The sequence below is a fragment of the Suncus etruscus genome, chromosome 4 (genome assembly GCF_024139225.1).
Source record: "Suncus etruscus isolate mSunEtr1 chromosome 4, mSunEtr1.pri.cur, whole genome shotgun sequence".
NCBI lineage: Eukaryota > Metazoa > Chordata > Mammalia > Eulipotyphla > Soricidae > Suncus > Suncus etruscus.
This window is the reverse complement of record NC_064851.1, coordinates 151,472,504-151,726,189: the sequence shown is the minus strand read 5'-3', so window position 1 is coordinate 151,726,189 and position 253,686 is coordinate 151,472,504. Positions and strand designations below refer to the sequence as shown.

The window sequence follows — 253,686 nt, the reverse complement described above, 5'->3', positions numbered from 1 at the left end:
ATATTGCTACTCTAAAGTCCTTATCTGAGAGGTTGATTAGTTGGTTGGTCATTAACTGGTCATCAGAATTGTCATCTTCATTCTCTATGTCTGATGCTGGCCTGCGTTGTTTCCCCATTGTCACACTTGTATTGTGGGTTTTTCTACGTGTTGTGGTGGGAATGCCGTCTAGTTCAACCTTTATGGAAAGCAATATGGAGATTCCTCCAAAAACTGGAAATCGAGCTCCCATACGATCCAGCTATATCACTCCTAGGAATATACCCTAAGAACACAAAAATACAATACAAAAATCCCTTCCTTACACCTATATTCATTGCAGCACTATTTACCATAGCAAGACTCTGGAAACAACCAAGATGCCCTTCAACAGACGAATGGCTAAAGAAACTGTGGTACATATACACAATGGAATATTATGCAGCTGTCAGGAGAGATGAAGTCATGAAATTTTTGTATACATGGTTGTACACAGAATCTATTATGCTGAGTGAAATAAGTCAGAGAGAGAGAGAAAAACGCAGAATGGTCTCACTCATCTATGAGTTTTAAGAAAAATGAAAGACATTCTTGCAATAATAAATTTCAGACACAAAAGAGAAAAGAGCTGGAAGTTCCAGCTCACCTCAGGAAGCTCACCACAAAGAGTGATGAGTTTAGTTAGAGAAATAACTACATTTTGAACTGTCCTGCATGCTCGAAGAGTACCAACCAAAAGAGACCCCAGAAAAACCACCCCAAGACACATCCTAGTCACAATGACAAATCCCACAGATAGAGACAGAATTCTGAAAACAGCAAGATCAAAAGGGGAAATTACAGTCAAGCAAGCATCCTTGAGATTTACAGCAGACCTGTCACCAGAAACACTCAATGCCAGAAAGCAGTGGTGGGATATTGTGACAAGACTGAATGAAATAAATGCTTCACCTAGAATACTGTACCGAGCACAAATCTTTCAATTCATAACTATGGAATCCTGTTGGAAACCACATAAATCCCCTCCCTTTGGAAATAATTTATTTTGTTGTGCCTGGGACTCATGGCAGCTTTTTTGGGGGGATGGGGGACATCCAGTGATGCTCAGGGGTTACTCCTGGCAATGGGCTCAGAAATCGCTCCTGGCTTGGGGACAATATGGGACAATGGGGATAGAACCCAGATCCCTCCTGGGTCAGCTGCATGTAAGGCAAATGTCCTACAGCTGTACTATCGCTCAGGCCCCTCGTGGTAGCTTTCTTGTGAATTAATGAAAAAAAAAACAATCATAACCTAGGATATAGGTTACCAAAAAAAAAAAAAAAAGACAACAGACTAGAAACTGAGAGAAAAAAAGAGAGAAAAGAGACAGAGAGGAAAAGCAGAGTTATAAAACCAGAATAAAATAGGAATAAGGACTTTGTCTATTCTCAGGACTGACATTGCCCCGAGATGGATAGAAATACAGCAAAGAGAATTAATTAACATTTAGGGTACAAAAGCCAAAATGAACAGTTTGTAAGAACAAAGATAATTAAATTGCACACAGGAAAGGGAAGCTAATAAGCACATACTGGCAGACTGCTTTGTAGGGCTGGTGAACTTCATGACTTTAAAGCCACAAGTTCTCATAGATTCATCAAACCTAGACTCTTCACATGACTAAACCTCTGTTTCCCATAGTCAGGGTGATGGCTGCTTTGGCCACTGACTGAGGCAGTGGTGGCATTTTATACTACCAAACTAACCAATTAGTTTTGCAAGAGAGACTAGATTTATCTTAAAGTTTTACAATTTCATTTATTGTGACCCCCTAATTTATAACTTCATTTAAATAAAAATCAGAATTTAGTTGGAAAATAGCATATTGGGAGGCATCACTCCCTTAGAGAAGACAAAAATTATAAAACTCGGGGCCGGAGAGATAGCATGGAGGTAAGGTGTTTGCCCTTCATACAGGAGGTCATAGGTTCGAATCCCGGCACCCCATATGGTCCCCTGTGCCTGCCAGGAGCAATTTCTGAGTCTGGAGCCAGGAATAACCCCTGAGCACTGCCGAGTGTGACCCAAAAACCACAAAAAAAAATTATAAAACTCTATTTAAAACTTCATTCATAACTTCATAAATTTAGAGTAGTTATAGTCTTTAAACCAAAACTATCCATGAGATAAGATCAAGGATAATGACTATTATTAAATTTATGTACACCCTTTTTTAAAAAAAAGTTGTCTTTATAATATTTTGACTCAAGCTTTTTTTTTGAAATAACATAATTTTTATTGAAACTTATTTAGAAAGATATAAGGGGAGAGAAAGAGAAGTAAATGTTTGAGAGAGCACTGGCTTATTTAAAGTGGAAATAAGCAAGCAAAGAAACTTAAAAGTAAAGCAAACAAGTATATGAGCAAGGGAAAACACAGGCTAGAAGAGTAAGCCTGGCCGGAGAGATAGCATAGAGAAAAAGCGTTTGCTTTTCATGCAGAAGAACGGTGGTTCTAATTCCGGCATCTCATATGGTCCCCTGTGCCTGCCAGGGGCGATTTCTGAGCATAGAGTAACCCCTGAGCGCTGCTGGTTGTGACCCAAAAACAAAACAAAAACAAAAACAAAAACAAAAAAAGAAGAGTAAGCCTGACCTCAGATATTTCTTTATACAAAAATATAAACAAGTTGCTGTATAGGAAAAAAGAAGCCTGTGAATATTAATACACTGTTTTTTATTTTGTTTTATAGTGGTAATTTGGGATTATGTAGTACTGGGATGTGTTCTACCACATGAGCTATAGTCCCAGCTCCAGATGAATTTTGATCTTTAGTAAATGTGTTCTTTTGTTCTTATGTAGCCATAGCTCATGTCTATTGACAATTTATGCACTGCTTTATTCAGTGTCTATCATTATATGTCTGCTATACATATATATGTCCTTGTCTTCTAAGTCACCATCTCTATTTTTTGCTTGTTTGACTATTATAAGATTTGTCCATGTCCTATTGGATAGTCATAATCTTCTTACCAATTTTCAACTGATATTTGCCAGATATTTGATAGTGCAAAAATATTTTCTTGAATCTTCTGGCTGTAAACATAGTATCCTCCATTGAAGAGAAATACCCAATTTTGATTCATGCAGTTGAAAACAATTTTCACTTGATGAATGCTTTCTTCATATTCTAGTTCTCTTTCTTCAGTATTGTTCTACCATCTTTAAAATGTGTCTTTGCCTCTTCTGGAATCCTGGGGAGTTTATTCATGATTTCTTTTTAAAAATTTTCTTTATGAAATTTACATTGCCTCTTTTGAGATTCTAGAGATTTTATTCATAATTCTGTTTTTTTTTTAATTGTCCTTTTATTTCTTTGGTTTTGGGGACACACCCCATGGCCCTCACGGGTTACTGCTGGCTTTGTACTCAGACGTCGCTCCTGGCAGGCACAGGGGACTATATGGGATGCTGGTATTCAAACCACCATCTGTTCAAATCAGCTGCATGCAAGGCAAATGCCCTACTGCTGTGCTAGCTCTCCAGCCCTAAATTGTCCTCTTTTAAATTTGTCATTGCTTCCTCTGGGATCCTGGGAATTTTATTCATAATTTCCTTTTAAAATGTTTCTTTTTTTTTTAATTTTTTTCTCTTTATTTAAAATGTTTCTTAATGATTCCTACTTAGGCCCTGAATGGTCAGTCTGCCTAGCACTCAGAAACCTGGAGCTCTGCTATGCACTGCATCCTGCCTTAGACCAGGGGGTCACACACCTGACATCAGTTATAACCCTTAATGCCCAGAATCAGGCACCTTTTATATTGAAGCAGGTAAGATACAACAGTCTTAATTCATAAACAATATACATTCATAAATATTAACTAAACATAGTAACTAGTTGACTATCACATTGTCATACTCTAATAGCACTACCTGGTAAGGAAAATAAACTGAACAACGTCGGTAAATATATAGCCTGGTATAAACAACTGAACAGGTAGTTATTAAGTAATGAGGAATATAAACCTCTGCCATTAATACCCATAAAACTCTAATAACAATGGGGAAACAAAGTAACTTAGCTGCTATGTCAGAGACAGAATCCAAGTCTTCAAGCCCATCAAAAGTTTATAGCCTGCTAGATGAGGATCTGAAATCAACACTCATTGCATTGGCAATAGAAATTAAGTAAGCACTGGCCAGTGAAACTAAATGATCACTGGACAAGAAATTTAACCAACTCAAAGAACTAATTCAAAGATAACAGATTCCATTCAAATTAAATTGAATGCGCTAAAAAATTCAGTATCAAGCCATAGTATCAAAACTGCACGAGTGAAAAACCATTAGCAAAACAAAAAATAGGCCAGCATTGATAAAGAAGTAGCAAAAAAAAAAAAAAAAAGACACAAAAGAATAAAAGATACTGAATGGATAACAGTAAGTGGAATAATCTCCAAATAATAGGAAATACCGGAAGGAGAAGAACAAGTGTGAGAAAGATAATAGTTGATAAGGATAGCACAGTTTCAAGAGACCCAAAGAAAAACAATAAAATTAGATTCAAACATAGTCATCAAAATTATAAAAGTGAAAGAGCAAAAAGACTCTAGAGAATAAAACCTTAAATACAAGAGAAATAACAAAAGAAGCACAAAAGATCTCTCAGATGAAACTACAGGGGAAAAAAGAGTAGAATGATATATTCAAATTACTGAAAAAAAGTTCAACCTCAAGTCCACTACCCTATAAAGCCCTTGGTTAGTTGGGAGAAAGAGAGAAAAACATTCTTAAACAAACAAGAACTGACAGCATTTGTTATAAGTAAACCCAGCCCTGGTTGAAATACTGGAAAACTACTTACACAAACCAAATAAGCAATTGTAGAAACAACCCCACTAAGTAAAATAGCATTTATATCAATATTCCTAAATAAAGTATTCAAGGACATATTCCCACATATATGATCAGTTAATTTTTGGCAAAGGAGTTGGGAGCTTAAAAGGAAGTAAAGCAGCCTCTTCAAAAAACCCAGTTTAAGCTGGATCCATATATCACACCTTACACAACGTAATTTAAAATGGATCAGAGGCCTTGAGTTAGACCAGAATCTATAAAGAACATTGAGGAAAAAAAGGCAGAACTCTCCAAGATCTAGACTTGATGTGATGCCACTGGCAAAAGCAACAAAATAAAAAATAAACAAGATTACATCAAATTCAAGAGTTTTTGTGTGGAAAAAGAAACAGGCTAAAATTAAAAGACAGCTAGCTAAATGGGGAAAAATGTTCATTCAATGCATCAGATAAAGGGTTAATATCCAGGATATATAAAGTGGTAATGAAGATCAACAGCAACAAAAAAAAATTTCTCTGAAACCCACCAAAAAAATGGGGAATGGAAATGAACAGGGATTTCTGTGAGGAAGATCAACAGATGGCCAACAACAGACACATGAAAAATACTCATCATCATTTGTAATTAGAGGAATTCAAAACAAGACAACAATGAGATATCTTATATTAGTGAAAATGACACATATCAAAAATACTGGGAATAATCTGTGTTGGCGGTATTGCGTGAAAAAAGAAACTCTCATCTACTTCTTCTGGTTCAACCCTGACAGGAAGAGTTCTCATTTAATTACATAACAAGTTACAGCATGAAGAATTCTCAGAATTGAGCTTCCATATGACCCAGCATTTATGTTAGCTTCCATATGATTCATATTGTATGGAGAGTTCTTTGAACTGAGCATCCATATGGCCCAGCAATTCTACCTCTGGGCATCTACCCATGGGACTCAAAAACTTTCATTCAAAAAGAGATATGCACATCATGACTTATTACAACACTTAGTAAAATAGATATCAAATCAATCTAGTTGCCCAACAGTTGCCGGGCCGGAGAGATAGCACAGCGGTAAGGTGTTTGTCTTGCATGCAGAAAGACGGTGGTTCGAATCCCGGCATCCCATATAGTCCCCCGAGCCTGCTAGGAGCGATTTCTGAGCATAGAGCCAGGAGTAACCCCTGAGTGCTGCCGGGTTGTGACCCAAAACAACAACAACAACAACAACAAAACAGTTGCCCATTATAGAAGTAGATAATGAATATGTTGTATATATATATATGTGTGTGTGTATATATAATATATATAACATATATAATATATAACATATATATAATATATATAACATATATATAATATATATATAAAACATATATATATATATATATATATATATATGTCCTTGCCAAGGTGGAAGACTGAAAATAGAGTTTGGGGGGTGAGATAGGAAGGAACCCTGTAGAGGGAAAATGACACTAGTCATTGGATTGGTGCTTAAACCAAGTATGGCTAAGGCTCAACTATAAATAACTTTGTAAATTATTGTGCTTTCATAAAAAAATTAAGGTCATTTCTTTAAAATTAGCCTTAGAGAATTTCCTTAGACATTCTGCATTGTTTTCTGAAGTCTGATCTCCAGGCCTGGAATTGACTTATTTATTCTTGAAGCCCGGCACTTCAGTTTATTCTTAAAATTTTACTCATGGTAATGGCTCAGTGTAGATGGATGAATCTGTGACCCCTTTTAGTGGGAATATTAATGCTCTGCTGAATTCTATCTAGAAATTATTTTTTCTTAACCATAGCAGAAATACTTCAATTTCCCTGATTCTCTTTCCTACAATTAATTGTAATTGGAACTCAGCCATACTGAGTTATTCAGCATCAGATGAAGACACCAGGAGTTTCAAAAGTACAAGCAGCTATTCAAGGAGGGAAATGTATGAAGGCTGATGATCAAGGATTAGAAATGCTCTTCAGAGAGAAGAGAACAAGAACTTATAGAGACAAAAGGAAAAACTAGTTTTCCATTTTTTTATTTTTGGTTTTTGTGTCACACTCGGCAGCGCTCAGGGGTTACTCCTAGCTCTGGGCTCAGAAATCGCTCCTGGCAGGCTCAGGTGACAATATGGGATATTGGAATTCAAACTACTGACCTTCTGCATGCAAGGCAAATGCCTTATCTCCATGCAATCTCTCCAGCCTCTAGTTTTCCTTTTCTTGACAGACTTTTCTGCTTCTAATCCCTCATAAGGACTTTAGTGTCATAAAATGTTCTCTATCCAGAATGAGGAGTAAGCCCTGAACACAGCCAGGTGAGTATATGCTTTACATGCTGGAGGTCTAAGTTCCATCCCCAGGACTTCACAGAACTGTGAGTAACCCTCAAACACAAATAGGTCTGTCCCAACAATCTCTAAGAAAATCTACCTCACTAAATCAGTCCTCTATGATTTCACCTTTGTAATACAGTAACTGAGTTGTGAAGTTTTTAAGCAAAAAAATTGAAACATTAAGAAACAAGCACCAAAAATTACACAAAACAATATGAAATTTAATAATGCTAATAAACTCATGTTAATTATAATCCAAGTCAATAAATCAAGCTTTTGCACTCATCTCAGAAATCATTCCTCCTGCTCATCAGACTTGCATTCCCCCCTTAAAGTTAATTTTTAGTTATATAAGTTCTGAATGGATTCAATAAGCAAAAGCATTTAAATTTATTTCATAATCCTATTGGCAGTAAAGATATACTAGAATAATCACCATTACCTTATGGTATGCTCTCTGTACATAGATGATGCAAAAATGTATTATAATACTAGAAAAATCACCACCAAATCATTTATTGAATGCTCTCATGGGTAGATGATAGACATAAATAGATAATATATAAAGTCTCAATATAGTTTTCCAGATAAAAGGCATGTCTAACCTGTCTTCAGATTGTGGTGTTGAAATATTCATGTGAGAGATTCTACTAATAACAGTCTATAAACTATGGTGCCCCAAAATTTAAAGACATGTCTATAGTTTTACTATATTATTTTCACTATTCCCCAGTTAATTGAACAGATGAGGGAGTAGAAATATATTCAAAGAGTGAAGATATAGGATTGAAATAAAATAGCTCTAATAACTATTCTTGATATATCCTATTATAATTCTAAGTAGTTCTCATTCTTTCCTTGCTTGTTCATGGTCTGACAGATAGTATAAGAGTTAATGTACATCACTTGCATGAGACCAATTCTGGTTTGACCCCTGGTATTACATGGTACTCTAAGCATAACTGAAATTAGTCCAATTGACTGAGAATCTTTAGATTTGGTCACTGGATCTTTTGCATACACTGAGGGGTGTAAAAATCAAACAAAAATCAAGTTAATGAGGCTGGGATATGGCTTAATGGTGGATCGCATGTTTTTCAAGTGTGGGATTTTAGGTTATATTGTCATCAATGCAAACAATAATAAAAAAAATAATAATATTTAGTTTGGGGCTACACTTGGTGGGCTCATAATTTACTCCTGGCTTTGTGTTCAATGAACTCCTGTTCATTGTGTTCAAGGGTAACTCCTTATTAAGCTCAGATGACTGACTATATGAGTCCCTTTCACGTACTTGTCCTAACCACTGTGCTATTTCTACAGTTCATACTAATACATTTAAAGTTAATGTTTTTATCTATGCAAGAAGTTAATTTATCCTATATAATCGAAAGAAACTTTAAGTTGCTAACTTCTAGTTACAAAATAAGTCCTTGGAGGTATTGTGTACATAATGGTAGCTATAGTTAATAATATTACATGCCATTTGAAAGTTGCTAAGAGATATCTTCAAAGTTCTCATACAAAAAATGTAACTGTGTATGGTACTGGATGTTCTCTAGATTTTTGTGCAAATTTATTATGATGTATACCTGAAATTTATGTGTGAATTATGTCTCAACGGGTTTTTTCTTTTTGGTTTTTGGGCCACATCTAGTAGCGCTCAGGAGTTACTTCTGCATTCAGAAATTTCTCCTAGTAGACTAAGGGGACCAAATACTGGGATTTGAACTCGCAACAGTCCTGGGTCAGCCACATCCAAGGCAAATGCCCTACTGCTGTGCTATATCGCTCCGGCCTCATGTCTAAACAGTTTATTCCCCCCTCCCTGTTTTTTGTTTGTTTGTTTTCCCATACCATGGATTAAACTCAGAGTGGCACGCATCAGGGCAAGTAAATACTCAATGGCTGAGTCACTTTCCTCATCCTATGCCACAATTTTTATTCTATTTTAAATTTATTTTATTTTATTTTTAAAAATCCTGGAGATACTGAGATTTGTAATGCTATTACAGATGGTTTCTCAAACACCTAGTTCCAATAGCACACCAATCACTAGTGTAGTTGTTACCAACCCTGAGGGACCCAAGATCCTTCTCTCTCAAGCTCCCACAATCCAATTGTGTGGATCAGCTTTCCCATTATGCTGCCTTTTGACCTTTGTTGCTACCTTACTGTATATTTCTAGGTTCAACATATAAGAGAGATCATTCTGTCCCTATTCCTTTGCTTCTGACTCACCATGATATTCTCTAATTCTTATCTATGTTGCTCAAAATTGAGTGATTTGTTCTTTCTTACAGCAGAATAAAATTTTGTTATATACATATCACAACTTCCTCATACATTTGTCTGTACTTGGCATTTGGTTTGTTTCTACATCTAGGCTCTTGTACTAAGTCTAATGATAGACATAAATGTACATATTTCCTTTAAAATTAATGTGCTTTTAGTTGTGGGGATAGATGCTAAGAAGTGTTATCACTGGATCTCATGGTAACTATATTCCTTTTTTTTTTAGCTAGATCTCCATATTGCTTCCCATAAAGACCGGCCATACGACATCCCCACCAACAGTGGATGAGGGTTCCTTTATCTCCACCACCACAACAACACAGGATGTTTTAGACTTTTTGATATGTGCTATTATTACTAGCATGAACAAATATCTCATTATTTTGTATTTGAATTTCCCTAATCATGAGTGACAATGAATACTTTTTTTAAAAAATGGTGCAAGTGGTAAGGCATCTTCCTTGCACGTGCTAGCCTAGGATGGACCATGGTTCAATTTCCCTGCGTTCCATATGGTTTCCCAAGCCAGGAGCATTTTCTGAGCAAATAGCCAGGAGTAGCCCCTGAGCATCACTGGGTGTGGCCAAAAAATAACACACAACAATATATATAAAAATATATAATATATATAAATATATATATATTTGTTAGCCATATGTACTTTTTTAGGAAAATATCTGTTCATCCCCTCACATAATTGATTTTTTGGGGGGTTGAGTTTTGTGAGCTTTATAAATCTTGTATATAAACCTTTTAACTGATATATTCTGTGCAAATATTTTCCTCCCATTCAATAAGATATGTTTTTTAATTAAACCTTGGATTTTCAATGTGTAAAAGCATTTCAATTTGTTGTTGTTGTTGTTGTCTTTGCCAATAAGACGATCTCATTAAAAATTCCTCTATGGGGGCCCGGAGAGATAGCACAGCAGTGTTTGCCTTGCAAGCAGCCGATCCAGGACCAAAGGTGGTTGGTTCGAATCCTGGTGTCCCATATGGTCCCCTGTGCCTGCCAGGAGCTATTTCTGAGCAGACAGCCAGGAGTCACCCCTGAGCACCGCCGGGTGTGGCCCAAAAACAAACAAAAAAAAATTCCTCTATGATCAATTTCCTGGAAAGTTTTGCTGATATTTTTTTTGATGTATTTTATATATTCTGAAATTGTACAAACTACCTTCTCAGACCATGATGCACTGAAATTAGAAGTGAATAAAAAGCAGACACTGAGAAAATACTTTAACACATGGAAATTAAACAGTCATCACTTAACGATCAGAGAGGAAATCAAAAGATTTCTGAAAACAAATACGATGAAGATGCAAATTACCAGAATCTGTGGGACACAGCAAAAGCTGTACTAACAGGAAAATGTATAGCTTTTCAAGCACATATCAGGAAGGAAGAACAGGCCTACATATCAATTGATATGACCATGTGTTTGTGTTTGTGTGTGTGTGTGTGTGTATGTGTGTGTGTGTGTGTGTGTGTGTGTGTGTGGATATGGTATATTGCATTAATCGATTTGCTATACTGAACCATTCTTGCATTCCTGGGATGAACCCCACTTGTTCATGCTGTATCATCTTTTTGATATATTGCCAGATTCTGTTCAATAAGATTTTGTTGAGTTTTGTTTTGCTTTGTTTTTGGTTTTGGTTTTTTTTTTTTTTTTTTTTTTTTTTTGGTTTATAGGCCACACCTGATGATGGTCAGGGGTTGCTCCTGGCTATGCACTCAGAAATGGCTTGAAGGACCATTGGAACACTAATGGATAGAACCGAGGTCCATCCTAGGCAAGGCAAATACCCTACCACTGCACCACTGCTCTGGCCCTTTTTGAGAACTTTAACATTAATGCTCATCAGGAATATTGGTATGTAATTGTTTTAGTATTGTGTCTGTTTTAGAAATAATATTAATATTAATATAGAATAAGCTGTTAGGAAGAATATCTGTTTCCTTAATATTCTGAAAGATCTTGAAGAATATATAAGCACTAAATCTTTGAAGATTTTGAGGAACTCCCTAGTGAATTAATATAGACCTGGGCTTCTATTCTTGGAGGTTTACTGTTTCAATTTCTTTACTTAAGGTTCTATTCAGGTTTTATGCTTCTTCTTGGTTTAATCTTGGAAGCTCATATGATTCTAAGAATTCATTTCTGTTAGGTTCTAGAGCTTAGTGGCATATCATAATAATATATTGTTATTTCTTGTATCTGGAGGTTTCTGTTGTGATTTATCCTCTGTAATTTCTGATTCTATTTATTTGGGTTTTCTCTCTTCTTAGTGAGTTCAGCTAAAGGTTTGTAAATCTTTCAAGGAACCAAACTCATGATTTATTTGGCTCTGTATTATTTATTGTTTTTATGTATCATTGGTTTCTACTCTAGTTTTATTTTTGTTGTCTTTTGCTTTGGGATTCTATTTTTTCTAGTTTTTCTTGCTGACAGGTTAGATCATTGATGTGAAACCTGTATTTCTGGTTGTACTTGAGAAGCTCTAAATTTTCTCCCATACTGTTTTTGCTATGTTGCATAGATTTTGGTAGCTTGTATCTTCATTCTCATTTATTTGTGTAATCTTTATATTATTTTAAAATTTCTTCTTTGAGCCAATTATTGGCAGTGTGTTGTATAGCTTCATGTATTTAGTTTTTTGTTTTTTTTGTTTTGTTTTGTTTTGTTTTGGTTTGGTTTTTTGCCATTTTCTATGGTTAACTTCTACTTTTGTGGCTTTGTGATATTATTTATATTTTTGTAATTTTATGCATGTTAGAGTTGTGTCTCAGCATATGATTTTTCTTGAAGACTATACCATATATCATGAAAAAGAACCTACATTCATGGTTATTGGGGGTGGAAGGTCTATTAGATTCAATTCTTCCAGTTCATTACTTTAGGTTATTTCTTCTTTATTATGTTTAATCAGCTTGATCTGTCTAATAAGAGTGTAATATTGAAGTTTCCCAGATCTATTGTGTTGCTATCATGTTGCATTTCCTCACATCTCTTAGTAGTTATTCTATAAACTTTGCTTCTCATTCATTTGGCACATATATGTTGATGACACTTAAGTCCTCATGATCTATTGATCCCTTAATCATTATATATAATGTCCTTCCCTATTATTTATTATTTTCTCTAGTTTAAATATTTTTTGGTCTGAAGCCAGTATGGTTTTCCCTATTTTATTCTACATGCCACTCACCTTGTATAACTATCTTCCAACCATATGAGCCTAATAAACACTTTTACTCTGTTTATCATGAGTGTTTAAATGTGTGCTTAAAAGCCACAAAAGATTGGGTTTTATTTACTGGTCCATCCTGCTATTCTGTGTCATTTTATGGGGAAATTTAGTCCAATGAAATTTAGGGAAATTATTAACAAGAAAGGAGTTGTTGCCATATTTATATGTTTGTGGTATGTAATATTACCAATTTATATTTGACTTTTCAGTGTCCCTGTCAGGGCTGGTTTAGATTCCAAATATGTTCTCAACTGTTGTGAAGTTGAATTTTTTTGCCATACCCAGTGGTGCTCAGGGGTTACTCCTGCTCTGTCCTCAGAAATTGCTCCGGCAAGCTATGGGATGCTGGGGATTGAACCTGGGTCAATGACATACAAGGCAAATGCCCTATCCACTGGACTATCATTCCGGCCCCAATTTGAGAAAATTTTTTTATATCTTTTTCTATTCTAAGTAACAGTATTGCTAGTATAGGATTCTTGGCTGGAAGCTCTTTTCATTCAATATTTATATATGTTGTTCTATTTGTTTTTGCTTGTAGAGTTTTCCTAGAAAAACCTATGATGAATATTATGTGCTGTCTCTTGTATGTCTTGTATTTCTGTAAGGAGTATGCCAATGGTTCTTGCCATTTTTACTACAAAATATATTGGTGTAATTTTATTTGGGTTTAGTTTGATTAGTATTCCTTAATCCTATTGTATCTGTGCTTTTATCTAGTTCTATGGTTGAGTAAATTCTCCCCATTATCTCTTCCACTAGTCTTTCTTCTCCTTTTACTTTCTTTTCCATTTGAAATTCCAGTGATTCTGACACTGTTTCTCTTGATTTTGTCGTGCAGTTCTATTATGGAGGTAGGAGCGATAGTACAGTGTGTGTTTGCCTTGTATGTGGCCAGCCAGAGTTCAATCCCTGGCATTCCATATGGTCCCCCAAGCCTATTAAAAGTAATTTCTGAGTGCAAAGCCAGAAGTGATTTGTTGGAGACAGTGTCCTGTCAGAGATCAATTTTTCTGTCTTCTGTCTTTATGCAGCTTTTTTCATCTAAAAGCTGCCTATGTGCAGTTTCTGCTGTGCGTCCTTGAGCTAACAGGAAAGGTATTTTGCAGCTGAAGGATATTCTCTTTGAAGCCAGAGAGAAAGTAAACACCCCGATACCATCCCCAGATTTAGGTGACTCCCTTTAGCTTCTTTCCGGAGTTAATGGCTATGCTACAAAAACTTGCCCCATCACAAACTGCTGTTAGTTCCGGATAAGTGAGCTGCAGACCCCACTTTAGGGTCATAGGGCAATCCTTTGAAAGCTGCTGACTTGGGAATGATTGTAAAATTGTCACCCCTTCTCCCTCCCCTCTGGAATGATTTACTGCCTTTGTTCCATGGCCTTCGCACCAAAAAGTATGATTGACATGTCTTTTTACCTGCCCATTTCTCCTCCTCTATATAAGAGATGCTGGACCCCAATAAAGGTCACCTTAGACCGGTTATATCGCCTGAGGTCATTATTACTAACCTCTCTCAGATTTGTTACAGGTGTGGTTATTCTTCTGACCCAGCCAAATAAAGGTGCGGACGTCCGAGAGCCTCCCAGCCGCTTCCCGCTGGTCGGGCCCCTCCGGGGGGCTTATAGGACCCCGCAGTGATTCCTGACTGACACCAGGTGTGGCTCCCAAAAAAAAATATTTTCATTATGTTCCCCACCCTTTTCTATTTTCTCTTCCTCTTTTTTTGGGGTGGTGTATTTGTTGATGGTATCTTCAGCCTACTTACTTTTTGGCTTCACCCATTCCACTTCAAGGCTTCCTGTTGCATTTTTAATCTCCATTGTTTCTATTTAGATGAAACATTTCGTTTTTTCCCCAACAAACTCTCAATTCTGTCAATTCTTTGTTTGAACATTATTATCAGATCATTAAGTATTGTTATGACTGTTGTCCTGAAGACTTAAGCAAGCAAATTGCAGAGGTCTGATGAGCTGGTGATTCACCTGAGCTTACTTTTTCTTCAGTTAGTATCTTGGGATTTTTATGTTTTCCCACTGTCTTACATGTTATGTTTAAGCTTGATAAGGGTTAGACTAGATTGGTGTTGTATAATGATGTTTGTGACCTGAGGGTATTTCTTGGTTTGAAGCTGGAAATATGTAGATGTACATAACTCTGGTACCTCTACTCCCTAAGCAAGTGTGCTTAGATCTTTTAATAGTGTTGTGGTGCAGTTTCCATAATTTTCTTTTCTAGAGGGAGATAGGACACACTCAGTGGTGCTCAGAAGTTATCCAGCTCTGACTCTGACGTAAATGATGAAACCAAATTTAGCCTTGCTCAAGGTAAATGCCCTATTGCTCTAGTCCCATAGTTTCCAAAATTTTTGAGATGGATACATGGAAGAGGAGGTATTGAAGAGCTGCCATATTATGATGAAGATACATTTAAAAATTATCGACTCTTATAGTAGGTTGTCTGTTAAAAGGATCACTTTTAACAGACTATTTTTCATTTAGTATGACAACTTACATAAACCTATCTATCACAGTAAAAGAATGTCTTTTGTTTTTAAAGTCATAACTTAAAATGACAACCAAAAATGTTAAGTGACTTTTATACTCACTAACAGTCTTAGCATGCCCAGACTTGTCTGATACTAAGTGTATTAAACAGACTGTGATTATAAACTATCAAATAATCAAGTAACAGAATAAAAAGAATAATTCTCTACAGTTGAGGAGTTGGGAGTATACTTTTAAAATATTTTAAGGAAAATTTACTTGCTACCATTTGCTTGACTTTTATTTCAAAGGGACTCAGTAAGGCTGATAAGTTTGGCATGCTACATTTTCCCCTACCAAAAATATCTGCATTATTTTCTACCAGGAGCAATGCTCAAAACTGTTGGGACCTGAATTCTAAACGAGGAGGAACGCCATTTTGTAAAAACCACATGGCAGGCTTCTTCTTAGGTTCTGAGCAGGGAGAAACACCATTTTGTGAGGACCACATGGTGTAAGCCACATGCTGGGGCTTCACAGGCCTGTTTTCATAGACCCCGCCTCAGTCTACCTGGCCATACCAGATAGCCTATCAGGGAAGTTCAAGTATCAAGGAAGTATCAGAAAGCTGGAATCTTCCTAAATCCCTTTCCTATATAATCCTCATCATGGCCTTGGGTGGGGCTCATCTCCTTGGGGGATGGCCCCTGGATGGCCAGACTAGGGAATCTTGTTGGCAGATGGATTAAAGTGTTAAACTTCATTCCAGTTGTGTGCTCTCGTCCTTCTACTCTGGAACCCTACAAAAACTACTCTGTTAAGTGCTCCAGATGCATAATATGTTAGTACACATTACTTTGAAAATCACTCTGTCTAAATAAGTATCTTATTACAGAAGGAGAGGATTAAAAAAAAAAAAACCCTGATTTTTTGCATTGTGCCTCTTCTCTATTTCCTTTGTGTCAAAACTTATATTATCATCTATCAATACTTGAGGAAGAATGATTTAAAGAATACATGTCTTCCTAATCATCTTTTAGGTAATTAGGTTAATGCCAAGTTATAAAATTTTATTATTTTTTTACTTTTAGACACTGTGATCTATATACACTGTGATTTTTAGGCACTGGGATTTATCATACTGTGAATGATAGGGTTTCATGCATAAAATATTTCAACATTCTATTTTTCCCAGCACATCTGTTCCCCCTACATTGTCCCAGATTGTATTATGTATATATTATATATATAGTATTATATATATACCAGAAAACTGAATAATTATATCTTTGTTATGTCAAGTAGCTTTCCATTGTGGTGTGTCTGTGAGTGTATAAAGATGTAATCATGTAATTTACTGCTGCATAGATGGATCTGGGGCATATCTTGATGAGTGACGTTATTACTCCTCAGAAGGAGCAAGAAAAAAAAAGTCTTAAAATGTTGTCAAAGAGAAAGGGAAGTACTTCATAGTACTGGAGTCACAGAGTACTTGGAGGTGCTACATTGAATTCCCAACTCCATATGATTCTCATATGAAGACAACCGAATATCAAATTGTCAGGTACCCATAGCCTTAGTAGGATAATGAGTAATCAGCTTCATGAGCAATCAGTCCAAAAAATGGGCTTCTGAGAAGCCCATCTTACTGAGTCCTCCTTCTGTCCTCCTCTGCTTCCCAATATACATTCAAAGAAAATGTAATTAAAGTGAGTGATTCACCCAGCTATGTACACACAAATTTTTGATAACTTGATAAGTGTGCTTTGCAAGTTTTCATTAGCTAGGACTAGCTGTTTCCTCTGGGACTGCAAACTGAAAAATACATATTCTGGACCAGCATTCTTTAACCTTTTTATACCTGTGGCCAGGAAGAAAATAGGAGAAATATTTCACCAACCAGCTGGCAACTAAGACAATAAAAATCAATGTAGGTAGTATTTTATTTATTAAATCCAATGTTATAAAATTACAAAGGCAGACAGAGGAAATAATAAAAAAGGGCTGAATTTAATGAACTGGACACCCAAAAAAAAAAACAATCCAAAAGATTAATGACAGCAACTGTTGGTACTTTGAGAGAATAAACAAGATCAATAAACCATTAGTAAGGCTCACAAAAAAGAGAGAAAACTGTATTAAGACAAATCAGAAATGAAAGGGGGATGTACAAAACAAATACTATAGAAATTCAAAGGGTAATCAGGAATTACTTAGGGAATATTTATGCTTCAAAATAAAAAAATCCCAGAAGAAATACCAGTAGATAAATTCTTAGACTCCTATAGCCTCCCAATGTTGAAATAAAGTAGTTAAAATAACCAAACATTCCTATCAATTTTGAGAAAATTAAATAGTAATCAAAAGTGTTCCAAAAAACAAAAATCCAGGCCCAGATATTTTCACTAATACGTTCTTTCAAACCTTTAAAGAGGATATCTTGTCCATTCTTTTTAGGCTCTTCCAGGAAACTGAAGAAAGAGAAATACTCCCAAACAATTTCTATGAAGTTAACATCACCCTGATAGCACAGGCAGAGACACCACCAGAAAAGAGAATCACATGTTTATAATTTTTTTTTTTGTGGTTTTTGGGTCACACCCGGCAGTGCTCAGGGGTTTTTCCTGGCTCCGTGCTCAGAAATTGCTCCTGGCATGCACGGGGGACCATATGGGATGCCGGGATTCGAACCGATGACCTTCTGCATGAAAGGTAAATGCCTTTACCTCCATGCTATCTCTCCGGCCCCACATGTTTATAATTTTGATTAACAAAGTTTTAAAGAACCTTAACAAAATCCTAGCAAAAAGAATCAGAAAAATCAAGGTCATCCACTGGGCCAGAGTGGTGGCGCAAAGGTAGGTCATTTGCCTTGCATGTGTCTATCCTAGGATGAACCTGTTTGATCCCCTGGCATCCCATATGGCCCCCCAAGCCAAGGGCCACTTTTAAGCGCATAACCAGGAGTAATCCCTGAGCATCACTGGATGTGGCCCAAAAGCCAAATAAAAAGGAAGGTCATACACCATGAGAAAGTAAAATTCATCCTAGAGAACCAAAATGGTTTAATATACACAAGTCAATATACATAATACAACATATCAACAGGAAAAATAAAAATCATGTGATTATAGCAATAGTTTTAGAGAAAGCAAGGCCCGGCAGCTATTCATGATAAAAACTTTTTATTTTGTGTGTGTGGTTTTTGGTTCACACCTGGCAGTGCTCAGGGGTTACTCCTGGCTCCATGCTCAGAAATTGCTCCTGGCAGGCACGGGGGACCATATGGGACACTGGGATTTGAACAGATGACCTTCTGCATGAAAGGCAAACACCTTATCTCCATGCTATCTCTCTGGCCCCATGATAAAAACTCTTAACAAGATGAGAATTGAAAGAAATTTCCTCAGTATACTGAAAGCTATTTACCCCAAGCCCATGAAAAAGATTATACTCTATGGAGAAAAAACTAAAAGCCTCTCCTCTGAGATCTGGCACAAGACAGGGTTACCCACTCTTGCCACAATATATTATTATTGGAGGTACTTGCCATAACAATTAGGTAAGAAAAAGATATGAGAATTCAAATAGGAAAGGAAGTCCAAATCTCATCCTTTTTGCAAATGACATTATACTATATTTATACAATCCTAAAGTCTCCACAAAATAACTTCTAGAAACAACAGATTTGTATATTAAAGTGGCAGACTACAAAATTAATACACAAAAATCAATGACTTTTCTATATACAAATACTGAGATATATTAAAAGAGGGCCCTGGGGCCAGAGAGCTGGCATGGAGTTTAGGCATTTGCCTTGCATGAGGAAGGCCGGTGGTGTTCAAATCCCGGCAACCCATATGGTCCCCTGAGCCTGCCAGGAGTAATTTCTGAGCATAGAGCCAGGAGTAACCCCTGAGCACTGCTGGATGTGCCGGGTGTGACCCAAAAACCAAAAGCAAAAAAACAAAAACAAAAAAGAGGGTCCCATTCACAATTTGCCCCCCAAAATCAAGTACCTTGGAGTCATCTTAACTAAAAAGGTAAAAGACCTATACAAAAAAAAAAAATACAACACAGCTTCAAGAAATAAAAGAGCCAAGGAAATAGAAACTCACGCCCTGCTTGGAAGGATTAACATAATTAACATGGCAATAGTTTCCAATGCATTGTACATATTTAATGTGATCCCTATAATACCCATTCCATTTTCCAAAAAAAAAAAAATAGTTCAAACACTCCTAACATTCATATAGAACAAACTTTTGTGACTATATTATTAAAGCAATCCTTGGGAAAGTAGGTGAGAGTCATCACTTTCCCCAACTCGAAACTGCACTATAAAGCAGCATTTATTTATTTATTTATTTATTTATTGGTTTTTGGGCCACACCTGGCGATGCTCAGGGGTTACTCCTGGCTGTCTGCTCAGAAATAGCTCCTGGCAGGCACGGGGGACCATATGGGACACTAGGATTAGAACCAGCCACCTTTGGTCCTGGATTAGCTGCTTGCAAGGCAAACGCCCCGCTGTGCTATCTCTCCTGGGCTCTAAAGCAGTATTCATTAAAAAAAGAATGGTATTGAAATAAAGACAAACCCTCAACTCAATGAAATAGATTATCCTGATACTGATCCTCAAGTATATGATCAAATTAATTTTTGATAAAAGGGCAAGAAATAAGAAGTAGGAAAAAAAAAAGCCAATTCAACAAGTAGTTTGGGAAAGTTGGTCAATAGCATGCAAAAAAGTGAACTCAGACCTTTCTTTTTGCCATGCAAAAAGGTTAAATAAAAATGGATTAAAGACCTTAATATCAGACCTGAAAACAAAGTACATAAAGGAAAATGTAGGCAGAACACTCCATGACACTGAAGCTAAAGAAAACTTTAGCTTAAATTGTTAGTTTGGAATGATTTTTAATTTTCAATAGAGGTATAAAGAGAATAGAGGGAGTTCCCAGTGTCAACATTGGCATATTCAGATTTTACTCAGATTTCTGGTTTTCTCACAAATGTCCTCTGATCTGTGCTCTGATTCACTCTGGCTATCACATAACATTTAGAGATAGTGAGCTAGCCAGAGTGAGGCTCCCAAATACCAAGAGACCAAGTTCCCTGGGCAGGTTCAGAAACTCCCTCAGAATATCCTATCTGGCCTAACCAGTCCTGTCCCACCAAGATATTGATCCTCTCTCTATAGTGGGCCTCGTCCTCTCATCCAGGAGGAGAACCCCACCTCCTCAGCCCCTCTAGAATCACCAGGACAATGTCCTCGTGACTTGAGTCTAGGCAGAGCAAGATGCAATGCTAAGAGAGAAACAGTAAGCAAGACTTTTTTTTCTTTTCTTTCACATCTTCAAATCATTTCTGAGAGATGGAAATGACACAAAATTCCTGCAGTTTCTCTAGGAGGTACACCCTGAGGTACACTCCTGAAATCGGGCAAGTCTTATCATTTGTTCTGGGCAGAATTTTGCAATGTGATACGTATTACTTTGGGAGCTGGGATGTAAAAAGCTTTAAAGGAGCCAAAGACATAATACAGTGAGTAGGGAGCTTATGGGCCCGGAGAGATAGCACAGGGCTTTTGCCTTGCAAGCAGCCGATCCAGGACCAAAGGTGGTTGGTTCGAATCCCGGTGTCCCATATGGTTCCCCGTGCCTGCCAGGAGCTATTTCTGAGCAGACAGCCAGGAGTAACCCCTGAGCACCGCCGGGTGTGGCCCAAAAACCAAAAGAAAAAAAAAGCACCTCATGCAAGGGAATGAAGCAGTGTCGGTTTATCCCATATGTTCCCCAGGCCCGTCCAGGAGCAATCTCTGAGCACAGAGCCAGGAATAAGTAAGCCCTGATACCCAAAATAAAATAAAAAAATAAGTAAAAAGGCTTTGAGTGGGCTGGAGATAGTTCAGCAGGTAGGGTGCTTACCTTGTATGTGACTAACCCAGGTTCTATCCCTGGCATCCCATGTGGTCCCCTGAACCCCACCTGGAGTAATTTTTAGCACAAAGCCAGGAGTAAGCCCTGAGCATGGCCCCCAAAACAAATTAAAAGCCTTCCAGAGTCTGCTCTTTCTCCTGGAACCCTGAGGCCAGGCTAGAAGTTTTTCTTCTGGAAATCACTTAGACTAGAAGCAAGTCACTCTGCTAACAGCTAGACAAGTGACTAAAGCTAACCTAGACTTAGCCCCATCAGACATTGATTTCTAATGGTAAGTAGTCCTAGGAGAGATCCTCAGTGAGATTATCAAAACTGTTGGAAAGAGGACAGTCCAACTACCAATTCACAAAGTTATAAGCAAAAAAAACCCATTTCTTAATTACATTTTTAAAATTATTTGCATGGGGCCAGCCATGGCAATACTCTACCCTTTCCAATGGTTCAGTACTCAAACTTTGGCAGTGCTTAGAGGTTTATGTGGTATGGGGGAATCAAACATAGGGCAACATACATGTAGCATTAGCTCTTCAGCTTTCTTCCCAGCCCAAGCGCCTTGTTTTAAGATAAGTGTGGGGATGGTTTGTTACATGGCAAAAGCTAACTGACAAAATTCCTCAATTCCTCTTTGTTCTTTTCAGTAATGAGATTTCAATTTTATTTCAGGAAGGCATAGACCAGCCCCCCCCCCAAATAGGATATGATTATTGTACTCAAGTGTGACAATTCTTAGCTTGCTTTGCTGCTTGGGATGGCATTGGATGAAGAAGGAAGAGTCAAACACCACTAGCCTAGCAAGTGGAAGCAAAGATAAACTGAACTATTTTAAACTAGAGTCTTCTGTACCTCAAAAGAAATGGTGACTAGTATACAAAAGTTACCCACAAAATGGGAGAAACTGTTCACCCCATACCCATCTAGTATGGGGTTAATATCCAAGATATATAAGGCATGGTAGAACTTAATGAGGAAAACATATAACGCCAACTAAAAATGGGAAGAGATTGTGTACTGCTAAGAAATGTTATAATGTACTACAATCTGTGGATTTGTGGACAAAGTAATTGTACATGGGTTCTGCCTTATTTTTCTTAATGTTCTTTGACTGTAAGTTCAATATTTAGGCACCATCAAGGGGATTTCTTCTGAGAACTCTGTTTATGGGCGATTGTCCTTCCACTGTAACTTTTACCTTGTCCTCTTTGCATCATTGTTTTCATAATAAAAATTAAAAATTAAAAAAAATGGAAAGAGATAAAAGACATTTTCTTAAAGAAGCAATAAAGATGAGCAAAAGGTGCATGGAAAAATGCTCCACTATAGAATAACACTCTACATCACTAATCATCAGGGAAATGTAAATCAAAACAATTAGATATCATCTCACCTCAGAGACTGGCACACATCCAAAAGAACAAGAATAACCAGTGCTGGCACAGATGTGAGGGGAGAAAAGAACTTTCATTCACTGCTGGTAGGAAAGTCAACCTTTTGGGAAAACAATATAGATATTCCTCAAAAAACTAAAATTAATTTCCATATGACTCAGCAATACCACTACTAGGAACATACCCTAAGAGCTCAAACACACAATGTAGCAAAGCTCTCTTCATTCCTATGTTCATTAAAGCACTACTCATAATAGCTAGAATCTGGAAACAACTCAAGTGCCCAAGAACAGATAAGTGGATCAAAAATCTGTAGTATATCTACACAATATCACTATGTGGTTGTTAGGAAAAATGAAGTCATGAAATTTGCTTATACATGGATGGAAATGGAGAGTATGGTGAAAAAATGAGTCAGAAGAGATGGATAGACATAAAATGATTGCACTCATTTGTGGGACAGAAGAAAAAAGATAGTATGGTAATAATATCCAAAGACAAGAAAGATGAGTGCAGGACAGCCAGTCCATGGTAAAAAAAACTTGCTACAAAGTGCAGGGGAGTGCAGCTTGGGTAGAATAGCGACCACTATCGAAATGTTGAACTGATCGCTCTGGACAAGAAATTGGGTACTGAAAGGAGATAAAGTGATATATGATATCCCTTCATTAACAATATTGCACACCAGTGTCTAAAAGGGGGGGGGCGGAGAATGAGTGAGTGAGTAAGAGAGTAGAAAAATGTCTGCTCCTGAGGCAGGTAGGGAGGCAGCAGGGGGAAGGTCTGGAGAAAAACTAGGTCATTGGTGGCAGGAAATGTGCATTGGTGAAGGGTGTTGCACATTGTATGACTGAAACTCAGTATGAGCAACTTTGCAACTGTGGGGAAAAAAAACAACCGTGTAAACCATATCATTTAAAGTAATTTTTGTTTGTTTGTTTGTTTGTTTTTTGGTTTTTGGGTCACACCCAGCAGTGCTCAGGGGTCACTCCTGGCTGTCTGCTCAGAAATAGCTCCTGGCAGGCACGGGGGACCATATGGGACACCAGGATTCGAACCAACCACCTTTGGTCCTGGATCGGCTGCTTGCAAGGCAAATGCCGCTGTGCTATCTCTCCAGGCCCAAGTAATTTTTAAAAATCTAGAAAAATATACAGCCATCAAGAACATTAAATATCATTAAGTAACATAATTTGAGTAATTAAATTTCCAACCACTTTTATTCATTTACAATTTGTACGTAAATGAAAATCTGTCCTTGATATTGGAAGATCTGAAATCCAATCTCTTGTCCTTTGCAGAAAAATAATCACTAAATTTTAAGATGAAAAGAGAAAGCTAACTTTGATGATCAAAAGACTTAAGGAAGAAAGGAGCAACTTCTTTTCCAGAAAGAATTGCTAATAAAAGATAAGACAACCCAAATAATTGCATGAAGTCTGTCTGCAAATAATCAGGCCAGAACCCCTCCCTTTTCTTAAGTATTAGTAACTTACTCAGTTGTATCCAATTGATACTATTTTCTTAATTAAATATATATTTTATACATATCCTTTTTTTGGGTGGCTATACCCATCAATATTCAGGAGTTACTCCTGGCTCTGCACTCAGGAATTATTCCTGGAAGTATATAAGATGCAAATGTCAAACCAGGGTGGGCCACATGCAAGGCAAACACTTTGATATTTTGGTGATTTAACAGATATGTTAAATTTTTCTTAAGAATTATAAATAGTAGGGGCCGGGCTGTGGCGCTAAAGGTAAGGTGCCTGCCTTGCCTGCGCTAGCCTTGGACGGACCGCGGTTCGATCCCCCGGTGTCCCATATGGTCCCCCGAGCCAGGAGCAACTTCTGAGCACATAGCCAGGAGTAACCCCTGAGCGTTACCGGGTGTGGCCCAAAAACCAAAAAAAAAAAAAAAAAAGAATTATAAATAGTAAAAGCTAGTGATACAAGTAAATAGGGTGATTTATGGTAATGTGCTAAATATGAATTCAGCAAAAGAAATTTTTAAAAGCATGTGCACCCATTTACTCTTTTTAAAAACTCAAGAAATTTATTCAACAATGTCTGAAAACAAGGCTCTGGGAGATAGTGCACAAATTACTATCAGTTACTATAGAACTGACCCCAGTTTATTCCCCAGCACTTATACTGTCCCTGGAGATGTCGCACCAGGAGTTTTCCATAGTCACAAAGCTAGAAGTAAGCCATGAACATTTTGTGATATAGCCCAAATAGCTGACATAAAAGAAGAAAAAAAGAATTTAAAAACTAATAAGCAAATTTGTAAATTACCTGAAACTCTTTCATAGTCCTAAACCAGCTTTCTTCATTTGGGAATTCAAGTAGAGTTGGGTTTAGTAGCTATTATCATTAGGTACAATTTTAAGAGATATCAAGCCAATGAAAATACTGGTATAACAAAACTGATTTGGGAAAGCATTAAATTCATAACCAAAATAATTTTTGTTTGCTTTTGGACCATGCTTAGCAGTGCTCAGGACATATTCCTAGCTCTATGCTCAGGGATCACTCCAGACAGGAACTAGGGAACTATTATGTGGTGTGGGGGATTAAACAGGGGTCAATGCTCAAAAGGCATCTTACCCTCTGCTCTATTGCTGTTTAAATGTTTAAATTTCATTATTATTTTAATTTTTTTCATACAACCACTGTCATTGGAATAATGAATTGAGATCTAATTGTTTTAGATATGGGAAAGGGGAATAATTATACTAAGAAAATATAGGGCTGAAGAGATAGTACAGCAAGCCAAGAGATAGTACAGCACGTAGCCAACCAGGTTAGATTCCTGGCTGCCTATATAGTTCCCCAGGTCACCAGGAGTGATTCTTGAGTGCAGTCAGGAAAGACCACTGAGTACTACCAGGTGTGCCCCCTAAAAAAGGCAAGAAAATATATATTATACTATAGTTCTGAAATTATTTTTGGAAAAAATTATCCTCCACTTTTTGCTTCTTAGAAGATATGTTTCTCACAGTGTAGGCTGCATATATTAACATATATAATATAATATTACTTATGATATATTAATGTGATACAGCTCATTTTGTGGGAAATAGCTCTCTTAACTTGTGGGAGTGCTGTTTTGGAAGCCCTGTTTACAATATTGTGGATTGCTGCTTTGGAATCACTGTATCCATTTGTGAGATAAAAAAGTTTTTGTGAAGCCTCCCCCTAATATGGAATATGATGGCCCATGTCTTTTTCAGGAAAGCATGGGTTAAAGGGGATATGTGGATCCTGGGAACAGGGGGAGTTGATTTTTTGAGGCTTCCAAAAAAGAAAAATAACAGGGTCCAAGAGATAATACAGTGGGTAGAGCATTTGTCTTGCACGCTGCTGAATGGGGTTCAATACACAAGGTACTGACAGAACTTAATAAGAAAAAAACATATAGCCCCATTAAAATATCGGGAGAAGAAATGAACAGACACATCCTCAAAGAAGAAATACAAATGGCCAAAAGGCACATGAAAAAAAGTTTCACATCACTAATCACCAGGGAGATGCAAATCAAAATAACAATAAGGTATCATCTCACACCACAGAGACTGGCACACATCACAAAGACAAGAAAATCAGTGCTGGCGGGAATGTGGAGAGAAAGGAACTCATTTGCTCCTGGTAGGAATGCTGTCTAGTCCAGCCTTAATGGAAAACAATATGGACATTCCTCAAAAAATTGGAAATTGGGCTCCCATATGATCCAGCTATACCACTCCTATGGATGTACCCTAGGAACACAAAAACACAAGACACAAATCCCTTCTTCACACCTATATTCATTGCAGTGCTATTTACAATAGCCAGACTCTGGAAACAACCAAGATGCCCTTCAACAGATGAATGGCTAAGGAAACTGTGGTACATATACACAATAGAATATTATGCAGCTGTCAGGAGAGATGAAGTCATGAAATTTTCCTATACGTGAATGTACACGGAATCTATTATGTTGAGTGAAATAAGTCAGAGGGAGAGTGATCAACACAGAATAATCTCACTCATCTAATGGTTTTAAGAAAAGTTAAAGACATTATTGTAATAAGGTCCAGAGATAATAGAGTCAAGGGCTGGAAGGGCCAGAAGGACGAACTCACAATTTGAAATTCACCACAAAGAGTGGATGGTTTTAAGAAAAGTTAAAGACATTATTGTAATAAGGTCCAGAGATAATAGAGTCAAGGGCTGGAAGGGCCAGAAGGATGAACGCACAATTTGAAATTCACCACAAAGAGTGGTGAATGCTGTTAGGGAAATAACTATACTAACAACTAGCATGACAATGTTAAAGAATGAGGGAAGTAGAATGCCAATCTCGAATATGGGGGGGGGACATTGATGTGGGAATGTTGCACTGGTGAAGGGGAGTATTCTATGACAAACCAACTACAAACATGCTTGTAATCATGGTGCTTAAATATTTTATTTAAAATAAAAAGGAAAAAAAGAAATCTTTCCAGTTATAAGAATTTTACTAGCCAGGGCCAATCATGTGACCACTGCACATACTTTCCCCACTGGAGACTAAATTTGAATCCTGGCACACGGGACCTTGAGCACAGGCCAGAGTAGCCTCTGAGTCTATCAGGCATAGCCCAAAAATCAAAAAAGAAGAAAAAAAATTATTAAGGGAATAAATCTCCCAATTAGAATTATTCTGGTTTTTTTTTTCTTTCTTTCTTTCTTTTTTTGAGGGGGGATCACATCCAGCAGTGCTCAGGGATTACTCCTGTGTCTGCGCTCAGAAATCACATCTGGCAGGCACAGGGGACCATATGGGATGCCGGGATTTGAACCATGGAAGGCAGCTGCCCTATCTCCATGCTATTTCTCTTGCCCCTAATTTTTGTTCTTTCTTTTTTGTTTGGTTTTTGGACCACACCCTGGGGTTATTCCTGGCTATGCGCTCAGAAATTGCTCCTGGCTTGGGGGAGCATAGGGGACGCCAAGGAATCAAACCGTGGTCCATCCTAGGTTAGCCATGTACAAGGCAAACGCCCTACCGCTGCGCCACAGCTTCAGCCCCAGAATTAATCTAATTTTCAAGCCTCAAAATATTATTTACATGTCTACAATTTCTTTGCACAGAATCATATTATACATTTACTTGTTCTGTCTAAATACTTTGTGGTATATTATTTTCATGATATTCTGACTTAAGTCTAAAAGTATTTTCAGTTAACTTAAGCATTGGTTTCAGTAAAAAGAATTCTCAACTTCAGTTAGTTTGAAATTTGTCAAAATGCTTTTTATAAAAATATCTGTGGGTTGGGGGACTGGAGACATAGTAGTGTGGGTAGGGTACATGCTCGCATTCTGAGAACTCAGGTTTGATACATGGGACCACATACAGTCAATCAAGCCCTGCCAAGAATGAAGCCTGATTAGAGTCAGGAGTAAGCCCTAAGCATTGACGTATTTATGTGTTCCAACCCCAAACCCCCTCCCCCGCAAATAAAGAAAAGAAAAATATATCTCTGGATTGGAGTCACTCTTTCATAACAGTTGACTATTTGGAAAAGAACAGAGTCTGGAATTAGAAACACCAAAAATAAAAGTGAGCAATGCTTATGTATGAAATTTGGGTCTAGCAAAGTCTGGACTGCAAGCTTTTTGACCTCTGGCTTATTTTACCTTTTCATTTAGAATACAGGATACTCTTACATTATGGTTTTCGTGGGGTTTGCTTGTTTTTGCTATAGCATAAATGTAAGCTATACATCAGTACAGATTCCTCTGCTAAAAGTACCTCACTTATTTTGGGTGAGCAGAAAAGAGCAAAAAATGAGCAGCTGCTGTTTCCATGTGAGCTACAGTGAGTTAAGAGGGTTTCCCACCTTAGTTCTCAGTTTAATTCCTTGTCCTTTGAACTCATTCAAGATCCATCTTGCCCAGGTAGACTGAAGAGACAAAAAGGTGAACACTTCTTGTTTTATAGTGATGTTAAGTAGTTTTATTAGAAGTTCAAATGGATTAAGAGGGAGCTCACGCATTTGATCCTCACACATTAGCTGCAGGCAAGTCAGGGTCCTTATTTTAATTTTGTTTTCTGTATCTATTTCTTGCCTATTTGAATAGAAAACAGATCTAGAGGAGTAATTTCAGCAATTAAATAATGTTTAATGCTTAATTACTTGGCTTTGTACAAAATTCTTTGTTTTTTAAATTATATACATGCAACTATTATTACATTATTTTCTTATTTCTATTCCACGTCTATTTATATATTTATAAACTGCATTTTACTTTTTTGATTACTCATATAAATATCTCCACTAGGGGGCCTGAGTGATAGCATAGTGGTAGGGCATTTGCCTTGCACATGGCCGACTCTGAATGGACCTGGGTTCAATCCCTGGCATCCCATATGGTTTCCCGAGCCTGCCAGGAATAATCCGAGTGTCACCAGGTGTAGCCCCAAAACCAAAATAAATAAAATAGTAAATAAAATATCTCCACCTGAAGGAGTGTGAGACAACTTCTTACTGAGTACAACTGGCAGCCATCAGCTTAGCATCCAATTATTTAACACACTCAAGCTGTGCAACCAGAGAGGTTTACTAGTGTACTGCTACATATCTTATAAATTAGAGAAAAAAAGGGAAAAGAAAAAGGAGTCCACAGTGTTAGTTACCAGTTTATTAATCATTCCACTTCCTTCCAAAGAAAATAGTTCCATTGACTCCTTGGTGGATTTGGGGGCAAAAGTAGGACATCAGCAGTGTTACTTTGAAGTGTGGCTGTGGGCCGCCATTCATTCCCAGCTCTGCTGGCAAAGCAAAAAAACTTCAAAGCTGGCTTGGTGTTTTTCCTGTTGGGTGTGTGAGCCCCATCAGCTAGTGTTAGAGGGGGAAAAAACCAGAAGTAATTCATTTTCTCACTTGTCAAGGTTAGATGCTCACTGAAAAATCAGCCAATCACTTCTGAACTATGTGAATGCAAATTTAAATGAATTCAATTTCATTGAAGATTATCTTACTTATGCACATAGTGCTATACTTATGTACAACAGTATTAGCAAATAAACCACTTCCACTTCTGATTAAATTATTTTTCTTATGAAAATATGCTTCTCCTTAGAGCAAAGTTTAGATCATTTTCTTGCCACTTCACTACCTGCAGCCCTAATTATAACTTCACAATCTTTCAGTTTTGCTATATCTATGTAGGCAGTAATTTCCAAATTTTATTTTATTATTATTTTTTAATTTATTTTTTTCCTTTTTATTTTGACCAAAATGAATTACAAATCTTTCACAGTAATATTTTAGGTACATAGTGACATTGAATCAGGGGATTCCCACCACCCATGTTGTCCTCCCTCCACCCTGTTCCCAGCATGCATCCCATATAACCCCTCTGTGTCTAGCATGTTGTAAATTGGGTATAGATTCTGTTGCTGTTGGCTTTGGATTTGGTGTTTAGGTCTGATCACTTTTTTATTTCTACTTAATGTTCATAAGACTGTTTAGTCTTGGTATCCTCCATTATTCCCCCTCTATTTGTGAGGCAGAACAAGATGGTTCAAGTTATGTGGTTTTGTTTGAAGGAAAGAAAAGAAAATAAAATGGGGCAAAAATAAAACAAGCAAAAAATGGGAGGAGTCTTTCTAGAGGCTATAACTATCAATTTAAGAGAAGGGAAAAAGAAGAAAAACAAAACAATACAAAAAATAAATATAGACAACAACTACACAATAACCATGGTCCTGAAATAAAAACAAAACAAAGCACAATAAACAACAATAACAAAACTAAAAAAAAATTTAATTTGGGGCCCGGAGAGATAGCACAGCGGCGTTTGCCTTGCAAGCAGCCCATCCAGAACCAAAGGTGGTTGGTTCAAATCCCAGTGTCCCATATGGTCCCCCGTGCCTGCCAGGAGCTATTTCTGAGCAGACAGCCAGGAGTAACCCCTGAGCACCGCCGGGTGTGGCCCAAAAACCAAAAAAAAAAAAAAAATTTAATTTGAGCTTCTCTTTTTTTTTCTTGCATAGTCACAGTAAATATTGGGGAGATTAGAAAGGGAATTCTCTTGGCCTAAGAGATACAGGGTTTCTCTGCCCTTGAAGTATACCATCATGGGAATAACTACAGGCTCCATATATATTCTTTTACTCTCCCCTAGGTCCTTTTGTGGTGTCTGGAAACTTTCCGCTCTGTCGTGGATGATAAAATCATGCTTCTGTAGCTAGAGATCTTGGCATTTGCACAGGTCAAAGAATGGAACCTAGGATGGAGTCTTTTATGTTTCTAGGAGTTGTGTTCCATCACTGTTGTTTTAATCAGTCTTCTGTAATTGGTGGTCTTGGTTTTTGCCCCAATCCTAGGACGAAGCCTAGGATAGAGTCTTTCATTGTTTCCAGAAGATCTGATCGGTTGCAGTTGTCTTAGACCTCTGGAATTAGAGATTTGGTTGATGTACAGACCATAGGCCAAGGCCTAGACTAGGGTCTTTTATTGGTTCCAAGGTAAGTTCTGCCAAGTCATGATTATTGCAGTCAGTCTTCCGTAGATAGCGAATTTGGCTTTTGTACAAATCAAAGAATGACACGTCTTCTGATTTCATCTTATCATTAGGAGGTGAGGTAAGACAACCTGCTCTTAGACCAATTTGTTGCCATTTCCTCACTGTCAGGATGTCATATCAAAATCAGCACATGTTGGTGTCAGAGCAGTATTAAGAATGTCCCAGAGGGAGATTGGTTCCTAGAGCTGTTGCAGAGAACTGTGTCGGTTCTGTCTGGGATCTAAGGTTCAGGACTGTACATTTGCTGTCTAATCTAAACTGGGTCCACATGACATATGTTCAAGGTGGGAGGTACCCCTGTATTGTAAAGTGTATGAGTTCTTATCCCTAGTATCAAACTAATTTTTAAAAATTCCATCTGGTTAACAACTCACTTTGTAAAATATATACTTTTAAAAATTTTTTTTTATTGAAACCATTGTGAATTACAAATCCTTCAGTTGTATTTCAGGCATATAGTGAGGGTGAATTAGGGCCATTCCCACCACCAGTGTTGACCTCCCTCCACCATAGTTCCCAGCATGCATCCCTTAGCGCCCTGATCTACCAGTATTAACAGGTCCACATTGTGTTTAGATTGTTACAGTTTGGGTCTCTTGATTCTATTGTTGTTGACTTTGGCTTGGGTATTTATTTCTGACCATTATTTTTCTACCCAATGCACCTGAGGCCACTTGACTCCTGGGTCCCATCCACATTTTTTTTTCTTCTCTCAATTTGTAGAAAGACTTTGAAAAAAAAAAATTCCTGGATATAACTCAATGTAATAAGTGCAATTTCCTAAAATTACTGTTTAAAATTTTCCATTTAAAATTTATACTATTGGGACCAGGGATGTGGCTCAGTGGTAAAGTATATGTAATGTTTACATGTATGAATCCTGCATTTGATCCCAGGTACCATACTCGCCCACCCCCACTTCACAATTAGAAGGGAAAAAAGAAAAAATGCTTGAAATATTAGTTTTAGGTCTGAAAATTAATAGCTAAGGCTAAACAAATTTTTTGAGTTAAACAAATAGTCCAACTATTTTTTACTGAAATAAAAATAAAAAATTTGATTAAAGTATTTTATTGTACAATACATGATAGAAGATATAAGAAGTCTACAGTGAAACTTCTCACACTCACACTAAAAAACCCACAAATCAACAGTTATATTAATCATTGATGATTAACAACTGAAGTCAGTTGCTTTCAATAATTTGGAATACAACAACAACAACAAAAAAAAAGCCCAGTTATTCAGCAGCATGACTCTTCTATGCTCAAAACAAAACAAAACAAAACAAACAAAAAAATAACCCACTTCTGATAGAAAAAGAGCTGTGGGATTGAAAAAGTTACAACCAAATAACAATTTTATGGCGCTAAAATTAAGAAGAAATTGTTTCAGTTTGGGAATGTTTCTAAAATAAGTAAATGGGTTCATGATCCCAAGATAGTCAACTGTATTAGTTCTAAAGCAGTTACAACAGTTAATGCAATAAAACAGTGGTGATGACCACAAGAAGAACATAAACTAGTCCATTATCCACATTACTTTTCTTACATAAAAATAATCTAAAAGTTGTGACTGGAGAGTACTGTAGCAGATAAGTTGCTTGCCTTGCATGAAGAAATCCAGATTAAATTTCCGGCATCAAATATGTTCCACTGAGGAGTGATCATACCACAAGAAGGGATCTCTGAGCACATAGTCAGGTGAAAGTTTTGAAGGCTGCTGGGTACAGGTCCCAAACAAACAAAAAAAAGAAAAGAAATGTATTCCAATGACTAGAATTCATCTTCTAATTTATTAAAGATATTCACATCACTATCTACACATTTTCTCTTCCAAAGATGTGATTTATGACTCCTTGTTGATCTTATCCTGAAGAAGTCAAAGGGCTTCACAAGATAAAAGTTACTGATAATCTGAATAGTCTCTGGTTATTGTATCTTCTGAGGTACACAAAGGCTGTACTTAATGACCCTTTTTAAAAATATAGTCCATAGTTGGGCCAGAGTGATAGCACAGCAGTAGGGTATTTGCCTTGCACACAGCCAACCCAGGATGGAGCCGGGTTCAATCCCCGGCATTCCAGGAGTGATTTCTGAGTGCAGAGCCAGGAGCAACCCCTGTGCACCGCCAGGTATGGCCCCCAAAACAAAAAAATATATATATTACATAGTTTAGTGGGGAGAATTAAAAACTTGCTACTGGATTATATTTTACAACAATTAACTAAATTTGAACAGTTCATTCCAATGAGAGCTGTACACTGTCAGCTTGGTTTTGTGGCTGCTGATAGTCATGCTTTCTTGCTATTCAAAGAAAAGAAAGAGATAAAATGAACAAAACAGCAAAATAATTATCAGTTAATATCATTAAATCACATTCAATCCATTATTCTCAAGAATTCATTTTGTATTATCTTTTTTCCTCTAGAGGAAATGCATGTCATCCTCCTCTTATTTTTAACATTACTAATAATCCTTTTTTGTCAATATTATCTAGGTATTAAAATATAGAGTTAGAATTAAGATTTTTATAATTTTTTTTAATTCCTCATTTTTAGCATGTTAGTAATCATGCTTTTGTTCACAGGATAAGAAATTTGACTAGTTCAGAGAAATAACAGCAGGTAAAGTGCTTGCCTTGCTCATAGCTGACCTAAGTTTGATTCTCACACCTCATATATGTTCCTCCAAGCTCCAAAAAAGTGATCCCTGAGCACAAAGCCAGGAGTAAGCTGAATAAATGCCCCCCAAAAGAAAAAAAAAAGAAATTTGACTGTTATATTTGTTTTGCTTTAGGCCACTAGTTTTGTGGCAAAACTACAGCAACAAAAGAAAACAAATGCACTTTAAAAGCACAGGTATTCTGCTAAATATTTTTTGTTTTGTTTTTTTGTTTGTTTGTTTGTTTGCTTGTTTTTGGGCCACACCCGGCCAATGCTCAGGAGTTACTCCTGGCTGTCTGCTCAGAAATAGCTCCTGGCAGGCACAGGGGACCATATGGGACACCGGGATTCGAACCAACCACCTTTGGTCCTGGATTGGCTGCTTGCAAGGCAAACGCCACTGTGCTATCTTTCCGGGCCCTCTGCTAAATATTTTATTATATATATAAACTACATAACAAGGTTTAAATTATATAGGCTATATTGTTTATTATGTTAGTGAGGAGATAACTTCTCAGTTTTAACTAGACTTCAATGAAAAGTTTTATTTTCTATTTAGGCCTCTTGATGTATTTTCCTCTTTAATACTTAATTTTGATGAGATTTATTTTTTAATTGGATACTTAAACCCTATCATCTGGGGCCAAAGCGACAGCACAGCAGGTTGGGAGTTTGCCTTACATGCGGCTGACCTGAGTTTGATTCCCAACATCCCCAAGAGAATTCCAGGAGTAGTTTCTGAATGCAGAGCCAGGAGTAATGCCTAAGCACCATTGGGTATGGCCCCCAAAACCAAAAAAAAAAAAAAAAAAAAACCAAACTTGTCATCTTAAAATTTTTTGAATGTGGGGCCGGAGAGATAGCATGGAGGTAAGGCGTTTGCCTTTCATGCAGGAGGTCATCGGTTCGAATCCCGGCGCCCCATATGGTCCCCTGTGCCTGCCAGGAGCAATTTCTGAGCCTGGAGCCAGGAATAACCCCTGAGCACTGCCAGGTGTGACCCAAAAACCAAAAAAAAAAAAAAAAAAAATTTTTTTGAATGTATTTAATTGGTATCAGGTGTACTCAAATTATTGTACAACAACCATTAACTCCTCCAACTCCTATGTGCAAAAGAACACATCCAAAACTGAACTTTCACCATTAATCATTTATACCCTATTCTTTCCACCCTTAGATTTGGCAACCACAATTTTACTTTCTGTCTCTATGAATTTGTTTCATACAAGTTAATGTTCTAACATTTGTTCCTTTGTGATTGCTTTATTTAAGTATATGCTAAGAATGATTATAAATTACAATGTCTTCAAGGTCCATCCATGTTTTTCACTTAAGTGTCAAATTCCCTTCCTCTTAAAATCTAAAAAAAAATTTTTTTTTTGGCGGGTGGAGGGTCATACCTGGCAGTAATCAAGGGTTACTCTTAGCTCTATGCTCAGAAATTACTCCTGACAGACTCGTAAGACCATATGGATACTGAGAATCGAACCTGGGTTGACAACATGCAAGGTAAACACCCTATCTTCTGTGCTATTGCTCTGGCCCCTAAAAAAATTCTACTGCCTTTATCTACCACATTTTGTATATCCCTTTGTCAAGGATACTTAAAAATTATTATCTTATATGAACACGTTACTATGTTAATTGTACTTCTTATTTCAAATTAGTAATCTATTAGGTGCTATAAAACACAAAAGGAAGGGGCCCGGAGAGATAGCACAGCGGTGTTTGCCTTGCAAGCAGCTGATCCAGGACCTAAGGTGGTTGGTTCGAATCCCGGTGTCCCATATGGTCCCCCGTGCCTGCCAGGAGCTATTTCTGAGCCAGACAGCCAGGAGTAACCCCTGAGCACCGCCGGGTGTGGCCCAAAAACCAAAAACAAACAAATAAACAAAAACAAACAAAAAAGAATACTTTAAAAAAAAAAAACACAAAAGGAAGAAAAAAGGGAATCATGAAAAGCTTATCTTCCTCCTACATTATCAGTGCCAGTTCTTACACAGTTCCTTTTCCAAAAGGAAATGCTGTTAACTAGATGTAGGATAAAACTGATACTAAAGAGGGCCTGGAGCAATGGCTCAGGGTGTAAGGTGTATGCCTTGTGCTGGACAAACCGGGGTTCAATCCCCCGGTGTCCCATATGGTCCTCCAAGCTAGGAGCGATTTCTGAGCATACCGGGTGTGGCCAAAAAAAATCCTTTAAAAAAAAACTGATACTAACAAATGTTTCAGGGACACTACTTATATAAAATATGTATGTGTTTATGCATGTATGTATGTATATTCTCAGTCAGCTGAGCCAGAGATTCAAAGCAAGGCTCCAACAATGTGTGCTAAAATTTAATATACCTATCATATATACATCAAAAGAGTTGCATTCATTCTAGTAAGTACACTATTAGATCTTTCCTGTTTCTCTTCATGCATCATGGAAGCCATACATCATTCTTCAGAAAACTATATATAATTTATATATACAATGTATAGTAGTACTGTACATTTTAAGCTTTGGTTCTTCTCTACTACCTACAGATAGCACTTCATGCTGTAGGACATATTAATAAAGATATATGTATGACTTCTACAGGTTATCACAGAATATACTTACAAATAGAATACATTTCTAGTTGCTGTCTTAAACGAATTTTACTTAAAGTATCATAAAAGTTGGGCTCTGACAAGGTTTCTGCTGTAGATGGCACACTGAATATCCTCATAATTCTCCTTTTGTTCCTAGAATATAAAAATAATACAGGAGAGAAATTTGTATTACTCTGTAATATCTTCATGTCCATACTTATCAAAAGCTACACTAAGAGCTCTCAAATGACAATGAATCAATTTCCTTTCTGGCTCTGTTAGATGCTCCTTGGTTCAAGTTTTCTTTCTTGAACATTTCCTCAAGTATGCAGCTAGAAGGGCTGGAGAGGTAGCCACTTGGTAGAACACATGGGAGGGGAGTCCATGGGTTCAATTCTAGGCACCACATAGTTCTCCAAGCACTGAAAGGTGTGATTCAGATTGCCATTGAGCACCTCCAAGAATGACCTTGGATCATTCAAAACCAAAGTTGTGGTCCTCTTTTTTTAAAAAAAAAAAAAAGTATAAATATCTATCTACAACCACTTAATATAATGTGATGCATTTCTAATTCTTCTATGAGCTGCTTTATCCTCTATTACAAATGGCCAAATAGCATATAGAAAAATGTATTTGCTATTTTTCCTTCACCATGTCATCCAAACGGTGCTAACTTACCAGGTTTCAGAATGTGAACACATCTTATTTTTGGAAAAGGACATATAAGTGTTTTTTTTTTTTAAATAAAAAGTATGACCTCAGTGAGGTCATGTATTTAATATTACCATCAGAGGACCTCTAATTTCAAACAATGCAGAGCCAAGAAGGTGGCTATTGGGAGAGGAAAGCTGTGAGTGAGCCAGTACTTCTCACCTACCTGCTAGAATATAGACAGCTACTATTCACTTGCTTCTGGGGTCATGTGTCAGGGAAGGTAAACTTGTATACCTGAGGGCAAATCTGGGCCAGGAACTATTTCTCAGGCCAAACACCAGTTCTTTCAAATTCCTAATTACTATTCTGACCGTTTTACTCCCCTGGAAGAAGATACCTAGAAGCATGTGGTACATGCAGAAGCTGACAACTAAGTCTAATGCTGTTTTTCTTCTTTAAAGTATTTCTTTCTCATTAAAAAAAAAAAAGTATCTCCTTGTATATGATCAGTTATTTCAACTGTGTGATGCATTTGCTTTAAATAAAAACTATTTTTTAAAAGGTGCTCAGGGAATGATGAGGTAACGGGGAATAAAATCAGGGGCTAACATGTATACAAAGTATGTATGCCATCCCTTTGAACTATTCAAACTCCCCTGCCCTATCTTCCCCTTTAAAACTCTATTTGAGGTATAGGAACCAAGGAATGGGGAAGAGAACAGCTCACTTTACTACACCTACAATAAGATTTATTGATGATTTACCCTATGTCTTGGCACATCAGGGACACAAAGGTTAAAGTTAAGGTCCACGTAGTCAAGAGTTTTTGTAAAATGAAATATAAATAGTCAGGTAACACCAATATTATTCATTAAGTCAGTGTTCTGACAGAATCACGCACAAGAAATAAAAGGAAAAGTTTAAACTCTGCGAAGAGAATTGCTGAACACACAGGAAGTATTGTCTCTACATTTCAAGAATATTTGCCAAAATGATGCTTATCCAAGAACAACAGTGACTCGAGGCTGGATGACGAAGTTGAACTCAGTTAGTAATAGGAGGATGGGAGTTTCTAGAAGTTGGTCCAGGTGGTGTCCAGACCTGCACTTAAATCTTCATCCCTAAAGCAATTGTATTTTCAAGGCTGCTGAAATGGTTCAAAGAGCTAGAGAGCACACCATTCAGAAGACCTCAATTCAAGCAGCAGCACCACGTTTCCTAGTACTGACAAGTACTGTCCTCTGGGACTTGTACCAAAACAAAACAAATAAGCAAAATCAATGGCGTTTTCAAAGTCCAACCTTACTTGCCAGAACTAGAAAGTCTAGTAGCAAAATGCTACTAGAACAAAAATGCTAATGAAATTACTTTTGTGCATTTAATACAGTAACAATACAAAACAAAATCAGCATGGTTTTTAAATGCTCAATTTTTTATCTACCTTGAGACAATAATAACAAAATCTTTCATTTTACCTCTTGGCATACATAAATAGAGCAAAGCTAACAAGGATCACCACCAAATAAACATTTGTAGCTTCATTCCAGGCCTCATGAACACTGTAATCCATAGAGTCATCGTCTCCCACCATCATGCCGTAAACTCCAGGCAAGGGCTATAAGAAAAAGCAAGGAATTTTCTTACATTAAGAAAGACTGGCTAAATTCAGTCTGCCAAGAACATTCTTACATTTCAAAATGGATACATTTTAAATGATTGTAAATACCTACTAAATATTCTTGATTTTTCATAGTCCTCAAGTGCTTACAATCTGCCGCTTTATTTACAGCATATCCCTTTCAGTTTGCTAACTCCTGTTCTAGGCAATAACTAAGGCAGGCAGTTTATTTCTCCTTATTGTGAGAAGTTTAAAACACTTATAATTCCTTACATAAAGGTGAAAACATGGAATAAAAAAATAACAGCAAAAGGATTGTCATTGCCCAATTTTGAGATTATAACCATCACCCAGACTGAAAGTAACTGGAAATTTAAAAGCACAGTCCTAAACAATGGCTTTGATGTTAAGAGAATAAAAACAGACTGTGAGAGTAGACTAGGAAAGATGGGAAGCCATGACTACATGCTTCCCCATGAAACTGAAAACGTTTAGAACTTTATCTAGTTCTGACCAGCTGGCCAAATTTGGTTGAAAAAAGTTATGGGATAAATTACATTTTGCTATTTACACAGCTGTGACTTCTATCAAGGAAATGCATTCCTTGGACATTCCCACAGAAAAGAAGAGTGGTAAGAGTAAATGTATCAAATAGCAAGGAAAAGAGTAATTAATGGTGTCTAACAGTTTTGAATTTAAAAAGATTATATTTAAGAGAAAATTCCTCTTTTGTGTCGGTCAGAAGGTAAATTCTAAGTAAGAGAATGTAAAATGTGAAAGAAACACAGGAATGAAATTTCAGAATTCTATAAAAAGGTGAAAATGGATGAATGATAGGTGATAACTATACTATAGTTTGTAAGACAGGTTTTAATTAAGCATAATGATGATATCCAAGAAAACTACTTTCCAGTTTCTTCTACATATCACACAACATTGAAGGGATTGCAGAAACTTTCCACCAAAATATTCTGCGAACCTCCAAAATATTCTTGCACGCATATTTTTGGCTTATCAAGTTTGAAATGTTTAAAGGACAATCTTCTCTCTTTAGCTTTCTTAACATAAAGTGAAAATACACTCGGGGTCTCGGGATCTGCTCATGTACCTGGTGGCAAGTTTTCCTGTTTCTGGCATCTACTGTTATATAGGGGACAACAATCATTTCCCTATAGCATCTATTGGCTTTTGATGAACATAAAGACTGGAACGATAAACTATTAGCCATGAGCTAAAAACGTAACTTTTAAATTATAGTTAGGGACCAGAGAGATAGTACAACCACAGGGTGCTTGCCTTGCACGAACTGGACCCAAGTTTCATCTCCAGCATCCAACAGTCCCCTGCCACCCACTCCCCATTCCCCCAGCATAACAGGAGTAATTCCTGAGTGCAGAGCCCGAAGAAAACTCTAAGCATCACCCCCCCCAATTATAAGCATTTATAAATGCAGGATTTAAATACTATTTCAACATCAAACCATACCCAATTCCTAGATGTTAAAAATAGGTCATGGATTTGGGGGAGCTCCAAGTGGTGCTGAGGGGACCTGGGGCCCCTCCAGATGATTCTTAGCTAACTAGTCTGTAGAGCAATGTGAGGAATCAGTGCTGCTCAGGCCCTGCCTCGTTGTGGTGCTTAGAGAACCTCCAGAGAGAGCCACACCCGAAATTAGGTGAACCTAATGGTTCTAGTGATTAACCTGGGTTAATATCTAACCCTTGGACTGTCTCTTTAGTGCCTGGATAGTTTTTGGAGAGTAGGGAGCAAAGACGATTTGCCATTATTCATTTTCTATTTCTTTCTTTCTTTTTTTTTTAGTTTTTGGGTCACACCCGGTGACGCTCAGGGGTTACTCCTGGCTATGCGCTATGATATTGCTCCTGGCTTTGGGGACCAAATGGGATGGCAGGGGATCGAACCACAGTCAGTCCGTCCTAGTCTAGCGAGGACAGGGTAGAAGCCTTATCGCTTGTGCTACAGCTCCATTTCTATTTCTTAAAACTGCACCCAGAGTTTCTTTGGATGTATATAAGATGTAATAAGTAATTTACCTACTTTAGAAATGGAAAAGTTAGAACATCATTGTCCTTATAATTTTTGGTCTTAGAATCTTATTGGAAAATTTAAATTTTCTAATAAAAAGCAAAGAAAAAGGGAACAGCATTGTGAACATTACATAGGAGTGTTTATGTCAAATTATATGTCTACTTGTTTACTAACTCCTTAGTGGATTTGAGCCACATGAATTTGCTTCAATTTTTCACAAAATCCTGGATATGCCATGCCAAGTGGTACAATCCTCTAATTGTTTCCCTCTTGCTACAAATATGTGGGTCTTTAATTATATTTAGAAAGGAATTCTGAATTCCAGTTGACTGAGTAAAATTTTATTGTGTATTATATATTAGAACACTACTGTTGTACTATTCCAGGGACATGCATTATTTTAATAGACTATGTTATGAACACGGGTGCAGAAGGGGGTGTGTGTTCTTTATGACTGAAATACAATTACAATCATGCCTGTAATCAAAGTGCTATGCTCTGAGTTTGGACCTTTCTGCCCAGTTCTCTATCTTGAGAAAGACATGCCTTGGCATGACTGCGAGAAATAAGGCATGATCTTGTCTTCTAAACAAGACCAGCATGTGGCCTAAGATTACTGTCCTCTCCTAGTATGCTAGTCTAACCATCACTGAACTTACAAACACTTCAGTCCCTTCCTAAAGCTAACTACCCAAGGGCATTTCAATGGTTCATTGCTGGCACAAGTTAATGTTTCAGCCATCAAGTGGCTATTCACAGGGTGTCAAACTAGTATTTCCTCAAACGCTTTTTACCCCCAGCAAAATAATGCTTGACTATTCCAGTAAAAAAAAATGCTTGCATTAGCAATAGTTGGTTAAGTCAACCTAAGTTATCCAGGAATAAGTTGTCAAAATATAGGGGCCGGAGAAGTAGTATGGAGGTAGGGTGTTTTTGCCTTGCATGCAGGACAGTGGTTCGAATCCCAGCATCCCATATGGTCCCCTAACCCCTGGGTTTTGGTGTGACCCCAAATCCAATATGTATATGTAGGCTGAAAACTGGAAATAGACAAACGACTCTATCTTAAATTTTACATGGAGCTTCCTGCTTTGGGGGTGTAACTGGTCCTCAAATTCCTCTCACTGATCACTGAGCCTTGAAGGGTATCACTTGTGTGATAAATTAGGCATTTTTGGAGGCAAATTCGGAAAAAAATTTTGAGACAAATTCGGAATTCCTGTCAGCACAATCGTCTTGGCATAAGTCAAGAAGCTTTTGAACTCTTTGGTAGCTGAGCGTGCAAGTTCACTCAAAGGCCTTCAGGCCCGAGATCGGTTCAACCTTCCAGGAGGGCAGCCTAGCGGACTGCGGGAGAAACTAAACCTCTCCCCGGAAGTGGCCGCCTCAGGAGCAGCCTGTGGAAGAAGCGCACGGTGCGCCCTCCGCTCCCTGAGGCGACCTCGCCGGACTGACTCGAGCAGCGGGAGGGGGGCGGGGCCAGCCTCTTAGCCCCGCCCACTCAAGGACCTCCGAGATCCCTCCGCCCGCCCGGGCGGCGGTAGAAAGCGCCCCAGGGCGGCCCACGCGTGGGGGTGAGCCGCCGGAAGACTCCGCCCACCTCCGGAGCCCTCCGCGGCAGGCAGGGCGAGAAGGGGCGGGGCGGAGCGCGCCAGGGGGCGTGGCCAATGACGCGCCCTCACACGGGGTCCGCGAGGCGCGGGGCCACGGGAGCACTCACGCAGCGGCCTCTGAGGGGACGCGCGGCTGGCTGGCTCGCTCGGAAGCTCTTTTCCCCTTCGGTCAGGCCCGGGCGCGCGACGGCCGAAAGGACCCGGACGGCCTTTTGCGTCACTTCCGGCCGGCCCTCCGCGGCTGACGGAAGTCGCCAGGAGCCAGGTCCTTCTTCCTTCCCGCCCCCTCCCCTCCCCACCCCTGCCCTCCCCCCTGTAATTGAGCTTTTGCAGCGGAGCGACGCCGCGACGGCCCCGGTGCCGCCCCCGGGCGCGTGAGTGCAGCCGCGTTCCTGCCCCCTCCCCTGCGGCGTGGCCCCGCCCCCGCGGAAGGAAGGCAGGCAGGCCGGAGGGAGGGGGAAGGGTCTGGGCCGGGCGGGCGGGCCCGGGGGTCGTGGCGCGCCCCCACGCGGAAGGGGGCTGGAGCTGGCGTGAAGCGCCGCTTCCGGGCGGGAAGTAGCGCGCGAGGCCTTCGCCCTGCACGCGGCGCCTGCGCGCCCCGGGCGTGACTCCGGCGTGGGCGGCGGGAAGCTGCTTGGTCTGAAGCTGGGAAACGAACCCCGGGGCCCTGCTCTGGCGGGACGCGCTCTTGGGATCTGACCATCTTGCGCCTTGCAGAGGCGAGCTTTCGTTTTTTGCAAAGCCCAGGGCTTTCAGTGACTTGGACGTTTCATTGCTAATTGGGGGGAATCGAAAAAAATAAAACACGGTTTTTTTTAGTAGCAGGAAACAGGCAATGAATGCATGGACGTGATGCATGCATCCACATCATCTTGCTTTTTGCAGCCTTGCAAAGGAAACAAGCCCCTTGACTTGTTCGTCCTCGTTCCTGGGGTCATAATTCATTCATTCTGATTTTTGTTTTTTTGTTTTTTTTTTTTGCTCTCCCGAGCTAGTAACTGCTCCTGCAAGTTCTTAGTGGAGCTTAAGAGGAGGAGTTCTGAAAACCATAAGAGCTAACTGTGGCCCTGCTTCGAGTTGACTGCTTCGTGGTGGATTTATTTATTTATTTACTGGATAGAGAGAGAGAGACACTAGGCATATATTCGCCTTCTTTTGTCATCTCTATGATTCTTTAATCATGTGGACGATAGTTAGGAAATTCAGGATGGTTCTAAAGGGAATTTTCCAGTGGTGATGGTTTCCCAGGCCCGTGCCTAATGGTAGAACAAGCTTGATCTCGTTTTCTCTTCACGCATCACTTTTTGTGTGAGCATAGGTTGCTCACAGTATTGGACTACATGGACGTCCTTTGATTATGCACCACGTAAAATGTATACGTTACATACTTGTTTCCTTTTTTATAGAATACAGGTGTATTAGCTCATGAAATTATTAGTAAATGTCTTCAGATATGGAAAATAGCTATTAAAATGCATAGAATTATCATTAGTCGAGTATTTGATTGTTTCCCAAGCCCTTGGTTTCTAATTTAACCAAACAAGCATTACATAATATTGTCACCCAGTTCACAGGCTATACCAAAACACTGGAAAAAAGCAAATGTTGGAAAAGCCTTAGTGGTAGCCCCTTCTGAAAGGCCTTTTGGTTTCTAAGTGACATTCTTAGCTTAAGGTTAACAACCCAGTGAAACAGGAAAACTAATTTTCCATTGCCAAATCAAGGAGATAAACGCAGTGGACTGGCTAGTACTTGGTTGCTGAGTCTAACATTCATGGGCTTACCGCTACTGAGATCATTTGAATAGGCACACAGAGGTAGTCTACCTAAATATGTGTTGTTTGGTACTTTGTAGAAGTTTTTAGTTGAATTTTCATTTGCTTTTGACTTTTCTTAATTAGTAAGTTTGTTTTGTTTCCAGAGAAACAACTTAGTACTTTCCTTTGACATCATGATGAGTTAGGCTGTGTATCTCGTGATCCTTGAACGGACTGGAGATGAGGGAAATTTATGAGTATATGGCTTATTTGTGAATGAAGCAGATTGAACTAACCTGTCTTCTGATTCTAGTGGGATCTTTGGAGAGGAAAAGACTGAGAATAATTTGCAAGTCAGTGGTGTATGAAGGGGTATTTTATCTAAATTTGAAGAGGAGATGAGTGAGTTGTCATCAGAGAAGGATGTGAGAAGCAAGGGAGATATGTTTTTTTTGGGGGGAATAAGTACTATCATCCATGGTTATTTTCACATGTATCTTCCCCACTTTTTTGTTTGTTTGTTTTGGGGCAACACCAGTGGTGTTCTGGGATTGCTCGTGGCTCTGCACTCTGGAATTACTCCTGGCCATATTCAGGGGACTATATGGGATGTCGTGGATCAATCCCGGGTTGGCTCGAACCAGAGTAGGCCACGTGCAGGACAACACCCTACCTGCTGCGCTATAGTTCCAGCCCATCTTCAGGTACTTCGATAGAAGATACCTGTTACTGAAGGGCAGTAGATGAAGAGGAGGGTAGAGGTGGCACTTAAGTATGAAGTAAAGCATTAATTGGCTTTCATTTGAGTGAATTTGAGGGTGTGGGGTGTGGGTCCTCACAAGTCTCCATTATGAAAATTGTTACAATAAAATGGCCTGTGCAGGTATATCCAGAAATACAGAGAATATCCTTTTAGTGTGCTTTATAAACAGTGAAACATTTTTAGAATGGCAAATGAAAAGTTACTGAATTTTTTTGTAACTGTCACTTTTATTGTTTGTCACTATGGAAAGTGGCCATAATGTATTGCCCTTTCCTGAGGCATTTAAGTGATTGTTTCACTAAGAAGAAGCCTTTCTTGTTCTTACTTGAACACTTGGCTCTGCCTTGGAGAACACTTTAAGCTTCTGGAGTACAGGGACCTTTTTTGTTTCACTTATCTTAATGTCTCCCAAGCCTTGAACAAAGCCTAGCATAGGGGAGGTGTTAAGTAAATATTTGTGGAAGGAATAAGACTACATTGGAATCCTCTTATTGCCTTTTTCACTAGGGACAATTCCACTTAAATGTTTCCTGTGTTTTTGTTCCCCAACCAAAATATAGGCAGGGAATATATGATTTATACAGTACAATTTTTGAGAACTTCTTTGCTCATCTATTAGAATAAATGCAAAATAGTTTGATGCTTAATTACTCCTTCGGGTACTGTACTGGAGCATCACAGGTGTTCAAAATATGGTTTCATTCTCAAGTAGACAGTTATTTTACTCTGTCATGCATTATTTGTGCATGAACCAATTGGAGGATTTGGAGCTAAATAAAATAAGTAAAAATAGCAAACTTATTTCCAGTGTCAGATGTGTTAATTTATTTGAATTTTACAACAGTCCTTTGAAGTACAATTATAATTCCACTTTTCAAATGAGGAAACTGAGGCACAGCAAGGCAATTAATTTATTTACTCAAAATCACAGTTCAAGATATAAGTAGGATGAAAACAGGAAGTCTGCCCCAGGTTAGTTTCTCAAGGGAAGGCAGGATGTAGCTCAGTACTAGTATTATTATTATTATTATTATTATTATTATTATTACAGTCCTTTAAAATCTGAAACATAACAGATTGAATGACTCTGAAATGGATTTTTCAGATAGAAGAGGTTAATAATGAAATAGTTTAGGGTACACTATGTATTTACTTTTTTGGAGGTTTGGGGCCATATTCAGTGATTCTCAGGTACTAGTCTGTGTGTGTATTCAAGAGAACTCTGTGGTTCTGGTTGTATGGATTTTCTGCAAATTATACACTAGCTTTTTATCTCCAAGGACACAATTTTTAAATGACAAAAAGCAAAGGGAGAGGAAACTGAACCTGAAATTTCAAAGCTAGGTGAGGATTTTTGTTAAGTATCGAATTTTTTGACAGTGATTTACCAGAACATGGATAATTACTCTTTCAAGTTGCTAATTCAGTGTAAAAATGTTTTCTTCCCCTCAAAAAATACTATTACGTATTTTGAATGCATTAGAATAATGCATGACTCGTACTGTTTTCTTCTTTAATCAATATATTTAAGCCCCTTATAGCTGTACTTTACCAGAATGTTAGTATTGCTAAAGATTTCTGGTATACTGCTATTCATTTGTTTTGTCCTTAAGTGGAATCTGGACCATCTTTTCAGCTTGTCTTGAGCTATAGAGAGACTTCTTCAATGCAAATAATATTTTTTTGTAAAAGGGTGCTTTTGATTTGTTGACATACATGGAATGATGAACTCTTCTTGAAGCTGTGTGGAATTAGATGGGGGCCTACAAACTCAAGTGAATGAAGAAAAATGGAAAGCCCAGTTAACTGACAGTATTGTTTGGGGGTCCTTGGGCAGCCACAGCATTGCTGAATCAGAATAACTTCGCAGATAGGGGAATGTGTACATCACCACTCCACTGTTTGAGAATACGAAGCGGAGATGCCCATGACTGACACTTGGCACAAACCTGGTTAGCGGCGGGAAGGACATACCTCAGCAGGTATAGTATTCTGGCTACTCCGTGTTTCTGCTTGGTCAGAGATTTTGGCATTTTTCTGGTGTTGGGGGGAGTGGGACCGACACTTATGAAAACATATCTACCACTAATCCACTACTATAGTGTCTTTCCAGCAATGACCCGAAATGCTCTTCCTCTCTCCACTGTGCTTTCTTCACAAAATCTTTTTTCTTTCTTTTTTTAACTTATTTGTTATAGTTTGGCTCACATGTGTACACACTTGATAACCCAGATATCTTTTATATACAGAGTTGATTTTTACCTCTGTAGCATAAAATATCAAAGACTCCTGATCAAAAATACTTTTTTTTTTTAGTTTTGTTTTTGGGCTATGATGATGCTCGGGCCATACTCCTGGCTCTGCACTCAAGATTTACTCCTGGCGGTGCTAGGGTGGGGACGTATAGAGGATGCTAAGGGTCAAACCCGAGCAGCCTGTGCAGATAGGCCCGCTCCCTAACTGCTGTAATCTCTCCAAATCTCAAAATGTCCTTATTTTATGTCAGGCCACCTTCTCATTCCTCTTCTCCCATTCCTCCTTTTGAGCATGCTCATTTCTATAGTGTGGTTCTTTCAGATACAGTATATTTTAAAATGAACAAGGGCTTATGATAATATCACATAACATAGATACTACAAATAATTTTTTTTGTGGGGTAAGAAACAAATGCTGAAGACCCTGTACCATTACCAATGTTAGCTGAAGGCTCATGTGGTACCAGATGTCAAACTCTGGACCTTGCACATCCAATACATGTACTCTACTTGAGCCACATTACTGGCCCCTTGTTTATAAAAAAGAAACAAAAACAGAAACAAGGTGTTTTACCCTAATTGAGAGATTGACTTAGATCGAAGTATCTATTTTACTTTAATTATTTTTATTTATTTATTTTGGTTTTAGGGCCACACCTGTCTGTACTCAGGGGTTACTTCTGTCTCTGCGCTCAGAAGTCACTCCTGCCCAGGAATCCAACCCAGGTTTGTCCTGGGTTGGCCACATGCAAGGCAAACGCCACACTGTTGTGCTGTCTGGCCCATTTTTTTTTAATTTTTGATATATTTATTTAGCTCCCATGATTATAAGCATGTTTGTAGTTGAGTTTTAGTCATAAGAAGTATATACATACCCTTCACCACTGCAATCTTCCCGCCACCCTCCTCCCCCAATGCCTGCCTTTCTTCAAGACAGGCATTCTATTTTTCTCACTTCCTACCATTTTCATGATAATTGTTGGTGTAGTTATTTCTCTTAACTGCACTCCCCATACTTTGTGGTAAGCTTCATATCATGAGCTGGTCCTTCTAAACCTCATCTCTATTTTCTTTGGGTATTATTACAATACTGTCTTTAATTTTTTCTTAAATTCCACAGATGAGTGAGACTGTTGTGTCTGTCTCTCTCCCTCTGACTCATTTCACTCAGAATAATAGTTTCCATATCCATCCATTTATAGGAAAATAGGTGCATAGTATTCCATTGTGTATATGTACCATAGTTTCTTTAGCCATTCATCTGTTGTCAGGCATCTAGGTTGTTTCCAAATTCTGGCTATTGTAAGTATTGTTTTTGTGTTCCTAGAACATTTCTCTAGGAATGGTATTGCTGGATCATATGGGAGCTCATTTTCCAGTTTTTTTGAGGAATCACCATATTGCTTTCCAGAAAGGCTGGACTAGATAGCATCCCCACCAGCAGAGTGAATAAGATTTCCTTTCTCCCCACATCCCAGCCAGCACTGATTGTTCTTGGCCTTTGTGGTGTGTGCCAGTCTCTATAATGTGAGATGGTATCTCATTGTTGTTTTGATTTGCATCTCCCTGATAATTAGTGATGTGGAGCATTTATTTCATGAGCCTTTTGGCCATCTATATTTCTTCTTTGAAAAGTGTCTGTTCACTTCTCCCCATTTTTTGATGGAGTTGGAAGTCTTTTTCTTGTTAAGTTGTCAGTACCTTGTATATCTTAGATATTAACCCCTTATCTGATGGGTATAGGGTGAATAATTTCTCCCATTCCGTGGGTGACCTTTATATCCTATTCACTGTTTTCCTTTGGGGTGCAGAAGCTTCTGAATTGAATATAGTTCCATTTGTTTATCTCTGCTTCCACTGTTTTGAAGCATTTATTTGTTGAGTTTTGTCACTATATTCCACTACTGCCTTCTAGCCTTGAGGGTTTCTTGTAAGAGGTCTGCTATAAAGCTTCAGAATGCTTTTTTGAATGTAATTTCCCATTTTTATCTTGCTGCTTTTAGTATTTTATTCCTGTCTGTGGGATTTGTCATTGTGACTAGGGTGTGTCTTGGCATGCCTTCTTCAGATCTTTTTTTAGTTAGTACTCTTCTGGCATGCAGGATTTGGTTGCATGCAGTCTTTAGCTCTGAGAGTTTCTCTGCAATGATGTCCTTGACTGTTGATTCTTCCTGGGGATTTTCTTCATGGATCTCTGGAACTCCAATGATTCTTGTATTGTTTCTGTTGAGTTTATCAAAGACTTCTATTTTCTTTTCTTTTCTTTTTTTTTTTTTTTTTTTGGTTTTTGGGCCACACCCTGTGACACTCAGGGGTTACTCCTGGCTATGCGCTCAGAAGTTGCTCCTGGCTTCTTGGGGGACCATATGGGACGCCGGGGGATCGAACCGCGGTCCGTCCTAGGCTAGCGCAGGCAAGGCAGGCACCTTACCTCCAGCGCCACCGCCCGGCCCCCAAAGACTTCTATTTTCATCTGTTCACATTCTTTGAGTAATTTTTTTTTATTGTCTGATCGTTTGTTTTAAGGCTCTTTTTCAGTCTCTTCTGTTGTATGGAGTTATTATGTATCTCATCTTCCAGCTCACTGATTCTGTCCTCAGCTGCTGTTACTCTATTAAGAGGCTTTCCAGTGAGGTTTTCATTTTGCCTACCAAGTTTTTCATATTGCTTCTCTAAACTCTTAAGTATCTGTTTTAAATCATTGTAATCCTGTGCTCTCCATACCCATAAGAACTAGCTCAGTATTTTGTAGATTAGAAAGAAAATAGGTACAAAAATAAAATTTTTATAGGTGGTTTAGTGAAATCTAGGTTTTACTACCAGATAATACATAACTTTTAGAATTTTATGACAGGAAGAAATTTTCTAATTAAATTTAGGAGCTCATTATGTAACAATACATTTTACCATTTTCAAGTAAGGCTTAGATGTAGAAAATTGTGTTTTCTCAACTCAGTTCTGCATATAATGAAGATTGAACCATTAAGCCCAAGAATTTCCTTGCAATTTCAAGTGGTTTTTTTTTTGTTTGTGTGTGTGTGTGTGGTTTTTGGGTCACACCCGGCAGTGCTCAGGGGTTATTCCTGGCTCCATGCTCAGAAATTGCTCCTGGCAAGCACAGGGGACCATATGGGATGCCGGGATTCGAACTGATGACCTTCTGCATGAAAGGCAAACGCCTTACCTCCATGCTATCTCTCTGGCCCCTTAAGTGGTATTTTTAATTAATTTCAGGAGTTAGCACATTTTTAGTGATTTGTTATATATTTTTATGATACCCTGCAATTTTGTAACAGTATAGTATATTTAAAGTTCAAGTTTAAATATTTAATTTTAATTGCTTTTATTTATTTTGGGTACTAGGGATTAAATCCAGAGACCTTTTGTAAAGCATGTGCTACTTTTAATCTTTAATTTATTTAAACTACTTACTTTTCAATTGTTTGTTTCAAAGTACTGCTGTATTTTTTTAATTCCAGAACTACTAGAATATTTTAACTGTTTTATTAGAGGTTTGGTGTATTTTTTTTTTTTTAAATCTTGTTGATTTTAACTTTTTTTTTTTTTATTTTAAGGGCTCTTACCTTGGAAAAAGCACATCCTGACACCTAAGCCATCTTCGCATATGAGAGTGAATGCTCTTTCTTCATGTCCTCAGAAAAGACCAAAGAACCAGGTTTGTTCCTTCAAGAACTCTAAAGCCTGTGGAACAGCACAATTTCCAGAAGTAGTCTTGTGTCAGATGCCTCTGAATGGACTGAATTACCAAGTGACTCTAAGATACTCATGAAGAATAATAAACAGAAGAAAAGATAAATTTCAAGAAGTAACCCATAACTATTTGTGATATTTGAGCAGCAGAAAGAAGATAGTTCTGAAAGTCTGAGTGGCAAGAGGAGCATATTTCTTTACATGTTTTTTAGATTATATTAATCTATCTGCTTTTCTGTAAAGTACTTGAGTTGTTCTCCTCTTCACAGCTGGTAAACTATGACTTGAGTTTTATTCTATATGGATTGAGAAATCCTAGTGATAGTGGGTGAAACTGAAACAATGTTGGCTCTGAAAATCGGTATTCTCGGGAGAATTACTAAAGGTTACAGGTATTGATGTATCGCTTCTTCATTGGAACATGCTGCTGCTTGTTTCACATGTTTGGGACTTTCGTTTCATCTTCCTTTCTCTACTCCCAGTCATTGTATATTTCTATATTTTTTTCTTGCATAATTATTTTGGCACCGAAGATAAAATGAGAAGACATCCTAACTAGGTGAAGCACATGCTAGATTAGCAAGGTATTCAGACAGAAATAACTCTGTTCTTTCCTTTTTTTAAGGATTCATAAATAGATATTTTATGTCTGCTTTCCTACTGGAGATATTTTTTTCAGGCAATAAGAATAGGATAATTCTTTTTCAGAGTTGCTCTTCTTTGTTTCTAAGTTTTGTTCAGTGGTTTGTTTTTCTCTGCTGTTTCTAGATAGAAATGATTGATGTCCTCTTTGCTCTGTTATCATTTAGCTAGGTGACCAGAATAACATAGGTGGTTGTAATTGTTATTTTAAATCTCAACCAGTTTCTTTGTAGCAGCATTGATGAATACATTATCTTCTGACTCTGCCCTTTCCTTTTTGAGGGAGGCAGTAGTAATAAGAAGGGATTTTTCTTCCAAATGCTGATGAGCACAGAGAAACAGACACACAGAAAAAGCTTTCCTAATTAACAAATGACACAATTGGTCATTAAGGTTATAAATGTGCCTTCATGACCTTATCTGTCCGCATTAAATGAGTTGCAAATATGAGCAAAGAGAATTTACTGACATACGTAAGTAAATTTTCAATTCTTTCATGTATGACTAAGTCATACATAGCATAATAATTTTTCCCCTGAATTGATAAATCCAGATTTTTTTTTTTTTTTTTTTTTTTTGGTTTTTGGGTCACACCCGGCATTGCTCAGGGGTTACTCCTGGCTGTCTGCTCAGAAATAGCTCCTGGCAGGCACGGGGGACCATATGGGACACCGGGATTCGAACCAACCACCTTTGGTCCTGGATCTGCCATTTGCAAGGCAAACGCCGCTGTGCTATCTCTCCGGGCCCGATAAATCCAGATTTTTATGAATCAAATTTACCCTATAGAATGTAGGCACCAAAAACCAAATAGCAACAGATTTTTTTTTTTTTTTTTTGCTTTGTGTTTTTGGTCCACAGCCAGCAGTATTTGAGGGGCTATATGGGATGCTAGAATCAAACCCAAATCATCTGGGTCCAAATCAAGCACTCTTCCTATTGTAATATCTCTCCAGCACCCCCCCCCCCACTATATTTTTAAGTAACATTTTAGAAGTCATTTGTTTGTTAATATTTTCCTCCTCAGTTGTCCTGCTTTATTTCATTCTTTTCCTCCTGTTTGCTTTTTCTTTTTTCTTTTTCAGGGGTTAGGGGACTGCTGCATCCAGCAGTACTCAGGACTTACTCCTAGCTCTGTATTCATGGATCACTCCTGATGGGATTCAGGAGACTGTATTTGGTGCTTGGGATCAAATCTTGGTGGACCCAATTTCCTCAATTTCTACTGTCACTGCTTACCTGTTCTCATTTTTAGATTTTTTTTTTTAATCTCAGAATTTCTTAGCTAGTGTCTTTGTGTTTTGCCACTACCTGCCTTTTCAGTGATTCAGCTTTGCATCTTAAATGCTTTCTGTTGTTTTTTCTGCCCTGCATTTCCGTGGGTGTGCTTTCTATCAGATTAGTGTCTGTCACCTCAAGGTTTTCTTTTTTCTTATAAATTCAACTCCATCTCTCTGCTTTTGCCTGTTTTACCGCTGGCCTCTACCTAACTCCATTTTTTTTCTACTGGCACCTAACTCAACTTGTCAGTGGTCTTTCTACCATGTTGGACTACTCTGACTGGAGAACTCTCTCATTTATCCATCCTGGGTTTCACTAACTTCAGTTCCTTCTTGTCTCAGGTTACTTTCTTCCTGTGCTTTAACTCACTGGATATTTGCTCCTTGAACTTTTCCTTTATTTTTTTGTCACTGGGTGGTAGGTATAAGATTTGCGCTTGTTCTCTCTCTCTCTCTCTCTCTCTCTCTCTCTCTCTCTCTCTCTCTCTCTCTCTCTCTCTCTCTCTCTCTCTCTCTCTCTCTCTCTCTCTCTCTCTCTCTCTCTCTCTCTCTCTCTCTCTCTCTCTCTCTCTCTCTCTCTCTCTCTCTCTCTCTCTCTCTCTCTCTCTCTCTCTCTCTCCCCCCTCTCAGTACATAGATTCATGCCATGTATTTCCTATTAGCCAGGAGAATTATTTAATGATAACTCTTGGTGCGTTGAATTTTTTTTATCAGATTGATATTCTTAAAAGATGAATATTGCTTTAGAGTCAGGATAGTCATATAAGTGATGCTGCCTTTTAATTATTTGTTGTCAAAACCCTATGATACTGTCATTTTAATTTATTTAAATGTTGGTAGTGTAGGAAAGGAAAAGTAAATACTTCTAGAAAAGCACTATTTATAGAAATGGAAAGAATCCATATGCGTCAATGTTTATTAGATAAAAGTATCAACCAAGAGAATAATTTTTATGGGACCAGAGTGACATAACACTTAGGTTGTTTGCCTTGCATGCAGCCAACCCGGGTTCAATCCCCAACCTCCCATATGTCCCCTGAGCACCATCAGAAGTAATTATTGAGTGCAGAGTCAGGAGTAATCCCTGAGCATTACTGGATATGTTCCCCCACTTCCCCAAAAAGAAACCCACCAAGAATTTTTATTATTATCAGTAACTCTGTAAATCAACTTTAATACAAGGTCATCTTTGTTTTGACATTTTCCTTTAACTTTTTATATTTATCATAGTAGAAACTTGATTTTGTAAATATTTTATTTTTGCAGACTTTTTGTCTTCTTAATATTAAGCTGTGTCATCATAGTAATACTCTCAAAATGCAATTATCAGTTGATACTGTTAGCTTTTTGTATAGTAATGCATATATACTGAATGATTTTCTTTGGATTTTGTAGTCCTGTTTTAATGAAAAGCTAACTTCTGGGGAAAATTCAGTTTGATGTTATTGATCATTTACATATTCTAATTTTTTCTTTTATTTTAATCTGTACTGTGTATTGATACAGTATGCTGTGTATCTTAGTTTTCTGCAGCACATGTCAACTATGGGAAGACTAACTGATATGAATGTATAGGCAGCTTTATTAAACTTAAAAAGGGAAGTTCATGTATATCAAGTTGTATTGTATGTCAGTAAGACTTAAGAATAACCCTACAGGGGCTGGAGAGATAGCATGGAGGTAAGGCGTTTACCTTTCATGCAGAAGGTCATTGGTTCGAATCCCGGCGTCCCATATGGTCCCCCGTGCCTGCCAGGAGCAATTTTTGAGCACAGAGCCAGGAAAAACCCCTGAGCACTGCCGGGTGTGACCCAAAAACCACACACACACAAAAATAAATAAATAAATAAATAGTAATTATTTAAAAAAAAAAAAAAAAGAATAACCCTACAAATGGAAGTTGATCACATTGAATTTTCTTTCTCCTTGAGCATTCCTTAATGTCTATGACATATAGTTATCAGGTTGGGCAGTCTTATTCACTTGACACAAATGGACCCTTCTGCTGTGGTATTACTGGATCTATATAAAAGTTCTGTAATTTGTAACTTGAACTTAGCCTTTTATATTATTAGACTTGTTTATTGTGATCTTATGATTTTAAGATTGTAGTTGGGATAATTGAAAAAGAATAGCATTGAGATAGAACTATGAGCTCAGAATTTTGATAGAGATAAAAAAATACAGTTCTTATCTTGGTGATTTTTTTTTCTTATCTTATTAACTGGGTGCATTTTTTTTTCTTTTTCTCTTTCTTTTTTTGGTAGTTGCTACCAAATTTTTTCTTCCTTTTTTTTTTTTTTCTTATCCTTTTTATCTCAAACGACAACAGAATAGATAATCTACAACAAGCTGTAAAGTGGAGACCAGTTACACTAGTACTCTTGGGGGAAAAAGGAAAGAGATATGAGATGCATGCTAGGAACGGGGGTGGAGGGAGGACAACACTGGTGGTGGGAATGCCCCTCATTCATTGTTACTGTGTACCATAAATAATTCTGTGAAGAAAAAAATAAAATAAAAAAAAGAAAGAAAAAGAATAGCATTGAGATAGGACTATGAGCTCAGAATGTTCTTATCTAAAGCCCCCAATTTTTATTGGTTTGTTGTGGGGCCACACGTGGCAGTGCTAAGGGATTACTCTTGTTCTACATGCACATCACTTCTGGCTGGCCCGATGACCATATGGTGTACTGGAGATTAAATCCAGTTTACCACCTTCAGGTCAAAAGCCCTACTTGCGGTATGCTCTTAGCTCTCTTATCACTTTTTGAATTGGTCTTGAGTATTCTTATTAATCCTATGCTTATATAATGTCCCCAAATAAATAACCTTTGTTTTTGATTATAGAAGTAAACAGCTCCGGGGCCGGAGAGATAGCATGGAGGTAAAGTGTTTGCCTTTCATGCAGGAGGTCATCGGTTCAAATCCCGCGCCCCATATGGTCCCCTGTGCCTGCCAGGAGCAATTTCTGAGCCTGGAGCCAGGAATAACCCCTGAGCACTGCTGGGTGTGACCCAAAAACCAAAAAAAAAAAAAAAGAAGTAAACAGCTCCATGTTAAAAATAATGCTTTAAGTGGGGCATAGAGATAGCACAGCAGATAAGGCATTTGCTTTGCACACGACCAACCCGTGTTTGATCCCTGGCAAACCAGATGGTCCCCCGAGTCTGCTAGGAGTGATTTCTGAGCATAGAGCCATAGAGTAACCCCTGATCTCTGCTGGCCAAAAAACAAAACAACAACAACAATAATAATAATTTTTTATAAAAATAGAAAAGTAAAAAGAAGGTAGTGAGGGGCTGGTGAGGTGGCGCTAGAGGTAAGGTGTCTGCCTTGCAAGCAATAGCCAAGGAAAAACCACGGTTCGATCCCCTGGCGTTCCATATGGTCCCCCCAAGTCAGGGGCAATTTCTGAACACTTAGCCAGGAGTAACCCCTGAGCATCAAACGGGTGTGGCTCCAAAAACAAAAAAAAATAAAGAAGATAGTGAAAATCATCAGTAATTCCTACCACCAAAGGTACGTCATCAAGTTTACATTATCCTAAATTGATGATATTTTTTTTAAATATAGTAGAACCATTTTGGATGTACAGAAACACTACAAAGATAGAATAGATTTTTCTATTTTCTAATTTACCATTAATAAATTGGTGTGGTATGTTTGTTATAATTAATGCACTTCTATTGGTATGTTCTTAAGAAAAGCCCGATTTTATTCAGTCCTTTTTATATCTTTACTTCATGTTTTTTCTGTTCCTGGATCCTGTCCAATGCATTTAGTTTTGGTATCTCCTTAGGTTCTTTTTGACTAAAAGTTTCTCATATCTTCCTTGTTTTATGACCTTGAGAATTTTGAGAAGTACTGGTCAAGGCATTTGCCTTGATATTTTAGCATGCCCTCACTTGGAATTGTCTGCTTTTTTTTTTTCTTTTTGGTTAGAGTCTCATGGTTTATGCTTTGGGGTAGAAACCACAGTGATAAAAGTTTTACTTACCACATTGTTTCTAGGCTATATGCTACTTGTACACACTTTTGACGTTGACTTTGATTTTAATATTAGCCTTATTATCAACATTGACCTTGATAAATTTTAGTCAGGTTTCTCTACTGTAGTTATTTCCTTCCCATTTTGTGTTCTTTGGAAGGAAGACAGTTCACACTGAGGTTAGCTGGGAGTTAACCTTTAGTGTTTTGAGGAAGAAGTAAAGATTCTGCACAAGTGTTTTAGCCTTCCTCATTTATTAAGTTAATGATTTATGTCACTGTAGACGAATATTTTTCATTTGAGACATAATTCGATGCAACTTTATTGATCTATTTACTCATTGTCCATTTGGCCATTGTCCTTTTGCCATACACCTCTCATTACCCTATTCCTTTATTTACTCTATTATTTACCCTAGCATCTTACTTCAGAAAATATCTGTCAAAAAATACTTTGTCGGGCCGGAAAGATAGCATGGAGGTAGGGTGCATGCCTTGCATGCAGAAGGATATTGGTTCGAATCCCAGCATCCCATATTGTCCCCTGGGCCTGCCAGGAGCGATTTCTGAGCATAGAGCCAGGAGCAGCCCCTGAGCGCTGTTGGGTGAGACCCCCCCCCAAAAAAATACTTTTGTCTATAAATATTTCAATATATTCAAGAAGAAAAATATTTTTTAAAAAGCAACTATAGTTCCATTAGCATCTCTATTTAAAATCTAGTTCACCCAAATTTAGAGTGGTGAGATAGTTGATGTGCCTAACATGTTCAATGCCCTGAGTCCAATTCTCTATATCACATTTTTCCTCAGACTTCTGAAAACCTTTATTTTCAAGTGATTATAGATATTCCAAAATCTCATGTGCCTTCACCTAACTTCCCTTTATGATAACTATCAAAGCTAGAAAACTGATATTGAGACAGCCTTAGAAGTGAGTAGTCTACTTTCTCATGCTTTTGATTGTATGTGTGTAGTATGTATTTTTCTATGTAGTTTGCTTGCTCATGTCTAGTTTTGTGTAACCACAGCAATCAATACAGAACTGATGTTTCAATTCAAGACTTATTTGTGGCTTCTGCACCAACTTCTGTAACAACTATAATCTGTTTTCCAGCTTTTTAACTTTGTAATTTGGGGACAGTCATAAATGAAATGTAGCGCTTGAGAGATTGGCCTTTTTTTTTTAATGCCCATGAGAACTAATTAAGTCATTGCATCTATCAATAGTTCTTACTCCTTTTGTGCTCAGTAGTTTCAGTAGTTTTCCATGGAATGAAGTGACTAGTTTAATTATTTGTAGGATATCTGATCATACAGTTTAGGCTAGAACAAATAAAACTGCCATGAACCCAGTTGTGCTCAGATATTTTTTGTGTGGATCTGAGATTTAATTTCTTTTTTGCACTGCAAAGTATTGATCTTTGCAAATTGGAGGTGTTGTGCTACACTGCTGAGCGTGATCCTATTTTCATTTCTTTAGGAATACAATTCCTGTATTAGAGTTTTTAAATGGGCCATTTGAAGTTTTTTTTTGAAAATACATTCTAATGCCTGCCCATACTGGTAGTTATATAAAGATGATTTTTATTTATTTATTTTGGTTTTTGGGTCACACCCGGCAGCGCTCAGGAGCTACTCCTGGATCTCCAGATCTCCACTCAGAAATTGCCCCCCGGCAGGCTCAGGGGACCATATGGGATGCTGGGATTCAAACCACTGTCCTTCTGCATGCAAGGCAAACTCCTTAACCTTTATGCTATCTCTCCGACCCCTAAAGATGATTTCTTAAGCCACCTGTTATAAATAATATGCATTGTTCTTTGTTTACTATACCATTCTGTTTAATTTGCATCAAGCCCAAAGTATAGAAACCTCTTTTATCTTACTGTATACTTTTGTCTATTTCATACATAATATTTTTCTAAGTACTTCATTTTGCTAATGAGCCCACTTATTTTTATTAACATTTTTTTCTTTTCTCAAATACTAAATTTCAGTTGGAAGAGATGATCCATACAATAATTTTTTACTTTTACTTTTTTTTTGCTTTTGCTTTTATGGGTCACACCAGTGATGCTCAGAAATCACTCCTGGTTTGGGGGGGCCATATGGGACACCAGGGGATCGAACCCCAGTCTGTCCTGGGTTAGTGCAAGCAAGGCAAATGCTCTACTGCTTGTGCCTCCACTCAGGCCTCAATGATTTTTACTTTTTATCAATTCTTATGGTATGGTTGATATTGAAGAGGTCTGATGATTGATATTCACAAGAGTTGTTGTTGGCGATTTTTTATTCAGCATAAAATTTGGGGTCTAAAAGTGTTTTGTTTCAAAGTTAATAATAAATAGTTATTGAAGTGAAGATATAGCTGCTTGTGATGTGATGTATTCCTAATTTAGCAGCCACAGGTTTAAATATGTTCTTTTTGGGTATCAAAAGTCAGTGTAAGAACAACATAATAACAGATGGCAAAACGGGGATTTACTAGGGTTTTGACTCTTAATAGACACGCTAATCTGAAAATAATGGATAAGGAAATGCTCTTTGTAAAAAGCTGGAAGAAAGGTAGGATAAGGACAAAATGTTAAAACTTCTTCAGTGTTACATATTAAAGGTTCTTAAAACTGACCACTAATAACTTAGGTCGCTTTTAAAATGAAATGAGCACCCAAGTCTAGAACAGTTAATTTGACTCTCTGGAAGTGGTACTGAGACACTGATCATTGTTATTATCTAATTCTTTAAATTTTATTTTATTTTATTTGGCTTGGGGACCACATCCAATAATGCTCAGGGGTTATTCCTGACCACATTCAGGTATTATTACGGGTGATGCTGAGGGGATAACCTGGAATGTGGGGATTGAACCTGGGTCAGTCACAGCCACATACAGGGCAAGTGCCCTTCTGGATATACTATCTCTCCAGTCTTTATCGTTTATTTGTTTTAGTTTTTTTTTAATCACTGTGAATTACAGTGTTGAATGTGATTGAGTTTCAGGTGTATAATATTCCTGCACCAATCCTTTTACTACCTATTTATATTTGGGGGAATGGGCTACCCAGAGATGCTCAGGTTTACCCCTGGGGGGCTCTGCATATGGGGATCACTCATGGCAGGGTCAGGATGCCTGGGATCAAATCCAGGTCAGTCCTATACAAGGCAAGTGCCTTACCCATTGTACTTTCTCTCTGGCACTAGTATTTTAAAAGTATACCATCCAGAGGAACTGTAGTAATAGTAGAGCTGGGAGGATGCTTGCCTTGCACATGGCCAACCCCAGTTCCATCCCTGACAACCCATATGGTCCCCAGAGTCCTGCTAGGAGTGATCCCTGAGTGCAAAGCTTGTAGGAAACCTTGAGCACAACTGGGCATGTCCTACAATCAAGCAAAATAAAACAAAATAACCCTCCAGGTTTTTTTTTTTTATGTACAGCCAAGATTAAGAATCATTGGGGCTGGAGTCCTAGCATAGCGGGTAGGGCGTTTGCCTTGCATGTGACTGACCTAAGTTTAGTCCCTAGTATCCTGTATGGTTCCCCAAGCCTGCCAGAAGTCATTTCTGAAACCAGAGCCAGGAGTTAACCCGGAACACTGCTGAGTGTGGCCCAAGTGCCTTAAAAAAAAAAAAAAAAAAGAAGAAGAATCAGGAGCCGGAAAGATGGCATGGCATGGAGGTAAGGCGTTTGCCTTGCATGCAGAAGGTCAGTGGTTCGAATCCCGGCATCCCATATGGTCCCCTGAGCTGCCAGGAGCAATTTTTTTTTTGTTTTTTTTTGGTTTTTGGGCCACACCCGGCAGTGCTCAGGGGTTACTCCTGGCTGTCTGCTCAGAAATAGCTTCTGGCAGGCACGGGGTATCATATGGGACACTGGGATTCGAACCAACCACCTTAGATCCTGGATCAGCTGCTTGCAAGGCAAACACCGCTGTGCTATCTCTCCAGGCCCCAGGAGCGATTTCTGAGCGTAGAGCCAGAGTAACCCCTGAGCACTGCCTGGTGTGACCCCCCCCCCAAAAAAAAAGAATCATTACATATGTAATGTTAGTGTGCTCATATTTTTTACCTGGGGATTTTTTTAGTGTCTTCTATGTATTAACCTAATGTGGGTTTCAAAACCTTTTCTTAGTCTCTGCTGAATCTAAATTTTCCTAAATGCACTGGAAGTTGAGTGATGATCATACTTGTGAATTCTAGGTACATTTAAACCAGGGGTCCTCAAACTTTTTAAACAGAGGGCCAGTTCACTGTCCTTCAGACTGTTGGAGGGCCAGATTATAGTAAAAACAAAAATTATGAACAAATTTCTATGCACACTGCATATATCTTATTTAGAAGTGAAGAAATAAAATGGGAATAAATACAATATGTGGCCCGCAGGCCGTAGTTTGAAGACCCCTGATTTAAACTGTGAAGCACACCTTTAATATGCTTAAGGCGTACCTTTGAAGTGAAATTAACCTTAATTCAATCCTTGTACATATTCTGATTTGAATTATTCTATATATTTTCTGTCTCATTGAAGTATATTTTATGACAGGTATGTTTTATGACAAAAGGATCATACCATATATATTCTTTGGAACTTTGCTTTTCTTCATATATTTTTTATATGTCTGGATAATAGTGGTTTAAATTTTATTTTTAAAACAGGAACAACATTTTTATTTTAAGATGCCATAAATTATTATGTATTCAAAAATTTCTTATGAATTCAGGATATTTCCTCCTTTCTCCTTACTCACTACCAAGAAGTATATTACCCATATCTTTATATGGGTACATTAGATTCTTTTTTTTGTTTGTTTGTTTTTGGTTTTTAGGCCATACCTGACTCTGTGCTCAAAAATCAAAAATGCTCCTGGCAGGCTTGGGGGACCATATGGAATTCTGGGGATCAAGCCTGGGTCCATCCCAGGTCAGCCATGTGCAAGGCAAACACCCTACTGTGCTGTCACTCTGGGCCCATTAGATTCTAAAGTAATCTTATCATCCATCATTAGTCAGATTTTGTAACAGAGAGCATTCGTTCTTCTCTGTTACTCATTATTAGTGTTGATTGCTTTTATTTCATCAAATATTCTAGTATTTAAAAGGTGTTAATAGGGGGATCAGTTGTTTTAGCAATAGATATTAAAGCATTCTGGTGACAAGAAATGTTTGTTAAAGGTCCTGGAATACTTACAGTAGAGTGCCATATCAAAAGGCAGGTATATGTGCTTTGTGAAAGTCTATGAACCATGAAATAGTGGCACAATTGTCTGTAAATTGTTTTATGACTTGCATGAGATTTTCATAGGAAAAATTGTTGCCCAATATGCATTAGAGCAGGGGTCTCAAACTCAATTTACCTGGGGACCGCAGGAGGCAAAGTCGAGGTGATCCTTGAGTGGAAAGTCAGTAGTAAGCCTTGAACATTGGGGGGTGTGACCCAAACAACTAAAACAAAACAAAACAACAAAAGATTTCTCTAGGGCAGGGCCACAAAATGTATGAAGGGCCGGCCGCGAGTTTGAGACCCCTGTATATGTTTTTAGTCAAAATTTCCACTTTTTTTTTGAAGATCTGGATCAAGCTAGGTTTATCTAATTTTTAGATAATATAGACAGTTTAAGTAATAGAGTAAATAGCAGACTGCATTCAAAATTATCTAAATCAGTTTAATAAGGTACTAAAATCTGCAAGATGAAATTGCCACGGATTAACCATCTGCTGGAGATAAGGTGTTTGGAAAGTGGAAGATGATCCCAGGTCACTTGATCTTATAACATAAGTTGATATGAACTTTCTGTCATATGACAGCCTGAACTATGAGCCAGTTAGACTGCATTGATGGATTATGTTTCTGACAGCCACATTTTCGATGGGACATTAGTAAAGGGAGAGAGATAAAGATAAGTGAAATTAAATGAGGAATTACTGGAAAAGTATTTGATTTTTGTTACTGTAAAATAGAACCACATTGTTTAACTGTTAAATCTGAAAAATAGGATGTAGAACCAGATTCAGGGAACCAGACCTGAAGATAGTGCGTAGAATTTCACACTGTATCTCATGTGTTTGTTCAGTAAATGAATAAACGACAACTTCAAAGCAAAAGGATTTTACTTGATCTAAACTCTGGTAAGAGTTCTTTAGTAGGTGTGGGCTTCTGTACAAAATAAGGGTTTTTAAGCAATTGAATCTTTTATTCGCGGTATAGGGTGATTGGACAGGGTCTGTAAGAGGAATTCCTATATTAAGTGAGAAGTTGTGCAAAGGAATTTTAAAACACTTTTCATTAGATTTTCATATTTTTTCTGTTGTGTACATTTTATTATATTTTGTTGGGGATGGGGTGTGTTACACCGATGGTGTGCAGGACTTAGGGGTCTGTAGTCAGGGGTCACTCATGATGGGGCCCAGGGGATCATAGTGGGTACTTTGTTGACTGCACAAGGCAACTGTTGTACCCACTATCTCTCTGGCCTATGTGAGATATTTTAATTCTAAAATGAGAAAATTCTAGAGTGATAATATAGGTTTTTTAAAAGTATTTTTACAGAAGAAAAATGCTTTTAACTCAAAGACTACAGGTATTTCAGAGGTAGTGAAACTTTGCAATCTTATCAGGTTTTTACCTGAACTGTAGTGCGTAATTTTATGCTCTTAAACCTGATGTAGTTATAGCTAGTGTAGACTTGTAGAGTATGATTGAAGGCATTATTTTTGTTGCTCTAGAGAGAAAAATCACATTCTTTTTAAGCCACAAAAGAATAAAAAGGAAATTTCATCACTTCCTAGCCTCTATGTGGCCTCGGGAAATTCAGTCATACTATCTCTATTAGATTAATTATTCTACGTTTTGACTCAATAATTTTGAATGGAATTTGCCATGCTAATTATTACATAGGTTTGCACCCAATTTGTGTACTGATCTATGAAAACTTGATAATTTAGTACATTGAAACAAAGATAATATACTTAAGACAATATAAAATTCCACTAGGTTATGGAAATGGTAAATATTGTAAAAATATGTATATATAAAGTTTTAAGAGGAAAATAATCCCTGTATCACATTTGTAACCATATGGAAATTTAGGGACCACTAATACTTCCAAAACATGATTTGTATGCTTTTTTTTTTCCCTCTAGTGTACTGGGGAATCAAATCCAGTATGTAACTCATGCAACATAGCACAGAGCTACATACTCTGCTGCCCTCACACTTCTTATCCTAGGGCCAGAGAAATTTGGGTCGTGGATTCTTAATTAGACTCCTGATCTCTTCATGTGCTTCCCAGTATAAAGGAAGGGAAAGCCAGTGAGAAAGCACACATATAACAACACAAGGGAGAAGTTGGTGTATATTTTATTACTAGGCTTTCTCCTGTCTCAAGCATCTTTTTTTTTTCCTTCTGATTGACAGATATTGTCATGTGTGTGTCACATTGAGCACATTGTATACAAAACTGACCTTCTTTTATGTTTTCCACCCCACCTCTTTTTCATCCTAAATCCACTCCTGTTTGAGCTTCCTATATTACCAGAAGGTAGGGTAGGCAAAAGTTATCAATAGAAACTTTGGAGTCATAGTATCTGGGATTAAATACCTGCTCTACTACGTGACCTTGCAAGATCCTAATGTCTCTAAAGTTCAGTCCTTCAATTATGAAATAGGTATCATAACAATCTGTTCCATAGATTTGGGGCATTCAATGAGATAAGTACTTAAGTGCTTATTATGTTTGCTTACATGTAAGTAAATGTCAATCATTTATACCTCTAAGGCTAGAAATGGAACTTAATGTCATCCTTAATGTCTCATCTTTCCCCCTCACCTAAGAGTGAGCCATCAGTGCTGCTAATTAATTCTCCACTTCCTTATCCCCACCTTTTAATTAGAATATGATATGTACATTTTTGTAATTTATGTATTTTACCTAAAGGCCACATATAAAGTAAAAGGCCTTTAGCTTTTATCATTACTTTCATACAAGTAAGTGACAAAAAAGAGGTTAATATCTACTAATAACTGGCTTATCTCTTGTTTGTATTCAGCAGCCTATATATGGACATTATTTTCTATGCTTCTAATCTACTGCTCTCACTGTCTAGTTAATTTATGTTTTGAGTTTTTACTTTGCCACCTGTGACTTCCTATTACCCTACAACAGTGCTTTTTGCCGCAACTACATGTGAGAATTGCATGGAAGCCATTTTTAAAATGCTGGTACCCAGCTCCATCCTAGATCAATAAATTGACATAAATACTAGACATCAGTATTAATTTGAAAGCTTTCTAAGAGACACACTTGACTCAGAGCTACTGGATTGCCATGACATAGAAGGACCTCAGTAACCTAGTGCCTGTTAACATTTTCTTTTTTGTTGTTTTTAGTCCACACCTGGTCTTTCTCAGGGGTTACTCCTGGCAGTGCTCAGGGGACTATATGGGATACAAGGGATCGAATCCAGGTAGGCCTCATCTAAACCAAATACCCTACCTGCTGCACTATCACCTCAGTGCCCCAGTCTGCTTTTTCTTTTTTTTCTTTATCCTCTGAACACATACTTTTGATAATCGCATAGTGTTCTGTATGTTTCCTACCTCTAGGATTTTGCCTGGACTGATTCCTCTGCCTAAAATGTCTTACATCCTTTCTTTACCTAATCATTGCCCTCCTAAAATCCCTCCAATACTCAGAAGGAGTCATAGCCTAACTTGTGTTAAAACTTATAGTAAAGGGATGACACTATATTGTAATAATTTGGATGTTTGTCTTCCACATTGTACCTACCGAACTCCTAGAAAAAGTTATCCATATTTCACCAATTTCACCAGTGCATGACACCTGGTTAAAAATTTCTTGAAATCTGATGAATTAATAATGAGGATGAACATACAACAACCTGCTTGAAGGAATCAACAAATCTGCCCAGCTTGGAGAATGAATATAAGATACTAGATGTGGTTAGAAATATGTGGCAGAGGGCCCGGAGAGATAGCACAGCGGTGTTTGCCTTGCAAGCAGCCGATCCAGGACCAAAGGTGGTTGGTTCGAATCCCGGTGTCCCATATGGTCCCCCATGCCTGCCAGGAGCTATTTCTGAGCAGACAGCCAGGAGTAACCCCTGAGCACTGCCGGGTGTGGCCCAAAAACCAAAAAAAAAGAAAGAAAAGAAAAAGAAATGTGTGGCAGAAATTTGTGCTCCTTTTCAACTTTTACAAAAAGAAAAAACCAGAATTATATAAGGGTTCTCATTTGCCAGTAGGCATTCTAGGCTAGCTCGAAACACTGTTAAACATTATTGAACATAATAGCATAAAGTCATATCATCTTTCTTTGACTTCAGAGATGTCTGAGGAAGAAATGGAGAAACAGCCATTACAATGGTGACAGCTATTTATTTTGTTCAGTGAATTCTCCTAAATTAGTTACTGACTTACAGATACCCTTATATGGACTGTTCTCCAGATATTATATGTTTCTAATTTTGATCTCACCCCTGGCCTTTGTGTTTTAGCTGCTGCCTAGTCCCCGCAGCTATTTTTAATACTCCCCCCCTAGTATGTTTCAAAACTGCCCAGCACTTTCTAAAGAACCATAACTTAAGTATGATTTATTCTTCCTGTTTCCTCGGTATCCGAGTTTAATTTAAGTTAAAGATGATTTTGATGGAGATTAATCAATGACTTCAGATTCTTTAAATGTTGTTTGGGAGGTGTATTTATTTATTTGCTCTTTTTTAAAAATTATTTTTCCCACTACCATATTATTCTTTAAAAAGATGAGTTTTTCGGAGGAGTTAAAAAAATGAGTTTTTCAACATACAGAAAACAGTAAGTGCTAATCTGATATTCTAGTTTAAGTGTACATGGTTCTGTTATGCTCTGTGTAAGCAACTAGAATACCTTTTGTTTATTTTCCTGTAGTCGTATGTTTATAATCTTTATAATGGACAAGAGTTTTTTTAAAGTTCAAAATCATAATGTTAGTTGGAATTTATTATACCACACTTAAACTGACATCTTTTATTTAAAAAAAAACACCTTGATTTGAATTTTTATCAAGAATTCCTCCAGTTTTTAAATAAAAATGTTATTTAAAAAGATGATTAAGAGGCCGGAGAGATAGTACAGTGGTAGGGCGTTTGCCTTGTATGCAGCTGAATCAGGATGGACAGTGGTTTAAATCCCAGCACCCCATATGGTTCCCCCAAGCCAGCCAGGAGTGATTTCTGAGCGCAGAGCCAGGTGTGACCCCCTCCCTAAAAAAAGATGATTAAAAAAGAAAAAACCCATCAAAGACCTGGAGAGTGCACCCTCTCCTGGTAATTGGAGAGACAGAATAGAATATGAAGAAAAATAAATCCACTCTTTTTTTTTTTTTTGGTTTTTGGGCCACACCCAGTGAAACGAATCAATCTCATCTCTGTAGTGAGTCACAGATATCCTGGATTATTATCTATACATAGACAATAGACAAGAGAGCTAGGACCTTTGAAATAAGAAGTCTCTGGTATTTCTGTGAATGGCCTCCAAGATTATTGTAACTATTGAGTTTTTATAGTTAGAGCTAAGTTGTTAATCTTTGGTTTTTGACTTATTGCTGCTACTTTGAAAAATGAACACTCTTTGAGCAACTTTGTAAGTGAAATATTATGAACTTTTATCCTAAAAAGACTGGACTATACCTTTGGTGAAATTAGCTACCCACTGAATTCATAGAGATAAATTTGATTCTGTTTTTAATGTTACATCTCTTAATTTGATTTTGAATGATTTGCCTGAAGATGAAACACTTTTCAGTTCATATGCTATTCACAGAAAACCTATTAAAGTTAGAAAATAAATGATTGAATTCTCAAGTCTCTTGGTGAATTAGAACAAAGGATTGTGTCCTACCCCAGAATGGGTTGTATACCTTTCAAACAAATTGAACAAATGCTAGGAAACTTGAAGGGAGAACAGGAATCATTAGAACTTACTGGAAACGTAATAGTAAAACTGGTGACTTCAGCCTTTCAAGCTCTAATTATTCTACTGTCATTTTAGTTTTATCTTGCAAATTCCCTCTCTACCTGAAATAAATTCTAGAAAAATCTTAAACTCTAGAACCCCAATGTAGATTTTTGTTTGTTTCTTTTGGGGGGGGCACACCCATCTGATGCTCAGGAGTTACTCCTGGCTACGCGCTCAGAAATTGCCCCTGGCTTGGGGGACCATATGGGACGCTGGGGAATCTAACTGCAGTCCTTGGCTAGCACTTGCAAGGCAGACACCTTACCTCTAGCACCACCTCGCCGGCACCACCAATGTAGATTTTTAACACGTAGGTTTATGTAACACTTGGGTGGTTGTACTTCAACTAAAAATTAATTGTTCTTTCTGGGCCAGAGAGATAGCACAGCAATAGGGTGTTTGCCTTGCACACAGCTGATCCAAGATAGATGGTGGTTCAAATCCTGGCATCCCATATGGTCATCCCCCGTGTCTGCCAGGAGCAATTTCTTTTTGTTTTTTGTTTTGGTTTTGGGGTCACACCTGGCAGTGCTCAGGGGTTACTCCTGGCTCTACGCTCAGAAATCGTTTCTGGCAGGCTTGGGGACCATATGGGATGCCGGGATTCAAACCACCGTCCTTCTGCATGCAAGGAAAATGCCCTACCTCCATGCTATTTCTCTGGCCCTCAGGATCGATTTCTAAGTGTGGTGCCAGGAGTAACTCTTGAGTGCCACCAGGTCTGACCCGAAAACAAAAAAAAAAATTGTTCTTTGATTGTTACTTTATATAACTAAAATATATACTTCAAAAATGACATGCCCAGTACTATTGTGTATGGGATTTGGCATGTATATTAATTCATTTTGTAGTTATCCTAGGAAGTGACTTCTTGTCCTCATTTATAGAGATGGTCAAAGAATCCTATAAAGTAATCTGCCTAAGCTTGCAAAGCTAGAAAGCAGTAGAGGTAGGATTTAAATGAGCCCAGTAGTATAACTCTGATCAGACTACATTTTTACATCCTCTTCCCTTAGGAAGCCTTCAGTTTCACATTAGAAAGTAGTATAGCTTAAAAAAAAAAGGGGGGGGGGTAGTATAGCCATAAGCTAAAAAAATTTAATGTGCTCTTATTTGTGAAGTAATTGGGAACTAAAAAAAATAATATTTCATGCTAGTATACCAACTATTTCTGAGTTGTCTTGGGTTTTTTTTTTTTTTGGGGGGGGTGGGCATATTTGTCAGCTCTCCAGAGTTATTCCTGGCTCTGTGCTCAAAAATTATGCCTGACAGGCTTGGGATCATATAAGATGCTGGGGAATCAAACTCAGGTCAGCTGTGTGAAAGGCAAATGACTTTCCTGATGTGCTATCGCTCTGGCCTCTGATTCTTGGTTTTATTAATAATTTTAAGTTTTTTGGTGGAAGAAGGTATGTGGGAGGGAAGTTGGAAACAGTAGTAGTGGGAAATGTGCACTGGCAAAAGGGAAGTATAAATACTTTTTTTCTCTTTTTTTTTAAAATATATTTAAGGAAAATGCATTACATAGTGGACAGTTGATCATAATACATTTATTTCAGATAAGTGAAAGCTAAGCTAAGTTATTGAAAAAAATGGAAAGAAAAATTAAATGGAAGAGAAAAGAAAAATATGAAAGTAAAAAGAAGTACAGTAGCAACCTCATAAATGTGAAAATCATTGTATTATCAATGAAGTCATTAATACAATGGCAGAAGTGTTAGTAAGCTCTTATTACTATGTATCCAGTGTTAAATTGGGGTTTACCTTTAGGGATGACTGCATCAAACAAATGAAGTTGTCCTGAAATTCAAAACTACAATATTATGATTTTTAGGGGCTTATACTTGGCTGCAGGGTCTTCTGGAAGAAGGCCTGGTACAAACATAGTGACTACATTATGGATATGCGTATAGCTTCAGGCTTTCCCGGAGGAAGGAAAATATGGGAGAATGTGCCCACACTCACTCCAGAAAAAGTTCTGGTGATATTAGCCCAACAACTGGCATACCATAAGAGTGGTCAGATCAGCGTCCCCACAGAAATCATAGTCTGTATTGAGGCAGGCCACGGGGGATATAGTGATTCTAGTGATAGGGCAGCAAGTGTGACTTGGGCAGGGTAGGGCCCTCGCCTACCCTCTGCTCCCGTGATGGCCAGCGTTGTGCTTTGTGCTGCATGGGCCAGTGTAGCTATACTCTTTCACAGATTGGTTTACATGTCGTTCAAGAAAAGAATGAGTCCAGGAACCTGGCCCAGCTTGAACACGGTGACTGCATTTGTGGGCATAGTTACCAAGGGTGGTGTACATTCTATGATGAAACTTAATCATGAACAATTTTGTAACCACAGTGCTTAAATAAAGTACTTATATAAAATGTTTAAATAAATAATTGTACATTTTTTATTAACTCATTTACAGAGTTGTGATAGTTGTGTTTGATATTATATAGACTTATAATATTTCAACACCAACCTCACCACTAGTGTCAACTTCCCTCCATCAGTTTCCATACTCTATCCCCTCCACCTTATCCACTGCCGGCCTCCTTGACAGGTACATTTTAAAATTCCATGATTGCAGCTTAAATCTCATGTTTTCAGTGTTGTGATTCTTAATCGTTTTACTGTAATTGGATGAAGCACACAGGCTGTCAGCACAACTAGTTACTTCAGATTATAACCATCAACAGAATTGTCAGTAAAGTTTGCTTTGTGATGAGAAAAATTACCTTTGCATTATCTGTGGAAGAGGTTTCTGATCAAACAAGCAACAGGTCCTTAAAAAAAACCCAGCAGGTCCTTGTTTTGCTATAACATTGATGAGAAGCATTGACTGAAAAGGACTTGTATATCCTTGTTCTTTGATGTTAAGTGAAGAGCTACTGCATAAGATAATATTATATTCAACATAACAAAATATTTAATATTAACAATATTTTAAAAGTATTTTAAGTATTTTAATAGGGGGAACAAATTATTAATAGAGTACTGTAATAAAACTGCACATAAAAGTATATAACCACTTGGAGCTGAGCATCACAGCAGGTAGGGTTGCATGTGGCCAGCATGGGTTCAATCCAAGCATCCCATGTGGTTCCCCAAGCAGTCCAGGAGTGATCCCTAAGTTCAGAACTAGGAGTTAGCCCTGAGCACCACTGGGTGTGGCACAAAAAAATTTACGACCTCTTCAAGCCAAATTAGACTGAAACTAGTAATACTTTGTCATTCTGTTGTGGCTTTAAATTTAATGTTTGTTTTTTTTTTTCGGGGCAGGAGAGATAGCACAGCGGTAGCGCATTTGCCTTGCACACAGCCGATCCAGGATGGATGGTGGTTTGAATCCCAGCATCCCATATGGTCCCCTATGCCTGCCAGGAGTGATTTCTGAGTATAAAGCCAGGAGTAACCCCTGAGCGCTGCTGGGTATGACCCAAAAACTACTAACTAACTAACTAACTAACTAAATAAATAAATAAATAAACAAATTTAAAGTTTTTCTTTCTAAAAAAAATCTTGAATTAATGTGTTTAAACTATTTCTTAGTGTGAATACTAATAAATAATACTGATCTTTATGTAATGAGGATCCATATAATAATAGTGCCCCATATGTATTGTAGTGATGTAATAAGCCTGTTACATCAGATATTAGAACTTTTTTTGACTCTGCCAGCCAGGACTTACCTGTCTGGCATTTTCAAGTCTAACACCATGAAGCAGCAAGTGTAGAGTTGTTGCATCCATGAAAAAAGAAGGATATTCCTAGTTTCATAGTGAAGGGAAACATTTTGTTGTTAGTGAAGGCTAGTGTTGGATTGCGTGAAAACATCTGACCCTTGGTAGTCTTTCTTTTGATTTTTGGTTTTTGGGCCACACCTAGCAGCACTCATGGGTTACTCCTGGCTATCTGCTCAGAAATAGCTCCTGGCAGGCACGGGGGGGGAGGGGGGGGGCATATGGGACACTGGGATTCAAACCAACCACATTAGGTCCTGGGTCGGCTGCTTGCAAGGCAAATGCCTCTGTGCTATCTCTCCAGCCCCCCCCCCCCCCCCCCCCCCGACCCTGGTAGTCTTAACAGTGTTTTGGTTTGTTTGCTTTTTGGTTTGTTTGTTTTTGGACTACACCTAGTTATGCTCAGGGGTTAATCCTCACTCTGTTACAATAAATTACTCTTGACAGGCTCAGGGAAATATATTGGGTGCTGGAAATTAAACTCAGCAATGTGCTGCAATGTGAGCAGTGTGTGAAACAAGCACCCTATCTGCTTCACTCTCCATTCCCTCTGTTACAATATTTTTTAATATAAAAAATGACGGGCCCGGAGAGATAGCACAGCGGTGTATGCCTTGCAAGCAGCCGATCCAGGACCAAAGGTGGTTGGTTCGAATCCCGGTGTCCCATATGGTCCCCTGTGCCTGCCAGGAGCTATTTCTGAGCAGACAGCCAGGAGTAACCCCTGAGCACTGCTGGGTGTGGCCCAAAAACAAAAACAAAAAATGACAATAGTTGGAGAAAGAGTACAGGTACTAAGAAGCTTACCTTATATACAGCCAATCCTAGTTTTATCCCTTGGACAGCATTCTGGAGCAGAGCCAGGTGTGGCCCAAACCTATCCCATACCAAGAAAGGAACTACAAAGGCATACAGAAAAAAAAACTTTAACAATTGGAAATTAAACAGCCTGCTACTGAACAACCAGTGGGTCTGAGATGAAATCAAAGAGGAAATCAAAACTTTCCTGGAAACAAATGATAATGAAGACACAAACTGCCAGAATTTATGGGACACAGCAAAAGTGGTCCTGAGAGGAAAATTTATAGCTTTACAAGCACACATCAGGAAGGAAGAAGGGGCATACCTGAATAACTTAATGAGGCAGCTCATAAAATTAGAAAATGTCCAACAAAAAGAACCAAAAATAGGGAGACAGAAGGAAAAAAAAACTGAAAGCAGAAATCAATGAAGTGGAAAACCAAAAAACAATCCGAAAGATCAACAACAGCAGAAGTTGGTTCTTTGAAAAAATAAACAAGATTGATAGACCGTTGGCAAAACTCACAAAGAGAGAGAGAGAAGCCTGATAATCCGTATTAGAAATGAAAAGGGGGAGATCACGACAGATATTGCAGAGATCCAAAGGGTAATCAGAGACTACTTTGACAAACTTTATGCTACTAAACATGAGAACCTAGAAGAAATTGACAAATTCTTGGACACTTATAACCTCCCACAGTTAAGTAAGGAGGATGTAGCATATCTAAATACTCACATCACTATTGAGGAAATTGAAATTGTAATCAAACATCTGCCCAAAAAGAGAAGCCCAGACCCAGATGGATTTACTAATGAATTCTTTCAAACCTTTCAAGAGGAGATACTACCAATCCTAGCCAGGCTCTTTCATGAAATTGAAAAACGAGAACACTCTCAAACAGCTTTTATGAAGCCAACATCACCTTGATACCAAAATCAGACAGAGACCAATATCCCTTATGAATGCAGATGCAAAGATCTTCAACAAAATCCTGGCCAATGGGATTCAATGCATCATCAAGAAGGTCATACACTACGACCAAGTAGGTTTCATCCCAGGAATGCAAGGATGGTTTAACATCCGTAAATCTATCAACATCATACACAACATCAACAACAAGAAAAATAAAAATCACATGATCATATCAATAGATGTAGAGAAAGCATTTGATAAGGTCCAACACCCATTCTTGATCAAAACTCTCAGCAAGATGGGAATGAAAGGAACCTTTCTCAATCTAGTTAAAGCCATCTACGACAAGCCAATGACAAATATTATCCTCAATGGAGAAAAATTAAAAGCCTTCCCTCTAAATTCTGGTACAAGACAAGGCTGTCCACTCTCACCACTCTTCAACATAGTACTGGAAGTGCTTGCTATAGCGATTAGGCAAGAAAAATATATCAAGGGAATCCAGATAGAAAAGGAAGAAGTCAAGCTCTCACTGTTTGCAGATGACATGATACTCTACTTAGAAAACCCTAAAAACTCTACCAAAAAGCTTCTAGAAACAATAGACTCATATAGCAAGGTGGCAGGCTACAAAATTAACACACAGAAATCAGAGGCCTTTTTATACACCAATAATGATAGGGAAGAGATGGACGTCAAGAAGGCAGTCACATTCACATTAGTGCCACACACTCAAATACCTTGGAGTCAACTTGACCAAAGACGTGAAGGACCTATACCAGGGGTCTCAAACTCAATTTACCTGGGGGCCGCACGAGGCAAAGTTGGTCCTAAGCCTTGAACATTGGGGGGTGTGACCCAAACAACTAAAACAAAACAAAAAAAGATTCCTCTAGGCCACGAGTTTGAAATCCATGATCTATACAAAAAAAACCTATAAAGCCCTGCTCCAAGAAATAAGAGAGAACACAGGGAAATGGAAACACATACCCTGCTCATGGATTGGCAGGATTAACATCATTAAAATGGCAATACTCCCCAAAGCATTGTACAGATTTAATGTGATCCCTCTAAAGATACCCATGACATTCTTCAAAGAAGTGGTTCAAACACTTATGAAGTTCATCTGGAACAATAAACACCCTCGAATAGCTAAAGCACTCCTAGGGAAAAGGAAAATGGGAGACATTACTTTCCCCAACTTTAAACTACTACAAAGCAATAGTTATCAAAACAGCATGGTATTGGAATAAAGACAGACCCTCAGATCAGTGGAATAGGCTTGAGTTCTCAAACAATGTTCCCCAGACATACAATCACCTAATTTTTGACAAAGGAACAAGAAATCCTAAGTGGAGCAGGGAAAACCTCTTCAACAAGTGGTGCTGGCAGAACTGGTTAGCCACTTGCAGAAAAAGCGAACCTAGACCCCCAGTTAACATCATGTATGAAGGTAAAATCCAAATGGATTAAAGACCTTGATATCAGACCTGATTCCATAAAGTATATAGAATAACACGTAGATAAAACACTCCATGACATTAAAACTAAAAGCATCTTCAAGGAGGAAACTGCACTTTCCAAACAAGTGGAAGCAGAGATCAACAGATGGGAATACATTAAACTGAGAAGCTTCTGCACCTCAAACGAAATAGTGCTCAGGATACAAGAGCCACCCACTGTGTAGGAGTAACTATTCACCCAATACACATCAGATAAGGGACTAATATCCAAAATATACAAGATACTGACAGAACTTTACAAGAAAAAAAATCTAATCCCATCAGAAAATGGGAGCAGAAATGAACACTTCGTTAAAAAAAGAAATACAAATGGCCAAAGGCACATAAAAAAATGCTCCTCATCGCTAATCATCAGGGAGATGCAAATCAAAACAATGATGAGATACCATCTCACACCACAGAGACTGGCACACATCACAAAGAATGAGAACAATCAGTATTGGAGGGGATGTGGAGAGAAAGGAACTCTTATCCACTGCTGGTGGGAATGCCGTCTAGTCCAACCTCTATGGAAGGCGATATGAGATTCCTCCAAGAACTGGAAATTGAGCTCCCATTCGACCCAGCTATTCCACTCCTAGGGATATACCCTAGGAATACAAGAATACAATACAAAAATCCCTTCCTCGCACCTATATTTATTGCAGCACTATTTACAATAGCCAGACTCTGGAAACAACCAAGATGCCCTTCACCGGACGAATAGCTAAAGAAACTGTGGTACATATACACAATGGAATATTATGCAGCCGTCAGGAGAGATGAAGTCATGAAATTTTCCTATACATGGATGTACATGGAATCTATCATGCTGAGTGAAATAAGTCAGAGGAAGAGACGCAGAATAGTCTCACTCATCTATGGGTTTTAAGAAAAATAAAAGTCAGTTTTGCAACAATCCTCAGAGAGAATGAGAGGAAGGCTGGAAATTCCAGCTCACTCCATGAATCTCACCACAAAGAGTGGTGAGTGCAGTTACAGAAATAACTACACTGAGAATACCATAATCATGTGAATTAATGAGAGAACTGGAAAGCCTGTCTGGAGTACAGGTGGGGGTGGGGTGGGTTGGAGGGAGATTTGGGACATTGGTGGTGGGAATGTTGCACTGGTGAAGGGGGGTTTTCTTTACATGACTGAAACCTAATCACAATCATATTTGTAATCAAGATGTTTAAATAAAGAAAAATAGTTTAAAAATAATATATATATATATACATATATATTTTACACCAGCTACAAACAGCACTGGTGTAGCCTACCTATATTTATTTCCATCAGTTTTTTGGGTTTTTTTTTTTTTTTTTGGTTTTTGGTTTTTGGTTTTTGGGCCACACCCAGTAGCACTCAGGGGTTACTCCTGGCTGCTCAGAAATAGCTCCTGGCAGGCACAGGGGACCATATGGGACACTGGGATTCGAACCAAGCACCTTAGGTCCTGGATCGGCTTTCTGCAAGGCAAACACCACTGTGCTATCTCTCCGGGCCCTATTTCCATCAGTTTTATCTACCTAACAGATTGCATACATTTATCTGTTGTGTGCATAGACATGTGTTTAACAAAAATGTTTATAGATTAAGCACCAGGCACTGTTGTATACAGTTTGCAAATATAATGTTACATAAACTTCATGATCATCCTGTGAAATATGTGTATCACCATATCCACTTTAAGATGATGGAGTGGGATCAGAATTACAGTATAGTGGGTGGGCTGTTGGGTAGGGAAGTAGTAGTCGTGGCTAGGGAAGGTGGTAAACTTGAAAATGCCAGAGAGGTAAAACCTGGCTGCCAGAGTCAAGCCCTTATATGCAGTCAGCATGGGTTTGACCCCCCCCCCAACCTCCAGTACCCCATGTAGTCCCCTGAGTATGGAGCCAGGAATAACTCCTGAGCACTGCTGGGTGTGGCTGCAAAACAGAAACAACAAATAAAAATATATGATGCAGCATTATTATGTTTCATTATGATGAGCTATCTGGGGAAATAGCCCAAAAAGCTGAAACCCATATTGGTTCTGCAAATTATCTCCTGAGCACTAAGCTGGGGTAGACCTTCCACATTTCCTGATGTGTTAACTTACTCTTAAGCCCAGAAATTTAGTTAAAATACCTATAGTTCTTTTTTGGGGGGGAAGGGGTTGTCACGCCGGCAGCGCTCAGTGGATGCTCCTGGCTCTACACTCAGAAATCGCTCCTGGCAGGCTCGGGGGATCATATGAGATGCTGGGATTTGAACCATTGACCTGCATGCAAGGCAAAAGCCCTACCTCATGCTATCTCTCCAGCCCCTAAAATACCTATAGTTGTTTAAGCACAAACAGAGCCAGGAATGAGTCTGGTGTGGCCCAAATAACTATAGCTAATTGTGTAATTTTTTTCACTCCTGCTAATAAAAACTTGCGAGCATGCAGGGATTTCATTCAAATGTCAATTTCTGGGGTAGGGGGATAGAAGTGTAATGGTCAGGAGGACTATGTAGTGCCAAGGGTCCAAAGCCTTTTGGATCTAGCACATGCACTCAGTCCTTTGAGCAAGCACTCCAGCTTTTCCCAGAGGTACATTTTTAATGAACCCAGCTGGAAGATGCTGCTTTTCTTGATACATATTGGGATTGACTTTTACCCTTTGAGATGCTTACAGATTGCTTTGATGTTGCATAAAGATCATACACACAACTCTTCAATCAGATTATAAGCCTCTTGTTGGCAGAAATTTCATTTAAACTATTTTCTGCCAGTCATAGCTATTCTGCCATTTATAGAAATCTTGCAAATGTTGAATTTTAGTGACAGGAAATTCTGTATAAAAATGTTTGTTAGGTGGAATGCTCTTAGGCAATGGTAAAAATCTGTAATACTTTCATAAATCACTAGGTTAAAATAAAATTCAAATATAAGGAGCAACAATATTCTTTTTTGCTTACAAAATATTTGGATGCTAAAGGCAGAAGTGATTACTTTTTTGAGTTAGATTTTTCTGTTCATAAGCGCTCATCTTTCTGAAATAGGAGTAACTATGATCTGTGCCATCTATATTTGCTTTAGGTTCTAGGATGAAGTTAATAGAGCACTTAACATTTTAGTAGTTTTAATAATCAGATGGTATTACTTTCATTTTTTAGTTTACTAGTGTAATAGTTGATATAATCAAATAGTAAGGATTATGAATATTCTAAGATTAAGCTAGACATTGATTTATTTTAAAGAGTTTTGTTTAAGGTCAGGAGTGGTTTGGACACAAGTCTAACTTGCACCTGACTTAGTTTGATCCTGAGCAATACATGACCTCCGAAGTATTGCTGGGTGTGGCCCCAATGGTCTCTTGCACCACATAGCTTGTACAGAACAGCATTTTGGGGCCCTATCACAACCACTGGTCTAGTTTGCTGAGGATCTTTGGGATGGGCTCCGAATTTCCTGAGCACGACATAGCCTGCCAGAAGCTCAGCAGCAGATGATGCAGCTTTGCTCCTGAGGGTTTCCCATTACCAGCATGTTAGCCTGGACACTTCTGTTGGGTTGGGTGGGGGTGGGATGGGAATAAAATGCAACGAGAGAAGACAACCCCAAGAACCCATAACTTTTCAAATCTCTAGGTTTGAAAGATAATTATTTATCTTTGTTTTGTTTTGTTCTGTTTTTTTTTTTTTTGGGGGGGGGGGTCACATCCAGCAGTGCTCAGGGGTTACTCCTAACTCTGCGCTCAGAAGTCACTTCTGTCAGGCATGGGGAACCATACGGGATGCTGGGATTCGAACCAACATCCATCCTGGGTTGGCTGCATGCAAGACAAACACCCTACCGCTATGCTATCTCTCCGGTCCCAATTTCTTTATCTTTTATTATCCTCTTAGCTAGAGCCAGCTTTATTGTAGGAAGAGGTGTGGGTGGTTGCAAGTTAAGAGCCCCTGGGAAGCAGAAAACAACAGAGGAATTTACCACACAAACAAAATAGATAATTTGTTACTATTTAGTCAGTCACCCTAGTTCTAGTTCATCCATAAACAAAATGCAGGAGAGAAAAATATACTGTGCTAGATCCCCTTCTTTCCTGAATGCCTCATGGACAGGCAACCAAGGTTTTTCAGGGCCATAATGCCTGTGAGTACAGGTTATTCTTTTTTCAAGCATCTTTTCTTACAGGTAGTACTTTTCAAACTTCCTCTCTGCAAGTACAGACTGCTTTGAAAAAGTTCCTGTAATAGCAGACTGCTTTTTAAAAACCCTCCCTTAGGCATTTAGGGCCTTTTTTTTTAACATGGTGCCTTCCTAGATCTCAGGGTTTGTTAACATGGGGGATGTAGCAGAGTGGGTTGTCAAAGCTAAAGAACTTTTCAAAGAATTTATTTTTTGTGAGTTTTCCTGAAATAGTTAATCATTTGTATCCCTTTCTAGCTTTTAGTTTTTTTTATAAGCTTTGAATTTTAATTCCCCTTGCCCTGGAGCAAAAATTGCACTGATCTGAGAAGTGTACCACACAAGAATCTATTCTGCCTGGGAGTCCTCCCTGTAGGCTTTACTCCTTGCTGTTCTCGTGAGAAAACCTCACCTAGACTTCCTAAAGCAGGGGTCTCAAACTCGCAGCCCGCAGGCTGCAAACGGCCCTCTGTACAACATTTTGTGGCCCTGCCCTAGAGGAATCTTTTTTTTGTTTTGTTTTGTTTTAGTTGTTTTGGTCACATCCCCCAATGTTCAAGGCTTACTACTGATTTTGCACTCAAGGATTACCCCGACTTTGCCTCCTGCGGCCCCCAGGTAAATTGAGTTTGAGACCCCTGTAAAGTATCTCAAGCCTTCTGGTTGCCTCCTTTTTTTTGGGGGGGGGGGGCAGGGGGTTTGGGCAGCGTTCAAAGATTCCTTCTGGCTCTACGCTCAGAAATCGCTCCTGGCAGGCTCAGGGTGCCATATGGGATGCTGGGATTCGAACCAGCGTCCTTCTGCATGCAAGGCAAATGCCCTACCTCCATGCTATCTCTCCAGCCCCCTCTGGCTGCTTCTGGGTACTGTCAGCCCAAACCTATTTGACTCAAAGCTACCATCCAAAGAAGATTCTCCCTTGGTGGGTGGATGATGTTATTTTCAGCAGGAAGCATTTGATTGTCCACATTACACTGGAAATACGGTAACCATGGAGAGACATGAATATTTCCCCCCTTTTCATTCATCTCCTACTGTATCACCATCCCTATTTGGGTCAAATAACAGCTATACTCATTTGAATGTGAAAAGTTGAATGAAACAGAACATGTACTGCTGGTCTAGATGTGATTTTCAAATAATTTAGAAAAAAAACAATATTCTGACTCTTGAGGTTCTAAAATAAAAAAGTTCTGAGATAATTCAAAGCATGCTTTAAAAATACTACTAGAAAATCATTTGCTGGGATCAGAGTGACAGCACAGCAGTAAGGCGTTTGCCTTGCACTCAGCCAACACAGGACAGACCCCGGTTCGAATCTTGGCATCCCATATGGTCCCCTGTGCCTGCCAGGAGTGACTTCTGAGTGCAGAGCCAGGAGTAATTCTTGAGCGCCAAAAACCCAAAAAACAATTGAGAAAATAATTATTTGTAGGCTGGAGTGGCAAAATAGTAGGGACAGTACTTTTCTTTTACCTTGCACCACCCATGATCTCCAATGCACCACCAGTAGTGACCTCTGAACACTGCCAGGTGTTAGCCCTGTAGCACTCAGGATGAATTTACCTGCTTCTTCACACTTTCAATTGCCTGGGTGCCTCTGTGATTGTTAACATGTGAGCTCCTAGAACAGATCTAGATCAGATCTCCTTTGGTGTCACCAGAACTTGGCCTCAGAATGCACCAGTATTTTCACATGATTTTTTAACTGAAATTTTTGCCACAGTAGGACTGACTTATTTTTATCATTATTTGTCTTTCTTGTGGTCCTTATTCTTTTTAATAATATATTTAAGCACCATGATTACACGCATGATTGTAGTTGGGTTCTAGTCATAAACAGAACACATTCCCACCACCAATACCTCCAGTTTCCTTCCTCCCCCATTCCTTCCTGTATTAGAGACAGGCATTCTGCTTCTCTGGCTCATTAACATTGTCATCATAGCTGTTAGTAGAGTTATTTCTCTAACTACACTCATCACTCTTTATTTCGTGAGCCAGTTCTTCCAGCCCCTCATCCCTATTGTCTCTGGGCATTATCACAGTAATGTCTTATTTTTCTTAAAACCCATAGATGAGTGTCTCTATGTCTCTGTGTCTCTCTCCCTCTGACTTATTTCACTCAGCATAATAGTTTCCATGTGTATCCAATGTGTAGGAAAATTTTATGACTTCATTTCTCCTGATGGCTGCATAATATTCCATTGTGTACATGTACCACAGTTTCTTTAGCCATTCATCTGTTGAAGGACATTTGGGTTGTTTCCAGATTCTGGCTATTGTATCTTATGGTCCTTCCTAATTTTGCTGGGGAAGTACACACTCCGTGATTTTCAAAGATTACTTCTGGCTCTGAATTCTGGGATTTCTCCTGGTGGTGCTTGGGGGACTGTAGTGATGCCAGGGATCAAACCTGGGTTGACTGCATGCCCTACCTGCTGTAATATCTCTCTAGCACCATTTCTCTCTCCTATCTAACAGATGAATCTTTCTCTAATTTTAGCTTACCTCTTTTAGTTCAGCTTTCCTCTTTCATTTAAAATGATATTATCTTGGATTATTGAATTAAATAATATTACTGAAACTAATTTTACCCGGTTAATATCAATTTCTTTTTTTTGTTTGTTTGTTTGTTTTTGGATCACACCGGCAGTGCTCAGGGGTTACTCCTGGCTCTACACTCAGAAATTGCCCCTGGTAGGCATGGGGGACCATATGGGATGCCGGGATTCAAACCACCAAAATTCTAAACACCTTTTACCTCCATGCTATCTCTCTGGCCCCTAATATCAATTTTTTTTAATTTTTATTTTTAATTATGAGAACAAGGGTGCAAAGAAAGAGGACAAGGTAAAGTTACAGTGGAAGGACAATCACCCATAACATAATTCTCAGAAGTCCCCTTGCTGATATCTTAACTTTGAAATTTCAGCCAAAGAACATTAAGATAAATAAGACAGAATCCATGTACAATTACTTTGTCCCTCAAGTCCCCAGATTGTAACACATTATAATATTTCTTAACAGTACACAAGGCAATCTAAAGCCATAAAACTTACGTAACTCCTTAAACATTACAGGCATAGTATTTTCTTACATTTCCATATACATGCATATTAGCTTAAGTTAACCTCAAATTTTAAGTGAGTTCTTTTTAAGGATTAGAGTCAAAGGAGCACAGTAAGAATGGTGTTAGAGTGGCAATTGTTGTTTGCATAGGCCCACCAAAATATGAGGGACATGGAAAGAAATAACCTTGGCCTAAGTACAAAGAGACCAGACCCCTGAAGTTTCCTGGCACAAGACCAAGTCTAGGCTCCAGGCAAGCTAGATCGTCCAATCCAATACATTGTCTGTAGTGCCAACACACTTTTATTTTTCACACAGTCTCTGTTGTTGGTATCATGTTTCTGTATTAAAGATCCTGGAATCTGCATATCTTACATTGAAGTCAGGACGTGGAGCATCCTCTCCTTTCACCTCACAATCAAAGGGCAATGCAGCGGGCCCTGTCCTGTAAGCAGGTCGTTGTTGTTGTTAAGTCTTCTCAGTGTTAAGGGAAGTCTCTTTTGAGCAGGTCGAAGTCTGAGCAGTGTAGGTCTTCCGTGGTAGAGGATTGCTTCCAGGTGATGTTATAGACCAGCCTGGATGTTTCATGGATGGCTTTCCTGGTTCAGGGGAGAATGGAATATGCCCTTTCTTCTGAGGTCTGTGCCATGTCGTTATGTCAATGTTCAGGGTGTAAGGTCCCTTTGCACTACAAGATTTGTGTGTTCCAATCTCTATTAGATAGGATCTTATTTGTATTTATACTATTTCCCCATTTTAATGTGCCTATGCAAATAAGAAGCAATGCCACATGGTGTTATTGGCGCATATGGGGGCCATAAGAACAATTACAATGATTCCCATGACATGGTTCAATCATAAGCATTAAACTGGGGGACTCTTCCACCAAAATTCCTTGTTAAACAGCTCAAAAAGAGAAGATAAGAAGTGGTTAGAATCATCACTGTATAAGACAACATTTAGTAAGAATTATAGCTGTCAGAGAAAAAACACAAAATATTCTAAAGAAATACGTGTCCATTTTATGTATCTTGAAATAGTTTGGGGTTGTCACACACAATGCACAGCTTTGGACTGTGATTACGATTGTACACTACTGAAGTTAAAAAGAGTAAACTAGGTTAGTGATGTTTGAGAGGGGGTTAGAGAGTTAAGGAGTAAAAAAGAGCTTTGTAGGGGTGTGGGAAAGGGGAGAATACAAAATAAACATTCAGTATACGGAAAACATAACATAAGAGTAAGGAATATTCTGAATACATGAAGTACATGAAGCACGCCCCCGCGCGGTTCTGTAGTTTTTGGATGCCTAGGGAGGAATTTCTCACCCCCTCCCCCCAGGGCCCGATTAACCAGGCGTGGCCCTGAAGACCCGCCTGGTGTGGGGGGAATCATGCTCGCCTGGACTAAGTGGTCAGCCCAGGGGTCCTATGGCTAGCTGTCCTGCCCAGAGCCCCCATCATACCAGTCAAAAGCCCACGAAATCCTGGCATGTGGAGTGTTCTGGGCCCAGTCGAGCCTCTGTAGTTTTTGGTTGCCTAGGGAGGAATTTCTCACCCCCTCCCCCCAGGGCCCGATTAACCAGGCGTGGCCCTGAAGGCCCGCCTGGTGTGGGGGGAATCATGCTCGCCTGGACTAAGTGGTCAGCCCAGGGGTCCTATGGCTAGCTGTCCTTCCCAGAGCCCCCATCATACCAGTCAAAAGCCCACGAAATCCTGGCATGCGGAGTGTTCTGGGCCCAGCCGAGCCTCTGTAGTTTTGGATGCCTAGGGAGGAATTTCTCACCCCCTCCCCCCAGGGCCCGATTAACCAGGCGTGGCCCTGAAGACCCGCCTGGTGTGGGGGGAATCATGCTCGCCTGGACTAAGTGGTCAGCCCAGGGGTCCTATGGCTAGCTGTCCTTCCCAGAGCCCCCATCATACCAGTCAAAAGCCCATGAAATCCTGGCATGTGGAGTGTTCTGGGCCCAGCCGAGCCTCTGTAGTTGATATCAATTTTTTAATGTTACTACTGGAAAGTTAAAATGTATATATGTAGTTGCTCCATAGAACTAATGAACCTTTATTTGCCAAGGGCCATTTGGGTATTTATACAACATTTATGTATAATGCAAAATTATCAACTTAAAATTATGATTTATTGGGTCCAGATATAGCACTGGGTTTAAAGTTGACCTTGCACATGGCCAATCCTGATTCAGTCCTCAACATGTATTATCTCCCAAGTACAGACGATGCCTGACTACTGCCTTGTGTGGTCCAAAATTCATAACAGCAAACAAAATTATAATTCACTTAATATAAACTTACGTTGCTGTGAAAAATTCCTAAAAATGTACTAAGTCTTCTAGGCATTTCATCCACCTGCTCAAAATCCAGGTTAATTATGAAATTTAATGCAAGTACATAAGAAGTAGTTTTTTTTTATTTTTTACCTCTTAGATAAAGAGACAATATTTCATACTATTTACATAGTGGGATGACCCTTCCTCCAAACCATCACCCTGTCCCACAAAAATTTTTATTTTTTTTGGCTTTTGGATCACACCCAGCAGTGCGCAGGGGTTACTCCGTAGGCTCTACGCTCAGAAATCATTCCTGGCAGGCTTGGGGGACCATATGGGATGCCAGAATTAGAACCACCATCCTTCTCATGCAAGGCGAATGCCCCATTCTATCTCTCTGACCCCCTATAAAAATTCTTAAGAATAGTTGAAAAGAAGTTACTTTGCTTTTAAGATATACATAAATTTTTCTCTCCTGTCATAGGTCTACCTGGAACAAAACTACAGTTGGCTCAAATTATTTTTACTAATTGAAACAGGAAATTGCATAGTGACTAATGTACATTGGAGGATACACTGTTTTCTTTGGAAGATTCTTGCATTTTGGAGTAGGTGTAGTTACCACTGAGAGTCAAGTTATGATAAACATATTTGGTATGAGAAATTAGAAAATTGCTTCATCTCCTTCTTGTATCATGGATATAGGATCCAGCATATTGTTTCTTTCCAGTATAGCATCTTTTATTATTTATTATTATTTTATTATTAACCTCAGTGTATTTGCCTTTCATGTAGAAACCCCTCTACTGAACTATAATACAACAGGGTAAGGATAATTGTGTACAAATAGCCTCACAATGTTCTTTTTTCTATATTAGGAATTTTAGAGTAGAGGCCAAGAGATAGTATAGCTGGTAAGGTACTTGTCTTGTACAAAGTCAGCCCTACTTTTGGTCCCTGGTTTTAAATATGGTCCCCAAGCACCATTAGGAGTAAGCTCAGAGCACCACCCAAATAGCAAAAAGTAAGTTTACTGAGAATTGTTGAGACTTATAATAATTAGAAATCAGCCACTTTTTGTTTGTTTGTTTTGGGGTCACCCCTGCTGACACTCAGGGGTTACCCCTGGCTATGCACTCAGAAATCACTCCTGGCTCGGGGGACCATGTGGGACAGTGGGGAATGGAACCGCGGTCCATCCCAGTTCAGCTGTGTGCAAGGCAAATGCCCTACCGCTGTGTCACCGCTCCAGCCTCAAATCAACCACTTTTAAGAAGTGTCATTGCTTTTAGCACAAGTGGTACGTGCCTACCTCTGGTGACTTGGGGATGGGGTGGTATAAGTGCATAACAGTTACCATCTTCTAGGGATAGAGCCAGTGTATGCTACACCTATCAGAGTTTGCTTGGATATTGGAGGTGGATTCCCAACCAGCAGCTAAATATTTGGGTAGACAATCAGGAAGAGGATATTATTCTGACTGCACTAAAAAGCCACCTGTTTGCCTTTGGTCATATATGACAGAGGTGTACTCTCTTCCCTAAGACATGGGGTATGTATTCAGGATCCATATTATAAGATACCTGCCTTTGGTACTTCAGACCTGAGTACTGGGAATTGAATAAAACCAATCTCTTGAAGTCTATATGGACATTATGACTTTTGTTGTTGTTGTTGTTGTTTTGGCCACATCCTGTGATGCTCAAGGATTATTCCTGTCTATGTGCTCAGAAATTGCTCCTGACTTGGGATCTGCAGGGGATGCCAGGGGATTGAACCGCAGTCTGTCCAAGGCTAGCATCATTTATCCCGACGCCTTACCGCTCCGTGCCACTGCTTTGGCCCCGACATGACTTTTTAATTGGCAAAACAAATGGCACTGAAAAGGTCTAGGATGATAGCTAAATGGTTCATATGAAAGTCATGTCATAGAAATAGAATGCAGTGAATGATAATACAGTGGTTTTGTTTGGTTTTCAGAGAGAAGCCTTTGACAAGAAAGTAAATTTCTGTTTATCCTTTGTTTTTGGGCCACACCCTGCAGTGCTCAGTGCTCCTGGCTCTGCTTTTAGAAATTACTCCTGGCAGGGTTGGGGAACTATATGAGAGTCCAGGATCAAGACCAAATTGAGGGCATGCAAGGCAGGCGACCTATTCACTGTGCTATATATAGCTCCAGACTCTGTTTACCCATTAAAAAAAATTAGTAAATTACATCTGACAGATGTTTGGAGATTTGATTGATGCTTGTAATATTCTTCAGTATCTTTCATAAAATGAAATATTCAGTAACAAGCCAGATATGTCATCAGAATTTAAGTGTCTAAAACAAGTAATCTTGGGACCAGAGTAGTAGTATAGTGGTAGGTTACTTGCTTTGCATGCTTCTATCAGGATTAGATTCCTGACATCCCGTATGGCCCCGAATTTGCCTGGAGTGATTTTTAAGTGCAGAGCCAGGAATCAGTCCTGATCACTGCCAGGTATGGCTTCAAAACATGCTATCCCAAAATGAATAAAAATTAGTCTGAACCATATACTAAGTAGTTTGTCTTTAAGTTGTACATGCTAAGGGAGTTTATATTCAAGAAAGTTTCATGTTGTAAATTTCCTGTAAGTTAGTTGTATACTTGGAATCTCTAACTTGAAATTTAACAAGCTTAATAGGTTTCTAGGTCAGTCACCTGTAGAGGACAATTTAGCAGTTCTAGCTAGTCAGACAGTTGAATGTACTTCAAAATGATGTTTGCCAAGAATGATTGTTATGCAAATATTTGAGATATTTGTTCACAGTTGTAATTTATTAGTGAACCTGTGTCCTCATAGTAGCTCCTTGGGGAGTGCAGATGAAGTTCAAAAATACAAGTAAATAAAATTAGTTCATTATCAAGAAAGAAAGGAAAAAACAAACTTTTCCTTTAAAAGTACTTGTTGATAGACTTGCTGGTTTGTGTATTTAATGCTGATTTCATGTCAATAGTCCCATTTCTAATATCCTATTAAAATCATCTGTGAATATGCCTTTTTTACTTTGCTTTCCTTTGAAAAGTGTACAGTACTGCCACCTGTTGCCAAATTTTTTGGTCGGATTTGAATGTGTTTAAAAATCAAGGGAATGACTGTTATAAAAAAGAGCTTACTCTGTCTTTGTCAGGACTTGGGAAAACAACTTAAAAGAAGTTAGTATTATTGGCCTGGATTCAATAATTAGCATAATCATGATGCTGTGTATTGTTCACCAGAGCACGCCCCTTGGCCACATTTCCCATTAAGAGGACACCAATGTTGTCCTAGTGAATAAATCCCAGCACATATGATGCAAATCAGCGAGTTCCTGCCTGCTGCTCGGGCGCAGTTAATTTTAGCCGGGGTTTGTTCTATGAGTTGTAAAACTGTTTACCCAAGTAGAAGTTAGTAAGCTGAAATGTGTCTTCTCAGCCTGGTGTGATAGGATATCTATTTTAGACTGCAGATTGTATTCATGATCGGGAGAGCAGTCTCCAGAAGAATTGCAGTTCAGAATCTGTTTTGAAAGTATTTGTAAGTACTGTGTGTCATTAAGATTAAGATTTCTTTGTTCTTTTTTCCTTAAATCTTTCTAATGTTGCTATGACAGTAGCTTTTTACCTGTTGAGAAAACTGGAAACTTTAGCCGGGTGGATTCTCAGAATTGGTGGGAAAAGATTTTTTTATTAATTATATCTGATCTACTGCAAGAATCTGCCTTATTTAATTTTCCCAACAGATAGAACCTAATGATTAATTTTGTCTAATCAGAATTAATTTGTAAATAGTTATTTTATCTGTTAAAATGTTAGATGGGGAAATGGTTATATCATTGAGCTTTATTTTCTTTGGAAACCTCTAGGGGGAAAAATGTTTTAACTACTTTAATCTTCTTTAGTAGATTCCTGTTTTATTTACTCTGAGCTACAAGTTTATGCTGCAGAAATAATTTAATTTGTAAAATGCATAGATGAATATATCTTATTTCTTAAAGAGGATTTTGTGCCAAAAATAACCAATATATTGCTAAAAAGAAGTACTTTAAAAATAAATTTAAGAGGAAGGCTGCAGAAAATAATTGAAAGCATCTCCTGGAAGTTAATTAAAGGTCATGGCACTCTAATCTTAATTACTATAAGTTAAGAGAATCATTGTCCACATACATTTGGAGAAATACCTTGATAGAGAATTTTTTAATTAAATTTGAATCACCTCCCTTTATTTGAAGCACATTTTAATTCAGAGTTTTATGATTTTATGCCAGACAGCTTGCATATACCTCAGACCAGGCAAGAATTTCTTTATAAGTTAACAGGTAAATTATATTACCTCTAAAAATGTTTATTTTAATGAAGCAGTTTAATAGTCGATATAGAAGCTGCTTACCAGGCAACTGTCCATGTCTCTGGCATCTCTGTACAGAAGGGAGGCATGCTTAAAATGCCTTTATTTTTGAAAGACTTTATTTAAGATCTTTATTATTATGTATTGTCTGTTTAAAACCCAAATAATTTAAAGTATCAACAATGAAAGAAAACGTTTCAGTGGTACATATTTGTTGGATAAGAATATAAGGCAGAAAAATAGACATGAATTCCTGTAGTATTATAAAAAGAACTTTTTAAAACTTAAAGTTTTGCATAGATCTTTGCAGATCAGATGAATTGTAATTAGAGCAATTTTTATGTCATTTTCAGTAGTGCAAGGAAATTTGTTTTTCTATTGCTTCTCAATAATACTTTCATCCAAAAGAAATATTGACTTATTCTTGCTAAGAAACTATCAGAATTTTTTAAGGGTTATTAAACAATTTTCAGGATATTGTTTGTTCAATTAATTGCAATTTATTTCTGAAAAAAATTAAAGCTACTTAATTTGAGAGGAGTTTCCATAGGTTTTTTATTACTAGGAAGCATTTTTTTTTTTACAGGAGGAGTTGCTAAGATGCTTATAAACTCAAGGTGTTTTGATTTATGTGCTGTAAGAGCATGGTAGAGGTGAATGGAAGATGAGATGGTTGAAGTTATCAAGTGTCTATGGGAATTTCTGGTGTTTGCTGTGCTGTGCCATTCTCTTCAGTTTTCCTGTGAGCCTGCAGATTATGGTTATCGTTCCTTCTTGGTAAAGGCTCTGTTGGTGCGTTATAACCTTTATTGTAACAAATCACTGTGAGCTCAGCTCAAAGTATGGAGATGATGAGAGGACAGGTCGCCTTCTAGCCTGTGGAAATATTCAAGGCTGGTGGTTTATCAAAGGCCTCTGCAGTGACTTGTGCATGTCTGAATTCTAGTCCTCTTTGATCTCTTTTCTCTAGCAATGTACCAGCTAGTCTTGGTCCCTTTTTTATTTTAAAACTGTTCCATGCATGGGCCTCTGATGAAGCAGCTCCTGGTTCAGTAGAATTTTTTTTTTCGCTTGTACTTTCTTTATAGATAACACCCTTGTGCACTGAAGCCATGACCCATACTCAGGAATGCAGAGATTTCTCTGGGTTCCTTTTTTTAGTAGGCCAGTCATCTGCAGGGTTGTCTTTCAATTTGGAGCCAAATGAAGGTGCTCAGTGATCACATCTCTAGGATATTCTCTTTCAGAAGAATGTTTTGTCATAATAGACTTAGACTGAGTTTGAACTGTTTAGTCTAAAATGACATGAGCAATGAGCAGAGGAAAGATTTGGCTTTGCCTGTCTTGCACACAAATATATGGAGATGAAATATATGGATCCAACCCCTGGCAGAAAGGCTGATTTCTCTTGGAAATACTGGGCCTACTGTTATTATTTAGCTTATTTTATACCCACAGAATGCATATTATGCACAAAGAAAGCATAGTTCCTACTCTCAAAGTACTTAAATGCTAAAATTACCCAGAGACCAGAACCCCATCTGCACATTAAGTCAACTGGCTGATAAAAGGAAAACAAGATGTAATGGGTGGATAGTAGGTACCTCTTTGGTTAGCATTCTGTACCTTGGAGCTTCTGCCAAGTAGAATTAGGACAGATTCAGTGGCCCTTAGGGAAGTGGTGAGGCTGAGAAACTAGTCCTGGCGCCTCTTCCACCTCTCTAGTTCCATCATAATCCCCTCACAAAGGAAGAGCCTGTTATACCATCCCTAAAACAGTTTTTGCTAGATGAAGGAGATACAATTATATAAGTCTTATAAAAAATGTAAGTTACATCTTTCTCCATATTTGAAAAGATTTTAACTGGGGTACCAGACTTTGGCTCTCATCCTTAAGTGTTTTTGCTGTTGAACGAATTTTGGTTGTTGACTCAACGGTTAAATTAGAGAAGTAGTTTGAGCTACTCAGAAGACAGGTATATGATGCATCACTACAGCTCATAAAGAAGAATGTGAATCAGAAATGAGCTAATAATGCAAGCTCAGGTATTAGTGATGAATAAAGAAGAGTATACTGCATGAATTTGTGAGTCATTTTTCTCTGTATCTCCAACTTTAGCCTGTTTCTGACTAAGGTTCTGGATCTAATTCATGACTCTCCAACTAAAAGGGCTCAACATAGAAACTCAAAAGATGATAAAGGGTTGAAAAATGATACTTATAATAAAACATTAAAAAACTTCTGTTATTTTCCTGGGGGCTTGGGATGACCAAAGAACTGAATTGTTATTCAAGTATATATATGCTTTGGTTCCAAAAAATGATGACCAACTATTAATTATTAACTATTTCCATTGTGAATTTAAGGATTATATTTCAGCTATGTTCGATGCAGTCTCCAAACCCCTCGTATTAGTATTAACCATCCATAATATATTGGCTCAGAAACTGAGGTGTACCAGTAATCTGTTTGTTGATTGGTTGGTTGGTTCATTACTTGGTTTAGAGTTTGGAGCCACACCTATACTTGGCAATGCTCTTGGCTCTACACTCTGGAATCACTCCTGGCGGTGCTCAGGAGACCATAGGGGATGCAGGTGATTGAATCCTGATCAACTGTGTGCAAGGAAAGCAGCTTACCTTATAAAAAATGTAATTTTTACTCCCATGGCTCTGATGCACACTAAAGTTTGAGAGCCATTTGGTAAGATAAAAACTGATCGGTGTTATAAAATGGGGGATTTGGATACTAAGAAATGTAAACTTATTTTCCTAATGTCACCTAAAATTTAGTTTCTTACTATTTTCTCTGAAGTCAGGAGATAAATGACCTCTCAAAGTCCCTTTGAGAGTTTGAGCGTTTGCTCTGGTTTTCTTTTTTGTCACTGGGAGATTAATTATTAGCCATGTAGATTTTGCAATCACTTTTCTGAACTCAATGGTAGAGACAATGCACATATCAAGTTAGGATCAAATGAAATTTGATAGTGATACTGTGTTATCAAATTATCTTCAAATTAGTTTTGCCATGGATTACTAAAGAGACTTTAGTCTTTTCTGAAGTGAAAGTTAGACTGAGGTCAAAATGAGAACCCCCGACGTTTGCCCATGATTCTTACATGTCAACAGGCTGTTGACCAGATTGATTGGTAGGAACATCTGACTAGATAATCTCTTCAGGGAGTCCTTTACAAAAGATTCGGTGGTTGCAAGGAAAGTGTGACTCTGTCTACTTCCCAACTCTGTTACTTCTACTAGAGGAGCAGTAGAGAATGGTCTGTGAATGCTCACTTACCCCTGCCCTGAGAGACTTAGCCACCTGGGAGTTGGGGACAAAATGGGAGTACTTACAGAGAATACAGCACATTATAGTGCTTGCACCTTGTTGGGCCTCTACTGCAGGTAGTAGATAGAGATCAAGCAGTACTCAGGGTTTACTTTTATCTTTGCCTTCAGGGATCACTCCTGGTGGGACTGTGGGATCATATGGGTACAAGGGATTGAATGTGGGTCGACCGGTGTACTCTCTCTCCGCTCTAAGAGGGATCAATTTCATCAGACTGCAGCAGATTGTGGGCACTTAATACAAAGCAGTAACAATGAAATCAGATTTAATTCAACTTTTCTTAGTTAATTTCAAATCAACATTTCATAATCCAACATTTTCTTTGAAATGGTCAAGGACTCTGCTGCTCCGCCCTTTCCCATGTCATTAGTCATTTGGAGTTAGGAATTGGTGATTCTCATCCTTCCTCTGAGTCCCTCCACCCCTTCCTCCACCCTTTTACACATAATGTAAATGAGTTATGTTATTGACCTTTTTATATATGTTTCCTTTGTACTTTTGCATGACAGAATTTGTCTTAGATCGAAAACAAAAGCTGCTAAAAGTGTGTCCATTTGTTGTACTTTGTATAGCATTTAGTACAATGACAGCTTTTTGTCATTCTAAGAAGGAAAGGGTTGTCTGAGGACATGCTTGACCGAGCTGCTGAGCTGAGTCAAACCTGTAGTATCTCTATCTTGGCCCGGGTACTGTGGCTGATAGTCTAGCAGTTAAAAATGGGATAGAAAGAATGTTTGATTTTTATGGCTGTAGTTAATTATACATTTACAGGGTATTAAAAGTTCTTTGAAGTGAGGAAAGACAAGTGAGTTCAGTCTGACTTAAATGGTAATGGGAGATAAAGGTGGTAAGTATGTGTACTGGTATTGTTACACAGTCTTAGGAACCCATCTTGTTGAAGGGAAGTGTGACTTTCTGTGGCTATGTATTTCAGAGTGTATGAGGCCCAGTGATATGGTGGCTGCCTGCTTTAAAAATGTCTTGCCAATTCAAAGTAGTTTCTGATATCAAATATTTTCATTAAAAGGCATGAACTCTCAAGAGCCATACATCAAATAGGAAAGTTCCTAATGGATTTTGTTCTTGAAAACATCAAGCAAGGGGGCCGGAGAGATAGCATGGAGGTAAGGCATTTGCCTTGCATGCAGAAGGATGGTGGTTTGAATCCCGGCATCCCATATGGTCCCCTGAGCCTGCCAGGAGCGATTTCTGAGCGTAGAGCCAGGAGTAACCCCTGAGCACTGCCGGGTGTGACCTAAAAATCAGAAAAAAAGACATCAAGCAAAAGGCTATTTTTCATGTCTATATAAAAAAATTAAAGATAGTCATTCTTGGCTTTTTTTCTTGTTTATACTGTCACTCATTTCATCCACATGTGTCATTAAAAATTAAAGCAGTTTATACTTTTGGATAAAAGTTGATTTCTTCAAAATAAAAAATTAAAAAAAAAAGTTAATTTCTTATAGCTGTTCAGCAAAAAAGAGTAGCAAGGAGGCAGGGGAAACCCCTTTGTTAATTATTAGACTTTGTAAGAATTACTAATCTAATATCCCCATAAATGACCTAATATGGTGCTGGTTAAAAGAGCCTAGGGCATGGATAGAGCCCATGTGTTGTATATGTAAATGAGGCCTTGGTTTCAAAACCCGACACACACACACACACACACACACACACACACACACACACACACACACACACAAGAAATTTATGGTGGAGCCAGACACACACACACACACACACACACACACACACACACACACACACACACACACACACACATGAAATTTATGGTGGAGCCAGACATTTCAACACTATGCATTGAAAGCCTATCCAATGAAAATGGTGGTAGATCATAAAGCTATCAATTTACAAAATACTACTGAAGGATCCTATTGGGGAAACACCTCCCCTAAAGCAGTCCTTGAGGTTAGGGGGCCTTTACAAAAATTCTAGGTCTACTGGGCCTAATGGTTTAATGCTTGAACCCAATAGTATTAGGGTCTCCTGGGTCTTACCCAATGTGGTTGTGCACCCTAATCTCTGAGCTCTCTCCCCTCTTAAGTTTCTATGGCCCATTTTTGGGGGGTGGATTTTGGTTTGTTGGTTTGATTTTGGGGCCATACCTGGAGATGCTCAGGGGTTACTCCTGGCTCTGCACTCAGAAATTGCTCTTGACTTGGTGGACCATATGGGATGCGGGGGGATCAAACCCAGGTCTGTCCTGGGTCAGTCATATGCAAGACAAAGGCCCTACCACTGTGCTATTGCTCCGGCAGCACAGTGGCCCACTAAGATAGAATACAATAAAAAAAAAAAAGTTAGCATGGAACCATCTGGCCAGGTCAAGTATCCTTGGAGTGGCCCCAGGCACCCTAAGCATTGTTTGGGATATCCATAATAAATAGATACTTGAAAAATAAAGGGAAAAAAGAATACAATAGCTTGATGACTTTGCATTTATCATTTCTGCAATGGCCACATTCATTGATGCTAAAGAGGGGAGGTGGGCATATGATGCCAGCACCTTACACATACAAAGCATATTCTCTAAAAAGTAAGTCACATCCAGTTTCTTTATATGTACTTGAAACAAAACTATTCTTTGCCAGATGTAAGCATTGGCTATCTCTGGGACAGTTCATGACAACTGTGATCAATCCTCCCTTATTTTTGATTATCCAATTTTTTCCTGAAATAAGTATTTCTTTTGTAATAATTTAAATAATTTGTTTATAATAACATTTTCTGTTTTGTTTTTGGGTCACACCCGGCCGTGCTCAGGGTTTACTCCTGACTTTGCTCAGGAATTGCTCCTGGCAGGCATGGGGGACCATATGGGATGCCGGGATTCGGACCACTGTTAGTCTAAATCGGCTGTGGGCAAGTCAAATTCCCTTCCACTGTGCTGTCTCTGGCCCCCCAAATTTTTATAATAACTTTTAAAAGAATTTCTTTTTTTTATTTTAGGAGATAATGCAGTGAGTAGGGTGCTTGCCTGTACAAAGCTGATCCAGTTCAATCACTGGCATCTCATAAGGTCCTCTGAGTGCAGAGCCAGGAGTTACCTCTGAGTATCACTAGATGTGGCCCAAAAATAAATCTGTCATTTTTTGGGACTGGAGACATAGTACAGGGGTTAAGGTACTTGACTTGAAGCCAATCCTGGTTAAATTACCAGCATTGCATTTGATCTCTTGCATATTGTCAGTATGGCCCAAATACGCAATCCATTTCATTTAGTAAATACATTTATTTTCGTTTTAATATTTCAACAGTGGCTCTCAATACTATTAACTCATAATATTAGTACACAAAAATAATGTTTTACACAACAGTGGTCTTTAGTTTTTTTTTCTACTTACCTATATTTACCAAATTTTTATGAGTATATGATTATAATGGAAATTATTGGTATTTTCTGATTTATGAAAATGTATGTAACATTTTGTGTTTTAGAGAGTTAATGTGACAAAGAAAATATATCTAAGAAAACAAAACAAGACTGGAGTGATAGCACAGTGGTAGGGCATTTGCCTTGCACGCAGCTGACACAGGATGACCTGGGTTTGATACCCAGCATCCCATATAGTCCCCTGAGCCTGCCAGGAGTGATTTTCTGAGCACAGAGCTGGTAGTAACTTCTGAGTGCCACCAGGTGTGGCCCAAAATCTTTTATACACACACACACACACACACACACACACACACACATGTTTATATATTGTATGTAAGGTACTAATGCATCTAAATACCTGTACAATTATTATTTTATTAATAATAAGATCAGATTAGGTGAAAATTTGGATTTAAGGTGCCAATTCAAGCTTTTCTTTTGAGACAAATTTTTTTTTTTTTTTTTTTTTGGTTTTTGGGCCACACCCGGTGACGCTCAGGGGTTACTGCTGGCTATGCGCTCAGAAGTCGCTCCTGGCTTGGGGGACCATATGGGACGCCGGGGGATCGAACCGCGGTCCGTCTCCTAGGCTAGCGCAGGTAAGGCAGGCACCTTACCTCCAGCGCCACCGCCCGGCCCCCTTTTGAGACAAATTTTATTTGAGGTTTCTTTTCATATTCAAGACTATTGAAAATTTTTTATTTAGTTAAAAAAACATGATTGTGGGGCCGGAGAGATAGCATGGAGGTAAGGCATTTACCTTTCATGCAGAAGGTCATCGGTTCGAATCCCGGCATCCCATATGGTCCCCCGCGCATGCCAGGAGCAATTTCTGAGCCTGGAGCCAGGAAAAACCCCTGAGCACTGCCGGGTGTGACCCAAAAACCACAAAAAAAAAAAAAAAAAAAAAAAACATGATTGCAAAGTTATTGATAGTTGAGTTTTAGGCAGTGGGCTTTGAGACAGCCTTGAGACCTTGTTTCTTAGGAAGAGGCCCACACAAACTCATTTCTGGTGGTTGTTATTTACTAATTCTATGATAGGGACCTTTTCAGCAAGTGTCTGCTTCTACTGTTGGTCTGGATGTTACATTAATTCCAGTCTGACCTCAAATTAACCAGGGTCCTAGATACAGTGATTTAGAAAACAAAAGAAAAGGGGGGAGAAATCCAGCCTATTTTAAATCATTAAGATAGTATTTTGGGTATTATTATTTATTTATGTTTTGAGAGAGACCATCATTAGAGATCTTAAATTCATGATCATAAAGAGAACCATATGTTAGAGACCTCCAGTAATATCTTGAATGACAGTGAGGAGGGATGATAGAAAGTACAAGTGAGCTGGTGATTATTTCCAGAGCACTTATCTTTGTAGTATCAGTTTGCCTCACTAGTTTTTCTAAAGGTGACAGCACTTTAAGAGCATATTGCTCCCTCAATTATTACTGCCAAATGGTGCTAGAATGTCCTGTGGCCTTAATCAGAAGGTTATTTTGGGTAACTGTTTTGGCGTTGGTGGCAGTTAATTTATAAAAATCCTGAGTAAGAACAGTAGGTCTCCTCCTTTCCTGCCTACTTTGTATGGTGATCCAGAAAGACAACTACTTTTGATGGTTATCTCAAAGGTCTGACTTTGAAGTATGTTCTTAAGCCTGACCTAAAGTGAGTAGGATCTGTCATGAGATTTACTTGGGAAATAGAGTTTTACATTAAGACTGAATTTAAATTAAGTGTTAACAGAAATGGTGCATTAAACTCAATTTAAAACCAGAAAGAATCTAGCCAGTCTCAGGTAGTAAGGTACTTTGGCCTTGTCTGTTTAGATCCATTGTGTCTAACAGAAGATGCTTTGGGGAATACTTGAGACTGGTTTTTCAAGTTTTTGTTATAATTTTACTTTTATTCTAAAAGCCAGGTTCTTCTTTTTATTTCCTTTCTTTACCACTTTGTCCCTTTCTCTGTGTTGATGTGATAGGAATTACCAGGTCATTTATCTCTGCTCTCTTGCACTATTGCACACAATGTGAGCACTGATGTATGAAATATCGCAAAGCAGAAAATAAAATAGATCTTAATGGAAAGATTTGGAACAGCTTTATTTTCTTTTTCACTTAGTTCACTTGTTTGCATTTATACTAAAGACTAAAAACAAAAATATATATATTCAACATATGCAATGTTTGGGAGTTGAAATCAGTTTATTTATATAGTATAATAAATTTTTTTCATGATGATTGCTTTAGATTTGTCGTGGAATTGGGGTTGTGACTAGAACAGGAGTGTTCTATCACTCATCTGTCATGTCTTGTTTTTGCTTTCTTTACTTTTGTTTACATTTATTTGGATTTTTTCTAATCTTTATGTCACGGTGTGCTCAGGCTTCTTTGAGACTTGTCAGCGATAGATCAATCCAGAACTGCTTCTCCCATTTGAAGAAAAATTACTTGAAGTTTAATTTAGAAGAAACTTCTTTTGATCAAGTATAGAGATCAACATGATCCTAATGTTATATATTAAAATGATATAAATGTATTAAAATGATAGTACAGTAGTTAGAGCCTTGAATGTGTCCAGTCTCGGTACAATCCACATCATCTCATATGGTCTCCCAAACCAGGAATTAGGAGTAATCCCTGAGCACCACAGGGTGTGGCCCAAAATCTAAATTAATAATAATATTTATAAAGTCTTGATTTTTAGGAATACTGAAAGCTCTTTTCTTTGTGTTCTCCCATTAAATATTAGGTGGTCAATTTCAATAGAATCCTCACGTATAGGAGCAGTACAGATATACAGGTAACTTCTGTTTGTTTGTTTGTTTGTTTTTGGGCCACATCTGGTGAAGCTCAGGGGGTTACTCCTGACTATGTGCTCAGAAATTGTTCCTGGCTTGGGGGACTATATGGGACACCGGGGATCAAAACCAGGTCTGTCTGGGTCGGCCCCGTGCAAGGTTTGCCCTACCACTGAGCCCCAGATATACAGGTAACATCTAAGGAAAATTTGAATCACTTAAAAAAATAGATAGTAGTGCTCGCTTCGGCAGCACATATACTAAAATTGGAACGATACAGAGAAGATTAGCATGGCCCCTGCGCAAGGATGACACGCAAATTCGTGAAGCGTTCCATATTCTTTGATTAAATAAAATATATATATTAAAAAAACAGATAGTAATATTCATTCTCTCTAGTTATATGTCTTGTTCTGTGATATTTTATACATACACAGGATTTCATGACCACGAACAGAGACAGGACATATTCTAGCTCCCTTGAAAACTACCCCTTTGTGTTCACACCTTTCCTCTATCCATGAAATATGCAAGTGATTTCTAAGCCACATACATTTTTATGATAAAGAGTAAAATTCTTACTAACTACAGAAGCTTAAGTACAATTTTTGGCCCAATCGCTTGTAGCAGCCTAACTAAGTATACAAAGTAAAAGGAAAATCTGCATAGGGATAGCAGTTGTCCCTTACAGGGGAAAAAACTTAACAGAATCAGTTCAGCCAAGTAAATGTAACAAGTCACTAAGTAATTATGTCAGAAACCAGAGTTGTTATAATATTCTCTAAAATGCCTAGGTTTCAACAAATACCCATGAGATAATGTGAGAAAACTAGAAAGGGGGAAGGAGTGACACAGGAGAAATAAAGCAAACAAGAGTCTACTTTAGAGACATGCACTTCCTATATATTGAATTTAGCAGGCAAAGAATTAAGAGCAGCTATTATAAATGTGTCCAAAGACTAAAAGGCATGTTCTTAAAGAAACCAAGGAAGGGGCTGGAACATTAACACAGCAGGTAGAGCATTTGCAGTAGTACAGAGGGTTGAGTGTTTGCCATATGCACTGCCAACCTGGATTTGATCTCTGGCACCCCATTTGGTCTCTGAGCATCATCGTAAGTAATTCCTTTGTGCAGTCAGGAATAAACCCTGAATATCTCCAAGTGTGCATCCCTACAAAGCGGGGGGGGGGGGAGGGGGAAAACTATCTCTCAAGAGATGTAAATGATAATAAAAATAAAATACTAGACACAAAAATACTAGATAAAAAGAGTAAACAATAAAACTGGCTAGATTGGACTACATCAAAATTAAAAGCTTCTTTGCATCAAATAACACAATTTAGTGAAAAAGAAAATATAAGTCATATATCTGGTATCCAAAATAGGCCTATACTTCAGCAAAAATAACATGATCTATAACGGACAGCAAAGGCTTTAAATATACATTTCTTCAAAGAAAATTTGGAGACAACCAGCAAACATAGGGAAAAATCCTAACATCATTAGTCATTATGGAAGTGCAAATAAAATCCACTGATGACCTCACACCTATTATAATTGCTACTATTAAAAGAAAACCAGGAAATCATAATGTTGGAAAAGATGTGGAGAAATTGGAAATCAGCATTGTTAGTGGAAATAAAGATTCAGTTTCTGTGCAAAACAGTGGTGTTTCCTCAAAATATTAAAAAGGACTGGCTCAGAAATCCACTTTCTGTATATGTATGCAAAAAAACTGAAAGTAGGATTCCAGAAGGTATACCCATTTTAATTGTGTACTCATTTTAATTTATGGTAGATGAAAGATGTAATTAACTATTTAAAAAGGGGATAGAACAAAATGTGGTATAGAAACAAAAAGGAGGAAATCTTTATACAACATATATGATCTTTTAAGACATTTTCTAATTAGTTTGTCAGAGACAAATACTGATTTTTTTTCTCCTATAATATACTCAAAGTAGTCAAGGTCATGGGATGAATTGTCAAAGGTTGGCAAGGAAAAACTGGAAGTTACTGTTCAATAAGTAAAGTTTTTTGTTTTTGGTTTTGGTTTTTGAGCCACACCCATTTGACGCTCAGGGGTTACTCCTGGCTATGCGCACAGAAATCGCTCCTGGCTTGGGGGGGACCATATGGGACGTGGGGGGATCGAACCGAGGTTCGTCCTACACTAGCGCTTGCAAGGCAGACACCTTACCTCTAGCGCCACCTTCACGGCCCCTCAATAAGTAAAGTTTAAGTTATACAAAATGAAAAGTAGTCTATAAGTGGGTTATGGTGATGTTTGCATCATAGCAAATATTCTTGATGCCTCTGAGCTGTTACACAAAAATAATTAAATAAAATTGTGTTATGTTTATTTTACACAATTAAAAACTAATTTAAAAGAATGTAAATTGTAAAGTAGAAAAATATAACCAAAATAAAAATCTCACTTAAGGACTGCAACAATAAATTTGAAAGAATCTATTGTTGAATTTATAAGTCGAACGAATCAGTGAGCCTGAGACAGAACAAGTGATTATGCAGTCTGGAAAACAAAAAGTAAAAAGAATCAAGAAAAATGAACAGAAAACCAGAAAAATAAAGAATACCAGTGATGTTCCCATGAAAATACTATAAGTAGGAGAGAGAAATGGGCAGAAAAATAAGTGGTGAATGATAGTTCCCCAAAAATGTGGGGTTTTTAAACCTTCATTTATAAGATGCTTAACAAAATCCATTAACAATAAGCACAGAGATCAACATCCAGGTACATTCTGCCAAAATTTTGTAAGACAGAAAGTCTGGTCAGTAGCAAGAGAAACAATTTATGAACTGATGACTTTTTAATAGCAACAATGAAGGACTGAAGACAGTAAGATGCACATTAAAGTGCTAGAAGCGTCCAATATTTTGTGAACTAGCTTTCTAAAGTGGTGCCGAATTAATATATTTCTTATTTAAAAAATTACTGATAATTCATAATTAACAGACCTGCCTCATCAGAAATACCTAAAAAAGCTCATTGAGGAAGAGACACTGGACAAGTAATTTTAATGTCTGTGTATGTGGACACTTATAAGAGCTAAAGTAAAGGTAATGACGAGTGATCGTAATGATTTTTCTTGTCTTTACTGACTTCAGTCTCTACAAAAGAATATTCTGTATCTGATTGGTTTCTAGTTTATTGTAAGCAAGCTCTATATGTTCTCATTAAAGCTTTCTCCCTGACCACAAGTTTCTGAAAGGAAAAACTGAGGTAGATGAATTTGCTCAAGAACAGTTATGCCATCATACATATGAAACGAAGTGCCAAGAGTACTCTCAGAATTTAGAGATAATTTTTAGTAAATCTTATAAATGAATCTTTCTTAGATTTTTAACTACTTTTTTTTTCTTTTTTTTATTTTAATGCCATGGTTACATGGTTTTAGGGTCATACTACAGGGGTTTTTTTCCCCACTGATAAGGTTGTTCATGATTGAATTACAGTCATACAATGTATGACAACCACCTTCACCAGTGCACATTTCCTGACACCAATGTCAACAGTTTCCCTCTCACCCTCCCTGTTGCCCTCTTCTTCTCACCCACTCTCTAATTTTTAACTTTTTGTTTCTATGGTTTTTGAAGTTGGTATCAAGCAAATGCTAATGATTTCTTAATAAAAATATTTCCATTTCAGTGGGAGTTAAGAAGAAGTGTGAAATTTTACCTGACTTGCCAATTGGATGGATAATTTTGTGAATTTATTGTCTGATTTAGACTGGATACACTCCTAACTTAGCAAGTTAATGATAAAATTGAATCATGTTTGCATACTGGATTAAGCACTTCAAAGGCTTGAATAGATTTGTCTACTTGCAAATTGGTTTAATAATGATTTTTCCTTCCCAGTTCTTTCCTGCCTAAAAATGTTAGCTTAGTAAAATTTGGAATGACAGCAAGAACTTTGGGCTGTAAATTAGGTATGAAAAAGAATTAAGGTCATAATAATCCTTATCTGTCAAATCCCTTATTTATATTTACATTCTATTAATAGAATATGTAAAAATGATCAATTTGTTTATGAGTATCATTCATCTTTTTATTTAGCTTTGACTATAATCAGAACAAAATGAGAAAATAAGTATGTGAGAACCAAGATATCTATTTACATGCATGGTTCCATTTTAGATGGTGACTGAAAGGAAAGTATTTCCCTAATATAGCTCTTGGAGCTCAGCCAAACAATCCAACAGTTCAGGCCACAGGATTGGAACAAGTGCTCCTAGGTCTACTACTTGATAAAAGTAATTTGTTAAGTGATTTGTCCATGAAAATGGATCTTTTGTTTTGTCATGAGTTTTATTAAGAACACATAGACTGTCTAGGTGGTGTTGTGTCTAGAAGACAAAATGTTGGGGCCGGAGTGATAGCGCAGCAGTATGGCATTTGCCTTGCTCGTGGCTGACCCAGGAAGACCTGGGTTCGATCCCTGGTATCCCATATGGACCCCCAAGCCAGGAGCGATTTCTGAGTGCATAGCCAGGAGTAACCCCTGAGCGTCACTAGGTGTGGCCCAAAAACCAAAAAATAAATAAATAAATAAATAAATAAATAAATAAATAAACAGAAGGGAGGGAGGGAGGGAGGGGGGAAGAAGGAAGCTTGGAAGCCATCCCTGTCTCTGAAAGGGGATAAATGTAGGAATCTTAACTATTCTTATACCTTGCTTTTTTTTTTTTAAGAGGAATTGCTTTATTTTTTTTAATGTTTTAAAGTCTTCCTTTATTCTTTTTTTTTTTAATTTTTATTGTGACCAAAGTGCATTACAAATCTTTCACTGCATCATTTATGGTACATAGTGACAATGAATGAGGGACACTCCCACCAGGAGTGCTGTCCTTTCTCCACCCCTGTTCCCAGCATGTATCCCATATCTCCCTCCATTACCCCCCAGAATGCTAGTGCAACTGGTCTCCACTTTACAGCTTGTTGTAGATTGAGCATTCCTTGCTTTTAAAGCACACTAGACCTAAAGCTTTCCAGCAAGCTGGTAAAACAAACAAACAAAAAACAAAAAACACCCTACTTTTTAAAGTCTTTCAGGTAATTTCACGTTTCCGACGGGGCTTCTTTCACCAGTTTGAACTCTTGCAGTTTTTTTCTCCTAAGTGTGATCATCCTTGTAACAATGAAAGACAGTTGACTGAATCTGCAAATTAGATAAAGAATAGCTGACATATTTCTCTTTATGATGACTTTATCATGGAATTGCAAATTTTAAGAAGAAATAATAAATACAAACTCTCTTCCCATGACCCATCAGATTAGTCTTTTAGACTCCATTTGAGCTTTTCCAAGTATTTACACTTTCTGAGATATTATTTTATTTTTAAAAACTACTTTTCTTGTAAATCATGTAGGATCTTCTAACTCTTTCTTCAATTCAAATTATCCTAATTTAATTTACTTATCTCTTATTCTTGCTTTTTATTTCCTTACTTTAAAATATGTTTATTTAATGGATTGGAATTATGCTGTTCCAGAGAACAAGAAACTTTGTAGTAAAACATCTAACACAAATATTTTAAGATTCAGAGAGAATAAATTTAAATGTCAGAATGACAAAAATGCAGGAGGGCAAGTGACTATTGCAGGAACAGCCTGAAGAAGAAAAAGGGTACAGAAGGCCTGAGGCTACCTTGTATGCTGTGGAAACTTTAGATGGAATATCAAAATAAGTTGTCTATATTCCATAAACTCACCAAGACTTGATTGACCCAGTCAAGAAAAGGTCAGAAATTTCCACCCACTCCTCCAACATCACAATATTGTCATTAGCTTGGAAAAGCTAAATTGATTCTCTTCATGGCTACTTGAATTCTGCTTGATGTAGAATGAGGGTTGGAAAGGATTTGAATGATTTTCCAAGGATGCAAACTTTGTAGCATTGCTAGTTATCAACTCTTTTTATTCACCTTTCTGCTTTTTCTAGTATTTTTCCATCTTCATAGCAGCTAAGGCCAAGCCACTAAGGAGTCACAATTCCCCAAATTGGAGATATTTTCATTAGGCCTAATGAGACCTATAGGGCTAATGTGCATATGACCAATTCTGATGTGATCTCTCACTACATGTGGTCAAAACCAAAAAGAAGGTCTAATGAATGTTATCTAATAGGTTTACTTCCTAGTGTCTTTAATATTGTTTACATCTGAGTATCTCCTTCCATGATATTGGCTAATTATAAATAGATAATTTATGGAATCACTACTAGCTCATACTATTTCTGCTTCTGACAGATGTCTTCAGAAGGACCTAAATTGGTCTGAAAGATCCCCTAACATCCCTTAAAACTCCCATTCTCTCACTCTTAGTTCTGTGAACCAAAATGGGGAGAAAGGAGTAACCATGGGTTGCATCTTGTAAGCATTAACCTCAACTAGTGCTCCAGCTTAAAAAAAAAAAAATTTGAAGGCCTAAATCTCTGGGTAAAGTTCTGCTTTAATGAGCAATTCTCAAGTGAAGCCATAGAAAAATAAAGGAAGAATTGTAGATAAGGGTCAGGAAAGATATTACAGTGGGTAATACACTTGCCAGATTTAATCACTGCAACCCATATAGTCATCCAAGGTCCTCCAGGAGTGACCCCACCCCCAAAAAGAAAAAAAAAATACAGAGAGAAGGATCAAGAATGAATGAGGATGGGTGGAGTTGTTTGTTTGTTTGGTTTTTGGGGCCACACTCGTTTGATGCTCAAGGGTCACTCCTGGCTAAGTGCTCAGAAATCGCCCCTGGCTTGGGGGGACCATATGGGACGCTGGGGGATCGAACCGTGGTCCTTCCTTGGCTAGCGCTTGCAAGGCAGACACCTTACCTCTAGCGCCACCTCTCTGGCCCCGGATGGATGGACTTTTAAACTGCAAATGGTATCTTAGCAAGTGTTCAGATACTAGAAGAAATATTCTTGAAAGTGAAAAAAAAAAAGATTAAAAATGAGAACAGAAGATGTCTTTTACATTTTATATTGTAAGTAATTTTGAAGAAGGAATTGTCAGAGTGATCAAGGAGGAAAATAGTGTTAGGGAATTAATTTTATTTGTTAGCAAAATGAGGTATATTTTGGCATTACATTTCTTTTTGTTGTTGTTTTTTGTTTGTTTGTTTTGGTTGGTTTTGGGGGGGCCACACCCATTTGATGCTAAGGGGTTACTCCTGGCTAAGTGCTCAGAAATTGCCCCTGGCTTGGGGGGACCATATGGGACGCCGGGGGATCGAACTGCGGTCCTTCCTTGGCTAGCGCTTGCAAGGCAGACACCTTACCTCTAGCGCCACCTCGCCGGCCCCGGCATTACATTTCTTAATTTAAAAACAAAAATACTTTGTAGTGTTTTGGAGGGTTTCCTCAGGATAAAAGTAGCAATTTTTTTTTTTTTTGGATTTTGGGCCACACCCAGTAACGCTCAGGGGTTACTCCTGGCTTGGGGGACCATATGGGACACCGGGGGATCGAACCGCAGTCCGTCCAAGGATAGCGCAGGCAAGGCAGGCACCTTACCTTTAGCGCCACCGCCCGGCCCCAAAAGTAGCAATTTTTATGGTAGAAATTATTGGATTATATTCGGTTTAAAAAAGACCCTCGTTGGGGCCGGAATGATGGGTGTTAGCCTTGCATGTGGCAGACCCAGGATCGACCAAAGTTCTATCCTCCAGCCTCCCATATGGCCCCCCAAGCCAGGAGCAATTTCTGAGTGCATAGCCAGGAGTAACCCCTGAGTGTCACCAGGTGTGCCCCCCCCCAAAAAAAAATGGACCCATATTGGGACCAGAGTGATAGGACAGCAGTAGGATCTTTGCCTTGCACGCAGACGACCCAGGATGGATCCTGTTTGATCTCTGGCATCCCATATGGTCCCCATACCTGCCAAGAATTATTTTTGAGTTCAGAGCCAGGAGTAACTCCTGAGCACGGTGTGGTCCAGAAAACAATAAAACAAAACAAATAACCCATGTTTTTCCCCTAAAATCCCTTAAAATTCATGTTCTATGATTCTTTTTCTATGAATCAAAATGGGGGAAATGAATAACCTTGGATTGTATCTTGTAAGCATTAGCCTCAAATAGTACTCCAGCTTAAAAAAGATTTTTTTGAAGGCCTGCAAACTTTTTGAGACTAAGTCTCTAGGTAAAGTTCTGTTTTGATGAGCTCTCAAGTGAACCCATTTTAGGGAGACCCATACTTACTTGGTGTACATTTTCTTAGTCTCATTGTTAGTGCATTTGTAAACATAGTAGAGACCATATGGCACATGCCACTGTTTATAGATTTTTTATTTAGTTTTAATTATGTCATGAAGAACTGTCCAGTCACATTTCTATACTATATGTCTTTAGAAGTTACCAGTATTTTCTCAGTCACCCTCCTGAAGAAAGTTTTTTCTTTATCATAACCATAATAAATGCCTCAAATTATTTTATTCTTTTTTAAGGCCAATGCAATAGTACAGCAGGTAGGGCGCTTGACTTGCATATGGTTGACATGAATTCAATTCCTGGCACTGGTTATGGTACCCAGAGCCCACCAGGAGTGATTTAATGTTTAGTAATCTAAGTGCAGAACCAGGTGAAAACCCTGTGCCCAAAAACAAATAATATTTGCTTATTTTTGTGAACTTTGAGATTAATATCCTAAAGAATGTCCATACCTACCTGAGTGCTCCTTGTTCAGAATGAAGTACTAACTGGGATTTCCAGGCTTCTAACCCAACCTGGAAGGTATTCAAGCTCCGTTTCCCATAAGAAAATCAGTGCTTTGAGTTCTATGTATTATTTTCTTGTTCATACAAGTAGAAACAATGTGAGTTTTATTACTGCTGACACCTATTTAACTCCCTCCTTGATGTCAAATTTTATATGACCTAGAGAATATGAAATGGTATAATTATCTTCCACCTGTAGCTTTTTATAGGAGTAAAGTCCAACTGAAATGTTTCTGTTTGCCCTAACCTTGAATGCTAATGGATTTTAGTTTATCCTATGGCCAGTGTGGCCATTCTTTATTCTGTGGAAGTACCTGCCTCAGCCCTGATTGAAATACAGATGACCAGCTATAGAACTGTAATCTCTGGCTCAGGGAGTTATTTCTGGTCCATTTCTGTGAAACTATTTGTAGTCCTAAATCAGCCATCAACTTTTACTGATCTCATTTGCTCTTTGCATCTTGGGGTTCTATACAACGTATGGTAATCTGTCCCTTGAGCCCTTGCTCAGATTGTTGCTCTGGCCAGTTTTGAGGTCCTTGTATAGAACATTCCTCCTTCCATTTAGTAATTCTTATTTCTTTAATTTATAAAATAACTTAACCTAGAGAACTTGGGGAAGGGGACAATAAAGGAAAGAAACAAATACCAAAAAATTTAGTATTAGCTTTCATAACAAAGGTTTTTTCTTTTTAGCTTAATAGATTTCATTGACAAATGAAATCATAAGATATTTGAAATGTGCATCATGGTGGTCTATGTATATAATGTCATAGGATTACTGGCATCTGTTTTATGTTTTAATTCAGATGTTCATGACCTCATATATGCCAGTGTTGTTTTCAAACAAATTTTTTCAAATATATATTCACAGTAATGCGCACTAATTACAGGTATATCATTTAACTGCACATTACTCAAAGTACTGAGTTAAAGTTTCTGTAACAAGTTTCTTTTTTTTTTTTTTTTGGTTTTTGGTTTTTGGGCCACACCTGGCATTGCTCAGGGGTTATTCCTGGCTGTCTGCTCAGAAACAGCTCCTGGCAGGCACGGGGGACCATATGGGACACCGGGATTCAAACCAACCACCTTTGGTCCTGGATCGGCTGCTTGCAAGGCAAACGCCGCTGTGCTATCTCTCCGGGCCCTGTAACAAGTTTCTATAGATCCTTCTGGAATTACTGACATGGTGGAGATTTTGCTTAACCATACTAGAAACTTCAATATTTTTTCCAAAGTGGCTTTACTACTTTGTGTGATTTTTTTTCTCATATAACCTTTTAGAATTTCTCTTTTCTACTTATTCCTCTCACCCTTCAAAGTTTCCATGCCTTACAATAGATAATCAATCTTTAACCATGGACAAAGCCAGAATTTGTACTGAGAAGACTAGCAGGACTAGAGGAAGGGGTACTGAATATTTTTGCATGGCTGCTAGAAGAGGTAGGGAGCATCAGAGAGAGAAAGATCCTTCTAGAAGGATCTTGGAACTTTGGTGTATCTTCCTGGAACTGTAGTGGTACCAGTGCCTTAATTTGCTTGAGGCTAAACACAATATACAGGATCATTTTATTTGCAGTAGGTTTTACCTTAATAGTAATTCTGCACAACATATATGTTGTTACTATTGGCATTGTATATATTTCTTTTTTGAAGTGGGGGCTATTGGGAGCATATCTGAAGCAGTGCTCAGAGGACTTGGACTCCTATGGTACCAGGGATTATCACATAGTTAGTATTCAAGAGCCTCCAGGGCCACTTCTGACAGTGCTTATTGCAGGGGTGGCGAACAGGTTCGACACAAAGAGCCAAAATTTTAAAATGTGAGAGTCAGAGAGCCACACCACACAGTGACCTGCCAAAACACACAAACACTCACACAAAAGCATGTAATTTTAACAATAATATATTAAACACATATTGCATTTTGCCATTTTGAATGAGAGTAAAAATCCTGTTCGCCACCCCTGGCTTAGTGAAACCAAGTGGTTTCAGGGATTGAATCAGGGTTGGCCACATGTACTACGTGTACCTTAACCCCTGTGCTATCTTTCTGACTGCTATTATGCATGTGTTGGAACAGTTTCGACAGTGAAACACTGACTTCTCCATTGTTATACAACATGTTAGCACAGGTATTAAACTGCTAGTTAACAACAAGGCTAGGATTATGCCTCATGTCTCCTTGGCATTGCCCCAGGACTTAATCTGCTAATAATAACTGTTGGCTTTATTTGATTCCTGGCACTGAACACAGTCACCATGTTGTGTCCCATTAGTCCCATGTTTTTAGATGAGAGTGAAAATTCTTCATTTTAATTTGGTTCCCCTGGAATAGTTCAGCCAGTCACTAGCTGGCTTAGAATAGACTAGGACCTCTAAGGAAAGATCTTGTCTCCTTTCACCTTCTGCATTCAGGACAAAAGTTCCTTTTTTTGGGCTGGAGCAATAGCATAGTGGTAGGGCATTTGCCTGGCATATGGCCAATTTGGGGCAGACCCGGATTTGATTCCTGGTATCCCTTATGGTCCCCCAAACTTGCCAGGAGCAATTTCTGAGCACAGAGCCAGGAGTAATCCCTGAGTGCCATGGGTATAACCCAAAGCCAAGAAGGAAGGGAGGGACATGTACATGGACTGAGCTACCTCCACAGTCCTACACTAGATTTCAAGCTGGAATTTGGATGTTTTGTATCTTTATTTTTTTTTATCAGGTTGTTCATTCTTCCCCAACAAATAGATCAAATTTTTAGTGTTTATATTCCCTTCATCTTTTTCTCTCTATGCTCCAAGCTGAAACTGACACTGAGACTATTACCTTGTTTTCTGACATCATTTTCTTCCCATTCTGGTCATCATCTTCATCCCTCTCATCCTTCATTGCTTCTTCCTCAGTCACAAAACACAGCTGTTTTTCTTTCCTATTATGTATTTATAAATATGTTGCATAAGGTATTGTAATCAAGATTCATAGCTATTCTAGCATTGTTTAAACATTTATCCTTAGTGTGGAAATATGAAATGCAATAGTTTCTGTTATGACTGTACTATTTCTACTGGAATAAAATTTTCATTTTAATTTTGATGATAAAATATTTTTATGAATGAATAAATGATTATTCATTCAACACCTGTAGATAGTCCAGTTCACTTTTATGCCCATACATATTTATAAGTTTTATCCTAGTTCTGAAATTTTTAAAGATCTATTCTACACTTTGCATCATGAGTCTGAGAGTTCATCCTCAACACCATACAATCCCCTGAGCATTGCAAGGAGTGGCCCCCAAACCAAATTAAAAAAAGCTAATAAAAATGAATTATATTGCTAATAAGAATTCCTTGTGGGGCCCGGAGAGATAGCACAGCGAGGCGTTTGCCTTGCAAGCAGCCAATCCAGGACCAAAGGTGGCTGGTTCGAATCCCAGTGTCCCATATGGTCCCCCGTGCCTGCCAGGAGCTATTTCTGAGCAGACAGCCTGGAGTAACCCTTAGCAATGCCGGGTGTGGCCCAAAAACCAAAAAAAAAAAAAAAAAAAAAAAAAAGAATTCCTTGTGACAAGATCTATATAATGAATGATACTCCAAAAATGTGATATAAGGATCAGTGTCTTCATATTTCTATTTAAGTGTCAGAGTTTAAGATTCAGTCAGAGCTTCCAATAAAGTAGTTTATACATTTTCAGAGACTGAATGTGGCTGTAGGGAAAGGTTTGGAAACTTACTTCAGAATACTGGGGTCCTCCAAGTTCTCTGATTTGGGAAAGAACAGACCATGAAATCTCATGGGACAGCTGCTCATAGCCCAGAACATACAACAGAAAAGAGGTTGACATAGATCAGGTGCCCTGAAAGAGTCAGAACTTCAGATTGAACTATAACCTGGCTGTACAGAGAGCTCAATAAATAGAACCAATAGAGGAGGTGACAGGATGTGAGAAAGTGTTTTGGGGCAAGCTGGGCCAGACCAAGCTGATTGTGTGCCCAGGAGGTCAAGGGTCATCTTGGATGTGACCCTGACAACATTCTAGAGCAGGGACTTTCTACCCATACTAATTTTTTGCATAAATGTCTGTTAACTGCTACCACTTGAGAATATCCCTGTATTTAAACAGTGTACAAATTTGCCTGAAAATATTCTGAAAATATTTTTTGTTTGTTTTGGTTTTGGGGTTTTTTTTTTTGGGGGGGGGGTCATACCAGGCAGCACTCGGGTTGCTCCTGGTTCTACACTCAGAAATCACTCCTGGCAGGCTCAGGGGACCATAAGGGATGCCAGGATTCGAACCACTGTCCTTCTGCATGCAAGGCAAAGGCCTTACCTGCATGTTATTACTCCAGCCCCTGAAAATATTTTCAATTATTTTTTGTTTGTTTTGTTTTGGGGGCCCACACCTGATGGCACCCAGGGGTTACTCCTGGTTCTGCATTCAGAATTACTTGACTCTATGGGTGCTGGGAATCAAACCTGGTTGGCTGTGTGCAAAGCAAATGCCCTACCTTCTGTGGTTCTAATTTTTAATTGTTTCCTAAGTGGTCAGATTTCTAGTATGGATAAAAAAAATTATTAGGTAAACTTGAAGCAAAAACTTATAGAAGAAAGTAGAGAAAGAGAATCCATAGAAACTTTACTCAAGAGTCCTGTTTGCATACCTTCTAGGTAAATGCTAAATGTAGGAGAGCTGGTTAAGGGATCTGGGAACAAAAGTAGTAGCGGTTGGACTGAACACCTAGAAGCTTGTTCACGAAGCATTGCAAGTAAAAAAGAAAGGAAATGAGATCTTGTTAGCATGTAACTGAAATTATTTCCTCCATCTTACATTAATTCAAAACACTCTTTGATCTCTCTTCCTCAAATTCAAAAGTTTGGTGACTTTGAAAATTGAAGGGGCCAGAGAGATAGCACAGTGGTAGGGAATTTTCTTTGCATGTGGCCAACCCTGGAGGGACCCAGTTCAATTCCTGGCATCCCATATGGTCCCCCAGCCGGCCAGGGGCGATTTCTGAGTGCAGAGCTAAGAGTAACTCCTGAGAGCCACTGGGTATTGCCAAAAACCAATCAATCAATAAATAAAAGAAAATTGAAGAGGGGCCAGAGAGATAGCATGGAGGGAAGGTGTTTACCTTTCATGCAGAAGGTCATTGGTTCGAATCCCAGCATCCCATATGGTCCACCGTGCCTGCCAGGAGTGATTTCTGAGCATGGAGCCAGGAGTGACCTCTGAGCGCTGCCGGGTATGACCCAAAAACCAAAAAAAAAAGAAAAAGAAAATTGAAGAATATCATATAGCCATCAATCTTTGAAGTCCAGCCATATAAGAGACTTATGGGGAAGGAGAACAAGCAAAGTTTGTTCTAATCTTTCTTCAAAATTTTCATTGCTTTTTAAGTTCAACTATTTAGTATAGTTAAGGTCAGGTGTTGACATTTATGTCCTTGGTGTACACAGTTACCTCACTCCACCACCCCCAAAATTCACAAGACTCTCTTCCCCATGACACTGTGTCTCATTCCCTACATTACCCCTTCCCTGTGAAAGTCTTAAAGGAGACTGAGAAACAAGGCATGCTCTGGAAAATCTACATAACACTCTCCCTTGCTGAGAATAATTCCTGAGGAAAGAGAACAGGCATTTTCATTGATGCTTCTTGTCAGACCTCTGTCTCCCAGCTACATGATTTCTGTTAACTCAGATGTGTCAGTTCCTTTTCATTAATGGTCTTTAATGTCATATTATAGCTTCCCTATTCCAATAGCAAATTTTTGCCTATGTATTTTCTTGTTGTCTTTAGGTTTCAATTTGTATATTCATTTGTCATTCCATTTGGATGTGAGATAGAGATCTAATCTTTTTCTTTTTGGCGGGGGGGGGGGGTTGTCAAGGATGGAATCCAAGGTCTCACACTTGAAGCAAGTGTAACATTCCCTTGCCCTGAATCTAATCCTTCTCAGGTAGTTAGCATTTAGAATAAATGTACAATTTACTCAGTGACTTAATCACCACTATCAAAAACCAACCCTCAAACAACCAGTACTCCAATATGGTATATGTGGTCAGATATCACTTACTCTGAACTTACACTTTCTGTATTCTTAATAAATTAGTATATTGGCCTTATGCACTGTGATCTTCTACCCTGTCAGTGGCTTGGTATCAGCAGCACTAGATTTGTTTTCCATGTAATAGATTGTCTAGTTATTTACATGCTTTGTTTTACTTTTCTTGTACTTAATAAAAAATTAATGGGTAAAGAGAAATAGGAAGTTATTTGTAAAAAACAGAAATCAATAGTATATTGATATATTCCAAGTTCAGTGTCATTTAGTGTCAAAGAGACACTTCTTTCTGTTTAACCTACTGCTTAATTGGGCTTAAGTTACCTGAGAATATGAATGGAAAGTAGAAGAGGAATGTAAACATGATTGTGAAAGTAGTTATCTTGTATTATATATGTGGGAGTGTTATGCTTGGTCTGAAATGGGACCAAAGCTTTTAGACCATGAAATCCTCTTCCAAAAAAACTGGAGGAGGGACATACTTGCATTAGTATTTTTTTCTGTGCTCCTTCAACTATTCTCTGTGTATGATGTAGGCTGTCCTACCACCTAAAAAAAAAAAGAACATGGGGGCCGGAGAGATAGCACAGCGGTGTTTGCCTTGCAAGCAGCCAATCCAGGACCTAAGGTGGTTGGTTCGAATCCCGGTGTCCCATATGGTCCCCCGTGCCTGCCAGGAGCTATTTCTGAGCAGATAGCCAGAAGTAACCCCTGAGCACCGCCGGGTGTGACCCAAAAACCAAAAAAAAAAAAAAAAAAGAACAGACACAAACTGAAAATAGGAAGGGTGGGGGGAACCCATCAGCTGTCTACCCTCAGCTTCCACATAACATCCTTCCCAAGTTTTAGTAATTTTAGCCACTGAAACACCTCATTCAGTCACTTCCTTGCTTCAGCAGCAATTCTTCTGGTCAGGACACCTCATTTGATACCACAAACACTCTGAGATATCGAAATTACACTACACTAATTTCTCTACACTAATTTTTCCTTCTACCCATTTCATGGCTGCCAGAGCCATCTCTTTATGAGTAATATGGTTCTATCAAGATTCCTGATTAAAATCCTTCTGAGTTTCCCCTTTGTTGGTCCAGTGGTTACTAAGTTCTTAAACTCCTCTAACCTCCAAAAACTGAATGAAGATATGGAATACCTGAACAGATCTTTAACTTTCAAAGAAATTGGAATGATAATCAATGGCTTCCCAAAACCAAACGCTAGGCCCAGATGGATCACTAGTGAGTTCTTTCAAACCTATTCAGAAGACTTGCTGCTGGTCATTTTTAGGCTCTTCCAGGAAATAAACAGAAACACTCCTGAGCATCATTTATGAAGCAAACCTCACTGAGATATAAATAGAAAAGATACCACCAAAATAATGACAATTGTAGTTCAGTATTCCTGATAAACAAACTAGCAAATAGGATCTAACACATCAAAAAGATCACACATCATGACCAAATGGGATTCATCCCAGACATGCAAGCATGGTATAACATTTGTAAATCAATCAGTCAACATAATATACATATCAGTAACAGAAAAATAGAAATCATATCATATCAATAAGAAAACATTTGATAAGATCCAAAACCCATTCATGATAAAAGCTCACAACAAAATGGAAATTGAAGGAACTTTCCTCTACACTGTCAAAGCCATTTACCACAAACCCACAGCAAGCATTACACTCAATGGGGAAAAAAAGCCTTCTCTCTAAGATCAGGCAGGAGACAAGGTGGTCCACTCTTGAGACTCCTGTGCAAAATCATATTGGAAGTATTTACCTAAGCAATTAGACAAGAAAAATATATTAAAGTCATCTAGACAGAAAATGAAGAAGTCAAGCTCTCATTTTTGCAGATGTCATGCTACTATATTTAGAAAATCCTAAAAATTCTACCAAAAATGTTCTAAAAACAATACATTTTACAGTAAAGTGGCAAGAACCTAATTAATATGAAAAATAATATGGTTTTCCTAAATACAAATAGTGAAAGAGAAGAGATATTAAAAAATTCCATTCACAATTGTGCCTCAGAAAATCAAGTACCTCAAAAGCAATTTAAATAAAGAGGTTTAAAGACTGATACCAAAAAAACTACAAAACAGTACTTCAAGAAATAAAAGAAGACGTGAGGAAATAGAAACATCCCTTGCTCATGAATTGGAAGGATTAAATATAATCAAAATGACAACATTCTCCAAAGTGTTGTATAGATTCAGTGCAGTCCTTATAGGGATACCCATGGTATTTTTCTTTTTGGTTTTTGGGTCACACCCGGCAACGCTCAGGGGTTATTCTTGGCTCCATGCTCAGAAATCACCCCTGGCAGACACAGGGGACCATATGGGATGCCGGAATTCGAACCATCGTCCTGCATAAAAGGCAAATGCCTTACCTCCATGCTATCTCTCCGGCCCCACCCATGGTATTTTTCAAAGAAATAGATGAAATGCTCTTGAAATCCATATGGAACTATAACTCCCTCCTCCAAATAGCTAAAGCAGTCCTTGTGAAATATAAGATAAATCACTTCCCAAACTTCAAACTGTACTATAAAACCATTAAAACAACATGGTACTAGAAAAAAAGACAGACCCTCAGATCAGTGGAATAGGGCTTAATATCTTAAAACAAACCAATGTGGGGCCGGAGAGATAGCATGGAGGTAAGGCCTTTCATGTAGAAGGTCATCCGTTCAAATCCCAGCATCCCATACCCCCCCCCCCCCCCCGTGCCTGCCAGGAGCAATTTCTGAGCATGGAGCCAGGAGTAACTCCTGAGCACTGCTGGGTGTGATCCAAAAACAAAAACAAAAAACAAAACAAAACAAAACAAAAAAAACTAATGTATATGACCAGTTAATCTTCAACAAAGAAGCAAAACATAGGAAGTAGAGCAAGGGAAGCTTTTTCAACAAGTGGTGTTTGGAAAAACTGGTCAGCTACATGCAGAAAAAATGATCTTATACCTCTTTCTACCGCCAAGCACAAAAAGTCAAATCAAAGTGTGTGTGTGTAACAACGCCTTTTACATAAGGCCATGGAAGGTCCTGACATTTGAGCATAGACTTAAATAGAGTGAAGAGAGAGTTGTACAGCTGACAGGGAGATTTTTCCTGGCAGATGGCTCCACCGTTAGAAAGGTTCTGAGTTGATTGTTGTTTTCAAAGAATTGTAGGAAGCCTGGAGGAAAAGAGAGGACCTTAAGTCTTGTTTTTATGAGACTTCAAGCCTTCCTTCTGAGTGAGATGTGAAGTTGTAGAATTCGAAGATGATCTGATACTAAGATGCCCTACTTCCAGCCTCCTCCAGTTCTTCAGTGATGCCCTCAGTGCCCATCTTTTTTACCGTCTGGTTGAGTCACTTTCTTTTTAGTTTGTTTGTTATTTTTGGGTCACATCCAGTAGGTACCCAGGACTTACTTCTGGCTCTGTACTCACCAGGGGTCATTCCTGTTGAGCTTGAGGGACCATACGCTGAAGATCAAGCCCAGGTTGACCACTGTACTATTGCTTTGGCCCCTCGATGGATCACTTTCCTTTTTTTTTTTTAATTTTTAAAAATCACTTTATTTAAACACTTTGGTTTACATGGTTGTTCATAATACAGTTGGTTTTTGTCACAGTTGCAAAGTTGTTCATGATTGAGTTTCAGTCATACAATGTACAACACACTTCACCAGTGGACCTTTCATGCTACAAATGTCCCCAGTTTCCCACTCACCCTCTCCCCTGCCTCCTCTGTAGCAGACATTTTTCTTCTCTCTCATCTCTTTCTCTCTCTTCGTCCTTTTTTTCTTTTAGACACTGTGGTTTGCAATATTGTCACTGAAGGGTTATCATGCATATCACTTTATCTCTTTTCAGCATCCAATTCTTGTCCAGAGTAATAATTTCCATCTATCATTGTCGTAGTGGCTTCTTCTCTGCCCTTACTGTAGTCCCCCACTTTCTTTGGCAGTCTTCCTACCATAGACTAGTCCTCCTGGCCCTTGTTTCTATTATCTCTGGATATTATTACCACTGCTATCTTTTTTTATATTCCACAAATAAGCGCAGTTATTCTGTCTTCCCTTTTTCTCTGACTCATTTTGTTCAGCATGAAACTCTCCCTATCCATCCAGGTATAAGCAAATTTCTTAACTTCATTTTTCCTAACAACTGCATAGTATTTTGTAGCTGTACCACTGTCTCCTTACCCACTCATCTGCTTGAGTACTTGGGCTGTTTTCAGATTCTGGCGATTGTGAATAATGCTGTGATGACACAGGAATGAAAAGGACCTTTCTACAGTGTGTTTTTGGGCACCTGGGGTATATATCCAGGAGTGGAATTTCTGGGTCATATGGAAGATCAAGTTCTAGTTTCTTGAGGAATATCCATATTGTTTTCCAAAAAGGTTGGACCAATCGGCATTCCCACCAGCATTCATTCCAACACAGTTCTTGTTTATTAAATTGTCGTTATTATTTGCTTGCTTGCTTTGGTTTTGGGTAGCACACCCAGCAGCACTTAGGAGTTATTCCTGGCTCTGTGCTCAGAAATTATACCTGGCAGGATTGGGGATCATGTGAGATACTGGGCATCAAACCTGTGTCAGTCTCCTGCAAGGTAAACACCCTACCTGCTGTGCTATCATTCCAGTCTTTGTTCTTGTTCTTTTTGAGGTTTGCCAGTCTGGATGAGTCACTTTCTATCCAAACTTAGAATCTGCTTTCAGATACATATATAATATCCTCCTATGCTCTGTAGGTAGAGGAGTAGACATTGCTCGTGCCTCACATTTGATAAACAATACTCCTATAAGTGAACTTATTACTTTATCTTTTGCTCTTCTGAGGGGTATTTTTTTATTCTTTCTGAAAATAACAACCACTTACATTTTCTCAAATTACTGAAAAACATATCCTATGAAAGCTTTCTACTAGTAAGTATAAGACTGTTTCAGTTGCTGAGATTCCAGAAATCAGCTTCGGGGTAGGGTTATGTTAGCCAAATTACATAAGTCCTTGAGTTGCTTTATGCCACATGCCAAAATTAGATTTCATTTGTAAGCTTAAAACATATATTTATTTTAATTTTTTATTTAAACCATTGTGACTTAAAAAGTTATTCATAAAAAAAATTATTCATAGTTGGATTTTAGACATACATTTTTTCAGGGCAAATCCTACCACTAGTGTCAACCTCCCTCCACCAATGTTCCCAGAGTGCATACTATGGCCCCCATCAGCTGCCATCATAATAAGCATGTTTTTAATTTCGGTTGTTAAAGCTTGGGTTTCATGATTTCTTTATTGTTGATTCTGGGTTTGGATATTTAGTTCTGTGCTTTCTTATCACCACCAATGTACCTGAGACCACTTGGCCCCTGTCCTCTGATATTTCATATTTGTCTTTTCCTCCTCTGTTCAAATTCTTTCCATCTCCTCACTATACTCTGGGGCCTAGAGTGTTCTCAGACAACCTTCATTTAAGACTTTGCATTTCTTCATGCAATTAATCTAAATAACACATATAAGTGATGTTCTGTATTTATACTTCTTCTGGTTTACTTCATTTAGCATATTATCTTCCAGTTCCATCCATGTTGCAGCAAATTACATAATTGCATCACTTATTACAGCTATGTAGTATTCTACTGTGTTGTATTCCACTATATAAAGATGTATCACATTTTCATGATCCACTCATATAATATTGGACATCTAGGTTGATTTCAATTCCTGGCTGTTTACTGAGTACTGAGATGAATATCGGTGTGCATATATCCTTTTGGATTAAATGTAAAAAAAAAAAAAGTTACTTAGGGTAATTGATTTCTTTTGTTTTCTTTCTGTTACAGGAGGAGACAGCACAGCTTTTCCAGATTGGGAGGAAAAATATGGAATGTGATTCACCACTGACTGAACACAGCCAAATGAACTGTATAGACAGTAGTTTAAAAACCAGCATTTAGCAGTTTGTTCAGGCTCTAACATTGTCCAGCACTTTCCAGATCAAATTTACTGTTTACAAGAACTCTCCGCCTTACGACGTTTAGAACCTCAAGCTTTGTTTATTTAAAATATTTCTACAAAAGAAGAATTCCTGGAGCCCACTTTCCAAAACACCATGGATAATTATTTGTGGATGGTCATTTTGGGCTTTATCATAGCTTTTATCTTGGCATTTTCTGTGGGAGCAAATGATGTTGCAAATTCATTTGGTACTGCTGTGGGCTCTGGTGTGGTGACTTTGAGACAAGCATGCATTTTGGCTTCAATATTTGAAACCACTGGCTCTGTGTTATTGGGAGCCAAAGTAGGAGAAACCATTCGAAAAGGTATCATTGATGTGAACCTATACAACGACACTGTAGAAACACTAATGGCTGGGGAAGTTAGTGCAATGGTTGGTAAGTTGCATTGTCTTTTATGTGCATTGTTTTTTATGTTCTCTGGCTTACTTTCTATATTTTTTGTCATAGTTATGAATGTAAAATTTCCTTGAGCTTTTTAAAAACTATTGTTTTACAGTTAAATGGATTTGTTAGGATTATATCTTGATTTTACTTGTGCATATTAATTGGTTTATGATATATTTTTTGGTGTTTATAATCAAACATTTGGGGCCAGAGAGATAAGCAAGTAGGACACTTGTTTAGATCCCAGCTCCTGTGAACCCTGCTAGGAATAGCTCCTGAGCACAGAGTAGCCCCTGAGTACAACTGGATGTGGTCAGAAGAAAAAAAACAAACCCTAAACTAAAAACAATTTAAATATTTATAGTCTCAAATTTTAGCAAATTTAATTGTTATTATAGATTTGGGCTAAGTGAGGACTTTCTATAAAGTTCTTTGTTATTTCAAAATTATTGAGGAAATAATATGTCTAAGTAAAAAATGTATTTAAAAAGTTTATGATATTTTCTTAGAGGTTTACTTATACTTTTTATCAGTTAAAATATAGTGTTTAGAACACTTAGATGCCAAGAGGCAAAATTTATTTATTAAGCTTTTTGTATTCTCCCCTTAAAGCAGTTAAAATGCCTCTTGAGTGCTTGTGTTTCAAGAAATTCTAGACCTCTATGTTATTTGTAAGCTTTTCTTTTGATTTTTTGATTCTACCTCTAGGAGCTCTATTTGGAATGTTTGTTTTGTTTTCCAGCCAACAGATCATTTGTGTGTCATCTATTTACACTATGACCTTTCATTGGTAGTCTCCAGTTGTCCAGATGAAAGAGAATTGTTGAGGACCATGAACTATGTTAATATGCCAAAGCATTGGTGGAAGAACAGGATTCCTCTCCTGCCCCAGTGGGCCATAGACTAAAGAACTATGGGGCATACTTCACTCAATACCCCTACTACATCTGAACAGGAAGTTTGAGGCAGAAATGCCTTCGGTGTGGCTGACCGGACTCTTCTTGCCTCTAGGGAGAGAGATCAGCAGATAGCTGATCTATATGGGTATTTAGTTAGAAAGAAGAGGGTTAGAGTGGAGTCTACCACCTTATTATCTCAACAGGACATCTTTTGTAGGGAGTCTTGCAGTATGAGGTTAATATGCTAGTAACCAAGAATACAGGTCTCTATTTTTGTCATTTATGTTTCTTGGTTTGTTTTTGTTTGGGGGTCAGGGGTTACTCTGGTCCCTCATTTGTCTTTCTTAAATACCCAGAATGTGGAGATTATTGGACAAATTTTAAATATACCATCTTTTTTCTGTTGCAAGAAGTTTAAGGGACCGAGAGATAGTATGGAGGTAAGGCCTTTACCTTGCATGCAGAAGGACAGTGGTTTAAATCCCAGCATCCCATATGGTGCCCTGAACCTGCCAAGAGCAATTTCTTAGCGTAGAGCCAGGAGTAACCCCTGAGCACTGCTGGGTACGACCGCCCCTCCCCAAAAAAAGTATTTTTAGAAGCTGTTGAGGAATCTGATCAACAGCAGATGATATATCATAGAATCAAATATAACTACACAATATATACTCAGGAATTGTCACATAGTATTTTGTGTTTAAGAGATGGGGCTGGAGAGATAGCATGGAGGTAAGGTGTTTGCGTTGCATGCAGAAGATTGGTAGTTCGAGTCTCAGCATCCATATGGTCCCCCGAGCCTGCTAGGAGCAATTTCTGAGCATAGAGCTAGGAGTAATCCCTGAGCGCTGCCGGGTGTGACCCAAAAACAAAACAAAACAAAACAAAAAAAAGATGAAAGACTTTTACTTTTTCTCATTGGAAATGTATTTCTCATCATAGACATAGCTGAAATTTTCTTTAGAAAATTAGTTACTTTTCAGATTTCCCTTTGGTAAACTTATATAAATGATGACCACATTAAGGTGAAATTCAGAATTTTTTTCCCCCAGACAGGATATGTGTAAACTAGGGAAGAAAAGAATAATAGTACTAATAAAATTTAATTTTAACAGGAGTTTCTTCTTCCACTCGATAAGAATTTTTAGACACACTTATAAAAAAGATATGAGCCAGCACTGGGGTCTTCAGTAGACACCTGGTCATCACCAATTCTTCGTACAGATTGTACCTTGTCCGGTTTTTAAATTTTCCCATCCCTGGCCTTTGGCATTTAACTGAAGAATGATGAATACTTATCTTAACTAGAATTTAGATTAACCCAGTGCTTCTCAATTATTTTCTGTCATGTCCCCCTAGGAAGAAGAAAACATTTTTGCGCCCCCCCACGCAACTGTAAAACGACTGTAAATAGTATCTTTATTTAAAAAAAAACTTTAAATTGCAAAACAAAAATATATAAAATAATTTGAGCCGATTTTTTAATCAGAGGTGATGTCTGGGTTAATGGCTACAATGAGCACGTTTTGCAATGCCTAGCTTTTCGAAGTGGGGTTTGAAGCAGGACACAGCAACTCTCAGCTCCAGAGACATACAGAGACATAAACACGGGGCTTAGCTTGTTATGACAGTGTTTGCAAGGTCAAACACGCCCCCCTTTACGGAGCCTCGAGCCCCCCCCCCCCCCCCGGGTCGCGCCCCACTATTTGAGAAGCACTGGATTAACCAAGGCAATTTGAGTTTTGCTTGAATAACTTGAGTTAGTTTACTTTGTTGTTTTTTTTTTCTTTTTAGTGTATACCTAGATGAACCTCAAAGCCTGTTTTGTTGAAAATTTATGTGAGTTACCTAGATTTTTAAAACTGGTAACTTGCAACCTATGAGCTCTGTAAATGTAAGAAGTTAGGGTAATTATTATTGGCAGAAATCAAAGCTGATTCTGTTCAGATGCCAGGACTCTCCCAGTTCTCTTCTTCTAAACTCTGTATCCGTTTCTTCTCTCTCCCTGCCCCCATCCTTTTATCCTGTCTTCCGCTTTTCTTTAGAAAATTCTCCCCAAGCTCATGGGCCTCTGTGCTTTCTGATAGAATGTGGTAACAACTGACACTGACTCTGTTTGTGTATAAAAGATTGTTGGTGCCAGTTAAACTTACTGAAACTTATTTTGGGGGACTCTAGCTCAGTCCTATAGCATTAGTTACTGTACTTAATATGAAACTAATGGTTAAAAAAATCTGAGAATTTGAAATTTAGCATTTTCTCATGGATAGACCCTCAGTAGTTGAAATAAGCCACCTTCTTGAACTTCAACACTCAGAAATGCACAGACCCCTCTGCTCCCTGGATGCCATACTGTGGCCTGTTTTTACTTACATGCCAGCTGCCTCCTGGCCATTCAACACCTTCCTAAAAACCTGTTACTTCAGAGACACCATCTTTCCCCCCAATTTACCTAGGTTTGTCTTACAGCCTTATCCTATGCTTACTTCGTTTTCTCTTTATAGGGTGCCATTACCTCAGGTGAAAGATATTTTATCTCTACAGTTATCTTCATATTAATGTACTCCTGTTTGTTCCCAGAGATTTCTGAGGGGCCTTTCACCTGTCAGTGGTGAAGTAAACAGGTGTTTCATTTCCCCCTCCTTGCTTTTTTATCCCTCCTCACTGGCCTGCTTTCTTCCTTACCTCAGGCAGACTTCCCACCTTTCATTATAAACCCTCCTGCTCTAGGACATGTGCTATAAAGCCCAGGGAAAGGATAGCAGCTTTCAGGAAGGATAATCTCTTGGTCTGAATGCACTTGGGTGAGTTTATGCCATCCTTGGAGCATCATACAATTATTTTTTTTTCACTTTGGCAAGAATAGAAATCATCACATTTGTTTTTCTTAGCCATGAAATCTGCTCTAAACTCTGCCTTTATTTTTAAAACAACATATTCCCTGAGGAGCTCAGGACATAGTTGTGAAGGCGTCAGGAATTGTCCCTGGGGGAGCCCAGGTGCTGCCATGGAGCTTGACACTGATTTGGCAGCACAAGACTGGCCTTTTCTTCTGCCAACACACATCACAGGGATTGACACATGGTCACAGCCCAAAGGTCAGCTTGTGCAGGGCACGGGGAGCACCTGTCAGCATGATTCCACACATTGGGGGCCTCTGAGGCCTTCAGTGACCTCCTCTGTAACTCATAGTCTTCAGGAAAATTCCAGAAGTCTAGTTTAAGGGTTTTGCATTGCCAGGCAACCAGATTCCAAGAATTAACATTTGAGATTAATAATGTACACCTGCTTCTCAGTCAAACCCTTCGTTCCCTTACAGTTCTATGTGAGCATTTTAACAATTTCTGGAAGTGATCTCTCCTAGCTGATGCGTTAATGCTGCAAAATTTGATCTGCTTATGAAAATGTCTGCAGTAAGGTGTAGCCTAGAAAAAACGTTAATCCTGGAAAAGAATGGAAAAGTTGACTGAAAAGGACTTAAGGCCAAAACTAAGGGATTCTTATTGCACTATGAATTAGAAGGCTTGAGGGAACAAAGAAAGACTCAGCTTCTGAAGAGGGGCTGAGTACTGATGCCCAACTTGGAGTTAAAGATCACTTCACACATGAAAGAGAAACCAGAAAGCAACATGACTTCACACTCTCTTGTTCAGACTGATATCACATGACCAGTGTCCTGGCCTTATCATTTTGTGAATACAAAGCATAGCTAATCTTTTCTAATATGTATCCTTTCTTGTTTCTTTGGGTTCATCAGTCTTTGATCTCTTGGTCTAAGCTACAATAAGAACATTATCTTCAGCACACCTCCCTAAGGCCATTAAAAAAAAAAAACAGGCATCAGGTCTTTCTCCTGAATAAATACTTTTCTTTAAATAAATCATCACCACTCCTGTGTAGAAGTGAACTGATTTTTTTTAATTGGGACTTTAGCTCTTGATAAAGAAACAGTTCATGGAATAATAAACTCAGTCCAATGTTGTTATGAGATCAGTACTTTGTATTTCTTCCTTAGGTGGCTACTTGAGATACTCTGTATCTGAGGGTTTTTTTTTTTTTCCCTCTTTCAACCTTTAGGTTCGGCTGTTTGGCAGCTGATTGCATCCTTTCTGAGACTTCCAATCTCAGGAACTCACTGCATTGTTGGTTCCACTATTGGATTCTCACTTGTTGCTATCGGTACCAAAGGTGTGCAGTGGATGGAACTTGTCAAGATTGGTAATTGCTATTTTATTTTACCTATAAAAAGGAAAATTTACATTTCCTACAGCAAATTTTATTTACAACTACTATTACAGTATCCTTCCTTCGTAGATCAAGGTTTAAAAGATGTATATGAGTAATGCATTCTCCCATAAGAGCCTGTTAATAAAGATCATATACTATTATGTCTTTATTCATAGTCTATATTTATTACTATGTGAATTTCTTAATTTTCATTTAATTTTATTGAAATCATTGTGATTTACAAAGACCTTCATGGTTGGGTTTCAGTTATACAATGAATCAGGGCCTCCCACCACTAGTTTCAACCTCCTTTCATCATGTTCCCAGAGTGTCTCCCAATAACCACCTTTTGCCCTCAGTCTGCCAATGTAATAGGCCCATTTAAAGTTTAGATTGTCAGAGCTTGAGTCTCTTAATTCTGTTGTTATTGACTTTAGCTTAGATATTTAGTTCTGCCTCTTTTTTTATCTCCACCTAACTCCAGGAACTCCTTTCAAAATGTCATCTAACTTTTAATATAAATAACTATTTGTTGTCCCCAAGTGGAAAAGAAATTATCTGACTGAAATTAGTCTGTAGATCAAAGAAAAATTAGACCCAGTAAGGAAAATTCCTTCAGTTATTTCAGTTTCAGTTGATAATTATGGAAAGGACTGATACCTTTCTGCCTGGTGCTATTTTTTTTATAAAGAGGAATCTATTTTAGGGCTAGAACAGGTAGGGCATTTGCCTTGCATATGGCTTTCATCCTCAGCACCCTAGATGGTCTCTAGAGCCTGCCAAAAGTAACTGCTGAGCATCGCTGGGTATGGCCCCCTGAAAAGGAAATCCAGTTAGCCCACCCAATGTGGAAAAGACTCAACCCCAGGATTTGGGTGACTCCTCAAGTCCAGTGATCTCAGAAGCTCTGTATAAATGGACTCTTAATTTTCCAAGCAGAGACATAGGTAACCAGGAAATTGGCTTTTAAGCTCAGTCTTCTAAAGCAGTCATTCTCAACTCAAGGACTCTAGTCCAAAACTTTGCTATCAGGATTCTAGGCACCAGAGCATAGCTAGTTTTGAAAATTTTAGAATGGTTTGAGTGAACAGCCAGAGTTGGGAACTGCTAGACTAGGCGATTTTTTAAAAAGTAGCAGGGTAAGAGAAAGAGGTAGTTCAAGTGGTGAAGCACATGTCTAGCATATGGAGGACCTGAATTGGAATCCCTGACACAACATGAAACCTAGCCCCAGCACCAGTGAGCTGCTGAATAAGCACAAGACTTGGCCCCCCTTTTTTTTTGGGGGGGGGAACAAATGTCAAGGACTAGAAAGATAATGCAAAGGCCAGAGCACATATCTAGTATGTGGGAGGCCCTGAGTTCCATCTTTGACACTGCATGGCCCAACAGTCATTGCACAGTGTAACCTCCATATACCACCAGGTCCAAACATTGAACCTTCCACTACTCATAGCCAGACCAAATATTGCCAATAATGACCCCTGGGCAACCAGAGCTCTGCTTGGTAGACCCCATATCAAAAAAGAAACAAAAATCTAACTTTTTTCTCCCAGATTTTTCAAAAGTACTAAGCTAGATCTGGCTAAAAAAAAAAAAAAAAACAACAACAACAACAAAGAAACTAGTCAACAACAAAACCTGAAAACCAGAAAGTGCACCATCTTTTCAACAATACTTAATGCTCAGACAAGACTTAAGATTTTATGGAAATTGATAAGAGCAAATAGAAGGGGCTTGGTGGGGTTCATAGAATGCATGTTCAAACTGTGCTGGAGTGCTGGCCTGTATGTATGCAGGAAGTGTGCTGGGGACATGACTATAATTTGTGTCTGAAGAGAGCTGTATCTGATAAAGGTCAGCTCTGCCAGGTAGGAGGATTAGTTAGATTCTAGGCTAAAGTAATAATGTCAGGATGTTTATACAGTTTGTACTGTATTTTAGTGTTGCATTATATAAGCATGGCCTTAATAATCTAGGATTTAATATTCATTCGATTTTGTTTTGAATCACTCAGTGGCTTCTTGGTTTATATCTCCACTGTTGTCTGGTTTTATGTCTGGCGTGCTGTTTGTACTGATCAGGATTTTCATCTTAAAAAAGGTAAGTGGGACTTTTGAAAAATTAAGTTTTAGAACTAATTTTTATTCTACTCTATTGAAATATATAGTGAAAGGAGTGAGTGGTATAATGGCAGTTTTATATTGTAAGAGTCTAGAAACTGAGACTTAGAACCAGACTTGATTATAGAAGTAGACAGAGAGTCCAGGTAACATACCTAGGGCTTCCCCAAAAATCAGAATTATCACTAATGTATCTTATGCACCTCTCAAGTTTATTAATCATCAGTCCTTAGCATTGCACTTAAACCTCAAAAAGCAATAATAATTATTTCCTTAATGTCAACAGAGTAGAATGAGAAGGTATTATTTTAAAATGTTGATTTTATAGCAAGACGAATTTCCTTACTCAAATATTTTGTTGTTTTATGTTTTTATTTTTTATTTTTTTCTGTTGTTTTATTTTTTAATGAGAAAACAAGCCTAAATTATTTAAGAGAAGGATTTAAAAGATGAAAATATGTTTTATTTGGGATGTATTTTATAAGAAATTAAGTTAAAATAAAAACTTACTCAAACCAGGGATCAAGCAATAGCACAGCTGTAGGGCATTTGCTTTGCACGTAGCCAACACAGGATGGACCCTGGTTGGATTCCCGGCATCCCATATTGTCCCCCATGCCTTCCAGGAACAATTTCAGAGCAGAGCCAGGAGGAACCCCTGAGCACCACTGGGTGTGACCACCCCCCCAAAAAAAAACCTTAACTGAAACCAGTAGGGGGAAATATTGTAAGTCTTATTTTTACTGTTGAGGTTGTTGCAGTATTGAATAAGCCATAAAACATGCCTTTAATTTTTTTGTTTGTTTTTTGAGTCACACCTAGCGCACTCGGGTTACTCCTGGCTCTGCGCTCAGAAATCACTCCTGCAGGCTCAGGAGACCATATGGGATGCCGAGAATCGAACCGGGTCTGTCCTAGGTTAGGGCGTCAAGGCAGACATCCTACCGTTTGTGCCACCAATACGGCCCCCAATTCAACTCTTAAAGATACAGCAGCAGGTCTCAAGAGAAGTCTCAGAAGATTGAACATATAGTTGCCTGCAGAAGGCCTGAGTTTAATCTCAAGCTCCACATGGACGCCTGAGAACTTCTGGGGCGCAGACCCTGAGCATTAAGTCAGAGTGGCCCTTGAATACCAGAAGGCATGAGCTCCAAGTGAAAACAAGAAGTGACTGTGTTTTCTCAGCAGTGCCTAGCAATTTCTCGAATGGCTTTCTCTTACACAGATACAAACTCACCATTTTCATCTTTTACTGCTTACCATTACCACTCTTCCCAGGCCCCATCCACACTAGTATTTGTTTATGTCTTAGTTTGTCTCCCCTTGCATGCTTGCTGGCCTCCATTTTCCTTTGCATTTCCTGTGCATAAAGCCTATTTGGTAAACTCCTGCTCTTGCTCAGTGTCTAGATGTCACTTTCTAGGAAACATTTCCTCTCCTATCCAACGTTCCTCTCTCTTTACATACCCACAACTTCTCAGCATTGAACCTATTGCCCATATAGACTTTTTATTTTAATCAGATGTTTGTCTATAAGATTGCTGAGATCAGCAACCATAAAGGATACTTGGATGGTTGACAGTTGGCAGTGAAAGGAGGGAAGAAGGAAATAAGACAGGATTCATCAAGATGGCTATCCTTTTAAGAATTGTTTATTTGGGGCCGGGTAGGTGGCGCTGGAGGTAAGGTGTCTGCCTTGCAAGCACTAGCCAAGGAAGGACCGCGGTTCGATCCCCGGCGTCCCATATGGTTCCCCCAAGCCAGGGGCGATTTCTGAGCACATAGCCAGGAGTAACCCCTGAGCATCAAACGGGTGTGGCCCAAAAACCAAAAAAAAAAAAAAAAAAAAAAAAGAATTGTTTATTTGAGGGCCCGGAGCGATAGCACAGTGGCGTTTGCCTTGCAGGCAGCCGATCCAGGACCAAAGGTGGTTGGTTCGAATCCCGGTGTCCCATATGGTCCCCAGTGCCTGCCAGGAGCTATTTCTGAGCACACAGCCAGGAGTAACCCCTGAGCACCGCCGGGTGTGACCCAAAAACTAAAAAAAAAAAAAAAAAAAAGATTGTTTATTTGAGGGGCCAAGAGGTAGTATAGGAATTAAGGTACATTTCTTTTTTTTTTTTTTTTTTTTTTTTGGTTTTTGGGCCACACCCGGCGGTGCTCAGGGGTTACTCCTGGCTGTCTGCTCAGAAATAGCTCCTGGCAGGCCCGGGGGACCATATGGGACACCGGGATTCGAACCAACCACCTTTGGTCCTTGGATCGGCTGCTTACAAGGTAAACGCCGCTGTGCTATCTCTCCGGGCCCTAGGGTACATTTCTTACATGCTCCCCCAATATTGCTAGGCTTAGCTCTGGTAGTCTCGGGCACCACGCGGCCCTAGCAGCAATTGCCTTCTTGGGCCCTTGCATTGAACTGCAGGGGCCCTAGGCCCTCTGAGTAAGGCTTGGGAGGTTCACTGGGAATGTTTTATGAAGTGCTGTCATCAAGAAAAAACTTTGGGGATCAGCAGCAATAGGCATCTGCACATCCCAGTGTCTCAACCTGATGTCTTTCCCATGGCACATGACACATTAGAAGCCTGCTGTGCCTCCCCACCCTGATTCGTGACACCCTAGCATGAATCACATCCTCTTGCTCTGGATTTTATGCCTTCCCACCGTCAACTCCAATCTCTTCAAGGGTAAATGGGTTTTGATGTATCTGTGCCATCCATTTTCTTTTTTTTTTTTTTTGGTTTTTGGTTTTTGGGCCACACCCGTTTGACGCTCAGGGGTTACTCCTGGCTATGTGCTCAGAAATCGCCCCTGGCTTGGGGGGACCATATGGGACACCGGGGGATCGAACCGCGGTCCTTCCTTGGCTAGCGCTTGCAAGGCAGACACCTTACCTCCAGCGCCACCTACCCGGCCCCGTGCCATCCATTTTCACACATGGTTTCCAAATACCTGCATGTGAAAGTAGATCTCTGAAATGAACTTTACTTATCCTTGCTTCTTTGTGCTCTGTTTTTAACCTAATTTTCTGTCTTACATGGTTATTAGGAAACAGTCCTTTTTTTTTTTTTTTTTTTTTCATTATTGCAGCAACATCTATGTGCTGGTGCTACATTGAAGAATTCCTAGTTCATTTTATTTTGGCCTCAAAATTCTTTGGTATTTGCTTAAAACTCCAATTTTCTCATTTTCTTGTATTATTTAGCCTAATGCATGTGTACATACTTAGAAATATTAAGCTTGTTGCAAACATCTAAAACTGTTGTAGCTTAATATTTTTATTAGACAAAGACTACACAGTTCTTTTTAACTTTTAGTCATTTTAGGTTCAGTACTAAACTATATAAAAAGTTCTAGAAATCATGGCACGTTGGAGATATTTCCTCTGTTTGTTTGTTTGTTTGTTTGTTTTGGCTTTTGGGCCACACCTGGCGATGCTCAGAGGTTACTCCTGGCTGTCTGCTCAGAAATAGCTCCTGGCAGGCACGGGGGACCATATGGGACACCGGGATTCGAACCAACCACCTTTGGTCCTGGATCGGCTGCTTGCAAGGCAAACGCCGCTGTTCTATCTCTCCGGGCCCTCCTCTGTTTATTTTAATAAAGCTAAAGCATATTTAGAATGGTATCAGATCCAGTGTATAATTGGCATTTAAGTCATTTCATATTTGAAATGCTCTGAGAGTTCAGTCTCAAAATATTTGATGAAAGCATATTTTTAGTGCCAGACCTGGACTTTGCTAGTGTAGTGCATGTTGCTGATTTTAAAGTAGATTCCAAGCTCTGGGCTTCCATCCTCAGGAGCTGCCCTAACGTAACAGTTCTTCTCTGTTTCCAATCTGACATCAGTTCATGTGACTCTTGAGCTTTGACTTGTCTTCAGGCCACAACAGCAGCTCTTTGAATTAGTGTCTGTGTGGGTGTAACAACCAAGCCAGTCCTGCCTCTGCAGATCAGCCACAGACAGCACAAAGGGACACAGAGACCATGTTGACCACACTAGGGTTTGGGAAGATTATGTTGTTCTGTTTCAGCTGCAAAGTTCCTTGACCCCTGGCCTTATGCTTTATCCCACTCTCCTATAGGAGGACCCTGTTCCAAATGGTCTCCGGGCACTTCCAGTATTCTATGCTGCTACAATAGCAATAAATGTCTTTTCCATAATGTACACTGGAGCTCCAGGTAAGCATTCCAGAAAGCATAATCTGCAGACAAGGTGTATTCGGTCTAATGGAATTGATTTATATGGTGATGGCACTGGCTGGCTAGTAGTAAGAAGCATTACTCATGGAGTAAGAAAAAGATAAATAAATGCATTCCTTTGTTTTAAATACCCAAGAGATGGGGCCAGAGAGATAACACATAGGAAGGAAGGAAGGAAGGAAGGAAGGAAGGAAGGAAGGAAGGAAGGAAGGAAGGAAGGAAGGAAGGAAGGAAGGAAGGAAGGAAGGAAGGGAGAGAGGTAGGGAGGGAGGGGAGAAGGAAGGAAGGAAAAAGGAGGGAGGGAGGGAGGGAAGAAGGAAGGAAGGAAGGAAGGAAGGAAGGAAGGAAGGAAGGAAGGAAGGAAGGAAGGAAGGAAGGAAGGAAGGAGGAGGAGGGAGGGAGGGAGGGAGGGAGGGAGGGAGGAAGGAAGGAAGGAAGGAAGGAAGGAAGGAAGGAAGGAAGGAAGGAACTTTCTTCCATTCCAGAAGAAGGAAGAAAGGAATCACGTATAGATGAAAAAGAATAAAGCAGCAGAAATCAAAAGCATAATTGTAGCCAAAAGATAGTTGCTCGGGGGTGAAGTTTAAGAGGTAGAGCAAGTATCTGGCATGTGGGGTGTCCTGATGATATGATGTATTTGTAATATTATTTATAACAATATAAATATATAATAAATATAAATAATATAAATAAAAATTACTTTAAGGATAAAAGACAGTATGGTAATAATTCCCAGAGACAATAGAGCTGAGAGCTAGGAAGACCAGTCCATTGTTGGAAGCTTGCCACAAAGAGCAGGTTAGGGTAGAGAATGACAACGCTAATTGGAACTGATATCTCTGGACAAGAACTGGGTGCTGAAAGGAGATAAAGAGATATGCATGGTACCCTTCAGTAACCATAGTGTAAACCAGTGTCAAAATGGTTAAGACATGCGGCATTGAAAGTGTGGTAATACTGAAGTCTATATAGTATGTATTTTCCATTACATGCATACCTGTGTTAAAATTTAATTTATAAACTAGGCACAGTGAGAAATTAATAATCAAAGGGAATAGCTATATGCTATACTATGAGATTGAATATATATTATGCAGCTGTCAGGAGAGATGAAGTCATGAAATTTTCCTATACATGGATGTACATGGAATCTATTATGCTGAGTGAAATAAGTCAGAGAGAGAGAGAGAGAGAGAGAGAGAGAGAGACGTAGAATGGTCTCACTCATCTATGGGTTTTAAGAAAAATGAAAGACATTCTTGCAATAATAACTTTTAGACACAAAAGAGAAAAGAGCTGGAAGTTACAGCTCACCTCATGAAGCTCACCACAAACAGGGATGAGTTTAGTTAGAGAAATAACTACATTTTGAACTATTCTAATAATAAGAATGTATGAGGGAAATAGAAAGCCTGTCTAGAGTACAGGCAAGTGTTGGATGGGGAGGAGGGAGATTTGGGACATGGAAATGTTGCACTGGTGATGGGTGGTGTTCTTTACATGACTGAAACCCAAACACAATCATGTATGTAATAAAGTTGTTTAAATAAAAAAAAAAAGATTGAATATAGGCCCTCTCTCGCAGAATCTCTTCTTGTGTCATCTTTTCAGAGTACAGTTGTCTACAGGTAATTGATTTTTTTTTTTAATTGAGCTATACCAGCCAGCTCCAGGCTTATTCCTGACTCTACACTTAGGAATCACTCCTGGTGATGCTCAGAGTACCTTATGGGATGTCAAGGGTTGAATCTGGGCCTTACCTTTTGTTCCAGCCCTGTGCCCATGGGTAACTGAAGAACCATGGAAAACAATGACTAAGGGACTAATTGCCACATTGTAATTCCTAACTGACCTCTAGACTACCAGCAGCAACATCCTGTGGTAATTTATTATAATGCAAATTCTCAGGCCCCTCCATGATCTGCTAAATCAGCCATTTAGCGGATCAGTGGTATGTGTTTTACCAGGGAGGATTCTAATGATTGTGCAGAGTAGCCTTTGCCCACACACCTCCCACAGAACTTCACTCTAACTGCTGCTTTCTTACTATAGTTCTAGTGCAGGGAGTCCTCTGAAAAGTTCTGCCTTTCTCCTCTTCTCTCTTCTCTTCCTCTTTCAATTCCTCCTCTGATGAGCAGGGCTATAGTAGAAAACTAATATGGACTAAAGGCTATATTGGTTTTATATACTCTAAGAAATAATTGTTATGTGTGAACAAGAGCTATAACAAACTAATGATTTCTGAAAGACTAAAACATTCTATTCCCTTCTTTTCCAAGTCACTTGAGTAGTCTGATCTTTTAAGGATTTGGAATCAGTGAAGAAGCTTGAGGTTTGAACTAAATCACTATTTCTCATATATTTGCTGGCCAAATAAAATGACAGAAGCTTAAGAAGCAAGGCTACTGAGGGAAGGGCTGGAGGAATGGGATCCAACCCCCAGCTTTAGTTCCTGGCAATCTCTTTTGGCCAAGAGAAGTAGAGCAATTTAAGCCATGTCCTACTTTCCCTATCCACAAAGTGAGGAATGGCACTGTGCCTTAACTGCTCTCCTGGGCAGTAACTTCTAACAACAACCCGATATTTTCACAGGAAGACAATTAAATACAAAGTACTTTTGTTGAAATTTTTTTTTTTGTGGTTTTTGGGTCACACCCGGCAGTGCTCAGGGGTTTTTCCTGGCTCCATGCTCAGAAATTGCTCCTGGCAGGCACAGGGGACCATATGGGGCGCCAGGATTCGAACCGATGACCTCCTGCTTGAAAGGCAAACGCCTTACCTCCATGCTATCTCTCCGGCCCCTTGTTGAAATTTTTGTTGCCTATGAGTCGACCTTATATTTTCAGAAGGAAAATATCTGTCCTTAAATTTACACTGAGTCCAGTGCTTTTATATGGGAAATTTTGTACTAAGTCATTGATGAGACTTGATTTTAAATATTTGTACAAGTTAGGGGCCGGAGAGATAGCATGGAGTTTAGGCGTTTGCCTTACATATGGAAGGTCGGTGGTTTGAATCCCGGCATCCCATATGGTCCCCTGAGCCTGCCAGGAACAATTTCTGAGCATAAAGCCAGGCTGCCAGGGGTGATATATATATATATATATATATATATATATATATATATATATATATATATATATATATGTACAAGTTAGATATAACATTAATAACAAGCATTTTTTGCCTGTATACTGACTTTAAGAGTAAATTCTTATATTTTAGATGCTCTGTTACATTCCCAGATTGCCAGAATAATTTGGTATTATTCCAAATCTGTCCTAGCTCATTCTTCTCTCTTTCTTTCTGTCAATGACTACTCCTCTATTTCCCTGCTTTATTTCATTCCTTTTTTTCCCTTGATTTTTTTCACAATTTTTCCCTTTTTTTAAAATTTATTTAAAGGAACTATATCACATAGTTGACACAATTGATTTGATTTTTCCTTTGATTTTTTTTTCTTTTTTTGGTTTTTGGGCCACACCCGGCGGTGCTCAGGGGTTACTCCTGGCTGTCTGCTCAGAAATAGCTCCTGGCAGGCCCGGGGGACCATATGGGACACCGGGATTCGAACCAACCACCTTAGGTCCTGGATCGGCTGCTTGCAAGGCAAACACCGCTGTGCTATCTCTCCGGGCCCATTCCTTTGATTTTTTTAAAAAATATTACTCCTGCTCCATTTCCTCTGAGTTCTATTGATAAGTTCAAACTATAACTTCTTTGTCTGAATAAAAGACCAGAAATTTTTTGTTTGTTGGTTCGGTGATTTTGGTAACACCATCGTGATCAAGGCTTACTCATGGCTCTGTGCTCAGGAATCATTTCTGGCAGTGCTCAGGAGACCATCTGGGGGGATTGAACCAGGTAGACTACATGCAAGGCAAACACCCTCCCCACTCGTACTTTCTAATGAGGTTAGGAAGCTGCAAAGAGATCTATGTCTTCTGGAGTGCCACATGGGTAATGTGGATTTGGAGCACATAAAGTCATCTTTCTTGTAGGCTTTTCCCAGTATGAACAAAAGAAATAGGATGTGAGAGCAAAGGTGTCTCTCATTTAAAAACAGAAAAAGAAGAAAGAAAACAACCTCCCAAAATGTTAGTCTCCTAGCAGGATCCAAAAACCTGCCTTAGATCGAGTTAATAATAAAATAAAGCCAGAAGCAGCACTCAGCAAATGCTTGTAGGTGCGAACAGTGGTCGTTGATGCTAGTTGCTCAGTTTGATGTTGATAAGTAGCAGTTACTAGTCAGTTTGGCAAGAAACAGCTTTGGAATTATCTTTCCTGACATGTATTGGGAGCTGGCACAGAGATATAATGCAGAAGTCAGAAAGCCAGGACCCACAGCTACTGCATAGCAAGGTCAGCCTGGGTCACTTTATGAGCAGCTCCAAGATTCCACTGCCAGGCAGAGAGCAGTTGGAATGGGCACCAGCTTGCATGATATAGCCTCCACTTCTGCTTCACTCGTTCTGTTTGTTTTGTTTTGTTTTGTTTTATGTGTGTGTGATTGCATTTCCCCCCACAGTTTCTAAGTTGCAAACTTAGAACTAAATCGAGTTTCAGTAATATAATGTACAACATGCTTAACCAGTGGACATTTCCCACCAACAATTTTACCCCCACTCCCTCCTGCCCTCTCCCCTGCCTGCATCTCTATGACAGACTCTTTCTCTTTCCCTCCCTCACTTTCTCTCCCTCCCTCTTTTTCTTTCTTTTACTCTCTCTCTTTTTCTCTCTCTCTCCCTTCCTTTTTTTTTCCTTTTAGACATTATGGTTTGAGATATACAATATTGGGGCCGGTGAGGTTGCGCTAGAGGTAAGGTGTCAGCCTTGCAAGCGCTAGCCAAGGAAGGACCTCGGTTCAATCCCCTAGCGTCCCAAGCCCAAGCCAGGGGCAATTTCTGAGTTTCTGAGCACTTAGCCAGGAATAAACCCTGAGCATCAAACTGGTGTGGCCCGAAAAACTAACAACAACAAAAAAGAAATATATAATATTGTGCTCTACAGTCCTGTGTCTCTTTCCCTGTTTTCCTTCTTTATTCATTTTGGTTTTTTGACCACACCAGAAGTACTCAGAACTTATTTCTGCCTCTGTAGTCAGAATCACTCATGGCGGCAGAAGTCAGGGAACTATATGGAGTGTCAGGGAACCAATCCAAGTTGACCTCATGCCAAGCAAGTGCCTTAGTACTGTACTCTCATCCTTTTGGCTCCCATCTTTTTTAAATACAAATTAGATCTTGGGACCCTTTCCTTATGCACACATAGATCTACTGTATTTTTATGGTTTGTACAATAGTTACTTAACACTTCCAACCAAAACAATGCATGCATATTATTGTGTAAGTTTTTACTATTACAAAGAATGTTGTGGTACTCTTTTACATATCTTTGTATACCCTTACAAACCTGTTTAAATTGTATACATGTTAATGAGTGAAATGTGCCTATTGCCACCAAAGATGCATGAAATTCAGTCATATGCTCTGAACACATTCAGTGGTAGGAAATTATAAAGCTATTAAATCATGTACACCTATGTTAACTAATTGTGACTTTCTGTGCATACTGGATCTTAACAAGAAGTTCTTTATGCCATAATTCCATGAATTGACATTTTAAAAAAGAATTTAGTTTAGGATCAATATCCTTTATAAAAAAACTTTAATTTTCAAGATAATTTTACAAATGGCATGTGTATGTGGTCAGTGGCATGTACATTAATGCTGGGGTAATGACTCCTGATAACCAAAAGAGGCAACGTTTAGCAGCACCAGGTTTTGGAACAGCTTTCTATTCCCTGAAGGAAAGGGATGGCTGCTCAGACACTGAATGAAGAAATCTTTTCCCAAGTTACTTCGACCTCTCAGGAATTTAGGGAATTATATGTAAATGCTTATCTTTCCAATTTTGTATCTTACTGATGCCTAATAAGTAAAAGGTTTTAAAATTTACATAAAGAAAATACATCATGTAGTTGGCATAGTTGATCATAATACCTTTGTTTCCAGATAAGTAAAAGCTAAGTTATTGGGAAAAAATAGAAAGAAAAAAATAAAAAGGAAGAGAAGAAAGCGAGAAAAAAAGAGAAAAGTACAGCAGCAAGCACTGCTTGCTTAATGTATCTCCAGTGTAGTCATTTATACAATAGCAAAAGGTTTAGTAAGCTCTTGTTACTAGCTGTCCATTCTGTTACATTGGTGGGTTCCTATAGGGATGACAGCATTAAACAGATGAAGTTGTCCAGAGATTCAAAGCACTATTACTATTACTACAAGTTTTAGGGGTGTATACTTAGCTGCCAGGCCTCCTGGAAGAAGGAAGAAAAAAATACAAAAAGTCCTGATATTGGGGCCAGGTGGTGGTATAAGCGGTAGGGCATTTGCCTTGCACACACTAACCTAGGATGAACTGTGATTCAATCCCCCAGCATCCCATATGGCCCCCCAACCCAGGAGCGATTTTTGAGTGCATAGCCAGGAGTAACCCTTGAGCATCACCGGGTGTGGCTCCCCCCAAAAATGAAGGAAAAAAAAGCCCTGGTATTATCAGCCCCAAAACCAATATATTTAAAGTTTGGTCAGATTGATGTCCTCAGAAGGACTCATAGAGGGTCAGTGATGAGGTAGGGCCATCAGGAAAATGGTGTTTCTGGGTGATGGAGGCAGCAGATGTGGCTTGGGCAGGGCAGGGGCTTGGTCTACCCTCTCCTTCTGAGATGGCCAGCTTTCTGTTGCATGAGCTGGTATATCCATGATCTTTCACAGCTCAGTTTACATCTCCTTAAAGAAAAGAGTGAGTTCATGGAACTGGTTAGTTCAAACATGGCAATTGCATTTGTGGGCATGGTTAAAGCTGCCAGGCTTCCTGGAAAAAGGAAGATAGTAGGAGAGGGTACCAGCACTTGCTCCAAAAAGCTCTGTTGGTATAAGCCCCAAAAAACCAGCATACCTAAAATTTGGTCAGATTGGTGTCCCCAGAGGGAATTGTAGAAGGCCAGTGATGAAGGAGCTCCTTCTGGATGATGGAGGCTGCCCAAGCGAGTAAAAGTTTAATAATTACCTTCCTCATCAGTTCCACTATATATTTAAAAGGTATAGTGAATGTAATACACATGGCTTTCTCTCCCAATATATAGAAACCATCTTGAGGGTTAACAGTCTTTTCTTAAGCTTTATTGATTGATTGATTGATTGATTAACACCCATCAGCACTCAGGGGTTACTCCTGGATCTTTGCTCAGAAATCACTTCCCGCCAGGCTGGGGGACCATATAGGATGCAGGGAATTGAACCGGGTCCCTCCTGGGATGGCCGCATGCAAGGCAAACAACCTATTGCCATGCTATCTCTCCAGCCCTGAGGGTTAACTGTCTTATTAAATATAAAATCCCATTGATTAGTTTTAGGTTTGGAGAATGGGGATTATGTTGCTCTGAGCTTATGCAAAGGATAATACTGCTGCCATTTTTGTTCACAGTACTGGGCCTGGTTCTTCCTGTGTGGGCAATAGCTCTCATCTCCTTCGGAGTGGCACTACTATTTGCCATTTTTGTGTGGCTTTTTGTATGTCCATGGATGCGGAGAAAAATAACAGGTAAGGATGGATATTTTGCCTTCTAATTCACAAATATACTCCTGGTTCCTGAGGCTTCATCTATCACTCATAATTATCATTACCTCTAATGGAGCAGAGATACTTATACACTTTACACTGATATGCAACCAGACATTATTTTTAATTGGGCCACACCCAAAAGTGCTCAGGGGTTACTCCTAGGACTGAGCTCGGGGTCATTCCTAGCAGTGCTCAAGGGATCATATGGGATGCTGGGGATCGAACCCAGGTCTGGCATATGCAAACACTGTACTGCTGTACCCTGCACCCAGTTCTTGTCTCTAGCTTTTCTACTATTCAACTTCAAAAAAATTTTTTAAATTGTGACCTGCTGAACAGTGGGATAACTAGAAGTTAATTATGCAGTTAAGCTCCACCTGAAAAAACATTGGTCTTGGAGAAATGAAAATTGATACTACAACAAGAAAACACTTAATACTTGACATAGTGATTTAAAGTAAACATATTCCCTCCCCCAAAAAAGTATTTGCATTTCCAAATGTTGACTAAAAATTGTCCATTCTTGGTAAAATATACAGTGATACAACCACTTTGGAAATTAATATAGTAGTTTCCAATAAAGTATACATTTACTATAAAGGCAGATAATTCCATTCTGAGATATTTATCTAAAAGAAATGGAAATATATATTCATTAAAATAGTTGTGTGTAAAATTATTTCTTCTTCCTTTTTTTTTTTTTTTTTTGGTTTTTGGGATACACCCGTCGGCCCTCAGGGGTTACTTCTGGCTATGCGCTCAGAAATCGCTCCTGGCAGGCACAAGGGAACCATATGGGATGCCGAGATTCGAACCACTGTTAATACTGGGTCGGCTGTTTGTAAGACTAACGCCCTATCACTATGCTATCTCTTCAATCCCAAATTATTTCTTCTTAATAGCCCAAAACTGCAAGCCAACTCTTTATTAACAGATGAGTGAATAATTAAATTGTAGTTTATAATACAACAGAAAATACTTAGCAATAAGGAAATTGAACTAAGTGCAAAAACTATCAACATCGTAGTACATTCATTGACATGTTGAATAAAATAAATCAGATGCGAAAGACTACATACTTCCCAAATAAAGAAAATTTATAGTGATAGAAATCAGTGATTGCTAGGACTGGTAGAGAGTAGTGAAAGATTAAGAGCAGTCAAGCAAGATGGAATTTTTTTAGGGAGGTAGAAGTGTATTCTGTTAAAATTAGAGAGTGATTAAAGGGTAAACCAACTTGTATGGGTCATCTACATACACATTTAAAAATTTCTCAGGTTTGGGGACAGAGAGATAACTGAAAGAACCAAGTGCATGTTTTGCTTTCAAGATGGCAAGGTCACCTGAGCACAGTCAGAGAGACCCCCAGGCACAGATCCAGGAATATACCCTAGACTCTAAGAACTCCCAGATGTGGCCCCAAACTAAGTAATAAACAAAAAACTAAAAATAAATATATTTTTTATCATGTGTTAACTGCACAAAGTGAATGTGATTGAAAAAGTTGCTGGACCTATTTTCTGATCAATAGCAACACAATTGAATTTCAAACTTTGAGGTCACGTGCTATTAGAGAACTCTCAAAAGAAAAATAAAATTTTCTTTTGACCTGTGACTATACCTTACAGTCATATTTTATACAGTCATAGCTGAATTTCAAATGCCTTATTTTAAAGAAGATAAAAATAAATGAGGAAACATATGCTTACACATTGGAATGCTCAATATAAGCAGTCAGTTCTTCTCAAGTTATCTGTAGCTTTACCTCAGCAGAATATTTTTGTAGACTAGATAAGCTCTTTCTAATTTTTCTGTGGAAAGTCATAGGAATTAGGATAGCCAAAGCAATTTTGAAAAACAAAGTTGGAGGATTAATAATGCTGGACTTTAAGAGTTACTAGAAACTGTTGTAATATTGTAGTTTGTGAAAGGATAAATATATCTGTAAATAGTTAATAGAACAGAATGGCATCCAGAAATCCATACAAATATGGCAAATTGATTTTCATCAGACCAAGGTGGCAATTTAGTAAAGAAAGAATAATCTTTATAGCAAATACCTTCCAAACAACGCCCCCTCCACACACACATATTTGCAGTAAAGGGACATTGACCAGCAATGTGGCTATTGGTAGAACACCCCTCATAGGCAGAAAGACCATGAGTTTGATCCCTAGGGTCACCCCATGTTACTCCAGCATAGGAACAATAACAACAACATCAAAAGTAAGGAGAGGGGAAATAAAGTAAAAGAAATAAATATTTGTGGACCTGGAGAGATAACACAGCGGCATTTGCCTTGCAAGCAGCCGATCCAGGACCAAAGGTGGTTGGTTCGAATCCCGGTGTCCCATATGGTCCCCCGTGCCTGCCAGGAGCTATTTCTGAGCACACAGCCAGGAGTAACCCCTGAGCACCACTGGGTATGGCCCAAAAACCAAAATTAAATAAATAAATAAATAAATGAAATAAATATTTGTTAACACATATATATATAAATATAAAAAGTATTATGTGAATAAAAGAAACCAAAGTCGAAAATGACACATTTTATAGTTCCATTGATGACATTCTCAGATAGATAAACTATAGAGACAGAGGACAGATAGAGATTAAGGGTTAGGGCTGAGAAGAGTGTCAGACTTCAAAGGGAGTACTGACAAGTGATGAAACCCTGTGTGTCTGACTGTGCTGGCATTATAGACTTATGTGGGAATAAAGGTTGCATAAGCATAGATTCTATTTACTATATGTAAATTTTAAAACTATTTTAAATATATACACTTTTACAAATTTATGTCATAAAGATCTTAAATCTATCAATTAGCACACATGAGAAAAATTTACATTAAGCAATTTAAAACCGAGTAATGATTTTAAATCTATATTAAACCATGAATAATGTTTAAGCTCACATTAATCATCATGAGGGGCACTTCATGGTTCTCAGAGGCTTCTGGCAACCGGGGCTACATTCCATTCCTTTCGAGAATCCTTCAAACCTACTGCTTGTCTTAACTTAATCCCATCACAATTGTATACTATACTTTGATTTGTATACTATACTTTGAATTGTATACTATGCTTTGATTTGACAAGTCTTTTCCTAATAGCTGAATCCTAATGTCAGATGAACCTAAAAACTTTCCTTTCTGTCTTATCATATACTATAATGTCATATCAAAATCCTACTGAACATTCTGGCTTTTCTGGAGATGTTTTTGTCTATGCCATGTGTTTTTAAATTTCAATAATTGTTTTGTTCTGTTATGTAAAGTATAGACTAGTGATCAGGACATGAATAGTAGAATTAAATAACTCACCTTACCAACTTTGTGATCCTAGGCAAATTATTTAATCTCTTGTACCTCTGTTTACTTATTAATAGAACAGAAAATAATACTTGTCTTATCTGAATATTAACAATTTTGAGGGACTTGGGGGCTGTACCTGGCAATACTCAGGGTTTACTCTCAGCTTCTGCTTAGGGATCACTTCTGACAGGGTTTGAGGGATCATGTGGGGTATTGGGAGTCAAACCCAAGTATGGTAAATCAAATATACTGTTTCTCGGGCACCAGTATTAACATTTTTTAATTATTATTTTTATAATACTTTTGTAGTATTTTTGCATCAGTAACTTGACATCAGATATGCATATAATTATTGCTTCCTGTACTATGTAACAGAAATTCAGTTATAATATATGCCTGAATATCTTCCTGTCTAGGGATATAGAGAGAAATGATAGAGATAATGTATATATTTGAATCAAGCAAAAGATTTGAGAATGTATTTATTTTAGTTTTGTAGGTAAGAGCTTAAAACTTTCCTCAGGAAAATTTACAAGCAACAAAATCACTAAATCTGCAATACCACCGATAGTACTTGATTTAAAAGAATGCTATGAGTTTTGGATGAAAGAGATATTACAAGGGCCAGAGAGATAGTACAACAGGTAAGGTGCTTGCCTTGCACATGGCTAACCAAGATTTGATTTCATTTGGTCCCCTGGCATAACCCCTGAACACAGCCAGGTGTGTCCCAAAACAAATTAAAAAACAAACAAACAAACAAAAAAAAAACGAAAACAGCCTTTTCTCTCTGTCCAACGAGAGATTCATACAACGTTGTTCTAGTTCCTGTCATAACTTAAAGGAAAATTTCACAATGTCTGGACCCCACGATGTCCTCAAATTCCTTGCCGCAACACCCACTTAGGTGGCACTAACTTGAACTTCCAGATGGAACAACCTACAAAAGAAAAAGTGATGACATCTACATCATAAATTTGAAGAGAACTGGAGAAGCTTCTGCTGGCAGCAATTTGCCACATTGAAAACTCATCTAATTGGCGTGGATGCAGGGAGAAAAGAACTCTGGTTCACTGCTGGTAAAAATGCCATCTAGTCCATCCTTTCTGGCAAACAAAATATGGAGATTCCTCAAAAAGCTGGAAATTGGAATTCCCATAGCATTCAGCAATACCTTCTAGGGATATACCCTAAGAACATAAAAATCACAATACAAAAATGCCCTATGCACACTTATGTTCATTGCAGCATTATTTACAATAGCCAGAATCTGGAAACAACCCAGGTACCCAACAACAGATGAGTGACTAAAGAAACTATGGCATATTTACAAATAGAAGACTATGCAGCTGTTAGGAAAAATGAAGTCATAAAATTTGCCTATACATGAATGGACATGCAGACTCTTATGCTGAGTGAAATGAGCCAGAGGAAAAGGGATAGAGATAGAATAGTCTCACTCATCTTTGAGATGTAAGAAAAATAAAAGACAGTATGGCAATAATATCCAGAGACAATAGAGATGAACGCCAGAAGGACCGGCTCATGACATGAAGCTTCTGCAAAGAGCTGTAAGTGCAGTTAGAGCACTAACCACAATGACAACTAGCATGACAATGATAGTAAGGCAGAGAGGCAGAATGCCTAAAAGAAAGGCAGGGGTTGGAGTGGGTGAGGGAAATGGGGGACATTGGTGAAGGGTGTTGTACATTCTATGACTGAAAACCCAAGTATAAACATTTTTGTAACCACAATGTTAAAAGAAAGAAAGAAAAAAGAAAGCCCAACTGATGTCAGTGTTATTTCATCCAGGAATACTAGCTAGAGAGCTGTGCTGAAGTTTGCTGCTGCCACTGGTGCCACTTCTGTTGCTGGCCACTTTACTCCTGTATTTTCACTAACCAGATGCCGAAACTTTGGGTGGTTACTGATCCCAGGGGCATCTTACGTTAACTTTCCGTGTAACACGGACTCTGCTCTGTGGACATTGCCATCCCTTGCGACAAAGGATGACCCACTCCATATGTCTCGTGGTGGATGCTGGCCTGGGAAGTTCTGCGATTGCAAGGCACCATCTCTCGTGAACACTCATGGGAGGTCATACCTTATGTCTACTTCTACAGAAATCCTGAGGAAATTGAAAAGGAAGAGCTGAAAAGGCTGTGACCAAGGAGGAATTCCAGGGTGAACAGACTGCTGATTCACTGAATTCACTGCTACTCGTCCTGAAGTTGCAGACTGGCCTGAAGTGGTGCAGGTGCCCTCTGTGCCGATTCAGCACAAATCCCTACTGGGCATCCAAGCCCACACAATCTCAGACCACAGATACTGATTTGATTATGAGCCTTTGACCAACTTGTACTTACTCAGATCACAGCCCTGGCTCTCAAATAGCACTAGAAATAATGAAGAACTTGAGAGATTTACTCCTGTTTTTAGATGAAGACAAAAACTTAAGACGATTTCTTAATATATCAGAACTTTCTAAGCTTCCTGAGGAAGATTTCCAAACAACAATCCTGTTAATATTCTATCAACATAAAGAAATCCTATCAAAAATCTATCACTATAAAGAAATAAGTAGAAGAAGCCATCAATAAGCTCAGAGAAAGTATGAAATAAAGTCTAAACTGAGTAGTTGAATGAGCTACAAACTACAATAGCTGAGCTGAAAAATAGCAGGACTCGATAGTAGAATGGAAGAAACTAAAAATCAAATCAGTGACCTTCAAATAAATGAAGTCAGAATAGAAGAGGAAATGACTTTTAAATGAAGAAAATCTAAACTATTTAAGGGTTACAATAAGAAGAGAGAATAAGAATTTTGGCTAAATAAATAATATCCAAAAATTTCCCCTAAAAAAGGAAATCCTATACCCTCATTCTGGAAGCCCAAAACGTCCCAAAATAAAACCAGAGAAGAACTCCAAAAACATTATAATTAAATGGTAAAAAAAAAAATTTTTTTAATGGACTCTAAAAGCAGCAAGAGCTTCACATATAAAGAATGTATATATTGGGGCCGAAGAGTTAGCACAGCCGTGCTTGCCTTGCAAGCAGCCCATCCAGGACCAAAGGTGGTTGAATCCCGGCATCCCATATGGTTCCCCCGTGCCTGCCAGGAGCTATTTCTGAGCAGATAGCCAGGAGTAACCCCTGAGCACTGCCGTGTGGCCCAAAAAAAAAAAAAAAGAATGTATACAGGGGCCAGAGTTATAGCGGTAGGGCGTTTGCCTTACATGCGGCTGATCTAGGATGGACCTTGCTTCTATCCCCTGGTGTCCCTGAGCTGGGAGCAATTTCTGAGTGCATAGCCAGGAGTAACCCCTGAGGGTCACAGGGTGTGGCTCAATAAGAAAAAAAAAAGTATATATTCACATATAATACAATTCAAAGAGTCATATATAACAGAATCTCCATAAAACTCACATTACATTTCCAAAATTAAATTCTATAGGCCAAAAATGAAATGATATTTATAACCAGAATCTTAAATGAAAAAACCTTTAATCAAGAATCCTCTAATGAGGGGCCGAAATGGTGGCACAAGTGGTAGGTCATTTGCCTTGCACACGGCTAACCTAGGATGGACCGCAGTTCATTCCCCTGGCATCCCATATGTTCCCCCAAGCCAGGAGTGAATTCTGAGCACATAGCCAGGAGTAACCCCTGAGCGTCACCGGTGTGGCCCAAAAAGCAAAAAAAAAAAAAAAAAAAAAAAAAGGAATCCTCTAACCCACCAGGTCATTATTTATAACTGAAGGAATGATGAAAACTTTTCAGAAAATAATAGCTAAAGATATTCTGGCTTCTAAATCATCACTGTAAAAAATATTAGTGGTGGGGCCGGAGAGATAGCATGGAGGTAAGCGTTTGCCTTTCATGCAGAAGGTCATTGGTTCAAATCCCCACGTCCCATATGGTCCCCCGTGCCTATCAGGAGCAATTTCTGAGCATGGAGCCAGGAGTAACCCCTGAGCACTGCTGGGTGTGACCCAAAAACCGCACACACACAAAAAAAATGAGCTTTATATATAAACTACATAGGGCATAAAATAAAAATAATTTGAAGAGGGCTGGAACAATGGGACAGCAGGAACAACATATGTCTTGCACAGAGCCAAGGCAGATTTGATCCCTGGTATCCTGTATGGTTCCCTGAGCATTATAGAGAGTAATTCCTGAGCACAGACCCAGGGGCAACAACTGAACAACATGGGACAACCAGAGACATGAAAGGAAAACTTAAGTAATAAAGAAGACAGACTTTAAATATTACCCAAAGCCCTTGGCAAATTTTAAACTCTTTTTAAGACAAAGATAGCCATACTTATATCAGCCCAAATAGGGATCAAACTAAAGAAAGATGTAAGAGATAAGGATAAACATTTGTACTAAGGATTCAATACATCAAGAGGACTTTCATCTTATCAATAATAGGTACCAAATGGAGAGGTAGCAAGGTCCTTAAAACTAAAGTAGATCTAAGAAGATACAATGATGACAATACTAGTAAGTTACTTTAACATACCATTCTCATAATTGAATCATGTAGGCAGAAAATCAGAAAGAAGGGGGCCAGAGTGCTAGTACAGCAGGTAGGGTGCTGGCCTTGTATACAGGCAACCGAGGTTCAATCTATGACATCCTTTATGTTCCCCTGAACGCTGTTAGGTGTATGACCTAAGTGCAGAGCCAGGAGTAATTCCTGAGCATCACCATGTGTGACCCAAAAACTTATTTAAAAAATCACAAAGGAAACAATAACCCTCAAAAGGAATTGTAGGATCATCTGGTTTCAGTAGACAGAAACAGGACTATTCTCTACTCCCCACTGCACACAGAACATTCTCTGGAACGAAAACATGCTGGGAAACAAAACAAGTGTCCATAAAATCATGAAAATAGAAATGATAATCAAGTTTCTTTTCAGAATACAAAGCTAAGAAGATAGAAGTTAGCCATTAAAAAAATAAAACCCAGGAAAAACTTAAATATTTGGAGATAAAACATCATTCTAAATGACTATAGGTTCAAAAAAGAAATCAAAGAAGATTCATGAATACAAGAATGAAAATATAAGTTATCAGAATTTGTAACAAAAAAAAGATCAATACTAAGAGGGAAGTCCATACCAACAGAGAATACATCAAGAATCAAGACAAAGCTCAAATACATAATCATCTTAAGTATCTGAAGAAACTAGGCAAGGATAACAAATGAAACCCAAAGGTAAGTGGAAGGAAGGAAATAATAAAAAATTAGAGTGGAGATAAATGATCCAGCAGTTTGGAGAAAATGATACAGAACTTAAGAAAGCAGGAGGAAAAATTAGAAAAAGCAAGAGCTAGTTATTCAAAAGAATAAACAGAATTGACAAACCCTTGGGTAGGCTCATAAAGATCAAAAGATTGATAAATCAAAAAATAAATAAAAGGGGGAAAGTTACAACTTAAACCTCAGAAATACAAACGAGAGGCCAGATATAATTCAACATAGAGCACAGAACTTGTATTTGAAAAGATAATTAAAATTAGTATACAAGACATTACTTTGAACATCTTTATGCCACTAAGACCGAGAATCTAGAATAAAGTGATTGATTTTCAGAATCATACTACCTCCCAAGAGTGTGTTAGGAAAAAATAGACAACCTGAACTAGGGAACAACTAATAAGGAAATTGAAACAGCACAAAAAACTCCTATATCAGGGCCAGAGAGATAGCATGGAGGTAAGACGTTTGCCTTTCATGCAGAAGATCATTGGTTCAAATACTGGCATCCCATATGGAGCGATTTCTGAGCATGGAGCCAGGAGTAACCCCAGAGTACTGCCGGGTGTGACCCAAAAAACAAAACAACAACAACAACAAAAAAACTCCTATACCAGCACAGCAAGGCTCAAGCAGCACTAAATCCTAGTGTGCTGGCACTGAAACACTAACCAACTTGGGCAAAAATTTCTGGGAAAGACCCTGAAGTCCTCTGAATATCACTTTGGAAGCTCACCGTGCAAAAATCATCAAATATTACTTCATCAAAAAAATTGGAAATAGGGCCCGGAGAGATAGCACAGCGGCGTTTGCCTTGCAAGCAGCCGATCCAGGACCAAAGGTGGTTGGTTCGAATCCCGGTGTCCCATATGGTCCCCCGTGCCTGCCAGGAGCTATTTCTGAGCAGACAGCCAGGAGTAACCCCTGAGCACTGCCGGGTGTGGCCCAAAAACCAAAAAAAAAAAAAAAAAAAAAAATTGGAAATAAATAGTATAATCAAAATTTTAATAAATTTTGTGATTTAAATAAGCTTCTTGTTTATATAATATAGCTGTGTGTTAGAATAATAATAATGTCATTTTTCTCAAGATCAGAGAAACCTAATGCTTAAAAGGTTTTCTATAAAACCTTTAAGTACAATAATGATGACTCTTTGGAAAACTATTGGTAAATGCTATTTATTAAAAACTCAAAACATGATTTACAGAATTACTACTTCCCCCAAAATAATCTAGTGGTATTATTTCACTACCTTCAAAATAAAATTCTAAATTAAGCATCTTGAGTGATTAAAAAAAAACAACTCCTATACCAAAGCTCAAGTCTAAATGTGTTTACTAGTGATTTCTACCAAGCTCAAGTAGAATCTATTTCTAATCCTCCTTGTCAAGAAATTTTTTCTAACCATTTCTAAGAAACCAACATTACACAAATGCCAAAAGCAAACAGAAGTACTTCTAATATAGAAAATAACAGACCATTCTCTTTGAGTAAACATATCCAATAATACGTGAGAGGATCAGATACCATGCTTGAGTGGGTATTCAAAATCAAGGAATGGTTCGATACATATAAACCAATCAATGTGTTCTATCTCATCAACAGTAAGAAAAATAAAATCTTATGATCAAATCAATAGAGAAAGGTTTTGTTTTGTTTTGTTTTGGTGGGGTCACACCTGGCAGCGCTCAGGGGTTACTCCTGGCAGGCCCAGGGAACCATATGGGATGCCAGGATTCGAACCACCGTCCTTCTGCATGCAAGGCAAATGCCTTACGTCCATGCTATCTCTCCAGCACTGAGGTTTTGTTTTTGTTTTGTTTTGTTTTTGTCTTGTTTTATTTTTTTTTTTTTTTTTTTTTTTTTGGTTTTTGGGCCACACCCGGTGACGCTCAGGGGTTACTCCTGGCTATGCGCTCAGAAGTCGCTCCTGGCTTGGGGGACCATATGGGACGCCGGGGGATCGAACCGCGGTCCGTCTCCTAGGCTAGCGCAGGTAAGGCAGGCACCTTACCTCGAGCGCCACCGCCCGGCCCCGTCTTGTTTTATTTTTGGAGGGCCATCCCCAGCAGTTTTTATGGATTACTCCTGATTCTCAGAGGTCACTCCTGGCAAGGCTCAGGAATCCATTTAGGGATCTGAGGCTCGAATGTGGGTTGGCCATATGCAAAGCAAGAACCTTAATTGCTATACTATCCTTCCATTCCTCCCTCATCAGAAACAAAAGTTTTGGCAAGATTTCACAACCACGTAAGATTTTAAAAAGCTTAGTAGAGGGAATGGAGAGATAGCATAGAGGTAGGGCATTTGCCTTGCTTGCGGCTGACCTAGGATGGACCATGCTTTGATCCCCTGGAGTCCCATATGGTGCCCCAAGCCAGGAGCGATTTCTGAGCACATAGCCAGGAGTAACCCCTGAGCATCACTGGATGTAGCCCAAAAAAATGAAATAAAGGAAGAGAGGGGCCAGGAAGGTGGCACTAGAGGTAAGGTGTCTGCCTTGCAAGCGCTAGCGTAGGACGGACCACGGTTTGATCCCCCGGCGTCCCATATGGTCCCCCCAAGCCAGAGGCGATTTCTGAACGCATAGCCAGGAGTAACCCCTGAGCGTCAAACGGGTATGGCCCAAAAACCAAGAGAGAGAGAGAGAGAGAGAGAGAGAGAGAGAGAGAGAGAGAGAGAGAGAGAGAGAGAGAGAAAGGAAGGAAGGGAGGGAGAGAAGGGAGGGAGGGAGGGAGGGAGGGAGGGAGGAAGGAAGGAAGGAAGGAAGGAAGGAAGGAAGGAAGGAAGGAAGGAAGGAAGGAAGGAAGGAAGGAAGGAAGGAAGGAAGGAAGGAAGGAAGGAAGGAAGGAAGGAAAGGAAAGGAAGGAAAGGAAGAAGGAAAGAAAAAGAGAGAAAGAAGAAGCAACACAAGGTAATGGGTAGTGTTCAGTAAAAACAAACCTTTGGACTTTGACAACAGAACTGAGGTTACAAAGACAGAAAAAAGGGAATAGTACAGAGGGGAGGAAGACTTAGATCAGAAAGGACAAAAGATAGAGGTGGAGGATTTTGGAAACTTCAGTGGTGAAGATGCAGTAACAGTTCATGAAAAACTATTATAAGCTAAAATAGCATAATAACAATGTTTAATCCATAAAAATTGTTATAAATTTATGTTAATTTTCTAATAAATCATCTTTAACATAGGTTGGTCTATATGGTGGTAGAATTAAAGAAAATTTTCTCTGGGGGGAACTTTGGAGATCAGATTTAACCCTATTTTTTTGTGGATAAGACTTGGGCCAGTTTTTTTGTTTTGTTTTGTTTTTGTCATTAGCCAAGTTTCCTAAATCATTCGTTGAATTTTCCACTTTATCTATTTAACCTCACTCTAACTTATAAGAACTCTTGTATAAAGATAAATGTTCATTTTTGCGTGTATTGTTGCAAAATTCATTTATGTTTATATTTTTTCCAGGTAAATTACAAAAGAAAAGTGCATTATCAAGAGTCTCTGATGAAAGCCTCAGTAAAGTCCAGGACAGAGACTCACCAGTATTCAAAGAGCTCCCAGGTGCCAAGGAGAGCGATGACAGCACAGTCCCTCTCACTGGGTCAGCCGGGGAGACATCAGTGCCCTCAGAAGGCACATCTGCAGGAAACCACCCCCGGGCCTCCTACGGTGAGTCTGCATGGCTTGCTTGAGTCTACATGGTGGCAGAGGGGTCCCTAAACAGAATTGGGAAGAGTATAACCATCCAGGCCTTTTTGTATCTGGGGGGTAGGGTGATTAGATTTTTTTAATTTAATTTTTATTTTGATCATAGTGGCTTACATATTGTTGACAATAATATTTTAGGTACATATATAAAATCAGGGGGGATTTCCATCACCAATTTGTCCTCCCTACACCTCCGTTTTTGTCCTACCTCCCATATGCTCTTCCCTCACCCCTAGGGCTGCCAGAATATGTTGTTCCCTCTGTATCTAGCCTAATACTTAGTAGTCTTGCACCTGTTTGGTCCTGTTGCCTCCCTTATTTCCCCCTCTAACTGGGGGGCAGGACTAGCTAGTTCAAGTTACGTGGTTTTGTTTGAAGAAGGGAATAGTAGTAAACTGGGGTAAAGGTCTAATATGCAGAAAATAAGCGGAATTCTTCTAGAGGGTCTCATCCTCAGTTAGAGAGACGAAGGAGAAAAAGGTGAAACACTCCACCAGTACAAAAAGAAGTGTCAAATATCCAGTGAGGCCAAGTTAATTCCTTTTGGAATAACCCCAATATTTACTGTGCCAGGGCAGGAGGGAAAGAAACAAAACACAAAATATTGTTTATCTTTTTATATATATTATTTTTATCTTCATTTATTATCATTATTATTACATTTACCTATCTATTTTGGGGGTGATTAGATTTTTAATGAGTCGAAACTGCTTGCCTCGTCTGTTAGTTTCAAGAAAATCTGAAGCTAAAAGGCCAAAGAAGGGGCGCTAGAGGTAAGGTGTCAGCCTTGCAAGCGCTAGCCAAGGAAGGACCGCGGTTCGATCCCCCAGAGTCCCATATGGTCCCCCCAAGCCAGGGGCAATTTCTGAGCACTTAGCCAGGAGTAACCCCTGAGCATCTAATGGGTGTGGCCCAGAAAAAAAAAAAAGGCCGAAGAAGATCATTTAGATTTTTTCGGATGTTTTTCATAATAGTCTTAGTGAATGGTGCATGGGTTGTCACCTGTGAGGACAGCTCCTATGTGCCTTTTATGTTGGCACTTATCTGGCTGCTTCTCCTGCTCCCTAAGAATACAAGCCTCATGTAGTATGCAAAGAAAAACTTAAAATTGGAACTCAGGAGACATTCTGCTGGAGAACTGTGAAGACTTCAGAAAACATGCAAATCATATAGTAGCATCTCTTTGTAGATAATGTTTGCAGGCAGTAGAGGGAAGCATCAACCCTTGCCCTATTTGTTTGGTAAATCCTGACCCAATCTCCCTGCAGGGTGAATCTTACACCTACTTACTGAGGCATGGTCTTGAAATTGGCCCACAAAAAGCACATTAATTTAGCATCAATAATCTGACAAACCATACCCTAACAAGCACAAGCAGCCTTTTAAGGAGCATATAGAATATCTGCCTCATTGTAAATTGGGTTCCGCCTGTCACTTTTCACACTTTCTTAACTTCTTAATAGGTTACTAGAAATGGAAAGAGTGTTTAGTAATTTCTGGAAGGCATTTTTATAGAGAACTACTTAAATCACATTATGTTTAAAAGATCAATTATTGGTTTTACCCTTTTATTGTTTGTATCCACATTTCCTTTTTTTTTTTTTTTTTTTTAATCTTAGCCATATCACAGACCCTTAGTGTGCATTTAGGAAACAATACATGTGGGGGAAATAGTAGCCCTGAAGCCAATCTCTGGAGATAACCACAGGAAATAGGGAGGCCATTCCTTGCACACTTGTGATTTTTTTTTTTTTTTTTTTTGGCAATTTAGAAGACTAGGAAATAAAGCTTGATTTTAACCCCTTTCAGGAAGGGCTCTCTCCATGACTCACGGCTCCATAAAATCGCCCATTTCCAACGGCACATTTGGCTTTGACAGTCAGACACGGAGCGACGCACATGTATATCATACTGTCCACAAAGACTCAGGGCTCTACAAAGATTTGCTGCACAAAATCCACACTGACAGGGGCCCAGAGGAGCGGCCTGGCCCTGAGAACAACTACCGGCTCCTGCGGCGCAACAATAGCTATACCTGCTACACAGCGGCCATCTGTGGGCTTCCCATGCACGGGGCCTTCAAGGCTGCGGACTCATCATCAGCTCCAGAGGACAGTGAGAAGCTGGTGGGTGACACTGTGTCTTATTCTAAAAAGAGACTTCGCTATGATAGCTACTCCAGCTACTGCAACGCAGTAGCTGAAGCAGAGATCGAGGCTGAAGAGGGAGGTGTCGAGATGAAGCTGGCATCTGAGCTCCCAAACCCTGAACAGCCACGAGAGGACCCCACAGAAGAGGAAAAGGAGGAGAAAGACACTGCGGAAGTCCACCTTCTGTTCCATTTTCTACAAGTTCTGACAGCCTGTTTTGGATCCTTTGCTCATGGAGGCAATGATGTGAGGTAAATATGTTCATTCATTCAAAAAGTACACGTGGAGGGTCTGCTTGTGCCAGGCCCTGCAAATGCAAATAAATCCCAGTCATCAATTTGGGGGATGGGGTGGGCAGTGGGTTCAAACAGGAAAGGAAAGAACAATTAGTGTGCATGGTGTGCCAGCCAGTGACAGAGATGAGGAAAGACAATCTAGTAGAAAGAAAGGGGCTGGATATCCTGGGGTGCTGAGCTAGTTAGGCAGCTGGCTAAGTGAGAACACAGGGAGTAGAGATCCTCTCCAAGGAACATTCCCAGAAGATGGAGAGGAAAGTGGTCCAGAGAGGTAGAACAGTAGGTAAAGATGCCTTGAATGCAACTGATCTTGATTTTCACTGTTAAACCTTTGGTTTGTTTTTTTGTTTTGTTTTGTTTTTGGGTCACAACCAGCAGCGCTCAGGGGTTACTCCTGGCTCTACGCTCAGAAATCACTCCTGGCAGGCTCGGGGGACCATATGGGATGCCGGAATTCGAACCACTGTCCTGCGTGCAAGGCAAACACCCTATACCTCCATGCTGTCTCTCCAGCCCCACCCTTTGTTTTTGTTTTTAATTTATGCAAGGCTCATGTTTCTGTCCAAATCAGAATAGCATGCTGTTGTTAGATTTTTGTATCATCTGGTCTATGACTGTCCATTTTATGGTGTTAAGTTTCCATGCACTAATGTCTATCCACATGACACTACCTTTTTATACTCTGGAAATGAAATCTCACTAAACAAGAGGTCTGAATTTTAGTTCTCCTCAGAATTATTTGTGTTATTTTATTTTATTTGCAGACCAGGACTAGTCCTGTTCAGTCCTTTATTGAAATGTCTGGAGTGCTGTAGGGCATCTGCCTTATGCTCGCTAGCCTAGGATGAACTGCAGTTCGATCCCCCGGCATCCCATATGGTTCCCCAAGCCAGGATCGATTTCTGAGCACATAGCCAGGAGTGGCCCTAAGTGTCACCGGGTGTGGCCGAAAAACAAACAAACAAAAAAAGTATTTATTCAGAGCCAGAGTGATAGCATAACAGGTAGGGCATTTGCCTTGCATATGGCTGACCTAGGTTCGATCCCTAGCATTCCATATGGTCCTCCAAGCCTGCTAGGAGTAATTCCTGAGCACAAAATTAGCACCATCCAATATGGTCCAAAAACAACAATCAAGAATTCTTGGGGCCGGGCGGTGGCGCAAGAGGTAAGGTGCCTGCCTTGCCTGCGCTGGCCTTGGACGGACCACGGTTTGATCCCCCGGCGTCCCATATGGTCCCCCAAGCCAGGAGCAACTTCTGAACCCTGAGCGTTACCGGGTGTGGCCCAAAAACCAAAAAAAAAAAAAAAAAAAGAATTCTTTATTGAAATCCTGTATTGGAAAATATTATTTATTAGTTGGTTTCATCTTTTTAAATTCCAGTTAGAAAGTTAAGAAAAACGTATTCATGGAAAAAGGAATAAACTATTCAAAACAGCATTTCAAGACCAGAGAGAGTCCAGGCAGCTACTGATAATCCAAGTTTATAACAGTAAACCTTAAAGTTTTGGTTCATTAAGTTTGCATTTTGGGGGCCAGAGCAGTGGCACAAGCAGTAAGGTGTTTGTCTTGCACGTGCTAACCTAGGATGGACTGCGGTTCGATCCCTCAGTGTCCCATATGCTCCCCCAAGCCAGGAGCAATTGCTGAGTGCAGAGCCAGGAGTAACCCCTGAGCATCACAGGGTGTGGCCCAAAAACCACACACACACACACAAAAGTTTGCAGTTTGGTAGTTTTGAAGCTTTGGGGAAGAAATACTTCCTGAGAAAAACAAGGTGGTAATAATAATAATAATGTGACAGTGAAGAGGGGACTTTTACTCACTCAACAAAATGCTATTGTTTGTTCTAAACCTCATTTTGAACCATATATTATTCAAATCCTCCTGAAATTAACCTTTTGAGCTCATAAGTGGCATCCTCAAAGACAAGGAAAATGATGCCAAAAGTAAAACATTTCTTGCCCAGAATTGCATGGGTAAAGAAAGGTAACCTTGGAGCCAGTTCTTTGTAGCCCTGAGCTCACTCTTTGTGTATAAAGGGCAGTGTAGGCTGAGAGGAAACAAGCCACCAAGGCACCCATTAATGCAAGTGGTGCAAATCACAGTACCAAAAGGGAAAGGGGGAGGGAGGGAGGGAGACGGAGAGAGAGAGAGAGAGGGAGGGAGGGAGGGAGAGGGGGAGAGAGAGAGAGAGAGAGAGAGAGAGAGGAGAGAGAGGGAGAGAGGGGGGGGAGAGGGGGGGAGAGAGGGAGAGAGAGAGGAGAGAGAGAGAGAGGGAGAGGGAGAGAGAGAGAGAGAGAGAGAGAGAGAGAGAGAGAGAGAAGCAATTTGCCTTCCCTGGAGCAAGGCAGGAGTAGGGGTGGGAGTGGTAGGGAAATCGGAGACATCAGTGATGGTGATGGGAAGGGTGCACTGGTGAAGGATGGTATACATTGTATGCATTAAACCCAACAATGAACAATTTTGTAACCAAGGTGCTTAAATAAAGCAGTTAAATTGGAGGGGAAAAGGAAGTAGGGAGAGAGTGGGGGGAAAAACAAAACAAAACAACCCCAATACTGGGGGCTGGAGAGATAGCATGGAGGTAGGGCATTTGCTTTGCATGCAGGACGGTGGTTCAAATCCCAGCATTCATATGGTCCCCCGAGCCTGCCAGGAGTAACCCCTGAGCGCTGCCAGGTGTGACCCAAAAAAAAAATTATACTGATGGCCAACAGGCATATGTTTAAATTTACATCATTACTGATTATGATGGAAATAAAAATAAACAATGAGGTATTATTACATCACACCTGTTGAGAATGTCCTATATCAAAGTAGTCAGAAGCAAGATGCACCAGAGGGATGGATAGGTAAAGGAGCTTTCACCATTAGTGAGAATATAAACTGGTGCAGCCTCTGGAAAATAGTATGAAGATTTCCCCCAAAAGTGAAAATAGATCCCAGAGGCTTGTGCTTCCCATCAGATTCCCCTTCCCGCTCCCGCATGGTAACCTATCCCCACTTTTGGAAAATATAGAACTGTCATATTTATATTGGCCAAAAAACACTAAGACACTAATTAGAAAATCCACATACCTCGATTCATTGTAGTGCTATTTATAATAGCCAAGATCTGGAACAATCTAAGTACACAACAGAAGAGTGGATGTGGCATGCAGACAACAGTATAATACTTATCAGTCATTAAAAGTGCTCGCTTCAGCAGCACATATACTAAAATTGGAATGACAGAGAGAAGATTAGCATGGCCCCTGTGCAAGGATGACACCAAATTCGTGAAGCGTTCCATATTAAAAAAAAAAAACAAGTGCCTTTTGCTACCACATGGGTGGAAGTGGAAAGATAAATACTAAGGTGGGGCATTTGCCTTGAGAGCAGCTGACCTGAGTTCAATAGCCAACATCCTAAATGATCCCCTGAGCACTGCCTGAGTGATTCCTGAATGCAGAGCCAAGAGTAACCCCTGAGCACTGCTGGGTATGACCCAAAAACAACCCCCCACAAAAAATATAAAAATATATTTGTTAACACCAAATGATGTTAATGATAAGAAAATCAAAAAAATTCCCACTTAGGGGCTGGAGAGAGAGCACAGCGAGGCCATTTGCCTTGCACACAGCCAATCCAGGACAGATGGTGGTTCGAATTCCGGCATCCCATATGGTCCCCTGTGCCTGCCAGGAGTAACCCCTGAGTACCGCCGGGTGTGACCCAAAAACCAAAAAAAAAAAAAAAAAATTCCCACTTAGGTTGAGGATCAAAGCAGGAGAGCACTTCACCACTCCTATAGTGAAAGTTCTAGCTAATGCCGTAAGATAAGAGGAAATATTTTTAATTTGTATTCACTATGATGAATGAAGTTCTTGATAACAGAGTTTCAGACATTCAGTGTTCCCTCTCCAAACCCACCACCAGTGTCAGGTCCCTCCACCAATGACCTAAAGTTCTCTCCCTCTGCCCACCCACCACCTAAGCAAACTCAGTATTTTTTTATTTGCTTACTATATATTTTTGGTCATATGTTTACATTAGTGTTGACTCATGTTTTTGATGTACATAGTTACCGTATTTGCCAGCATAGAAGACGACCCCTAATTCTGCAGTTAAAACATAGGTTTAGGTCTATATTTGCTGTATCAGACAGAACATTCCTGTGCTGCAACTGTATCTTCCACAGTGAGCCAATCACAACAAGTAAAGGTCCAAAGGTTCTACTGCAATAGACTTCCTCTCTGACTCTGGCCAATCTGGGTAGGCTTTTTACGGTGTAGATTCGGGTCCAGAACATTGTCTCATTTGCATGCATCAAAAGCCTGCTTGGATTGGCTGAGTCAGAGAGGCGGTCCGAGCAGCCTTGCAGTGATTGGTGCAGGATCGAGTTGGAAAATTCATTTTGTGGCAATATTCAGACAATTTTCGTTTAGCAGCATATTGAAACATTTTTCGGGATATACTTGCGTATAAGACTACTCTCGATTTTCGGTTGACTTTTTTTGTTTCAAAAGTCGTCTTATACGCTGGAAAATACGGTACTAAGGTATTCATACTGGGAGGGAAGAAAAATAATCTCTGCCACTGATATAAGTAAAATATTGGGGGGAAAGTACTTAGAGCTAGTGATTGTAGGAGAGTTTTATGGTGCGAATTAAGAAATTAAATGCTGGGCCCGGAGAGATAGCACAGCGGTGTTTGCCTTGCAAGAAGCCGATCTGTTTGCCTTGCAAGCAGAAGATCCAGGATCTAAGGTGGTTGGTTCGAATCCCGGTGTCCCATATGGTCCCCGTGCCTGCCAGGAGCTATTTGTGAGCAGACAGCCAGGAGTAACCCCTGAGCAACGCCGGGTGTGGCCCAAAAACAAAAAAAAAAAAAAAAAACAAAAAAAAAACAACAAAAAGAAAGAAATCAAATGCTTTCCTACATGCCAGTAATGAACAGATATAACATATTACATACAGTAATGAACAGATATAGTTTTGAAATTCAAAACCCAATACAGGAGCCAGAGAGATAGTACAGGGGGTAGAAGGTGCTTGCCTTGCATACTGCCAATCCCAGTTTGATTCCTATGCACCTCTGAAAGTGATCCCCATCACCCACCACACTCGAGCACAAAACAGGAAGTAGCTTGCAAGCACTGCTAGATCTGACCCCAAAACTAAACCAAAATACAAAGGCCTTGCAGCTGGCACACAGGAAGATCTGCAATTAAGATATGCAGCGTGGCTAGAGGCATATTTGCCGGTGTCTGTTTTGCAGCTCATCTAGCAATAGGGCCGGACTGGCCATTGGGAGGACTGGGCATTGTGCGGCAGTTTGGGCACTTGGGCTCAAAAAGGTTAGCCATCACTGGCATAGACCATCTTTGCCTTAGAATAACCCCTGGGGCCAGAGCAGGTAAGACATTTGCCTTGCACTCGCCAACCCAAATCCCAGACATCCCATAATGCCTCTGCAGAACCAAGAGTAACTCCTGAACACCACTGGTTGTGACGCAAAATGAAAGAAAAAAAATAAAGAATTGTGTTATCCCTCAGTAAACCCACTGTAAATTTAAAATATTACTGGGTGGAAAATATCCTCTTTTTTGTTTGTTTGCACAATGCACACAGTGCTCAGAGACTACTCCTGGCTCTGCACTCAGAAATTGCCTCTGGCTGGCTCAGGGAACCATATGAGATGCCAGGAATCGAACCTGGGTCAGTCCTGGATCGGCCGTATACAAGGCTTACGGCCCTATACTATCGCTCTGGCCACTGGTTGAAAATACTGAACATCGTAGTTTAGCCTAGCCAATACTTGCATGCTCAGATACTAAGGTTAGCACAGAATAAATATATAGTAAATATATATAATATATTGTAAATTATATAGTAATATAATTTATAGTAAATATATTTACTATATAGTATAAACTATATTTACTGAAGCCTGTAGTGAAATTGAGAAAGTCTTTAGGATATTAGTGGGTTTCCCTCTTGACCAAATGACAGAGGATTAGCTGTTGCTACTGTCACTGCCTGAAAATAGAGTATGTCAGTCAATGTATACACTAGCTGAAAGAGAGGATCGAAATTTGAAATACACTTTCTACTGAATGCCTGTCACAGTCACATCATTGTAAAATTGAAAGCCATCGTAAGACAGAAGCTGGACATACAGTATTTGATCTTTTCTTTCCCTTCCAGTAATGCCATTGGCCCCCTTGTAGCTCTGTGGTTGATTTATGAACAAGGTGGAGTCCTGCAAGAAGCTGCTACTCCTGTCTGGCTGCTCTTTTATGGAGGAGTTGGAATATGTACAGGTCTTTGGGTCTGGGGGAGAAGAGTGATCCAGACCATGGGGAAAGACCTCACTCCCATCACACCATCAAGGTAAGCAGCAAGGGTGCAAGCCAGATAGTCCTCTAAGCTCACTGCAGAGCCAATTCCATCTGCCTTTAAGTTTGCTCCTGCTGCTTTTCTGCCCCAGACCTCAGCACAGCCATCTGCTGCTGGGGTTCAGTGATGAAAGGGGCAGAGGGTAGATCATTTCCCCTCTCTGAACACCCAGCCTTGCCCTCCCTCAGGCCCTGTGGGGGTTCTCCCACAGTGGCATAGAGAAAATGAGAGAGATGGGAAGATACAGAGAAGGAAAGAGAAGCTGAATTTCTGTCCCCAGAAATTCTCTATCATATCAACTTTGCCTGCTAGATGCAAGTAGCTCTACCTTCCCCCCTCAAGTTCCTCATTTAGCCTAACCAGGTAAAAGCTACTAACCTTCATCAGGGTCTAGAAACTTCCCCCACATGGTTTCCTGCTTTGTTCCCCTATGATGGATTCATTAGGTCAAATAGCAAAGTTACAATAGAACTTTTAGAATGCAGTTAAACTACTTACTGTGAGAAACATCCCCCCCCCCTTTTAAGACTAATTTGCAGAGAAGTTAATAATCTGAAGGGAAATAAGTACACATTCTGAAATAAATACGCATTTTTAAAGTGAGAGTATGGTTTTCCTATGCTGCTTTAGAAATAACTAATTTACCATTCTTTACACAGCAGGGATTTCTGACCCAGTTACTACAGAGTGTGGGTTTTTTTTTTAAACAATATCCTAAAAACAAGGGTAGTTAGGGCTGTAAATAGTAGAATGCAATCTTAGTGTGAATTGTTGCCATTATGCATTAGATTCTTGTTCTATTAATGTCATCTGGCCCAGTCAGCAGTCAGCAATCCCCCAAAGAATGTTCCGGTGAGTGTATGGCCCCCTGGGGTGTCAGCGAGACCAGTACAAAGAGTGCCTGTGATGTGTCTCTTATGCTCCCTCCTGCAGCGGCTTCACCATTGAACTGGCTTCAGCTTTCACTGTGGTGATGGCCTCCAACATCGGGCTTCCCGTCAGCACCACACACTGCAAGGTAGGCCCCCTGCCAGCACTCGCCTTTCATCAGGCTGTTGGGGTCAATTCACAGTTGCCAAGTGAATCAGAGCAAAGCTGGCGGCACTCTGTCTATGGCCATTTCTGAGAAGATCATCTCTAGCAGGGCCTGGCTGGAGCGTTGTTGTAGGTGGCCATTTGCTCTTCTCACACTGTGCCTCCCAGCCTTTCCTGCTTCAGTAGTGTGACCTCTTAATGCTTTGCTTCTATGTGTACTTCACACTTCGCATTTGTCTTGTTTCTCTCTCATGTTTCCACAGTGGTGTTTGCATTTGAAGTCCTGTGTTTACTAACCATATTCGTAGGCTCCAGTGGGGGCTAGCACTCAGTTCCAACCAACTGCAGGGGAGTAGGAGTTGACAGTGGAAGTAGAAATAAACAGAAATCATCTCAATAATTGTAAGATATGGTTGTTTCCATTTCTTTCCATTTATAATAGTGCGCTGAGTAACTATATTGCATTAAGTTCTGATGTGGGATAATTCTTAATATCGACGACAGCTGCCACATATACTTCCTTGGGATTGTACAGGTGGGACTCCTTGGCACATCATAGAGATGGGATATTAGAATGGTCAGGACTTTTAAGGTTTAAGGAAAAAGAAACAGGAGCTGTGAGTTTAAAGGAGTTATTGGAGGCTATCCAGGATGGAGCTAGGTCTGTCCAGTGTCAAAGAGTTCTGATAGCTTAGCTTCCTAAACATAAAAATATGTTACTTCTAGGTTGTCCTTATGTTCATTCATTTGATCAATTCAAAGAAAAGTTAATTTATGCCTGCTAATTTGTATGAGGTCCATGGCAGCTGCCAAGACAAACTCCCATTTTCATTTACCCACAGCTTCATCTGGTGTGTTCATAAACAAGTACTAAATGTGAGTGGCTTCATGTTTCAAATATGAAGGCCAGATAGTGGCCTAGGGGAGTATTTTAAGTGGGCCAGCAACATCTGAAACAATGCTAGAAATCTTCAACATGGAAGAAAATTGGCTCCATTGGAGTGAGGATGTCTTTATTTTGGATTTTTCTTCTTAGGCTACAATGTTTAGGAAAGCCTCCTTTCCCACCAGTTTTTATTGTGGAAATTGCTAAGAAATCTACTAGGGCTAGAGAGATAGTACAGCAGACAGGGCACTTACCTTGCACGCAGTGACCCAGGTTCATTTTACTGTGCCCCAAAATGGTCCCCCAAGTCTTACCAGTAGTGTACCTGAGCATAGGGCAATGGGTAAAAAAAAGGGGGGAAAAGTATCTACAAAGTGCTAGATACTATGATACTGTTTTTGGTGTTTTTTAATGTGCATTTGATCCTTTCAGTAATCGTGTGAAATTGGTACTGTCATTCCCAGTAATAGTAAGCTCAAGCTTACTATTAGAGCACTTTCCCATGCACCATACTGATCTATCACATTAAGCATGTCATGAAACTAACTCATGTAATCTTCCCAAAAGGTGAGTGCTAATGTCTCCTGGTTTTGCCAGCCAAGGAATTCACACATAGAAAAATTAAGTGGCTTGCCCAAGATCACAGAGAAAGGGAGCAGCCAGCCTGAGCTGCTATCCAGGCAGACACCTTGCTTTCTGCCTCCAGGTACAAAGGAAAGAGGCAGGAAAAGTGCAGTGGCACTTCATTCATTCAAAGTCATGTCTTTATGTTTGTTTGTTTATGGGCCACACACCTGGCTGTGCTTAGGGATCACTCCTGCTTGGGGTAAAAGGGGTAGAAGGGATAGACCAGGATCAGCCATGTACAAGATCTTGTATTGTTTTTCAGGTGCCTCAATGTTATATCAGCTTCTAAATGTTAGAACTTTCCCCAACTATTAAAACATTTTTTATGACTAGGTAGTATGTTGGGGATTCTTTTGGATCTGTGTCCATGTCCTCCTCTTCTGACTGGGAAAATTCTCACCTATTATTTCTTCAATAAACCCTTTCTTATCATCTGACTTTCTTTTCCTTCAGGAATGATTCCAAGTTTTCTACTGGCATATTCAGTAATACCCTATATATTCACTTCATTTTTTCTCTTTTGCTTTTGTTTTTGGTCATAACCAGTCATGCTCAGGGGTTATTCCTGGCTCTGCACCAGGATTTATTCCTGAAGATATTCAGGTGGCTATATGGTATGTTGGAGACTGAACCTAGGTTGACCTCATACAAGGCATGTGCCCTGCCTGCTCTATCTCTCAGGGCTCCCTCATTCAGTTTTCTGTTATTTTTCCCTTTTTACTGTACCATATCTTCAAATTCATTAATTCAGTTTTCAACCTCATCCATCTGCCCTTGTGACTTGCTGTATTCCATGCTCTTTTCTATTTTTTTTTTGTTTGTTTTTGGGCCACACCCGTTTGACGCTCAAGGGTTACTCCTGGCTATGTGCTCAGAAATCGCCCCTGGCTTGGGGGGACCATATGGGACGCCGGGAGATCGAACCGCGGTCCTTCCTTGGCTAGCGCTTGCAAGGCAGACACCTTACCTCCAGCGCCACCAACCCGGCCCCTCTCTTTTCTATTTTAAGGAATGCTTTCATTTTTTACTTTCAGGCTTTCTTCAAGTTTATTGATTCCCTGTTCAAGTGTTTTTTAAGATCATTGAGCAATATTTAGGCTGATTACGAAGGGCTACTCTCATTGGGAATCTTCCAGGACTTTTGTCCCCTCTAGTGTTTCTGTTGTTCTGTTAACCCACATCTGGCTTAGGGGCCACTCCTGGCAGTGCACAGGGACAATATGCAGTGACAGGAATCAAACCAGGATCAGCTGCATGTAAGATAGCTCAAACGTCCTTCCTGCTGTGCTGTCATTCTAGCCCCTAGTTTATTATTTTAATCAAATAAAATTTTTGGAAATTTAGATTATAAATACACAAGAATAGGGTTTATCACAGAAAAGCATAGCACATTTATTTATAAAATGAAAATATTTAAAGTGTAATAGCCAAGTGGTGTAGTGAAAAAAATATTTGCATTACATATCTTATTACACAGTAAAGATCACAATTAATGTTCTAATATGTAAATAGGAAAAGATAATTTTTATTTGTAAATATTTAAAGGAATAAAACTTCATAAATATAAAAAATTCAACCTTAGTAATTTAAGTTGCATATTAAAACAAATGACATGTTTTCTTGGTTGGTCAGCAAAAAAACTTATAGAGTTGTTGTGGTGTGCTGGAATTTATAAATTATAGATTACCTTATAAATTCACAGCTTTTTGAGTTTTTTTTTTTGTTTGTTTTTTATTTATTTATTTTTTTGGCACCACACTTGGATGTACTTGGGGCTTACTCTTGGCTGTGAGGTGTCAGGGATTGAACCCAGATCAGACCCATACAAGGCAAGCACCCTAGCCTTTGTACTATCATTCGAACACTAAATTCATAACTTTGTAAGGAAATATTTAGCTGTATGTATTAAAATGCTAAAATACATTAGGAGAGGTAGGGATTCATCTTCAAAGTAGAATTCTGGAGTTAGTAAATTACCTTTTTTTTTTTTTTTGGTTTTTGGGCCACACCCAGTGGTGCTCAGGGGTTACTCCTGGCTGTCTGCTCAGAAATAGCTCCTGGCAGGCACGGGGGACCATATGGGACACCGGGATTAGAACCAACCACCTTAGGTCCTGGATCGGCTGCTTGCCAGGCAAACATCGCTGTGCTATTTCTCCAGGCCTGTAAATTACCATTTTTAAGCCATGATAATTCACATCTTTAGCAGGAAAGAAGAGGTTAAGGAAGAGAAGGGTGTTTTTTTATGGTATGAAAAAGTTACTTCATTCATTGTAACAAGTGTTAAAAGTTGGTTAATTTGCAAATATGGTAGTGAGAGTTCTTGCAACTTTTCTATAAGCTCCAGATTATTTCAAAATGTAGGAGAGAGGGGACCACATGTATGTCATGACAGGAATTGAATCAGGATCAACTGCATCTAAGACAAAGCACCTCATCTTCTGTACTATTTCGCTAACTCACAAGATGTTTTTTAAATACCTCTTTAAAAACCAATTTCAGGGCTGGAGAGATAGCACAGCAGTAAGGTGTTTGCCTTGCATGCAGAAGGATGGTGGTTCAAATCCCGGCATCCCATATAGTCCCCCAGGCCTGCCAGGAGCGATTTCTGAGCGTAGAGCCAGGAGTAACCTCTGAGCGATGCCGGGTCTGACCCAAAAACCAAAAATAAATAAATATAAATAAAAATCAATTTCAGGGGGGCCGGGCGGTGGCGCTGGAGGTAAGGTGCCTGCCTTGCCTGCGCTAGCCTAGGACGGACCGCGGTTCGATCCCCCGGCGTCCCATATGGTCCCCCAAGAAGCCAGGAGCAACTTCTGAGCACATAGCCAGGAGTAACCCCTGAGCGTCACAGGGTGTGGCCCAAAAAAAAAATCAATTTCAGGGGTACCCGAGAGATAGCATGGTATGGCATTTGCCTTGCAAGCAGAAGGACAGTGGTTCAAATCCCGGCGTCCCATATGGTCCCCCAAGCCTGCCAGGAGCAATTTCTGAGCATAGAACAAGGAGTAGCCCCTGAGCGATGCTGGTTGTGACCCCCCCCCAAAGAAAACCAATTTCAGGGATTTTGTTTTAAAGACTAAATATAGACCATTGTTGTGTTAAATAAATAACGATGGGGCTGGATGGTGAATGATGCCATCCAGCCCACATGGCTCTGCAACCTCCATGCAGCCGGCGAGTTCCAGGCCCAGGTGAAATCACTCACTCACACGCAGGCTTCAGGAAGAATCATCTTTATTCATGCCCTAGCCACCACAGGTGTGTGGCCTATGTCAACCTTTCAAGCATTCAGCAATATTTTGCTAGCCCTGCATCTTATCTCCTGTTAGCCATCTTCCCTTTGGGCTCCATGCGGCCCAAAGATCCAAAAGCCAGGAAGCCAAGCCGGGCCAAGAGAGAAACGGCAAAAGAGCAAAAAGGGCCGAATCCCTTTCGTCCCAGGCTTATCTAACTTTTTCCCGACCCCTCCCAGGAATGGGAGGTCTTGCAGGTAGGGTCACACCTATTATCCGGTTAAGACCCCTCCCAGAAATGGGTGGGTCTTAGGGTACACCACAGACCATGTCAGTAGTTAATAAATTATTAATCATGAAACCATTTCTTTTTTTTATATCTTTATTTAAATACCTTGGATTACAAATATGACTGTAGTTGGGTTTCAGTCATGTAAAGAACACCCCCTTCACCAGTGCTTGAAACCATTTCTGCTAAGAAAAATTAGAAAGAAATTATAAGTGATTAATTTATGGTCCATCTATCTAAAGGGGTTGGGTAGCTTTATATGATAACCATAAAGGCTGTGTGCTCTATATGGGAAAATGCTTATAGTTCTAAATTTTAATTGATTTTTAAAGAAAGGAAATTATAGGATTGGATGAAGCTCAGTAGTAGGCTTAGATGTGTGAAACCTGGCATTCCTCCCCAACACTGCTTTTTTGAAAAGAAAAGGAAATTAAATGAGACCAAGAGTTTAGTGTTAAAAAAAGATAAGAAAAGAAAAGGTGCCTAATACACATCTACAGCTGGGACAATGATTCAAACCCCAGGACTCAAATGATCTCTCAATCACCACCAAGTGTGGCCCAAATACAAAAACAGAGGGGGGGGGATTGTAAAGAGGAGTTGGGCCACATCCAATTTGTCAAGGGTCAATCTCAGTGGTGCTCAGGGATCAAATTAGGGCTGGCTGTATGCAAGGCAAGCAAGCACCTTAATTCTAAATGTACCTTATTTCTCACAAGTAATTCAACATATAGCTAATAGTAGGAGGTTCCCAGGAAGTTGCCAATCCCTTCTGTAACATAGACTTTTTATGGCATTTTGTTGCTCTTGTGCTTAAAAAACCATTTTTTGAATAAAGAGGCCATAGATTAAACTGAAAGTTGAACATCTCCTCTTAGTGTAATCTAAAACAGCTGAAAGGGCACTGAAGTGAGAGAAGCTCTCTGGAGGGACAGAAAGACACTTGGACATCAGGAGCCCGTGTTTGTGCATCCAACTATATTGGTGGGGCCACACAATTCATTGTCCTCCTGCAACAGAAAATATTAATTTACGGCTGGTTTTAGGAGCTCTTAAGCAGGATTATCAGTTTCTTTAGGCAATGATTGTAAATAAAATCATGTGTGGAACTTACGGAATTGCTTGTTCATTACTACTTTGGTTGTGACTGTCACAGTAACTACCTCCTTATAGAAAAAACTTATAGAAAAATTTTGCTGTTTTTGGGGTCCCAGAACAATTTTTGTTGTCCATAAATAATATGTTGGATATCTTTTTCTTGTAGCTAGTCCTTTTTTGTTTTGACTCATCTTTTCTGTTTGAATTTCGCCAGCCATTGTTGACTTAGGCAGGGGTCTCAAACTCGCGGCCTTTGGGCCACAAATGGCCCTCTGTACAACATTTTGTGGCCCTGCCCTAGAGGAACCTTTTTTGTTTTGTTTTGTTTTAGTTGTTTGAGTCACACCCCCCAATGTTCAAGGCTTACTACTGACTTTGCACTCAAGGATCACCCCAACTATGCCTTCTGCGGCTCGCAGATAAATTGAGTTTGAGATCCCTGACTTAGAGGATGACTTAATTGAGGATGATGTAATTGAGGATGACTAGAGCCAAAGCCTGTTTAGGGAGAGTCAAGTACCGTAACAGTGGCTATAGGCATCCTGTGACCCTCCTTCAAAAGAACTCTGAAAAGTCTAAGATGTTGGGGATCTTGTACTTTACTATTTCCACTTTTTAAAAATATGTGAAATCTGTTGGTAGGAATGTCAGCTGGTCCAAACCTCTTTGGAAACCAATATGGATATTCCTCTAAAAACTAGAAATTGAGCTTCCATGTGATCTAACAATACCACTCCTAGGAATATATACGTGGAGCCCAAAAACATAATGTAGAAAAAAGCCCTCTGCATCCCCATGTTCATGGCAGCACTATTCACAGTAGCCAGAAATTGGAAACAACCCAAGTGTCCAAGAACAGATGAGTGGATAAAGAAACTGGTAATCTACAAAATGGAATGCTATGCAGCTGTTAGGAAAATTAAGTCATGAAATATGTTTATAGATGGATAATATGGAGAGCATTATGCTGAGCAAAATGAGTCAAAGGGAGAGGGATACATATAGAATGATTGCACTCATGTATGGGATATAGAAAAAAAGATAATATTGTAATATCAGGAGACAATAGAGATGAGAGCCAAGAGGATCGGTTCATGGTAGAAAACTTGCCACAAGTAGTGGGGAATGGTTAGGGCAGAAAAGGGACTACTGTGACAATGGTAGTTGGAAATGATCACTGGAATAAATCTGGGTACTGAAACGAGATAAAGTGATATGCATAATACTCCTTCAGTAACAATATTGTAGACCACAGTTTCTAAAAGGGAAATAAAATAGGAGGAGAGAGAAAGAGAGAGAAGAAAAGTATCTGACATAGAGGATGGGAGAGGAGAGGGCTGGAGGGAGGGCAAGAGGGAAATTGGGGAAATATCCTCTGGTGAAGACTTGTATATTACACAACTGAAACTCAAATCATGAACAACTTTGTAAATATATCAAGTGATTAAATTAAAAATTATAAATAAGTTTTGCTTTTTTTTTTTTTTTGGTTTTTGGGCCACACCCGGCGTTGCTCAGGGTTTACTCCTGGCTGTCTGCTCAGAAATAGCTCCTGGCAGGCACGGGGGACCATATGGGACACCGGGATTCGAACCAACCACCTTTGGTTGGCTGCTTGCAAGGCAAACTCTGCTGTACTACCTCTCCGGGCCCATAAGTTTTACATTTTAAAAGAATTTATTAAAAATAAGTAAAATGTGGGGGCCAGAGAGATAGCATGGAGGTAAGGCATTTGCCTTGCATGCAGAAAGACGGTGGTTCAAATCCTGGCATCCCATATGGTCCCCTGAGCCTGCCAGGAGCAATTTCTGAGCATAGAGCCTGGAGTAACCCCAGAGCGTTGCTGGTGTGACCCAAAAACCAAAATAAATAAATAAATAAATAAATAAATAAATAAATAAATAAATAAATAAATAAATAAAATGTGAAATGGTCTTGTTCCCTTTTTAATACTTCAACAAACCAAAAATAAATATGGTTATTTTTATTTAAATCATCATTCACAATCTGACTTTTATGAATTTCTAAAATGTCATTTTCTGAGGCCTGGTAGACCATTTAGGTCTGATAGAATTTCTTATTGTTTTTAATTAAAGAGCAAGAAATGCATGGCAGTTTCAGTGAAGAAAACCAGTGTGTCCTCAATTTGTCTGTGGTTTATATGGTCTCTTCCTATCTCTACTGCCCTCAGTGCTCTGGGGTCTCTTTTATCCTCTGCAACTTGAGCTAACTGGACTGAAATTTGCAATGGTTTTTCTCCTTCTCCAATATTGCATGATTGTTATTCTAAGAGGAGACCTTATTGCTATTTCAGTATGTGACTAAAACAAGTTTGTGTTTCAGCAACATCCTACTTTGTGAATGTTTAAAATAAGGGTGTTAGAGCTGGAAAGATAGCACAGTAGAAGGGCATTTGCCTTGCACGAAGCTGACCTGGGACAGACCCAGGTTTGATCCCTGGCATCCCATACAGTCCCCCAAGCCTGCCAGGAGCGATTACCGAGTGCAGAACCAGGAGTAAACTCTGAGTACCACCGGGTGTGGCCCCCAAATCAAAATTAATAATAATAATAATATAAAATAAAGGTGCAGAGAGAATTGACACATTTCATTGATTTTTAGTTGGACCTACACAGGGCAGAATGTAAGTGGAAAAGTGCATCAGAGCTATATACTGGCAGTCTAAATCTAAATAATGCCTAAAATCTACACTTTGTAAAGTTAGTAAATTTAGGCAAAAGTACCAAATTTTAATTTGAAAGAGTCAGGTAGTTATTGATTTTTTGGGTAAATTTAAGCCACTATTTTCACTTCAAAATGTCTGTGCTCCAACAGGTGGGTTCTGTGGTGGCCGTGGGCTGGATCCGCTCACGAAAGGCTGTGGACTGGCGCCTCTTTCGGAACATCTTTGTGGCCTGGTTTGTGACTGTCCCTGTGGCTGGGGTCTTCAGTGCTGCTATCATGGCTCTTCTCATGTATGGGATCCTTCCATATGTGTGAGTTGTCTTCTACCCTTCTTAGACTAAGGGTAGTCTGAGTTGGCTTGCCTGGGAGGCAACCTCCTGCATGCAGAGGCCATCTCCCAGACACCTTCTCCATGTCCCTTCCAGAGGGTTCCAAACCACACCGCTCACCTAGGCTGTAAAGTCATCCTTCAGAGCTAACTTAACTACTGTATATAATCATGTGTTCAACTGATATCGTGGTAATATTACATGGTGCAGTTACTTATAAACTAAATATATATTGTATACATAGAGTAGGTAGCTTTACTTCATATTCAAAAGGAGTGGAGATAATTGCCTAGAATATTTGACAAATCTTTGTACATAATAATTTTAGTGAAAAATTTTAAGAACTTTTTAAAAGGAAAGTGCAGATTGAAAAATGCTATTTTTCCCATTTAATACTCTATAAGTGAGATACAGGGTGGGTGATACAGACTTGAGAAGGTGTACAGATATCAGTGTGCTATTGAATAATACTGGAACAGGGGTTCACAAGTGCTTTCACTGAAGAATTTGTTCATATACTGTGTATTGATGATTATGTAATATGTCATAATTGCTTCTGTAAATATTTAAAACTGTAATTTTTTAATGCTGTGCTTCCCTTATACTTTTTTGATCAGAGAAATTTGGAAAGTACCAAAGAAGCAGGGGAATAGTTTGCCAGTATTATATTTTCATTCTGTGTGTTTCCCCTTCTCATTAATCATACCCTTAACTGGGATGGGACATGACCTCTCTGCTCTGGCCTGCCAGGACCAGTGAGTGTGCACACATCCAGCTATGGGCTCCCGGCTCCACTCCGCCCAACCACTGCTGCCACTTGCCAGAGATTGGCCAATCCTGCAGTGGCCCTTAAGTGTTGTCAGAGAATGTACAGGCTTAAACATACAGGATCACGCACTACGTATCCAGTCCAGTTTAAATTTCTACCCCTCAGCCTCCCTTGCAGCCTGAAGAATGGAATTCTTGACAAAGCGAGTGCTTTGACATGTTTGGAAATCTGGGGTGGGGTCTGGAATCTTAAACTACACACTGGATTTGAGAATTTCTTGGAGCCTTCACCTAGCTGACAGCTTGGCACTCTGCTAGAGTCCCACTAGGTTGTCCTCTTTGGGGATAGTGGGAGGGAGGAAGTTTGACTAATGTTAGAGCCTGAAACTATGGAAATGCTGCTAAAATTTTTATATTGACAAACATTTTCTTGGTACTTCATTGTGATTTTTCATTAATCAACCACATGAAATTTATAATAAAAAAATGCCCTTCAGAGGTCTGCCTCAGAAGTCTTTTTCTAAATATCCATTATTTTCTTTCAGAGTTTTTTAAAAAATAAAGGCTATATAACTTCGTTGTTTCCATTTCTCAAATACCACTTGTTCCTGTTTGTTATTATTAGGAGTTTGAACATAAATACAAGGACACAGTCAGGAGAGAATGGCCCAGAGAGGTCCTTCAAAAACCCATTTGCCTGAGAATGATTTTTTTTCTTTAGTGGGGAAATACTGGGTGTTAGGGGAAACAGGGCTGGGTTTTAGGTAAGGGGATGCCACCCTTCTATGCCCAATCATTTCCAAGTCATCTTACTGAAGGCAGAGCATGTATCCTTAATGGATTCAAGGCTAAAGATGCAAATATGCACTTTCTCATTGCTTGGCTTAAGCTTTCCTCCCCCCAAAAAAAATTTTTTGAGATAACATGTCTATATGAAACTTTAGGAGGATGCACTTCCAAGTAGAGTTTACAGCTTTGTTTTCCTCAGGACTCAGAAAAAACTGACCAGGTAGAACTGTTCCATCTCCACAAAGAGATTTCCTCTCTTCAGGTCTTGCTTGTTGAAGTGAGGGAATTTGGGAGCACTCCCCATACTCCTGGAAAGCTCAATGTTAGGGCTCGGGAAGTCACCTGGGGAGAGCTGAGGACTGAAGTTGGGCTCCAGGCCCCCATTTCTAGATTTTAAATGACACGTCCCTTCTCATCTACTTTTGATACACCATGGATTCTTTTTCTTCCTACATGGTTAAAGTAACAGTACAACACAGTGCTAGTTTTGAACTGTGTCTGGAACTAATATCACAACTCTGGCAGAGCCCAGCAGCCAGAGTAGTGGAGGACCAGGTCCTCTGGAGACAAGTCATTTCTCATGGAGTCTCTAAATCACTAAACACCCAGGGGAGATGTTATCAACTAGCAATGAGATGTTTTGTCCACTAACCTCTCCCAGCCTCTTACACGTGTGTGTTCCACTGTAATAGTCCACTATCCTCTATTACTCCACTCCCCTCCTTTATGTGTTTTAAAAATATCAGAAGCTTCTGAGGCACTGGGAAAATGAGGTCCAATATGAGAAAAAGTTTAGGCGCCAAATGCTAACAAGGCCACACTCTCCGATCTTCCTTCTCTGTGTCTTCCTACTCCAGATAGTTAACCTGAAAGTTTCTAGGAGAACTATGCCAGAGACCTGGGAGGAAGATTGAGAGAAGGAACACAAGTAGGTGGTCAAGAGCTTGGAAGAGAGCCAGGGACTTGACTCAGTAGTAGAGCTTGCGTGTATGAGTCCCTCCCTGTATTCAAATCCCAGCACCACAAAATATTTTCCAAAAAAATGTTAATAATTTTGGAGAAAGGGTGATACAAGATTTATTCTGCCTGTTTGTAGAAGGAGACATGAGAATTTATCTCTGAATTGAAGCAAGGAACTTCAAACTCAATTAAGGGCGACCACTTGTTCTGTCTTCATTGGCTAGAATGACATGAAACCTAACATAGCACAGAAATTGGGAACAGAAGTAGGCAGAATTTCCTTTCCCCAAAAACTGACTTAGAGGTTAAACCAAATGCTGAATCTAGAGATTACAAACTCTGGGTGAGTAGGTATTGAATGAGAGATGGGGTCAAAGAATCTTTTTGTTTATTTTTATTTAATTATTTAAATATTGTATTGAAACCATGTGGTTAAAAAAATTATTCATAGTTGGGTTTTAGACAAACGATGTTTCAGGGCCAATTCTTCCACCAGTGTTAATCTCCCTTTCCACCAAATGTTCAGAGTCCACCCTATGCCACACTCTCCACCCCAGACTGAAAACATGACAGGCCTATTTTTAATTTGGGTTGTTAAAGTTTGGGTCTCATGATTTCATTGTTGTCGACTCTGTCCTGGATATTAGGTCTTTAATACTGCCAATGCATGTGAAATCCTGTGGCCTCATATAAGTGTAGCTAAACACATTTCCACCCCTTTTGGTTTTGAGGGAGATTTTTTACTTTATTTTATTTTTTGTTTTTTTGGGCCACATCTGGTGATGCTCAGGGGTTACTGCTGGCTATGTGCTCAGAAATCGCTCCTGGCTTGGGGACCCTATGGGACGCTGGGGGATCAAACTGCGGTCTGTCCTAGGCAAGTGCAGGCAAGGCAGATGCCTTACCACTCGCACCACCACTCCAGCCCCTCCCCACCCCTTTTGAAATGTAAAGAAAGACCCACCTAAGTGTGATTAGTGACCCACCTAGGCTTAATTAACATTATGTGCTTCTCTTTGTTAACTACTTAGGCCCTCCCCACCCAGGTAGATTTTTCTGGTCATTAATAAAAATCTCACAGGGAGAAGAGGCAACTCACTCTCTCTCTTCTCTCTCTCTCTCTCTCTCTCTCTCTCTCTCTCTCTCTCTCTCTCTCTCTCTCTCTTTCTCTCTCTTTCTCTCTCTCTCTCTCTTTCTCTCTCCTCTCTCTCCTCTCTCTTCTCTCTCCTCTCTCCTCTGTCTCTCACTCACTCCCTCTCTCACTCTCTGCTGCTCTCACAGTCCATGAGGGTGGAATTTCTCCTGATCCTCTGCTTTTCTCCCTTATACCTGTCTGGCTTCTTAATTCTTGTGGCAATTGGAGCCTTTATAAATGATATTCTGTATTTATCCTTCTGGCCTACTTCATTTTACATAGTATCTTCCAGTTCCATCCATGTTGCAGCAAATTGCATTATTGCATCATTCTATTGCATTTATGTACCACATCTTCATGCTATGTTGCTAATGGCAAGAGCTATAGAATCAAACCTGAATAAATGGGACTACGTCAAACTAAAAAGTTTCTGTATGGCAAAAGAAACACAAGCTAAAGCTTAAAAGTCAACTACCTACCATGACAATGTTAATGAGAGAAGTTGAATGCTTGTCTTGAATACAGGCAGGGAGTGTGGGAGGAGGGAGATGGGAGCATTGGTGATGGAATGTTGCACTGGTGAAGGGGGGGGGGGTGTTCTTTTTGTTACTGAAACCCAACTACAGTCATGTTTGTAATCACAATGTTTAAATAAAGATATTATGAAAAATAAATACCCCCTCCCCCAAAAAAAACCCAGCTACCTGAGTGGGAGAAAATATTTTCATTCAACATATCAGATAGAGTTGATATCTAGGACATACAAAGTACTCACAAAGGTGAACTCCATAAAACTTAAAAGCCCTATCAGAAAATGGAGAGAGGAACAGATCTTCTCCAACGAAGACCAACAGATGGCCAACAGGTACATGAAAAAATGTTCATCACTTACCATTATTAGGGAAATCCAAATCAAGACAGAAATGAGATATCATCTTACGCCAGTGAGGATGGCATATATTAAAAATACTGGGAACGGGCTGGAGAGATAGCAGGAGGTAAGGCGTTTGCCTTGCATGCAGAAAGAAGGACGGTGGTTCAAATCCCATATGGTCCCTGAGCCTGCTAGGAGCGATTTCTGATTTGTAGAGCAGTGCTCAAATACTGGGGCGCAAGGCTCCATAAAGTGGGTGTGTTTGACCTCGGCAAACACTGTCATAACAAGCTAAATCCCATGTTTATGCCTCTGTATGTCTCTGGAGCTGAGAGTTGCTGTGTCCTGCTTCAAACCCCGCTTCGAAAAGCTACGCGTTGCAAAACGTGCTCATTGTAGCCATTAATCAGACATTACCTCTGATTAAAAAATCAGCTCGGGGTCCGGAGAGATAGCCTGGAGGTAAGGAATTTGCCTTTCATGCAGAAGATCATTGGTTCGAATCTTGGCACCCCATATGGTCCCCCTGTGCCTGCCAGGAGCAATTTCTGAGGGTGGAGCCAGGAGTAACCCCTGAGCGCTGCCAGGTGTGACCCCCCCCCCAAAAAAAAAATCAGCTCAAATTATTTTATATATTTTTGTTTTGCAGGTTAAAGGTTATTTTTAAAAATAAGATACTATTTACAGTTGCGGTGAGGACGCGAGAAAATGTTTTCTTCTTCCTAGGGGGGGCATGACAGAAAATAACTGAGAAGCACTGGCGTAGTCAGGAGTAACCTCTGAGCACTGCCGGATGTGACCCAAAACAAAGCAAAACAAACAAACAAAAATACTGAGAACAATCCTCTGTTGGCAAGGATGTGGTGTTAGTGGGAATTCCACTGTTGGTGGGAATGCTGCCTGGCCCAATCCCTATAGAAAACAATCTGGTGGTTCTCAGTAAACTCAGAATCAAACTGTCATATGACCCAGCAATCTCACTTTTTTGGGTCTCTATTCTCAGTACAGAAAAACACTTATCCAAAAGGGTGTATGCACGCCTCTATTCATCGCAGTATTCAATACAATAGCCGAGAGTTGGAATCACCATAGATATCCAACAACAGTCGAGTGGATCATGAAGATAGGTCAAAAATCTCACTCCAAAAGTAAAAAGCAGGGGCCGGAGAGATGGCATGGAGGTAAGGCGTTTACCTTTCATGCAGAAAGTCATCGGTTCGAATCCCGGCGTCCCATATGGTCCCCTGTGCCTGCCAGGAGCAGTTTCTGAGCACAGAGCCAGGAAAAAACCCTGAGCACTGCCGGGTGTGTGACCCAAAAAACCACAAAAAAAAAAAAAAAAGTAAAAAGCAGACTTCAGTAATCAACTATCACTCTCTGTTGGCAGCAACAACAGCGGCACCCAGTGGGAGAAAGTTAAATTGCAACTATGGCCATCTTTCTAACAAGATTTAATTGCTACCTAGAAAAATGATAAATTATAAATCAAAGTAGTAAAAAAATGCCAGGAATTATCTGTGCCTCTTAGATTACCACTGAAAACTGAGTATTTTGAGGGATAACCTCAATCCATATACAAAAAATTCCTGTCTTGAGAGCCAATCCAGGCTCATTTTCACTCATTCAGTACTATTGGGTACCAAGAATGTACCATGTGATAACCTGGCTAATGGGGGTGGAAGAAAAACATGACAGATTAAAAATTCATAGAGAGCAGAGAGGCAGGTAAACAACATCTCAATTGCCTTAGTGACAAGTCTAGGAAAAGGCTCTTGAGTTCTAAAAAATCAGAGAAGCTTTCGTAAGAAAACACAGAAATCTGGCTGAGACTCCAAAGTGTAAAGTAGACAGGAAAATCATTGATTCAGTTTAGGAAATAGTGATTTTTGGTTGGCGAGGCTTCGAACATCGTAAAAAAAGAGTAAAAGTTAAAAATCTGGGGCCAGAGAAATGGTGCAGCAGTAGGATTATTTGCCTTGCACGCAGCCGATCTAGGACTTTGGTTTGATCCCCGGTTGTCCAATATAGTCCCCCGAGCCAGGAGCAATTTCTGAGCGCATAGCCAGGAGTGACCCCTGAGCATCACAAGGTATGGCCCAAAAAGCAAAAAAAAGGAAGGAAAGAAAATCCATGAACTGTTGAGACTGCCCCAGACACCATGTTTCTAACCCCTTAGACAGACGAACGTCTGATGAAGCAGGGTAGGGGTGGATAAATAATACCAAGCTAGTGAGGCCAAGATTTATTGGACCAGTCTGCTTTTTAGCTTCATGGCCTCTCTGCTATGTGCCTCTTTGTCGAGTCTAATGCCAGAATTGTCCTCTCTTTAGTATCCAGAACCAAATCCACCAGAGTGAAGTGGGCTTTTACATACCAAAAGAGATTAGGAAAAAAGAAGTTGGGGGGAACACCTTTGATTGGGGTTGATAGCTAAGTATTAACTTACAGACATAGGGAACAGCTATCCCAGAAAATGGGAGCAATGGTGTTCAGAAGGTCATAGCAATGAAACATGAGAAACACATACTCCACTCACACCAGCACCCCAAGTTCTGGCTACACGGAAAGTCAATCTCTGAAAGGCAAGATGGGGTGTGGTTACTAACATGAACACTTTAATCTCCTTTCCTGTGATTGACCTCTCTTCACCCTTTCTCTCCTCTCTCTCTCTCTCTCTCTCTCTCTCTCTCTCTCTCCTCTCTCCTCTCTCTCTCTCTCTCTCTCTCTCTCTCTCTCTCCACCTCTCTCTTCCCCCCCCCCTCACATGAACACCTTCATCTCCTGCCAGAGGAAAGGTGTGCATGCATCCAATCAGTATGTAGGAAGAGTGAATTGGGAGTCAGATGTTCAGTGTTCCTCTTGGGAAGGAAGACTAATTGCTGGGCACAAAACTTCATTATTCAGCCGGGATATAGGGAAGTCCACTGAACCAAGAGGTCTACCATTTTCACCTACCGTATTTTCTGGTGTATAAGATGATACATAAAAAGTTTCTTCAACATCGGGGGTAGTCTTATATGCCAGTATATGGCATGCTAAAACTTACTCCAGCTTCAGGGATAAATGATCCACCCCCTTCTTACCGCTTCATCCCATCCAGCTGCCAGGCATCATCACTCAGTCCTCTGCATGTCAAGATTAATCTTTCAGGTCACACAAAAGTAGCTGAGTTACTGAGTGCTGCATCCCATCCCATCCAGCCACTGGGTGTCATTGCTGATATGCAGCTTTCTGGTGCTCAGTCCTCTGTTCAGCTTTTATGGCCACAGAGGAGGCACTCTGTCTCTCTCTAGCTGTCCTATTAATCACTGCACCCCAGCCAGCTGCCCTTGGAGGAGTTCCTCTCCCTGCTCTCCATGCTACATCTACAATTAAAAAAATAAGTCACTACAAATGACAAATGTAAAATGATTGTTGACACTGCAAAGTCTAGCTTTATTAAAAATATATACTGTTAACCTTTGAGTGTTCTGCTCTTTTTCTCTTACATTTTTTCATTTTCATTTGGTATGCATTAAAAGAGAGATAGTCTTATACAGTGAATATAGCCCAAACTCTATATTTTGACAGGAAAAGCAGGGAGTTGTCTTATACACCCAGTCATTTTATAAGCTGGAAAATACGGTTAATTAGGGCCTTAGACTTCAATAGAGGATGTGTTGGTTACTTATTGACTGACAGCTCATCCTAATTTACAATCTGTTAAAAACCTACATAAGGAAGAATAGCACAAAACTGAGAGACAACAATCTGAGTACAAGCAGGTATGATTTGAAAAAGCTTCCCAGGGGCTGAAGAAAAAAACTCCACATGCTTTGCATGCATAACAGTTTGATTTTCTGAACCTCATCTCCAACCACCACCAATACCAAAATCCACCAAGTGTGGCCCAAAACCAAAAATTTCTCCACAAATTGAGTACAGAGCTAAAGGCAAAAGAGGATATGGATCAGCTTTTGAAGGAGAGCAAAAAGGGGAGTTATTTCTAAAAAGAAACAGAGACTGAAGCGCATATAGACACAAAGATGAGACTATAGGGCAATCCAGAAGCAGCTTCTGGATTTTGGTTTTTCTATACAAGGTTCTAGAGCCTGGGTTGGCCAATTTGGTACTGAACTTCCAAGGATTAACATTTTGCAACTAAGTCGGGGCCGGAGAGATAGCATGGAGGTAAGGCGTTTGCCTTTCATGCAGAAGGTCATTGGTTTGAATCCTGGCATCCCATGTGGTCCCCCGTGCCTGCCAGGAGCAATTTCTGAGCGTGGAGCTAGGAGTAACCCGAGCGCTGCCGAGTGTGACCCAAAAAAAATTTTTTTTGCAACTAAGTTAAACTTTGGAATGACTGTCCCTTGTGCAGTGAAACTCAGTGTAATGATGGACTGATTAGCAGCTGCACAGTGGCATTTTTCTGGTCCTCTGCAGAATTGATTTTAAAATATAGTACGTGAACTTTAAATCTCATACCTATTTGTTCTTACCACAAGCAACACTAATACTTTGAACAAACTCTCTATTTGGGTTGCTTTCCTAAGGGTGGCAAGTAGGAATCATGCATGAAGTAAAAATTTTGAGGCTACAGATCCCCCCCTTAAAAAAGGGTGGTATGGGGGGGCCAGAGAGATACCATGGAGGTTAGGCCTTTCATACAGGACGGTGGTTCGAATCCTGGCATCCCATATGGTCCCCTGTGCTGCCAGGGGTGATTTCTGGGCCTAGAGCCAGGAGTAATCCCTGAGCACTGCCAGGTGTGACCCAAAAACAAAAAGAAAAAAAGAAAGAAAGAAAGAAAGAAAAAAAGGGTGGTATGGGGGCCGGAGAGATAGCATGGTGGTAAAGCATTTGCCTCTTATGCAGAAGGTCGGTGATTGGAATCCCAGAGCCTGCTAGGAGTGATTTCTGAGCATAGAGCCAGGAGTAACCCCTGAACACAGCTGTGTGACCCCCCACCCAAAAAAAAAGGGTGGTACGTAAGCTGGAGAGATAACAATGATAGGACGTTTCCCTTACACACAGCCAACTTGGTTCAATCCCTAGCATTTCATATGACCCATCAATCCTGCCAGGAGTGATTTCTGAGCCCAGAGCCAGGAGTCACATCTGAGCACCACCAAAAAAAAAAAAAAAAAAAAAAAAACCAAAAAAGGGTGATATGTCATCTACTAAGCGACAAGCATCCATGGGAATTGCTGCTTGCTACATTACTTCAAGAAGCCTTCTTACTTTTCTCAACCAACCTAAAATTTCCCTCCTAATAGTTATTAAAGAAATTTGTTTTAGGGGTCAAAGAGATAGCAGAGCGGTAGGGCATTTGCCTTGCACACAGCAGACCCGGAAGGGACCTGGTTCAATTCCCGATATTCACATAGTCCCAGCCTACAATGGTCATTTCTGAGTGCAGATCCAGGAGTAACCCCTGACCACCGCTGAGTGTGGTCCAACAACCACCCAACCAATAAATAAATAAATAAATAAATAAATAAATAAATAATAAATAATAAATAATAAATTAAAGTTTAAAAAAATTGTTTTAGAACTAAACCAGAGGATAGGAGCCAAGCGACAGTACGGCAAGTATGCCCACAAGAGTGATCCATGAACAGAACCAGGAGTAAAATCCTGAGTACCAGCAGGTATGACTCAGAACAAACAAAACAGAGTAAACAGTGATTCCATCTTTCTGAGATAATTAGTATGTACTTGAGAACATTTTCATCTATATTTTAAAATATTCTTTTTTTTTTTTTTTTTTTGGTTTTTGGGCCACACCCGGTGATGCTCAGGGGTTACTCCTGGCTATGCGCTCAGAAGTTGCTCCTGGCTTCTTGGGGGACCATATGGGACGCCAGGGGATCAAACCGCGGTCCGTCCTAGGCTAGCGCAGGCAAGGCAGGCATCTTACCTCCAGCGCCAACCGCCCGGCCCCAAAATATTTCTTAAAGTAAATTGAGATTTGTTTTCTATTACTTTTGTCCTTTTCTTTTTGGAAAGAACGCACCCTCAATTGTACTTGGGAACTTGGAGACAATTCTGGCAATAAACCACTCAGCAGTGTAGGTCTAATGATACTCAGGGCTCAGTAGAGACCATGGGGCTAGAGCTGGCAGTGTTTTGGGAGCCATAAAATGCTGGGGATTGAATTTAGAGCCTTTCTCAAGCAAGAACATACTCCAACTTTCTCCCTAAGCCCCCTTTTGTCTTTGAGTCATGTCCAGCGTGTGTTAATCCTCGCTCTGTGCTCTAAGATTCACTCCTAGGGGCCGGAGCAGTGCACAGGGCATAAGGCTTCTGCCTTGTGTGTGCTAGCCTAGGAAGGACTCAGTTCAATCCCCCAAGCCAAGAGCAATTTCTGAGTGCATAGCCAGGAGTAACTGAGCATCACTGGGTATGGCCGAAAAACAAAACAACAAAAAAAGATTCATTCCTAATCCCAGGAGACTATATGTGGTGCTGGGACTCAAACTGAGGTCAGTGAATACAAGATAAGTGTGTTAACCCCTGTCATAACCCTTCCGTTCACCCCCTACTTTTTTTGTCTATGCTTTTCAGAACATATTCTAAGCAATCCTCATCTCAACAGTTATTATTGCTAGAGAATACTACTTTAATAATGGAATAATATATCTAATGAATAAAAATTAAAACATTTATTTTTATATTTAACTATTTCCACTGTTGTGCCACTGTTGCATATTTGATGATTAACCTCTCCCCCCCCCTTTTTTAACTATGTTAAAGAACACTGCAACACCGGGGCCGAGCAATAACACAGTGGCAGGGCATTTGCCTTGCACGCAGCTGACCCGGGACGAACCCAGGTTCGATTCCTGGCATTCTATAAGGTCTTCTGAGCCTGCCAGTACCGATTTCTGAGCACAGAGCCAGGAGTAATATCTGAGCACTGCCGGGTGTGGCCAAGAACCCAAACAAAACAAAACAAAATCCTTATACATAATATCTGCATCTCGGCAAGAGAGGTAGCACAGCAGTAGGGCATTTGCCTTGCATGCAGAAGGGCGGTGGTTCAAATCCTGACATTCCATAAGGTCCCCCGAGCCTGCCAGGGGCGATTTCTGAGCGTGTGACCCAAAAACAAACAAACAAAAAAAAGCTAGATATTGGCCGTTTCCACAAGAAACTGCAATGTATTGCTACTACTCATGGTCTTTGCAGGGTCCACGGATCCTTAAAATGTATATTGTTAGGGCACAATAATTACATTGTGTAGAGTGCCTAGCAACAAAGTTCAAGCTTTTAGCTTAATGATACCTACACACTGTCAATTTAATGACACCTACCACAAAGCAGGGTACTTGGAACACACTCAGCCTGCCATATAATTCAAGGTTGATTTTCACTTTCTACAAGCATAGCTCGGTATAAAAATGCAAAATATGGTTCTTGAACCTATCATGAAAATAATTGAAAATAAAATAAAAACAACTCCCAAACCTCCAGCAATCTCCATCTAATCCCGGCCATAAATACTATCAATCTCATTATGTAAATAGAGGACCATCTCATCAATGTTTTCCTTATTTATCTTAATTACTCCCCACAAGCACCTTCTGTCCCCTACATTTAACATGACAGAAGTGAATTGCCCCACAGTGACACTCTAACATGCAATAGTTAGCTTGACTTAACACAGCATTCTCCTCACTCCCCCACCTTTTACAGTTCCTGCATGCAACATGGCCATCTCACCTTAATGTCTCATCCACTTGGCCAAGATGTTTACAAAATGATTTTGCAGTAAGAATGAACTAGGTATAACTAATTTAATGCTTACCCTTTCCTCCTTTTCCTTTTCTACTATACTCATGATCCTTCACTTTAATCTAGAGATGAAAAAGTAAAATTATATCATATGATCATATGGCTGACAACATAATTTTTCAACATTAAGTGCTAGAGTTTGGGTTCTGCTATAAATAAATTGAATTTTCAAAGAATAACCATATTCTAAGATGTGCATGACTCTTAAGAACCTGTGCATTTAGAGGCTGGAGCAATGGCGCAGCAGTAAGGCGTTTGCCTTACACTCGGCTGACCCAGGACAGACTGCGGTTGGATCCCCAGCAGCCCATATGGTCCCCCCAAGCCAGGAGCGATTTCTGAGCGCATAGCCAGGAGTAACCCCTGAAAGTCACTGGGTGTGGCCCAAAAATAAAAATAAAAAAGAACCTGTGCATTTAATCTGAATAGATAAATTAGATAGGTAGCAGTAAACATGAAAATAAGTCTACCTTACTTGCACTTAAGGAAAAGAAAATGAAAAAAAAGATCCTTAGCACTAAAACTGGTAAAAATTTTTGAAATTTGATAACATTGTTATAGGAAATGAAAACCAGTTAAAAGAACAAAAAAATTGGGTACAAATTTCTCAAGGCAATTTTTGCTACTTATTAAAGACCTATCTGGTAAAACTACACTATTACAGCTACTAGCTACATGTATTTATTTAAGTAGAATTAAATTATAATGAAAGAACTGAAATCAGTTCTATGGCTGATTTACATTTCAAGTATCCATATATGGATACTATCACATATTATATGTGACAATACAGATCAGTTCCTTTTCATCATCTCAGAGTTCTACTAAATACTGCTATGGAAATAATCACAGACATGAAGGAATATAAAAGAACAAAGATAGTGAAGGCAGCACAATTTATGAAACAAAAACACTGAATACAGCAAAAAGGAAACAGCTAAATTTGAAGAATCACATTTATATGAAAGTTTAAATTAATTAAAAACAAGGCATATGGGGGAGGCCAAGGAAGATAGATCTAAAAGCTTCGCATGTGGGGCTCATGGGACTCCCAACCACTGCACAAATAGTGGCTTTTGAACACAACATGGGTGTAAACTCCCCCCAAACCAGAACCCCAAGGCTTTTTCATTTTGGGGCCATACCCTGTGGCACTCAGGGGTTACTTCTGGCTCTGCACTCAGAAATCGCTCCTGGCAAGCTCAGGAGACATTATGGAATGCCGGGGATCAAATCTGGGTCCATCCCGGATCAGCCATATGCAAGGGAAATGCCCTTCTGCTATGCTATAGCTCTGGCCCCCCAAAGAGGATGCATTAAATTTAAAATGTTATGAAATGATGTATATTGTAACACTTCATGTTTCTTTTTTTTTTTTTTACTTTTTTACACTTCATGTTTCTAAATGAGCATGTTCTCTCAAGAGACTGAAGGGACCTTAGTGATAGTACAGCAGGTAGGGAGCTTGCCTTGCATGTGGACGACCCAGGTTTGAGCCCTGGTATTCCATATGGCCCGAAGCTCTGCTACAATTGATTCCTAAATACAGAGTCATAATAACCCTAAAAATTGCCAAGTGTGGCACAAAAAAATAAAAGCAAAAAGGCACTAAAAATCTGGAAAATCTATATCCACTGATGGTGGGAAAAAAATCTAAAAGAAATGGTTTTTTTTTTTTTTTTTTTGGTTTTTGGGTCACACCCGGCAGCGCTCAGGGGTTACTCCTGGCTCCATGCTCAGAAATCGCCCTTGGCAGGCATAGGGGACCATATGGGATGCCGGGATTCGATTCGAACCACCGTCCTTCTGCATGAAAGGCAAATGCCTTATCTCCATACTATCTCTCCGGCCCCAGGAATGGAAATTTTACTTTTAGATATGTCTAAACTGACCTAATTTACTATAACCTGCAGTTCGGGGAAGAAAAAGCCAGATCTTAGGGTGCTCAGGGACTACTCTGGATTTGTTCTTAGTTGTTCCTGGTGTTACTACGAGGCCCATGTAATGCTATATATCAAATCAAGACCACAGGACCTCCTATATACAAAGCACCTGTTCAATCCTTTGAGCTCTTTCTCTAATCCTTTAGTACTTAAAAATTAATTTTTTCGAAAGGATAATTTACCAGTTATCCCTATTACTCTCAACTCCTTTTCTAAATCTCTATTTCTGTTCATTGATAATTTTTTAATGTTATTTCTATGTGTGCTAGAAATGGAATCCAGAGTCTCAGATCTGCAAGAAAAGTGATCTACTAGAAAGCTCTATCCTTGACCCTTAGTAATCAATCAAATACTTTACTGAGGGGCTAAAAGAGATAGTATAGTGGGTAGTATCTGCTTTGCATGCGACCGATCCCATCACTCCCTTTGGTCCATGAGTCCACCAAGAGTGATCCCTGAGCACAGAGCCAGGAGTAAGCCCCGAGCACTTCCAAGTGTGACTCAAAACCAAAAAACTATACATTTTTCCTAAGGCCCAGGACAAGCCTCAAAAGCAGTGAGTTCCTACCAAATCTCTTCCCGGTAGTATTTCCCGTCAATCACAATCTTTCTTTTGCTCTGTCTTTTCGCCCATTCATATTCTTTCTCAGAAGCTTTATGAAGCTATCAATATACTTCTATATCACTCTGCAACTGGATGCAAGTATTTAAACAGATGTGCTCTGCCCAGAAAAACAAACTCACTGCTTCTCTCCTTGGTCTTTTTTGCAGAAGAATAAGAGTGAAACAATAAATGTGGAAGGGACAATAGCAGATATTTCAGATACATATCCCAACATAACGATAATTTTTCAAACCAAAATCAACCACACCAAATTTAAGAAAACCATCATTAGTGAATCAGAAAGCAATTATGTTTCAAATGTGATGGGTTTATTTTATTGTTACTGTGATGCAAAACCAAAGATTCCACTATAGCACAGAGATCAATATATTAAAAGGTCATGAAAAAGTGATGTGGGACATGCAGGACGTGATGTACAAACTGGAAGATCAGGTCATTTCCTTTATAACATGACACTACATTGTTGCGGAGGAAAACAAAATAATACTGCAGAACTGAATTGAAATGTGGCACAAACATGACAACTTCCATGCCTTCAAGCACCTCCCTTAGAATGGACCTGCGATCTCTGTAGACTTCGATATGGGGAGGGATACAATTCTTTGGAAGAATACAAAGTTCACACTTTTGAAATTTCAAAGAATTTTAAGGCCAAAACATAGTGGGTTCATTTCTCTTCACCTCCAAGGGAAAATCTGATGCGTCACTCAAAATCAAAATTAAGCTTCTAGTTCAAATCCCAGCCCAACCTTGTGACCTCCTGCATTGAAGTTCTTTCCATCAACTAAAGCTGATAGGGTCAGTTTGACTCCTAGGGGAAAAAAAATACCATAATAACAAGTATTACAATCAGATCTGCATTTCTTAGAAACAGTGATAGAATCAACAGTATGGGAATTGGCAGCTAAGAGTCAGAAGCCCATAGTTCTTACTAAACAGTGTTATCTATTATAATGACCAAACCATAATTATTATATCACTTTATCTGAAGTTCAGTCTTACGAATTTTAAGTGACTGGGCCAGAACAATCATTCAATGGCTAGGGCATTTGCCTTGCATGCTGCCAACCTAAGTTCGATTCCTGGTACCACATATAGTCTAAGCCAGACAAGAGCAATTCCTGAGCCCAAATACAGGAGTAGCCCCTGAGTAACGCTGGGTGTGGCGACAAAACAGAAACAAACAAAACTTCAAGTGATCACTCTCACTCAAAAACCAGAACAGTTCATTGTTAGAAGCTTTTGAGGGGATGGGATTGGGGCCAGACCTGGAAGTACTCTGGTATGTGAAGTTGGGGATCTAACCATGGTTTCAAGGCAAGAGTCTTAATTCCTGTACTATCTCTTTAGCCCTAGAAATAATATCTAAAGAAAGTACTTGACTTGTTTTACTTCATATAAAAAAAATCACATCACAAAAAGATCTGAACCAACCCTACATAGGTTGCTCTGTAGATTATTACTATTTTTGGCCACACCTGGCTCCTAGTTCTGCACTCAGAAATCACTCCTAGCAGGCTCTAAGGACCATATGGGATGCTGGGGATCACCCCCGGGGGTCTGTCCCAGGTCGGCAGTGTGCAAGGCAAACGCTCTATCACAGTGCTATCACTCTGTCCCCTCTGTATGTTATTTTCATTATTCTTCTATACCTACTACTCAACCCCCATTGATAACTTCTTTACTTACCTGGTCGGAGAGTCTGAGTATAACCCAGTCCAATCAAACTGGCATTATTTATTTTAGCCTAAGATAAGAAAAATGAAAAAATATCAGTTAGAAAACAATACATGTTGTAAAAATTAAGTTCAATAGGTTTCCAAAGCTATTAGGTTTTAGTGTACTTCAAGATTACTAAAGCTAAAAATTTAATAAAAAGAGAAATCTTTTTTTTTTTGGGGGGGGGGGGTGGTTCTGAGTCAAACCTGGTGGCGCTCAGGGATTAACTAACTCCTGGTTTTGTGCTCAGAAATTGCTCCTGGCAGGCACAGGGAACCATATGGGATACCGGGTTTAGAACCACTGTCTGTCCTGGATCAGTTGTGTGTAAGGCAAACACCCGACCGTTATGCTATCTCTCCAACTCCAAAAGAGAAATCTTTTAAGAAGTCAAGAGGATTGGTAGGAATAGTTAGAGACCTTAAGAATGTAAGCTTAGGGGCTGGAGCAATAGCACAGTGGAGAGGGTATTTGTCTTGCACACAGCTGACCTGGGTTCAATCCTCAGCATCCCACATGGTCCTCTGAGCCTGCCAGGAGTACTTTCTGAGCACAAAGCCAGGAGTAACCTGACTGCTGTCAGGTGTGGCCCCAAAAAAGAAAATAACAAAAAGAAAATAATTAAAAAGGAAAACGGGCTGGAGCGATAGCACAGCGGTAGAATGTTTGCCTTCCATGCGGCTGACCTAGGCCTGACTTCAGTTGATTCCCAAAATCCCATATGGTCCCCCAAGCCAGGAGTGATTTCTGAGTGCATAGCCAGCAGTACCCTGAGCATCACCAGGTGTGCACCCACCCACCACCCACCCCCCTAAAAAAGGAAAACAAACCAAAAAATAATGTAGGTTATGTAAGCTTAGCACAACAGGTAGGGTGTTTGCTTTGAAAGTGACTGACCAGGGTTCAATTCTCAGCATCCCACATGTTTCTCCAAGCCTGCCTGGAGTAAATTCCCTTTTTTATTTTGTTTTGTTTTTTGGGGGGCCACACTCAGTGGCTCTGCACGAGACCTACCACTGTGTTATCACACTAGCCCTCTCTGGAGTAATTTCTAAGCACAGAGTCAGGAGCAACCCCTGAGCATCACTAGGTGTGACCCCAAAACAAAAACAAAATAAAAAGAATCCAAAATTTTGAAAGAGGCAAGGGATATGAGTACATGCTATTTATGTAAAAGGCAAACTTAAAAAAAAGATGCACAGGTCATAGAGGAAATCAAAGTAGAAATTAAAAGATTTCTGAAAATAAAAAATAAAAGATTTCTGAAAATAAATCACAATAAAAACATGAGTTACCAAAACACAGTGTAAAAATGAATATTCATAGCAATTCAAATTCATAGGAAGAAAGATGCCTTCTTATATAAATAACAACTACATAGCTTAAGCAAAAGGCACCCAAAACAAGCAGAAGAAAGGAATTAATGAAATAGAGACCCAAAAAAATAAATAAAAATAAATAAAAAGAAGAAACCCAATCAATCTAAAAGATCAAAAAAATTCAAAAACTGGTTCTTTGGGGAGGAGGGAGATTAAGGACATTGGTGATGGGAATGTTGCACTGGTGATGGGTGGTGTTCTCTACATGACTGAAACCCAAATACAATCATGTATGTAATAAAGTTGGTTAAATAAAAAAACATAAAAAGGAGGGAGGGAGGGAGGGAGGGAGAGAGGGAGGGGAGGGAGGGAAGGGGAGGGAGGGAGGGAGGGAGGGAGGAGGGAGGGAGGGAGGGAGGGAGGGAGGAGGGAGGGAGGGAGGGAGGGAGGGAGGAGGGAGGGAGGGAGAAGAAAGAAGAAAGAAGAAAAAAACTGGTTCTTTGTAACCAGAATGATAAACATAAGGTAGGGTGTTCGCCTTGCATGGAGCTGACCCAGTTGTAACTCCTAAAAATAGATAGATCCAATCTGTGTAGCACATTCTTACAGATAAAGAAGTTCTACAATCCAGCCTGTATTTAGCAGCGATGCCAAAACGGGTGTTGTTACTGCCAGCTGTCCAAGCAAGATTTATTGATGTTTCAACCTTCTCCGTAACCTTCTGATAGATAGACCCTCCGAATTCAGTGCCATCGTTCCTGTTTTTCATGGTATTAAAAAAAAGTCATAAATATCTAGTTTGTACATTACTATGACATAAATAGATCTAAATAAGAATCTTACTTTGAAACTATAGATTATGACAAAAGTTTAGCATGAATGACTACTAAATACTAAACCCAGCAGAGTATTTTATAACAAATAGATAAACCTAATTTAAACACAGTAGTAAAACTTAGTTCAGGGCTGAAGAGATAGCACAATAGGTAGGGCATTTGACTTACATATAAACCACTGGATTTAATCCTCGGCACATTTGATCCCAAGCTATGCCAGGTATAAAATCTGAAACCACTAAGTATAACCAAAACAAACAAAACTAAACCAAACCAAAACAACTTAATTCAATTGGCTACTTACATTCAACTATGTAAAAAATATAATCATGTGAAGTAAAAATGATACCTCATTGAGTGCTCAAAGAATTAAAAAATTTTAAAGTAAAGCTCAGTAAAAATTCTACAAATAAAAATACACTGTATAGGAATAAAGCCAATTTTGAATTCATTTTAAACAAAATCCCAGAGTTAAGACACTCCCTACTACCATACCTATAGTACATAAACTACTACTTTAAAGCATTCCAAAGTCAGTCCCTGATTTTTCCATTAATTTTTTTGGAGGGAGGTTTAGGGAAATAACTAAATATGCTCAGGACTTACTCCTGGCTTAGGCATCACTCCTGGTGTGGTTTGGGAGACCACAGGTGATGCTGGGTTCAAACCCAAGTCAGTTGCACATAAGGCAAGTGCCTTATCCACTGTACTATCTGTCCCAGATACTGATTGTTAGGGGGGAATTGGAGCATGGGAGGTACACCCAGCTATGTTCAGGGCTTACTCATGGTTCTGTGCTTAGGAACCACTCTTGAAGAGCTCAGGAGATTGATAACATGTGGTACCAGGAACAAACCCAGGTTACCTGCATATATGGCAATTGTCTTGCCTACTATACTATCTGTTTTTTCTATTAATACTGTCTCATCTATTTCACGAAGAAATACTGTGACATATTTTTGTTATCCTAAGTTAGGATGTCTGGTGGAAAGCAATCTGCAATATTTCAAAACTCAGTTTGTCCTTTGCTTTTTCTTTCTGGTATAGCAATAGTACCTATAGGTCAAGAGATAAAATAATTTAAAAGTCCAAAACTGGGCCAAAGAAAAAAGTACATGCAACCAACCCCAGTTGAGCATAGAGCCAGGAATAGTCCCTGAGCATGACCAGGTATTGCTCAAAACACCTCAAAAATAAATAATAAACTAAATGTTAAAAACCTAATGCAATGTACAGAATTAAATCCAGGATCGCTTTAATTCCGCTATATCTGAATTCATTAAGGGTAGCTGGGCTTTAAACAATAGGATGTGCCAGGATGCTCAGACTTCAACTTCATATAACTCTATTTAACTCAATGTGCTTAATTATTTGGAGAGACCTTTTGTTTCCAGATACTATCAAGACAAGTAGGGTACCACATGAAGCAGGAAAATTTCCTAATGGTAGTATGTCACATAAGGAGGTGACACAGCAGGGGTCTCAAACTCAATTTACCTGAGGACCACAGGAGGCAAAGTCGGGGTGATCCTTGAGTGCAAAGTCAGTAGTAAGCCTTGAACATTGGGGGGTGTGACCCAAACAACTAAAACAAAACAAAACAAAACAAGATTCCTCTAGGGCAGGGCCACAAAATGTTGTACGGAGGGCCGTTTGCGGCCCGTGGACCGCGAGTTTGAGACTCCTGTGTGTAAGCCCTCTGCAGAATTTGAGCTTCTAAAAGTTTGTAGTGCAGAATGAGGGAATGGCCCAGCAAAATGTCTCTAGTCTAACCTCTGGCAATTTTTTGCCTTTTTCCATAAGCTATAGATTTAGAGTATGACTGAATATCCATCAAGGCAAATTAAATACCACTATCATCACTTTTTGCCTTCTCAACATACTAAACATGGCTACCATCTTTAAAGTTAATCGCACTGGAACTAAGAAAAGGAATGAAATATAAACACTCACACATGAGTATGCAGCTGGAAGTCTGCAGCCTTGTAACCCAGGGCAAAATTATTCTGACACAGTTTGGATTTCGCTGTATCAAAACTCATCTGATAACCAGCAAGCCAACCTTCAAAGGCCAACACAGCCCAGCCATAAATGGTTGGTCCAGAAAAATCTATGTCAACACTACTGCCAAGACTGAAGCAATCCCGTCTATAGGATGCCTTCAATTTCCCACTCTTCTTTCTGTAAAAACAAACAAAACAAAACAACATGAAGATCACATGACTTTCTTCAACTGTCCAGAAATCCTGAGAGTAAGATCTCCACTCACTTCCAAAAAAATACTGCTTTAGCAATGGTATGTATACAGTAAAAATATATCAAATGACTTAGGCTACAAAAACAAATTTGTTAAGATATGACAGATATTTTGGGGCCGGAGCGGTGGCACAAGTGGTAGGGCATTTGTCTTGCATGCGGCTGACCCAGGACAGGCCTCGGTTCGATCCCTCGCGTCCCATATGGTCCCCATTTCTGAGTGCATAGCCAGGAGTAATCCCTGAGCGTCATTGGGTGTAGCCCACAACCAAAAACAAAAAAGATATGATATATACTTAATTAGCTCCCCACGCCCACTTTTATTTTTGGGTTTTGGGTTTTGGGTCACTCCTGGCAGTGCTCAGGGCTACTCCTGGCTCTATGCTCAGAAATTGCCCCCGGGAGGCTCGGGGACCATACAGGATGCTGGGATTCGAACCATTGTCCTTCTGCATGCAAGGCAAACACCCTACCACTGTGCTATCTCTCCCCCAGCCCCTCACCTTATTTTTAAACTTAATTGTAATCTTTATTCTAAGCTCAAATTATATGGTGTTTGATGAAGGCATAAATAAAAGCATAAAAATATGGTATTTCGGGCTGGGCGGTGGCGCTAAAGGTAAGGTGCCTGCCTTGCCTGTGCTAGCCTTGGACGGACTGCGGTTTGATCCCCCGGTGTCCCATATGGTCCCCCAAGCCAGGAGCAACTTCTGAGCACATAGCCAGGAGTAACCCCTGAGCGTTACTGGGTGTGGCCCAAAAACCAAAAAAAAAAAACAAAAAAATAATATATATATATGGTATTTCAGTACCAAATTAATCATCCAAATATATATACATTCAGAGGCAAAATTTCCTTGAAGTTTTCCAAATATCCAATTATGACAAAAGATAAGATGTACTTTTTTAAAGGGGTCAGCTCTTCAATAAGCATATTATTAGTGTTTCTCTACTTATTTTATGAGCACACCTGGCATGCTGCTCAGGGGTCACTCCCAGTAGTGCTTGGGGGCAAAGCAGATTGACTTCAGCTCTCCCACATGCAAAGGATGTGTACTAACATGTCCCTGAGTCATATCCCTCCTGCCAAGGTTATAGTCTTTATTTATCAATGTTAGAAGGATGGAAAAGAAATTTTTTGAAGAGCTAGACAAAAAAACATAGTATCAATATCAAATAACAGTGTAGCAGTTATCTGTTGCTTCAGTTAAGAAATGCTTCATGGGGCCAGAGATATAGCATGGAGGTAGGGCATTTGCCTTGCATGCAGAAGGACGGTGGTTCGGATCCCAGCATCCGATATGGTTCCCCGAGCCTGCCAGGAGTGATTTCTGAGCATAGAGCCAGGAGCAACCCCTGAGAGCTGCTGGGTGTGACCCAAAAACAAAACCAATAAAAAAGAAATGCTTCATGGGGGACCAGAGTGGTGGCGCAGTGGTAGGGCATTTGCCTTGGATGCGGATGACCTAGGCCTGACCACAGTTCAATCCCCCTGCATCCCATATGGTCCCCAAGGCAGGAGTGATTTCTAAGCATATAGCCAGGAGTAACCCCTGAAACTGAAGCGTCAGTTTCACCAGGTGTGGCCCAAAAAACAAAAACAAAAGAAAGAAATGCTTCATGGGGCCAATAGCACAGTGGTAGGACATTTGCCTTGCACGCTGTTGATCCAGGACAGATCCAAGTTTGATCCCCTACATCCCATATGATCTCCTGAGCCTGCCAGGAGTAACCCCTGAGCACCACTGGGTGTGGCCCAAAAACAAAAAATAAAAATAAAAAAATAAAAAAATAAATGCCTCAATTAAGAAACACTATTTGCTTTCATGTACTTTGAGCTTTCAATTAGAAACAACAAAATCTGGGGCCAGAGAAATAGCGTGGAAGTAAGGCTTCTGCCTTGCATGCAGAAGGATGGTGGTTCGAAACCCGGCATTCCATATGGTTCCCTGTGCCTGCCAGGGGCGATTTCTGAGCATAGAGCCAGGAGAAACCCCTGAGCGCTGCCGGGTGTGACCCAAAAACCAAAAAAAAAAAAAGAAACAACAAAATCTTTATTTTCTTAGATGAAGAAATTAAAGCAAAGAAATCAGGGTGATTTACAAAGGTAAGTCAGCAAGCGGAATCACTCTTTCTAGTTCTCTATACTGAGTAAACTACATTCCTAAGAAGTTAAAAAAAATTTTTAACTTTCAGAAAAAAAACAAAAACAAAAACATCAAATCCACAAATGTTAGAATAGCTGCATGAAATGAGTCTTTAGATTCCTTTATGTCCTATATATTTTTCTTATTCTACTAGATTTATACGTTTTTGCTCATGTGCATAATTTTCTAATTTAAATATGATCCTTCCTCAACAGTTTATCCTATCTCTTTACATATCTCTCTCTCTCTGCTCTCTCTCTCCCTATCCTTCCTCTCTCTCCCACCAACAAACAATTCCTAAGTTTTCCCTGCATCTAAACTTTTCATCACAAACTCCATCTATTCTCCATCCTTCTCTCTCTAGAGGCTATGAAACAATTCAGAAAAGGCTTCTTGTATAATTACCCTGTGTTCGGTACAAATATGGTATCAAGCGTCAGTTTTAATCCATCAGCCAACTGGAAAAGAAAAATTGACAATTAGCAATTTTCAATCTTATTTTTCTCAAGAAATAAATTCTCAGATTAAACAAAAAGTCATCCATAGCTAAAGTCAATTTATTTCATAAACTAACTCTTCATTCTTCCTGGTCCCCTTACTGTGGTTTCTTCATCATGATTTTCTTATTAAAAAACACTAGAATGTGCACATCAAATTCTATTATTGTAAATAACATAAATTATAATATGGAAACAATATACAGCACAACAATATTACCATACTTCCTTGAAATTAGTGTAACAATCTGACATTTAACAAACCAACGTAAGTAATTTATTCAACTATGTGCGTATTTATATAGCAATGTATTTATAGTCATACTTCAAGTATTTGGCAAATTCTTTTTTTTTTTTTTTTTTTTTTTTTTTGTGGTTTTTGGGTCACACCCGGCAGTGCTCAGGGGAAACTCCTGGCTCCATGCTCAGAAATTGCTCCTGGCAGGCACAGGGGGACCATATGGGAAGCCGGATTCAAACTGATGACCTTCTGCATGAAAGGCAAACGCCTTACCTCCATGCTATCTCTCCGGCCCCGTATTTGGCAAATTCTAATGAGAGAATTCTTTTAAAAACATTTAATTTGGGGCTGGAGAGATAGCACAGCAGTGGGGCTTGCGACCAACCTGGGAGGGACCTGGTTCGATTCCCGGTATCCCATATGGTCTCCCGAGCCTACCAGGAGCAATTTTCTGAGCACAGAGCCAGGAGTAACCCTAAGTGCTGCCAGATGTGATCCAAAAACAAACAAATAAAAATCAATAAAGTAAAAATAAAAACATGTAATTTCAGAAGGCTGGAGCGATAGCACAGTGGCAGGGCATTTGCCTTGCAAGAGGCCAACATAGGACAGATACCCATTTAATTCCCAGTGTCCCACATGGTCCCCCAAGCCTGCCCAGGAGCAATTTCTGAGTGTAGAGCCAGGAATAACCCCTGGTTACCACCAGGTGTGACCCAAAAACCAAAATAAACCAAAACAAAAAAAACAAAAAAAAGCATGTAGTTTCAGAAATAATTTTCAATTTTGCAACAACTATAAAATGAAACGAGACTATATTTTATCTGTGCCATTGGGTCTACTACCCAGTTCAATTATATAATAAGCAAGAAAATGAACGAATCAGATGAAAAAATAACTATCATCACACACAGTCTTAACTTTCTAGAAATGTAAAAATACCAAAAAGGCTCCATGACAAAAGTGTAATTACTACACTTATAGAGTAAGATCTCATTCAGATTATGTTTGGGATCTGTTCATCACTTATCTACAAGACAAATCTAACTCAAAATCTTTTCTTACCTTATTCTCCCAGGATATTTCTGTTCCAAGTGTATTGTCTGTGTTCCATTTTTGGACGAAGGTAAGTCCATAGTTACAGACCTTGTATTTGGTCTCTAGGTTGCCCAATGCTTTCCCTGTATCAGTGTAGGCATGACCAGAAGTAGAAAATTCCTAAGAAGAAACAAATACTTGAAAATCAACTCATCAAAAAGCTGGCGAGACAGTACAGCAGATAGGTTGTTTGCATTGCATGCAGCCATGCAATTCAACCCTATGGACCCCTGACCACACTCAAGTCATTCAGGAGTGATCCATTAAGTGCAGAACCAGGAATAACCCCTGAACATATCCAGGTGTGGCCAAACCCAAACCAAAACAAACAAAAAAATTTGACATTTGGCAGTACAGTAAATGAGGAGTTTGCCTTGCACACAGCCAACCTAGGTTCAATTCCTGGCATCCCATATAGTCCCCCTGTACTATCAAGAGTGATCCCTAAGAGCAAAGGCTGAAATAAAGACTGAGCATAGGTGGGTATGACTAGTGAAGGAAAAAAAACAAGAAAGAAAATCAGCTCATCAAATAGAAAATATTCATTTTAGTGTTCAAGGCACCAGAAATCAATACAGGGGCCAGGGAGATAGTTCAGTAGGTTGAATTAAAGTAAGCACTGGATGCAGGAGGTGCCAAGAGTTTTTCAACCTTAGGACTTACAAGGGTCTTTCAACCTTAGAACTTACAACCCTAGGGTCTTTCCCTTCCAAAAACCGTGTGTCATTTTTTTTTTTTTTGTGATTTTTGGGTCACACCCGGCAGTGCTCAGGGGTTATTTCTGGCTCCAGGCTCAGAAATTGCTCCTGGCAGGCACTGGGGACCATATGGGGCGCCGGGATTCGAACCGATGACCTCCTGCATGAAAGGCAAACGCCTTACCTCCATGCTATCTCTCCGGCCCCGTGTCATTTATTTTCTACTTTTTTTTTTCTGTAATCTTTAAATATTTTAACCTATATTAAGCCTTTCAATTACTTTATCTCTCATTATATCTTGCTCCATATATTCTTTTATTAAATGGGTGATTTTAATTCCCTTTATTTTTTATTTGTTTTTAGTAAAGCAAAGTAATTTCATTGAAATTTACTTAGAAAAATACAAGGAGAGAGAAAGAGAGATACATACATGCTCAAGAGAGAATATAGGTTTCTCCAGAGTAGGAAAAGCAGGAAATGGCTTTGGAGAAGTTAAAGAAAGGCTCTGAGAAAAAACAATTTCTCCAAACTCTCTTGGCCTGAAGTTTTCTGAATACATAAAAGTTATTCATCTAGCCTTGAACCATTTCATATTCTTTTTTTCAAATTGCTTTATTTAAGCACTGCGGTTACAAAATCGTTCATTGTTGGGTTTCATAATACAATATAACACCATCCTTCACTCTTCCCATTACCAATGTCTTCTCTTTCCTTCCACCCCGTCTTGCTCTAGGGCAGGCAAATTGCTTCTCTCTCTCTCTCACTCTTTCTCTCTTCACCTCTCTTTCCTTTTTGACACTGTGGTTGCACTATTGTTAATGGAGTGGTGCTTTGCCTGTTTTTCCATTTTCAGCACCTAGTGCTTGTCCAGAGCTATCGGTTCCGACTATGATCAGTTCCAAACTATCATTGTCCTACTATACTAGACTCTACTCTACTCTAGCTATACTCACAGGTCTTTGTTTTTAGCTTTCTACCCTGGGCTAGACCTCCTGAGCTTAATCTCTCCAGACTCTGGGTATTCTCTAGTAGCTTCTCCTACACTTTCCTAGGATTGCCTAGGTTTCTCCATCTCTAAAGAGCTCAGGTTTCCCAAATCAAAGGAATTAGTTCTTCAAACGTTTGGGCTAATTAGGGTCTAGGAAATTTCTTCTTTGTTTTATTATCACACAAAAAAGCTCATTATGCTCCCCCCCATCTGTCTGCAACATTCCCCAACCCAGAAATTTACTGGTACCTAAATTATTTTCTTTAAAAAAGATCTTTGCTAAAAATAAATATCTCTACTGAAAGACAAAAATACTGATTCAAACATTTTACTTGAAAAATTGATAAAGTTGATCAGTTCTCTATTTCACCTTTCAAATCCGTAAAAGAAAGTCTCAAAACACAAAAAGCTCTATGGGGCCAGAGCAGTGGCACAAGCAATAGGGCATCTGACTTGCACACACTAACCTAGGACAGACCATGGTTAGATCCCCTGGCGACCCATATGGTCCCCCAAGCCAGGAGCGATTTCTGAGCGCCTAGCCAGGAGTAATCCCTGAGTGTCACCAGGTGTGGCCCAAAAACAAACAAAAAAAAAACCCACAAAAAAACTCTATACTACTCCCTTTTAATGAGGTTACAAAATATATTGCTTTTGCCCATAAAATTTTTGTCTGTAAAATTTCCAGCATATGGACGAGCATATGAAAGATGGTAGAGTAGAAAGGTGCTTGACTCACAAGAAGCTGAGCACCACCGTAATGGCATCAGGTAAGTATGGAGAGGAGGCCATACCTGAGCAGTCAGGTGTGGCCTTCCCTAAAACAAACAGATAATTTTATCAGCATAAGCAAGTTCAAAGAGCTTTCTATCAAGTAACTACTCTGCCTTGAATTATATCCTTCTCCCTAGTTAGGTGTCCTTTCAGTCATATGACATGAGCAATTAGAAATAGATCTCCTTCTAAGGGAAAGCAAAGTCACCAGCTGTCACTGACAGTCTAAGAACTGTAAGGGGGAGCAGACACATTCTGATTGGCTCTGTTTTTAAAGAACATTTCTGAAAGACCGCCAGCAGTAATAAAATTCTGCCAGCCTTGACGAGTTCTGTTTCATGGCCTGCAATATGAATCCACCCATTAGCTAATACCTTGTACCCAAACTCTTTAAGCTGATGAAACAACTGGGAAACTATGATCTGTTTATCAACAGCACACAGAAAGTTTCAAAAAGGAATATCATGCTGTACCTTTATTGTCAAACGTTAGTAGAGAGTGATAATGCTAGTCTTTTGGAATAGTGTACACAATTATCAAATTTAATTATCATTTTTCTTTAGTAAGATCAACTTTCATTTTTAATATTTACTTTTCATAAACTTTATAAAGTAATCTAAATATAAAATTCAATGTACAAAATTAAGATTAGAGTATATGTGGGTGCCAGGGAAATAGGGACATACCTTACATACACAGGGACCCTGGAACCACATGGTTATCCACCCCCAGAGCAATGTTATATAAAGCCCAGAAGGCCTCAAACACTACAAGTTATGACCCTGATGGGCCCTTGCACCACACTGCTACACTCTAAACATTGAACACTCTCTCCTGTTTGGCCAAGTACAGCAGGAATATTACCAAGGTCTCCTGAGCATTGCTGTGAGGTCCCCCCCAAAAAAGTGGTTAGACTAGGGATGTGGTACTGGGGTAGAACACACATCTCTCATCACATGTAAGGCCCTGGATTTGAGTCCTAGGACAAAATAAATAATTTAAATAAACTTAAAAGTCAGGGCCGGAGCAGTGGCTCTAGAGTTAAGGCCTTGTTTGTGCTAGCCTAGGACGGACCGCAGTTTGATTCCCCCAGCATCCCATATGTTCCCCCAGAAGCCAGGAGCAATTTCTGAACACACAGCCAGGAGTAACCCCTGAGCGTCAACGGGTGTGGCTCAAAAAAAAAAAAAAAAAACAACTTAAAAGTCATTAGTCTACATTTCTTCCTTGATATTATCACTTCTGTTCAAAGCTGTCAAAATGTGAATAACAGAGGTACAAATCATAAAGAGAAGGGTGAATGTTTTCTAAGTTTAGTTCCAGTAAGACTCACAATTAGTTTTTGTCTAATTCTGTTATGTCATAAAAACTAATACAAAATACAATTTAACATGCATATAATGCTTACATTAAAGGCTAGTTACAAAAACAACAACAAAACAAAAAAATGCTGTTAACAGATAACATATGAGATTCAATCTAAAACACTTAGGACAAGGAGTCAGAGTGATAGTATAGTGGTGTTTGCCTTGCACATGGACAACTCAGGTTTGACCCCAAGCATCCCATAATGCCCCCACAAATCCACCAGGACTGACCCGAGTGCAGAGCCAGCAGTAAGTCCTGAGCATGGCTAGGTGTGTTCCCCCACATCCCTCTCAAAAAACATAACTCAGAGAACAAGAGATGATTTACATAATTCAATACTGAAGACAAACATGAAGCCACAAGAATAAGCACACAAACAAGCTATTCTTTCTTACCATCTGAATGAATATTCCCACATCACAGCAGCAAGAAAGGGAGATAAAATTTTAGTTGATTTTTTTCAACACAAATCTAAACTGAACAAATTATGATACCCTATTCAAAATGCATCTAACTTTTCATTTTAACAGCCATATAATATGTCCATCTTAGTAAAGTATAAAGTAGTTCCATATATATATATATATATATATATATATATATATCACTAGAAACCCCAGAAAAAGGATTATTACTAACCAGGATTTTATACAGTATGAGGTAATACTTATTATGAATTCCACATCCCATCTGAGGGAGATTGCTTGAAGAGGTAAAGAGCATGACTTTGGACTTCCAGCATTGCTTGCATCCCAACCACTACTGGATATTACCCTGGTGAGCTGGGAACATCTGTATCAGAGCAGCACCTTGCCAGATGCCATCTCTGAACTGACCAGATTGTATAACTGAGCAGAAAACCTCTAGGTCTGACCCCCAGGTTTCTAAGTTCTGCTTAAGAGACCCCCCCCCCAATAAATAAAACAAAAAAAACCTTATTATGCCTTCTGGCATTCAAGTCAAATTATATCCAGAAATAAAATGTGCACTGGTTTAAAAAGTAGTACCAAACATCAATAAATAAAAGAATGACATAAATATAAAGTTACTATATTTGCTGAGAGTCACTGAAAAAATGCTCTAAAAATATGCCCATATATCTTTTACTGTATCATTATAGTAGGAGTTTATGAACATCAAAACTAACCCTCATAGCCAAAGCATTAGTAGTGGGTAGAGCATTTAGCTTGCACACAGCCTACTCAGGTCCAATCCCTGGCATGCTATATAATCCTCCGGAGCCTAAAGGGAGTGATCTCTAAGCACAGACCCAGAAGTCAGCCCTGAGTATCACTAAGGGTGGTTTTTCCACCCCCAAAATAAATCTAACCTTCAATGTGTACTTTATTTCTACATTTGCTTCATACTCATAAAGTCAAAGACTAACAATTTTATAAAAAGGCAGTAGAACTTGAACCCAAAATAAAATGTAAAAATTTTAATGTCTATATATATGTATATGAATTCATGAAAAGTATTAAAATGACCTGGGTTTAAAATATATGAAATATATGTACATAAATATACATGCATATATGCATATACTCTCTTATAGAATAAGAAAATAAGTGTGAATTCATATGCATCCCCCATCCCCCATAGCTTCTGTAAGACTATAAAAGTTCTTATTGTGACAAATAGTATTTACTCCCCAAATTCAACCAAACGTCAAAGGTCAAAGGTTTAAATGGTTAAGTGAGAATACTCACTGAAAACTGAGCATGATAAAGCATAAGAAAAATAAAATTCTGTGCCAAAGGTATACCACTTCATGGAACTAAACAACTTAGAAGCAGGGATTCTAAGCATGATACAGCTATTAAAAAATATATTAGGTACTCACCACTCCACTACATGACTTGGTTTTAAGATCTATTTTGACCATGCCAAAGCCTAAACACACACACAAAAAAATACAGAAATTTTCAAAATGTGACATACACTCCAATTTTGCAACTTAAATATTATAAAAAAGGGGCCAAGGATGTAGCTAAGTAGCAGAGTATATGCTTTACATATATGAAGCCTGAGACCCCAAAAAATAAAATAAAATTATGCAAGTAGTCTATAGGTTATAGTACATTCCATACAAAAAGCACAAAGTGGGTCAGACAGATATCACAGCAGGTAGGATATTTGCCTTGCATGCAGCAGAGTTGGGTTCAATCCCCAGCATCCCATAGGGTTCCACCAAGCCTGCCAGAAATGATTCCTGAGTGAAGAACTAGGAGTAACCTCTGAGTGCCACCAGGTATGCCCACAGAAATAAAAACAAAACAAAACAAAAAAAGCACACAGTATTCTCAGTAGGTGAAAGTTCTATGAGAGACTGAATTATAATAACACGTGTAATTTTTCTGCTCTCAAAATAATAAAAAGGATTTTAAAAGTTAAAGAAAAAGTAAAAGGAATATGCAGTATTTTAAGAATCAAAATTACTAGGAAAGATTACACAAAAGGGGGCTGGAGTGATAGTACTTTGAGTGACAGAACTTGAGGTGACAATACACTGGTACTGTGCTTGCTCTGCAAAAGGTCAACTCAGATTGATCCCCTGTATCCCATATGGTTCTCTGAGCACTACCAGGAGTGATGCCTGAGCGCAGAGTCAAGAGTAATTTCTAGCATCACTGGGAATAGCACACACATACAAAAAAACTTACACAAGAATAAAAAAAAAAAAAGCATAAGCTTAAAACATACAATGTCGGGGCCGGCAAGGTGGCGCTAGAGGTAAGGTGTCTGCCTTGCAAGCGCTAGCCAAGGAAAGGACCGCGGTTCGATCCCCCGGTGTCCCATATGGTCCCCCCCAAGCCAGGGGCAATTTCTGAGCACTTAGCCAGGAGTAACCCCTGAGCATCAAACGGGTGTGGCCCAAAAAACCAAAAAAAAAAAAAAAAAAAAAACATACAATGTCACTAGTTAATAAAAAATATATAGCACAAAAATAAAAAATTTAAAGACTGAGTTTTAAAAATAGAGATAAATATCTATTTGCTATCAAAGAATCTGTATTACTGCAAAAAAGACAAAAGCTGTTTTCACAGACATGAGAACAAAGTCATTATTTGAAAGTGAAGAAACTTACATCCCATTTTAACTATCCCAGGGCTACCCAGAAAGGGCAAAAAAAAAATTTAGATTTACGTTAGTTAGTAATAACTGTATTTGAGTTTATGATGCTCTTAATGTTTGTGTTTTTTTGATGTTTTCAAAGACACTAAAAAATGAAGTCTAAAAGCCTATTAATCCCTTCAAACTTTGTGAAGTTCATTAATGCTAACTAACATAACCACATTTTACTAATATTCCTTCAAGACTAAGTTAATCAAAATCTGAAATTTACAGTAGCATACTTACCATATCCTTTGTTGAAGACATCCTTGGCAGCCTTCCCTAGGTCACAGTACGCTGGTGTGCTACACATATCTTACAAAGAAAATTGGGGACAAGAGAATAATCATTGAGTATTTATTCCTCTACAGTCCTCCTGCTGTTTCATCCTGTAACAGACACAGTATTCTCTTCTTTAAAAGGTGTTGAATCATTGTGAACCTTAAAAAAGACCTTTCAAGAATTCTGGGTTTTCATGAGTTTCATAAAGATCATCCTTCTCATTATATTTCAAAGAACAGAATTTTCTCAGAGCATGAAGATACTTTGCTAGACCATTTTACTTAAGATGAAAAAAAATGCAAAAATCATTCTACAGCAACATTTCTTGGGCTATTATAAACCAAAAAACAAAGTAACAAGGTATTTTTTAAAAGAATTTAAGAATAGATGCATTAGAAATCTTCAGGGTTATAAATGGTACCAGGTTGCTAATTAGCATATTTTTCTTTATATTTGCTTTTTTGGCAGGGGAGGGTTGGACCACACCAGGCTGTGCTTAGGGATCATTTCTGGTGGTACTCAGGGAACCATATGCAGTGCTGGATATATAACAGAGGTCAGTATGTGCAAAGCAAACACCTTAATCCCTGTACTATCTCTCCAGCCCCTAGGATTGTTTTTATTTCTTTAGATACCTAGTATGTCTCAGAGTAGATATTAATAAAGGCATATTTATTCTTTGGAGAATTAAAAATAAACCATCAGGATTAACCTCTGCCATTCTGAAATATAACTCTTAAATTAGAAAAACCATACTAATTGAAAGGAATTCAGCCAGAATATACCCTCTCTCAAAGTTTTTACTGAGTAATTAGTTTATTTATAAAAATACCAAAACACACTGATTTTTTTCTAACATTCAAAAACTGGTGTCTAATTTTCACCCTGTTTAATATTCATCCAGCTTTGCTACTGCCAGTATGACCTTCACATCAAAATTCTCAGAAATTCTTAGCAATGCTGCTAAAACATTAAACATTCCCTTTGTTCTCATTGTATACAGGAAAGAATTTTCTCAAAAGTCAAGTTAGGGCCCGGAGAGATAGCACAGTGGCGTTTGCCTTGCAATCTGCCAATCCGGGACCTAAGGTGGTTGGTTTCAAATCCCGGATGTCCAATATGGTCTCCGTGCCTGCCAGGAGGCTATTCTGAGCAGACAGCCAGGAGTAGTAACCCCAGTAGCAACGCCGGGTGTGGCCCAAAAACCAAAAAAAAAAAAAAAAAAAAGTCAAGTGTAAACCAACAAAGAACCTCAAGCAGGTTTCTATGAATGAATTTATTGTGTCTTAATATAAATTATTGAGTCCTAGAGTTGGTAAGGGATGGTGAGGCCTTTCTGGGCTCAACCCGGCTACTGCAGCCCCTATGGCCCTGGCTGGTCTGAAGGTCTGCAGGGTGAGGGCGGAGGAGATTCACAAGGCAGTCAGATGAAGTTCAGGGTCAGCCAGCTTTCTTTCATGGTCCCTACTGCCATGTACACCTCCTCACATGGCCTTTAACTAAGCCTTTTCCTAGCTGCTACTTCTCTCCTCCTCTGGCTTTCTCTGCCTGTCTCCCTTTCAGTGCTTTTTCCAGGCTTCCCAACTGGCTTCCAGGTTGACTAACTCCCTGGATGCTACCGCTGTGCTGCTTCTTTGATGATGCTCAATTGCTAATGTTGAATCTACTGATGATGATGCCTCTCCTACACTTCTCTAACTCTCCTTATCCCCTCTCGCTCCCAAGTCAGCCTCCTTTTACCGCCCATTCAGATGTGGACAGTTACTGATCATTCAGGTGGGAGAAATAAGAAGTTGGGGGAGGGGAATACCCACATTCATTATTAAATTTATTAGTTATAATGATTTTATTACACCAGAAACATCAGAAAACTTCTTCTAAAAATTGCTATGCTTGAACTACCTATTATAAGCTAATTTATATTTAGTCTGCCTTAATCTGGTCTTCTGTAAGTTCTACTTATACCATCGTACCTGAACCTAAGACTTATAAAGCATTTCTTGAATTGAATTCATTTTAAATTACATTAACACAATTTAATAAAATTATATGGAACACCTTTTCAAATTAGGAACCTTACTTGTTAAGGCGGCAGTATGAATGACATGAAATCAAGAGAAAAGAGGCAGCCCGTTGTGCATTAGACCCCTGAAATTACAATCTTGTAAACCAATGTCAATTTTTTTAAATATGCTGATTAAAAATAAAAGTGGTCGTTTCTAGACATTTCTAGACATTTTGCAACATTGCCAATTATGCTCTTTATGAGCATAAAAGGACTCTGGCAACTTCTGAAATTGTGGCAGGTCTTGAATTGGGGGGGGGAGTAAAAAATATAGAAAACAAACATTTGTATCGGAAATGTTAGGGTTTTTACAATCTGGTTTTTCGGTTCCTGGCAAGGGAAGAGACGCACTTAAAAAAATATTCGTTCAGGGACGAATTACGATCTTGGGGCACACCTGCTTTATTGTTTCAAAACCAGACTCTGTAGCTGGGCTTCATTAGGATGTCCTCTCAATCGTGCCTAGTTCGGTGGACTTGTCAGGCCAATGGTCCTGGTGGGAAATGCGTGGCTGGTATGATCGAGCAAAAATAAAAACGAAATAATGAAATGAAATACAAAGGCAGACACAGAGACACGTTACTGCCAATGAGGCAGAGCCAGAAGGTTTCTGGCGGCGCTCCCCAATGCTCTGGTTTGCATCCGTGCTTACTGAAACACCCCAGGTTGCAATCGAGAAAGGGGGGGCCGGGAAGGCCAATGCCGGGAACCCGAGCTCCCCGCATTGGCTAGTTTGACAGCCGAGCCTCTGGCGCTGGGCTCTGGCGCTTCTCCTCCCTCGGCGAGCAGCGTCCCTCCGGGGCCGGAGAAGAGAGTGGCAGGAGGAGCTTGCCCCGGGGGTGCGGGACGAGAATTCCAGCGCCGGGGTGGGCTGGGCGGAGGAGGTGGATTTGGGGTGCGGGCTCCCACTCCCCTCGCTCGGGCCTGGCCTGACCGTCCAGACGCTCGGGCGGGCGGCTCCATCGCCTCCCCCGAAGCCAAGCGGCCGGAGCTGCAAGGAACCAAGCCCCGCCCACCGCCCTCCGCGCCCCGTCGGACTCCCCCTCGCGTCCCCCGAGTGGTCGCAGCGCCTCGCCCCTCGCCCCACGCCGGCCCGCTCACCTGCAACCCGAGGGCCCGTCCGTCTCCCTCCACGCTCACAGCCAGGGCACCGCTGAAGGTCTTCCGACGAACGCCGTCTGCGCCTGCGCGGCCTCCGCGCCCCCCAGGGCGCCTGCGCGACCCTGCGTCCCCCTCCGCCCCTCGCCCCCCCGCCCGCGCCGCGTTTGCGCCGTAGGGGTCGCGCCGGGGTCGCGCGCGCCGCGGCTGAGGCCCGGCTGTGGGCAGCCAACACCCGCAACTGACTGGCTGGCTGGCTGCGCGTGCGCGTGCGCGGGAAGGCCCGGGAGGCGAAGAGCGCCAAACGAACGGAGACGTCCGAGGAGGCCGAGCGCGCCGCACCTTTGTCTCCCCCACCCCACCCTCCCCGCCCCGCTCCACAAGGGGTTGGCTCTCGCGAGAACTCGCGAGGCTTTTACTGGTTACTGTTGCCAGGGGAGGAGCCCACGCGCGGCCCCGTGGAAGGGGAGAAGCGCTCTGAGGCGCCGAGGGATGGAGGATGCTCGCGTGCTCGGCTCCGCGTGAGGCCTCGCCCAGCTTCTGTGCAAACTTCCTTTTCTCCCGGCTACACTGCGGCACCGTGACCTTCAGGTGTTCAACGAGGCCTCGAGTGGGGCCCGCTGCGGAGTCAAGATGACCCTGGCGGCTGATAACTCGTCGTGAGAGAGAAGATGGACGAGGAGACCAGAAGAGTTCTTGCATGAAGAAGAGTAGCAACTGCTACCGGCAGACGGAATTCCAGACATAGAAAAGTCACCTTCTGGGAGGGAGGGAGGGAGGGAGGAGAGGAAGGGAGGGAGGGAGGAGAAGAGAGAGAGAAAAAGAAAGAAAAGAAAAGGAAGGAAGGAAGGAAGGAAGGAAGGAAGGAAGGAAGGAAGGAAGGAAGGAAGGAGAAAGAAAGAAAGAAAGAAAGAAAGAAAGAAAGAAAGAAAGAAAGAAAGAAAGAAAGAAAGAGAGAAAGAGAGAAAGAAAGAAAACAAAGAAGAAAGAAAGAAAGAAAAAGAAAGAAAGAAAGAGAGAGAGAGAAAATTCACCTTTTGGGGAACCAGCTATGATTTCATTTAGGCGAATGTTGTTCTCAATGGATCTGGGCAGTTGAGTCTAGTCCCTACGGTTTCAAGATGTCACCTCACAAATTACTTACGAACACAGAGTAGCCACCGTGAAAAATCGCCCCTAACAACCTGACCAAGTTGACCATGTGACTCCTGGATGGGTTGAGAGTCACGGGTTCCGTGACGAGGGTCTCCCAGACAGGACACAAAAGAGAGGACCTGCAACTTGTTCAGGAGGAAACAAGAGACTGAACAGGAAGAGAAGGACAGTCTGCAAACTACCGTTGTGGCTTTTTAAGATGTAAAGATTGAGTCCGGAAAGATAGCACTAGCTGTAGGGCATTTTCCTTGCACGAAGAAGACCCTGTCGGACTGTGGTTCAAACCCCAGCATTCCATAGGGTCCCCCGAGCCTGACAGGAATGATCCCTGAGCTCCTCCTGGTGTGACCCAAAAACAAAACAAAATAATGTAAATATTACAGAACAGTGGTCGGCAACCTGCGGCTCGAGAGCCACATGTGGCTCTTTCCACTTTGAATTTGTCTCTTCTGTGTGCGGAGTGGCCGCTCCAGGAATCAGGACTCTGCTCCTAGCCTCTGTCAGTGCCGCCCTGTGTGGCTCTCAAAATAAATGTCAGTCGTGCTTTTGGTGAGATTTGGCTCAGTTGAAAAAAAGGGTTGCCGACTACTGTATAGAAGATTAGGAAACAAAGGTATTGAACTGGTCCAGTTAAAGATGACAAAAAAAAAAAAAGTTTTTAAAAAGGTATATTGAAGGGCTGGAGCTGTAAAATAGTATAGCAGGTAGGGCACTTGCTTGCACATGGACGACCCGGGTTCAATCCTGGCACCCCATATGGTCCTAGAGCCCGTTAAGAGTGATTCCTGAGCATCATCAGGTGAGGCCCCAAAAATGTAAAACAGTTTTTTTTTTTTTTTTTGGTTTTTAGGTCACACCCGGTGACGCTCAGGAGTTACTTCTGGCTATGCGCTCAGAAATCACCCCTGACTTGGGGGACCATAAGGGCGCTAGGAGATCAAACCGCAGTGGTCAGCGTGCACAAGGCAAATGCCTTACCGCTTGCGCCACCACTCAGACCCCAACAATGCAAATTTTTCTAAAGGTAATAATTGTGTCTTGATTATGCAGACAAAACCAACCTTGTTGGGACCAGAGAGATAGCATAGTGGTAGGGCATTTGCCTTGTAAGTGGCCGACCCAGGGTAAATGGTGGTTTGAGTCCCTGTGTCCCATATGGTCCCCTGTGCCTGCCAGGAGCAATTTCTGAACAGAGAGCCAGGAGTAACCCCTGAGCACTGCTGGGTGTAGCCAAAAAAAAAAAATAATAACTTGTTTTAGGATATACAAGCTAAGTGAAATAGTATGTGTCTGCAATCAACACTTAAATGGTCAAGAAAAACACGTGCGAAATGAATAACAATGAATTTAAGTGGAAGAATAAGGATATTATTCATGAAACTAATAAGTTTGAAAATTTTCAAAGTGAGAAGTTGGCAAGACTCCCAACACACACACACACACACACACACACACACACACACACACACACTCTGATGTTCCATCCACAGTGCTAGGTGGCTGCTTGAATCAATAGGCTGCTATTTGTAAGGTATTCATGCTAATAAGAGATAAGTAAGATAAACGTTCCCAAAGGACTCGTACTATGAGACTTGGATGGATTCTGCGAATGAAGCAGAATATGAAAAATACCATAAACAAATAGATCGATGTGTTTTAGTAATTTAATAAAATGAATGTTAGAATCAATAGGAGGCTGGACCTTGCTTGCCTGCCAATTCTGGTCTTTGGAAAGCTAAACTATGGCTCAGTTTCTGCATCTCTAAGACAATAATAAAGTGTATATTGCAGAGGATTGCAGAGGTTAGTAAATAAAATAATGCATCAGGGAAATGCTCAGTTGGAAACATGGGAATTTTAACATAGCCCTTTGAATAAAAACTATTCATACCCATGAATATTAAAGCTATCACAGGTACAGTGAACCATTAGAAGATTCTGAAGAGCTTTGAGTTTCTTTCTCTGTGCCCTTGAGAGGGTCACATGCAACAACTTTCCTGACAGAACTAGCATTTGTTGCTGGGATTGAACCAGGGTCAGTCTGATACAAGTAAGCATGTTACTATCTCTCTGACCCCAAAGAGCAGTTTGAGAATCTGGAAATATTTTTTCTTTTGGCTTTTGTTATTCAAAATCATTTGCGTGAAAAGACTTGAAACCACCAGTCCCATTTCTTTTTCATTTAGTTTGATATTTTGGTGTTTTGTTTTGTTTTGTTTTTTGTTTTTGTTTTAGTTTAGGTGCCATATCCAGTGGTACTATGGGCTTATTCCTGGCTCTGCAGTCGGGGACCACTCCTGGCATGCTCAGAGACTATATGCTGGTGATCAAACCCAGGTAAGCTATGTGCAAGGTAAATGCCCCACCCACTATACTATCACCCCAACCCCACGCCAGGCACCAGTCCCATTTCATACAGAGAAACATCCTGTTTCTACAGGAAAGAAAACTAGAGCAGAGATTATCAAGGAAAAAGTTGTAGCAATAGAAATCCTTCCTCTCTTGGGTCCTGTTCAAGAAAGTTAATCTTGGGGCTGGAGAGATAGCATGGAGCTAAGGCATTTGCCTTTCATGCAGAAGGACAGTGGTTCGAATCCCGGCATCCCATATGGTCCCCCATGCCTGCCAGTTGCGATTTCTGAGCCTAGAGCCAGGAGTAAAACCTGAGTGCTGCCATCTGGCAATGTCCTCTTCTATATGGAGACATATTAGTAATCTTACAGATGATAGACCTGAATTAGAACATATGGCTCAAAAGGCTAAATTAGAAAATCTTGGGCCTTCTGAGATTATAAATTCTGTAAAAAGATGTAAAAATTGGTTGAATTGTGAGATAGACTCAGAACTGGGGGGAAAAAAAGCCTTTAAAGGGCCCGGAGAGATAGCACAGCGGCATTTGCCTTGCAAGCAGCCGATCCAGGACCAAAGGTGATTGGTTCGAATCCCGGTGTCCGATATGGTCCCCCGTGCCTGCCAGGAGCTATTTCTGAGCAGAGAGCCAGGAGTAACCTCTGAGCACCGCCGGGTGTGACCCAAAAACCAAAAAAAAAAAAAAAAAAAAAAAAGCCTTTAAAAAAAAAAGACCTATGTTGGCTTTGACTTCTGCTACTCCTATGCAAAGAATTAGAAATTTTATGGAAAAAAAAAAAAAAAGAAATTTTATGGAACTAACCAGTCCATATACTACATCTTCTGATGCTACAGAGTTTTGTATTCCTGCAATATTTGAGGAAGATGAGGACACCTTAGAGCAACCTTTGCCTTATAGAAATAAAGAACTAGGGGGCCGGGCGGTGGCGCTAAAGGTAAGGTGCCTGCCTTGCCTGCGCTAGCCTTGGACGGACTGCGGTTCGATCCCCCGGTGTCCCATATGGTCCCCCAAGCCAGGAGCAACTTCTGAGCACATAGCCAGGAGTAACCCCTGAGCGTTACCGGGTGTGGCCCAAAAACCAAAAAAAAAAAAAAAAAAAAAAAAAAAAAGAAATAAAGAACTAGAAACTAAAGGCCTTTAATAGAGGAGGACACACTAAATAAAAAATGGGAGGCTAGAAATATAGCTTAGTGATAGATTATTTGACTTACATGTATAAGGATCTGGGTTCAAGCCCTGATACCATACAAAAACGGTTTAAGTCAGAAGCTAGAGCAATAGCACAGTGGGTGGGGTGTTTGCCTTGCACATTGCTGACCTGAGTTAGATCCCTAGCATCCCATATGATCCCCTGAGCCCACCAAAAGTAATTCCTGAATGCAGAGGCAGGACTAACCCCTGAGCACCACTATGTGTGGCTCCCTCAAAAAGTTTAAGTACAGGGCCCGGAGAAATAGCACAGCGGCGTTTGCCTTGCAAGCAGTGATCCAGGACCTAAGGTGGTTGGTTCAAATCCCGGTGTCCCATATGGTCCCCCATGCCTGCCAGGAGCTATTTCTGAGCAGACAGCCAAGAGTAACCCCTGAGCACCGCCGGGTGTGACCCAAAAACCAAATAAATAAATAAATAAAAATAAGTACACTGTAATGGGGGAAGGGTAGCAGTCTTACCTTATGAAGCAAGAGGACTCCTCCTCTTTTTTCTTCCTCCCCCTCATCTTTCTTCTTCCTCCCCACCCCTGCCATCCCTTCAAAAAAAAAAAAAAAAAAAAAAAAGCAAGAGGATTGGGGTCGGAGAGATAGCATGGAGGTAAGGCATTTTGCCTTGCATGCAGAAGGATGGTGGTTCGAATCCCATCATCCCATATGGTCCCCCGTGCCTACCAGGAGCGATTTCTGAGCGTAGAGCCAGGGGTGACCCCTGAGCGCTGCCGGATGTGACAAAAAAAAAAAAAAAAAGCAAGAGGATTCTGGAGAAATAGTACATGCAGTAGACACTTGCCTTGCATGCACATGCATTTAACTAGAATTTAAACCCCAACACCCCTGGGCCTCACAAAGAATGATCCCTGAGCACCACTGTGTATAGCCCAAAATTAAGCAAGCCAAAAAAAAAAAAAAAAAGCTGCAAAGGAATGATATTTTGTTGTTGTTGTTGTTGTTGTTGTTTTTGTTTATTTGTTTGGTTGGTTGGTTTTTGGGCCACACTCGGCAGTCCTCAGGGGTTACTACTGGCTCTATGCTCAGAAATCACCCCTGGCAGGCACGGGGAACCATATGGGATGTCAGAATTCGAACCACCATCCTGCATGCAAGGCAATCGCCTTACCTTCATGCTATCTCTCCAGCCCCAGGAATGATAGTATTTTTGTTTGTTTGTTTTTTTGGGGGGGCCACACCCGGCGGTGCTCAGGGGTTACTCCTGACTGTCTGCTCAGAAATAGCTCCTGGCAGGCGTAGGGGACCATATGGGACACCAGGATTTGAACCAACCACCTTTGGTCCTGGATCGGCTGCTTGCAAGGCAAACGCCGCTGGGCTATCTCTCTGGGCCCAGGAATGATAGTTTTAAGCATCATTATATGCCTCCAACAGAAAAGTGGACAGAGAAATAGAGGAAGCTCCATGGATAGATGTATGTCTAGTAATGTCTAGATCTAGAGCTGATGATTACAATTATATGATAAAAATAAGTTACAAAAAATGATCAGACTTAAACACCAAACCCAAAGGCAACGACAGCAGAATTGATACCCAATCTTCAACAAGCTATACACAAAGGGGACCAGTTATACTAGCACCAGGGGGCAATAGAGGGGGATGCTGGGAACAGGGGTGGAGAGAGGACAAACAACACTGGTGGTGGGAATACCCCTGTTTCAATGTCATTATGTACCTTAAATATTACTGTGAAAGACTTGTAATTCACGTTGGTCACAATAAAAATTATTAAAAATTTAATTTACAGACATTCTGTGATATGTATTAGCATAAAATCTTGAGAAACTTTTGTAATACATTTTGTAATCCCTATGCTGGATCACACTTTTGTTTTCCAAACTTTCTAAAATTTGGAAACTTTTATAATTAGAGGTGGTAAGTACAATTTTTAAGGTGGGGGATTCTGCACCTAGATTTATGAGAAGTGCTGTTTCTAGGGAGTTTCTAGCAAAAGTTAGGAAATGCTGGAATTGCATACCTGGAATTACTCAAGACCTTCTCAGTACTCATTTTATCTTTGACCACATGAGGGCGCAAAGAAACAAGGTAAAGGACAAGCTAAAGCTGCCTCTGGACATTGAATTTGGGAGTTGAGATCCAACAGACACCTGCTCTCCTGAGACAGTCCAAGTTCTTTTTGAGTTTGTCTTTTTTTGTTTTCAGTCACATCTGGTGATGCTCAAGGGTTACTCCTGGCTCTGCACTTAGGAATCATTCCTGGTTGTACTTGGTAGACCATACTAGGGATCAAAACTAGGTTTGCCTCGTGCAAGGCAAACACCCTACCCATTGTATTATCTCTCCAGCTCCAAATATATTTTAGTCCTAGAGAAATAGTACAGCATTGAGGCACTTTCCTCTTCAACAAGTAAGGCCCCATCCCTGGCACCAAATATGGTACCCTGAGCCCTGCCAGGAACAAGTCCTGTAAGCCCTAAGTTCTGCTGTATGGCCCAAAATAAAAGCAAAAAATAAAATAGAGTTTTTCTTAGAGAGAAAGAACTGGAGCTAAGGCACTTGCCTTGCATGTGACAGACCCAGGTTGATCTCCAGCATTACCTACAATCTCCTCAAACAGCATCAGGAGTGATCCCTGAGCACAGACAAGAAGTAAACTTTTGAGTACCACAACCCCAAAAAAAGTTTTGGCGGGCCTTACCCCCATAAAGAAAATAATCAGTTTGGTCTGCATCTCAGTATCTTGTGAAAAGATTCTAAAATAAGTTTAGTCCTTGGAAAAGAGTCTGCAAGCCAGTGACCCTTTGTTCTCTCTGAAATGGCTTCCTGGAGTGGGTGGGTTACACAGATATGTGACAGTCAGGTCACCCAGTCGTAAATGGTATTGCAGTGAAGATTTCGTTCCCTTCCCTTCACAATGCTCCCAGCTTCCTACTTGCAGGACACAATAGTAAGGCCCTGCCTGGATCAAGGATCAAGGAGACAAGATTTATATCTCAGCCCTCATAAATTTAGAATTAGAAGTCCTCAGGAGAGACAACCCTGACCTTCATGGCCCCATAACCTCAGGTTTTAAACCCACCAATCTTGAGAAGAATCAATTCAGTTGATTGCATACATAGAGTTATGTATGCAATATGCATACATTATGCGAATGCAACAGGAAAACAAAATGGATAGAAACATGGCAAGAGGTATTTTGGGGGGGGGCCACACCCAGCTGTGCTCAGACATCACTCCTGGCAGGCTTGGAGGAGGACCATATCCTTGTAATGTCATGAATCGAAACCAGGTAGGCTATGTGCAAAGCAAATGCCCTACCTGCTGTACTATCACTCTAACCCCAGAAACAATTATATATATATATATAAATTATATATATATATATATATATATATATATATATAAATTTGGTTTTTGGGCCACAACCGGCGGCACTCAGAGGTTACTTGTGGTTATCTGCTCAGAAATTCCTCCTGACAGGCATGGGGGACCCTACATAGGGTTATATATTTCTGAGCATAGAGCCAGAAGTAACCCCTGAGCGCGGCTGGGTGTGACCCAAAAACCAAATTAAGAAAAATGAAGATGGGACTGGAGAGATAGCACAGCGGCGTTTGCCTTGCAAGCAGCTGATCCAGGACCAAAGGTGGTTGGGTCAAATCCCGATGTCCCATATGGTCCCCCGTGCCTGCCAGGAGCTATTTCTGAGCAGACAGCCAGGAGTAACCCCTGAGCACTGCCGGGTGTGGCCCAAAAACCAAAAACCAAAAAGAAAAAAAGAAAAATGAAGATGATGGAGCCGTAAAAATAGCATGGAAGTAAAGCGTTTGCTTTGCATACAGAAGGATGGTGGTTTGAATCCCGGCATCCCATATGGTCCTCCAAGCCTGCCAGGAGCAATTTCTGAGCGTAGAGTCAGGAATAACCCGCTGAGCACTGCCAGGTGTGACCAAAAGAAAAAAAAAGAAAAGATGAAATCATGCAATTTGCTACTATATGGATAGATCAAGAAAATAGAAAATTGGGGCTGGTGAGATAACATGGAAGTAAGGCAGAAGGACGGTGGTTGGAATCCTGGCTTCCCATATGGTTCCCCGTGCTTGCCAGGGGTGATTTCTGAGCATAGAGCCAGGAGTAACCCCTGAGCCCTGCGGGTGTGATCCCCCCCAAGGGAAAAAAAAAAAAGAAAATAGAAAGTTGCATAGAGTTTGAAGAAGAGAGTCAAGACAGAATGATCTCTTTTGTGAGGGAGATAGAAAACAGTAGGGGATGACAAATGCCCCCAGGCAATAGAAATTGAGAACTAGGGGCCAGGAAGGTGGCGCTAGAGGTAAGGTGTCTGCCTTGCAAGCGCTAGCCAAGGAACAGACCGCAGTTCGATCCCCTGGTGTCCCATATGGTCCCCCCAAGCCAGGGGCGATTTCTGAGCACATAGCCAGGAGTAACCCCTGAGCGTCAAACGGGTGTGGCCCAAAAACCAAAAAAAGAAAGAAAGAAATTGAGAACTAGTCTTCAATAAAAAACTTGCCAGTGGCGAGGTGGGGTGGTATATGTTGGTGGGGTGCATAATAGATGGACTAGGATGGAGAGGCACTGGGGCAATGATGGAGGAAATTGGACTCTAAGAGAGGATGTGATGCTAGAATGTTCTATGCAAGAAACCGTATCATAAACAGTATCATAAAAAATGATACTGAAATTTAAATCTAAAATTAAATGATACTAAAATTAAAATCTCTCTGGACACCACTACAAGTGATCCCTGAACATATAGCTAGGAGTAAGCCAGAGAGAGCACAGACAGGTGTAGCCCTTAAACAAACACGACAAACTCTTTTAAGAACAGACATTTACACTTTGTGTTCATTGCAACACTATTCATAATAGCCCTAAATTAAAATCTTATAATAAATAGAGACCCAAGAGGCAATGGTGCCTGTGGTAATGAGACCTGCTTGCAAGTGTGATATTAGTCAATCCCTGTACCTCTCCACACATCTACTTCAATTCCAGTTGCTCTGATGTTAGAAAATACATGATCTCTGGCAAGTGTCACAATTTAGTATGTGTATCCTTTGGTCATTACAGTAACAATGAGACAAAAGTTTTAACAAGTTGGGGAGGCATGCCTGTCTATCATTAGGGCTTATTCATGGCTCTGTGCTCAGGGACTACTCCTGTGACTCCAGGGATTGACTGAACCTGATCAGCCACACAAAAGGCGGACACTTTAAATACTGCACAATCTCTTCAATACCCAGGAAAGAAATTCTAAGGGATGGAGAGATAGGTCAACAAGATGAACAAATGTCTAACATGGACCAGCCCCGGGTTGGATTATTGGCATCACATATTCCCCTGAGTATTGTAGGGGGTGACCCAAAAGCAGAGAGCCAGGGGTAGCCTCCATGCACCACTGACTGTCCTTCCCCCTGCCACACACACACAAAAAAAAGAAATAAAAGTAAGTAAAAATGGGGGCTGGAGAAATAGCACAGTGGTAGGGCATTTGCCTTACAAGTGGTTGACCCAGGACCGAAATTGGCTTGAATCCCGGCATCCCATATAGTCCTGTGCCTGCCAGGAGCGATTTCTGAACGGAGAGCCAGGAGCACTGCTGGGTGTGGCCCCAAAAAACAAACAAACAAACAAACAAACTTCTTGGGGAGGGGGAAAAAAAGGTAAGTAAAAATGAAATCGTCTACTTCTTGCCTTGGACTATGAAAAAAGTCTGTGGTTTATAAACATCTCAGTGATTTTTCTATTATAATAGCCCAAATAGACAAGTGCAAAGGAGAGAGTGCCTAGAAGTAACATAGGATTATTAAACACCTAGGATTGGTAAATCACAAAGCCATCTAAACTTTGTCAGGAAAAGGAGGGTAGAGAAGAGCAACAAGAAAGGATTGGAGAAGGATGAAGAAGGACGGAGAATAACAAAAAAGGTAAGTTCCAGGATTCCTTCCAAAAGCCTAGGATTGGATTTAGGAGAATTTTGGCACAATTGATGCTAGAAAAAGTTCTTCAGCACAGCAGGCTGGGCCACTCCACAGAGAGGTCTCTCACATAGGTCACTTACCTGGGTCTCCAAGTGGCAATCTTGTATTCTTTTTTTTTTTCCGGCCACACCCGTTTGATGCTCAGGGATTACTCCTGGCTAGGAGCTCAGAAATTGCCCCTGGCTTGGGAGGATCGAACCGTGGTCCTTCCTTGGCTAGCACTTGCAAGGCAGACACCTTACCTCTGGCGCCACCTCACCGGCCCCTCTTTTTTTTTGTTTGTTTATTTTTTGGTTTGTTTTGGGGCCACACTAAATAGCATTCAGGCGTTGCCCCTGGCTGTGCACTGGGGACCACTAATAGTACCAGGGATTGAACCTGGGTTGACTATCTGCAAGACGAGCATCTTACCTATTGTACTATCTCTAGCTCCTACCTCATTACTTAATGTCCAGAAAGCTGAATGGAAGAGGTTCCCCAGATTAGGAGGATATGAGGTAGATTGGCGATGGGACCTACCCTGATGACATGGGAGATGCTAGAACCCTGTTCCCCACCTACACCATTTCTGAATGCTGCTCCTTTAGGTCTGTGGAAAACATCTGATATTCTATCCTTAGTATTGGTACATGGTTTTCTTTACCTTCTGACCTCAGACACTTCACTGGCAATGTTTACAACAACTCTGCGATTATCTCTTGCAATCTTTGTCTTTTCTCATCAACAAGCCCCATCTCATCTTTTATGGAACACTTCCTGTGAGATTCTGCCAAGGACCTGCTTGTTTCAGTTACTTTGATTTTCTTTGAATAAAAGCAAAATTTATGGAAATCCAACAGGAGCCACAACAAAAATATCCATTGCTCAGTGCATATAAATCATGGATTCTGACAGTCTGCCTTTGGGTTGAACTAGGGCAGCTGTGCCTGGGAAGGATACAGGTGTCTGCTCTCACACAGCCAGCGGTTGGCAACTCTTTTCTGGGCCATGAATCCCTGGGAGAGTGGCATCAGCTCCACAGGGCTGACACATGCATCCTCGTGAATTTCTTTCAGGGAATTTTCATTTCTACTAAGCTCTCAGTCAATATTGCTTGATTTTCATGTTGCTTTGGCCCAGGTGCTGCCTGCGGAACTAAGAGGATCAGCCTGAGATTTCCAGTTGTTAACCCATAATCCTTGCCAGGGGGCCTCCAAATGGCAGCCTCTTGGCCTACGTGCCTTGTGCCTTGTTCTTGAGAGGGCTTCCTTTGTTCTGTGGCTGACAGAGTCCTGGACGGCTCAGCATCTCTACCCCAGGGGTCCTGTGGGCTCTGCAGGTCCCTTGCTTTTGCCTTTGGCATTTTGAACTTGGGCATTCTAGCCTAAAAGCAGAGGAAATAATGCCTCTGAAGCAGAAACCTTTTGAAATCTTCCTCTCCCTGTTTATGTCTCTCCGTCAACCTCTTCCCACAGTCCCTTTGTCTTTAATCCCTGAATAATTGAGATGCAGTCTCATAACAATAGGTGCTGCCACTGGGGTCTCTGGTTTCAGTTGTCAGCATCCGAAGCTGAATTATACCAGGCCAGCAGCCTTGGCTGACTTGACAATGCACCACAAGTCATCTTCCAGGGTGGGTTTTACATACCTGCTTTCCTCAAAATTGTTCCATCTTTTTTAGGAGATACAAAGTGAGGCCTCTAGTTAAGGGGAGTTTTTCTGTGATGATCTACTGTATGGAAAGACCAGATTTTGTGCTAGCTATCGAAGTTTATGTGATAATGGGAAGTTGTGGCCTAAAATATTCTAAGAGTATTTTAGAGTAACTGTACCAGGTCCTGTCCATGAATTTATGAAATGAACCCTTAAAACTCTAGTCATTCAGGTGTGAAGCGACAGCTTTAGAAAAGAGGTGAATTGAGTCCTAGAAAAGTAAACATGGTTCCTACCGTAAATCCACATATTTGTGAGCATTAAAAAAAACATGTTGTGGGGGGCTGGAGAGATAGCACAGAGTTAGGGTGTTTGCTCTGCAAGCAGCCAATCCAGGATAGACAATAGTTCGAATCCTGGCATCCCATATAGTCCCCGAGCCAGCCAGGGACAATTTCTGAGCACAGAGCCAGGAGTAATCTCTGAGAGCCATGGGTATGACCCAAAAACCAAACAACAACAACAACAAATAAACAAAAAACAAACAAAAACTCATATTGTGGGGCTGGAGCTACAATACACACACACACAGACACACACAGACACACACACACACACACACACACACACATATATATATATATATATATATATATATATATATATATATAGAGAGAGAGAGAGAGAGAGAGAGAGAGAGAGAGAGAGAGAGAGAGAGAGAGAGAGAGAGAGTGTAGGGCTTGTCCTACCCAGGCAGCCAACCTGGGTGCAATCCCTGGTATCACAGATGGTCCCCTAAGCACCCCGACGAGTGATCCCTCAACACAGAGGGGCCCTAAACACAGAAAGCACTAAGCACTGGCAAGTGTGGCCTTAAAACACAAACCACATTGCATAAAGTAATGAATGGAATTTTATGTATCAGTCATTCAAAGCATGTAGATACAAAGATGAAGCAGCAATGACTGTTCTCACACCACCTAGCTTTACAAACAAATTAGTAGACCATTAGAGTTTGGTTTTTGGTTATTTTTATTTGTGGAGGGGCTACACCCAGCTGTACTCAGGGCTTTTTTGTTTTTGTTTTTTGGGTCACACTCGGCAGCGCTCAGGGGTTACTCCTGACTCTACGCCCAGAAATTGCTCCTGGCAGGCTTGGGGAACCATATGGGATGCTGGGATTCGAACCACCGTCCTTCTGCATGCAAGGCAAACACCCTACCTTCATGCTATCTCTCCAGTCCCTGTACTCAGGACTTTCTTCTATCTCAGTGCTCAGTGCTCAGAACTTATTGCTGGCTCTGACCTCAGGGATCACTCCAGGTGGGGCTCTATTTGCCATAAGGCAGAATAGGGTCTTACTCCACTGTGCTATTATTTTTCTGGTCCTCAAGTTAGTTTCTAAGTGCCCTGATAGGTAGATGCAGTGTGGGAAAATGGGGGAGGTGAGAGAGGAAGCCAATCTAGAGAATGAAATCAGGCCCTGACCTGAGGCCTGCACTTCATAGTGCTAAGAAGGACACAGAGGGCCAGAGCGATGGCATAGTGGTAGGCATTTGCCTTGCATGTGGACTACCCAGGATAGGCCTGGGTTCAATCCTCAGCATCCCAAGCTCGCTAGGAGTGATTTCTGAGTGCAGAGCCAGGAGTAACTCCTGAAGGCTACCACCGGGTATGACCACAAAACAAAACAAAACAAAACAAAACAAAACAAAAAAGGAGGACACAGACATGGAAGCCTGCCTTTTATTGCTACAGTTTCTACTACATCTGTGCCCACTGTCCCCTTTCTGTCTGTGGGAAGTAAATTAATATCCGTATTCCTGGAATACTCAGGAGTTAATCTACTTCCATATGAAACATCTTCTACACACTTGATTTTGATCACATTGTCATATGCATTGTCACCCTGCATCACCCATCCTATCCTGCCTTTTTTCTTTTCTTTTCTTTTTTGGTTTTTGGGCCACACCTGGAAGCACTCAGGGGTTACTCCTGGCTCTGCACTAGAAATTGCTCCTGGGCCCGGAGAGATAGCACAGTGGTGTTTGCCTTGCAAGCAGCCGATCCAGGACCAAAGGTGGTTCGTTCAAATCCTGGTGTCCCATATGGTCCCCCGTGCCTGCCAGGACCTATTTCTGAGCAGACAGCCAGGAGTAACCCCTGAGCACTGTCAGGTGTGGCCCAAAAACCAAAAAAAAAAAAAAAAAAAAAAAAAATTGCTTCTGGCAGGCTGGGTGACCATATGGGATGCCGGGATCGAACCCGGGTCCATCCCTGATCGGCCATGTGCAAGGCAAATGTCCTGCTACTGTGCTATTGCTCTGGCCCCCTATCCTGCTTTTTAATTAGCTTTCCCTTTATTTGTGCTATCATGTTCACTTACATGGTGTCCAGCTTAGATAGGTCTAGGGCTAGGCTCTCTCACCATTCCCAGATCTCAAAACATGTGATGAAGACTCAGCTTCAGAATTTCATCCTTTGCTAGATCTCATTGTTTCTGTGCCCTAAACTGGACCTCTTTCTCATCAGCAGGGCAATTATAACTGAGACCCTCATCTGCTGTCTGCAATCTAGCCCCTTACTGCTTTCCTAAACATGCATCCATTTTTATCACCCCTTGCCAAGCTCAATGACTCTTCATTATATACAAAATAAAATCACTTCTGCCTGTAGTCCATTAGCTCTGTAGCCTCTTCATAGACCCACCATTTTTATTATATAATGTAGCCTTATAGAATCTATCTCTCCTAGAACCAAAATACACCTTTTTGCCCTGCCCATGTTTTCCCTGAACCTGATATGTGATCAGTGTCAACTCATCCCCAAAAATCCAGTTCAACCATTTCTTCTGCTCTAAGTCACTTTTTTCCCCTTATACTGTGATCTGTCAGAGCCATATTTATGCCTTTGCCTCAGTGCTTGTCAGCCCACATGAAAATAGTCCTTACACATGTCCTTTGACTGGACACTAACTCCTTGAGGGTGGCAGAGCCTGTGTTTTATCTTTTATTCCACACTTAACCACAGGTTCTGCTACATACTAAGAGATCAGCATATGTTTGTGCTGTGTTACAAGACCTCCCTGTAGTCCTTTGGTCTGTGTATATTGCCCGAGGTCTTTGGTGGCCTGATACTCTCTCTTCAATGAAGGAACAGGAAGCAGCACAGAAGCCCAGCAGAGAAGGAGCCCTGAGGCTCTCTCCTTTATTCTTGGTCATAATTGTCCAACTTCAAAATAAATACTGTAACACACCTAGTCACCAGGCTTATCATACTATCAAAGGGTGTTTGATGTTGTCAGTTTAAATGAAACAAAGCAGTAGAGGTGGCCCCACACTCTAGGAGGGGTAAGCAGAAGCACAGACCCCAGGAAGTCAGATCCAGTGTGTGAAGGATCTGGGCACGGTTCCAGGAGGTGCTCCTCACTGTTCAGTCCTGGATGCTGCCTTTCAATGAACGGATGTTGTGAGATTCTGGAGGAAGACCCAGTAAATGTAATACTACTGATAGCATATGAAAGATGCACTTTTAAAAAGCACCTCACAGGCCCGGAGAGATAGCACAGCGGCGTTTGCCTTGCAAGCAGCCGATCCAGGACCAAATCCCGTTCGAATCCCGGTGTCCCATATGGTCCCCCGTGCCTGCCAGGAGCTATTTCTGAGCAGACAGCCAGGAGTAACCCCTGAGCACCGCTGGGTGTGGCCCAAAAACCAAAAACCAAAAAAAAAAAAAATTAAAAAAATAAAATAAAATAAAAAGCACCTCACAAGCCAAGGATGTAGCTTAGTAGTGGAACAATTGCCTTGCATGTGTGAGGTCTTAGGTTTGATCTCTAGAACCACAACAAAGAAATACCTAAGTGCAGAAACTGAGGTAACACCCAGAGAAGAAGGATTCCCCCCTCAGAAAAACTGTTCCAAGGAGTAGGAGAAATAGGATAGCAGCCAGAGCACTTTCCTTGTGTGTTCAATCCCTGATGCCACATATTGTTCCCTAGGAGTGATTCCTGAGTGCAGAGCCAGAAGTACACCCTGACCACAGCCGGGTGTAGGCCCTAAACAACACAAACAGCTCAAAAGAGAATTAAAGAACATGTCAAAATTATGGAATCTAAGTCTCTTTCCTTTGGCCACATCCTAGTAATGAAGTTCTGGGTTGAAATTTGGGGAAAAGAAGATTTAGGTTTGAGGAAAGGCAGCCAAGTCACATTCTCTGCTACCAATTTGATATATATGTTACCTCTCTTCTCTCTCTCTCTCTCTCTCGCTCTCATTTTTATAAAGAAAGTGGTTGTATAGCACATTCTCTACCTTTGATATATATGTTACCTCTCTTCTCTCTCTCTCTCTCTCTCGCTCTCATTTTTATAAAGAAAGTGGTTGTATAGTTTATGTTATTTCACTAAAATAAATGAATAGATAAAATTGTGTCACACCTGAGGCACCGAGACTAGCCTAGTGAAGGGAGAATAAAATGTTATAATTCAGGGGCTGGAGTGATAACGCAGGGGTAGGGCATTTGCCTTTCATGCGGCTGATCCAGGACAGACCTCAATTTGATTCCCGGTGTTCCATATGGTCCCTCGAGCCAGGAGTAATTTCTGAGTGCATAGCCAGGAGTAGTAACCCCTGAGTGTCATTGGATGTGGTTCCCCCCCCCCCCAAAAAAAAAGATGTTATAATTCAGATCTAGATTGTCCCTTAAAGTATATAAGGAGTGGCACTTGACTTCTCTAAAAGACTTTAAAAAAATATGCAGACCACGAAAGAAGCAAACATTTTCAAAATTTAAATTAAAAAATGAAAAATTGAAAATACATGAAATTTTACCTAAAATCAGCCAGAGACTTGAAGACTCCATTCTGCTTGTTAACTTACTAAAATACAATACAAACTGCATTCAGTTTCCTTATTTTTCTATATGTGCAAATCTGTGTTAACTCTATGCTTCTCATAGTCGAGATATTATAAAATAATTTTTTCTTATTAAGTAAATGCTATCAGAGGTCAATTTCCATTTTAAGAATCATTTTCCAGTTGACAGTTACTTTATAACAGGTGCTATGATGTTCAGAGCTTTTAAGCTTTAGTTTTTACATTTGGATGCCAGGGCTAATCAGGCATTTCCGTCTTCACTATCTTCTCAGTATATTTTGTAGCTCATTAGTTTCTGGCATCTTCTCTAGCATAGTGGCCAATGTGATTCATTTCTTTCTTTGAGCACAATTAGCTGTGAAAACAGATCTTAGAACGGATTCTCTCACCCCCCCCCCCAAAAAAAAGGATTATTGAAGGTAGGAAATGCAGGTGATTATCAGAGCTTGCTTTGATACAGACATCCTGCTCTTGTGCTAGCCCTTTGAACTAACTTTGATATGCAATAATTAAGAGGGATTCAGCCCCTGGAGGAGAAGCTGCTGTGGCCCTGCCTCTTCACTCCTTCTATTGAATCCTTGTTTTGAACTATTGATCAAACAGATTTGAAGGGATTTGTTGCAGCCTGTATGGGGTAAGAAGGAAGGAAATGAAAGAGGAGGGAGGAGGAGAGATGAGGGGCACATCTGGCTATAAACTGTTTCAGGAGGAACCTGCTCCTCAGAGGTCTCTCATTCCCGTTCTATCTTGCATATCTTACTAAAGATTTGCTTTTCATTTAGAAAGAGCTGTTTCAAACTGGGAAGATTCCACTTTGGGTAAAGCCCCACTGTGGGGTTGGAGTGGCTGCGGGGTCTAGCGGACGCTGGGAACACTAACAAGGTGGTGCTGTCTTTGTGACCGAGGATGGCGGTGGCAGTAGTGCTTGGGCTCAGCTGGCTCTGTGTGCCCCTGGGAGCTCTGGTTCTGGAATTCAACAACATCAAGGGCTCTGCGGACCTGCAAGGGGCTCGGAAGGTAAAGTTCGGCTAGGGAGTGGGGCTGGGAGTATTGCATCTTCAAGATAAATAAGATGATTTAGTATTGTGACAGCATGTATCTGCTTAGCTTTAACATGTTAACAAATCAGTAACGTGGCTTTGCAGGGCATTCAGTAATGAATTTGCCAATTAATCAGGAATAGGAATCAGACTTCCTAATTACAACTGACTGAAAACAAGATTCAGAAATGTTGAGGAATTTCCTCTCCTTTGATACCTGGAATTGAACCCAGCACCTCACACATACAAAAGCTTTTGCTATAACCACTGAGGAGCTCCATCCCAGACCAAATTGAGAAATTAAAGAAGAAAAAAAATTTTAGTCAAGAAAAAAATGGCATTGATGTAAAAAGCAAGCCAAGGAACATTGTATTCTCATTGGCTCACCTCACACCCCTGTTTTAGGAATCCTTTCATATACATCTATACGGAATATGCACAAACAAGTAAAAAGAGCATCAATGACAATGAGAAAACTTTTGTTTTGGTACCTGCTTATTTGGTTCAAATAATCAACTAAAATTCAAAGGATAGTTCATTTGAGGAAGGCTCACTTTGGCTAATGGATATTGTGAACTTGTGATGCCTAACTGAACATCAATTAGGAATGACAAATAACAGTTCACTAAACTGTAGCATGCTTTCACAGTTAACAGATTTATATCAAAAGCTTCATATCTGTAAGAAACATGGGGAAATCTTTTCCATTTTCACAATATAAGAACACTATTCTGGGTTTTAAAATTAGAATAATTTTCCACACATAAACACTTTTAGAGCATATAGCTCTATATGGGTGATTTACCCACCCCTTTGGGTAAGAACCCAGTTCTGTTGAAAAATTAAAATGCTGTCTGATGTTTGTCACAGCTTTCACTTTACTTCTCTACCTTCACACTAAATTAAAATCTTCACTTAAGATTTTGCTGAATTCTTTAACCCTGAGACAAGTTTTTCTTCAGAGTTCACAGTGCCTATCTGACAAGGACTGTAATACTAGAAAATTCTGCCTCAAGTCCCAAGATGAGAAGTCATTCTGTGCAACATGTCGTGGGTTATGGAGGAGGTGCCAACGTAATGCCATGTGTTGCCCAGGAACACTCTGCATAAATGGTAAGCTAGTAGACACCTGCAGGTCTGCTTGCTTCATTGGTTTTGAAACTGAAGATATATCTGAGTCTCCTAGACTAGAATATTCCAAGAGTTCTCTAAAGGTTTTTCAATTCAGCTTGAAGTGAATTTATGCAGCAGCCACTTCTTGACACAAAATTTATTTCCTTGCAACAACTCTAGCAGCCACTTGGAGATGATCATTTTAAAGGCTCAAAGTAGAATCTTTCACATTCTTACTTCATATTTACTTGAATTCCATTAACTTCTTTGCCATATATAATTTTGTAAATTTTGAGAGTATATGTGCCAAAAATGTAGATAATTATATATAAATTGAAGGCAGAAGTGCTTCAAACTATATTAAGGTATAGCTAGTATATCTGTGTTTGTTTTCCTCAAAGTTTAATACCTCCACTTGTCTCTCAGATGTCTGTATTGCAATGGAAGATGCAACTTCAGTTCTGGAAAGGCAGACTGAGGATCAAGATAGCATAAATACTAAAGGAACACCTGAGCATACAATTCAGGAAAACAAACCCAAGAGGAAGCCAAGTATTAAGAAATCGCAAGTCAGTAAAGGTAAGGGCTGCACTCTGGAACATTGGTTTTCTTTGGGCTTTCTTCCTTTTGGGCCACACAGAATTGTTTAGCCACTACTCCCAGGTGGTGTTCAGGAGTCACTCCTGATGATGCTTAGGGGTTTATGAGGTGTCAGGAATTGAACCTGGGCCTCACACCTCCAAATCCAGGGGTCAGAGAAATAATACAGAGATTAAGGTACTTGCCAACCCTAGTTCCATGCCCTTTCACTTTTAGCACCACCAAAAGTTATCCCTGAACACACAACAGACAACAGAGCCCTGAGCTTCAGCAGGTGTGGTCCAAACATCTCCTCCTTCAACCATAAAACATGCATTTCAGCTTTTAAGCTACCATATCACCCCAGCTCTTAAACTTTAAGAAAAATGTTTTCTGCTAGGCCCTAAATAGACGAAACTGACTTTCTTCTTTCTACCCCTGAATCACTAAATCTTGTTTCTTTTTTTTTTTTTTTTTTTTGGGTTTTTGGGTCACACCTGGCAGTGCTCAGGGGTTATTCCTGGCTCCAGGCTCAGAAATTGCTCCTGGCAGGCACAGGGGACCATATGGGGCGCCGGGATTCGAACCGATGACCTCCTGCATGAAAGGCAAACGCCTTACCTCCATGCTATCTCTCCGGCCCCTAAATCTTGTTTCTTATCTCTGTTCATAATCAGCTATAGTGATTGCATAGGAGACGCATAGTCAGCAGGCAAAGGACAAAGCAGTGGACCAATTAGTCATAAAGTTTTTAAAATATAAACCTATTTACAAGTCCACAATTTGATAAATGATAATTTCCCTCTCTAGGTCCTGGTACAAACTTCACCAAGATGAAACAATTTAGAAAGATTTTTTATAATCCAATCTTTGACATAAAGTAGCCAAGTTGTTTGAAAGTAGTGAATTCAACACTTTTTTTTTTTTATATGGAACGCTTCACGAATTTGCGTGTCATCCTTGTGCAGGGGCCATGCTAATCTTCTCTGTATCGTTCCAATTTTAGTATATGTGTTGCCGAAGCGAGCACCAACATTGTTTTTTGTGCCTTCAGATTAACTGGTCCCTTTGTAAGTAATATTTAGTCATTGTGCCAGTATAAATTCCATTTTTTAAAACACAAATATTTCTTAAGATGGAAAACATTTTTCTTTCATGTTTGGCCACAAGACGGTCTGGAGTGATAGATCAGCAGGTAGGGTGCTTCCTTGTATACAGCTGACCCGGGTTTGATCTGACATATGGTTCCGAGGACTGCCAGGAGATTCCTGAGCAAAGAGCCTGGAGTAATCCCTGAGTATTGCCACATGTGGCCCAGAACTAAAACCAAAACCAAACCAAACAAAAAACAATTCAAGAAAAGAAATTTTGCTAGATAGGGTCAAATTTTCCATTAATTATTACTAATAATATAAGCTCTTGACCGAGAGCTGCATAGTTTCTATTTTTCCTTTGTCTTCAGTACTGTGTACTTGCCTTGATTCTGGCAGCTATCTCCCACCATACTCGCTCTCATCATTTCTTGCCTATGTTCATTGTGTTACAGGACAAGAGGGAGAAAGCTGTCTAAGAACTTCTGACTGTGGACCTGGACTTTGCTGTGCTCGTCACTTTTGGACTAAAATGTGTAAACCAGTTCTCTTAGAAGGACAGGTCTGCTCCAGGAGGGCACATAAAGATACTGCACAAGCACCAGAAATCTTTCAGCGTTGTGACTGTGGTCCTGGATTAGTATGTCGAAGTCAAGCAACTGGCAATAGACAACATGCACGATTAAGAGTATGCCAAAAGGTCTAACTAGCTGTAAATAATTCAAAATAAATAGGATTTCTTATTGCATTCAAGCAGAAACCTCAGATGTTAATTTTAAACCTTTTCATAAAAATATGTCAAATTTTCAAATAATCAAATACTGTAGTAACTAAAACTAGGTTGTCTTGTGATGAATGAAAACTCATTTTGGTTTTATCTATTTGCAGAATAATAGCAATATTCTATATACCAAAATATGTCTAACTTTTATCTAGTAATTCAGTTCAAATTAATCTTTGAATAATTTCTGCTTAAGTTTTGGTACTTATCAGTACTCTAAGGGAGAAAAGATTATGAGAGGGAAAGTTATGATATCTGTTCTTAAATGAATTCTTATATCTTACCAGTGGAAAATAATTAAAGCAACATAGTAATTTTTTTTCCTTAAAAACTCCATAGCTAATTTTTTTTCTCTTCTAGAAAGGAAAATGACATGACTACAAAATAACTTGGTTAATGGGGCCAGAGACCTAGCATAGCAGTAGGGTGTTTGCCTTGCACGCGGCTGACCCTGGATGGACCTGGGTTCGATTCCCGGCATCCCATATAAGTCCCCCAAGCCTGCCAGGAGTGACTTTTGAGCACAGAGCCAGAAATAACCCGAGCACCAGCACAGCTGGGTATGGCCCAAAACCCCCAAAACAAAACAACATGGTTAATAAAGTAAGATTTAAAAGTAGTATCTTAACCTTGAATAACTGCTAGTTACAAAGCATTTTCAGTTTTCAACAGCTTTATTTATCATTTAATTTTTTACATTTCATATGTATATAACTTATATTTCAAAATTACTTACGTCTTTTAGGAATGTTTATACTTAAATATTTTGACCACATGAACTTAAAAGTTACTTGGGGGGGGCGGAGAGATAGCACAGCGGTAGGGCCTTTGCCTTGCATGTGGCCAACTTGGGAGGGACCCGGTATCAATTCCTGGCATCCCATATGGTCCCCCGGCCTGCCAGGGGGCGGTTTCTGAATGCAGAGCCAGGAGTAACCCCTGAGCACCACCGGGTGCAGCCCAAAATCCAATCAATCAATAAAGTTAAAAAAAGAAGTTACTTGGGGGAAATCTAGGGCAAAAAAAGTAAAAAACACTTTTCCTGGGGCCGGAGAGATAGCACAGCAATAGGTCTTTTGCCTTGCAAGCAGCCAACCCAGGAAGGACGGTGGTTCAAATTCCATATGGCATACCAGTATTGATTTCTGAGTGCAGAGGCAGGAGTAACCCCTGAACACTGCTGGGTGTGACCCCAAAACAAAACAAAACACATTTCCTACTTAGCAGAAAGTTTCTAGACACCACAAAAAGACCTAAGGGAAAGTAAAGAACATGAACGAAGCCCAGTATCTCTTAGGGAATTCCCTTTCTAATCTCCCCAATATTTACTGTGCCTATGCAAAAAAAAACCCAAATAACAAAAAAACAAGTCATTTTATACATGAGTGCATATGAGACATGGTTTTGTTTAGGGAAGTTCTCCCTGATTATTAGCAACTGCTATAGATTTCATTAAGAGATAAATCATAGGAGCTGGAGCAATTGCACACGGCCATCCCAGGACTGACCTGGGTTTGATCCCTGGCACCCTATATGGTTCCCTGAGCCTACCAGGAGCGGTTTCTGAGCTCAGAGACCGTAGTAACCCTAGTGCTGTCAGATGTAACCCAATTCCCCCCAAAGAGATAAATCAGACATTTTTTAAAGTAATCATTACAAAAATCTAATATTAGCTAGTCAAAGAAAAATAAAGGTCCCAATTTAAAAAATATTGACTATTTTTCAGATCAGTCTCTATGTACATATTACTAGACAAATTTATAATCAGTAAATAGGGAAAAGATAGTGGGATAAGGTGGGTAAAGATTATCTCAGCTCTCCATAAAATTCTTCACAAAGTGTGAGCATGAACATAATATGCATATCTCCTAATAAAGTAAGAACAGATCTGGTAATAGCACAAGAGGTTTTATTCACTACAATGCTAGCTAAAGTATGATGAGGAACAATCATTGAAACACACCAATGCATAGCAAAGACCTTACATAGCAAAGATTAAGTAATAAATTAAGAATAATCCTATGGAGCTGTGCATGGGAGGATGCTCTGAGAGGCCTCATTCACTTCGATCCTTGGGTTCTCGGTATTTCCACTGGATGTAGTCAAAAATGTCTTTTTCACTATCCACTGGCAGGGGTTCCCCAGCAACGCCTACAGAGAGAGGAAAACACTTAGAAGCTCATACTGGGATTTATAATTTAAGACCAAGAACACAGGAATCCTTTTCTATAAAAATAAACAGTAACCAAGTCACTGAAAAAAGATATTGATTATACCTGTTGATCCACATAAGCTTGTTTTTGAGTTTTGTCAGTACTTAAAAATGAGCCTAAGTGTCCCAACTAAGGTCACTGAAGAAAATAAAATTCTTAATTTTCCTGTCAGTTGGATTTCTACTGTAGTCACCACAGATGTATGAAATACTCTAGTTGGTGTCTTTGCAATTCAGAATATACTCATTGAATTCACAGAATTTGTCTAATCTTTTTTTTTTTTTTGCCATAAGTCTGTGTCCATAGGCAGTTCACAACATGACAGTTACATCTCTTTCTTTTTTTTTCTCATGCTTTTTTTAGTATATTTTTTATTTATTTAAACATCTTGATTACAAATATGATTGTGATTAGGTTTCAGTCATGTAAAGAAAACCCCCCTTCACCAGTGCAACATTCCCACCACCAATGTCCCAAATCTCCCTCCATTCCACCCCACCCCCACCTGTACTCCAGACAGGCTTTCCAGTTCCCTCATTCATTCACATGTTTATGGTAGTTCTCAGTGTAGTTATTTCTATAACTGCACTCACCACTCTTTGTGGTGAGCTTCATGAAGTGAGCTGGAAGTTCCAGCCCTCCTCTCATTGTCTCTGAGGATTGTTGCAAAAATGACTTTTATTTTTCTTAAAACCTGCAGATGAGTGAGACTATTCTGCGTCTCTCTCTCTCCCTCTGACTTATTTCACTCAGCATAATAGACTCCAAGTACATCCATGTATAGGAAAATTTCATGACTTCATCTCTCCTCACAGCTGCATAATATTCCATTGTGTATATGTACCACTGTTTCTTTAGCCATTTGTCTGGTGAAGGGCATCTTGGTTGTTTCCAGAGCCTGGCTATTGTGAATAGTGCTGCAATAAACATAAGTGTGAGGAAGGGGTTTTTGTGTTGTATTCTTGTGTTCCTAACGTATATTCCTAGGAGTGGTACAGCTGGATCATATGGGAGCTCACTTTCTAGTTTTTGGAGGAATCTCCATATCACTTTCCATAGAGGTTGGACTAGACAGCATTCCCACCAGCAGTGGATAAGAGTTCCTTTCTCTCCACATCCCCGCCAGCAACGATTGTTCTCATTCTTTGTGATGTGTGCCAGTCTCTGTGGTGTGAGATGGTATCTCATCATTGTTTTGATTTGCATCTCCCTGATGAACAGTGATGAGGAGCATTTTTTCATGTGCCTTTTGGCCATTTGTATTTCTTTTTTATTCAAAGTGTCTGTTCATTTATTCTCCCCATTTTTTTTTTTTTTTTTGGTTTTTGGGCCACACCCGTTTGACGCTCAGGGGTTACTCCTGGCTATGCGCTCAGAAATTGCCCCTGGCTTGGGGGGACCATATGGGATGCCGGGGGATCGAACCGCGGTCCGTCCTATGCTAGCGCTTGCAAGGTAGACACCTTACCTCTAGCGCCACCTTCCCGGCCCCTATTCTCCCCATTTTTTGATGGGATTAGATGTTTTTTCCTTGTAAAGTTCTGTCAGTATCCTGTATAATTTGGATATTAGCCCTTTATCTGATGGGTATTGGGTGAATAGTTTCTCCCACATGGTGGGTGGCTCTTGTATCCTGGGCACTATTTCTTTTGAGGTGCAGAAGCTTCTCAGTTTAATGTATTCCTATCTGCTGATCTCTGCTTCCACTTGTTTGGAAAGTGCAGTTTCCTCCTTGAAGATGCCTTTAGTCTCAATGTCATGGAGTGTTTTATCTACGTGTTGTTCTATATACCTTATGGTATCAGGTCTGATATCAAGGTCTTTAATCCACTTGGATTTTACCTTTGTACATGATGTTAACTAAGGGTCTATGTTCGCTTTTTTGCAAGTGGCTAACCAGTTCTGCCAGCACCACTTGTTGGAGAGGTTTTCCCTGCTCCACTTAGAATTTTTAGCTCCCTTGTCAAAAATTAGGTGATTATATGTCTGGGGAACATCTTAAAATTGCAGAATTTGTGGTTCTACATTAAGCCCAGTAAATCAAACCTGTTCTAAATCAGATTCCCAAATGTTGTGTATGTACGCTGATATATACAGGTATATGGCAATGCCCTAGTCTACCAAACAAAAAACTTAATATTATACTTTTTTTGTTTTTTGGGCCACACCCAGTAACGCTCAGTGGTTACTCCTGGCTATGCGCTTAGATGTCGCTCCTGGCTTGGGGGACCATATGGGACGCCGGGAGATCAAACCGCGATCCAACCGCGATCTGTCCAAAGCTAGCGCTGGCAAGGCAGACACCTTACCTCTAGCGCCACCATGCTGGCCCCTTTATTTTATACTTTTAAAAGCAGTTTATTTATTTATTAATTGATTGGTTTTCAGACCACACCCAGAGATGCTCAGGGGCTATTCCTGGCTCTGTGCTCAGAAATCGCTCCTGGCAGGTTCGGGGTTCCATATGGGAATGCCAGGAATCAAACCAGGTCCATTCCTGGTTGGCCACAGGCGAGGCAAATGCCTTGCCACTTCTGTGCTATCTCTCTGGCCCCATTATTTTATACTTCTAGACAAAATCTTCATCTTTGTTTTCCTAGCAGAGAAAAGTAAGCCATACAAAATATTGTGTAATACTAAAAAATATCTAATGTCCAAAGCTTCAAGTTAAACCTGGGATCAAATTTACCAGAATGGCAAATAAAATAGCACTAAAAGAAATGATATCTGGGTCCTTTAGAAATCTTGGATGTAGGGGCCAGAGAGAAAGCATGGAGGTAAGGTGTTTGCCTTTCATGCAGAAGGTCATTGGTTCGAATCCTGACATCCCATATGGTCCCCTGAGCCAGCCAGGAGTGATTTCTGAGCATAAAGCCAGAAGTAACCCCTGAGCACCGCTGGGTGTGACCCCCCCCCAAAAAAAAAAGTCAGAGGGAGAGAGAAAGACGCAGAATGGTTTCACTCATCTATGGGCTTTAAGAAAAATGAAAGACATTTTTAACAGTATCTCAGTGACAAGAGAGATGAGGGCTGGTAGGTATAGCTCATGACATGAAGCTCATCACATAGAGTGATGAGTGCAGTTGGAGAGATGACTATGCTGAAAACTATCATAACAATGTGAATGAATGAGGGAAGTAGAAAGCCAGTCTCGAGTACAGGTGTGGGGGGGGTGGGGAGGAGGGAGATCTGGGAAATTGGTGGTGGGAATGTTACACTGGTGAAGGGGGGTGTTCTTTACATGACTGTAATCATACAACTACAATAATATTTGTAATCACGGTGTTTAAATAAAGATAATTATAAAACAAATAAAAATGGAAAAAATTGAAAAAAAAAAAGAAATCTTGGATGTACATTAAAGACCAACAACAACAAAAAATACCAGATTTTTTTTTAACTGGCAATCATAAATTGAATGGATTTAATTCAATTAAATTAGAAATAAGGCTGGAGAAACAGTACAGAGGTGAGGGTGTTGTCTTTTATGAAGCTGACCTGGTTCAATGTCCAGTATCCCATATGGTTTCCTGAGTTCTGCAAGGAGGGAGTGATCCCTGAGCATAGCCAGCTCTGGCTCAAAACAAAAGAAAATACAAAACTAGAAATAACTCTAATTATAATTTCAATTGAAAGCTAGGGAGCACAATATAAATTAAAACCTCTTTTGTTGCTTGAGAGAATGACACAAAGAAACTACAATGAGGGGGCCGGGCGGTGGCGCTGGAGGTAAGGTGCCTGCCTTGCCTGCGCTAGCCTAGGACGGACCGACCGCGGTTCGATCCCCCGGTGTCCCATATGGTCACCCAAGAAGCCAGGAGCAACTTCTGAGCGCTTAGCCAGGAGTAACCCCTGAGCGGCACAGGGTGTGGCCCAAAAACCAAAAAAAAAAAAAAAAAAAGAAACTACAATGAACAGAAATAGTTACTTTAAAAAAACACATTATAGGGCCCAGAGAGATAGCACAGCGGTGTTTGCCTTGCAAGCAGCCTATCCAGGACCAAAGGTGGTTCGAATCCCCGTGTCCCATATGTTCCCCCGTGCCTGCCAGGAGCTATTTCTGAGCAGACAGCCAGGAGTAACCCCTGAGCAACGCCGGGTGTGGCCCCCCCCCCCCCAAAAAAAAACCAAAAAAAAAAAAAACCACCAAAAAAAACAAAACACATTATAAAGAAAAACTGTTCAAACTTTGAAAAAGAACAGTTCGCTCCAGATAATCCAAAAAAATGCAGTCATAGCAGCTCACCAGTGACTCCCAAAGGACGAATTGTGTATTCGTTGATTGTGAAGCCCTTTTCTAGGGCATGGGCTCTCATGTTCTTGTTGAAAATATCACTCCCAGTGAAATAGAGAACTCCACAGTAATACTGATCCTTGGGTATTAACCTAAAATAAACACACACAAAATCATTGTAGACATTTCAAATTTAGCACAAACAGTACCTTCAAATTTCTTTTAATCAACAATGTACAAGATACCTAAATGAATGCATGGTTTAATTATCTGAAGAAAACATTATAATCATTAGGTGACAAGTTTCAGTAAATTATGTTCTCAAGAGGTGTGAAGAAGTGAAACAACTTGCTTTTATTTCTTCACCTTCTCCAATTTCACCACCTTATTTCTCTAGTCTAACTAGTTTCCTCCAGGTAAGAAACTACTTTTGTGCTCAGGGAGGCATTATGGTAAGATGCAAATCTAGAGAAAATAAATTAGATTCAATAGACATTCATTAATCTTCATATATTTCAAAATAAATTTTGTCTGTAGCAGGAGCATGACACTTGAGAATATTCTAGGCATTTGCACCCCAAAATATATAGCAGGTGCTGGGAAAACAAAAAAATAGGTCAAAAATTAATTATTAATAATACCTGATATCAATTCTCCTGTGTGGATATTCTGTTCCATCACTTTTACTAGGAAGCTGGCAAACACCCTAAAATGGATATTTAAGAGAATATTTATAAGTTTATAAACAACTTTAAGATTTAGTATTAATAAAATTATATTAAATGTAACATTATTTTTCTTTAATAGAGCCACTTTTAAAATTTTGAGCATATTTGGGGGAGAGGAGGATATGAAAGTCCCAATGAGGTGCTTGGCAGGACCACGAGGTACCAAGCATGAATCTAAAAATCCTTCAGTCAAAGCATGTACTCTAGCCCTTGAGGCATTTTCCTGACTCCTGAACATCTCTTTTAGTTTTGGATTATTTCTCTGTTATAAAATATATTTTACTATTTATTACCAGTGTCGTGTTATACTTGATAATTAAATAAGCACATGAAGTAATATACAAGGAGTCTACTTTCAAGGATATGTGATTCTAAATAAGAATAAAATCAAGGAAGCATAAACATGAAGGAAAAACACACAACAGAGAATAAAGCACCTGGAAAGAAATGATTATTCCAGAAGAATTAGAATAACATGATTAGAATTATTTTTGGTTTTGTACCACATCTGGCTCTGCTCAGGAATCACTCCCTTGGATATGAAATGACAAGGATTGAAACCAAGGTCAGTTGCATGCAAAGCAAGCACCTACCCCGCTATACTAGAGTTCCAGCCCCAATTATCAGTAATCTTTTCAAATAACTAAGATATTCTCTCCATGAAATAAGAATAGAGTACTACAGAAGAAAACTCAGGAATATACAGTGACAGAAGTGAAGAGGTTTAAACTGGAGAAATTCTTGAAACTAGAAAAGACAAGATTATCGGGGGCCAGAGAGATAGCATGGAGGTAAGGCGTTTGCCTTTCATGCAGAAGGCCATTGGTTCGAATCCCCGCATCCCATATGGTCCCCCGAGCCTGCCAGGAGCAATTTCGGAGCATAGAGCCAGGAGTAACCTTTGAGCGCTGACGGGTGTGATCCCCCCCCCCCAAAAAAAAACAAAGGAAAGACAAGATTAAAAAATATTTTAAAAATCATCTTCCTTCTCTACTAGTGCATTTGTATTATGTTTTCGCAGGTTATTTTGTTTGATTGTTCTGGGGCCACATCCAATATGCTGAGAGCTTATTCCAGACTCTGTGCTCAGGGATCATTGCTGGTGGCCTCAGGGGACCATATGGGATGCTGGGGATCAAAACCAGGTCTGTTGTATTCAAGATAAACATCCTACCTCTTGTACTATCTCTTTGGCCCCTTCCAGTTTTCAAGCAAAATTCAACAAGGTTATGTTTTTTTGTTTTGTTTTATTTTGTTTTGGTTTGGTTTTTGGGCCACACCCAGTGGCACTCAGGAGTTACTCCTGGCTTGTACTTAGAAATTGCCCCTGGCAGGCCTGGAGGATCACATGGGATGCCCGAATTTGAACCATTGTCCTGTCTGTCCTGTGTTGGCTTTGTGCAAGGCAAACACCCTGCCTCTGTGCTATCGCTCTGGATCCATGTTTTGTTATCTTTATCAACCCAATGAATATTCATTGGGTTGACTAGTAACCCTTATTTAACTAAGAAGCTACCAATGTCATAAAATCTAAATTGAAAGTTCAAAATTCCGAAATCTAAGTTAAATACCCAAGTGATAGGATTTTAGTCTTAAAAAGTACCCACATTAGTACAACAGTCATTTGAAGTCAGACTTCTTCACACAGATACACAGGAAAAATGAAAAATAATTGAAATAAAAATCTAAAATGGGTATTTTCTTTAGCTGTTTGAATGGCTGAAAGGCTAATGAAAGCTAGTTGTCTTTAAAATATAAAACCTTCCTTCTTAGGCATTAACAAGTCTCAACTCAACCTTCACAGGGATCAGAAATTATTTCCAACTGGAATTACAACAAGGTATTAGCTTGCGGATATGGATGTTTGGATGCCATAGGCAATGATCTTGCAGTTTGTCACATCAGTAACAGGATTTCATCTAATGGCTTTACTCCTTTCCTTAAGGCTAATTTTATTTCCTGCACGCTTTTCTGAAGTGTTAATGTGCTAAGAAGTTCTCTATATAACTGCAAATTCTCTATTACACTGAGTGGATTAGTTTTGTTTGGCATATCAGTTAGGTAGCTTCATGCAGTGTCTGAAATAAAGCCTCTTTCAACTCCTCAGGATGCCACAAAGCATCCTCCCATTGTCTCTTGAATCTTAGTTGTAGAATAATTTCACAGAAAATCATCCATGACCAAACTTGGGCAAAATGATAAAATTTATTTTACTCATTTATTTTTGGTTTTTGGATGACACCCTGCTGCGTTCAGGGATAACTCCTGGCTCTGACCTCAGAAATCACTCCTGGAAGGCTCAGGGGACCATGTGGGATGCCAGGATTCAAACCACCGTCCATCCTGGATCAGCTGCTTGCAAGGCAAACACCCTACCACTGTGCTATCTCTCCAGCCTCCAAATGCTAAAATTTAAATGGTATTCATTATATATCAAGCAATCAGGTCATCTAAATTCAGACAAGATTTTCTTTTCTTTTTCTAAATGTTGTTATAATCATAAGAGCAGATAGAGTACATGCCTTACATGTGGCAGACCTGGGCTTGATCCTTGGCATACCATACCTGGAGCCCACCAGGAGTGATCCCTGAGAGAAGGAATAACTCTGAGCATCACTGTGTGTGGCCCAAAAAAACCCAAAACAAAACAACCAGATGGTGTTACAATTACAGAAAAAAAACAAAACAAAACAAAACAAAACAAAAAACCAGAAAAACAAAACTAAAGAGGCCAGAGCAACAGCACAGCAGTAGGTCATTTGTTTGCACGAGGCCAACTCTAGACAGACCTGGTTCGATCCCTGGCATCCCATATGGTCCTCCAAGCCTGCCAGGAGTAATCCCTAAGCACTGCCGGGTGTGACCCAAAAACAAACAAACAAACAAACAAACAAAATCACCTTAAGATCCCTACTTTACGAAAAGGTCCAGAATAACCCTGTCTTTCCCCAGGTTTAATTATTATTGGTTTAAAAAAGTTCATGTTTGGGAGATAACTTAAAACCTACCCTGACATCTTTAAATTATTTAGTCATGGTAATAATAAGAGGTTTTAAAAAATCATGTTGATATGGAATGATTTATTTAATTTAATAAGATGAATACATTTTGTAGCCAATTTTCTTTTAGAAAGCATAAATGCTTTATTCTTTGGGTATCTCTGATACTATTTAACACACTTAGGGTCACTGCTCTAATTTCTTCTGTCTAGCAATCCCTTCCTATGACTAATGAAGTAACTTCCTTACCTTTCAAGTTCCTCCCAAAGTATCATTTTTCAACAGAGGCTGTCTTTGACCATCCCACTTAAGTTGTACAGATGACTATCATACTGTCTTCAAAACCTGATCTCTAACTTTACTGTTCTTCCATTTTAAAAAATGGTACTTAATCTGATGTGTAAATCATTTTTTTTTGTTGTTTGTTTTAGGATTGCAACCATGATTTTCAGGGACTTGTCTTGACACCATGCTCTTTTATTAGTGTGTGTGTGTGTGTGTGTGTGTGTATACTATAAGAATATTACTATATTATTACCTGTGGTGCAGAGGAAACCACACAATGTTGGGGATCAAACCATGCAAAGTATGAACTCCAGACATTTAAGCTATCTCTACAAGCCCAAGTCACCTTTTTATTGTGTTCACTGTTAGTTATTAATCTCTTCTCATATCTCCCAATTATAAATTCTACTTAAGTACTCAAGATCTATGATAGTACATATTTAATATGTATTTGTTAAATTATCTTCTCATTTTGTTCTTTTGTTTCACTTTCACTTATTTTCCTTTATCTTCTTTTTTTTCCCTCCTCTGACTACCTTCCCAAACATCTTTCTTTTTCAAATTTAATTCTTACATTTCCAAATTTAATCCTTTAAGAGTAAGGATTAAATTTGTTGTCTTACTATAAAGGATTAAATTAATAGTCTTCTTCTACTCATCTATTTCCAAACAATTATTTATACAACACATCAGTACAGCACTCTACAACTCTGAAGATTCATTATCTTTTTTTGGGGGGGAGTCACACCTAGCAGCGCTCAGGGGTTACTCCTGGCTCTCTGCATAGAAATCGCTCTTTGCAGGCATGGGGGACCATATGGGATTCTGGGATTCAAACCACCATTGGTCCTGGGTCGGCCGCTTGCAAGGCAAACGTCCTACCACTGTGCTGTCTCTCCAAGATTCATTATCTTAAAAAAAAAATGTACAGACCCCTTTAAGGATCCCACCTATATTAATGATTTATATAAACTCCTTTGAAATAGGGCAAGAAAAATATTATAGAAAAGAAAATTAAGTAAACTTATATACATGTACAGAAAATGAAGAAAATTTCATAATACTACAGAATGAATTAGAATTAGTAATTGGACCACAGTAAGATTTCTCTTATTTTGAGGCAGCACCCAGCTGTGCTCAGGGATCATTCCTGGTGAGGCCTGAAGGACAATAAGGGATGCTTGGGCATTTAAGTCAGGTCGAGTATGTGCAAGACAAGTGCCTTACTTACTGTACCATCTCTCTAGACCAGTACTTCTCAATTATTTTCTGTCATGCCCCCCTAGGAAGAAGAAAACATTTTTCGCGCCCCCCACACGACTGTAAATAGTATCTTTATTAAAAAAAACTTTAACCTACAAAACAAAAATATATAAAATAATTTGAGCTGATTTTTTAATCAGAGGTGATGTCTGCATTAATGGCTACAAAGAACTCATTTTGCAATACATAGCTTTTCGAAGCGGGGTTTGAAGCAGAACACAGCAACTCTCAGCTCCAGAGACGTACAGAGACATAAACATTGGGCTTAGCTTGTTTGCCAAGACCAAACGTGCCCCACTTTATGGAGCCTCGCATCTCCCCTGGGGGGCGTGCCCAACTATTTGAGGACCACTGCTCTAGACCCTCAGAATAAGATTTTATATTTTGTGTACCAAAAATGATACAAAACAGCTGTTACTGACTAGGAAATAAATAACTAATGGAGTACTTCTCATCCTAACAAATACTATTATAAATAGTGGGCTTAAATATGTGTAATTATCATCTGGGTGGGGGTTGCTGAACTCTGTGCTGAAGGTCTTGGGAGGACATGCAGTGCCAAGAATTAAATCATGTGCAAGCTAGCCATGGCTCAAGCAAAACTTTTTTTATTTTTTATTTTTGGGTCACACCCGGCAACGCTCAGGGGTTACTCCTGGCTCTATGCTCAGAAATCGCTCCTGGCAGGCTCGGGGGACCAGATGGGATGCCGGGATTTGAACCACCATCCTTCTGCATGCAAGGCAAAGGCCTTACCTCCATGCTTCAACATAGTCAAAGCCATTTACCATAAGCTCATAGCAAATATTATATTTAATGGTAAAAACTGAAAGCCTTCCTTCTAATATCAGGCACAAGACAAGGTTGTCTACTCGCATCACTTCAATTCAATACAGTACTAGAAGTACTTGCCATAGCAATCAAGCAAAAAAAAAAAGATATTAAAGGAATCCAGATAAGAAGTCAAGCTCTCACTATTTGCAGAAGACATAGTACTATATTAGAAAAACTTAAAAGCTTTTTCTACAAAAGTGCTCCTAAAAACAATAGAAAAGTGGCAGGCTACAATATCTACATGCAAAAATATCATGGTAAAAAAATTAATGGTAGTGGGCGAGGATTCCATGTTCAGGACTTACTCCTGGCTCTGTACTCTTTAAATCTTATCTCCCTAGAATTTTGATAGTTCATCCTGATGGGTTTCCCTGACATCCCTAGTCCTATTAACTTCTATTAAATCCTGTATTTACCATATTCCCTGATTCATTTTCTTTCTTTTTTTTTTTGGTTTTTGGGCCACACCCTGTGACGCTCAGGGGTTACTCCTGGCTATGCGCTCAGAAGTTGCTCCTGGCTTCTTGGGGGACCATATGGGACGCCAGGGGATCGAACCGCGGTCCGTCCTAGGCTAGCGCAGGCAAGGCAGGCACCTTACCTCCAGCGCCACCGCCCGGCCCCATCATTTTCTTTCTTTGATATTGTGATAGATATCTGCTCTTCAGACAATAGTAATCTACTTAAAGAAGAATTCTAAGTTGGGGCCGACGAGGTGGTGCTAGAGGTAAGGTGTCTGCCTTGCAAGAAGCACTAGCCAAGGAAGGACCGAGGTTCGATCCCCCGGCGTCCCATATGGTCCCCCCAAGCCAGGGGCAATTTATGAGTGCTTAGTCAGGAGTAACCCCTGAGCATATAATGGGTGTGGCCCAAAATGAACTAAAAAACAAAACAAAAAAAACCCAGAATTCTAAGTTAGGGGCCGGAGTGAAAGCACAGCAGTAAGGCATTTGCTTTGCATGTGGCCAACAAAGGACAGACTAGGGTTCAAATCCTGGCATCCCACATGGTCCCCTAAGCCTACCAGGAGCGATTACTGAGTGCAGAGCCAGGAGTAACTCCTAAGCGCTGCTGGATATGATCCCAAAACCAAAACCAAAAAAAAAAAAAAAAAATTCTAAGAAAATATTTAAAAAATTGCTATTTTAAGGAAAACGTATATAAAAGTCATTATGAATATTAAAATGATTATGTCTAAATACTAAATATCTACTCAGAAGGCACATATTTACAAATGGGTGATTTAAAACAAATGTCATTCCTTGCCTTTTTTGGAAGAGGGGCACACATACTTTAGCTCTCCATTCAGGGCTCACTCCTGGCAGGGCTGAAGGTACAAGGCAAGTGTATTATCCCACTGAACTATTGCTCTGACCCCTAAAAAAACTTCTTAGTAAAATATTGTAAGATTAGCAACTGCTTAGACCCGGAGAGATAGCACAGCGGCGTTTGCCTTGCAAGCAGCCGATCCAAGACCAAAGGTGGTTGGTTTGAATCCCGGTGTCCCATATGGTCCCCTGTGCCTGCCAGGAGCTATTTCTGAGCAGACAGCCAGGAGTAACCCCTGAGCATTGCCAGGTGTGGCCCAAAAACCAAAAAAAAAAAAAAAAAAAAATTAGCAACTGCTCATCAATCTTCTCTATGGTCTCATGGATACCCTTTTTATCATACTACGTTACAATGAGTTCACACAAAGAATGGCCATCGAGTCTCCTAGGTTTCTGTCAGTTGAATTCAAAGGAGTACTTACCATGAACTTTGTTTCACCCTTTGACAGGGTATCAGTAATAAAATGGACCTTTTGTAACTGCTCCACAACACGATGTAATAGTTTCGGCTGCAGAACCATAATTAAGGAATAAGAAAAAAAATACTGTTACATATTCAAAAAATACTAAGAAAGAAAATATTTCTGACCTTTTTCTATCTAGGAAAATTTTCTGTTTTTCTACATTCTGAGTAAGTTCTTTATTCTAAGAGTAATTTCATCTTTTTTTTTTTTTGGTTTTTGGGCCACACCCATTTGACGCTCAGGGGTTACTCCTGGCTATGTGCTCAGAAATTGCCCCTGGCTTGGGGGGACCATATGGGACGCCGGGGGATCGAACCGCGGTCCTTCCTTGGCTAGCGCTTGCAAGGCAGACATCTTACCTCCAGCGCCACCTACCCGGCCCCGAGTAATTTCATCTTATCAAACATTTTTTATAACTGCCATTTTCACCAATACGATACTACCCAAGTACTATTTGTTTATAATTAAATTAAAAAGTTAACTTTGAGGGGCTGGAGCGATAGCACATAGGTAAGGCATTGCCTTGCACGTGACCAACACAGGATAGATGGTGGTTAAATCCTGGCATCCCAAATGGTCCCCTGAGCCTGCCAGGAGTAACCCCTGAGCGCCGCTGGGTGTGGCTCAAAAACCAAAAAAAAAAAAAAAAAAAAGTTAATTTTGAGTCTCAGTAAATCCAAAATTGAACTGGCATATAACACACAAATCCCTCTTTTGGGTCTCTATCCCCAAGACAGAAAAACATTCATTAAAAAGATGTATATATATTGCTATTCATTGTAGCACTCAGTACAACTGGTAAGACAGAATTAACCTAGATTTCTAAAAGCAGATGAGTGGATCATGGCAATGTGGTACATGTAAACAATGCAATTCTACATAGCTGTAAGGAATGATGCAATCATAAAATTTGCAGCAACATGGATGGAACTAGAAGATACATTAAATATAGTATACATTAAATGAAGTAAGCTAGAAGCAGAAAGATAAATACAGAATGATATTACTAATATGTAGTATTTATAATAACTGCACAAAAAAATGCAATGGTCCAAATGGGAACAATCTTGGCCCCAGATTACAGCAAGAAGGAAAGAAACTGAATGGAAGGGGAGAAACTCAATGAAAGGATGGGGACCACGGGCCAAGTAGTCTCAGATACATTGGTGGAGAAAAAAAAGAGGACCAAAAAAAGAACCAAATATTCAAGCTAGTCAACAATAATGGAATAAAAAAAAATGGAACCGGGCCCGGAGAGATAGCACAGTGGTGTTTGCCTTGCAAGCAGCCGATCCAGGACCAAAGGTGGTTGGTTCGAATCCCGGTGCCCCATATGGTCCCCCGTGCCTGCCAGGAGCTATTTCTGAGCAGACAGCCAGGAGTAACCCCTGAGCACCGCCGGGTGTGGCCCAAAAACCAAAAACCAAAGACCAAAAAAAAAAAAAAAACGGAATCAAGACCCAAACTCTAACAATTTAAACTTTGAATGGATCTGTTATACTGGCAGACTAGGGGCAAAGGGTGGTGGCTGGGATACACTCTGGGAACATTGTGGAAGGACTTGACACTGGTGGTAGGATTGGCCGTGATTCATTGTATGTCTGAAACCCAACTATGAAAGACTTTGCAAATCACCATGTAAAAACCATTAAAATTCAAAATTAAATTGAATTAAAAAAAAAGAATACATATAATATTGCTCAGCCAATAGAAAAAAAATGCAACCTTGCCATTTGCAATAACATGGATAGAACTTGAAGTTATTATAACAAGTGAAATAAATCAAGTACAAATACTGAATGATCTCATAGTGTGTGTGTCTGTGTGTAACCTAAAAAAGAAGCTAAACTCTAATAATCTTGAGCATACAGAGAATAGGCGGTGGGTGATAGAGGTGGGAATGGAGGGTAAACAAAACTAGTGAAGATGTTCAAATGGTACAAACCTCCAATAATAAGATAAATCATGGAGCTAAAATGTATATCATGGCAACTACAATTAATTTTGCATATTTGAAAACTGAATAGTATATCTTAAAAATCATTGGGGTTGAACCAGCAGGTAAGGTACTTGCTTTGCATAGGGTTCAAACCCCATCATCCTACACAGTCCTCTGAGCATTGTCAGGAGTGATTCCTGGGTGCAGAGCCAGGAATCAGACCTGAGCACTGCCAGTTATGGCCCCCAAATTAAAAAAAAAATCATCAGGGCTGAACTGATAGTAGAAAGGTTAAGTCACTTGCCTTTCAAGTGGCAGACCCAGGTTCAATCCCTGGTATCACATACATATGGCCCCCTTAAATCCTGCCAGGAGTGATCCAATAGTGTAGAGCCAGGAGTAAGCCCTGAACATTGCCAGTTATAGCCCCAAAACAAGAAAAAAAAAAATTCTTATCACAGAGCCAGAGCAGAGTACACATGGCCAACCCAAGTTTGATCCCTGAATAGAGTCAGGAGTACAGCAAGTTGTGGTCCCCAAACGAAGAAGCAAGAACAGCAATAAAACAAATTCTCGACTGGGGCTAGGTTGGGGAAAAAATAAATAAATAAATAAATAAAAATAAATTTTCATCACAAGAAAATATTTTCTAGTTATGTGTGATAATAAAGTTTAACAGACTTAATATAAATAATTTTGCAATGTTGAATCATTAAGTTGTACATGTGAAACTAATTCAATGTTTTATGTCAATTATGTCTTTTTTTTTTGGGGGGGGGGGCACACCCAGCGGTGCTCAAGGGTTACTCCTGGCTGTCTGCTCAGAAATAGCTCCTGGCAGGCACGGGGGACCATATGGGACACCGGGATTCGAACCAACCACCTTTGGTCCTGGATCGGCTGCTTGCAATGCAAATGCCGCTGTGCTATCTCTCCGGGCTCATCAATTATATCTCAATAACATTATTTATTTGGGGGTTGGGCCACACCCGGTGGTGCTCAGGGATTACTCCTGTCTTTGCACTCAGAAATCATTCCTGGCAGGCTCGGGGGACCACATGAAATGGTGGGAATAGAACCTGGGTCTATCCCAGGTCAGCTGTTGCAAGGTAAACACCTTACCGCTGGCTGTGCTATCTCTCCGACCCTTTACAATTTTTTTTGTTTGTTTGTTTTTGGGCCACACCCGGCATTGCTCAGGGGTTACTCCTGGCTGTGTGCTCAGAAATAGCTCCTGGCAGGCACAGGGGACCATATGAGACACTGGGATTCGAACCAACCACCTTAGGTCCTGGATTAATTACAATTTTTTTTTTGGGTTTTGGGCCACACCCGGCGGTGCTCAGGGGTTCCTCCTGGCTGTCTGCTCAGAAACAGCTCCTGGCAGACACGGGGGACCATATGGGACACCGGGATTCGAACCAACCACCTTTGGTCCTGGATCGGCTGCTTGCAAGGCAAATGCCGCTGTGCTATCTCTCCGGGCCCTAATTACAATTTTTTAAAAAGTTTGCCTTCATGGGTTTTCTAATAGAGGTCAAGTTTGTCAATATTCTAGAAAAATATCTATGATAATATTTCTGGAAGTACTTTACTATTTAAAAACTGCCTTTCCAATTCCTTGTGATGAGGATTGCAAATCTCCTTCAACATCTTATTTTGCCTTTCACAGAACTCAACAAAATATTTCAACTGACTTCAAAGAGTAAATAAAATCTTACTGTAAAATTACCCAACTATCATAGAGAAAATTTATTTACTGCTATGTAAAACCACATTTATTAAAGGTCTGAAGTACCTGTTTGGTTGACTCAGAGGTAAAGCTTGGGTGGGTCAAGAGAACATCCATATCACCACTCGATTCTGCACCTACAATTAAAAAAAAGTATCAGATTCTTCAAGTAATTTTATTAATTCAGCAAACATAGAACTAAGATAATAACATACATAGTAGACTGTTACTTCTAGCCCAACTTTCTACTCTGCTTCATATTCAGAATTAAAACATTTTAATTTTCTGTTCTATCCAAATATATTTATGTAAACAGAATTTGGGGTTACAATAGTAGTTAGCAAAGCATAGAATATAAATTTCATACAATTAGCTAATTTACATGTTAAAATGTACCTAGTTAGCTGCATTTTAGTTTTCTGAGTCACATGGAGAGGAGTTCAGGGGCTACACCTTGTTCTGTACCCTGGAGTGACTTCTAGTGGTCGGAGCAACACACATTGCTGGGTACCAAATATAGGACTTCCATATGTGAAATATGTGCTTAGCCTTTTACACTATCTCTCTCCAGTCCAAAACAACCTTTTTGGTTTTGGGGCAGCTGTAGCTGCATACAAGGCAAATACTTTAACATTTTTGGGGGTTAGAAGGTTTAGTTCACACCCAAAAGTGTTCAGTGGTTACTCCTGGCAATGCTCAGGGGTCTTACGGAGTACAAGGAATTAAACCTGGATTGGCTACATGCAGGTAAACATGCTACCTACTTTACTCTGGTTCCAGTAAGTTCCCTAACCTTTATATTATTTCTTTAGCTCCCTCAAATGATTTTAAAAAGATACTTTTTTCTTGTTGGGGGGAAAGACTTGAATCAAACTCAGTTCACTCAGGGGCTGTCCTGGTTCTGTTCAAGGATCATTCCTCATGGGTTTGAGGATCATAGAGGGTGCCAGGGACTGAACCCCCAAGATAGCCACATGCAAGACCTTACCTGCTGTACTATTGTTTTGGCCCCCTAAAAATATACATTTTTTTAAATATACATCTATGGACCAGGCACATAGCTCAAAGGCTATGTCTGACATGCAAAGGTGTTCATCTCTTGTATGGCATTGTTCTCCAGCAATTTGTATCCCTGGGGGCCCCTGAGACTATCAATGGGATGATCCTGGTGGCCTCCAGTACTACCAGGCACAATAATTAAGCCTCTTTTTGGGCCAGTGAAAATGCAGGGCTAAGGTGCATACTTTGCATGTGCCAATCCAGGTTTGATCTCTGACACCACATGGCCTACTCAGAGCATCATTGGGAGGCTGGAATTCTCCAAGTACTCCTGGATTGGGCCTAGTTAGTCTCCAGTGTTGCAAAATCACAGCAGCTCTGCAAACATGGAACTTAACTGCCAGTTTAGTTAACTAAATATCACAAGAAAGGTCTGTACAGCCAGGTAAGTACAAGTAGCCCCAGGTACCCTGAGTACTACTTAGGCTTTTCTTACAAAAAATAGTGAGTAAAAATAAAAATACACCTAGGAACTATACATCTAAAAATATCAAATTAAACAACAAACTCTAATTCAGTAAAGATGAATCAGAAAACTCATTTCAATTTTTTTTTTTTTTTGCAACATTTTTTGCTTGTTTTTGTTTTCATGATAGAGGGAACTGAATCTAGTAATTCATGTGCTTAATCGTTGAACCACATCTCTGGCCCTCTCATTCACTTTTCTGACCCCAAACCAGTGATATTGGGGCAGGAGCAATAGTCTAGCAGGTAGGGCACTTGCTTGTAAACAATTGACCTGAACTTGGTCCTGGCTGGGGGACCAAATGGGATTCCGGGGATAGAACACAGGTCCATCTTGGGTCAGCTGCATGCAAGGCAAATGCCCTACCGCTGTGTTATCACTCAGGCCCCAATAAAAATATTTCTAGGGGGCCGGAGAGATAGCATGGAGGTAAGGCATTTTTGCCTTGCATGCAGAAGGATGGTGGTTCAAATCCCGGCATCCCATATGGTTCCCCAAGCCCGCCAGGAGCCATTTCTGAGCATAAATCCAGGAATAATCCCTGAGCACTGCCGGGTGTGACCCAAAAACAAACAAAAAAATCTTTCCTTCCTTCCTTCCTTCCTTCCTCCTTCCTTCCTTCCTTCCTTCCTTCCTTCCTTCCTTCCTTCCTTCCTTCCTTCTTCTTTCTTTCTCTCTCTTTCTTTTCTTTCTTTCTTTCCTTCCTTTCCTTCCTTCCTTCCTTCCTTCTTTCTTTCTCTCTTTCTTTTCTTTCTTTCTTTCCTTCCTTTCCTTCCTTCCTTCTTTCTTCCTTCCTTTCCTTCTTCCTTCCTTCCTTCCTTCCTTCCTTCCTTCCTTCCTTCCTTCCTTCCTTCATTTTTTTTGGTTTTTGGGCCACATCCGGCGGTGCTCAGGGGTCACTCCTGGCTGTCTGCTCAGAAATAGCACCTTGCAGGCACGGGGGACCATATGGGACACCAGGATTTGAACCAACCACCTTTTGTCCTGGATCGGCTGCTTGCAAGGCAAACGCCGCTGTGCTATCTCTCCGGGCCCAAAAAAAAATTTCTAACACATACACACACCCCTCAGTTTAAAAGATGGCTTAAGGATTAGCCATGATGGGGTCAGAGAAATACAGAAAGGCACTTGTCTTACACATGACTAACCCGGGTTCAATCCCTAGTACCCCATGTTCTCCCCAAGGCCCTATCAGGAGTGATTCATGAGTGCAGCGTCCTGAGTAAGCCCTGAGCACCTCCAGATGTGGCCCCAAAACAAAAGCAATGTGAGGGAGTTAGATCTGGATTACTCCTGGCATTGTTGGGAGTAGTCCCTAAATACTGACTGCCTTGTGTGACCCCAAATCATAGGAAGAGAAACAACTACTAGAGTTAAAAAAAAAAAAAAGAGAAAAAAGGAAAACAGAGGGAGGGTTTGGGTGGGGGCTTGGAACTTCCAGCTTCCCAGCTCTTGAAGGTCTCTTTCCTTCCTGGGAGCTGGGAGTCTCTGCCAGCATGGGGTTCGACAGGCCTCTGCCATGCCAAAGGCCTTCTTGAACAGGCCTAGGGGGCGTGCAGGACTTGGGTGACCCCAGCACCCCTCTACTGCCTTGCTCCAGATCTTCAGGGCTTCCCCTGGGCCACATGCCTGGGCAAGCCAGCAAGGTGGATCCCTTGAAGGAGCTTGAAGGTTACCTTAGGCTTAACTTGTGGGTGCTGAGAGTTGCTTGGTTGCACTAAAGCAGTCACTGGAAATCTCTTACCAGTCTATTTGTTCAAAACCGCGTGGGGGTGATACATTAATAGTACTCCTTATCCTTGAATTATGTTTTTGTGTATGCAGAATGTCCATTTTGTACTCTGGGAGGTGAAACGAGAGGATGCTCCACACCAGTCTGACTTATATGCAGATTCCAGGATCATTAATACAGAAACCTGATGCCAACAATAAGACTGTGTGAAAAATAAAACTGTATTGGCACTACAGACAATGACTTGGATTGAACAAAATAGTTTGCCTGGAGCCTAGAGTTGGTTTTATGCCAGGAAACTTCAGGGGTAGAGTCTCCTTGTATTTATGCCAAGGCTTTTCCTTTCCATGTCTTCCATATTTTGGTGGGCCTATGCAAACAATATTTGCCACTCTAACACCATTTTTACTATGCTCCTTTGACTAAACCTTAAAAAAAAAAACCCACTAAAACTTTTGATGTTAACTTAAACTAATATGCATGTGCATTAAAATGTAAAAAAATACTATGCCTTCAATGTTTAAGGAGTCACATAAATTTCATGGCTTTAGATTGCTTTGTGTATTGCTAAGAAATGTCATAATGTACTATAATCTGGGGACTTGTGGACAAAGTAAGTGTACATGAGTTCTGTTTTATTTTTCCTAATGTTCTTTGACTGTAAGTCCAAAATTTAGGCGTCAGCAAGGGGATTTCTTCTGAGAACTCTGTTTATGGGTAATTGTCCTTCCACTGTAACTTTACCTTGTTCTCTTTCTTTGCATCATTGTTCTCATAATTAAAAATAAAAATTAAAAAAAAAAGGAAAACAACTGAGGGTCCATTAACAGATGAGATAAAGTATGGAACATCCACAATTAAATGTTGCAGAGCTATTAAAAAAAGAGTACTGATGTGAAAAGATTTTTAGGATGTTTTCCCCATTACTTTTATTTTTAGAAAACCTTCCCAATAGTGTGAAGGCAATCTTGGCTATACCTGAAAATGCTCAGTGCTCTCTAAACTCAAAGACCACTGGCTCCATGTATTTTTGTTTTGGGGCCACACCTGGCAGTATTTAGAGGTTAATCCTGGCATGCTCAGGAGAACACATGGGGTGCAGTGGATTAAACCTAGGTTGGCCACTCGCAAAGCATGTTACTCATAGAGTAACATATGTTACTCTATCCTGCCTCAAACATACTGAATATGAATCTCCTTTGGTGTGCGATCTTGGAGTCTATATTTTCAAAACATTGATGCACAGCAAGTCAAATAGAATGTTTAGTTAATATGACAACCTTTCTGGGTTTATATATTTCTATTTTGTTTTCCCCTTTCCTTTGTTGCTGGTGGTGTTCAGTGTCCACGGGTCATTTGTCCCTCTATGCTTATAGGGAATCATCATGCAGTTCAATGATCATAGTCTTGTGCATGCAAGACAGGCTCTCAACCATTGATATATATGTGTGTATATATAAAACCAGTCTCCTCTCTACTTATTTTTAGTTTGGAAAACTTTGCAGGGAATAGTCAGGAGCTACACCTAGCATCTTGTCCAGGGATTCTCTGGCATTGCTCTAGGGACTACAGGATCAAACTATAGGATGCAAAACTTAAATACAAGTCTTTTGAACTATCTCCCTGACTTCTTTTTTTTCTTTTAAATTTTTATTGTGCTGATTTTGGCAGTACATACACTAAAATTAGAATGATACAGAGAAGATTAGCATGGCCCCGATGCAAAAATGACACAATTGGGGCCGAAGTGGTGGTGCAAGCTGTAAGGTGTCTGCCTTGCCTGCACTAGTCTAGTATGGACTGTGGTTCAATTTCTTGACATCCCATATGGTCCCCCAAGGCAGGAATAATTTCTTTTTTTTTTTTTTTTGGTTTCTGGGTTACACCTGGTAGCGCTCAGGGGTTACTCCTGGCTCTACGCTCAGAAATCACTCCTGGCAGGCTCGGGGGATCATATGGGATGCCGGAATTCGAACCACCATCCTTCTGCATGCAAGGCAAACACCCTACTTCCATGCTATCTCTCCAGCCCCAAGCCAGGAACAATTTCTGAGTGCATAGCCAGTAATAACCCCTGAGCATAACTGGGTGTGGCTCAAAAACAAACAAAAATGCCACAATTGCATGCTTTAAAAAAAAAATCACCCCCTTCCAGGGCTGGAGAGATACTGTATCGGTGGGTAGGGATCACTTCTGACAGTGCTTGGGAGACCATATGGTACAGGATTAGACCAGGTGAGCCATGTGTAAGGCAAATGCCTTCATTCCCATATTATCATTTGGGCCCTTACTACATGATCTTAATTAACATGTTTCTCACTTTCCATTTTCTATATTGAAAAATGAAAAGATTAAATTTAATCAGTAACATATAACATAAGTGATCCCTGAACACTGCTAGGTGTGGCCAAACACAACCCACCTTAAAAAATAACCCAGGGCTGAGGAGACAGATGAAAAGGCCAAAATCCCGAGTTTAATCCCGAACACTGCATGACCTCCTGAGTATTAAAAGGAATAAGCCCTCAGTACCATCGCTCCTGGCTTGGGGGACCACCTGGGACACTGGGGATCGAACCATGGTCCTAGGTTAGCACACGCAAAGCAGATGCCCTACCGCTTGCACCACAGGCCCCTGCCTGAATTTTTTGTTTTTGTTTTTGTGCCACACCCGGCGATGCTCAGAGGTTACTTCTGGCTGTCTGCTCAGAAATAGCTCCTGGCTGGCACGGGGGACCATATGGGACACCGGGATTTGAACCAGCCACCTTTTGGTCCTGGATTGGCTGCTTGCAAGGCAAACGCCACTGTGCTATCTCTCCGGGCCCTGAATTATTTTTGAACTGTTGCTTCTGAGACATTTTTTCTTAAGTTTGTTACAAAAGGGGCCCAGAGAGATAGCACAGTGGCGTTTGCCTTGCAAGCAGCCAATCCAGGACCAAAGGTGGTTGGTTCAAATCCCGGTGTCCCATATGGTCCCCCGTGCCTGCCAGGAGCTATTTCTGAGCAGACAGCCAGGAGTAAACCCTGAGCAACGCCGGGTGTGGCCCAAAAACCAAAAAAAAAAAAAAAAAGTTTGTTACAAAAAACTCAGGGGTGAGAGGCCACAGCTATAGCACAGCAGGTAGGGCTTTTGCCTTGCAAGAGGCCTATCCCAGGTTCAATTCCCGCATCCTTTGTTGTACCCCAACCCTGCCACGAGTAATTTCTGAGCATAGGGCCAGGAGTAACCCCTGAGAGCTGCTGGGTGTGGCCCAGAGAAACAAACAAAAAAAGAAACTTGGGGGCACAGAAATTACCTATAGTCCAGAAAACCACTATTGGAATTTTGATAAAGTAAAATTACTTTGCAATTTTTTTTTTTTTTTGGTTTTTGGGCCACACCCGGCGGTGCTCAGGGGTTACTCCTGGCTGTCTGCTCAGAAATAGCTCCTGGCAGGCACGGGGGACCATATGGGACGCTGGGATTCGAACCAACCACCTTTGGTCCTGGATTGTCTGCTTGCAAGGCAAACGCCGCTGTGCTATCTCTCCAGGCCTTACTTTGCAAATTTTATTTTAAAGAGTCATTAAAATATATTATAAAATCAAGAGAAATTCCCTCATTTAAAATATTACAGTTTCATTTAAACAAATTAAACCAGTACTATTAAATCTCAGTAAATCAATCAATCCAAGTTAGATCATTTTATTTATTCTTTTTTTATTCATTTTGGGGTCACATCTGGTGCTGCTCAGGAATTACTACTGCTGGTACTGCCTGGGGGAACCACATGGAATGGCAGGGACTGAATCCAGGTTGGCCATATGCAAAGCCCATGCTTTACCCTCTGCATTCTCTCTCCAGCTCCATGTTATGTTTTTTAATCTAATTTTCACACACATATATATATATATAGATAGATAGATAGATATAGATATAGATATATAATGGCAATTTTTAACACAAAGAATAACACCATAAAAACCTGACTGAAAAGTACATTACCTCTTCTAAAACTGCCACAGACTGTAGCAATGTATTCAGAATCCACTTTATTAACTTCATTTAGTACAATATCCTAATAGAAAAAAAAATTAAGTCAGTATTCTAAAATGGCTTTACAACAAGTTTGTTTTTAATTCTAATCAAATGTAACTCAGCACACCCTTACTTGCATTTGTAACATCTCTTCTCGAGGAATTCTTTTCTCAAAGTCTTCGAAATATCTATGAAGACAGATAAGTACAAGAAAGATTTCTGTTAAATTCAGGCTTTTTTTTTTAAAAGTTAATGTATCTTCTAAAACGAATATCCTTAAGCAGTACTCAGGGGATCATATATGGTGCAAGGGATAGAATCCAGGTTAATCACGTGCAAGGCAAGTGCCCTAACTGTTGTACCATCTCTAGGGCCCTGTAGAATCTTTGCTTTATACCTGAATCTAAAAAGTTGTATGTCAATCCTATTTCATTAAATCCCATCCCCTCAAATACTAAACTACCAATAAAACTATATTAGAACACAGAGCTACACATTTCTGCAAATATTTAGCTTACACACTGTAAATAATCAGTTATATAGGAGATTCCAGGTTGTATCCAGGCAAACAAATTAACTACTTGTGCTGATATCCAACATACCCACTAGTTCTTCTTACACTTTTATTTAGCTATTTAGGCTTATTTACCTTTTTAAATGTTAGTGTTTCATGGTCATTTCCTATCTTTTTTTGTTTGCTTGTTTGTTTTTGGGTCACACCCAGCAGCGCTCAGGGGTTACTCCTGGTTCTACGCTCAGAAATTGCTCCTGGCAGGCACAGGGGAACATATGGGATTCGAACCACGTCCTTCTGCATGAAAGGCAAATGCCTTACCTCCATGCTATCTCTCCGGCCCCCATTTCCTACCTTTTAAAAGTGTAATCTAGGGGCCGGTGAGGTGGCGCTAGAGGTAAAGTGTCTGCCTTGCAAGCACTAGCCAAGGAAAGGACCACGGTCCGATCCCCCGGCGTCCCATATGGTTCCCCCCAAGCCAGGGGCAATTTCTGAGCGCATAGCCAGGAGTAACCCCTGAGCATCAAATGGGTGTGGCTAAAAAAAAAAAAAGTGTAATCTATACTAAATTTGTTTGTATTCTTACCCCAAACCTACTACAGTACTTTGAACAATGTAAGCATAAAATTAGTGACAGTTAGCTGACTATTTAATGCATTTTGTACTATGCATTTTAAGAGAAGTTCCCTGAGAAAGCCAAAAGAATGAGGGAAATACTCAGTTAGAAATCAATAACAAAATATGCTAATATAGTCATGAGTCTCAACAGTTTGCATACATCTTAGCATTTTTATATAGAAAAATAGCTGTATTTACTAAGCTTAAAGAACTATTATAATCTATGGAAGAAAGACTATTTTACTTTTATATTTGTCAAAAGAAAATTAGAAAATTTTCTCTTACTTTAGCCCAATACGCTGATGATGGTTCAATTTTTCTTCATTTTTTCGGAGATCTGTATAGAAGATAGATAAGATAGAAGATATAGAAGCTGAGGTAAACTTTAAAACATTTTGGGTAGGTAGAGGATGTTAAATTCAATGTCCCTTTTTATAAGGAACTACCAAGAAAACATCTGACTCTGAAAAAGGGATCAAATAACAGTACAGTGTG

General features: G+C 39.7%; 5 protein-coding genes, 1 long non-coding RNA gene and 4 other non-coding genes across 13 annotated transcripts in view; 5 read left to right on the top strand and 5 right to left on the bottom strand.

Annotated features, from left to right (window-relative positions):
- Positions 1-32,120: 32,120 nt before the first annotated feature.
- LOC126006498 (uncharacterized) lies at positions 32,121-142,351 on the bottom strand. Its single transcript, XR_007494857.1, has 2 exons — positions 142,319-142,351; positions 32,121-32,326 (listed from the first exon to the last, which is right to left on the bottom strand). It is a non-coding gene; the product is annotated as an uncharacterized LOC126006498 (long non-coding RNA).
- On the bottom strand, positions 33,297-38,822 carry SMIM19 (small integral membrane protein 19). The gene is made up of 3 exons (XM_049771905.1): positions 38,440-38,822; positions 36,339-36,463; positions 33,297-33,371 (listed from the first exon to the last, which is right to left on the bottom strand). Exons 1-3 carry the CDS (start codon positions 38,556-38,558, stop codon positions 33,307-33,309), a joined length of 309 nt encoding a protein of 102 aa, XP_049627862.1. The 5' UTR covers positions 38,559-38,822; the 3' UTR covers positions 33,297-33,306.
- SLC20A2 (solute carrier family 20 member 2) lies at positions 42,601-170,832 on the top strand. Of its 4 annotated transcripts, none has more exons than XM_049771828.1 (11): positions 42,601-42,622; positions 118,644-119,192; positions 124,175-124,315; positions 126,342-126,427; positions 130,530-130,626; positions 138,130-138,246; positions 150,316-150,519; positions 152,368-152,959; positions 159,197-159,382; positions 160,322-160,406; positions 169,395-170,832. In XM_049771828.1, exons 2-11 carry the CDS (start codon positions 118,910-118,912, stop codon positions 169,557-169,559), a joined length of 1,956 nt encoding a protein of 651 aa, XP_049627785.1. In that variant the 5' UTR covers positions 42,601-42,622; positions 118,644-118,909; the 3' UTR covers positions 169,560-170,832. The 4 variants fall into 4 exon arrangements, with proteins under 4 accessions (XP_049627785.1, XP_049627786.1, XP_049627783.1 ...); XM_049771829.1 differs by lacking the exon at positions 42,601-42,622 and adding an exon at positions 52,526-52,545; XM_049771826.1 differs by lacking the exon at positions 42,601-42,622 and adding an exon at positions 87,437-87,655 and having other exon boundaries at positions 118,641-119,192.
- Positions 98,241-98,347, top strand: LOC126008262 (U6 spliceosomal RNA). Its single transcript, XR_007495602.1, has one exon. It is a non-coding gene; the product is annotated as a U6 spliceosomal RNA (small nuclear RNA).
- On the top strand, positions 156,201-156,306 carry LOC126007437 (U6 spliceosomal RNA). The gene has a single exon (XR_007495010.1). It is a non-coding gene; the product is annotated as a U6 spliceosomal RNA (small nuclear RNA).
- Positions 170,833-184,729: 13,897 nt separating the features above from the next.
- VDAC3 (voltage dependent anion channel 3) lies at positions 184,730-205,032 on the bottom strand. Its single transcript, XM_049771921.1, has 10 exons — positions 204,947-205,032; positions 201,745-201,813; positions 200,228-200,277; positions 198,780-198,782; positions 194,524-194,676; positions 193,126-193,178; positions 190,271-190,498; positions 188,089-188,239; positions 186,133-186,190; positions 184,730-185,254 (listed from the first exon to the last, which is right to left on the bottom strand). Exons 2-10 carry the CDS (start codon positions 201,809-201,811, stop codon positions 185,163-185,165), a joined length of 855 nt encoding a protein of 284 aa, XP_049627878.1. The 5' UTR covers positions 201,812-201,813; positions 204,947-205,032; the 3' UTR covers positions 184,730-185,162.
- An 18,032-nt stretch (positions 205,033-223,064) lies between these two features.
- On the top strand, positions 223,065-226,687 carry DKK4 (dickkopf WNT signaling pathway inhibitor 4). The gene is made up of 4 exons (XM_049771897.1): positions 223,065-223,175; positions 224,161-224,311; positions 224,738-224,890; positions 226,437-226,687. Exons 1-4 carry the CDS (start codon positions 223,065-223,067, stop codon positions 226,685-226,687), a joined length of 666 nt encoding a protein of 221 aa, XP_049627854.1.
- LOC126008450 (U6 spliceosomal RNA) lies at positions 225,814-225,920 on the bottom strand. The gene has a single exon (XR_007495780.1). It is a non-coding gene; the product is annotated as a U6 spliceosomal RNA (small nuclear RNA).
- A 1,964-nt stretch (positions 226,688-228,651) lies between the features above and the next one.
- POLB (DNA polymerase beta) overlaps positions 228,652-253,686 on the bottom strand; it is a 45,568-nt gene continuing 20,533 nt past the window's right edge. Inside the window, exons 7-14 of the mRNA XM_049771919.1 lie at positions 253,477-253,528; positions 252,193-252,247; positions 252,027-252,099; positions 244,848-244,918; positions 241,069-241,155; positions 233,851-233,915; positions 233,222-233,361; positions 228,652-228,913 (exon numbers count right to left, since the gene is read on the bottom strand). Of these exons, the coding sequence (XP_049627876.1) occupies positions 228,819-228,913; positions 233,222-233,361; positions 233,851-233,915; positions 241,069-241,155; positions 244,848-244,918; positions 252,027-252,099; positions 252,193-252,247; positions 253,477-253,528 (638 nt within the window). The 3' untranslated portion in view covers positions 228,652-228,818. The remainder of the gene's footprint in view (positions 228,914-233,221; positions 233,362-233,850; positions 233,916-241,068; positions 241,156-244,847; positions 244,919-252,026; positions 252,100-252,192; positions 252,248-253,476; positions 253,529-253,686) is intronic.
- On the top strand, positions 249,694-249,803 carry LOC126007624 (U6 spliceosomal RNA). The gene has a single exon (XR_007495145.1). It is a non-coding gene; the product is annotated as a U6 spliceosomal RNA (small nuclear RNA).

What these genes read in the sequence shown, in the direction of transcription:
- SLC20A2 (XM_049771828.1), top strand. Translation starts at nt 118,910, where the DNA reads ATGGATAATTATTTGTGGATGGTCATTTTGGGCTTTATCATAGCTTTT. An exon ending in GGATTTTCATCTTAAAAAAG is followed by an intron (nt 126,428 to 130,529) that starts GTAAGTGGGACT and finishes ACTCTCCTATAG; the next exon opens with GAGGACCCTGTTCCAAATGG. An exon ending in GATGCGGAGAAAAATAACAG is followed by an intron (nt 138,247 to 150,315) that starts GTAAGGATGGAT and finishes TATTTTTTCCAG; the next exon opens with GTAAATTACAAAAGAAAAGT.
- VDAC3 (XM_049771921.1), bottom strand. Translation starts at nt 201,811, where the DNA reads ATGTGTAGCACACCAGCGTACTGTGACCTAGGGAAGGCTGCCAAGGAT. An exon ending in AAATATCCTGGGAGAATAAG is followed by an intron (nt 193,179 to 194,523) that starts GTAAGAAAAGAT and finishes TTTCTTTTCCAG; the next exon opens with TTGGCTGATGGATTAAAACT. An exon ending in ATATTTGTACCGAACACAGG is followed by an intron (nt 190,499 to 193,125) that starts GTAATTATACAA and finishes TTGTTTTTACAG; the next exon opens with AAAGAAGAGTGGGAAATTGA.
- DKK4 (XM_049771897.1), top strand. Translation starts at nt 223,065, where the DNA reads ATGGCGGTGGCAGTAGTGCTTGGGCTCAGCTGGCTCTGTGTGCCCCTG. An exon ending in ACCTGCAAGGGGCTCGGAAG is followed by an intron (nt 223,176 to 224,160) that starts GTAAAGTTCGGC and finishes GTTTTTCTTCAG; the next exon opens with AGTTCACAGTGCCTATCTGA. An exon ending in AGGAACACTCTGCATAAATG is followed by an intron (nt 224,312 to 224,737) that starts GTAAGCTAGTAG and finishes CTTGTCTCTCAG; the next exon opens with ATGTCTGTATTGCAATGGAA.
- SMIM19 (XM_049771905.1), bottom strand. Translation starts at nt 38,558, where the DNA reads ATGATGGTGGGAGACGATGACTCTATGGATTACAGTGTTCATGAGGCC. An exon ending in CTATTTATGTATGCCAAGAG is followed by an intron (nt 36,464 to 38,439) that starts GTAAAATGAAAG and finishes TTTATATTCTAG; the next exon opens with GAACAAAAGGAGAATTATGA. An exon ending in ACTAGAAATGTATTCTATTT is followed by an intron (nt 33,372 to 36,338) that starts GTAAGTATATTC and finishes TTCTTTGAATAG; the next exon opens with CAAGAAAGCATGACTATCAG.